At 39.7% G+C, this 287884-nt stretch overlaps 5 protein-coding genes across 16 annotated transcripts; 3 read left to right on the top strand and 2 right to left on the bottom strand.

Moving 5' to 3' along the window:
- Positions 1-73959: 73959 nt before the first annotated feature.
- On the top strand, positions 73960-91930 carry DAZL (deleted in azoospermia like). The gene is made up of 11 exons (XM_075041985.1): positions 73960-73995; positions 78782-78916; positions 79193-79284; positions 80665-80716; positions 84228-84294; positions 84633-84766; positions 86177-86254; positions 87720-87770; positions 90198-90302; positions 91028-91126; positions 91877-91930. Exons 1-11 carry the CDS (start codon positions 73960-73962, stop codon positions 91928-91930), a joined length of 903 nt encoding a protein of 300 aa, XP_074898086.1.
- Positions 91931-113070: 21140 nt separating this feature from the next.
- Positions 113071-209632, top strand: RFTN1 (raftlin, lipid raft linker 1). Of its 3 annotated transcripts, none has more exons than XM_075051863.1 (10): positions 113071-113088; positions 124122-124277; positions 151913-152099; positions 164613-164721; positions 177558-177981; positions 182018-182221; positions 191315-191430; positions 202214-202317; positions 203736-203817; positions 207202-209632. In XM_075051863.1, the coding sequence occupies exons 2-10, from the start codon at positions 124133-124135 to the stop codon at positions 207637-207639; spliced, it is 1809 nt and encodes a 602-aa protein (XP_074907964.1). In that variant the 5' UTR covers positions 113071-113088; positions 124122-124132; the 3' UTR covers positions 207640-209632. The 3 variants fall into 3 exon arrangements, with proteins under 3 accessions (XP_074907964.1, XP_074907971.1, XP_074907979.1); XM_075051870.1 differs by lacking the exon at positions 113071-113088 and adding an exon at positions 113399-113704; XM_075051878.1 differs by lacking the exon at positions 113071-113088 and adding an exon at positions 114157-114404.
- A 5230-nt stretch (positions 209633-214862) lies between these two features.
- On the bottom strand, positions 214863-235010 carry OXNAD1 (oxidoreductase NAD binding domain containing 1). Of its 7 annotated transcripts, none has more exons than XM_075051818.1 (9): positions 233901-234820; positions 230633-230795; positions 230307-230370; positions 226175-226281; positions 222489-222630; positions 219197-219233; positions 218991-219091; positions 216053-216161; positions 214863-215405 (listed from the first exon to the last, which is right to left on the bottom strand). In XM_075051818.1, exons 1-9 carry the CDS (start codon positions 233920-233922, stop codon positions 215251-215253), a joined length of 900 nt encoding a protein of 299 aa, XP_074907919.1. In that variant the 5' UTR covers positions 233923-234820; the 3' UTR covers positions 214863-215250. The 7 variants fall into 7 exon arrangements, with proteins under 7 accessions (XP_074907919.1, XP_074907928.1, XP_074907939.1 ...); XM_075051827.1 differs by having other exon boundaries at positions 218991-219088; XM_075051838.1 differs by lacking the exon at positions 233901-234820 and adding an exon at positions 234975-235010 and having other exon boundaries at positions 218991-219233.
- Positions 235011-235015: 5 nt separating this feature from the next.
- On the top strand, positions 235016-237476 carry DPH3 (diphthamide biosynthesis 3). The gene is made up of 3 exons (XM_075051851.1): positions 235016-235197; positions 235348-235422; positions 235911-237476. Exons 1-3 carry the CDS (start codon positions 235090-235092, stop codon positions 235974-235976), a joined length of 249 nt encoding a protein of 82 aa, XP_074907952.1. The 5' UTR covers positions 235016-235089; the 3' UTR covers positions 235977-237476.
- A 9302-nt stretch (positions 237477-246778) lies between these two features.
- On the bottom strand, positions 246779-283144 carry GALNT15 (polypeptide N-acetylgalactosaminyltransferase 15). 4 transcript variants are annotated; one of them, XM_075051750.1, is made up of 14 exons: positions 281843-283144; positions 280356-280901; positions 274615-274781; positions 273762-273966; positions 264245-264412; positions 263527-263644; positions 262558-262752; positions 258711-258842; positions 257532-257633; positions 256528-256668; positions 255486-255590; positions 248369-248423; positions 247666-247771; positions 246779-247574 (listed from the first exon to the last, which is right to left on the bottom strand). In XM_075051750.1, exons 1-13 carry the CDS (start codon positions 281866-281868, stop codon positions 247713-247715), a joined length of 2019 nt encoding a protein of 672 aa, XP_074907851.1. In that variant the 5' UTR covers positions 281869-283144; the 3' UTR covers positions 246779-247574; positions 247666-247712. The 4 variants fall into 4 exon arrangements, 3 of the variants coding, with proteins under 3 accessions (XP_074907851.1, XP_074907859.1, XP_074907869.1); XM_075051758.1 differs by lacking the exon at positions 281843-283144 and adding an exon at positions 281108-281525; XM_075051768.1 differs by lacking the exons at positions 246779-247574; positions 247666-247771; positions 248369-248423 and having other exon boundaries at positions 253119-255590; positions 281843-283141.
- Positions 283145-287884: the final 4740 nt, after the last annotated feature.

Genomic DNA, 287884 nt, shown 5'->3' with positions numbered 1-287884 from the left:
AGAGACTGCAGCAACAAACCTGTTCTTGAAGTGTTTCTGATGCATCATTAAAAAGAGCATATAAACAGTGTTTGCCATCTCCTAGCTTGTTCTCTGCCCTCTAAGGAAAAGTTACAGAGTTACAAAATGGGCTCAGAGCCAGAATTCCACAAAGGATTGGATTTCATTTTGTCCCTCCTTATATTTGTCAGTAACTATTGGATATATACAGAGGCATTTGACTTCTGGGACATAAGGCATTTCGCAAGTCATCTATTTTTGTAATTTGAGGCATCTGACTATTATTGCAGGAGCATGCAAATAAAATAGCCCACAATGAGCTTTTATAACTTCTTCAAACCTAAACTTTTCTTTTGCGAACTAACTGAAGTGTTAATACTGATCAAAACCTTTCATTAAATTCTCACATTAAAAAAAAAACCACAAACAAACAAAAAACAAACCAAAAAAAACCAGAAACAAACAAAACATAAAGCTTTTCATTTGTAATTTCAGGATGATATGCTTTGTGAATTCTCTTCACAGCAGAATATTAAACACTTTCACTGCTTTGAGGAAAATTGCATCTCTTCCATTATAGGAGAGTAAGTAAATAAAATAGGTTGATTTTTGTCAGCTAAGTTCCTTCTAAAATTGTCTGCATTTTTTCATGTCCATGAAGGTAAACACGGGGTCTACACATGCTTAGTAGGAATTGCAGTGTGTTATGTCTTCACTTTGAAGACATAATAGGAAAGTTCACACATACACACTTCTGCTGATAAACAGTTAACTATATGCTGGTGTCAGTTTCTCTTGTTAGAAGGCTTAGGACACACAAGACCACAGAAAAAGGAAAAGGTATGTATAAAAGAGGAATGAAGTTCTTTTAATGAATGGCAGTCAAAATCCACATTATTCACTTTAACCTAGTAACTTTTCTGAATTGTAAGAAATCACACGGTATTCTTAGTATATACCACAAAAGAGGTGGAGGGACAACAGGAGTTGATTAAACTCATCATACCCCAAGACACAAAAGCATTTCCTTTTAGTCATTTGAGAAAAATCACACAGCACAAGTTCTTTGAAACAGTTTTTAAAAAGGTTACTAACACAAGGTGGAGGATAGGTTTTTCAGGCTCTTTGACATGGAGACTGGTAGACTGCATCACAACAGCCAGTGAGATCGTATCCTGTACTAAAGCTTGTAAAGCAGTTCCTTAATCCCATTAGTTTCTTTTGTATTGCTCACAAATGTAAAATTAACAACAGCTCTTGTTCCATAGGGATGGTAGGCTTGGGTTTGTTGCACTATCCAGCACAGCTCTTAACAGATGTCAGTTCCACCATTTAATGTTACCTAATCTTTCAAATTCTGAAGCATAAGGCAACAGTCATATTTGTTTTCTTTATTTTTAGCTCTAAAAATGCTAATAAGTTACAGTATTTATAGATGCTTTCACATGCATATTCAAAACGTCTTTACTAGAAATAGCTTTATGGTTGAAACATCTGGTCAGAAGACCTTAACTAAGCATCTATTGTACCCTTACCACAAACTGATAGGAGTGCAGTAGGCAGAAAATACTCTTCGTAATTTCTCTGAAACATTTATATTTTGCATAAACCATCCATTAAAATTGTGGTCCTGACTATTAATGTAACTTTTCCTATATTCTCTGGATTTTTGGATAAATGTATATATACAAAATCTCACTGTTAATATATGACAACTTCATTTTCTGAGTAAACAGCAGCTGAAGTAAGGGGAAAGCACCAGCTTTCTTCTGCCAGAAAACAGAAGGGAAATTCCCCACTTCTGTTCTTTGCTATGGCAATGTACTCCTGGAAGAAGAGTCGCCAGGAGGGGGAATCTCTAGTGGGACAATGGTAGGACTAAGCAGTACTTTAAGAGTTTCTAGTTCTCTCACCTGTTTGCCTGAATGTATCAGGAGGGTGGGAAACAAAGTTGTTCCATCTGGCACTCCTCTAACTCCTTTTTGCACAGAAAAAATCCTTTCATCCTTCATTCTCCCATCGAGCTCCTCCTTTCTGTTACGGATCTATATGTTTCCTTTTTCTTGAATTCATTGTAAAAACTGCTTCTTCCTCCTCCACCTAAGATAAAAATCTACACCAAGTTCAATCCTCTGAGCATTCCTAAGTCACTGCCCAAGGACAGAAGGAGGAAACCCCAGAAAAGTTAGGAAAATAGTATATAGGGGAAAGGATGAATGAAGAAAATTAATGAAAAGGGACAACAGAGAAGGACAAAAGGACATGATGGTAAAAACTATTAACATTTACTTATAACAAGTTTCAGGATTACTGTTATTGTATTCCATAGCACTAATATAGTGATGGGGGAAAAGAAGAGAGTGAACTGTGAGGTAAAGGGCAAGTCAAAATTGGAGAGGGAGAAAGCCATGGTAGGAGAAAGGGAATAAGAACTGTTAGCCACTGGAATTGGAAAACAGAGTTGAAGACAGAAGAGGACAGAAGAAAATAAAAAAAGGTTGATCAGATGGAAGAAAAATACATTATTGCAAAGAATGTCTTGAGATACAACATTACAATAAAATTCAAAGAACTTACTTAGCTGTCAAGGGTTATGACTGTACAGGGGAAGAAGAAAACTATCTTGAAATGATTTTGAATGCAAGAGGTCCTTACATTGAGATACAATGAGGCAGTAACAGTCACAAGCTGAAGAAAAGATTTTGTCTTTCAGACTACATTGCTAACATTGATATGTTCCGTATGCATTTTTTCCAGCAGAAGCAGCTGAGGCCTAAATGCATGCTTCTTGACTATTTGACATCAGTCATTTCAGTACTTAATAAAGTAACTTTTTGGGGAAAGAGGATGTTGGGGTTTTGCTCCATTTAAAATTCCTTTTTTTCCCCCCTTAAGTTCCTGAGTTCTTGCTAAGCAAGAAACAGAACACGAATTTGCATGTCTATGAAAAATAAGGTCAGATTACTGATTTTAATCTTTTTAAAATTATTAATACTTGTATCTGCATTACAGAGAAGACTAAAGGCCCCAGTCAAGATCAAGGCTCACTGCCGTTGACACTGTATAAATATATGGCATCATCCAGTTCAGAGCTGGCACCTAGCCATCCAGCTTGGAACGCAAATGGTGTGATCTTGCATCTGCTCGCAAAAGACCACATAGACATTCTCTGGGTAATATAGGAAATGTCTAACAGTTGAAAATGGATCTGGGACTTCCAAAATTCCTGACCCTCTTTCTAAGCACTTGATCATCTTTCTTCTCTGGAAGAATGTCTTCTGGTGCATATGTGTGTAGCTAGAAGGAATTTAGGACAAAGAGCAGTGAAGAACTGAAGCACTGTGTGTGCCCAAAGGATCTGCCAGTGTACATAAAGGGGCTTCGCTGATTTCTACCAGTCTGCATCTTTGTATTTTCATTTGTTTTAATTATTTTAAGGTACCTCATCCTCTTTAATCTTATTTGAAGTCTCAAGTAAGAGGCACTATAATAATACCAGCCATTTTACATAAATGATTCTGTACCAGGTGCTGAGGGTGATGGTGTCAATGAAAGGAAAATTATCTTGATTAATCTTCATTAAGTGCAGCTTTTTAAGATAAGATAGGCAATGAAATTCAGGGACTGATTTATTTAGCTTTGTATCTTTTAAAGCCTCACAAAGGCTCCCTGGGCATTTAGAAATGCAGGTGTGTTTACCCCAACTCCTCAGAACTAAGTTCAGCTCTTTTTTCTGACCAATTATCTCAGAACTTTCAATTCTGCTGATCTCAGTCATTACTTCTGACTGAGGAGGTACCACTTAAAATGTTTAAATATTGTTCAGCTGGAAAAAAAATCAGTTTCTTTGGCTTTTTTTTTTCTATCTAGCTTGTTGAATTATTAATAATGCTTTGTTTCACATTGTTTATCAGCATGGTTTCTGGATGATGAGTATGCACACACACACATGTTCATGACTATTTCCTTTGTTTCCACATTCTGTGGTGAGTATCCTTTGTTTTTCCCAATAAAATACAAAGCTGTACTCTGGAAAAAAATAGATGAAGTTACATGAAGCAGATTAAATAGATGTTTCGAGCAAGACAAACTATGTGCAAGGACCAAATAAAGCTAAAGAACAATACACAGCACTGTTCCCCAGTACCAAGCATGGGAAACACCTCACAAATACTTGTCATAAATGTAAACATGAGTTGCCCAAGAAAAAGAGAAAAATTGGCCAGAAAAACAGTAGGTTCCATAAATAGGTACTTTATTTGAATTTCTGGGGTTTGGAATCAACTTAAGATTTTAATATATGAATGACTTACAAATCCAGTGGGAATCCAAAATTAATTCAGCAAACAAAATCTTTACCCTAAGGCATTAAGATTGTTTCATTATATGTGAACTAGTTTTCCTGAAATTGTCTAGTATATTTTTAAATTTAAATAGGAATAATGTAAGATATACAAACTACATAGTAATTCTTCCTTTTCCTTGTAGTTAAAGACTGACCTTTCAGTTCACTAGCACAAATTTCTCTGAAATACCTGCCAGGCTAAGCAAAGCTTCCATCTTGATTGTACTCTTTAATAAAACAGTTTGAACATTACAAATCTACCAAGCATTAAAACATACTATTCTACATATGGAGCTGCTTTTCTTTCAAACGCAGACTATAATTAGCTATAGTGTCCCTTCTGCTCTACCAAGCCTAAAAGAGTAGTGCTACCTAAGTTAATATATGGGTTCCTTGGTTGTCAGACTGGCAGAAAGTCCATATAATACAAAGAGGAGAACTGTTATTCCCAGAGAAGCAGAAAGAGCTGGGCAACAGCTTGACTTTACATATTTTACATCTTGCAAGCTCTGAATTAATTAAAACTTACAGAAATTATCTAAATATCTGTATTTTTTTCTGTAACCTAGGGGTCTCAGGGTTTTCTATATCATGCTTTCAACTAAAAAGAATTACAAACAGGATTTTTTTCCTCGTGTAAAAAGACAGCAGTTGAGAAATTCAACACATAAAGACTCTCTAGCTACAAACATGAGCATAAAGTTAGGTTGGCTACACCAACTGATAGTATGACCTGCAGGACCACGGCTACATTAGCTACCCTGAAGGGAATTCTATTTCATTCAAAGTGACATGCTTGGGCTCACATTATATTCACTTTGATTAAGATAGAGAGAGGATTGCTTGTATTTAGATTTTTTCATTTTTTAATAGCGCCAAGAGCAATCAGCTACACTGAACCTTCATGAACTGCAGTTCATGAACTTTGGACCCTTCAGAGAGCTAGAGGGAAAGAGTGTACTCCATCCTTCAGGCAAGCCAGTTTTGAAGCTATATTCATTTTTATACGACCCCCCTCCATTGCTGGGACTCCAGAAGCAGTAATGCACAAAATAGTCCCCCACTGCAAAACGAGTGCCAAAGAACCCCATAACTGAGTCACTAACAAGATAATCATGATCTCAAAGTCCCTCTGCTTCCCAGGCCTATTCCATGTTTCAAATACCTAATGATGTTCCCTTTCCATTCCCTAGTATTGCTGTCTTTATATAGTAATAGTCTTCTCTGCAGTAATGCCAATCATTAATGACAAACCACATTCCTTAAATAAATGAACAACTATCTTATAATGTGATACTGTCCTTTTTTATTTTGCTTCACCTTTCTGGGACTTTGCAGACTACAGCCATTTGCAACAGGTCTTCTTAGGGCCTTGTCTCAGAAAAGACAAAATGTTCTGGCCCTAATCCAGGAAAGCACTTAGATACATGTTGACATTTAAGTAGATGAGTGGCCTTAGTGAGGTCAATTGGACTACTTACTTGTGTAAAGCTAAACCTGTCCTTAAATATTTTGTTCGATGGACGCAGACTATTCAGCACTTTGAATGACTGAACCCATCATTAGATCATACACAATTATTACTATTGCACAAATGCTTTATGCAATAATAATTGCCTTCCAAATTCTTTGAAATATGCAAGTTTATATTCAGTGAACAATTACTGCATCAGATTTTAGTCCAACCCCGTAGAAAAGCTATGTGATTAATTCCAATAAGCATAAGGTATTCCTGATTGTCATTGTGTTTCGGCAGTGCTGTGGGGTGTTGAGATTGAAAGGATGGGACATACTAGGGTCTGAGTGTGACCTCAAACCTGCCCCACAGGGCATATCTAAGTCTCTGTCACCCCTAGTTTGCTCTCTGGCAAACATTTGCAGCAATGCTAGTTGCTGCATCTTTGTGAGGGAGCTTTTTTTAAAACAAGACAAATGACCAGATCCCACACTTTCTAGCATTTTTGATGGAAAAAGAACATCAAGATACCTTAGCATTATGTTGCCTGTCTAATCATAAGCTAGTATTGCAGCGTGGCAGCTGAATGTTGGTTCTTTGCCCTAGAATCCAGCAAGCTGATTATTCGATGTGAGACATAGCTCAGACTTAGTTTTTATTCTTCCTCTACAGTAACTGAATGGCTGTCTGCCCTCATTACTGATATATTTTTCCTGTGTAGCATTATTAACAGAAATTCACAAAAAATGAGGTTTTGCGGTCACTTACCAGTTCTTTGTTTGAGGTACCAAGCACAGAAGGGAAAGAGGATACACCTTTTAGGAGGCCTGATAGGAAAGTCCAGCCATGTCTGGCCCTTACAGACCTCTCCAATACTGCTTGTTTCTGCTGTGACATATGTCACATAGAGCTCAGTGAACCACTCTACTGGGAGGAATTAATTTGTTAACAAGCAACACAATCATGGAGTCAGAACAACAGTGCTCATCTTTCAGCTTCCTTCAGACTTCCATCAAATAACTGAGATTAATGATTTTAGCAAAAATTCCAAGGCTTTCCATTAAAGCAAAATTCCTTCTTGGCCCCGATATGTTTATATTACCTATATAAGTAAATGAGAAATACTAATCAGTGAGATCCTAATTAAGAATTTTCCAGTGCTTGTGTACTTACTATTCAGGTTGTTCTGGAAGAGGAAAAGTGAAAAGCTAACACACTGATTTGAAGAGTATCATCTTCTTCATGCATTCTTCATCCTGCACATGTGCCACCAGCTGAATGCCACAGAAGGTTATTGTGGAGGAGTTGATCTCTGACCTTAATTTTTCCGGTACACAATAATCAGTGGAGTGATCAACATCTAAAGAGGCATCACTCCTTTTTCATAGTATACCGATATTCAGCATGAAGTAAAACATTTTCCACAGGTAAAACCAACAAAGTTTACAAAGCTTCTAAGTTTAACTAGCTGCCAGAAAAAATAAAGGTTGCATTCTGTTCCATTCAAATTAACACCCTGAAATTTGAAGACTATCTCAAATCGCACTTGGGCTACACAACCCTTTTAACTTCCCAAAACAGTGTTGTAAATCTTGCAGCAATAAACTGCCTCGCAGACATTCAGCACTTCCTGCTCGCTCTACGGTAAGAAAGACCACGCAAAAAAGACCGTCTGGCTCTGACGCTGGTCAGAAGCAGGAAGTTGGGGAAGCGTCAGAGAACAACACGTTAACCCAGACTGTTAAAATCCTCAGGAGCACTTTGTCTGAGCTTGGCCAAAGGTTAAACTGGTTCCTATGAACTAATCTGTTCTGCCTTGATTTTATGCTGACTTTCCGTTGCATGTAAAACAGGAAGCAATGGCTGGACTGAATTCCAGCTAAAATATTTTCTGTTCTTCTTTCATGTTTGTTTGTTTGACGCAGCAAATCTATAGTTTGTTAATTGGTTTTATTACATTACCTAGCACTTCAGTATTCCAGGAACTGTCAGAGCATTTTGGCTTTGAAAATACATGCATGATCATCCAGAGTTGTTAAGAATATCAGTTCAAAACACTTCTGCATATTTGTTTTGTTACAACACTATCAGTGTACTATTCTAAGGAGAACACACCTTTAAGAAGCATTCAGGAATGTATACTAAGACAAAGCAACATTCCTCTTTCCAAAGTATGCAAATTTTAAACATGGCTCAAAAAAATAAGCCTAGTCATTAAATTATAACACAAGAAACTAACCTGCTGGGTTTTTTAATGGGAAAAAAGCTCACAAAACCTTATGAGAACGTTGACCCAAACTCCTCTTCAAACCTACCTGGAACAAACACCAGTTTTATAAGTCTTCTGCTCAAGTGTGTGCAGTTAAGCTTTCTCTTTCTCTTTTTCTATCAGTGTTTCCAAAGTGCCTCCCTCTCACTGGTTACCAGGCAACAGAACAATATTGCTCTGCATGCACATCCAGCAATAACTGACATTATACTGTATTTTTGCAGAGTTTCTCAAAGAAAATAAAGATGTCCTGAAATACTGTCTTGTGTGATAAATAGCTACTGCCCAGAAGACATTTAAATGCTTAAAATGCTGATTTCTTTCTTCATAAAAATGCAGAGATTGAAAAAAAGAACCCTTCTCTCATAGACAAACTCCCATCCAAAGTGAATTTATAAGGCTAAAATAGACCACACTGCAGAAGCTAGCTGCTTCAGTTGTTATTTCAGACAATTAACAGCCTTTTAGGTTCTACAGCCGCTTGCATAAGCCCTTATCTTACAATCAAGGCAAAACTAATAAAGCAGCTACAGACATCAAGTTAAAGTACTTTTCAGTGTCTTAAAGACTAAAACGCTGTCTGTATGACAAAGCTGGTTTTCTCCTGTTCTGTTTGCTGGTTTGATGTCAATAAAAGTCAAGAAAGTTCAGCAGTTTGCCCAAAAATCTTTGCTTTTTATATCAGTTATTAAAGATGGGCCCATATCTAATCTAACCACACACCTTCTCTGAACCCAAATCATCACTGAGAGGGAGGGATGGTTTACAGCCCTTCATCTGGAACCAGGTTGCATTCAAGAAAGGTCTGATTCTAGGTCTTGACCAAAGTAACTCTAGGTCCTTTTATGCAGTCATGATTCAGTTTCAGATTTCACACTGTAGGTCAAATTCACCTTTATGCAACACTAAGATAAGAAATGGAAGGCATTTGCATTTTTTTCATTCCCAAAACAAAAGAGAAGTCTTTAATTCTAAACAAATATCCCATGTCATCCCACCAAAGTATTCAATGTACTGAATTCTTAATCCCTAATTCTTAAATACTAAAAAGGTATGCAGCAGCATCAGTGAATAGCCCTCACTGGCATGTTACACAAATTTATCTTAAAACAATGTCAAGGGTGAAATCTCAGAATACTCAACAGCCTGGTTTTTGATTCTGCTGTAGTCAAATTGCAACATTTTATAAGACTTTTTTTTAATTTAAATTTATAAGGCTAGCTTTCATTTTTGTTACACTTCTGTTAGACTTTTTCGTTTGCTTTATTTTAGATGTAAAACTGTAACTGATTAATGTTTTCAGACTAGATAAAAATCTGTTCCCAGAATGATTTGAATCATGACCTTCAGGACAGACAGTGCATCAAGATATATATGACACCTGAAAAAAATAGTTCCATTTCCTACTGCTGTTGATGTAAAAGGGGTATACAACTACTTGCTAGATAACAGCAGAAAGATTTGTGGTTTGCTTTCTTGGATCTGGGAAAGTGCAGTACAGCATAATGATGCATTCTCAGCTTGTCTAGATAACATAAATAGCATTGCTCAATGCATACATTTGACACTTTATTTACTCCAAAAGTCAGCATAGATGAGCATTGAGACTGTACAATAAACACCTCAGTTCTGTTTCTAGCTCTTGCAGGAGGGACCAAATGCAAACACTGGATTAACTTATTTACAGAATGGCTGGAACGTTAGCTGGCTATTGCCTGTAGTGGGAATATTATGCCTTGGTCAAAAGAAAGACTCCAGTCTGCCCTGAAATATAAATAGCAATCACAAGAACTAACACCTCAAGGCATGACCTGGCTTGTAGTTTACTGCCATTTCTTGTATGCCAGTCCTTCCCCACGTACAGCTTCTTTTAACTGAACAAAAAATATCATCAGCTTATTTTACAATTCGTAAAATCCAGTACACTCAAGAGTACTTACTAAACCGTATATAAAATCCCCAAGCGGTAGGCTACAGCGTGTTTTCTCTGCAGAATAAAGCAAACAAATCAGATGGGATGAGAGTGAGTGAAAAGATGATGTGTCTACAGAAATCAGCTAGATCCCTTATGTGTTCATTCTAACAGCTGACTTTATTCATAGAAGTAGAATTTTTTTGAGCAAAAAGTTCAAGTCAGGCAGCAGAGGGGAGATGGTGGCTTCTGGACTCCCCTGAAGCCAATTTCACTTTTTATCTTATTAAAGTTATAATATTTGAGTAGATTTAGTCCTACTAAATAACAGGGGAGAAAAAAACACTTAAAAATTAGTATTTATTTTTTATACATTGCCAATGATGAGAAACAATATTTGCATATTGAGTCCCTTTCCACATATACAGGCACACGACTTGCAATCCACTTGTTTTAAGCTAAGCTAAATGAAAAAATAGATTGTGCTATCTCCTAAAAACCAGTCAATAGCCACTGTAAAGATCAATAGTCTAAAAAACAATTGACTGCTCATGTCACAACCTGTACTTTCCATTCCACACTAAATACGATTGTAGATCGATATTTGCCAGATGTCTATTTGGAAACAAAACATTCTGGCTATTGTCTCTGTCCTTAACCTTGCAAAAAATATTGGTCTTTACATTTAGTTTAAACATCCCCTGATGTGCTGTAGTATTCCACTAACAGCATCTCCCAGAAGTCTCATTATCTTCCTTTTCTAAACGTAGTGAGGGAGGTACTTTCCCTGGCTTTCATTAGTCTGTCCCACATCGTACAAATCAGACTTCATCATGCTGACAGTAGAGATGTGTTTATTTGGAAGGGGGGGATGAGAGGAAAGTGTCTGATCAGGTAATGAGGGGCAGTTCCTTATCTTTAAAGAGAGTTGACTATCAAGACTCACACCCTGGTCAAGCAAACATGCTTCTCTTGCACACCTATATTATTGATGGATGTCCTTCTAAAAGCAATCACCCCTTTTTAAAAAAACGACAAGCTGAACAATACAAAAGCTCCTCTGCTATTAAAATCCCACTGCTGCTCCCCCAAACAGATTTGAGGCGCTGAATTTGTTGAGTGCGGAAAAGTTCCCATTTCTCTGTTGTAGGTGGCACGGGCAGAGGCACTCGCATGCCCCGAGCCCAAGGAGCTGCAGCGCTGACCGAGGCTCCGCTGGTGTGGCAGAGCGGCACTGCCAACAGGATTTCTCTCCTCTGAGTCCTGCGGTGAGAACTGAGGAAGTGCTGTGGCACTTTGCATCTGAAGGAGGAGCTGGATCTTGTGTTGTCAGAGAGGGAGAGAAGGTTTAAATAGGTAATTTTTAGAGACTGTCAAAACTGAAAAGTGTAAACATTGTTAACATTTCTTTAAAATTCTGGCAGGGAGTGAAAGCCGCCTGGATGTGTGCCATCCTACAGTTGCAAAAACGTTTAGCAAACCATATGCTGCCCTAGAAGACAGGTCCTAGACAGATCCTCCCTGATACGTTTGAGAGCAGCAGCAAGCAGGCCTTGCAGCGCTGCTGCCCTTGCCCCATCCAGCACCACTGCGCTTCCTATTTCTGCAATAGGGCTCGCTAGATGTGCTGCCCCACAAGGTCCTAGACGCGGTGGGCAGCGCTAGCTGTGACATTTGGGAAGTATGGATGCATCTCTTTTCAACTGTAAATCGTTCCTCTTTCCATTTACATTCATGGAGTAGGGATTCAGATATCCTTCTGATTTACCTGCAGGTTATTAAATGGAGTCTAAATTCCCTTTGCGTTTTATTTTGCATAATATGATCCTATAGAGAATAGTTCCCCTTTATCAGTATAATTCTGCAGTAACTTTATGGGCGTCTTTAGTTCTACATCAGTGTGAAATGGGTGTAAGTGATTTCAGAGTCAGACATTAGGATTTTTCACAAGTTTTCTGTAGCTCAGAAAAAACACTGATTTAATAACTGCAGTGTAGATGTTTTTAACATGCCGTCAATGATTGCTATGCAACATGACTCCAAAAATTAAAAAGTCAATTGCTTACATTTTACTCTCTTGTCTGAGCAGTCCTGGTGAATTTATCAGTGCACTAGTGTAACTGAAGCAGAATTTGGCCCAGTGATGCAAGATGCCTTTAGCATTTCAAAACAGGCAACATTTTGCAACAATGACGAATATCCTATAACTCACATAAATTACATATACTTGCACAGACTTCTGTTTGGTCGTACAAAAGACTCATTTTTTTCCCTAAATTCCACATGGCTATATCTGGATCCCTTATCCTCAGTCAGAGGTTCCCGCATGCCTACCGTCTCAACATAAATTAATTGTACGCTTCTCAACCCTGTATCTTCTCAGTTCCATAAATTATTCTGGCCCTTTCAGCCTGACATTAATTACAGTGCCTCACAATTCATACTGACACACTTTATCTTGGACTCAAACTGTCTCTTATGGTGATAGCTCCAACCATACATACCAGTCCTTCTACAGTACATACTGGTCTCTCCCAGCTTTAATACCCATAGCCTGTAATGTAACTATCAACCAGCTTCATTGTCCTATCTTGTCCACTGTCTATGTCTTCTCCTCCTGCACTTATATAGGTTCTCCACTCCTTTTTCAGGTCCAGGTAGGAAACTTCAGGTATCATTCACTCCTGCCCGGAGCCCTGAACACCAGGGAGAAGGAGAAACAGGGTATTTTAGCAGAGACTGGGGCACCATGAACGCTTAAAAACATTGAGAGCTTTTCTTGTAGATTAATGTCTTGTCTTAGCGGATTAATAAAGGAGTTGGTTTGAGCACTGCAGCCACACCAATTGATTGGCAGTTTACTGGTTATAATAGCATGGCCAGCAGGAGCAGGGAGGTGGTTGTTCCCCTGTACTGGGCACTGGTGAGGCTGCACCTCGAGTACTGCATTCAGTTTTGGGCCCCTCACTACAGAAAAGACATTGAGGTGCTGGAGCATGTCCAGAGGAGGGCAACCAAGTTGGTGAGGGGCCTGGAGCACAAGTCTTATGAGGAGCGGCTGAGGGAGCTGGGGCTGTTTAGTCTGGAGAAAAGGAGGCTGAGGGGAGACCTTATCGCTCTCTACAACTACCTGAAGGGGGGTTGTAGCCAGGTGGGTGCTGGTCTCTTCTCCCAAGTAACAAGCAATAGGACAAGAGGAAACGGCCTCAAGTTGTGCCAGGGGAGGTTTAGATTGGATATTAGGAAAAATTTCTTCGCCTAAAGGGTTGTCAAGCATTGGAACAAGCTGCCCAGGGAAGTGGTCGAGTCACCATCCCTCGGGATATTTAAAAGATGAGTAATGTGGTGCTTAGGAACATAGTTTAGTGGTGGACTTGGCAGTGTCAGGTTAATGGTTGGACTCAATGATCTTAAAGGTCTTTTCCAACCTAAATGATTTTATGATAATCTAGATTTCTCCTATATTGGGGAAAATGCAAAGATCCCAACAGTGACTAATTTAGACACACTGGGCAGGCTTGCCTAGGTGGGCAAAAGAGCAACAGCGTGGTCAACTCCTGTGAGAATTTTCCTGCCCGACAGCTCTGCAGCATCTGTATTTTGGTGGCTTCACTGAACGCTCCCGTGAGCACACAGCTGCCAGCTGGAGGCTGGCAGAGCCTGCGGGGATGATCGCTGCCAGCAAAAGCCCTGGGGGCCTTGCTGCCTTCCCCAAAGGCTTCTTCCCAGCTGCGGGCTGCTGGTGCTGAGCAGAGAAGCCACAGCCCCGGAGGCAAACAGCGGGAAGACAGGAAGGCTGCAGCAGGAGGAGGACTGCAGAGCATTGCACTGAGAGAAAATTAGGAGATGAAGGGAGGGAAAAAACCCAACCTTTCTCTTTCTAGCTAAGTACTGTGTTCTTCCTCCCTTCCCCTCAACCCCATTTTTAGGATTTTTAGACATCCGCTCACAACCTCCATGTCCAGCTTGAGCACACTCCTGGGAGCCCACAGCACTTGTGGAGCTCTGGCTGTGCATTTCAGGCATGGCCACGATAAGGCTGTCCCAGCCACAGCCAGACCACCCCAAGGACAGCAAGGCCAATACCGCTGACTCCGGAGGTGCTTCCATTCCCTGCAGCTGCAGGGAGAGGTCTAGGCTGGATTATTCTATGCCTTGCATCGGTTAGGGAGCCTGGCACCACACACTGCCACACTAGAGAGAAGCAGGAATGGGTGTGAAGGAATGGAGCAGTATACTCTACATAAGACCTATGGTTCCCTAAATGTCACAACTGCTGGCTCTTTGTGGCAGGACAAGAAGCAGAGACAGTGGAACAGCAGACAGAGAAAGAATCCAGGTTTGGGGATAACACCAACATTCAAGGGAAGGATTATTTCCAACTGGAGAGCAAAATCAAGGCTTAGCAGAAGGCACTAGGAAGGGGCAATGTCCACGCAGGAAGGGAACCTGCTCAGAATTTGCATTTTCACATTAGAGAAATCTAATATGATCTTTACAAATATATGCCAGATCTTTCCATTACTCCAGGAAGTTATTATTCTCCCCCTCAACTTCACAATCAGAAGCCTAAACTCCAGTACTCTGCCCCAAACCTTTTTAAAAATAGCCTATTTAGAATCTTCTTTATTTGATTACAGGACCATGAAAATTTCCAGATGCATTTTTTGGAATTACATTGTCAAGAAACTGAGAACCTTAGCAGTCATAGTCAGTTAATACAGTCGCTCCGGACAGCTGTATTTCAAGGAAAAATATACATCAGTGACTTGAAAAAGCTCAAGCAAACCAGCAAGAGCATGACGCAGAATGCTGTAGAAACCATCAACTTATTTTACTAATTAGATTAGAATTAGCTGGAGTTTTAGTTAAAACATGTAAGCATTTACTGCGTCATGTACCCTGATGATGTTAACGTGATGTTGAATTACAGTTATGGACAGATAAAAGGTTTTTCAATGAGCAATGAAAACCAATATATTCCTAGTGAACTTTTGAACCTCTATTATTTCAAAATGTATTAACTTTGCTGGTAAAGGAAGAAAGACAAATTTATGACTGACAGTTTGGAAATTCTTGCTTTCTGAGGTATTCTGAGGACAAAACAGTCATGAGAAATGACATTTACCCCCTATGTCCCTGAGCAATTTGTGCTCTAAAGCTAACCAGGAAACAATCCCAGCCAGTATTCGAACAGATGCCAAGAACAAATATAATCAGTTAAAGAAAATATGTTAATAATGCTTTAGTCCTCAATAGATGTAATCAATACATAAAGAAGCCAACAAACACATGGCTGGAGATGTCACCATAAAAGACTGGAAAGTATCTAGCTATCAAAATCTACTCTGATGGTAGTTAAATAATGTCTTGTGCTTCTGTAACTTGGTAAAGCTATTTTGTCTGTCTATGATTCAGCAAAATTACAATGTCACCAGTAAGTCTGGATTTGAATAAGACCGAGATACAAACCACAGTATTCCTTTTATTTTAGTTGAGAGAGAAAACACTCCTGCAACCAGGAAATGATTCTGTAACATGGGAAAAGTCAGGGTGAATCTTCCCCCTGAGAACAGTGAGCGCTGGGCCAAGCGTTACATGTATTAGGACTTGCAATGCAACTGTGAGATGGCAATATCAACACACATCCTGATGCTGAAGAATGTCCCTGGTATCACCTGATACAGTATTACCCAGTAATTTATAAAAGAATGAAATATTCAGCATAGTTTTCCCATTTGTAATGGCAATAACAAAAGTTTTCAATAGTTTATTGGAAAAGTTACTTCAAATCTATTAATGAAAAGCTCTTTTTTAACAGGTAAGTACTAATACCAATTTCTCATCCTTGTTCTGTCTTTCTTGTATCCCAGTTCTCATTGTTACCTTCTTTCTATTTTCCATGTTATCTTCTGCTGAATCTGTTGGTAGAGTTTGTAAGGTATTAGAACAGTTAAGTAGGACTGTCTAGTCTGGCTGCAGGCATGACAGGCCAGAGAACCTAACGCAACTATCTACGCATCAAGCCCATATACTCTGGGTTATACCCAACAAAGATGCCTGTTCTTCACTTTTTAGTTTTAGTGCTCCTCCCCTACTCTTTTCTTCTTCTCCAGCGGGCTGAAATAATTCATAACACTGGAGACATAGGAGCCGTGTGACTCATTTCCTCGCCTGTGGGGTCCATCAGCTGAGAGATTGTATTTGATTTCTTTTTCCTTTATTACATAATTTTAAAATACAGTAATAACTTGTAGCATAATTTTAAAATTACCACAGGCCACAAAGAGAAGCGGTGCATTTTACTGCACTGGAGTCTATCTGCACAGATATTACAACTAAATAAATACCATACTACACAAATTCCACAAACTGGGATTTGACTTAATAGGTTGGGAATATTGTTTAAATGGTTAATTTATTGACTGCCTCTCTAAGACAGATTATGCAGAGAATTCAAATCCTATTTATTGCAGCCTTGCAAAGAGCTTAGGGAGTATCTGATAAAAGGTGTAATGAATTGTATATTGTATTGTATACTGATACTGTATTTGATATAATTTTTTTAGACAAATTGCTTTTTTTTGGTGGATTCATACTTACAGGCCATTGTAAAATTTCTCCTCCCCCCTCTCCCTACTGTCCTTATCTGTGTTTCCCACTCCTTCCCTTATTTTTCAATGCTTCCCACATTTCCTGGCCCCCGTGCTCCCCCTCCCTCCTGTCTCCAGCTTTTCACACTATTTTGGTTTTCTTCATTCTTCCTTTTGACATCCAGGATCTTCATGTCTACCATCACCCTATATGAAATCATTCCTTCTGTACTGTTTGCTATTCCCTACCTCCATACAGTATCAGAAATATCATAAATGTCTGCCTGCATCTTTAATTCCCTTCTCAGGGATTCTCCCTGTCCCCTGTTCCTCAGAATGCTTTCCGTACACAGTGCATACCCTGCAATCTTCTCCTATTATCCCTTGTGCTATTCATTCAAGCTCTTGAAGCCCATCCAGTTTCTGCTCTATACTCTGGCTCTTTTTGCTGCCAGAAAATGATCTAGTTCTCATATTTCTGGGCAAGGAAACAATCTCCATTTCCTATCTCACTTCCTGGATACTGTTTCACCATCAAATGTCTCTGTCCTTTATATTCAACCCCCCTTTCTCCTCAGTCCTAGCAGATCGTAAATTTCTGCCTTGCTTTCTGCCATTTAGAGTTTCAGGTATCACAGCATCATTTATTCTTAATGTATATCTGCCTCCTTTATGTATAACTAATCCAATATCAAATATAGATGACCAACTTACCTCAAACTCCTCCTGGAATATGGATTTATTGAGAGACAGCTCCTTCTAGACAAATTATTTACAGGTCAAGTTTCATTATAGAATAAGAATTGACATTTCCCCCAATATGGAAGTCACTAGCTCTCAAAGGTTAGTGAATCCCATTCAACAGAGTTTGGTGTTCTGCAGCATTTTGCATTTAAACCAACAAAAGAGAATTTCATTAGAATGTTGGCCGGGTTAAAATCCTCAAAGAACTAGTAGTTATTTTCTCTGAATATCTTGTTTTTCCCCCATTTCCTCACTGATTTGTCAATGCTTGTTCCTTATTGTAAATATCAAAGATCTTTTAGGTGATAACTGCTCTTTTGGTCACTTCTACTTAGAGCCTTGTACATAATTTTGATCATCATTTCCTTCCACAGTCCCAGGTCTCTAAAGCCAAGGTCAAGCTTCTTTTTTCTCCTCCTAGGAATGCCCACTTTACAGGTTACATACTTAACCTTCAGCTCTAAGGGTTAATTCTCTGCTAGATTTTTTTGAGATGTCAGAAGTCATATGTGGCCTAGCTGTCTGCGGCTTCTTTGGAAGAATTAATTACAGCAGTGTTTGCTTCAATTCTCCAATAAAGTAGCTGTATTCCTAGATATAGTATAACCTTTCATATTCAAGGAAAAAAAAAGAGCATTTCACTTGGGCTTACAGTTAACTCCTCTAGTCTAGACTTCAAAGTGAGACTGTATTTATGAGATTCAGTAAGCACCAGTCAGTCCTGAGGGCTCTTAGTCTGAAACTCACTGCAAAAGTATCTGAAAAGCAAAAAGTTTGGAATCTTTCCTTCCTCATGGAACAAAGATATGATTCATGATCAGCAAGCAGGCTAAAACAAAACTTAAAAAAAAAAAAAAAAGAAAAGAAAAACAGTGATTATAGAGTCCAGTCACATCATATCTAGCATATTCAGGTTCAAGATCTTACTTCTCAGTGAAGGCAAATTCTGCATTTTCCCCTAACAATTACTGAAGAGATCTTATCCAAACTGCCTTCATTATGGACAGATATTAATCTCAACTTCTTAGAAATGTGTCTCTAACAGCAATCAGAAATGAATCTTCTGTTATTTTTCAGTGCTGCCAATTCTACAGTTAGGATGGAAACCTGAAGACTAAACCTGCCCTTCATTTGTACTCATGATCGCCGCTGCTCCTTGTTCTTCAGGGTTACTCCCTTTACATTAGAGGAAGCTGCTTGTAGGTCATAAAAACCGAAAAGGTCTCCAAATAAACCCGGTCAAAGAATTCCTTTCCTTCAGCCCTCTCCCTTTGCTTTGATACACCAACCACGGGGAGAGGGAAGTACTAACATTGCTAGATGGTCTCCACAGGACGCACGCACTTCAAATGAAGTAATCCTCCCTGTGCCAGTTACTCTGTCAGAGGGCGAGCTACTGCCATTATTTTATAGCACAAAGTGGTTGTACTGCATAAAAGAGCGTGGCCAATTATTTTCATTACTGTCTATATGGCATGTAGCATGCCGCTGCCAGCTTGTAAATTGTAAATGTTAAACAGTAGTTTTGATTATATTTTATTATTGGAAGAACAGCCTGCTCTTCCTGGAAACATTTCTTCCTTCCCTGCCCTCCAAGACACCCAAGAATTATTTCAGTCTTTTCAGGATAGGCATTTCAAAGTGCCCTTTCAATTAAAAACCATTTTTACTAGCTTGGATGGTACTCTGGTTACAATTTGGGGTTTATAGTTCTATTTTGAGGAATATGGTAATCTGAAACTACAAGGGAGGGAATGCCACTGGTTCTTCCAGCAGCTGGACATGAGGCACATTCCAGGGTTAAATGGCTCTTGGTTAATACTTGCAGCAATTTTGTCTATAATTATTCTCAATGCCTGAGAAATGGCCACATAAGTGGGAAGATTATGGTCTTGTGGTTGTTCAGAGTTTCTGAAATTCCATTTGTTCCATTGTGTTGCATCTGGGAATCTGCTAAAAAAGTTAAAATATAGCTGAAATTTGACATCCATAGCTGGTGCAGACTTTGAGGAGTAAAATTTGTGTGGTGCAATTAGAGAGGAAAAAGGTAGCTGGAATTCTTCCAGACGTGCCGTCCTCAAGCATATTGCCATAGACATTCAAGATCAAACACTTTTCAGTTAGCAGTATCTTTAGGATGGATGTACACATATCCTCTCTCCTTCTGCACCAAGCACAGGTATATAGCACGCATTATGCCTGCTCACTTGCAGAATCCCAAGAAATTAAAGAGACCCTGAAAGAGAGGAAGGAGAGTAAATGATGAAAGTGCGTATGGACAATGTATCTTGAAGATTGCTATTTACAGAGCGGATCTGTGCACAGACTGCCATGCTCACTGTAGGCCACAGGCACAGACAAAAGAAGAAAAGATTTAATCCTTTTCAAATAGAAGGACAAGGCTTGTTTGACATCCCATGTGTGACACGATGCCTTGTCCCCAGAAATGTAAAGTCTGTGAAAAAATAAAAGCAGGTTAATGTTCTGATTCTGGTGAAAATCTGGTTTAGCATAGGTAGAAATTGTCTGAGAGAAAAAAAATCAGTTTCACTTATTTTGTGAAAAACTCTATATCCAGCTTTTTGCTTGCTTTTTAAAAAAAAACAAAAAAAACAAAAAAAAAACAAAAAAAAAAACAAAAACAAAGCAAAACACAACAACCAAACTTTAATGTGGACCAGTAGCGCTACAAAAATGAACTAAGCTAAACTCAGGCTGAGGAAGGCAGAAGAAAATAATAATTTTTAAAAAGTTTTGAAACTATACTTGGAAAAAATCAAAACCCATAAGACCAAGTAAAACTCTGAGCAGTGTACCAGAAGTTACAATTCCTACTATCAAATTCCCATCTTGATCTACTACAGAATTACCCTCAATTCAGTTCAGTCACTATAAATGAGCAAGAAAACTGAAAACATGATTTATATTTCTCCACCTTCCAACTGTTTCTTTTGTATGACTTCAGATAATTTGGGCAAGACTCTGCCAAGCTTTTACCTTAAATGCTCCAAGAGAAGAGGGGAAACAATAGGCGAGGAATGTTTTCTGGGCTTATATATATATGCTGAGCAGAAGTAGAGGGTGGTTGACACTGAAAAACTCTTCAGAAATGTTCAATGCCAAAAGGGATGAGATGAGGGAGGTGTGACAGGTCAACTGTAGCTCCGCTGGCTGCCTGCATACATGGTCTGCTGACCCAATTTTAAAGCTGAACATGTATCTTTACCTAGGTCAGGGGAAGGGACATCAAAACAAGACTCCCCCAAACCTTGTTCAGAAATTAAATGAAAACTTTTCCTCTTTAGTGTACCCAGTTGTACTTACCACTGACTGTATTTTATTGTTTTTATTGTATTTTTATTGTTTATACAGTGCATTACATAGTACTGTAGCATTACACAGAGACCTTAAGGCAGGGTAGCATTAAGTTGGAGACTGTACAAATATGTATGAGGAAATGCTTTCTGCTTCAAAGAACTTCAATCTACTGTTGCTTATAAATAATAAAAACAAAGGGGAGGAAGAGAAAATCAGGAAGAGACAATCAGGAATAGAAGTATAACGATCACAGAGCAAGTGAGCAGCATGGTCTCACTTTGATGTTGCATATGCTGGAATAAACCTGGAGTGGGTCAACTTCAGCCAAAAGTCCTATACCAGTCTAAAAGCTGCATCAATCAGGAGAAAAGGAAAGTAAATTCTGGGATTTCTGGGGGCTAAGGAAAAGCCACAAACACATTTTACATCATAAAGCAAGAAAAAAGAGAAGTTAAAAAATTAACACAGAGTGGAGAAATAAGATGCCAACACTTGTCTAGGAAGCATTTGATAGCATTTAGAGCACAGCAATGCCCTTTCTGTGAAGTGAACCTAGATGAGCTCAGAAGGGACTTCTTATACGCAAAACAGTTGGAAGACGAGAAAAACAATTTCTTTGGTGGGAAGGTATCTTGTTGAAAGTCCCTCAAGCTGGGAAGAAAAGGGAAAAAGGAACATATTAGCACAACAATACACAACAGAAATGACAAGGGTGGGCCAGTAAAGACACAGCTCAGCAGGGTTAGGGTGTCCCCATTCTCCTCCCCACACTTCCCACACAGTGTTTCCCAGCAAGCCTTCCCACAGGTCCGACTGCCGCCGGAGGGGCAGGAAGGCATCACCTGGAAGGACACAGGCGAGGGAGGCCCAGCAAGGGCTCCCAGGCCTCACGCGCCTTCCTCCCAGGCAACCAGCGCCCACACCGTTTTGCCCACAAGCACCTTCCCATCAGAAGACTGGGGAAAATACAATTTTTTTGTAGGTGGCCCCTGCAGCCAAGAACTGGATATTGTCTGTGTGACTAACTGGCTGCACGAAAAAACTCACCTCTGGGCTAGTTTGCTATTTCGCAGGGTGGCACATAGCAGGGCCCAAGCCACAAAGGAGTCAAACTGTCTTTCAGCTGCTGATGGGCAAAGAAGTTACTTGTTGGACTAACTAAAGGCCTGGATGAGATGCAAGGCACCTCTTCTTGCTTGAGTTTCACTTTGGGGTTTTTTTCCTTTTTAATTAGGCAACAATAAAATGGGAGAAATATAGAGAGTCTGTATACAACAACTAGCAGCAAGCACAATCAGCAAGATGAAGCTGGAGTAATGGGACTCTATGAAAAAAAGGTTTTAAGTTGATTGATTTTTCCTCCCTGTGCTGCCCAGTGATAAAATGAATACATGGCCAAATGAAAGTGAAAGACTTCAGGATAGGTATAAGGGGTAATTCTAAAATTTTAACATCCTTTTTGTACCATCTGATTTCAATGATAGGAAAAATTAATTCCTCTTTTGTATGCTGCTTAAGTGGGAATCACCAAATTAGGCATATTGTTTCTGTCATTTTATTTTATTGTGCTGTAGCTAGAAGAAGAAATCAATAAATAGACACTAAAAAGGTGCATCTCCAGAGAAAGCTAATCAACGTATTATTGACTCACCTACAGTTATTTTTTGAAGAGAAAAATATCAAGACTCAGATATCTTCATTGAACACAAAGCCTCGGCAGTGTATAGAAGAGCCATCACGGTGGCAGAAAGACAACAGGAAACAGCTTTCGCTGGGCAGAGGTCACTGCTAGAATATAATGCTTCGCAGCTAAGGAGTCACTAGGCATTTGAAAGGAATACAGAATTTGCATTATATTTTCACCCCTAAATACTATGACCAAAACAATATACAAATGGATTTTTGGAATATGTATATCCATATTTACATACCTGATTTCAGTAATATAAATGCTTATCCAAAGTTAGATGTTCAGTCACTTAAAACTTTTTACATGTGAGTCTTCCTAGTGGGAAACTATTCATCAATGTCTGCATCCAGAGTGGACAGACCCTTAGACGTTATGCAAGAGCCCACTCACACTGTACAAGTCCCAGTACAATGCGTTACGTACCATGTAACATTCCTTAGTTTTTCTGCAGGGCAATGATTTCATCTGCAGTACATCTGCTCTCTGTCTGCTGGAATAACTCACCTCATTCATTCAGAGAATATTTCCCAACAACAGAGCTGCTCTCACGTCTCAGTTTAAGAAGGACAAACAGCCTATTTAAAAACAAATGTCTAGCCAAAAATCTTATAATAATTGCAAATATTATCCCATAATTGAAAGGAAAGATCTTTACTGAACAAGGTTGTTTCCCCTCATGTGCCAAGAAGACTTTTGGTTATTTTTTCTGCTGCTCAAATAAGCTTGCATTTTGTATTCACTTGTATTTCAACTAAAGTATTATTAGAATCTGTAGCATTTGCTTCCTAAATTAAATACAAATTTTTTGCCATCAGTATAACCTAATAGACCAAAAGCTTTAAAAAGCTCAGGCCAAACTTGATTTTCTGATGCACTCAAGTTTTAAAACACATTTATTGTTCTGAGTGGAACATATCTTAATATTGCATTCAAGTTTCCTTTTTCTCTACAGATATGAACAGTAAGCTGGCTTACAGAACTAATCCTCAGAATCCGATGAATCAAATCACTGCTTATTGATTTAACAGATAAGGGGGTTATTTGATTTTTAAAATGTTATTTGTAATTACTAATCATGGTTTTATCTGCGTCCATTTGTGTTTTTAAAGTGCGAAATACATGACGGGTAAGTCATCTTTAATGCACATAAAGCACTGTGTCATCTATCACCTATACATCTAAACCCTCACCATGCACAGCACTGGAATTCCAAATAAGCCAGTATTTCCAATTGCAGTCACAAACAGTACTGAGCAAAATGTGTACATGGCACAGTCAGAGTAGTAGCCTAGTTATCTGGACGAAAGCCTATTTTAAAAACTACTGGAAAAAGTTGGAAATAGGTACCTATTCTCAGCCAGTAGACTGAGACGTCGATCTTCTTTGAAGGTTCATGTCTATCCGTGGTGGAAGAGGGTGGACACAAGAACGTGACCTTCCACCTGCCAGAAGCTGTAGCTTCAGCAGTGGTGTTCTCTCTGACTCAACAAAAACCACCTCCTATTCTGCAAAACAGAAGTTACCGAGATACTCCCCAAAGCCGTTAGTTTAAGCTCTGTTCATTTTATCAAGCTTTCTGATACCCATTAATAAATACATTTTGCAGTGAGTAGGATTTTCAAAAGCATCTAAATTACATAGGGAGTGTAAGACTCTAAATCCCACCTTGCCTAGACTTTTCTTTGTGCAGGATCTGTTTAGTTATGATGCTTTAAAGAACAAGAAAATGAAAGAGATCTGTTTCTTTCACAGTTTAAGTTCTATTCCTCCATTTGAAATTCTGAATAAAATCTGTTCCCAAGGGGTTTAGAGCAAACCCAAGAGGTTTATAGGAAACGCCCTTTGGGAGACAGTAACTCATAACTTCCTTTCCCAAACACAGCGGTGCTAAAAGACATTAACGTCATTCAGAATTTCACATGCTGGTTGATATATTAGCTGATGGTATCTGAATTGCTTTGAAATGCTGCCTGAGCCTACAGGTGCTGCCTTGAAGCATCAACACCAGCTCTGTCAGGTGGCAATAAATCCACTGCTGCTGTATGCAGGAGCAGTTATCTCTTGCTGTTAAGGCTGCTCCATACTGTACTCACTGCCTGAGACTTTATCATACAAAACACTTGAATCGATGCCCTTATCTCCCTCCTTCCTGGTGTTTAAATAAGGTACTATTTCTCCATAATCTGCATCCTTCTGATGTAAAAAGAAAAACAATCATGTAACCACTAGCTATTCCTTGTGGTAGCACTGCTTTTTCAAACATTATTTTCTACAGTAGATATGTGCAGGGTGTCATTTTCACAAGGAAATGGCACTCTCCAAGATCCAAATCACACTGGTGGTTTGCTCCATCTACCTACCCGTCTCTTCATCTTTCTGTGAGTCCCCAGCATTTCTGATATTGGTTTCCAGTCATATGATCATATTGGGTTTATGAACCCAAAGGTTGAATGAATTTTAAGTACTGAAAATCTAGGTTTTGCTTGTCCTGTTCTCTAACTGGGTAATGCTAAATACGATTCAGAGCTTAACTTCACGTATTTTTAATAGCTTCTTTCTTATTTTGACATTCCCACTAACCTGTAAGATTGACAGTCAGGGTAACCAATATTTGTGCATCTCAACTGTAGTCCTCTGCAAACCACTTAAATTCATGACCAATAAACCGTAGCCTGCGGCAAACCAGAATGTGCTTAATTTGTAGACAGAATTTCCTCAAAGATTTATCAGCAATCTAAGTCGTAAATACACTTCATAGATCCAGCAGAAAGCACGGTTATTCATGTAGTACTGGAGGCTCAAAGAACCACCTGCCCACGTAAGCTGGCAAGCGAAGGACTGGGGGAAAGCTGACCTTGCGGCGAAGGAAGTGTTACTTGCCTTGAGCCCAATTTAGTGATAGCATAGGGCAGGTGAGGCAGTTCTGAAGACCGCAACAAGGAGGAGGGAACGAAAGTTAGGGTCAGCCGTCAGTGGCGGGTGGGATGGAGTCCTTGATCAAATAGATGGAGCGAGTTCTGCAGAGTACCGAGGAGCTCCTGGGCATTCAGCCTCCTGGGCTCAGGGCCAGCTTCCAGACAGCACAGCTGGTGGCCTTGGCAGAAAGAGAAGAGACCTCAGCAAGGGCTGTCCTGCTTCCCAGGAAGCTGCTTTTCAGCTGAGGGTCTTGCCCCAGTTCCTGCCTGAGGTGCGCTGCAGCTGTGTCACAGCTACACCTGCGCCCCGCCAAGGACCCAGTTATCTGGACCCCAATCCTGACCCCGTGGACTGAGCCTGTCCCTGCATGTCAGCGGGGACATGCCTGGCGATGGGGACCCTGTGCTGACCCCAGCTGCCCTCCCCGCCTGCCCTGACGGCCCCGTGAGGAGACCCCACAGCTCCCGGTGCCCCAATCCCCAAGGAACAGCCTTCCCTGACAGATGTGGAGTGACTGACACTTGTGAAATGGAGGAGAGAAAATGGAAAAGAAGGTCCTGGCCCTAATATCATCCAGACAGGGCTCCAAGATGCAAGGAACAGAAGAATCCAGGTGCTTAAGATGTGTAAGATCTGATCAAATCTCACTTACCCACGGCTTTTCTAATCTGGAGTCGGCAGAGGGTTAATCTGATGTAGCCTTTAGCTGCTGACAATCAAGTCACACCTCAGGGGACATAGTAGTCACTTCATCTCTGCTTTTCCTTTGAAGTGGTGTGGCGAGATGGAACTGCTACTCATCCTTACGGAGGAGTACCAATATCGAGCATCACAAGGGATTCCCTCGCCCTCTTCCTTTTAAAATCCAGCTGGTGAGTGGAGTGAAAATCTTCCTTTAATCATCTGGATGGACTGCTGAATGGCAGCAGTCAGCTGCTGGTGTGCAACAAATGGAGCTAGATAATTTTTGCAGCCTGTCTCAACAAATCTATACCTGTTTTGATTTAGGAGGCCAGCAATTTCCCTGCTACCAACTTGTCTCTGCTTCATGTATCCATTTCCATGTATTTTAATGTAAGACTTTATGAATCTCTGTCCTTTTTCCTTCAAAACACAGATAAAATTGAAACCTGCCCCTTTAATTCCCAAGTCAGAGCTGAGTAATGCTGTTCTGGTCATTCTATGATAATACCTTTAGGATAAATCTTTAGGACTTCACAGATGATTTAGTTAATCAGACTCCACATTTCATCTATGTCCAGCCAGGTTTATTTGGTTGTTTTTTCTTTTCAGATCAATATTTGTATAAACGAGTTTATGTATAAAGCAGTTTATTCCACTGAACGGTTATCCACTGCTGAAGACAGCGTGCCTACCACCACTGAAGTTTATTCTGGAGGTGCGGTCTGCTTGTAAACGTGTATTTGTAGAGGAAAACACATCCCCTGCATTCTTACAGAGGTTTTCGGCAAGGCCTTTTTGACATGCACAGCTTATGACTGGATCTGCCTAATGCTAACCTCTTAAATGCAAAGACAAAAGGCTTTTTCTGCCTACAGATGCCTGCCAGAGCCTGCGACCCTGCTGTGCCTACAGGCTTTCACTTTTTAGTATTGACTACGATGCTCAAGTGCTGCACTCCAGATTTCACACCTCTGCAGCAAGACAGCTTCCTTCCACGGCGGCAGTGAGATGAGGCAAACATTTCCCCTCTTCATCTTCACATATTCTTGCTTTCAAGAATAAGACTCAAGTTTCGCCCATTTACCTTCTGCCGCTTGTGGCTTTTCTTCCCAAGCTAAGGCGGCCGTTGCAGCTGCAGCAGGGACTGGTGTGCTTGACTCCTACTTAAAATGAACAAAGCGCTTTCTGTTTCCTTGGAAAGTGACAGCCCGCTCGGTTTCTGCTGCGATGCTCTCCAGTAGTTCTGGGAAGGGTTGCTGCCTGCCGCACCGGCCAGACTGTGCATGGTTTGAAGCTGCCTACAAGATTTATTTCTGTGTCTGGAAGCAGTCTCTCCCTGTGGTGTCCCAGTCACAATCTGGGCTTTTTTAATAGGATCTCTGTCCTCCATCCCTAGTTGCAAAATGGCTTTTCTGCCTCAGATCAATCGCAAGCATTGCTCTCTCTCATACTGCTTTGTTTCCACTCGGTGCCATTTCTTAACATGTTTTTTCTCATGTCCCAGAGTTCAATCAAAGCCATGGAATAAAACAGAAATCTGTGTCACTCAGTGTGTGATTTTTTAATTGATTTTTAACTTTTTTTTTTCCTGAACCAAATTAATGAAAACAATTGTCTCAAGGAACATGATCTACAGAAGTACTCTAGCCTTCAATAAAAGACAAGCACCAGGGTGCAAGTGCAAGTGCTCAAAATTAAGACCTAGAAGCCTGATAATTGACTGTGTAACCTAGGCATAGCCAAATACTTTCACACCCAGAGCAGAAGACGGACCATAGAGCAACAGAACTGTGTTTGGACAGGCAACCTTAGCTTGATCTTCTGGATGTGGCATACTTGACTAAAATCTAGATAACCTCTGTGTATATATTGGCTTATATTATATTATTTTGTACAAAAAAAACCCCAAACACCCTCCCAGAAAGCCTGCAGTGAAAATCTAGTTGCTCTTATTTCACATTCACAGTTGTGCTGTGAGAATTACACAGACATTGTGTCTTTACTCTAGGTTACTTATCACTCTTTTTAAATGTCTTTTTTGCTATTCTCCCATTTTCTTTTCTTTCTAGCCATAATTTATTCCAGGATCATGGTCCGTGTAAGTGCGTAATGAGGACACTGAGACTAAGTGTAATTAAAATCCTTCTAAGTAAAATGATTACATATTCAATTAATAGAAACAAAATTCTCCCTTGATTTTAATCTGTTGACAGTGGCAGCTTCTGCTTCCAGTGGTCTTTCTGCATGCATTGACTCTTCCAGTCATCAGTATTACATCAATAAATGCATATGCTTGTCATGCTCTGATTAAATAATGAAACTAAATTATCTGAATTGTATCCAAAACCTTCTATGTCATCTGATTTAAATTTTATTTTCAATAGTCTGAACTTCAGACAGCTACACTTAATGCAAGTGACTTTTGAAATTATTCCACTGCATTTAGGTAGGAAAAACATATTTTATTTGTATATTGCATCAAATCCCCCAAGACCAACCTACAATTTGCTTTGTAAGTTATAATCACTTTTAGAGGGAGCATATTAAATAGTTAAAACAGACAGTACGCTGCAAGATGCAACCATTTGATTTTGCTCTGCTTGTCTAGTAATTAGCATAACGAAGACAGAAACTCAGCTGGGGTTTCCATTTAATACCATCAGAGAAATCATCCTATAAATAGCCGCAATGATGTCACTTTGAAAAGGTACACAAAACAATAGTTGAAAATACTGAAAAATTACTTGCAATATGAAGAAATATACTACAATACAATAGTAAAATATAAGGAAGCACAGGCATTGTTTTCAAGAAAAGGTATGGGAAGTACTTTTGATGCATAGTTTCCAGATTTTACCATGTCAGGTTTACTTGCTTTGGCTTCAGTTATCTCTTCTCACAGAGATTTTCCTTACCAAAAAAAAAAAAAAAAAAAAAAAAAAGCCTGCATAGATAGCACAACAAATTGTATATAAAATTAAAATAGAAATCATACTATAGAACTGTTGGCAAAAAAACCCAATAGTTCCCTGAGTGCCCTTCAGGACTTCAAAAAGTGCTGGGATGTGGTCAGTATGGTGTCTGCTTCTTGGCGTTGATCGTATATTTGGTTTGAAAACAAGGAATATTTTTTTCAAACTTTAAAACACATGGAAATGCCACCTGGAGAAAACATAATTTATGAGCAAACCTTATAAAACCTTTGAAGTCTTTCAGCTCCGTCTTGCATTTGGAAATATTGGTGCTATGCATGTACTGCGTGTTGCCAGCTGTCAGAGACACCCGATACGCAGCATGCCATGATCTACATACTTTGTATATATGGCCTGAAATAGGGGTGAAGGAAAGCAGTGGAGAAACACAGTGACCCGAGGGATCAGGTTTTAAGCTTTTGGCTTAGGAGAATGAGTTTACACACCAAAATTACACCATTTTATTCTACAGAAGTCAGAAAAGTATGATTAGCTTGTGTCATCTCTGGTACCTCAATTAAAAGGTGCTTGCTTTGTAATAGTTTATTCTCTCATAGAACAGCAGAATAAGCTATAGCGGTGAGTCCATCTGTAAATGGCACATGCGAGGAACTGTGCAACGTAGCTTTACTGGAAAATAAATTGTAACCCTACCACCTCACATTCTTCTCACGTTGGTATAACTACGTGTTGATCAAGCCTTAACAGGGGCAGCAATTTGCCAGGGCTGAGACTGTCCCTGCAGATAACATAGAAAGGCAAAACAGTCAAGGAGGAAAAGACTGAAAATATAGTGAAAAGCATCGTAACTGACTAAAGTCTTAATAGTTAATGCATAAACCAAGCCAATACCTTAAATGAAGACAGATAATACTCAGTTGAGAAGCAGTCATGAAATCTTCTTCTAATTCAGGAAGTGCTCAAAACTGATTGGGGAATTGGAGTGTGTATTTTTTATGGTTTAGTGACTGAAAATGATGATACAAATGAAACCACTGAGCAAGAAAGTTCATTTCAGGCTAATGCACAAACAGAGCTAGAAAAACTCAGGGCTCCATTATCTTATAAAAGTAATCATAGCATTCATCTCTACCTGATGTAGCATGTTTTTCTAGTAAACAGCCTTACAGAGGATGGACATAACTATCATTTTTCAATAGTGGAGATGTTGTTCACAAATTTAAACATAATTGTAAAAAATAAGTTTATTAAAGACATACTCTTCAAAACTTGTAAGAAGAAGAAGAATGCCATTAATTAGAAATATAGAACTGTCCATCCTGCCTCCAGAGCTCAAGATTTGTCACTCGGGGTATGTCGCTGTCACTTTTTTATTCACTCAAGGATACCTTTTATTAAGAGGGAGATGGAATGATAGATAGGAAAATGCAATTTTCTTTTTTTAAAAAATTCTTTGCTAACTGCTAACCACAACTAAATGAAATATAAAGTGCAAAACTCTTCAGTTTTGCTCATCTGAACAGTGTCATACAAAGACAGCCAGGAAGAAGGACGGGGCAGGATCTGCCCTCACCTGCCCAGCCCTCGTTACCGCCAGTCACATCCCTGCCCGTGTCCCAGTTCACTGCGGTGGCGTAACCGCAAAAATCCCTTCCCTCCAGTGACTACACCGTGGCCACATCGACCTCTAAATGCATTTAAAGCAGCCCATTTACATCGGTGGAAATGTTTGGTTGCCACGGAAGGGAATTTGATTCAAACGCGACATCCACTCCTCCGAACGTGTCCTCCCCAGGCAGCCTCCCAGCCCAGGGGTGCGGGGCGACTCGCGTACAGACTGAGCAGCACCAACAAGAGCTGGCTGTGCTCATGCGCCCAGCACGGATTTCAAGACTCCCCTGTTGCCCTTCCAACCCTAAAGCATCACACACACACACCCCCCGCCCCGTCCTTTTTCCATTCCAAGTGCCAAAATAAAAGTGAGGGCAGTGTTATTGTAACATGATGCTGAGGGCATGTGCTGCACACCATGGGGGCATGGAGGGGTTGAGATGATGTTGGGACAGAGATGGAGGACTGGGGAGGGAGCAAGGAGCCAAATTTAGCGCAGTCTCATCTCCACTGCCATCTGGAACAGGAACTGAGGTAAACCCTCCAGATACACGCAGGTTTTCTCCTACGGGGAACCAGCTGCTTTCATCCAAAAGAGAAGCTGGGACCGAAGCAACATGCATGCAGTGTGCACAATTGGGCACGGATGCAGGAATGAAGCAGAAAACTAAGGCAGATGTATCCTATTGTAGCCACACACACACCCCCCCCAATCCATATGAAAAATTGGTATTGTCCTATCCAGTCTGTCATCTAGCAGAAGACGACAGCAAACTAATGGAAACTGAAGCTGGAAAAATTCAAAGCAAAGCAAGATAAACACTGTAATGGCAGAATTAGTTACTCATGGGAAATGATATACGCGTTGTAGCTGCATCTGGTCTGACATTATTGAGCTCCTTCTAATAGTAACACAGTAGCGATGGGCACAGTATAACAGTTTGTGATAGAACAGAGTTAAACACCCATCACAGAAACAGTGCTGAAAACCAATTATTTAACTACACAGGTTTGCATCTGTCTTTTATAAAATAATATCAGCTATATATGACACTAAATAAGTTAAGAATGCCTCCAGAGTTTGAGAGAAATTCTGATCTACCACAATTCAAAAAAAGGGGCACGCTGTTTTTCTCTGAAAATTCCCTCTGCCGATATGCTAATCATATTACTGCTTATCCACGGGGGGGGAAACCTAATGCAATGAGAGGAACGAGAACTTATGAGTATAACACAAGGCACAGACATACATTCTCATAAACCTCACTTCATGTTCAATATAACCGTTCAGTTTTACTGACAGTTTAAATCACAACGACAATGAAACTGAAGACTCCTATTGACTTCAATATGACTATCCTGTACCTTCTTAATTTTTTCCAGCAGCTTGAATATATTCAGAGTAACAGGGGGAAAAAAAACATGTGTTATGGTTTATAGCTGCTGAGCTGAAGTAAAGTTGCAGATTTTTTTTTTTTAAAGAACAGTTCTTTCCAACCTTCAAACAAGCTTTCAATTAGGTTGGGTTAGCAGAGGTCAGAAAATATGAGAATTTTGCAATATCTTTCAAATACCAAATCCTTTTCCAGAGCAATTCAAATCCTGTGAGACCTCCTTATATGTCTTCTAGTGCTCACTTGAGCAGTAGTAGCCCCTTATCAAGGACTGAATGAAATGAGCTGTCCCCTACTGCCAAGATCTTCCATACAGTACTGCAGGATCAAAGCATAAAGCTCAAGAAAGAAATACTTAGGTAGCAAACCAGCTCTCTGACTAATTAAAATGCTTGAAGCCTACATGTGTTAAAACCCAATTTTCCACAAAATGACCTTTCTTTCCCGTAACATTCAATGATGAACACTTCTAATCTATGAATATATGACTCAGAACTTGTCTACACAAGGACACTCAGACACCCCCGCTTCTGCCCAAGGATCTGCACCAAGTACCACATGGTTCAGCCAGCACATTTACTTCAGACAACTCCTTCAAGGTGTCCCACAATAGCTTCTTTTCTATGAATAAGGGTGGTCAGAAGCAACCCATCCACCTTCTGCTTTTTCTGCTGTGGCTGTAGCTAGTTTTTCTGATAACCAGATGGTCTTTGTCTTACAAACAACAGGTCACCAATTGGGAAGCTGCAGAGGCAAAGCTAGGTATGGCAGGTAATTACTAGAGATGGTGAAAGTCTTACTAGGATAGGAGCTAATTTTATCTGCATGTGAGAAACCACAGCTGGATCATTGGTTTCTTAAGTAAATCAGAATTCAGCCCTTTGTGCATTTTTTTTTCCAGAAACAACAGATTTAGGATCTCAAGTCCAACGTTAAAAACTCAAAACCAGCAACCCTCCATCCTCAAAGCTACTTCACCGTGTATTGTCAGGCCCCAAGTGCACAAACACAAGCTACATTCTCTTTCCCCTTTGCCCCCTACCCAGGGGTTTTGCTGCTACTCTTCAAGGTCAGCTTTGATGAGGGGGAGTTGTGTAACTTTGGATCAGACTGCTTTGAAAAGTGTTGTGTGAAAAAGAGCTGCAAGACGTGTTATCTGGGGCCTTTGCCCTCCTTGGTTCAGGAGCTGCATTTGAGCTCAGGCCCTTACTATCAGCCCTTGCCTGAGCTGTGTTACAGATATCCCTGTGCCTGGCTATATCTTTTGCTAATCCCAAGATTGCTCTGCTGATTTGACTTCCTGGCTTGGCCTTAGACCTGTTTCATCGCTACAGATGTTTCTGTGTAATTTCCTACTGTTGTCATTCAACAAGCAGTGGAATTAGTGAATCCTGGTCTATTATGGATTTGCATACACTACAATTCCTCCCCTCCACCCCTCACATCCTCCACTCAGCTGCCCTCACTGTGTCTAAAAGACCTCACTTGTATTAAAAGCCTGAGTTTCCAACCCACATTACCTCCCTACCTCCACCATGCCTCCGAATCTCTGACTACGTAAGACCATGTACAATGTGACTGCCCTACGAGTGCGCTGACTAGTCACCTGTGCTGATGGGGTAGCAGCAGATTAACCAGAGCAGGTAACTCTTGCATGCACAGGTCAGCCTTTCCTTCGCTGGGGGCACCTGTTTGCCCAAAGCTTACAAGAACTTTGTAATCCTTTGCTCCTCTGCCAAATTTGAATTACATTGGCCAATAGACACAAAAGCTATCGAGGGGAAAGAACGATACAAACAGTAGGAGACAAGATAAAAAGCACTGCTTGAGTGCTACTAATCTTTCAGGTTTTAAACATGATTATGTATCATCTAGCCATGTAGAAAGAAGGAGAAGTTTCAGAAGTTTATTCCATTAGTATTCACTAATTATGCAGCCAGAAAATAAGTAGCCAAGTAACTAAGAAAGAAATTGACAAACTGATGTAGAACTAAATAATTCCCGTGAAAGACTCCTTCAGGACTTGCACAGCACTGTTTATATTTTATGGAGGTGATTAAGTAGGTTTGGCAGGATGTTGGTCCTCCAACTCCTGTTGTGCATCTTACAATGGAAAGACTAACACAAAGCACAGATTACAGGGGGACATGACAAAACACCTCCACGTTGCCACAGGTAAGACATGCACAGTGAAAAACTCTCCATATTTATCCATCAGATAAGCTGTAATAATAGGTCCCTTTTTTCTCTCAAACATCACTGAGATGTAAACTGATCACCTCATCTGACAGGGAGGGATAACATCCTTATCTAAAGAAAAGATTCTTTGCAAATTGCAGATCATTGGTAGCACAAAACTAATCTATTAACATTTTTCATTTTTCCTGTTTCCATTGGATGGTTTCTCTTGAATCCTAGTACATTGGTGTTTCTACTCTAAATACCTGTAACAGAACAGCATTTACCTTCTGCTTTGAAAACCTCCCTCAGCTTTCCTGCATTTCACCTGGTCATTCACATTTTAGGACATTTGAAGTGGAAGTTTCTCCACATTTTCCTTTCAGTTCAGCGGTCTCTTATCTTTCTCTCAAAATTTTATTGTAGCATTCAGTTCTTCATTAGCCAGAGGATACAATGCTGATTGTTGTCTATGTACAATGACTCCTCTTTTCCTCAGGAAAAATAATGAAGTTGCAAAGATATGAATTGTCATCTGTTCGCAGATGTTAGTTTTCTGAGCTTCTTTCTCTGCTGAAAAGAGTAAATGGAAAATCATGACTGAAGCAGAGGGACCTGTGATAGAGGCTACTTCTGACCATTTACTGAAGAAATCATTCTGTAAGACACCATAGCATTAGTCAATGGTAAATGAGCAACAAGGTCTGTAATGTCGATTGCCAGCTTTTCCTACACTCGCTCAAATAAAAAGATAGGGTGGCGTTGGCCTATACCAACTCACGCTTGTTTTGTCAGGTGACAGAAACTTTTAGAGTAGCTTGAGCATCCAGCCCTGGCTACTGGTGGAGAACTTATAATGACTGTTATGACAACCCACTGATGTGCATCATGAGCAAAGTCTATTGATTTTGCCTCTAATTCCTCGAGAATAATACATCTATGAGTTATTCCCCTGTCTTGCAGAGAAAGTTCAGTTCCAAGTACAGCAGAGATTAGTTAGATTTGTTATGGTTATTAGTCTATTTTGCTGTCAGGATGCCATGTAATTTCTGCTCAACAAGATAGACTAAACAAGTAGCTTTATATTGTTCTTCTGAAACTGCAGGAAAGACATTTCTGATTTGTTCAACTGCTTTCATAGTAGAAGACAGTACTTCCGAGTATTCAGAGTATTTGGGGAAGACAAAGATGAACAAAACAACAAGTCAAACATCATATTTTCATCTCCTGATTTGTTTTCTATGTCACATATAAAGAAAATAATTTTACTTCACACTTCTCTGAGTCTTTTCAGTGTTGGCTGTACAATAATGGGCACAGAAACATGATCCACTGAATTTATGGCCAAAAGACAGGGTGTCCCTTTTCCTACTACTCCTGTGCAAGCCAGTATTTCTTCCCCAAGATTGGAATACTTTTCCCTTGGCTTCTGTAACTGTTCTTGCATAATGGTCTTCTCAGGGTTGACCTCATGTATTTGGGTAAATGTGGCTACAAAACACTATCCTGAGGCATTCCTACCTCATTCAGCAAAGATGAAGTAGCACAACATTATAAACTCTGCTTACTCTTAATTATGTTTTTTACTAATTCAAAATGAAGCTGTGCTACATTTGTTCAGGACACACTTTAGATTTCATGCTTTAAACAGTTTTACAGATGAAACATAGTTTGGAATGAAGTTTTCATACCATAATTTAAGAAATAAGGAAGATTAAAATACTTGTAATGTTCCTAGTGGTGGGGCTTGCATAATTATAGCAGCTTATTCTGCACCTGGTTCAGTTCCAGTGGAGAAAGTATGTTCCCCTAAAAAGACAATTCTATCTGAAGCAGCATTTGAAAAAGTGAAATTTCAATTTTGCTCAGCTGATATATTGTAGTATGTCCTGTAAATGTTTTTCTCCTTGTTTCATGACTCATCAGCTAACACTGGATTCCAGGCTGCTTACTGAAAACACTGGTCATTAATTCCTTTAAAAGCATTAGATTCAGTTTCAAACATATGGTATATATTTTAAACACAAAAATGATATGATGAAGATCATGTGAGGGCTGTGAGGGCTCTGTTAACTTGCAAAACACAGAGTGCAAATGAAGATTTAAAAGTATCTTTGCACCCTGAGCACTTGCATTAATCCTATGTGTAGACATGGTTGGCTTGCAATCATTACAGCTTTATTTAGCTTCCCTAGATCTACCCAAAGACAGTATTTCCTTCTTCCTTGTCAAAAACGGTGGAAATATCCACTCAGGAGATATTATTTATTTGATAGAAATGTTCGGAGCAGATCTTTAAGCTCTGGTGATGCCTCATTTCTACAGAAATTGACAGCTGACTCAGAGTTTATTGCCTGGCTATCACACTAGGTCAAATTCTAACTCTGAATAAAACACTTTGCACAGCTATAACTACTCTCCGAACTACCTTGTGTAATTGATTAAACTTGAATCAATGTTATGGGTGTGTTTTACAATGTGGAAGCATTTTTGCTTGTTCAACGCAGCCAATACAAACTTACCCCCTGTAGGAGTATACACGTCAGGGAATCCAGCAGTATGAGTCAAAAAATCACATTTGCATGCAGGCAGCCAAGCACAAACAAGATTTGTTTCCTCAGATGGTTTATGAGATACAGTCTTGATTGAGTAAGTGACAACCTTCTAAAGCATTGATTTGAACAGTATGGAGACTCCGGTGCACGTATCCAATATTAAATCTAAAAGCTTGCAGCCACCTTCTGAATGCAGCAGAAATATTAACAGCATAGCTCGCTCCCAGCACACTGTACTCAGGATTTCTATCTACATCGAAACACTAGTCCAGGGACTAGTAATTTCATAGTCCTGCTGTTCACATGGAGGTCTGTGGCAGTCTTTATTAAAGCATCCAAGCAGCTTGCAGCATGCGAGCGAGCCCTTCTCCGGGACAGGCAGCACAGGCTGCTTGGGCTTGTACAGCCTCGCTGCCCTGGGAAAGTTTTCCTTTTGCTCTGGGAGTTTGCTCACCTCTGGCTGTTTTCACGGTCCATAGCCAAGGTCTTTTTTTGTCTCAGGCTATCTGAAGGGCACCCTCTTCTGTCCGGCACCCAAATTGCACCACCACACTGATTTTCCCAGATGATGTTTCTTGATTCTGTGAATGAAAACTGCAGCACTGGTGTTTTTCTGTGAGCTTAGTAATACCATGATCCATCCCACTCCATGATGGGATAGAAGACTGTTCTACATATGCTAATGAAGACAACGGGTGTAAAGAAAAAATCAGAATATTACATGGAAAAGCAGGACAATTTACAATGGATAGGACTGATGGGAAGAACTATTGTCCCAGTGGAAATGCAGGCAGCTGAGTTATAAGGACTACAATGAATGTTATTCACTGCATAATTCACTGAAGAGCTGTCCTTACCGAGTAAATGCAAGAAGTTTACTGTTTTTTTTCTGGGTGGATTGTCTCAAACTCCGAGCTTTCATTAGAGCAGTCCAGGACCAGGAATTGCTTCTATGATCTGCTCCAGAAGGAGGCTGTTCTGATTGGTTTTGTCAAAGTTTTAATGACACAGCATCTGTCCCAGTTCACATCCATCCTTTCAGTATTGATTTAACTGAAACAAACAAACAAAACCTTTAATTTAAACTACTTCCTTTTCAGGTGGTTTTTTAAGTGGCTATCCTAAGAAAACAAGGCTTCTCTGGCTACCCTGTATCTCTGCTGACTCCTGATAATGGTGGAAATAACTGGCCCATTTCGGAGAAATCTGACAGATGGACCAAGCTCTCAAACCTAGTAAGCTCCTACAAATTTTCTGACAATAGGCAGCTGGATGGAAGAGCCTAATAGAAAGGGCACCTTAATTAGTGCTCCCACTGAGCATGAGTCCACAGTCTGTTTAGATCACGACCAGCCATGCCACGTGCCATCCTGGCTGCAAGGAAAGAGGAGAGGGAATGGAGGGGAGGTCAGAGGAGATATGGAGGAGGAAGAAGCTGGACGACCACACAGATATGGAATACAAATCACCAGGAAAGGAGATTTCATTCGGTCAACTAACAGATCAACTTATTTTATCTCTCCCTTGTGGCTCATAGTGTTTTAGAGCCATGTTATTTGGATTGACTTTGGCAGCAGGTAACTAGAGGATCAAAATGCTGTCTATCCATCTGTTGTGTCAATTACTGTAATTTCTTCCCCTATGTGTTGTTTATAGCATGTTTAGATGTTATTTTGAGATGTTTTGTCAATAAACATGGCAATAACTACCAGGGCATGCAGATCTTCACTACTGTGAAAGAGGAAAATAAAGCTAAAATGACATGTTTGGTAATGTTTAGTGAACTAAGAGATGGCTCTTTTAAACATAGGGTTTTTATTAATTGCTTGAGTGCTGTATAACAACTGCTTGGAGAAGAAATATCTGGTCAATGGTTTATCAACTTTAGTATCATTCAGCTTTTGGGACAGAATAAACCTAGAGAACATTAGTTAAATATTTTTCATTGACCAGGTCATGTCAGGTTCCCATTTTCTCCATGGAAAACAAGAGCTGACCTTCACCTTCATGTCACATATAATGCAGCAAGGCAGCCATGGTCGTAGTAAAAGAATTTTACAGGCTTTATATATTCAAGATTTCTCAACATATCTGTAGGTAATAAGAGATACACTGCTTGTATCAATAAGAGATGCACTGACATACAAATGCATAACCCAAGCACTGATTGAATTTCTACCATACTTTACTGCTACATCCTGTGTAATTTTAGACCAGAAGAATATTTACTTGGATGAGGTATAAAACCAGGTATATCTCTTTTGAACCTGCAATTTTTCATTTTATTACAGCCACCTAATTATGCAGTTAGCGTCAGATTTCTCAGGAGATAAAGAAAAGATCCCTGTGTTTTCCACAATTATAGGAATGAAAAATTTTCCACTAAATATATTTTCTTTTCCATAATTTGTCTTCAGAGTAGAAGCCAAAAAAAAAAATAATCAGAATTGTAATTCTACCCTTATGCTTATAAAGGAAATTTCTAAAATGTGGAAAGAATATTTTTTAATATGAAAGACACAAATTTGTAAAAATGTCTACTGTAGCTAAAGAACCAGCAAAGATAAGTCTCATTGCTGTCAGAGCTTAGGCACACCAGCCTCCCCACCACCCCCCCAACCCTGGCAAATACAGTTGAGGACCTAGAATAAACCTGTGAGTCTGCACTAAACTACATGTATGAGTGGTGCCTGTGAGGTGCTGGAGGGGGAGGAGGAGATGGATGTTCCTTCCCTTGTGAATTTGCTCCTGCATACATAGGGTACTGAACTAACATATGTATGCACATATGTCAAGTGTACATTTGCAGAGAGGTATAGAAACCCCCACACTGCTATCCACTGAAGTACACAGGTGGGATTGCTGGGGACCTTCAGGTTGATGGAGGCCAGTAGGCTTCTGCAAAGCACTGCTAGCACTACAGGCAGAGGAGAATTCATAGCAATGGCCAGCTCTCACTTGCCTGGCACAGTTTAATTAGAGTTCACCTTGGATATCACCATGATGAAGAGGTCCTGCTGGTGCCTGTTGAGCAGCACAGGGTAGCACCGTGGTACAAAAGCAGAGCTTGTGCTGGTTGAAGTCCTGCAGTAACAAAAGTTCAAAAAATTGAAGTTGAATCATTAACAACAAAAAAACTCACTTGCAATTTAAGGCCTTCTGAGTAAGGTTTGGGTTCTGTTCTCATTCAAAAAATTGAGATTCAAGCTACTTTTTGGTTCAAGTCCAGGGTTCTGGTTCTGCTTTCCAGCAGTAACAACATATGTTGGTCACCGACCCAGAGACAGACCAGGCTATAGACTGGGAAAATTTGGATGCCCTTAATGAACAGAATAATAAAATCGAATGAAACATGGTAGTGTAAATGCTCTGTCATGCTGCTGGTGAGCAACAAGAAGAATCTTTGTGATGAGCTGGAGGCTGGAAATACCAGAAGAAAAGAAACATGTAAGACAGTCACAGAAAACTGTCAGCAAACTGTCAGCCACTCAAACTACAAGGCAAAATGTGCATAGCTGTGAAAAATGCAAGTATCACAAAGAATGTGAAAGGAAGGTGTTTCCAGCAAAGATACCTGAATATTACTATTTTTAAAATTGCTGAATTTTCATCTCAAATGCTGAATACACTCTGTGTACTCTTCAGGAGAGATGAATGCACACTAGACCATGGCTACTCAGATGATAAAGAGAGCACAGAGCCCCTCTCTGACGTATGACTGAAAGAGTGCAGTGTACTTAGTCTGCAAAAATGAAGGTTGCCAGGGAAAATGACCACACAGAAATCAGATGGTAAATGACACTTTGGAGAAAGAGATACAACCTAGAGGACAGGGGTTTTTATAAGAAATGTAAAATGGTATAAATGGATCATTACTATATTATTTAACCTAGGAAATAGAAAAATATTTTTAATCCACAGAGATTTTTGAGGCTCTGGGACAGCTTTTCAATGGGAGTAACGGTAACAAAAAACCTAAGTAATTTCAAGATGAAGATTAATAAATTTGTAAATGAAAGGATAATATATGTGGTGACCCGCATTAGGGAGACAGTAGCAAAGTTGTCCCAGGAAGCCCTTGCCAGGCCTACGTTCATATCAACGGCCTCAGAGAAACAGGAGCTCTGACTGGTACAAGGGTGCTGTAAAAAGTTCTGAAACATGACTTTGGAAATCCAGATATCACCATTATTAATTATTTCACTGCTGCTAATTTTAGTGGAAATCTTTCTGGCAAGTCTGGCTTATGTCAGTGATGTATTTTCTTCTAAAGTGGAAGACTGAGTTGTCTCTGAGCTATCAAAGCTTCTATTTTCTTAACACTCCTCTTGTCTTGTGTTTTTTTTTCATTTTCATTTACTTACCTTCTGGACATGCCACCTTCAGTTAAAAGTTTTCCCATTGAAGGATAAGGTTTCTCTGAGCTCTTATTTTCTCTCTTTAGAATTTTTCTGACTTCAGAAATTTTCAGATAAATTCTTCATATCTTTTCAGATTCATCCCTGTCAGTGTGGTTTAGTGGAGCCACATATTCTCTTTTACATAAAATTACAGACTATAACTATATTAATGCATAGTTTTAAAGCAGAGATTCAAAGATATTGTCTTTACTGCCACTGCTCTAATTGCTCCAAGAATAACTTTCTAATATCTGTAATCCCAGTAGGCAGTAGTACAGAAAGGAAAGCCATAGCAGCTTTGTTTTTCAAAACCTGTCATGTACTGTAAGCAGTGATGAATCCAGATACAGAATATCAAAAGATACACACAGTGTTCCCCTTCATTACACAAGCATTTGATTTTAAAACATGTATTGGCTGCCAACTACAAATACACTTTTTTCTAGATCAAAGACTCTCTGTGAGGTACAAAATCATTGATGGTGGTTGTCATCACAGCACTGGATATGCATATTCTTTCAGGATACTTTAAACAGGTGCAGCCAAGTGTATAACCAGGCAGCAGAAGCAGACCAGCTTGTAAAAGGAGAATTCTTGGCAAGAAAAATTAACCTATCTATCTGAGCTCCATGCTGCTGCTATTGGGATACTTGCAGTACCTGTCTGTGTATAAGTAGGTGATTTATGCATCCACTGCATTGCAGTGCACAGCATAAATGTATCTGCAGATTTGAAAGAAGCAAAGGGAGTAGATGGTGATGCTGAAAATGACTCACTGGATTTCAGGCAAGCAGCTGTGGTGCTGAGTAGGCACAACAGTTGAAGAACAGAATGGGGATTATCCAGCCTGCACCCTCCCTGCAGGAAGACAGGCAGTGAGGGTTGGGGCTGAGGAAGGCAATCCAAGTAGGAAAATCGGGGATTTTGAGGTGAGACAAAACCGCTGAGGTCTCACTGTTACTCTGCTGTTACCAACTGTCTTTGAAACAAGGCTAGAAATGGCCCATGTAAAGGATGACAACCACTCTGCTGATATGAGCTGGCTTGTCAGCCTGAGTTGGCAGGAGTTTCTACAGTTAATATAGCAGTTACTGCTTTGCTGATGACCTCTGTAGATGTCAGCAATGACACTTCTTTCTATTCAACATGCATTGATAAAACCACAGGCAATGGCACATTAAAAAAAAAAAATTAAAATGTCTTTAATACAAAATAATAAAGCATTTTTATAAGTTTTGAAATGCCAGGATTAGGATTGCCTGCGATGCCTTAATTTCCACTTGCTGGGCATATTTATATTAATATAGCCTCTAATTAAATGATCATATAACCCCCACAATGCTTAGTGCACATGGTAAGTGTGGCAATTGAGCGTGTTTTCTGCAGCATCCTTTCTTGCTTGCTGTAGAGATGGAAAACTACGTGGTTAATTAGTCTGAAGACTACAAGAAGAGAAAGGAGAATCCCATGATGTAAAATCACATACTGCTGCACTGATGAGAGTTGTTTCAAAAGCTGTTCCCGGTTGCCTTTTCACTGTTAATCTGTGCATCAGTCATCATCGCGCCAGCCATACTGCACATGGCTGGGGGTCCTGGCTCATTTAGAAATACTGGTTCTTCTTTGACACTTGGCATCTGGAAGGTTTCAAGTTGCAAACATGGGGTGACAAAGCTTAGGCTTCTGCAAGGTGAAAGATGTGTTCATAATTAGGTAACAAACTGATACTCAAAAGCAAGCTGACTGACTGTGACATACACTTAGCAATAACATAGGGGCTGCGTCTCAAACCCTTAGGAGGAAATGCAGTATCAAATGCTTCCTCACAAATAAGCACCAGCCTTTTTTCTCCTCAATGCAGCATGAGCCTTGTGAAGACATAGCATGACTGTGCAATTAAAAACTATATCATATGGGTAGAGGCAATTGCCCTATTACAACATGAGCAATGCTTTGTGTAATTTTTTGTGCTTAACTTTGCAATATTAGTAATTTTCTTTCAACAATATTTGCAAGTGTGTTTTATTAGCTTACATGAAAAGTACTAAAGAATTACAAAATAATGTTATAATCCCAGTCTGAAGTAGAGGAAGAAAATTCAATTTCTTTCAGGACATATCCATTAGGATCAGAAACTGATGATAGAGTTTAAGGTTATCTAGTTATGCCAAGAATATACAAATCACATTTCCTTGAACAAATCAGGGATCAATCTTCAACTGCCAAAGCAGAAGCCAGTAACAAGTTAGTTGGGATGTAGTGAATGACTGTCTATTGATGGTATGATCAACATTAGCAATTACCAAGACTTACTACAGGATATTTATAACAAGTATTTACCTTTTCAGGTCCGCCGCAGTTTGGCCATATTATCTGATATTATAGTATACTTTAAGCCAGCTGCCTACAGATTTATTCTCACACTGTATTTTAAAATTTTTATACTTTGTCAGTCATACATGGAACTCTGAACCAATGCTGAGATTTTGATCTCTTTTTGGAAAGGACCATACTTTTACTATGTATTTGTACTATAAAACACTGCCATTTTCTTGACACTACAACAATATACGTAAACTAATAGGTGTCTCCAGAAAAAGAGAAATACAGTAAATCACTTTTACTTTAAATCACTTACTAAAGCTTAATGAACAAGTTATCAGTGGAATTTTCTAAGGACTACAGAAGTTAGGGTTTTTTCCATGGAAATGAAGAAAAATTAGCAAATATTGGGACTAATCATATTCAGTGGAATTATACTGATATAAATGAGATGGTTATCAGGCCAATGGATAATAATTTATTCTTGGTTTACTAACATTATTTCTTATAGTATTACAAATAGAAATGATACCCACATTTTACAAGTGTAGAGAGAAAGAGCAAGCAAGCAATTTGCCCCAGCAATCAAACAAATACTACAATCAGAATTACAGAAGCTCAGCTGCTACAAATAATATGCAAAATGTAAACATGAATATATATATATTAACATTCTGCTCTATTTAGGAGTTTATTATCTATATTCATTCAGAACATCAGAAGCATTTTTAATCTCAGCTTGAGTCTTTGCAGTAAATCGTTACTGTAATAAGAATTAAATTTCCATTTTAATTTATGTCAGATAAATTGTTTGAGAGAGGCCTCACCCCTCTGGGTTGAAAAACATTGTATTAATAATTGTTCAGATGGCAATTATACATATGCTATGCTTAAAACTTTTTTGTGAAGCCTCTTATTTATGCTTTGAAACCAATTTTTAAGCAAACCACATATGAGTTGGTGCCAACAGAAAAGCAGTTTGGTTTAGAATACGTGAGCCAATGAAGAAATGTGTATCATTCTTCCAAACCAAGTGAATTACTAACACCCACAAATTTAAGGAAGTCAAAACATGAGTGTCAGTATGAATAGGCAGAAAAGGCATTGAAAGGGCTGAAAGAACCAAGCAGCAAGAGAAAATTAGCACAGAGGTAGAAAGCTAGGAGGAGTTGGGTGGATGAAGACTGAAGAAATAAAACTGGCAATCAAGTGATATTTGAATAAGCCATTTAGGAAATGTCATGGTTTAACCCCAGCCAGCAACTGAGCACCACGCAGCCAGTCTATCACTCTCTCTCCTCAACTGGACAGGAGAGAGAAAATATAATGAAAGGCTTGTGGGTCAAGATAAGTTCAGGGAGATCACTCAGCAATTACTGTCACGGGCAAAACAGACTCAACTTGGGGAAATTAATTTAATTTATTACCAATCCAATCAGAGCAGGGTAATGAGAAATAAACCTAAATCTTAAAACACCTTCCCCCCACCTCTCCTTTCTTCCCGGGCTCAACTTCACTCCCAATTTCTCTACCTCTCCGCCCCCAGCAGCGCAGACGGATGGGGAATGGGGGTTACGGTCAGTTCATCACACATTGTCTCTGCTGCTCCTTCCTCCTCAGGGGCAGGACTCATCACACTCTTCTCCTGCTCCAGCGTGGGGTCCCTCCCATGGGAGACAGTCCCCCACGAACTTCTCCAACGTGAGTACTTCCCATGGGCTGCAGTTCCTCATGAACTGCTCCAGCGTAGGTCCCCCCGTGGGGTCACAAGTCCTGCCAGAAAACCTGCTCCAGGGTGGGCTCCTCTCTCCACAAGTCCACAGGTCCTGCCAGGACCCTGCTCCAGTGCAGGCTTCCCATGGGGTCACAGTTTTCTTCAGGTGCACCCACCTGCTCTGGCGTGGGTTCCTCCATGGGCTGCAGGTGGGCATCTGCTCCACCGTGGACCTCCCTGGGCTGCAGGGGGACAGCCTGCCTCACCATGGTCTTCCCCACCAGGGGCTGCAGGGGAATCTCTGCTCCGGCGCCTGGAGCATCTCCTCCCCCTCCTTCTTCACCGACCTTGGTGTCTGCAGGGTTGTTTCTCTCACATAGTCTCACTCCTCGTTTTGGCTGCAGTTTCTCTTGTTCAGGTTTTGGTTTTTTCTTTCACTTCTTAAATACGTTATCCCAGAGGTGCTACCACTATCGCTGATGGGCTCGGCCTTGGCCAGCAGTGGGTCCATCTTGGAGCCAGCTGACATTGGCTCTGTCAGACATAGGGGAAGCTTCTAGTCGCTCCTCACAGAAGCCACCCCTGTATCCCCCCCGCTACCAAAACCTTGCCATGCAGACCCAATACATGAAAATAAGTAGAAGTGAGAAAGATCATAGGGGTATTAAAAAGAAAACAAGAAAAATTATGAAATTAAAATTTCTGTTTGCTTATGTACTTTCTAACTGGGCCTGAGAGGCAAAACATAATATCATGTTAAAGGTAGAATGTATTTTGGATTCAGCTCATCGTCAACATGATTTATGAGACAAAGACCAGATACTAAGGGTGAATAAATAGTAAAGCAAGGTCCTATGGCACTGGAGGCAGAAAGGAAAGTGGGGACCTGCACAAGATAATATCACAGTGATGGATGAATGCAGATACATTCTGTTTTATTTTAGTATTCATTCAATTCTAAGATAAATATGAGTTTCAAAATGCAGCAAATTGCATACATAAAGGATAAGCAAAGAAACATTGCCATAAGAAGATTTTACATTTATCTGAAGAAGTGAACTGCAAATTCAACATTTAAATTCTGTATATTTCACTAATATATCTCCATCAGCTATGGAAAAAGAAACATTTATCATGCTAGATATTAAAATGCATACTTTAGTGTTCTTCTTACATCATATATAAACTAGCTTCACTCTATTGCTTCCTCAGTTTATGACAGCCCAGTTAACAGACAAATCCTTCAGATCATGGACCTGCCTAGCTGTGGGCAGTTATTTAGTAAATGGCAAGCTAACAAATAGCTGCATATCCCAAATATATAAACATTTAACCCCCTTCCTTGTTTCTAGATGGAGAGATGTAATTTATAGTGTGGTTAACGCTACATACACAAAAGACAGGTCTGCACAGTAGCCAAGGAATACTATTGTCATACTTACTGGTAGTTTAGGGTTTGAATATCTACAGCAGTGAAGTTGCAGCAGCACAGACTTCACCCTCATGGAGCAGAGGACATTTACTCAGGCCAGTTATCACACTGCCCACCTGTATTGCAATAGGCAACTAATTTGGGTTAGGGATGCTGACATGTGCTGCAATCACATCTTTCAATGACCTCTAGATATGTCTTCAAAAAAACCCCAAGGGTCTCTAAGGCAGGTACCTGAGAAGACCAAGAAGGACTTGTGAGTAGTATGAGTGAGAATGATAAAAGGGTAATTTGTAGTTCATGTTCTAAATGCTTCACTTGTTCTAGCTTCTTAAGTTATTCAGCAGACTTAACAGAACTTTTACATTTGGAGTTTGCTTTTCAGGTGTGTAAATTCTGCTTGGAACAAAGTTTGTAACGTTAAAGCTTTACTAAGTAATCCCTTAAGGATAACTTTGAAAAGAAGGAAACAGAATGGAGGCATTTAGTCTGAGCTAAAAATACATACTCACTGTGTAGCCTGGTGTACAATGTTAACTTCAGGTGGTGGAAGAGGGAAAATAAAATCTCAGGGACAACTACATTTATGGACTGGGACTTCTATTCAGAAAAACACACGGTAAAACAGTTTTAAGCCTTGGAGAATTGCCTACCTTTGAATTTCTAAGTAGGAAACCTTACAAGGATGTAGAAAGGCCTGCAATAGAAGGAAGATGAAGTAAATTAGATACCTCCCTAACAAAAACCTGATATTGGTTAAATTGTTCAAAAATAATAATAATGTTTAAAAATCACTGAGAATCCTATGGTACATGTTCAGTGATCCATGACAAGAGGGCAGGTAGTCTAATGGAATGAATAGTCTGTCTTATAGTGTCCTGGTTTCAGCTGGGATAGAGTTAATTTTCTTCCTAGTAGCTGGTATAGTGCTGTTTTGAGTTCAGTATGAGAAGAATGTTGATAACACACTGATGTTTTCAGTTGTTGCTAAGTAGTGTTTATACTAAGTCAAGGATTTTTCAGCTTCTCGTGCCCAGCCAGCAAGAAGGCTGGAGGGGCACAAGAAGTTGGGAGGGGACACAGCCAGGGCAGCTGACCCAAACTGGCCAAAGGAATATTCCATACCATGGGACGTCATGCCCAGTATATAAACTGGGGGGAGTTGGCCTGCGGGGGGATTGCTGCTTGGAAACTAACTGGGCATCAGTCGGCGAGTGGTGAGCAATCGCATTGTGCATCACTTGTTTTGTATATTCCAATCCTTTTATTATTATTATTGTCATTTTATTATTGCTGCTATTATCATTACTAGCTTCTTCCTTTCTGTTCTACTAAGCTGTTCTTACATCAACCCATGAGTTTTACCTTTTTTTTTTTTTTCCCCTGATTCTCTCCCCCATCCCACTGGGTGAGGGGGGAGTGAGTGAGCAACTGCGTGGTGCTTAGTTACTGGCTGGGGTTAAACCACGACATATAGTCAACACTATATATGACAAAGAAATCTATAACCCATCTTATTCTGCTACACAAACTACAAAGGTGGATATATACTCTTATTTTTAGGAAACCTAATACAAAGTAAATAAAAACCTTCTTTAAAGGAGACTGGCAAAGTAAATAGAGAGAGATAACTAAATATTTAATCTTTTCAAAGATAGTACAACATGAGGGCTTATTATGAAAAGGACACAATTATTTTTTTTATTTAAAATTAAATATAAAACAAAGGTATTATATTCAGGAAGGAAGAGAATAAATTTCAGAGGAAAGCTCAGAAGAAAAAGACAAGTGATTAAATTGGATGTTAGGTGTAAAAGGAGCAAGGACAGTAAATGGCCATCTAGGAGATGAAAATATTCCCAGACATCTCTCAACAAAATTACTGATGGGATGAATACTCTGACAAGGTAATAATTGCACTCAGGGTTCTTTGTTCACAGAGGTAGAAAAACTAACTTGTTTTTCTTTTAACCATACGCTTTTTGCTAATATTTTACATTGTTTGTCTCTGTAGTGCCCTATTCTTTCAAGCAATATTTAGATGAAAGTTACTTCTAATTCCAAGGTGTTCATAGAATCACAGAATCCCAGAACAACTGAGGTTGGAAGGGGCCTCCAAAGGTCATCTGGTCCATCCCCCTTGCTCAACCAGGGCCAGCTAGAGCCAGTTGCCTACGACCATGTCCAGACAGCTTTTGAATATCTGTCTCCAAGGATGGAGACTCTACAACACCCCTGAGCAACCTGTGCCAGTGTGCCGTCACCCTCCCAGTAAAAAAGCGGTTCCTGATGTTCAAAGGGAACCTCCTGTGTTTCAGTTTGTGCCCATTGCCTCTAGTTCTGTCAGTGGGCACCACTGGGAAGAGCCTGGCTCTGTCCTCTTGGCACCCTCCCTTCAGGCATTTATATACATTGATGAGATCCCCCCGAAGCCTTCTTTTCTCCAAGCTGAACAGTCCCAGCTCTCTCAGCCCTTCCTCACAGGAGACACGCTCCAGTCCCTTCATCATCTTAGTGGCCCTTCATTGGACTCTCTCCAGTATGTCCATATCTCTCTTATACTGGAGAGCCCAGCACTGGACACAGTACTCCAGATGTGGCCTCACCAGTGCTGAGCAGAGGGCAAGAATCCCCTCCCTCAACCTGTTGGCAATACTCCTCCTAATGCAGTCCAGGATACTGTTGGCCACCTTTGCCACAAGGGCACACTGCTGGCTTATGTTCAACTTGGTGTCCACCAGGACTCCCAGGACCTTTCTGTCAAGCTGCTTTCCAGCAGGCAGCCCCAGCATATATTGGGGGTGCCTGGGGTTGTTCCTCCCCAGGTGCAGGACTTTGCAGTTCCCCTTACTGAACTTCATGAGGCTTCTGTCAGCCCGTTTCTCCAGCCATGTAAATCTCCAAATTAGAATTCCTGTAATTGTGATAGTTGTAATCTACCAATTGCTGTTGAACAGCTGCATGCATACCTAATCTTAATTATGAGTTTTCTTCACCTTCTAATGGATTTGAAAGAATAGAGAATAGTTATAGAAAATGTAACAAATGACATCACCATATAAAAATATTTAGCAGAATTCTTATTCAAATCCATACAAACAAGAAATAATCCTCAAAAAGTAGCTATGAATCATTGTTTCACAAGAGATGAAATTCAAGGCATAAAGAACATGGCCAGGGCAAAAAGGCAACCATACTGAGGACAGAAACATAGAATCTGCTAAATTTCACCCCTACATTTATTCATCTAGACCCAATAATTCCTTCATGCTGATAACAATAATTACTTTTATGCACAACTAATGTTTATTGTAAACTTCAGAATAAAAATATAGTACAAAACAAAACTGGGAAGTAAATATTACATTTTGATAAACATTTCGGGCCAAATCCTGGTCTCAGTGAAGTCAGTATTAAAACCCACAGATTTCAACTAAACCAGGATTTCATGTTTCAAACAGTTGCAATGGACAAATTGGCTCTTACAGTCATGTAATCTTGGTGAAAATGGGAAAGCTACAAAAATGCTTTCCCATGTAATGTATTGGTTTTCTGTGGCAAGGTTTTGGTAGCGGGGGGGGTTACAGGGGTGGCTTCTGTAAGAAGCTGCTGGAAGCTTCCCCTGTGTTCGAGAGAGAGCGAGCCCATACCAGTCGGCTCTGAGACGGACCCGCCGCCGGCCAAGGCCGAGCCAATCAGTGATAGTGGTAACGCCTCTGTGATAACATTTTTAAGAAGGAAAAAAAGTGGGGAGAGGGAGAAACAGCCGCGGGAGAGAGGAGTGAGAACATGTAAGAGAAACAAGCCTGTGGACACCAAGGTCAGTGAAGAAGGAGGGGGAGGAGATGCTCCAGGCGCCGGAGCGAAGATTCCCCTGCAGCCCGTGGTGAAGACCCTGGTGAGGCAGGCTGTCCCCCTGCAGTCCAGGGAGGTCCACGGTGGAGCAGATCTCCACCTGCAGCCCATGGAGGACCCCACGCCGGAGCAGGTGGGTTCCCGAAAGAGGCTGTGACCCCGTGGGAACCCTGCGCTGGAGCAGGTTCCTGGCAGGACCTGCGGATCTGCGGAGAGAGGAGCCCGTGGAGCAGGTTTTCTGGCAGGACTTGTGACCCCGTGGGGGACCCGCGCTGGAGCAGCTCTCCTGAAGGACTGCACACCGTGGAAAGGACCCATGCTGGAGCAGTTCGTGAAGAACTGCAGCCCATGGGAATGGCCCACGTTGGAGAAGTTCGTGGAGAACTGACCCCGTGGGTGGGACCCCACGCTGGAGCGGGGGAAGAGTGTGATCAGCCCTCACCCTGAGGAGGTGAAGCGGCAGAAAATAACGTGTGATGACCGTAAACCCCATCCCTGTCCCCCTTGTGCCGCTGGGGGGGCTTGGTGGAGAAATCCGGGAGTGAAGTTGTGCCCGGGAAGAAGGGAGGGGTGGTGGGAAGGTGTTCTGAGATTTCGTTTTATTTTCTCATTACCTTACTCTGGCTGATTTGTAATAAATTGAGCTAATTTTCCCTAAGCTGAGTCTGTTTTGCCCGTGACGGTAATTAGTGAATGATCTCTCCTGTCCTTATCTCGACCCGCAAGTTTTTGTTATATTTTTCTCTCCCCTGTCCAGCTGAGGATGGGGGAGTGATAGAACGGCTCTGGTGGGCACCTGGCGTTTAGCCAGGGTCAACCCATCACAAATATGCAAAGTACATTTGGCAAACAGAAGATACAACTGTCAAAAATTATTTCACAGAAATGTAGGGCTAGATGAGGCCTTGGGAAACCATCCAGACTGAACCTCTCATTTCTGTTGATCAATCCTGCACCTCCTACAGTTTATCTACATCTTTTTAGAGTGTGGTGCAAAAACCAGACACCGTGTTCCAGCCAAGGTCTCACTAGTGCTAAGCATACCAGAATAATTTGCTTCATTATCTCATTTGTGACCTTCCTGCAAATATCTCCCCAAAACTACATTATTTGACTCTTTTGTAACACTACTGTGTTATTAGCTTACATTTATCTTGCTACCCAGAATAAGCTCTAGATTCCTTCTGCTGTATAACTGGCACATGGTCATTCCATATTTTGTTTCTGTGTATCTGATTTCTGCTTTCTAAGTGTTGATTTTCCAGATCTATTAAGTGAATTTATCCTGCTGATTGTGGACCATGATTCCAAATTGTTAAGATAGTTCTGCCCTTCACAGTACTTGCCCTCTCTTCCAGCTTGCTCTTACTCATAAATTTTGTAAGCACATTCTCCTTTCCACTATCCAAGTGCTTAATTATAAGATTAAATAGAAATGACCTTAGGACAGACTCTGCTGGAACCTAACTTAAAACTCCCTCTCAGTTTGAAGCAAAACACTGGGAATTCATCTCTGAGAGTTGTTTTTCACTCTGCCTCTAGACTCTATTCTATTGTTTGCTTGCCATATAGAACAATGTGAAACCCATTTCTAACAGCAAGATATATCATATTGCCCACAACCCCTTTCGTCATGAAGCCAATTATTTCCTTACAGTGTAGCTGTTGATGCTTCTTTTATTTTCATCTCTTAATAAGACAGTATCCTGTAGGTTCACAGGCTGAGAACAGGCAGGCAGTGCTGTGTCTCTGACTCTTCTTCACCCATTACTAAGGCCCAAAGCACTGCTTTTCTCCTCCAGACAGTAGTAAAGCATGCCCAGAGAACAAGGAGGAGAAACCCTGCTATATAACCCTACTAGGTCTGCCTATTATTTCCTCATTCCTTGTTGCCCAGATCTGCAGCACCTTGTATCTAGAGAAGAGAGAAGGCATTGCAGATGCAAAAGGTAGGATGGGAGGAGTTGCAAAAACTGCCTATAATGGTTGGGAACTGTTGGTGTAGAGTAAATTTGATTACATTCTCCAAGTTTGAACATCTCTCACTCTAAATTTCCTTTAACCTGTTCTGTCTCTCTTCAAGCTAAATTTTAAAAAGTAGGTGGAAAAGAAACCAGCTAGATCAGTTTTTAATATTTGTTTTAAATATCCAGATGTTGATATCAAAATGACAGTTTAGTCCCTAAAATTCAATATAATTTATTCACAAGTAAATTAATAATGCATTTCAGGAAGATGTTAATAGTTTAGTGTTAATCTCAGTAGCAAGAGAAATCAAATGAGTCAATGATACCTATCACCTATTTTTCTCCCTTTCAGATTAACACAAAGCAAGGAACAAGTAGCAGAGACAAGGAAAAGCAATAACCTACAGCATCAAGGTTTGAACAGTCACTTGTTTTTCAAGATATTAAAAGTCCTGTTTTAACACTCCTCCTTTTCTTCCTTGCTGCTAAACTATATGGTTGATTTTGGGCATATACAAAAGTTTGCTATTTAAAGGTATTCCAGAAAAAAATGTTTCATTTTTTAGGATTGGAGCAGATAAGAAGCTATGAGATGTGATAAAGTGGTAGAGCTAAAAGGGGGAGATCTGCATCGTAACTGTTTATATCAATGCTGAGATCAGCTAGTACTCTCAGATCTATGATTGTTAAAAATAATTTGGGCCCATTGATATGAACAATACTTTTTAAACAAATATTTTGATGTCTGAATCACTATATTAAAGGTGACATGCAAACAACACAATAGCAGAATATCCTAAAAAAACCAAAGCCGCACACTACACAACTACAAAACACATCTTTTAGGTGAATGGAATGTCTACTTTTAAAACCACCCCTACCCTCTTAAAAAATAATAAAAAAGAACAGAGAGAAGTCTATGATCTTTTCCTTCAGGAATTTCTTAGACATTCTTTTATTTAGGGCCAGGTGAAAAGCGTTCTGCATACTCCCACCTCCTATGAAAAAAAGTATTTTGTGTAATTCCTAGGCTCCAAAGGATTTCTCAAAGATACAAGACAAAGAACATGCATCTCACCCATATTTTCTTTCTGGTGTACAGAAAGAAATATTCCAATATTCAAAACCCTGAAATCCACTGACGCTATTCTATGTCTTGGTATGAGCATGTTATGAGTTAAAATCCCTTGTGAATTAACTTCAGTGAAATGAGTTGAAGTTTACGCTTACATATATACTTGTATATGTCATGAGCTTGTGTGAAATTTTCTTTTTTAAAGCAAACGTTTAAATATAACAGATGTTCACTTTGTTTGCCTTTATAGTGCTGGGTAAAAACACTAAAGTTGTTCCAATACATGGTCATAATATTTTCTCTTTTTTTTGGCAGCCATCAGATTGCTTTAACTTCATTCAAACTCAAACGAGCAGTGCTATAGTAGCACTGAAGGTTTGATCTCATATTGTATCTAATGTGATGTAAACATAGGTTTCCAGGACAGAAGTATTCCGTCTTGTGTTACTGTTCTCTCCTCCTACCTTTGCTCTTAGCCTCAGGAAAGGATCTCCCACTATTCTGTTGGATTTAGTAATTAGGAGCCCAAGAAATGCCCTTCTGGGTCCAGCCAATGGTTCATGTTATCCCCAAACTCCGTCTCTGACAATTGTAGTAGCAGATGCTACAGAGGGAGAATAATCTCTGCTCAGGATGAATTCTGACACAAATTTTAATAACTGAGGACAGGATCCAGGACAATGCCAGATACACATTGGGTTTGAAAATGATCAATTTTATGATACTTTTTAGAAAAGAAAACTATTTAAATATTCTCTCAAAACAGACATATTCTATCAACCCTTAATAGGGACAAGGAGAAGATATCTCTCCTGTTAGCTCCACTGCTTTACATTACCTTTCTGCTTTTTGGTAACATGTCCCTATTTCTGTGACCTTACCTATTGAAAATACTTGGACACACATTAGCTATTATAACTCCATTCAGCTTCTGTAATTTGAAAGATGCAATTCCAGATGTGGCCTAGTGTTTACCTCCTGAGCACAATCTCTTGGTTTCCAGTACCTTGGTAGGCATCCTGTTAGTGCTCATAGCTTGATCTTTTTTATTCATTACATTCACTAATGCATTGATCTCTTTCCTTCTCTCAGTAGCATCAATATAGGATATATGTGTGGATTTAACATCATGAACTTGGCTTGCTGTTAAGACCTAGAAATTGAAACATGTAGTCACTTACAAGAAATGCTGTATAGCATAATAATTATTTTGCAGAGATGGTATTTCCAGGCTAGGGTCTTTCTTTAAAACTGATGTATTCAAATGTCTACTATAATAACTGAAAAAACCCAAGAAATAAAATTAATGATTACAGCATCTCACTGGCATGGTAAATGTCACATGTTTACTCTTCAACACTGTTCCTCTAAGTACTTTTTTCTCTGTGTCATTTTTTCTTTATATGCTGCTACCTAAGATTGCATATACCTAGTCCTTAAGCCAACTTGAAAAGTTCAAGAATGGTTACAGTTTAGGAGAATATTATGAAATCACAAAGCACCATTTATGTTTTTATTACTATTTTTGATACTTTCCTTGTATTCTTGATGGCCATACAATCGCATTCACTACCTCAGTAACAACCTCCCCGCCCCACCACAAAACTGAATCACAGAGTAGACTTTGGAAGAACTTCTTTACTTTTTTTCGTCCCCCATCATAACATAATCAAAGATTATTTGCTACTTCAGGCATAGTCATCCACACAGACTGACAGTTTTCATTGATGTGACTCCAGATTTGCTAAAGATTGTGGGTTTTAGAACATTTGCTGCCAGCACTTAAACCATAGGGCTGCTCAGAAACATCCTGTATCAGTGGAGTTTGAGTGGGTGGACTGCCTTCAAGTACTTTGTTATGGGCAAACAACACTAAATTTTGGCATTAACAGCTGTGACACCATTGGCACAGTCACAGAGATAAGAAATTAATTGTTCAGTCTCTGCAAGATCTTTCAACAATCAAAACGGATGGTTTATTACATTTAGTTCTATACCTATTGCTTGTACCATTTCTTAGATACTTGTCTAACTCTGGAAGCCAATAGTTCAGCCATTATGACCTGTCAACTATTGTGCATCGTGGTAGTAAATTATTTGTCAGAGCTTTCAGAGATATAAGGGACAACTGCAATTGAGTCTTTTGCAAGCAGTCTTGCAACAGGATGATTACAGAGCTTCTAAGTCATGAAGTCATTAAGCCATAAAGTCATTAATTTTGCAGATAGTAGTAGCATTTGCAAATATACATATACTTTTACACTGAAAAATGTGATCTGATCTCTGTGAATGAAGGTTGAGAAGGTTCTTCTTAAGAAGGCTGAGAGACATCCAGGAAATATGCTTTGATGTTGCCCACCTGATATTCTGAATGACTGAAATGTCATAGCTACTTCTTCTGAAAATAAATCATAAGGCATATCTGACTTGGATTATTAGAACAGTCTGCAAGAGACTTTAAAGAATTTGTGCACATAACATTACATTTTAATCTCTTGGGGAGCTAAGGGGAAGTGAAATATAGTAAAATAAAATGTCATCTTGCAATGATTTGTCAGTATGTTCAGTATTACAGATTTGTGTCTGCTCTATACATTTTTACAAGCCTCAGGTTTGCAAAGATACCACTTTAAATATTGTAGCATTGAAAATAGGTTACTTCATACTTGGAAAATGTCTAAAACTACTGCATTTGATTAGTGTTTTAATATTTTCTGTGATAACACTTTGACATTTACTTCATGTACTGGTTGGCTCTTGATTTGCAATGCACTTTGTAAATATTTTCCTATGGTGAGTTTTAAAAATCAGGTATACCAAATGTCACAGTGAGGCAGCAGGAAGAGGAACCGACTGACTGCTACAAGGATTGGGGTTAGTGAAGTAAACTATTAAATTCTTACTATTATGATAAATTCTTAACTGGGCCCCTAACACTGCCTATTTTCACCATGCAGGAATCATATTCAGAAAGATTATTGACTCACAGACACTTAACATAGTCCTGTTAAGTTGCACCTGACAAAAGCAACCCAACTGTAGGTGTAAGCATGCAATTATTTGTAATTAAGACAAATATAATTAAAAAATAAATATTTTCCAATTGTGGTGTCTCCTGCAAGGTTAATAGGTTGAGCATTCTCAGTACTAGGAAGCCAACTGAAGACAAGATTGTAAAGCTGAGTACTTATTTCAAATCCATGATTTATTAGTCCTTTGGAATTCAGATAGCCTTTTTTTTCGTGAGAAAAGCTCTTGGCTTTTAACAAGTTCTCATGTCAAAAGCCTTACTGGTCTCCAAGTCATCAGCTAGCAGAAGTGATGGCTTACAACAAAGATGTGGGCAGCTCCTCAATGAGCAAGGAATCACAGTTAGATGATTCTTTTTCTTTTAAAAGCATTTAATACCCTTACTATTGACCTGTCATGAGGTCCCGGCTGAAATAACAGCATAACATCTTGGGTTTAGAACTCCCTTGATGATCTCTAGCAAAAGCCTGAAAATGCTATTATTGAAATATTTCATCACCAGAACTTTTTTGATATTTTCACAATTCTTGAGTGGATAAGGTCATTGCAATGTAAAACCATTGACATCAACATGAATAAAACTCTCCTCTGTAGGCAAAGTCCCACGTAAAATTATCCAGTGACTTCTAGTGATTTGAATTTCATGAGACAGAACGATAAATTAGCTAAAGCACAATTTGATTCCAAATGAAAATACAACTTAACACTGTAACAGTTGAAAGAACATAAAAATTGAGTAAGTGGTACAACAGATTAGAAGTCTTCATCTCTCCCATAAGGTATACATATGAGCTAAAAAAATATAAATGCTTCAATGATTATACTGCATAATACTTCTCTCCTCACCCCTTCGTGTTCAAGTAATATGTTAAAAAACTTAAGGAACACAAAAAGGTGGATTTTTTATTCAATGTTCTTTTGATTTGATTCCTGTAGTATCACATGGTAGAAAACATGCAGATACCAATCCTTTTCTCAGCTACACTATTACTGGCCAGAGTAAGGTACTTTCACAGAAGTCAGCAAAATTTTAATGGTTTAAGTCTTGAATTACTGACAGAAGGAGTAACTTCAGTATCCAGTTGTATAACTTCTAACTCCGGTAACTCTCCCCTTAAGTGTAGAAAATCAGGCCCATAATCATGATGCCAGAGAAAAGGTGAAAGTTCAGATTTTGTGCTATTCAAGTAATCTTATATGAAGGATAAAGACTTTAATACCTCCACCAGAGATCTCTTTGGACACAAGAGCACAGAGCTCTTGTGTTGGTACTGCAAAAATACTGCCATTTTTCCCTCCCTGAGGACGTTAAAGAAATAAAGGGCAAGATGAGACTACACTGGTGTGTCCACTCCTTGACACAGCTAAGAACGGGCACCAAGGCTGCTTTTGTTCTCTTTCCTGACTTCTGCTCTAGCACAGAAATAGAACAGAAAAAATCTTAGCTGGAAGACTATAAAACATAGTGCTTGTGTAGGTTTTCTGTATTTTTTTGAGCAGACTACTCTGCAAGTTAATTTAGCTGTAGACAGGAGTTGTTCATACTTTCACTCAAACACACTCTCATTCCTGTGTTCTTAGCAGACACTACATCATAAGTAAACAAGCCCTGAGCTTTTCTTCCATATGTAAAATGGAGCTACCTTAGAATTAAACCTTGACCATCAATTTTTCTTCTTCTTGAATAGTTTCAGAAAAAAGGATTCTTCTGCTTCTGATTTGAGTAGCACTCATTTGTCACGGATTTGCAGAAGAGTTTATTTCACATAGTTATGGAAGTAGTTTGTTACAGCAGTGAATGGATTTAAGTCAGCTGGAAATGTGTGGAAAGACAGCTTCAATACTTCTGGGAAAGCTAACAAAAACTACAATTAAACAAATAAACCATGTCTGAAAACACTAAGATAAAACCACTGTCACTTAATTTTTTTTTCCTCCTTAACTATGGATAATAAAAAGCAGTCATGGCATCTGTGCAACAGAGGATTGTTGCAGTCCAACTCAGATTCTATATGTAATGTTCCAGTTTCACAGAACCCACCATGGAAAATACCCAGCAAAGCCAAATATACAATTGAGACAAAAATCCATTTCCTCTTATTTCAGTAAGGCTGTGATTATTCAGTAACCATAATATCAATACCAGAACGATTAGTATCACATATATTTTAACAAGCCTCAATTTAAATTAAAAATCACAAATGCTGGTTAAAGTCAACATTAAATTTTGTAATTAGCACCATTTTTCTTCGTGTTTTAATAGGTATTGATTTAGATAAACCATTTATGTTACTGATTTTAATATTTCAATTTCAAATAAACTGGACTAGTATGGACTTAGTTGCAACTGGAAGGCTTGTTCCAAATGCAACTCGGCATTTGTCTTTTCCCCACATTCTTAAATTAATTTGGCTAAGAGCTATCCCGTACCAGAAGAATTTCCACCACTCCAGTAATTTGGCATAGCTGCACTCCTTGTGACAATGCAGGACACTAGCACTTTCTTTCTGGACACCACCCGCATAAACAACACTGACAAACTATCAGAGTTTTTGTGTTGGCATAACTGTATATTTAGGGGTTGTCAAAACATTGTGCCAGTAAACCTTAGTAGTATAGAACTGGCATGGTAATTAAGATGAGCTTAAGTTCTACTGAAGACACAAAATTCACTTTTCTCATATGAACTAGCAAAGCAGAAACAAGACTCCCTGAGAGTTTTCAACTTGTTAGCCATGTAGACTGGAGTTCTGAAAATAGTTTGTCCTCTACTTAGATCATGCAGGTTAAAAACACACTTTTAATTTAATGAAGATGAACAAATTTACTCAGGTTTTAGGGTTTAAATATGAACTATTCTAGACAGGAAATTAATTCAAAGTGGAATAACTATTCTATCTACAGTTCATCAGTATTAGAGTATCAATTAATGAAATCACAGTACTTCCAGCATAGACACACTAGGTTTGTACCACTGCAGTAAAACTATCATTCCTAGAAGGAACGTAATAATAGGAACACAGCTTTTTCTAAATGAGGGACACATGTTATGACAGAAACCTTGAGTGTAGACACCTTTTCTAAAAATGAGGTGCTCCAGCTTAATCGTTTAAAAACAGTGGTAAAACACATCTAGTAGTTTAAGGTCAGCTCAGTATGTATAAAAGATAACAAGTAGGAATAAAAATTCATTCTGTTTAAGTAAATTGCAAATAGTGAGAAGTCCTTGACTACTGTAAGTGAAATTCTGGTAGTTCTACTTTAATTAAGGCTGAAGAAACTTAATTTTTCCATGGACTAAAGCATGGGTTATAAACACACACTTCATAGTGGGTATAAACACTTGTAGTTTATGAAGCACTGTAGTAGCATGACAATCCTGTCACCAATCCTACTCAGCACTTGTCAGGCGACACCTGGAATACTGTGTTCAGTTTTGGTCCCCACTATGCAAAAAAGCTGTGGACAGTCTGGAGCGGGTCCAGAGAAGGGCCACAAAGATGATCAAAGGACTGGGAAGCCTGCCATATGAGGAAAGGCTGAGAGAACTGGATTTGTTCAGCCTTGAGAAAAGAAGGCTTAGGGGAGACCGTATCACCATGTTCTGGTATTTAAAGGGTGGCTACAGAAAAGACGAAGACCCCTTTTTTACAAGGAATCACATGGATAAGATGAGGGGTAATGGGTACAAGTTACTTCTAGGGATATTCCAGTTGGACACATTTTTCACAATGAGAACAATCAGCCATTGGAATAATTCCCTCAGGGAAGCGGTGGATTCCCCAACTTAGGGGGGACTGGGGGGATTGGACACTTTTAAGATTCGGCTGGACAGGGTGCTGGACCATCTTGTCTAGACTGTGCTTTTGCCAAGAAAGGTTGGACCAGATGATCCTTGAGGTCCCTTCCAACCTAGTATTCTATGATTATTTTCACATTATTGTTCAATACAACAGTATATAGGTTGTCTTTCAATTCAAAATCCAGTTTTGATCTCAAACCCGTATCTTCGCTACCCAAACCAAAGTGACTCTTGAGACTCATTAAAAACAGACACATCAACCCTCCCCACACAGTTTCCAAATCCTGGATGCCTTATGGCTATTTTTTAACGTGACAGCTATAGAGGTGAAATACATGCACTTCAATGCTTTCTTCATGTCTTCAAATAATTTGCTTATTTGTTTTTTCCTACGAACTCAACTAGCAGTGTCTAATATCATGGGAGACAGTATTTTTTGTGAAGTGGCCCCAGTTATCAGCAGCAACATTTTGAATCAGATATTCATTAAAGCTCAACCATCAATTAGACATGTGATTAAGATTGGCTTTTCACAAGGGTTGTCATACAAAATGTCCAGTCTTTAGAAGAGAACCATGCTTTTTTCAAAAATCCAGTTGCTAGCATTAGGGAGTTCAAAATCAAGTTGATAGTTTTTGTCTTCAGCTGAAAACCAACCCACAGTTTATGGAGAAGGGATGCTTGTTGGTCTTCATACTGAAGTAGAGTCTGTGGCCTCTTATGTGCTGTGTTCACTAGGTATAATTTATATAAACAGAATTTTTTAAAAAAGCAGACATTGCCACAAAAAAAATTGACTCTAAATACTGTCACTAGAAGGGCTTTACCAGCTTAATTATGGATATTTGAAGAATTTTGAGTTGAACTGCAAGGTAAGAGCAACAAAATTAAAATGTGTAAGACTATCTTATTTACCCATTACAATACTGATTGTATTCAAAACTGCATCAGTTCTCCCTGAATGAACAAGACACTCCAACATTTCTTTGTTTTCTTATTTTCTCAGGTTTGGGGTTTTTTTTTTCAGTTTTTCCCCCTCTTAAAAACTGATGCAGAATGTTTCTTACTTACTGTCGCATTTTTTAACATGCTCCACAGCTGCTGGAGGCAATATTGTTTGAATCCTTCACAATATTGCTATCAAAACATAAAATCATATTGTCAAGTATCGTGATATTCAAACCTTTTAACAAGGACTAGGTATAAGGGTGTCTCTCTCTCCCATTACTTCCTCATCAATGTGATATTGTCAGGAGTCAGGATCTATCTGGGAAGGCAGGACCTGCCTGGCATCATCCTATGATGGAGGCTGCAGCATGCTGATGTTGGGATCCCACTGATGTCTTCCTCGACATGCTTTTTTTTCAAAAGCACCACTTCATTTATCTACTCTCCTGCTGGGACACAGCTCTTTCAAATTCATTTGTCTGACACACTTGTTCTGTCTACTATACCAAAGGAAAGCCCTATCAATTGAGAAGCAAGGGACAGTATAGCCTAACTTTTGTCTCTCCACCTTCTCCATGGCAGAGCGAAGAGGCCAACAACTACCCGCTCAAATCTTTGGGAGACAGACTTGGGAGGAAGATGGTAAAGACTGAGCCACAACTGCCCAAACAGGCTGTGCAGATCAGGGCATCCCTTTACAATCAGTGTCACATCGTAAAACTATCACATTACTAACACATTTAGTCATCACCATTTATCACAGTTCACCTTCACATTGCTATCTGGTATCTATGGTACTGTAAAGGAAGAAAGACTGAGATAATGTCATAGCTTTCCACTTCAAGTTTTTTCAGACAAATGCCTTTTTTTTTTTTTTTTTTTTAAATAGAAATAAAGAATATATTGGGTAACAAGCTAACTTTCTATTGTTTCCCTGCATAAGGACTATAATTTAGAATACCTAATATGGAATATGTAACTTTTCCATACTGATGCTCCATTTGTAGTCCCACTCCACAACACTACAATAAAAGGGTCAAATGTCATGTGAAAGGTGCAAATGGACCTGTACTGCCCAAGACCTAACAAGCTGGCATACCAAGAGCACTGCAAGAGAACGTATTTCAACGTGTGTCATATAAGCCCACCTGGGACTCTAGTTACTCATGTGGACACTTGAGCCACACTACAATACCTTCAGCAAAACTTATATTTTACTTAAATACCCACTTTGACCTACAGAGAGATTTGGCAAGGGTCTTGGCAAAATTTAGATGCAGAATTTGCCAGACACCTACCAAATTCCATAACTCCATATGTATTTCAAACCCTACGTTTCACAAATGCATTTCTTGAAGAGACCCAAAGTTCTATTTCCACGTGTGCACCTGAACCTTGTCAATGCTAGGCACATGCAGCTAAGACTTGCTGCGATCCAAGTATTCCTATACAAATAACGGAATTTTTATAATTAAGAAAACACGGGTTTATAATGAATGGGAAATGCAGAACAGTAGTCATGTTAACTGAACTACTAATTTTTTATTTTTTTTTTTTTTTTTTTTTTTTTTTTTTTTAGGCAAAAGTTCATTAGTCATTGCCTGAGTAGCATCACTTCCACTGGTGTTATTTCAACATTATAGTCAAGGATCTCAGCTCAATTTAATGCTGGACTGTGAGTGTGGCAAGCTATCCAATGTCAGTGCCTGATGAAATTATTACAGAAATGTTAGCTCTCTCAGTGAATAGCTCATACAGACTTAGGGCTGAAAACACATGAGAGCTACTAGTTTTAAAATCATGTTCCAAGACTTTTATTATACAATTCTTTATATGTTTTATGCTTTTCTATTTCCTTTTCCTAACTAGGAGCACCCTGACCTACTAAGTCTCTTCTGCCACTGACTTACATAATTAGCTGTTACAGAGCTACCTTTCCAATGCTTTAGTGCAGGCTACACAAGGTCAAAGTAAAATGTCACATGGGTCAACGATATTTAGTACCAAGCATCTGCCAGCTATTCCTTTGCTTTCTGGTCATGAACATTAAAATCAAGTGTAACTGTTTATATCTTTATTTTAGGCATCTCCAGAACATTCGTCATCATAGTAAGTATAGTAACTAGATGTAGATAGATATTAGTTTCTGCAACAGAAGTAGTATTTTAACATTCATAAAGGACATAATTCACTTTGCAAACCTCATTTTTATTCTTGGAAACTAAGTAATTTCATCTCACTAGGGTTTTGTATGGGCATTTTCAGATCCCCTTACTCTACTGCAAAGTGGGTAAGACATATTAAGTAGATGCATCAAGATAATGCAGTAAAGCAAGCAACAGATGCAGTTTTTGTCACAAGTGGTACGTTTACTGTTCTTCAAACTAACAGAACCATGTGAATGCTAAATTTCTCAGTTAACAAAAAAACCCACACAACTTTCCAGACTTACTATTAGCCATTTAGGCCCCCAAAATATAAAGTATATGCACAGCAAAAGCTTGACACTCACCCAGAAATCCATGCCAAAGTATTTTTATAAAATGTCATACTTCTAAAATCAATTATTTTTGGAGGCCTAATATATTATTTTGAACACTTGGTTTTGGCACAAATCTTTTCTAATTTTTGGTTGCTAAAAAAAGCTTGAAAATGCAAATCCAAAGCACTGGAAGACAAGAAAGCAGACAAAAAAAAAGCCAGAAATGTGTGTCTTTCTCAAGCTTCTCATTTTCAAGCCATATCTTTTTCATTACTTGTGGCCTAAACTATTATTTTTGAATGCTTGAGATGTCAATATTATAAAAATGTGAGATAAGATCACTAGTAAGATATCAAGATTCCTTCCAAGGCCCGGTCCTATGTAAGGATCAGAGTGACAGAACTATCCAGATGACAAGAAGTCAGTATCCAGCACTAAATGCATGTGACATCTATCACGATACTTACTGCAGATCCTGTAGTATGATGGAAGTGACCAAGCTAACTGTAAGCAGCTTGGCTTGCAACTAGAGGCAATTTAGCTTCAGCAACAAGTAACTATTTATATGTGTTGAAACGATATGTATGCAACATTTACTGGGGCTGTCAGAACAATGACTGCTGTGCAGGATGCATGGAATGTCAGGCTCATTTACAGCCTTGCAAGGCAGTGGGAAATACCAAAGGGCTGTCAGTATTGCCAAATCACTAAACTTCATCCTTTTCTAAAAGAACTTGAGTTTTAATATAGGGTTCAGCCTTCTTTGAACAGTCACCCTTCAGCGTTGTCCTTACTTCACCATTTGTGTCTTCCAAGTACAGCAGTAATTATCCAAAGCTCTGCATCAACTTGGTTAGGTCATTTCTGCTCTTGCAAATAACATGATTTGAGTGAACTCAGCTATCTCTACACAACACTACACTGTGACACATAGTCATGCAGACTGAAACTAAGCTGGATCAAATATTCAAAGAGTGTTCAGTAGAAGGGCCAGATACTGTCTTTAGGACTGTTGCAAGTTTCTATAAAAATAGCCATCGAAGAGTAATTCACAATTGACAGAAAAGATTCCACTGTGACTAAGTGAATGAAAAGGGGAAATAAAAAGCAAACCTCTCAAAATCTTGATTCCAAAATGAACCGCTACATATAACTTCCTTTCCTATCTTCCTTTAACCAAGACTGAGAAACCACCTCATTAATAAGAAAATTGAAGCAGGTCAGAATCTATTTTCAAAGAGATAAACAGAACATTTGGGAGGATGGACAACAGCATGTATGAGCAATCGAGGGAAGATTCCAGTGATGTTAACAATAGCACAGTACACTATTTTCTCTCAGAGTAGATCATTTTCTCATTACTCTGCTGAAGTGTGAATCTGGAGTAATCTACATTCATAGCAGCAAATACCTGAAGCTAAGATTAAGATCCATAAATAACATTTTTTCAGCACCTGCCATTATAAGTCAATTCTGAAAGTCTACAATTCAGGTATGTAAAGAACCGATGAGCTTTCCAAAGGCTGATGAGGCAACTATATAGCCCAAATTCACATGCTTCTGCCTATCAGCTCTATAGCATACAATGGCAAGTTAAATGCCAGTTAAAATTTCATTGTCTTCCTCCTTCCAAAGGTAAGGAAGGAATACAGGTGACAATTCTACCTGTATGGAGTTCTTTAAATGCCTCTCCCACCCCCCCCCTTTTTTTTTTAAATTTCATGCTAAGTTTTAACATAGAGCATTTTCTTGAAAAAAACATTGTTCAAAAAAGTTTCCAAGACATCTCAGGGCTACATGATCTTTTGTGGATAGCCCTGAGTAAAATTCCAACATTCTTACTTGATTTAATGCCAAATTCCTGATTTGGTGGCTTTCCAGCACCTTTTGGGTTGGAATGTTAGTTTTTCTCACAGCCCTGGACAGTTTCCAGAGTATGCTTTTGTAGCTCAATCTTCATTTTATGTGCAACTCTAATGCTACTATTATAAAAAAGGTCTCAAACACAGCAGATCCTGTTTAATTATACTGAATGACTGGTATCAGGCCTAACCACTTGAGTTAGCTTAGCCTGGTACCACCACCCCAGTATGCAAGTCCACTTTCCAATGCTTCATTACTTCTGAGCACCACTGCCATCTGTGGCTATGGTCACCTCCACTTACTCTGTTCTGTATAATTCCTTTCCAGTCTATTGTGGCAACTGTGGGGGGTATCCATCTTTTGAAAAACTGTAGGCACAACAAAGTTATGAACACTCAGATTCTTACAGAAAGTTTCTAATTTCAAGCAGATACCTCACATAATTCTGATTAACAAGTCAAGGAAGGCCTGTGCAATGGAGGACACAAAAGAAACAGTGTAAACTTTAATTCAGACAATTCAGTTAAGCAAGGGTTTTCTGAGCAGGTAGCTGATGCTTCCACTAAGGAAGGAAATAAATGGTTCATTTTGGAAACAAGAGTTTGAGGGCTTTGCTCCTTTTTTCCCCTGACAAAAAGCATTTCTTAACTTAAGTAAGTCCAGTGCCACACCAACAGGGGACACCAGTCATATGGCTTGACATATCCTTAACATCAGTCCTATTCAGGAAGGAAAGAAAATATTAAAAACAGAGAATAAAATTGAGATTTTTTTCTTTAGACAAAAATAATGAAATTGTGGATATATTTTATATACAAAGGCACTCAAAAGTATTGGGAATCTGCTTTGTTCTCCAACAGTCCTCCTCTCTTAATATATACAAGTTATTGTGATAAATCAGAGCTGACTAGTGGTTTTCTAGACACCACTAAAAAACCCTATGTATCTAATGAGAAAATTATTTATATATACAAAATTATGATTTTAAATGAATACAAAGAAATGTCTAACAGGACTGTGAAAAAACATTAATATTCAAGGAAAACAGAAAAAGAGAAAAGATTAATAGAAATTCTCAAAGATTTAGCTAAATTACTGCTAGTGAATACTCAAAAGAAACAATTAAAAGACAAAAATACATTTTTTAGTCTCAGACATCCTTCTTTATTCTGTAATTGATATTATTTCACTGGTAGAATTAATGTTCACAGATACAACAGTGGGATTTATTATACTATTAGATCAAAATGGATGGACTTTATTTCAAACTGAGGAGACTTTAATTACAAGTATAAACCAAAACACTAGACTATGATGTTATCTTTTTGCCCTAAATCAAACAGCTCAGGAAGGACACCAAATGTATCTATAAACATAAACATCTATTAACATACCAATCTACAAATTTATCTCAGTAAAGACATTTCCAATCATTCTGGCAATGAAAGTTGACAGTGTGAAAGTTCACTCCAGAACATTCAATATTACTTAATTTTGGTAACTAGAGCACGTAAGAGGTTTACACTATTTATTTTTTGAGTAAAATCAAGAACATAAACTTAAAAAGGGAAAATGCTACTCATGTAATGTAAAATCAGAAAGCATAACATACTGACTAAAAACTTAAAAAGATTCTTGTTCTGATTTTATTTTCCCACCAATATATAATAAGATTTTTGAAAGGAAAAAAAATTCATCATTAAGACTTCTGGCAGAAACTCTAAACCAAAGATTTAGTGCCTGATTTGCAAGTAGTTTAGTATCCTATATATACATCCAGATCCAAATATATGTTCCAGCAAAGACACTGCAAATGAAACTCATTCAAAAGTTAATTAAGGCTTTTCTACACATGGAATTGTTCCTGATTAATTCCATATGGGGCCATTCTTACTACAGAAGTGCCTCATTCCATTTTAGTTAAAACAAACTGGTTTGTTCAGGAATGAGAGTTGCCCATACATGGAATTAATCAGAATCATTTGTAGACTATTTTAATTACTTGTGACCAAATAGGATTTTAAAAAAAATCAGTAGGCTTTAATTCACAAGAAGTTTTGTGCTAGCCTAGAGTCTATCTGTAGCGCTCTCCTTGTAAGAGTGTCTTAAATTAAATATCTGATCAAAAATATTAATTAGTAATGAGTAATATTTTGACCTTTTTCAATAGGTATAGAAAAAAAATAAAAGGAAATACACTGTAGTGAAAAGACACACAAGTCTTAAGTTTCTGAAGAAGGGCTTTTCAGTTTCAGGCCTTGTAGTTGTCTCTCTCCTCTCACTTCATAAACAATCTGATCTTATTTGAGGGTCAGGACTGTTTCATAGCCCACAGTAACTGCATGACAAAGATTACATCAGAAGATGCCACACAGGACCGGAAACTCTCTCCTTCTCTGTCTTATGCAGTTGGGAACTTGTATGCCAGAGCAACAGCCCCACCCGACTGTTTGTCATACGTGCATATCACCTTGGCTTTGTCCTGGCACAAAGGATGGAATGGGGTGCCTTAGCACTAGTGTTGAAGTTGAAGGGGAAAGCAAGAAGAAGAAAATGCCCATACAGAAGTTTTCCAGGAAGGGTGTCAGAGAGCTCAGGCTGCAAGACTAGTATTGTGGATAATGCAATAGTATCACCACCTAATATTTTTGGCATAACATATGTCTAGACTGATAATACATTTGTAAGACTTGTACATAGCCTATTCTCAGTACTTGCCATTCCTCCTCTTTGTTTCCTTTGATTCAAAGACTTCTGAATGCTTGAAAAGTAATGCTTTTGGCTGCCTGTTCAGATGACTGATCACCAAATGATATTGTGATCCTGTGGAGAAAAAAAAAAGGGAATTTAAAGTGCATTTTGGTGTTTATAACAATACACCCATCAGCTTTGTGAGCGATACACCACAATGATAACCCTTATGTTGTCAATACCCTATATATTTCTTATTCGTGACTTGAATATATGATTTTCCCCTGGTACATAGAGGATTGCAAAGGATTTGGAAAATTGTATCCTCTAAAATCAAGTGCACTTTGCAGGGAGTTAATGGCATCCGGCTTAGTGAGTACCAACACTGCAACAGACAAAAAGTGGTATAATACCAGAAACTATCTGAACATATTTGTTGGCTCCCTTTGGCAAAAGCATGTTTAGGAAGCTATTGTCCTTCCTCAAGAATTCTAGCCGCTTTAGAAAACAGGCTTAGGCATGAAGTTTGCAAAAGATTTTGTAGGATTTACTTACACAACAAGAATTTTTGGCATATTATGCTTGCTATACAGAGTGAATGCAACTTGGGGGGGGGGGGCAGTATATACATCTCAGCTGCAAGTTCTACTGCAAATGCGGTTATACTAAAGAAGTAACTTGAATAATATACCTTATTTCTCCTCTAGTGGAACATACAGCCTATCTCAGCAAATGGGCCCATCTACCCATTTGTCATGTAGACATGAATTGTGTTTACATCATTAGACTTTGTTGATATGACCAGTACAAGGGTAGCTTTACCAGCAAACCTTTCAATTGTAGACAGTCATATGCAAATAATCCTCAACTATTCAGTACTGCATCTGTAAAAGGTCTGTAGTTACTGGTCTAATAGCTGTTAAAAAGCTCACTCAATCTGCTCTTAACTCTCAAATAACCAACGACAACTCAAATATCCTACTGTTGACTGTTTTAACTCTTTGTGTAAGAAAGGAGAACACAAGCCAGAAATGTAGTGTTTACTGTAAATATTTCATTCTGATACTGAGCTTAGCAGGTGATAAATATCATTCATTGTCCTCTTCCTTCTCACTTCAGTTAGGAAGATGTCAGCCTAATGGCATCCATAAACAAACTCAGGCAGCCTCATACCATACCAAATGCTGCTGTTTGGTGACTAGGGAAAAGTTTCGGGTGACTCGTTACATGACAGGTGGGACATCTCCCTAAGCAAGAGAGACGCTTTAACCCCTGTTCCAGCAGGGAGGGAGCATCCTGTAATAAGCTGATGGAGCAGCAGAAAGAGTTCAAACCAGTGTTATAAGCCCTTTTACCCTAAGTATGGATCAGCTATTTTGGTTCCAAAAACAGAGCGTGGGTTCTCACTTGCTATCTGCAAATGCGGCAGTCAGCATTGATGTGAGGAACTCAGTGCTAGGTATTTGTATCAAGAAGTAGTTTTCCTTACATAAGCAAAAATGGCAAAGATCCGCTGCTATTTTTCCATCTTATTCATAGCATCAGCACATAGGATAGAAACTTTTAGGGAAGGTAGAATGCAATTTTCTTGAATTTAAGAGAATAATAAACCCAGCAGGCAGAGTTCAGTGCAATAGGAAGTCAAAACCTTCAGCTAGAAATGATCAAGAGATCTAAGAAATCACAAGATACAGAAGAGGCCTGTGGACTTTAAGCCATAGATGAAAACAGCCCAAAATCAGAAAGATTTGTCCCAGATTCAAAATATGAGCAGATGTCTGCAGCTTCAATGTACTAAGTTTTCTTTTAGGGTTTCCCAATTCTATAGTGTACAAGAGACTGGATATGCATGTAAGATTGCAGCCCACTATTTCAATCATGTCAAAAGCCTATGTGATTTTTAATCTGTGGTCAGAAGTAATCTTAAGAAGCTCTCAGCATTTATAACATATACTGTAAATAGCATTTTGAATTACGATTTTGTAACAGAGACGGTTTAAAAGTACCATTACCCCCCCTCAGTTCTACCCTTTTCAGTAGATATTTTTTATAAAAATGAAACATGATAAAAAACAAATTGTTTGGTTTATTTTATCAAATAAAAAATGCAGACTCCGTGGAAGTTGCTTTGCTGAGGTCCTTGTTGAAATTTAGGCAATAAAGAATGGGTCCAAATGGTATAAGCATAAAGGTATCTTTGCACTTGGAGGCATAAGAGCATAAATATTTTAGTCCTCAATATCACTGAGCTGCAGGGGGATTCTTAGTGTTTCTCCAGCAAGAACTATCCACAGTATGTAGTGTACCACTTAAGCACCCATTAGGCTCAGAAGAACACTGAAATCTTTCAGGAGCCAACCGCTGGGCAAAAGATGTGTTAAATCAGGGCCGAGGCAGAGAGTTGAGAGGGTTCTTTGAGCCATGGGCGTATATTTCCATAAAGGCTCACATTCCACTCTACAGTATATAGAAAACCATTATAGGATGGTGCTTTTCCTCCTCCTCTTCTGCAGCAGACAGAAGGGTAATGGTCTGCAAGGAAGTGACAAGCTGACTTAGTAATGCCATCATGCAGTCAAATCTGTGTGACAGACAGTATTTGTTCTATTCGTCTGTTCTAGCTTCTACATTCTGTTCCTTTAACACAAGAGGCACTAAGGTGAAACTCCCTGAAGGAAGGGACACAGCTCCTCTCATTGCAAGCAACTCTCATTCCTTACCATGCTCAGGGAAGAAAAGTTTTCAGAGTCTGTAGGGTTAAAGAAAAGGTAAGAAGAATCTGCAGCACACCCAAGAAACTAATGAAAAAAGCAGACAGATAATTCAAACTCCCCTTGCAATGAAAAAAACTCTTCCTAGAAACTAGAGGAAATGGGTACAATTTGTTACAATTCAGAGCAGCCCTCACCTACCCCCTCAGTTTCAGTCAGCTCAGTGGCTTCTCACCTCTTAACAAAGTTGATTTATGGAAACATAGGACAGCAAGGGGAAATTCTTTACAAACAACTTTTTTAGCTGTCTAAAAATTGGAACGTTCTTCTATTGTTCTTAACCTAATAGCCTGAATATCTCTTTTACGTCCTTCTTTTCCTGTTCACATTATTTCCTAAGAGCAGTTAGCTGCTTTAGCTTTACAGAAAGACTCAACATGATTCTCAAGAAAAGGTCACAAAATTGCAGAAGAGTTCCAAGAAATGCCATTAAAATTCAAATGCTGTATGATACTCTTGCTATCCAGTTTTAGTTCTACATCTAAGAAGACTAAATCTAACCTCATCTTTAAAGAATGTGCTTCTGACTATTAAACTGTAAGATGTAACCACTACTATTTGTAATCAGACTGATAATTTGTCACCAGATTTTTTTGTAGAATCCTCACCTATTGTAGCCTATCAGACTCCAAACCAGAGGCACTCCCTGAAATATTTTGATTTACCAGTAACATTAATTTAAAAACAAAACAAAACAAACAAACAAAAAAAAGGCAAACAACCTAGAGACAGAAAGCCAAGCACTGATTCATCTTTATGGTAACATAAGGTGGACTCCTAGATCACTTAAAATTGTAAGATTCCAGGAGAACACAATTTGGCTAAGATACTCAGTTTTTTATTTTAAATGCGTATTAAAGTGAAAAGTACTGTAAATTTGTTTCTTCTGCTGCTCCTTAGTGCATTTAACATATAAAGCTGTTAAGCAATAACCCTTCCACTAGCAATATTAATAAAACAAACCAAGATAATAACTTCCTACTCCACTCCCTCCACCCCTTTTCAGATCTGTGTATTGGCAGAAGAAATTAAATTACTCTCTCCTTTGTTTTAAGCAACAGATGTTCTCCAATTTTAGAAGGTAATACTGAGTTAAGGAAAAACAGGACACAATCTTGACCCAAACCCAGTCCACGGAAGCTCAGAAGGATAGCCTCACAGAACTAGAATCTATAATGCCCTGGTAAGGGTTACTTTTTTATAGCAACTACACCCCTCTGCTTTTGCATTGGAATCATACTAGTTTTGCTAGAAGAGGACAATGCTCACTATTTCCATGACAAAGGATAAATAATTCTTTTTCTTGGAATAGCATTTGTATTATCACTTCCAGGACAGTTATCTTCCACTTAATAGCAAACAGGACATCCTTCAGAATACTTCTAATTAGGGCCATGAAAGAGGAGTAAAGACGGTAAAAACCCCAATCTGGCTCCTGCTCTACTTTGGACAATTAAGACTAGTTCTAGTTTCAAGAGTTATTAAAGGGAGAATTACTCTTTTTGCACCGAAGAAATAGTGGTACTAACCTATTGCCACTCTTAAGGCCAAATATGAATCCATTTTATTGAAATAAGTATTATGTAATATTTTCCCTTCATTGTTGGGCCACATTTTCAAGGTCTCAGCCTTTTAAAATAAAAATTGAAAAGATCTGATACAGTATTGTAGACCATCTCTTTTATTTAAGTAAACAGGCATTAGCTGCATGAAAGCCCACACTTACACTTACCTTTAGATAACACAGCAACGCCATTAGCTTTAACAAAATCCCTTCTATAGTTAACATAAATACATCTTTTGTGATCAGGGCTTTGCTATTGCTATTACCTAAACCAACTCTAGATCCAGGTATATCTAGTGCAGTAGTTTACTTTTTATTATTAGTATCAGCATCTGAAAAAAGTGAACACGTGGTACATTGTTAAAAAAAGACCTATGTATTAGAAGAAATAAAATCTCATAGGAAAAAATAGCTTACTTGTTATATACACTTCAGTTTATCAGTTTAGCTTTGTACTTTCATTTCTCATCCTAAACAAGTATCATTCTTAGGCCTTTGCCATTAAAAAAACCCGCCATTAAAAAAACCAAAAAACCGCACATAAAAAAACTTAATAAACTAGACCAGTCAGAGGCTGGGTTTATTTTGGTGAGACATCTGTAAGTTTTCCCTCTCCCTGAAACTTTCTAAAATCAATGTCTGTTCTAAACATTTGATATCAGTCGCAAACAACTATTTAAAAACAATTTCCAAAACCCAGTAGAAGCAACTTACTACTGTAGGACCAAAAGGGCTCCCAGAGAGGTTTCCTTCTAGAAAGGTCTTGAGCAACTGATGAACAGTGGGCTGGTTTTCAGTACAGGCAGTAAGAGATGTGATGGAAACAGCTTGCTCTAGAACAGCTATGCAACACTGGTTCGTGAAAACACTGATAAAAAAGCTTCAGCTTTTGTCTCCAAGGAAGTGAAAGCCTCTTCAACAATACACCACTCTCAAGCCTCAACAAACCAAGTTAAGTGCTAGTTCTTGTGAAAATGACAAGAGCATGCTGCTACCACACACGCTCAACAACAAGGCCACAAATAATAATCCCACCTAATCTCCTAACAAAGAGAAAAACCACGGTGCCCTTCACCCTTTGTCTACAGACACCCTCCTAAAACACAGACAACACAAGAGCCGACCCGTGAAAGGCAGGAGGAGGCGAGCCCCCAGAGAGCCCCTCAGACCGCGCCGGTGCCGGCTGTGAGAGGGCGGCGAGGGCGGGTGTGGCCTTTCCCCGCCCCTTCCCACTTGGGGCTACTTAAGGAGTAGAGCGGTAACCGACAGGAGCTGCCTTTCTCTACCTTTAAAAAGAGAAAAAAAAAAAAAAGACTGGTGTTTGTTTTCTCAGAAAAGTTCGTATTGTTTTTGTTTCAAAGGCCTCGTTTGTTTTTAAGTGTGCGGGCGCATCCTCAGCTTCGGTGAATGATGGTGAGTGGAGGAGGAGGGACGAAAGGGGAGCCATGGTCGTCGGCACGGTGGGAGGTGGGCTGAACGGGGTGCGTTTGAACGCTGAGCTATGGGGCGGCTTTTTGCTGGGGGCTGTAGTGGCTTGCTCGGGACCTCCCGCGGGGAGCGGAGGTGAGACCTGAGCATTAACTTTTTTTGCTTGTTCTTAGGAGGAGGGACGGGGATGCCGCGGTAGCGTCGCCTTGTAACGGAGTGAAGGGTGCGCAGCTGCCTGGGCTGAACCTGAGGGTTACTGTCATTTTTAATATCTTGAAGGTTTTAAAGTCTCAAGAGGAGGTGAGGGATTAAGGTCAGGGAGGGAGTACTGGAAGTAAAAAGCCTGGGGCTTGTGTGGGGGAAAGTGCCAGGGCTCGGAGCCGTCGGCGCCACGGTCTGGTGAGGACTTCGCGACAGAAGGCGCTTCACACCATGAGCGGCCATTTTGTGGCGGCCCCGCCGCATGGCGCTGTCCCGTAGCGTGGGCTCTTTCTGCTCTGTGCGTGGCCTGACCGGGCGCTCCTCCGCCTGCCGCGGCGGGCCGAGGCCACGCAGGCTCCGTCCCCAGCTTGCATACCTAACCCCGCTTGCTGTTAGGGTCAGGCGGGAACCCTCGCCCCGGGTGTCGGGGGCTTTCAAACAAGCTTCCGTTGTCCTCAGAGGGGCGCCTCCCCTGTTGCCCTCCCCTCGCCCCCAAATCACCCGAGGAGCCCGAAACCCCCTTCCCCACGCCTCTCGCCTGGTAACGAGGCCCTGAGGCAGGCGAGGTGCGAAGCCCGCAGGACGTGAGGCGGCGGCCCCGCCGGCTCCGTAAAGCGCTCGCCTGAGCTTCCCCGTTCGGGTTTGGGTTTTTTTGGTTTTGGGTGGTGGTTTTTTTGGTTTGTTTTTTTTTACCTCCCAGAAAAAACGGGCTTCGCGTAGTGCGGGGTGGACTCCATGTGGGAGTTACTGCCTGAACTCGCACGTTGCTCCTTCGACACGCAAATTGCTGTTTCTTCTTCAGGCATTTTTTATTTGAAGAACTGAGTTTGCGACTGTAACCCAGGCGCTTCGACAGAAGTAGGGTATTTTCTAAAAAAGTTAAGCCTTGTAAGTCGCAGCCGTTAGCGTGCGAGAGTATTGCAGTACTTGACTGATAGCTCCACCTGCTGCCTAGTGGAAAGACGACATCGTTCTCCCTGTACCCGGAGCCATGTTCTTTCTTTAGATAGTGTGCTGTCATGGTAACCAATTCCTGTGCACAGAAATTCTGCACAGCAGGACGTATATCAGGAGTTTTAATTGGTTAAATTAAAAAAAGAAAATGTTTAATACTTATTTTAAACAAAGAGTGTGTGAGGTCAGGGAAAGACGGGGAGAAGCCTGAGAAATCGGGGACATGTACTTCTGTGGCCAAAAGAAGAGTGAAGGTTTTCTCCCCTAGATGTGAATAAGACGGAGTGATGTTTCTAACTCACTTAAGTAGCTAGGTATTTCCACCACATGGCCCTAACAGTAGTCGTTTCCCACCCACCCCCTTTTTTTTTTTTTTTGCCAAAAGTCTAACTAGCCTCATGACTACTGTAATCAAAACGTTAATCTAGTTTCTTGGCATCAACTTAAACTTGATGCTTTCTGAAATAATGCGAAGAGTAAGCTGATTAAATTTACATTGTGATGAGAGAAAGGTAAAAAAACCTGTTAATTTCAGTAAGCTGAAAAACTTTGAATAAGCTCTGAGTTTCCTGAAATTTGATTTCAAAGATACTACATGAGGTGGATAGACAAATCAACCCAACTTAGGGTATTTTTGAAGGGTTGAGTCACTTCAGCTGATGCTATAGTTTCAGGGTAGCCAATTTGTCAACTTCAGGATTTTCCAGATATTGAAAACTTTAGGTGGTTTAGCCTTTGGACACTGATTCAGCATCAGTGTGAGTTCTTTGCCCTGCCCATACCCTATGTGGAAGTAGAGTTGTTTACTTAATGCTACATTAGGTACTAAAATAACAATTACACGTTGCAGTGGTAAAAAAACTTGGTTTTAGATAGGGCAATACCTTGTTTGAATTGGCAAAAGTTTTGCTTTATAGTACTGAAGACTTGAAAAGTAACTTTGAAAGGAGATTTTGTTTCCTGTCTTCGTACTGTAAGACACCACTGTGCATTTTTCAAAAACAGCTCCTCTTCAAGTTTTAAAATACATGTATTAACAGATCTTAATACTTATTTTTGATGTTGACCCATTTGTCAGAATGCCTAAGTAGCCTGTTTACTCTTTTAGGTATTTAATGTGTAAAAGCACTAAAGTGTATTTTCATTGAAAACTGTGTTCTGCATCGTTAGTGTGAGAAATGAATTCTGCACTTCCATGGCAGCCAAGGCCATCTGTGACTTGTGTACCAGCAGTATCTGTATGCCTATCCGCTTTCTTGTGCTGGTTCTGGCATTTGTTGGGTGCTTCTGCTGTGAGCTGTTAGCTGTTCTAGGTTGCCAGAGAGTTTTCACAGCAAAGTGAATACTTCTCTTTTAGCCTTGTTCGCTGAAACAGATCCAGAAAGAAGGAAGTAGAAGCCAACAGTTAGGCCAGCTTAAGGTTGCTGTGGAGTTGTAGTCTCAGATTTCAGTTCAAATGCCCTTTAGGTGGGGGTGCAGCCAAGGAAGTGGTTTCCTCCTCACCTCTTGCTTTATTTTTACCCTTGTGTTCTTATGCTAGCACAAGTGTTTACGTAACTGCAGAATGAGCTTGGATCAGAAGCGGATGTGTCTGAGAAGTACTACAAAATTTTTCTGCTGTGAAATGTAGCATTGATTTCCTTGCACAGTGATGTAAAGAGCTGTTGTGGTATAATAGGAGGGAGGAGAATGACCCTTTTTCTGTTTACAGCAGAAATGTTCTAGTAAACAGTCTTTATTACTGCGGAACAGTGGAAGTTGCTGTCTTCACCTTCAGTGGAGGCTAGAGGGAGGTCTTGGAGGATGAAGGGCAAGGATTCACTTGTAACTTCTATTGATAATTTGCAGTAGGAAGCATAGTCGGTGAGTAAATTGAGCGTAGGCAACAGTATCTGGTGTGATAGAACCAGATTCGAAGGTGTAGCTTCATGAAATGGTTTTGAATTGAATTGATGGCTTAGTGCTTCTCAGAAGAAATAGCTAAGCTGCCTCCATCTCCATTTCCTCTTCTGCATCCACTGATTCTGAGGTGACCTGGCACTTGTCTGATAACTTACTGAGCTGACTGAATTCTCAGCAATAGCAGAATACTAATTGGGTGAAAACAGCTTACTTTATGTTAACCTTACTGCCAAATTTTGTTGAGCCAGCATAATTTGAACTGATGAATGTTAGAACTTGAACCAGGGAAAGAGATGGGGCAAACTCTCTCTGGCTTTTAGTAATGGTGTGTTGTTAATTTGGTTCAGTCACACTGAAATAATGTGTGGAGGGCTGAATTGTAGTTATAGCTTTGTTTAATTGCTGGACAGATCATGTGCCATGTGTTTAGTTTGGTTCTCGTAATTTTCTCATTCCCTTACTGGGTGTCAAGGTTGAATAAGTACTTGTCACTCACAGTTGCAGTTTAAATGTGCATTAAACATGAAAGTTGTTACATTGAAAAATTGGGTGCTACCTATTGCAAATTATTAGGTTTCAAAAAGCCAGATAACTGACTAAATCAAAGTTTGGAATATCTGAAGTAGGGATAATGCCACACCAGTTGAATTGTAAGGAAAAGTTTATTAATGTTTTAAAGTGGATTAATATAGAGACATGAGTAACACTGAACTGGTCAGAGTAATTTATGTTCTTACCAGCCAGGCAAAGCATGGCACATAGCTAGAATCATTCATTCAGGAGAGCACAAGATGAGGGGCTAGAGTTTGTGGTGCCTATGGCGCTTATGTTGTATTTTAGTTCTTGTAAATACCTTTGTAAAACACACTTCAGACCTGATGCAGAGTATGGAACACATCTTTGCTAGCATCAGAGCAAGAAATGGAATTGCATGTGGTCTGTTCATCTGCACAAGATCCTGAATTAGTGTTTAGGGAGCATTGTATCTTCCTCTGCACTGAAGGAATCCAATTCCTAGGTTGTGACAAAATGCTTTAGGACCGAAAGGATCAGAAGCCTGAGTGTGCAAAGCACATGATGACTGTAGTTGCTCTGTTAATGTTAATATTCTCTGCAGTTCTTCTGTATATGCAATGCATGCTTGAGATTCTGCTTTGGTGCAGACAACTCAGAAACAAGTTTTTAGTCATTCGCATTCCTGTTGTAGTTAAATTTACAATCTTTTTTCTGACAAAATGAGTAGTGTGAATATTCCATCAAGGTCTGATTTCCCTTCTTACAGCTAACTTGTGAGTAACCTTACAAACTGCCTTAGAGCACAGGTAACAGGGTTATACTACATCTCAAGTATTTAAAGCTTTTGACCAGGAAGATGATGGAATTTGTTCTGTTGAATAATAGATTTACAGTAAATTGTATCTTTAAAGAATTTAATTTCTGAAAGGAATTTGATGAAGTTCTGAAATTAATTACATTGTTGTTCTTGCTGTGTGTCTGGTAGTAGCAACGCTGGTCATGAAGCTTCATGTAGTCAGAGAGGGCTACTTAAAGTAGCCTAGGTTAGGTCTAGATTTAAATTTTTAAAGCTGCTTAGAATAATTACTTGAACTTTTTTCCAGTGAATGGTCTATTTGCACAAAGTACTTCCTTGAAGTAATTGGAAAGGTGCTATTGAAATTCATTGTCCCATGCTATATCTATAGGAAGATGCAGGCATTCTAGTATCTTAAAGTGTACTATAATAATTTGACTGAAATGTGTATTTCTGTTTAAATTTTTCAGTCTGCAAATGTGGAGGCCCAGTGTGCAGGTGTCTCGGAGGATAATACCCGTGTGTCAACAACCAGTCAAGGATATGTTTTACCAGAGGGAAAAATCATGCCAAACACAGTCTTTGTTGGTGGAATTGATATAAGGGTATTTATATACTTCTAATTGTTTTAAGATAGGTATGGGGCACTTCAGTGGGAAGGATGTGGGAATTTAACTCCTGGGGGTTGTTTTTTTTTTTTTTCCATGTGTGTCTTTACCAATCTTAAGGTATTGCAGTGTCATGAGAGAATTTTGGAACAGGTGACTAACTTGAATTCTTATGGTAGTAGAAGATGGGTTTAAAAAATGGTGCTGGCTGCTTTAAATCAGTTCTAAACAGTTGAATGTGCTGGAAGAAGTTTAAAACTTTGTTTCTTTTAGATGAGTGAAGCAGAAATTCGGAGTTTCTTCGAACGATACGGTACTGTGAAAGAGGTGAAAATAATCACTGACAGAACTGGTGTTTCCAAAGGGTGAGTAGAACATGAATAGTTTTTTTAAGTTGTGGCTTATGTGGATGTAATTCTGTCATAGATGGTATGAGCAGCTACTTGGCAACACAATTGACATGCTTAAGCCTTAACGCTAGCTGCATTTTTCTGTTGTGGGGAATTAACACTGAAACCTGTAAACCTAGAATGCCCCTAAGTCTTTATAATCTTGCAAAGAATAGCCTGATTTTTTTCTGACTTCAGTCTATCTGTTAAGGGAAAAGAGGGTTATTGTCACTTAACCAGTGGAAGCAAAGCTTGAAACTTTTGTGATGCTTATGCAGAGAGTTCTTTCATATGACTCTTCTGATGGCTAGACTAGTTAACAACAATCTGGAGAGAGTTCAGGATGGTTAAGAGAAGAGGTAGATGGCTTATTCGGGACAATGGGACTGCACTCTTCTGACACTTGGGTAAATTATAGAGAAAACAACCAAACTTGCTTGGGTGGAGAGTGAAACTAAATAAGTGAACAAAATTGATGCAAGGGAGATTCCTATTGAATGTATAGAAAAATTCTGAATTGTCTCTGGTGAAACACTTTAAGTAAGGTCCTACACATCCTTATTTGCCTGTTGAGTTCTGGGGAAGCTCTCCCAGTTTTGAAGTTATCCCTGCTTTGAGAAGGAGGCTTCATCCTCTGGAGGTTCCTTCCAGCCCAATTTTTTCTAAGATTCTGTGAGCAGATCCTAAAAAGGTCATGGGGTTTTTTAGGCATATGTAGTAGTGCCTGAGCTGGAAATCTGTTTTATTTCCTCCTGTCACTTGCTAGTCTTCATGGTGAATTCTGATGTGCCAGTGTATATTCTGAGTATTGATAATGAATTGGCATACTCTATTGATTGACACAACTGTTCCTATAATGCTCTGAAATTGTCTTCATTTTATAGATTAGATAAACTAGGGGGGCAGTGAAATAAATGAAACATCTTCAAGGATCACTTCCCTCACTGGTGTTGCTGTTCCTGTAATGCCTGCTTTCATCTAAACCTCTGAAGTAAATATAAAATTTGATAATAATTCACATCTTAATACTTACAGGGCTTTTTTTTTTTGCTTTCTGAGTTAGTAATATCAACAATAATGCTTATTTTGAGTAGCTGAAGTGCAAGAAGAGCCCTTACCTCTACTTTTTATTATTCTAGAATCTGGCATTCAGTTCCTTTCATCTGGCCCAGTAGTATATGCTGCTAGTTAGCAGTAAATACATTTTCATGCTGAACTATAAACTAATGTTGTACTTGATACTTTTGGCATGCAGTATAATGTACCTGACATATATGCTGTTAACTGGTCTTGTTCAAAATAATTGAGCTAACAAATCAAAATCTGGTTATTGAATAACCTGTTTTTTCTTTTCAGGTATGGATTTGTATCTTTCCTGGACAACGTGGATGTTCAAAAAATAGTAGAAGTAAGCTCTTTGTCTAAATTAACTGAAGAAGTTTATGTATGAAGGCTGGAGACATGTTCAGGGGAAACCAAGTCATGTACCTTGTGGAGTACATTAGGACAAGGAAAGTCTAGGGCTGCCCAAAAAGTAAACTTGATAAAATCTCTACTGGTGGTAGAATCTTTGTATATTTATGTAAGTAAGAAACAAAATTAGTTTTAACCTTGGTGTGCTTGAACATCTCATGTCATTGTATTTCTGGTTGTTCTTATTCATTTATGTGTTTGAAAGCCTCACATGTGTTTTATGGCTGCTTGCTTTCTGTATTGGATGATTATAATAGAACGCTTGTGCTTATGGCAGTTACATAGACCTGTCAGCATTATTATCGGGAATAACAGTAGCATAGAAAACAGCATTAGTTTTTTCTTAAGTCTCAGCAGTTGAAGTATGTGTTTCTGTCTTGCAGTATTTGTGCATTTGGATGTTACTTGGAGAGCAAGTATTTTTTAAGCCTCCTTGGCTATAAGATGCAACTGTTCACATGTCATATGGTTTTCCTGTAGTTTACACAGGAGATAAAGGGGTAGAACTGTTACAGCTCTTCTGCTATTAGAGTTCAGTATCAGAGAAGTTTTAGATGTCAACGTGTACAACCAAATCTGTTATTTGGTTCCGATAGGCTTCAGCAGGTCACAGACTACTGACAAAGCTTTTTGTTTTCCCTCTTTCTCCCAAAGCTGAGTGCAAGAACTGAAAATAACATGTATTGAAATATTTCCCTCTCTGAAGTCTTTGCCTCGGAAAACTCTCATGTCTTTGGAGGATGAACAATCTCTCAGTTGCTTCTGAAGCTCTTGGATAGGGAAGTAGATCTGAAAGACAAATCCAGATAAACATGCCAGGCACAAATTTAGTCTTCTGTGATATGTTCGGGTGTGTTGACTGGCTGTCCGGCTCCTTTACAGGGAAGAGAACATGTTTGAACAAAGTGGAGAGCAGTGAAACTGCAGCAGGAGATTCTTGATTCTGACCAAAAGACTCTAAAAGACTTCAAAAGCTTGCTATTCTTTAACTGTCATGGTATGCTGACAAAAATACTGCTTTATTGAGCAGCAGACTTGTATCTGAGAATACCTTTTCTTTTTTTCTTTACCATGGGTTACATTTATTGTACTAGATGAGTGTGGAATGCTTGCTCTGAGGCAGAAATCTCTGTAAAGACCTATTGAATAGCATTGTCATCTGAGCCCTGTACATTGCTGATTTTCTGTGTGCATTTCTTCAAAACTAAAAGCTCTCAGTGTATTTCTTAATACAGTACTCACTGATGTGACTTTGTATACCAGAGATCTTGGAACACAGAGATATATGGCAGACTTCCTTTTTAGTGCAAATTTCAGGTGTACAGGCAGTAAAAATTACTGCCTTATCAGGAAGAAGCATGTCCAGGTAGAAATCAACTTAAGCTGTTGGCTTCTGGAGGGGATGGAAAAAGGGAAAGAATGAACGTCTGCATTTTAGAGCTCAAGTCATAAGCTGAGATCACCTCACTAAACCATTTCAGACATTACCTGGACTGAGCGGTCACAATGTTTTATGTAAATGAACAAGATAAAGCCTCTCCATGGTTAGAATCACTGTAGGTGCCTGTGTTTATCTGCCTAGATCTGTAGCTTTGTGCAACCTGAAAGTACCTTTCTTCTGATTTAGGTCTGATTCCATTTGTAACTGCACTTTGGTCCAGAGTGAAACTGCTTGCGGTTAAGATCAGAAAGCTACCTTCTGCTTTGAGGGAGGCCTCTCTTCCAGGAGTTCTCATTGCTCAGTGGAAAAGGTGGTAGCATGGTTCTGGGCGCAACAGGATTGCAGGATCAATTGAAAAAAAAACCCTAAACCAACAACCTGTCAAACTGGTCAGGGTATTTCACCTTTTTTTCCCCACCCACATTGTACTTTATTTTTATCAGTATGAGAAGATGATCAAATAAGACTTTAATATGACTATTTTGCTTATTTTTACAATCAACAATAAAGTTGCTGTTGTCTTTTGAAAGCACTTTCTTAGCAGAAATGGGATAAAAAGCTTAGTGAGATGTCTGTTAAAATTGCAAACTGCATATTTTCTTCTGAAGCAGGCAAGTCCTTAGTGTTGCATGAGATAGTCTATCTAGATTCTCTATGTATCTGCATCTAATACTGATTTTAATACTTGGTACTAAATTAATGTTAATTGGGGTAAACCAAAAATCTTTCACTTCTGATGTGTAAAGCATTTGTAAACCTCAGTGTAGCCCTCTGAACTGTACCGAGTACCTATTTCAGGTAGCGTCATGTGTGCTATGCACATCTTCATAGGTAGGTGAACATGTTTCTTGTCACCATCTTGGCAGAGAGTGTGAGATCAGACCCAAAGGTGAATTCTTGTGGAGAAGTTCCTGAGTAAATGAAAAAACATTAATCTGCTTAAATCCAAGTATGAAAGCAACTTTATATACTCCAGGCTTAAACCGTAGTCTTGCAGAGAACAAAATCTTACAGGCCCTCTTCTACAGTCAGTCCAAATAGACCTTGAAGTTTAAGGATGTTGTGGTGCCATTTCAGCCTACATCCTTCTTGTTTTCAAACTAAGTAGTTTCACCGAAGAACAGAAAATTTGGCTTCTGCAGGGAGGGAGGGTGGGTACTTGACATTCTTCCTGTGCTTTTTGTTATGGCCCCAGATACTGTGCTGGCAAAGCAGTAATCAATCATTGAAAGTGTGATATCCTGCCTTCTGTGTGAACTAGCATTTGGGCAGAAAGAGAAGTTCTGCGTCTCGGGCATTTGCTGACTACTGAGTAGTGCTTCCAGTTCTGTTCTCCAAGTCTTTCAGATGCTTGTATTCCTGGGTTTGGGTATTTGAGGAACATGTGAAACATATTTCAGTTTTACTCTTTCTTGACTAGTCTGTGCACTGTGTAGATGCTTTGGCCAACAAAGTTGTGAAATACCAGCATGTTTGTTGAATGTTCTGGAGGAACATGTGAAAATTTCTCTAGAGAGAATACAGTAACATGCAGGTAAACAGTAGTGCTTAGATAGCCTTCCATTTCCTTTAATATTAGGTGGACACCTTCTAACATGTTATGCGAAGCCTATTAGGAAGTTTGTGGGAAGGTAGGTAAGTGGTGATGTAAATAGGATTTCAAGGGAACCTAGACTATGGTCACTTTACATTAATACCCTTACTGAGGCAAGAATAGTTTGAATCTGTGTGTATAAAACCAGAAGGCTGGCAGTCACTAATATGTAGTTGCAAAATACTAGTAGTGCATGTTGCTGTTAAGGCAAGCAATACATAATAGGTTTGGAGAGTCTGAGTAGGCAAATGGGTGTGCTGAGAGCACTGATGGAAATTAAAGGTAAAAGGCATAAGGTGTTGAGGTGGGCTGAGTTGTTATGGAAGTTGATGATACTGTGGTGTAGAAGCAGAGTACAGCCTCTTTAAAATCAAACAAGCCACCCAGCTTACAGAATAACCTGTCTTTCAGTCACAGATCAACTTCCATGGCAAAAAGCTGAAACTGGGACCAGCAATTAGAAAGCAACAAAACTTGTGTAAGTATATATAAACAAATTTTTTCATATTACAAGTATATATTACAAAGTTGTTTTCTTAATTATACATTAACATCCTTGCAAATCCCTTTTACCTGATGTAATATGTATATTACAATTAAACTTCAGTTCTGAATTTTATGACCTCACTACTTCTGTAATGTACAGTTTTTTGATAATAAAACTGAGGTTGGTAGCACAACACAATACAGTCAATGTTGATTTAAATTTAAGAGTCAAAACACTTTTTAAGTTTTTTTTGCAGCTTGAATTCAGATTACAAATTAAATACACGTGAAAACGTCTTAATACTTTATTTTTCTTTGCTTTAAAACAAGGTTCTTATGTGCATGCCAGACCATTAGTCTTCAGTCCTCCTGCACCACAGTTCCACAGTGTATGGAGTAATCAAAATGCAGAGACGTATGTGCAGCCTCCAGCTGTAATGAGCCCAGTAACACAGTATGTTCAGGTAAGGCTGTTCATGCCACTGATTTTTGAATCATAATGAAATACTTTTGAAGGTGCAAGCACATACAAGTTCAGGAATATGCATTGAGATTCCAATTGTATCTTACCCACTTGTTTTCATATTATCTTCCCCAATAAGAAGGACCTAACTTCAAACCACTTTAAAAGAATGCCAACAACCTTGAAAAATTTATTCACCGATGTGATCTCTTTATAAAACAAAAGACAGGGAGATACTTTTTATTTTGAGAATGAGAAACCTGTTGAAGGTGGAGCTAAGATTTAATTATGTAACAATTCTTAAGTGATCTTTTTACCTGTCACAGATAACATTTCACAAATCAAATGCATCTGGATGTTTAAGGTACTGCTGCCCTGTCTCAGACTAAACTACAAAATTTAAAATAAAATTTTTCTTAAACAAGTATGGAACCAGAAGTTGGCTGTGGTACTTCCCCACCCCCATGCCCCCAGCTGAACAAATTCTTGTTTTGTAACTGCTGTTGTGTCTTTAAGAACACTGTTACAGCATCTGCTGTTAACAGCTGTGACCAGTACAGTGTGCCTACAGGACATTACTTCATTGGTACTTCACATAAGCGTTCTTACTGAAGTGTAGGCAGAGTATTTATTGCCTCATGAGTCCTGTACTGTGAATAGAAGGCTTTCCAGATTATGGTCTCTTCCTGTATTAACCCTATATGATATGGCAGTACAACAGGCCAATATTAATTGCAAACTCATTCTGTTTTGTGCATTTTCTTAAGCAAATGAAGATGAGCAAACTGCAGTGACTCGCAGAAATAATTTTTTCTAAGGCAGAGAGCTTGATAGTAGTACTCTCGCTGATTCTGTGTTTATTGGGAGAGTGAAATAGTGTAGGAGGAGCTAATTCTCTTAAATGTTGGAAGGTGCCTTTAACTATCCCTTGAAGAAGCTGAGAAGGTTCCAGGTTAACATTGTGTCAAAATACTTGCAGTGAAGAAATGCTGGGAAGTTGTCTGAATTGTAATACTTGCCTTTGGCTCCAAGAAACTGATCTTCAGGCTGTAGTTCATTATTTCATGGTAGTTGGTCTGTTTCAGGTCTGCTTTAGAAAGTTTATGGAAGAGTTGTACTTCTGAAATGACTTAAAAGATCAGCTACAAGCAGATGTGGGATTTTTAGATATGTAATACACTTTAGAATCCCACTTTCTAGAGATTTTTTTTTAGTGCCTGAAGTGCTGGAGCCCTATGGGAAATCTGTAAGGGTAGCTTTTAAATAATGAAGCTAGTCTGAAATGGGAATTGAAGTAACAATGTGACTACATACTTCTAAAAATGTGCTTCTGGCTTTATAAATAACCTTTACAAATACCATATTTTATCTTGCTTCAGACTTGCATTTTAAAAAATAGCTTTATTTGCAGACATATCCATACAGTTCACCAGCTTTATTGATACAGCAGCAAGTTCCTGTAGGATATCAGCCAGCCTACAACTATCAGGTATGTAATTCTTTAGTATCAGCAGAAAGGCTGTTTGATACCTGACAACACTGTTCATTCCATTCAAGTTTTAACTGGAGTCTGATTTTTCTGTGTTTCTTTCTGTGAATTCTATTTCCCTTCAGCTCCTGCTTCACAGAAATCGAAAGGAAAAATAAAATTAGTGATATTTGTATTCCAATGCAATGAAAACTGTTGAATAACTTAGCATACTCTCTTTTTTAGTTTATTTTTTTCTTACATGTGCAATGATAAAACAACTTCCAAATTAGCAAAAAGTACATGGATCATTAGCACTTTTTCTCATGGGAAGGAGCTTTGCATTTGTGCATCCTATAGTGTGGGTAATTGATGTTAGTTACTTAAAACAGAATCACTGAGTCTTACCAGACTATATAAATGTGGGATGTATATAGAGAGGGGATGTGCTCTTGAGCTCTAAAAATGTCTGGAAAGGCACTGGTATGGCTTAACCCCAGCCACCAACTAAGCACCATGCAGCTACTTGCTCACCCCACCCCCCACCGCCACCCCCTGGGATGGGGAGAAGAATTGAGAACAAGTAAAACTCATGGGTTAAGATAAGTACAGTTTAATAGTTGAAATAAAAAAGAAAATGTAATAATAGTAATGAAAGGAAGATAACAAAAAGACAGTGAAATATAACCCAAGAAGGACAAGTGATGCACAATGCAATTGCTCACCACTTGCCAACTGATGCCCAGTTAGTTCCCAAGCAGTGATCTGCCCTCCTGGCCAACTCCCTTCAGTTTATATACTAGGCATGATATCACATGGTATGGAATACCCCATTGGCCAGTTTGGGTCAGCTGTCCTGGCTGTATGCCCTCCCAGCTTCTTGTGCCCCTCCAGTCTTCTTGCTGGCTGGGCATCAGCAGCTGAAAAATCCTTGACTGGGTCTAAACACTACTTAGCAACAACTGAAAACATCAGTGTATTTATCAACATTATTCTTGCGCTAAATCCAAAACATAACACTATACCAGCTACTAGGAGGAAAACTAAGTCTATCCCAGCTGAAACCAGGACAGGCACTTAGCTGATGGTGATTTTTGAACTCATAAGTGAAATGTGTGGGTAAGTCCTGTTACTGAAACTAAAATAGAAGTGGTTTAGTAACTGGAAGTAACTAGAGGTTTGAGATGTTTTCAGTGGCTGCTGTGATTCCCCTATTTTCCTAATCTTTAGAAATGTAATTTTTTTTTTTTAAACTTGGAATGAGAAGAGGAAGGAGGTAGTTGAATTTGTGGTAAGGATGGCCTTGTGCTAAACAGTACATGAGGTACATGTGAAAAAGCTTTCTTGCAGGACAGAAGGCTGTAAACTACTGTTTAACAAAAAATCCAGACATGAAATGTTACAAATGGTGGCTATTGGAGTAGTTACTTGCCAGTGTTGGAAATGAATGAATAAAAGCTGGTTCTTGTTCAATTCTTGTTTTAAGGTTCAACCACAATGGCTTGCTGGGGAGCAAAGAAATTATGTTATGCCTCCGGTAAGTCTACAGAGTTAAACTTCTGGAACTTTGTCTTCTCAGGTAGCACACTGTTTTGACAGCTTGATACTTGGCGGGGGGGGAATCAAACTTGTTTGTTCACTGGATCTGTATGTAGTCTGGTCTATACAAATATGTAGCTGCTGACAGAGTAGGTAATTGTGTAGGATTTCCTACTGACGTGGTGCTTTTTTAGGAGCTGCCTGGCAGAACAGAGCTACCTGTTTTATGGTGTTACTCTATACTTGCAGAATTCTGGAATTCAGCATGAACAGAATTGGTTTTCCATGAAAAGTTGAAGGAAAAATAAGTGGTGACCTAATGCACAATCCTGACTTACAAGATCTGTATAGTATTACTGCTTATTGTTTGAAATATTTTTAACATTTTAAAAGCCTCAAAATATTCTGCTTTGCAAATACTGATATTTTTTTGGCTCCTTTCAACAGCTTTTTAAAATGATTTGTCAGACGGCTACAGACTGTAGATGGTGCTGATGGCTTCTAAAGAAATTACTTGTTTTCTGTGACTTTACACGTGACATCTACAAGCGAGAAAAATACTGTGTATTTCTTTAACAGTGTTGGAACTTAAACTTGCATCTTAGGCATTTTTGTGTTCTTTGGGTATAATTTTGTATTTATTGAGTACAGTTTCTGTTAAGTGTTTAAAAGCTGTAATACTTAATTTTCTTCTGAACAGTATTCTTTCAAGCTAATTCCCAGCAGATGTCAGTAGAATGTGTGGAAGGTAAATGGGGAAAAATGAAGCAAATGGAAATTTGTGCATATATATTGCTGCCTGAATGCATCTGACAGTTCTGTCTCTGATCGTATTAGAATACTTTATTCCTGTTCACTTCCAATCATGTGTACTAAGCTTTGCTTTCAGCTTCTCAGCAGAGAAGCAGCCTTTTTCTTTTCATGGAAAGTCTGCATTTCTGTTAGTGAGAATTATCTTCGCTTTAATAGGGGCAGAAACAGACTCGAAGAGTTCAGAAGTCACTGAAATACTGATTACCCTGTTGGCTTGAAATAACTTTTGTTGATTAACATCCATGAACATGATACAGCTGCAGTATATTAAAGGGTAGCAAGCCAAAGAGTTTTTAGAGGAGGTGTGTGTGGTGGTTTCATTAGACATTTTAAACTTGATTATATGCGCAGACAGCTTTTGTAGAACTATATCAGTTAAGCAACTTCAAGTATCATTCTTTACACAGACTCAAAAGAGGACAGGCACATAAGGAGATAGGAAACTTCATCCTTCAGTCTACTGCTTTATACCTACCAATTTGTTTGGATAATCACAATTTCCATTCATAAATGGGATGCCCCAGTTGTGATGAGGTCAGGTATGCTACCCCTTCTGGTGGTTAAGGATGATGCTCAGAATGGTGGAATAGTCTGCTAACACTGTAGGCTTCCATATCTCTCTATCATCAGTTTGAAGTTACAGTTTTGGTGTTGAAGGGTTTTCGGGAGTGTCAGATGTACACCTTGTGGTTGCTGTGTATAATCACAAATAACATCCGTAACAATGATGTTGCAAGAAACTGAAAACTACTGTCAAATCTGAGTAAATCTGACTACTTTGAGGAGAAAAAACCCAACCAAACCAACAAAAACAAAAACAAACCAAAACCCAACAAAAACAAAACAAAAACCCCACCCAAATAAAACAAAAAAAACCCGTGTTGCCCTGAAAAGAGAATGTTCAACCCTGCCCTTGACATCCTGGTAAAATTGGCTGTAAAAGCTGCTAGTCCTCTCTGGAAGCATCTGGAAGGATGCTTCCATGAAGAATAATGGCTTTATCAGCCTCTTGGCTATTGTAATTAAACTCTGCACTGGGTTGCCAATTGCAACACTGCACTGTAAGTGGAGGGAAGCAGGGAGAGTTTTAAAAAAAGCTGTAAAATGGCTTGTGCTTTTCTAGACCTTATTACATCTTAAAAAATGTAGTTATATTAGCATGAAGGAAACTTCAAACAACAAAGGAACTGTATAGAGAAAAGCAACTTCTTGGAAGGGAAGTGGTAATAGATGTTTTGCTTCCCCTTCTTACATTTGATTTTAGTGCTTAATCTCTTGAAATTACCTGCTGGTTGTCTCATTCTCAGTGAATGCCTTCATTGTTCTATATGCTTGATGGCAAAACCCATACATGGAGGAAATAGTTTGAGGACCTAACTCAAGAATTATTATGGTGGGGAGAAAGACATGTGTTAGAATATATCCTTTTTAGAGGGAAGTAGAACTGTCTTAAAAGATCTCAGGATACAGTATTACCCCCACTCATGAAACTTTGTCAGAAGTGTGAAGATAAAGTTGGCATAGCTTATGGATAGGTGAGGACCAATGACAGCACAGCTGTGCATGTTTTCCCAGTGTTACTGAAACACCACAATATTAAAAAACTATACAGGTTTATACTTCAGTAAGCTATCACTGCACTGAGGATCCAGAATTTATACAGACAGAATGTGCTGTTCCAGAGCCCACACAATCGTCTACTAACAGTCCGCAAAAGGTAAGTGCTTTCTCAAAACTTTTAATTGCATGTGAGAGTTACGTGGCTTGGTGAAGAGCGCCTCTGACCACTATGCTAGAAATTAAGGTTATAGTTGCCACTTTAGCTAGTTGCTCAATCCACTGTATCTGATTTGTGTACAACTTCAGAAGCCTTACATGTTCCCTTGAAACTAGTAGTGCTTCTGAGAGCCATATAGAATGTGTGTTCTACTTCATTAAGTACAATAATGTTTTTAAGTGACAAGGCTTTACTTAAATCTGCTGAGAATTACAGGGGAAACTGCAGGTACTAAAAAAGCAGGTTAGGTAGCACTGCCTGCTATCTTACAGAGATTTATTTTAAGCTTCAAACATCTGAATCGGTAATATTTTACTCCCTTCTTCACTGTTTTTGGTGGAAGGTGACCCCAGTTTGGCCAACAGTTGGCTCTGAATTAAATTTTCTAAAGGAGACTTCATTTTTCAGCTGTCAGCCTGTTCCACAATTGAGCTGGCATGTCACTGGTTGGAACAGTTACCTTGTAACATCTAAGGGTGATAATGACTTACCAAATTAAAAGGTTGGGGGGTGGAGGGGGGAAACAAGACAAAGAGCTCAGGAAACATAAGGCAGTTGAGAAGAATTCTGAATGCAAAGTAAACTGTGTGACATCCACATTGCTAGTAGTGGGCTAACTAAGAAAATCAGTATTGTTAATAGATGCACCTTTAACTGTATTTCAGAAGTCTGTGGACAGGAGCATACAAACAGTAGTATCCTGTCTGTTTAATCCTGAAAACCGTCTGAGGAATACCTTTGTATCACAAGAAGACTACTTTAAGGTATGTAGTGAAAGCAAAATTAAACCCCTAAAACAGAGCTGACCTTCAATTTGTTCGCCTGCAGGATACCATAAAGATGAAGCGATTCATATCTGGAATGCCACTTGAATTTTTTTTCTTGTACATGCTGAGATGTATGGGTTTGGTTTTCAGTTGCTTAATGCTGGAAACAAGTGCTGAAATTGGAGTCAGTGGATTTAAGTGAAATTGCATAAAAATTGCTGAACAGTCAGCTCATGGACACTTAAAGCATAAGGCTGGCTAATCATTTCTAAATGACAAATTGAAAGGGCAGTGGGTTACTTCCTAGTTTGGATAGAGGATGGTGGGTTTGAGCCTTGATAGTCTTTACACCAGTTAAGTACCCACTGTGGATGGTGGCTCTTTATACTTTGCATAAAATGCTTATGCTTTAACCAATAAACTGTAGTCCAGGTTGGCAGCTGGTCATCGTTTTTGCTGTATGTGTTCGGTCTTTGTAGAATTGCAGTTTCTGATGAAATTCCAAGTGGTTTTTAATTTCTATTGTTTGTTAATGTTATATTTAAGACTTCATTTACTTTTTTAAAAGGAAATGTGAACTAGGCACATGCACTCTGCAGCAGAAATACAGAAGCTGTAGTTACCAGTTTTGGAGGGGGGTGACTAGAGTACAGAATGTCTTGAGATCCTTTTCATGAAATTTCAGTTGCTTTTATTCTGATTATTATCTAGAAATTTTTTCCTGTTTTTTCTCCTATCCCATTCCAGGAGAGGAAGGCCCATCACTTCAGAAAAGGAAGAGCAGTACTCAAAAGTGTTTGATCAACAAAGTATCTAAATTCATCAACTTGATGTTACTACAGTTCAGTTTAGCAATATATGCAGTATAACCTTTTTCAAAAAGTTGCTTGAAGTTGAAGTTTGTGTTCCTGTTCTGTTTCAATACAGTTGTTTTTGCTTGAGTAGTTTGAAGTTGTAAGAGTTGACAAACTTCCAGGTTTTATTAATTGTTTGCATGCTTCCCGAATGGAATGTTAAAGAGTTTATGTGGGAAAACCACTCTTGGTTTGTTTGGTGCATGTGGATTTTCTTCTGAGCTTTAAGGTACAGTTTGCATGTTACACTTTGTTTTTCTTAAACCACAATTTAAGTGACTGATACTGACTGACCAGTTACCTCTTGCAGTTCAGAAATGGAAGTAGTTATTTGTCCAAGAGGTTGTATTTTAAAACTGAGCTCTTAATCAGTGGAACAGAAGATGTCAAGTTGTAACTCAGCTGAAGCCCTTTAAGTCCTGGTTGTCTTTAGACTACCTAATCAATGTGGTTATGTTCCTTAATGACAGTTTATGTACCTGAAGTCTTGAGCATCACTATTAGTTTTGGGAAAGTAATGAAGAGAATCCTGAAATTCCTATATGTAACTTAAGATGCAAGAATGTAATTAGCTGTATTGCTTACTCAGAGTACGCTTTTTACTTGAAAAATTTTAGCAATACCTGTATGTTAAAATTGTGCAAAAATGTTGCATTTAAAATATGCCTTTATGTGATGCAAGCTGTTAATCAAAGAGTATCTGTAAGCCTATTTTAATAATTATGTAGATTTTAGTCATGTATTTTGAAACAATTAAAATAAATTTTTATTTTGACTTGGCTTCCCAAACTTCTAGTGACATGCTAATATAATGCAGTTAATTTGAAGGTACCTTGAGAAAGACATACAGCACAATAAAGATTTGTTGAAGCTATTGAAGATTTATTATATTACCCTATATGAGAATTCCAGTTAATACAAACTCATAGTAATAAACTTCATTTTGTAGTAGTTACTAGCTGCAGTTTTGAAAGAGTAGGGCTGAGAACTGTATTCAGTCTTGTTGTGTATGTTGGGTTGTAGTCTGCTTTTCTCCTCCTCCCAACACCTCAATCTCTCCAGACAAAGGAAATTACACCTCTCTTGTTGAGGATGTATACACGAGTTTGAATAGGACTGCATGTTCTGCTTCAAGTTTCCAGAAAGTTTAGAAGTAGTAATGGTTAGGAAAAGACTTACCCCAAAGTAGATGTAGCAACTCAGTTCCCTTGTATGCAGTCCTGTATATTTAAGGGAATATGGCTGCAACATGAAAAATGTCCAAGGACTGCTTCTCAGGAGTGTTCTGGATGGAATTTTATTAAGAAAGGGGAGAGGGAATAGAAATGACTTACAGGTTTTGGAGCCACTTTATGCAGAATTTTACCAATGTGCTGATAGCATAAATTGGCCTGAAGAAGCAAAGCTGTTAACCTTTTCTCTGCTCAGACTGTTCCATGTCACTAAAGATAGTGTTAAGTGTTCCCATAATATCAATTTGCCATGTTTTTCTCAGAGTACTATTTTAAAGATAGCAGCTTGATTATACTTAACTTCTGTGTTACCAGCTTCTTTAAGTTTTTTGGGTTTTTTTAATCTTACACAGTTAAACTCAATATTTAAAAACAAACAAACAAGAAAAAGCATCCCAAAACCCCTGGAGTTTTCTGAATATTGGGAACCTTTCCTTTGCAACTTTAAGTACCAAAACAGCCTACTTGGGCTGTTACAGCTGTGATGTCAGTTTATTGATAAAGGTAATTGTTCCTTTGCAAATGCAGATTTCATTTTGGCTTAATGTTCTAGTTGGCTTGATTGCCCTGGGATGTATTTGAGGCTTTATGCTGTAGCTATAAGAAAACACGAAGTGCCTATGTGTAGCTCTCATTGAAGAGTCTCAACACCAAAAGAAGATATAAAACAGAAGATATCTACATGGAGTGCATATTTTATGTTTATTTGACCAAGTGTTACCCATAGGACCATCTGGTGAGCGAGTTGATTGTTCGGTATGTTTGAAATGGTGGTGCTAGATATGAACTGTTCTTACAAGCATGCTGAGAAGGCTTATCACAGTGAAATGCATAGCCCAGGCCTTATGAGTGCCATTTATTTTCTCTTCCATTAGATCATGTTCTGCTGGTTTTGTTAGCCATTTCTCACCAGTAGGAAACTAATTTTTTTATTCCCATCTGGGAATTGTACATTTTGTGGCATATGCCAGTAAAAGTAACAAGTTATAACTAAGAACGTGCATTTTTAATGTTCTTTCAAAGTACCCTATAAGCATAACACAAAAACAGTAGGTAAATCTCTTCTGTGTTGCGTTCAGAAAGTTGAAACATCTGTTTAATATGGCTGTAGCTCAAGGCATTTCCAAAATAGGTGCACAATTGGAGCTTCTTGCAAATTTGTACCTCTTGTATTGTCAAATCAAGTGGACCGTGTTAATTGTGAACTAGCAGGCAGTAGTGAGTTCTTGTGGATCTGCCTTTGCTTGCACAGAGTACACACGTTCTCTGTGGGACCCAGAAGCATGTAAGTCCCCTTTAAATAGTAAGAGAGCTTTTTTGTCAGAAGAAATTATTGTTTAGACAAGATAGAAAAATACTTGATATTACAGAGCTATGATACTTGTTTGTTTTATGGTTCTTGCCTGAAGTGTCCCAGTGAGCTGCTTGGTGGTGTGGCCTTTTCATACTCTTTTTACAAGCTTTGCCACCTGACAGAATTAGTCTTGGAATGAGACAGCCAGCCAGATGGTATTCTTGAGTCTCCATTAGAATGATTGTTTGGCACAGACACTAATTCCCTGTCGAAGTGGAAATATTTTTTTCCTTCTAGGTATTTGTGTGCTAAATGAAGACGCTAAATTCTGTCTTATGTGAAGGTGATCTGATCCTTGAATGCTACAATGAAACAAAAGGATTTTCCCTTAATTGTATTTCACAGGGTTTTCTTTTGCACATCTTAATGGAACGGATTTTTTTAAAGTCCTCTAACGGGTATACAGTCTGCATTCCTTGCAAGAATGACTTGGTAGACCAGTATTTTAGGATACATGTTGTATAACTTAAAAGCTTTAATGTCTGCCACTTTCAATGTAGTTGAGAAAGTTTTAAAAAAAAATATATAATCCAGGCTATAAAGAGTAAGTATCAGGGCTTCCTCAGATGAAATGTGCATCTCAAGAAAAAGCTTAGGTAGCTTTGTAACCTTGATAGATTCTTATTTCGTACTCTTCCATTCCTACTCTAAAGTTTGAGGTGAACTTCACCTTAAACTTTCTTCAAGCAGTAGGGGGAGGGGAAAAACATACTTTCACTGCAACTTTTAGGAAGAAGGCAGCAGCTGAGTTTACAGGGAGCTTTGTATTGCCCCAGTGACTGTTCTGGCTTTAGCTCCTGTGAATAAATTAAAAGGTTTTTTTCTAGTAGTGTGAACTTCTGGTGCTCAAGAAAAACATGACAAAGGGTTATTCATTCTTCTAGCTTAAGGTTGGGAGGCTCTAGTAAGTACAGTAATGAGGAGGACAGGTTTTACATTTAAAAAATACGTTACTGCAAAATACAATGTCAGAGCTGAAAATAAGGTAGTATCTTTATCCATACAGTAACTGTTTTAGTACTAGCAGCATAATTAAAACCATAAACTCTCAAAACTTCTGAATATGTAGTCCAGTAAGGATGCATGCTGCAGTCAATATACTTCTGATATAGTGGAGTATTAGAGGTACTGCTTCTAAGACAGTACTCTACTATGGGTCTGCAACACTCTTCGACTCTTCTTGGGGGGTATGTTTGTAATTGTGCCCTCTAAGATTCTAGCTGTTAACCTGTTCTGTTGGTACTTCTGTAAGTCAGGTGTTCAAATTTCAGTGAATTCTTTGAACTATCAAAGGGGCTGCTTTCCTTTTCCCCTACACTATTCAAGATAAGTCTGGCCTTATGCTCTATATGCTTTCTGCCTTAAACTTGAAGAATTAGTATTTTGCTGAGTGCTGCCTTTTTTTGGTTAGAACGAACTTAACTGTTTTTCTCCTTTATTTTGTTCTGGCTCCTTTAGTACACTATGAGTGTTCAAGGAATTCTTAAACTTCTTGTAAAGTCTTCATAGAACAATTTAGGATTGGAACCAACAGTTGAGAGGTCATTCACTTGTTTCCTGGGGAAAAATTGGTGCTTACAGCTGTAAAATCCATAGAATCATAGAATAGTTTGGGTTGGAAGGGACCTTTTAAAGGTCATCTAGTCCAACCCCCCTGCAGTAAGCAAGGACATCTTCAACTAAATCAGGTTGCTCAGAGCCCCCGTCCAACCTGACCTTGAACATTTCCAGGGATGGGGCATCTACCCCCTCTCCAGGCAACCTGTTCCACTGTTTCACCACACTCATTACAAAAAATTTCTTCCTTATATCTAGTCTAAATCTACCCTCTTTTAGTTTAAAACCATTACCCCTTGTCCTGTTGCAACAGGCCCTGCTAAAAAGTTTGTCCCCATCTTTCTTATAAGCCCCCTTTAAGTGCTGAAAAGCCCCAATAAAGTCTCCCTGGAGCCTTCTCTTCTCCAGGCTGAACAATACCAACTCTCTCAGCCTTTCCTCGTAGGAGAGGTGTTCTATCCCTCTGATCGCTTTTGTGACCCTCCTGGACCTGCTCCAACAGGTCCATGTCTTTCCTGTGCTGAGGGCTCCAGAGCTGGATGCGGTACTCCAGGTGGGGTCTCATTAGAGCAGAGTAGAGGGGCAGGACCACCTCCCTTGAAAAAAAAATGTTTTGGCTTGTAGTGGTTCATAGGGTCATCTATAGCTGAGCTGTGCAGGCATCAAGTTCTTGCCACATGGCTTTAACCTGAATGTAGAAAGCAGTTAAATGATAAAACAGGATTAATGGCCCCTGTGCATCATAACAAGCAAGATAGATAATGTCTGTCTTAAAACATGCAGAGGGGATCCTGTATGCACATGGTGGGGTAATGTTTTAGAAATGTGTTTGTAATTGGGATGGGCACATGCTTCCACATCTGGCTTTTAGGAGGATATTAAGGCAGGTGATAGAATATGCATTGGTCAGAGGCCATACACTGAATCATTTAGGTTGGGAAAGACCTTTAAGATTGAGTCTAGCTGTAAACCTGGCACTGCCAAGTCCAGCACTAAGCCACGTCCCTGAGCACCACATCTTCACGTCTTTTAAATACCCCCAAGGATGGTGACTCCACCACTTCCCTGGGCAGCCAGTTCCAATGCTTGACAACCCTTTTGGTGAAGAAATTTTTCTAATACCCAATCTAAATCTCCCTTGGTGCAGCTTGAGGCTGTTTCCTCTTATCCTATCACTTGTTACTTGGGAGAAGAGACCAGCACCCACCTCACTACAGCCTCCTTTCAGGTAGTTGTTCAGAGCGATAGGGTCTCCCCTCGGCCTCCTTTTCTCCAGACTAAACAGCCCCAGTTCCTCAGCCGCTCCTCATCAGACTTGTGCTCTAGACCCTTCACCAGCTTTGTTGCTCTTCTTCATTGCTGGACACGCTCCAGCACCTCCCTGTCTTTCTTGTAGTGATGGGCCCAAAACTGAACACAGTATTTGAGGTGCGTCCTCACCAGTGCCAAGTACAGGGGGACAATCGCTTCCCTAGTCCTGCTGGCCACACTATTTCTGATACAAGCCGGGATGCTATTGGCCTTCTTGGCCACCTGGGCACACTGCTGGCTCATACTCGGTCAGCTGTCAACTAACACCCCCAGGTCCCTTCCCACAGGGCAGCTTTCCAGCCACTCTTCCCCACGCCTGTAGCATTGCATGGGGTTGTTGTGACCCAAGTGCATGACCTGGCCCTTGGCCTTATTGAACCTCTTAGAATTGGCTGCAGTCCATCAATCCAGCCTGTCCAGGTCCCTCTGTAGAGCCTGGCTACCCTCAAGCAGATTAACACTCTGCCCAACTTGGTGTCATCTGCAAATTCACTGAGGGTGCACTTGATCCCCTCATCCAAGTCATTGATGAAGATAGTAACCAGAACTGGCCCCAGTACTGAGCCCTGGGGAACACCACTTGTGACTGGTAGCCAACTGGCTTTAACTCCATTCACCACAACTCTTTGGGCCCGGCCATCCAGACAGTTTTTTACCTAGCCAAGAGTACACCTGTCCAAGCCATGAGCAGCCAGTTTCTCCAGGAGAATGCTGTTGGAAATGGTGTCAAAGGCTTTACTAAAGTCCAAGCAGACAACATCTACAGCCTTTCCCCTCATCCACTAAGCAGTTCACCTTGTCATAGAAGATCAGGTTAGTCAAGCAGGACCTGCCTTTCATAAACCTATGCTGACTGGGCCCGATCACCTGGTTGTCTTGTACGTACCACGTGATGGCACTCAAGATGATCTGCTCTGTAACATTCCCTGGCACTGAGGTCAGACTGACAGGCCTGTAGTTCCCCAGATGCTCCTTCCAGCCCTTCTTGTAGATGGGTGTCACATTTGCTAACCTCCAGCCAACTGGGACCTCCCTGGTTAGCCAGGACTGCTGATAAATGATGGAAAGTGGCTTGGTGAGCACCTCCACCAGCTCCCTCAGTACCCCTGGGTGGATCCCATCTGGCCCCATAGATTTGTGTGTGTCTAAGTGGTGTAGCAGGTCACTAACCATTTCCCCTGGGATTATGGGGGCTTCATTCTGCTCCCCGTCCCTGTCTTCCAGCTCAGGGGGCTGGGTACCTGCAGAAAAACTGGTCTTGCTGTTAAAGACTGAGGCAAAGGCTGCATTAAGTACCTCAGCTTTTTCCTCAGCTTTTGTCACTATGTTTCCCTCTCACATCTGATAAAGGATGGAGATTCTCCATAGCCCTCCTTTTGATGCTAATGTATTTATAGAAACATTTTTTATTGTCTTTTACAGCAGTAACCAGATTAAGTTCTAGTTGCGCTTTGGCCCTTCTAATTTTCTCTGTGCAAAGCTTTGTGACATACCCTTAAAGTGTCTTCCTTTCTCTTACACACCTACTAGGGTGGAAATCTCTGAAGGTAGTATCTTTAATTACTGGGAGAAAATTCTCTTCAGACTTGAGAGGATTTGTAGGACAATACCCCATTGCACTGAGCAGCTGCCCTGTGATTTGCAGGTAGGTTTCAAGTCTGCTGCAGATGATGGTTTAACTATAGCCATTAGAGGGCTCTCACGTTCAGCGCTACCGAAAAAGACCATACTGTAGTTATGAAATGTCAAACAGCAATTAAGCTGAAAACATCATTGGTCAAGGTATGTATATATAGCATATGGACAAAACCTTACATTGTGAATAAGAGTTCCGTTACTGTCCCTTAAGGCTGTTAATTACCTTTATTTTGAGCAAATATGCAGAATTAATTTGCTCACAATACCAGAGTAAAATTTTTCTTAAAAGGGAAAAGAAGTAGGTCTTTTTTTTTTTCAGATGTTTAACTTGTGCAGATAAAAGTTACCGATACAGCACTAAATGTTAGGAATGCTAATTGAGGTTCCTTGCTGAGTGCTCGTGATTCTACTTTCACTAGAATAGAGATCTTTATACACAGTTAAGCAACTTACTTGCTGAATCTCTTCAAAGGAAAAATGTTTCAACAACAGATCTTTATTGATAAGACACTTCCTGTAAATGCTGGACTTCATCTATTTTTGACAGGGAAATAGGTCTGTGTGGTCTTTCTATTTGAATGTTACAATAGCTTTCCTAAAACTTGTCAGTTGTGCTTATCTCACTGATGCAGTCGTTATTCCCTGACTTAGGAGACAGTCAGACTCAGAAACTATTTTTTTTCTTAGGTGGTCTGTGGTAGTTTCATTAATTAAAAGTGCAATTCTGTTAAAGGGTTTTAAAACCGGGTTTTTCAAAGTAAGATAGGGATCAATAGCGGTGGAGTTTCAGAAACGATATTATAGTGCTGTGTTGCCTGTCAGTAAATTGTGAAGTCTGGGCTGCTTAGCTTTGTTTTGCCATGGTTTCTGGGGTCTTGGTCAGGTGCACAGTGCTTAAGAATGCTAGGCGACTAGATGAGGGGGAGCTGCTGTGCTGCGTGACCGTGCTCACCGAAGCATGCTTTCTAACGCTGAGACTGTAGGAAACATGTCTGCTGGGGGGAAGGAAGCCTGAATATGGATTTTTGACTTCTCTTGCTACATGTAACTTGGTTGTATTTGTTAAGCTTTTAATAACAGTCTTTTAGGCTGCCTGGAGCTGGGGAGTCAGTGGATTGAAATAGAAGATAATCCTGGAATTGACACCTTAGCAAATCCTTGTACGTCCAGGGAAAGAACATTTTCTAGGTTCCTGTGTAAATTCAGGGCCTCTGCAGAAACATTTCATGTCTCGGCATAGCTGAGCAGGTGTCTACTGACTCTGTTTCCCTGAGCTTGGAGGGATGGACATGACAGACAGGCACATCTGCTTCCAAAAGATCCCTTATTCGTGCTTTTTCACATTGTTAAGCAGGCCCTAAACTTGGGCCAGCACTAGCTGTAAGCAGAGCTCTTTCAGCCACGTGAGGTTTGGTTACTAAGTAAGCAGTAGACTGTAGTCATTCTTTAAAATAAGCTAAACTTTAAAACTCTTCTTTCAAATGGCATTCTCAAATAAATGGGACTGAAATATTTTTACATTATAAGCCTTGACTTCTGTCTCTTTTCCTCATCACTTTGATCCATTTTTGAGAAACTATACCTAAATATAATATAGCCCAGTATGGTGACTGAGCTGGGCACAGCTGAAGGTGTAGCAACTCTTACAGACCAAAGATACAGGAGGAGTTGACTGGTTTTGTAGTATTTCTTATTCACATTATGCTTTGTAATACTTGAGCGTGATCCATCTGGATGGATATTAAAAATCTTACACTAACGTCTGTTTTATAACCATCTACATTCTATTTCTGTATGTTAATCTTCACACTGTGGTGGACCCAGCTGTGCAGTCCATGTTCTACATAGAATTGTACCAGTTGCCATGACAGCGTATAGCTACCTACTGGTGACAGAATAATAGGCATGTGACTTCTTTGATAACTGTCACAATGTAATTTAGTCATCAGCCAGCAGGTGGGGCATTAAGCTAACAAAACCCTACCAAATACTGTAATTTAAAAAACGTTTCTCTTGTGGAACACTACAGTCTGTCTTTTTTACAATAAAAGCTGTCCATCGCAGAATGTAGCCGTTTTTATTGTGGGCTAATTAATTTCTGCATTCAAAAATACAGCTGTAAGAAATGCAATGAAAACGCTTTGTAGAGTACTGAAGGTTGTGTTACAATGCAAGATGGCTTTGGCAGAAAGGCAGGGTTTGTTAGCAGGTTTGACACTGGTTCTGAGTATATTGTTGGACAGAGCTGCGCACTCCATAGGGAAGCAGGACAGGGAAGTTTAAACCGCTGATATATTCCGTAGCTGAAAAATTCCTGTCAGCTTATTCATAACTCTTTTCAGTTCCTCTCTTCATTTGTACAGTGCTTACAAATCAAATCCCTAAATGAACTTGACAGTATTTCAAAGGGGTATAAGTCAGAAAAGGCTTTGGTCCTCCTTTCTGCTTTCAGGTACATCTAGTTTCTTCTACAGTCCCAAGAATTTGAGAAATACAAAATAGTAAAAAGAAAAGCCTGTAGTGATTCTTAAATTTCAGTATATTCTGAATGTACTCCTTCAGCTGTCATCTCTGTTCCCTTTTTTACAGAGGTAGGATTGAAATGAGTAAGAACATGGATGACCTTAAACTTGCATACTCATTCAGGGTCTCTCTGTTCTGTAAATGGAACACGGTAATTGGCAATGGATGGGAACTCAGCTATGTGGTGTACCTTTGCTACCAGTGCTTAATGCTACCTGGTTTCAATGGTTCCTAGGACTACATCCCTCTAGGTTGGTCTGAGGAGGGGATGAGGTTAGCTAGCAAAAATTGTGGATGACTTAATTTTTGGTTGCTGTATCGCTTCTCCGAGGGAATTGTGAGTTCTCTGAAATGTTTGCTTTCTTGGGTGACATTTTCCAATATAAATGACACTTTGTGACAGGGTATTATGAAGCCAACAGTGAAAAGACACACACACACACAAAAAAAAAAAGTCTTAGGGTTCACTTACATGTTTTCTTATCTTGTTATTATAGAAGCACCACTGAAGGAGCAAAAAATAATAGTGTTATTTTGCTGAGTTCCTACATTTGGTGGTCACCCTTAAACAATCTTGGTTAAGAACTACTATACTTGTCCAGATCAAGGTTTGTCTAGTTCAGTATTGTAGGTCATTATTGGATACCTGTCTGTAAATGGAAAAGTAAAAATGCAAGAAAATACATCCTCAAGAACATGCTCAGGTTCTAGCAGCTTGTGCCTCAAGACTTCTGACCTTGTCTTTGATCCTTCCTTTTGGTATATATTGAATGGAGTAGCAAGGCAGGCTGTACTAGAGTATTTTGCCACAATGTCATAGAATACAGTTATAAATAAAAGGAATTATATTTGCCGTATGAATCCAGCATGTCTTCATCCTTGCCTTTATGGACTTAGTAATGATTTAACCTAAATAACAATCCATTAACTTGCAACAAAGCTGTTACTTAAAAAAAAAAAAAAATCAGACCATGAAGCAAACTTCCTTCATAGACCATTGGGATTCTTTAACAGACTTTCTGCCATACTCAGTGTTCTGAAAATAATTTCTGTATAAAAAAAAACCCCAACCCTGTGACTGAACTGCCTAAAAAGAAGGTAGTAGTAGATAATACTGTGTATTTATACCTAGAGGTCTCTGGAAGTACTCGGTATTTGTTGTGAATGTGGTAGTTTCAAGTGCTGTATACATGCTCCCTAACCAGCCAAAAATATCCTGTATGCAGAAACAGAAGCAGCTCCTGAGGCCATAAGTTATGTCCAGACAAGCTAGATCAGGGAAGTTCTAGTGTATATGGTGAAGTATTGTCTGAATAAGATTCTTGTAACAAATGTAGGGGACATACGTAACTAATGATGGGTCTGACTGAGTCCTGAAGCTTTGAGTTCTTGGTGACAGATCCTGTTACAGCTACTAGAGTGGTCTCTCAATCCAAGTGGCAGGGGTCTGTGTTTTGGCAGCAGATGATGTATTATCTCAAACCAGCCTGTTTGGCTTGTAACATGCAGCTTCAGAGACTATAAAATTCATGTTTCTGTGTCTGTTCCCTCACATACTTACAAGCTAAGGGTGAAACAGAATTGTATTATAGTACTGTTAACTATTTTGGAAAGAATGCTTTTCAACTTGGAAGGCAGAAATCTCAAACCTAATTGGAAACAGAATTTTGTCTTTGTTTAAGCATAGGAGCGGTTAAGAGGATTGGCTGAAATGTATGTTAAGTGCCCCTTGCAAGGCACTGTGGGAAACAGATGTAATCTTTGTCTTGCCTTATTCAAGAGCAAAGTTCATTTTACTTTGGTCTGAATTAAATAACATGGAGAGTTAAACTTCTGTCTCTTTGATCTGTTAGGAAACTTAAGTTTGAAAACTTGATTTCTGTGATACTTAATTTTAAGAGTCTTAGTACCTGCTCTTTCATTCACCATGCTACACTTCATACCTAGTGATAAAGAGAAGGCGGAGCTAGCAGAGAAAATGAAGTTGCTGTGACTAGTCACAAATGCCACTAGTGTTTTCTTACTATGACAACAAAAATATACTTTAAATATACATACGTAACTGTAAGGTCAAGGATGAAACGTAATGGTTTTATTTTTCAAATACTGTTCCCCAAGTGCATTGCATAGCAGAATAAGACTAAAGACTTGGAACAGGTTTTGTATCTTACCATCCTAGAAAACTAAAGCAGTGCAGAAAATACCAGCTTTTGCTGTTACAGTAAGTTAGTCAACTAAAATCTTTATTTATTAGTGTAAGTGTACAGATAACATCAGACAAGCTTAGGTTTTATTGTATTTGTATGCAGATGCTAATGAGTAGAGTCCACATTTGCCTTGTTCTAATGCTAGTCACTTCGTTAATTTGTCATGTGTTCAAGCAGTTTCTCTTCAACACCATTGGTTTTCTGTCTCTGGTGTCAGAGATTATAAAGTTCTGTGTGCTGAAATAACTTTAATAATGAAACTGCCTAGATCAGTATAGTTTTACAGTTTTCAAAACCCGAAACTAATGCATAGGTCCTCCATTCATGCTTTTCTCTTGATAACTGAGTCTCTTTGGAGAAGGCTAGTTCTGTCCTGAACTCTTACTTCTGGTTAGGTCTAGTACAGAAAGTGCTTTTTTGATATTCATTCTTTATACTGCTTCTTAGGAGTCAGGGTTAGATCATGGTCCTTGTTCATATTCTTTCTTGCCAAGCTTTACCTTATTAGCTATACCTGATCCAGTTACACAACGAAGATATCTGAGAAGAGTCTTGCACATTTTACTGTGGAGGGTAAAGCACCGTTTGATGACTTTTAGGTCTGAGTAGTTTAAAGAAAACTTAGAGATAGGGTAGTTCAGGCCAAGGTGATACTTCTGGTGTATAAAACCTATTAATGCACTCAGAATACACAGTTCATGTACAACTTGTGTGAGATCCTAAGTTTGGGGAAAGGATTAATTCATTACAACTTTTTCATTCAGTAAGCATTGTGCCACTTCAGTAATTTTTGTTTGTTTGTTTGTTTGTTTTCAAGCTAGCTTGGAGATGCATGTACTGCGTATGTACAAGTTTAGTTTGCCATATTCAGCAGTGATTTCCTTAGCTATGGTAGAGGTAAGTTAGTTTTCACCTGCAGGTCAGGAATCTGAACATATTATTTCTGCTGAGCAGGTGAATTTCTAATTTTTGGAGGATAGGTTGTGCATTTTTAATGTTGCAGCATGTATAAAATTTTTCCTCATACTTGCTGATAAAGATCTTTAAAGGAGGATTTCCAAAGTTTCTGTATTTATCTTTAGATTCTCTTGCCACAAATTGATTAATAGTTGCTTGAGACTCTTCAGCCTTTCATCCTGATTGCATTACCTGTGCAGATACTTCCAAGGGTGCTGAGTATTAGGGTGTGTTCACAGACCACCTAGACTCAAGGCACTTTGCCCTACTCATTATCACTTGGTGTGACATTATGTACCTTGTACTGAATGCATTGGGTGTCTGTGCAGCTGTACAACCTCTTTCCTAAGTTTGGGACTTCATTAAAGCAATACTGCATTTCTGAGATACTAATTCTAGTGTAAGCCATGCTCTACATACCGCAGTGTCTTGTCATGTGGTGTTTTTAATTTTCTTGTAATACTGTTCCCTGGGAACTAGAGTTGGATCTTGGTCCTCTGCATCCATTGAAGCTGCTACAGATCTGATCTATTTGTGACTAAGAAGCCTGAAGTGTCTTCAGTTAACTTGCAGAAAAGTCCCTGATACCAAGCAAATGTGAAATTGCTTAGAATTTTATGTCATCTTCCTTTACCAGAGGTCCGACTGAGGCCTGAGGGCCATGTAAAGGATCACAGCTGCCATGGGATCTATTTTTTTCAAGGGTCTTAACACTTTTTCCTGTTAAACTAGTAAAGTGACTTTTGAATTGGGAGAAGTGTTCCTTGACTAGAAACTCTTAGACTGTGATACTGCTTTTAACTTAATGAACTGGATCTACTTGGATGATATGGATTCTATTACAAGTTCCTATACCAAGCTGCTGTTGTTTCTCTCCTTCCACTACCCAGAAACATTTTTCTTCTGTGGGTTGGGAAACTGTACTTACTAAGTGTACCAATTTGCAGATCATTGCATTAAGTATTGAATTTCCTGGGACTATATCTATGTAGTTTTTATTCAGATGGAAATGAAGCAAACTCTTTCCACAAGTTGCTACCAATAGGGCTAGAATCAAGTGCTCATAACCTTAAGATAGTGACCCATTCTAGTCTTTAGCCTGGTCTAGTCAGTGTTTGTGCCTTGTTTGGGCTGCTGCAAATTTGTGGAATAGTTTTTTCTGGGGTGTATCCTACCTATCCATCTACTATAAAGGTAATAGACTGTTTAACACTTACTAAAAATTTCATTACTCTTTTTGCATTATTTAAAGTGCCTAGTTGTCTAGTCCTTTTTCATATTAGTGAAATTTATTGCTATGATAATCTCAGTTGACCTTATTAGTACAGTTGGGCACCAGGTATCTGGTAGGTGGAAATCTAAAGCATCAAAAGTTCTGAGAATTACTTTCCCTTATACGTGAATTAGCTTAATGCAATGGAGAAATTGAAAAATGCATTGATTGGTTATAGTGCTGTATTAAACTACTGGAATGTTGAAGAAACAGAACTACGTATAAGTAGATATCTAACTCCTTACTGATGGTACTGAGTAGTGTTTAGTCTGGATGTCCAAACAAAGGAAAAAGCAGATATTCCAGCTCCTTCAGTAATTTAGTGTTTCCTGTTAACATTAAGTCTTACTCAGCCCTCTGCACTGGCTTATTACTAGCTGACCCTTTATATAGGGTTTTCACTTGCAGGTTTTTGAAGCACCTTACAGAAATTAATGTAACTCTCCATTTTTTACTTCTGAGAACAGAGATGCAAGAGAAACAACTTGTGTGATGTAATCTGAAACAGGTCATAGCTTCTCAAATGCTTGGTTAGATTGGCCCTTCTGACAGGGAAAATATAGCCACTGTTTTGATCACCTGGAGCAAGGGCTGCTTTAGTGCCAACTTGATACAGCAATAAATCTCGTGCTCTGGCCAACAGTGTTTTACATGCAGCCATTTTGGGGCATATCTCACCTGTTTCTGAAGGTTCTTCTACAGCTTGGATTTAAACAAAATTATTAACGAAATGAGAATGTGAAATCTGTATTTCTGTCAGATGTGTACTGAAACATTAAAGAAAGGTAAAATAAATAGGGATGAATTAAATAAATTGTCAGTAATTCTCAAATGTAGCCACAGCTTGCCTCTTACTCCTGCAGAGGCATATCCTATCACACACTGATCAAGTCAAAATTACACGCACATAATATTATATAACTATGTGTAGTCTTCAGAAATCTGTGGCCCTAAGTGTATTTTCAATTTCAAGAATATAGAAACCAGCTTTCAGAAAGAGCTTCCAAGACAGAAAATTGATCCTTAATTATAGCTAGCCTCTGCAGCTCCCTAGTAGTTGCCTACAGATGAGCAATAGGAGCACTTAAATAATAAAAAATAAATAAAAAATTGTCCTGTGCCATTAAAATGCTGTAGTGGTAGGACTCATGTTTAAGTTACTCTTCTTTGGAAATAAAATACAAGCTATTTCTAATAACCAATCAGGCTAAAATTGTGACCCAGTCTGAGTACATAAGTGTGCATAGGCTGCTTCCCTAATCTGGAACACTGGAAAGGCAAAAGTAGCTGCTGCTTCTGAGCAAAGGTAGACTGTGTGCTGCTGCTGTGGCACAAAGGGTGATACCACCACCAGCAATAGGGGACTGGTCTGATTCTGTCTTCAGCAGCAGTATAGACCTGACTTCTCCATAGCTTTCTATTCTGTCTTGGTTCCTTCTGTGATTTGGAGGCAGTTTTCCCGGTATTTCTGAGAACCTATGGCTTAGTTCTGAATAACACCTGATGAAATAATTTCTTTGCAATAAGAAAACAGTTCATCAAAATTTAACACTTTTAATTGCCACTTGAGCTTATCATCACCTCTGTGTCTTGAGTGCTTCAGCCTGTTGATGACTCAAACCCATTGAAAACTACAAGACATTCAAGATCTTGAGAGTGCAAGAGCCTTGGAAAAACAAGCCAGAACCAGAAACTGGTCAGACATCTACAGATCCTTTCTTGGAGCTACCATGGTGGCAGATTGCTTGGCACTAAGAAATTGTGCAAAACTAAAGGAATGGTTTTCCCTAGCAATCATACCAGTTCATACCAATTGAAGTGGAAACAGAAGTGAGTACACAGGGAATGATATATTTGGCATTGGTAAGACAGAGGTGCTTTCTACTACAGTGCGCAAAATACAAACTAGAAATCAAAAAGGTGGTTTATCAACAAATAAGAAAAAAGTCTGACCCTTGAAGAGTAATTCAGATGTTTCATAGCAGTTTGCACTGGTGATCTGAAACTAAAGGTAACAAACGAGGAAAATATGCTAAATGACTTGTCTACTTCACATGGAGTCTAGTTTTTCTCATTTTGGCCCTTCTTTCATATTTTGTCTTGTAAAAAAATCTCAGTAGATACTAACCATGCTTTTGCACAGTGGTAGGTAAATAACAAAACTAATTTCCTTTACTCATATTTTTGTATCTGTTTCTGATTAACTTAAGTTAATCAGAAGTAACTTAAGTTTTGCTGAATCCTGTTCAATGTGATGTTGCAAGGGTCTTGCTTTTTGACAGAGGAAACAAACTTTGTTCGAAATTAGCTGTAAATATTTTTCATACTACTGTGAAAACCAGAAAAATGGGATGTGGTTAACCTGAATGCTGGAGTCTAACTTTGTAGTGAAAATAACAGTAATTGGCATTACACTGAGTTTCATGCAAAAAAAATAAATGGCTTACACTTACATGGATCTTTCCAATTAGTTGTTCAAATAATGCTAGGAATAACCGAGCAAGGGGTTATCTAGTGGCATAACTAGAAACACCTCGCATGAGAGAGAAATACCGTGCATGTGATTTCTCGCTGATTTTCACAATGTATAATCTTCTCTGCCTATGCCAAAATAAGTACAGATATTTGGCAAAGCAGAATTCTTCAGTGCCCTACCAGTAGCAATTTACACCTACATTGAACTTCCCTCCACAGCTGCGCCCAGCACTACAAAGTGCAAATGGAAAACGTGATCACTCCTGCTTGTGATACAAGAGGTTGTAGAGGTGTGCACTGCTAAATGTGTGGATTTACAAGAGAGATTACCCTGGCTAGAAACAGAAATAAAATGTATCAAAGCACTTTTTAACTCCTAAGGTAAACTAATACTCCCTAATGGAGTGACAAGGGGCAACATCTTACTGTTGATTAAAGCAATAAGGTCCTTCAGTTGTTTATAGTTAAATGGTTGTTAGAGCAGTATTTTACTATTTAATTACCAAGTCCCTTGTGTTTTGCAGTAGTTTATTGTTCTGAGGGGGGTGTGTGTGTGTATACACACGCATTTTTATATATAGATCTATATATAAACAAACAACTCTGAAATGTCTAGGATGCTCATGTAGTTTTTTTCAAGTTCATCAGATTTCTCATGGGAAGAATCTTGCCTCTTCTTAGAGTACCACATGAAATACCTGTTACAGTCAGAAGTTCTAGATCCTATCTTATCAATCAAATCTGTACCAAAATGATTCTGAAAGAAGCAAATAATCTCAAAATATGGGAACAGTGCATAATTTTTTTTTAAAGAATATATGAAGATTAGTGAGCCAGAGTGGAATTCAGAAATTCTTACAGTGGTAGTCTAGAAACAATAGTTTAGATGTACAGCATCAATTTAGATTGTATGCTATGCTTCAGCTTACATTCCTTGATACCAGGCACTTGAACCATCTTTGTTTTCTTGAATTTCAATGGAGACACATCTAAATAGGTGATAGTAGAGGTATCCTATCCTGCTAATTAATCTGCTGCTTCTGTAATATACTTCTGTAGTCAGAGAAAAACACCTTTGTGTCAAAAATGCTACAGAACAAAAATTTAATTCAAATTTCTCTCTATTAAAAAGTGCAGAAATGTCTTAATGGGTCATATATTTAACACTGGAGTAGAGGAATTCCAGGTTGAAACTGGTGCATCGAAACACCTCAAATCTGAGAGCTCTAAGTTTGCAGACATGTCTGATAGTTACTGACTGTGAAGTGGGTAGTGGAAAGATGGCTTTTAGTGCCTGGGTCTGTGCTATGTGACCCACTGTAAACATTAATTTGAAACACTTTCCATCTGTACAGGACTGCTACTTCATAGCACTCTATGGTCATCTAGGAATGCTGTTTCCGTAGTGTTGATGTCCCTTTCTGTATCCGAGAAGACTTTACAGCAGCAAAAGTCTTTAATGTTGTCAGACATCCTTTCAATTCAACCTCTGAAGTGTAGATCTGCAAATCCTACGGTGCCCGCAAGGTCTGGTGCCCAGGATGCTCCTTCTGGAGCCATCTATGACCTGATGTGTTTATAATACAGGGAAAGCTGCACTTCCACTTCCTACACACTTAACAATCCTTCCCCATATGCTTTAACAGTAGTATCAGAAAAACAGTTCAATTACATGGCACCCTGATGTGACTGCATGCTGCTTTCTCACACAGTCAGAAAGCCAGAGAAACTAATGAGTGGAGGAAAAATGATGAAGGACAAGGAAAGAGGAAAGACTGTGTAAATAATTAAAAGAAATGGAGAGGAAAAAACCAAAACACACAGAAGGAAATAGAGATGAGTAAAGTTCCCGCACAGAATTCATTGCTAGTGTTTACTTCATAGTTCAGCAATGGTAAAGAAGTAACTTCATTTCCCCACTTCCAATGTTTTGATGTTATGCTTTTGGCTACCGACTACTAGTTAATGATGATAGTTGCGCTTTAAGAGGACTTGAATGTGGACAGAGGCCACTTCGGGGAAATTTTCTTGTTCCATGATGGCACTTGAGGGAAAAGTGGAGGGAGTACTTTCAAATAGATTTCATCCATCACAATACCAGCCTTAAATACAGAAATACTAAGCAGCTAGGAAGGAATTGAGGTGCTAATGTAGTGTTTGCTTATATATTTTTACATAATTTAATTTGGCTTATGCACCTACACAGTAGGGAGAGAGATTCTGAAGTGGACAAAGTGTAGCAAATGTTATTATGTCTGCTGGGCACAAGGGCTTCAAGCAGTTTCAGTATTTATCAAGGTGTTTTAGGAGCTGCTGAACAGGTTTCTGGCCTAATAAGGGGAGGTACAATGAAGGTGGCAAGCAAAGTTCCAGACTTGGTCCACAAGCATGACATTTAGGATGGATACACATTTTTCTGGAGAGACAAGGAAGATGAGGGTGGAGGGATGCCCTCTCTGTAAAAAGAGCAGTTGGAATGTATGGAGCTCTTGGATGGATAACAGGCTGGTTGAGAACGCTAAGGATCAAAGGAGAGGCTACTAAGGGTGATGTGTTGGTGGATTACAGACCAGCTACTCATGATGAAGGTTGATTAAATTAGCAACTCAACGACATCTATGGGTCACAGATCCTGATTCTTGGAGAGGAGTTAATCGCCCTGACAGCTGGAAGGGTAACATGGTGGAATGAAAGCAATCCAGCATATTTCAGGAAGCTTTCTTGGTAGATATACTGAATGGGCCAACCAGGGGTTTTGCACAAATGGATGTCCACTAACAAGGAAGAATTGTTTAGGAATGTGGTAATAGCAGCCCTGGCTGTAGTCATGATCATACAGTGGATCTCAGGATCCTGAAGGGAGTGAGGAAGGCAAGTCCTTGGATGTCAGAGAGCAAACTTGGGCAACTGGTAAATGGGATGCCATGGGAGGCAGCTCTGAAAGGTGAAGGGAGCGTAGGAAAGCTGGTGGGTTTTTAAAAGGAACCTTTTCCCTATGTGAGAGTGGCACATCCAAATAGGAAAACAAATTGATGAATTGGGACAGCAGCTAGGCTAAACAGGGAACATCTGACTGAACTTCCTTGCAAAACTATCATGGTGGAAGCAAGAACAGGTTGTGGCAAAAGTTGTTAGAAATGTTGCTGAGGCACTTAGGGATGGTGTTGACGCACACAAGGGCTTGTGGAATCTCATTGCTCTCAAAAAAACTATGTTAACAGTAGGAGGCTGAATAAGGAACATGTAGGCTGCTTGTTGAATGTGAGCACAGGTAAGGCCGATGTAAGTCAGAGCTGCCTTTGCCTCAATCTTCCTGACCTGTGTGCTTGGAGGCAAGGTTCGAGCAAGTGAAGAACTACCAGCAACAGATGAGGATCAAGACAGGGATTCTTCTGAGAACTTGACCTGTACAAAGTTGAGACCAGCTGGGCTGTGTCTGAGGGCGCTGGGAAGAGCTGGCTGATGCCTTGAGAGCAGCTGCTCTATGTACTTTTTAGAGTGGGGTAAGAGGGTGCACAACAACTAAAGCAAGGCAAATGTTGCACCCATTATCAGAAAAGGCCAGAAGGACAATTTGGGGAACCATGAGGAAACCAGTCCCTGGGAAAATCACGGAGTCCCCTTGGAACAGACTTGCTTTTGTGTGTTTCATGTGTCTGGAAAGGGTGCCATCATGCCTCACCGTTTGCCTTCTATGATAAAATGGCTGCATTTGTAGGCATGGGAATGGTAGTGGATGCCATGGCAACTTTAGTAAGGTGCTTGGCACTGGCTCCTGTGCTATTTTTGTATGTGCTTAGGCTTCTGTAGTCTAGGTGGGTGGACAGCTAGGTGGGTAAAAAGCTCCTTGTGTGGTTGGGCTTGGACAGTTGCAGTTTAATGGGCTGCACTTTGCCTGGAGAGCAGTAGCAAGCAGAGGCCTGTTGTATTTTAATATCTTTTTCAAGGACCTGGAGGAGATGACAGGATCCACTGTTGCCATGTTTGCACATGACCACATACTGGGGGTGCCATTGACAAGCTTCAGGGCTGGGCTGCTGTCCAGAAGGACCTGGTCAGGCTCAAGAACAGGCCAATATGAACTTTTTGAAATTTAACAAGGACAAACGTTCTGCCTCTGGGAAGGGATGGCACCTTGCACAGATCCAGGATGGTGACCGCCCGCCTGGGTAGCAGCTCTGTTGCAAAGGCTGTGGGCGTGTTAGTAGGCAGCAAGCTGACCATAGCCAACAAAGATAACAGCAGCATGCCAGTAGCTTGGAAAAAGTGATTATCCTTTTCTGCTTGGCACTCATTAGGGCTCTTCTAGACCACATACTGTGTCCAGGTGTGTCATTCCCCCCCTCCCAATCCTGCGACAAGCAAGTTGTTAAAAAGCTGGGGCAGGCTCAGTGGAGGGCCACCAAGGCCAGGGCTGGAGCACACGTCCTGCAAGGAGAGGCGGAGGGAGCTGCACTTGTGTGACCTGGAGGAGGGAGGGCTCGCCACCATTTGAGGGAGGATGAGAGAACAGGCACGCTGAAAGGAGACGTTCATGCTCTGGGTGTAAGGAGGGCGGTTCTACTGCGGCGAGCCCAGGTCTGACTCGACGGTGTGGGACCGAAACCCCCCAGGCAGGGTCCGCCCGGGGCTGGGGCGGAGGGGAAGGGAGCAAAGCCCCGGCACAGGGTCCCGCTGGGCCCGCGGGTGGGGGTTGCGGCGGGCGGTGCGTGAGGGACTTCCAGCCCTGGCCGGCGGGCGGAGCAGTCCGCCCGCGGGCCGCGCCGGTGGAGCGGGCGGGAAGCGCCGCTGCCCTTGTCCCTGCCTCGGCGCGGCTCTCGCTGGGCGCGGGGCTCGGCCCGGCAGCTCGGAGGAAGAGGAAGTGGCCGCGGCCCCAGGGCGGCGGGGCTCGGTGCGGCGCGGAGCGGAGCGGAGCTGCCCGGCGCGGCCCCGCGGAGGCGCCTCCCGCGCCGTGCCGCCGCCCCCGGGCTGCACGGCACAAACTTTCTGCCGGGCGGCGGGGCCGTGTGGCGGCGCGGCGCTGCCCCGGCACCTCCCTGTCGCGGAGGGGGGAGACCGGCCCCCGAGCGCGGCGGGCGGGCACGGGCGGCAGCCGGAGGAGGAGGAGGAAGCGCTGTCAGTGGGGCCGGCCGTCTCCGCCCGCCGGGCATCCTTCAGCACCGCCGGGCTGCGCTTCGCCCGCCGCCTGTCCCAGGTACCGCCGCGCAGCCGCCCGGCCCGGCGAGCAAACTTGGCGAGGGGGGCGGGAGGGGGGGGTCCGGGGCCGATCGGGGGTTGCCGCTGGGCAGGGTCGGCGCGGCAGAGCGGGGAGAGCGGCTCCGGGGCTCGGACTCGTCTTGATCCTCTGGCCCCTGAAGTTCGGAGCCGGGGCCCGGGCTGGCCGGCGTGCCCGGCTTCGGAGGGGCTGCTCGAGGCTGGCGCCGGGGGAGGCACGCCCTCCCTCCCGCCCTCTCCCCGAGCGGATTTCGGTTTGTGCAGCGCTGGTAAACCGCTGCTCCGAAGGGTGCCGCCCGCTTCGGTCCTGCCGCTTGCCGAGGGGCCGGTGCGGAGCTCGCCCGCGCTGGCCGTTAGGCCCGGGAAGGCGGCGGGTCCGGCGGGCGGCGCCGTCCTGTCAGGCCGTGAGGAGACCCCCCGGGCTCCGCCGGGGCTTTCTGCGGCCGGGGCGCTTGCGGCGACCGGAGGCGGCTTCGCTGAAAATCGCTTCCAGCCAGCGCGGTTCTTCGCGTCCGGCCGACGCCGCGGTGAGGCAGAGCCGGGAAAGGAGGAGAGCTCTGAGAGGAGCCGGGGCGGGTGCCCGCCCGCCCGGCCCGCCCGGCGCCGCTCGTCGCCGCTCGTCACATGCCGGGCACCTGGAAGCGGCGGTACCGCGACGGGCCATCGTGTGGCTAGCTGGGGTTTGTGACTTTACGGTTGTTATTTTCAGAGGCTGGGCTGCATCTTGTCTTTTTAAGTCCGCGATACTGCTTCAGCACATTTTTACTGCAACATAAGGAGAGGTAGCGTGACGATGGGTCAGCAGTTGTATATCGGAGTGTGAAATATGTCTCTCTCCTCTCTGGTTTATCGAAATTCTTGTCAGACCAGCTACTTCTCGCAGCCTGCGTCTTTCTGGAAACGGGGAATTTAGTTGGGTGGACTTTTACAGCTCTTCTGTGATACTTGCAACTCGGTCAGGGAATTAATGGGAGGCATTTGTTCTCCATTACGATTGAGCGTGCGTCGCGCCCCGAGCGCTGCCAGCTGGGACCGGGGGCACAAGCTGAACCAGAGGCTGCTGTGTGGCAGGACAGGGAGCAGTGCTGGAGTCGTCTTAGGGTCCTGGTAGGGCTGGCGGTTGTGCTGAGGTGATTGTTGCATGTACAATAATAAAAATTTAACTACACCTGACAAAACGTTCTTTAATGTTTTCAGGCAAAGTCTGGAAGCTATGGTACGATTGTATACCACTTCTGGTTTTATTCCTGTAAAAAACAGATTATGTTTTTTGTTTTGTTTTTTTTTTTAGTAGGAGAATAACTAACATTGTCAAATGATAGCTGATCTCTGCTTTATAAGGGGAAATCTTTTTGTACATCTGCTTTTATGTTTTATTTTTAATGAATCCAAACCATTTCAGCCTCTGGTGTTGAATAACAAGTTACTGGCAATAACCCTCTTTTTCACAATACAAGTGGTCACATTTGTGTATTTAATTTCTGTTTTTTCTGTGAAAAAAAAAAGTCTCAGAATGAAGGGTTATTTTAGGAATCTAACTTAACCTCAAGTTAGTTACATTAGGCAAGGGGCTTTCCACAGCTTGAATGCTGGCATTCCCCTGGTCTGAGAGCAAGAATGTAGCACGAAATGAGTATATACAGCTGTGATTAAATACCTAGGGGAGTTCTGAGCTGTGGTATTGGGAAATGCAGATACCATATTGGGTATAATGAAGTGGCCTTAGAATCTGTGGTGAAAAAGCTGAAAAGCTGGAGCCACAGCCTTTTGAAGAATGAAAATAAAGATCGATGAAGCCTGTATTTTAAAGAAAGAAAGAAAGAAAAAAATCACTTAACTATTATTCCATCCCCCAACTTCATGTGAGATCCCACAGCTTCACACCTGGCTCCAGTGGTCCACTTTACTTTTACCCCAAATCGGTTGGCCAGGGTTTTACTCCATGGCAAAGTAGCAAAAGACAGTAAGCATAGGACTGACAACTCTGTCTAGCTTTGTGTTTTACCATGGTTTTACTTGCTGTCCTTGAAGCTACTGTGCATACGTTGCAATATGCGTCTGTTTTTCACGTCTGTTTTCTTTGGGTTCAGAGTGGTGTGGGATTAACTTTAAAGGAAAGTTGGATTCATAGATTCATATCTAGCATTCCTGTGCATGCTTTTGTCAGGTCCATTCAATCTTTAATTTGCTAGACAATAAATGTTAGCTGCTATAGTTTCCCCTTAAGTTCTTGAGAGCAGTTCTCTAGTCCTTCTTAGCACCTCAGTAGTCTCCTGTCTTCACGTGGAGGCATATTGCTTGAACATTTGCAGCCACGGTATTTCAGGAGAAATTTTACCTGTGCTTTGTCCAGTGACATTAACACTTTGTTATCTCCACCAGAAATACACTGCCTAAAAGTAGTTTGCAGAAATATGTGGTACCATCTGAATCTTTTGCTGTACTGAAGGACAGCATCATGGTATCACTCAGTAACAAATCTTTTGGATGAGCGTTATAGGGTGGTGTGGGTGGGGTAAGAAGCAAGGATCTCCCTCCAACCTATTCCTCAGATTGCTCCCCAACACCAGCACAACACTTGCCTTACTCCTCCACTAGTTCTCTCTGATCCTGTTTGCTTTTCATCCTCCCACCCTCCCGTCCACGTGCACACACGCAAAACAGCTTTGTTTCCCTAGAGAGGGTAAAGCGCAGCTGGTGGCAGCCCCTGGTTATGGGCGGGGAGCCTGCAGAGGTAGCCCGATGACCTGCAGACCCAGGGACAGCGCAGAGGAAAGTAAGTGTGTGTTATGCAGGGCAGCAGAGTTGAGCCAGAGATTAGTGTTGTGTGCACTGTAATAAAAATAATAGCCTCTAATAATACTTTGCCAAAATCATGTTACCATGGTGGTGTGTTATTTGATGTGCTGCATAGTAGGGCTGTGCTTCCTCCATGACTTGTGATTAAGACCTATCAGTCTGTTCTGACTTTGCTAAATCTGTATCGTATTTATCTGTGTATTATTTTGTTTTCTTCTTAAAGCTTCCTAAAGCTTAGCAAACTCTTCAGGCTAGACTAGCAGTTGTCTTAATTGGACAAATTTTATGTTTTCCTCCTTTTTTTCATGTAGGCAATACATTTTCTTGTCTCCCAGGGAGATGGTACCAAACCTGGTGCAATAGTTTGTTTTTTAATTCAAGCAATTGGATCTGCAGTTCATCATGACAGGTCTTGCTGAGTTCTTGGTATGAGCCCAGATTAGTTCTCCTGATTTTCACTCTGCTTCTGTTTAGTTGTAGTATCTTTGGCCTCTAGCTGGGCTTGACTTCTGGCACATTTCACTTGATGCTGGTGTTTCTTGATCCGAGACTGTAGTTTCCTCTGCTGAGCTTTTTTTCCTGTCCTTTGAAAGGTCTTTGCTTATTCTACCTTTCCTTCTTTATTAGGTAATTCATCTCGCTGGGTCTGGAAACCTTCTTATGAATTCTCTTGTCACTTCCTTGGGTTACAAATTCTGCAGATATTCATATTGTAGTTTAAACATGTTCCAGACCTCCCCTATGCTCAGGTCCTCCAAATTTTCATTCCTGTTCATCTCACTAATGAGTTCCCCTAGTTTTTGAGATTTGCCTTTTGAAACTGAAAACCTTTAACTGCAGATTTACTTTGGTGGCTCTACTGTTTAATTTAAATAAAATCAATCATCAAGTATAAATCTGGGATTATTCTTTCACCAACCTTTCTATAAGCAGAGATTTAGTTATCAGCTGCAAGTCTAAAATCCTGATAGTGCTAGTCAAATTGGTAAGTATATGGTGAAAAAAATTGGTCAGTTGTGACATGCAGCAATAGATAGGACTGATTTATGGTAATTGTTCTTTGTGTTTGCAAAATAAGTCTTTGAGAATCTTTTAAATTACTTTATAAACGTTAGTTACTTAAACAACTGATCTTGCCCACAAATAAAAATTATTGCAGTGTTTATTGAATATATGCTTACATAGTTACCTGTATGGTAAGACTCTTCAAAAAGGACCAAGTAGGTATCTCTTGGTACAGAATTTTCCTCTTAATGAGTGTAATCTCACAAAAAACCTAAACAGTGGTAAACCAAAGAGGGAAAAATGGGGATATGTCAGGAGCATGGCTCTATTCTGGGAACCTATAAAGGGTCATCCTAGCGTACTAGTCTCCTTTCTTTGTTTACCTGTATACCCAGTTTGTCAGGTCTGGTGTTTTTAATCCTCTGCTTCAGTTATGCTTCCCTGCCTGATGTTTTTTTTGCCTTGTTACTCCTCTTCTGCTTCATTGCTTTAACTATGCTAGGAAAGGGACTCAATCATAATTTGCACACTCTCTCAGGGTTTGTTTAGAGCTGAATGGGGGTCTAAACACTCTGATGTTTTGTAGACTGGGAAGGATGCAAGAATTAAGTGACCACATGCCAGCAAGTGAACTGAGCTGAGCATGAAGTGCTTATTATTTTGAAAATGGAAAGGTCAGGATTGCAGGAGTGAGTGTTTAAGAAAATAAGCATGTCTCATTACTGCACAACAAATGTGAAGTCCTGTAATTATTTGTAAAAGCCTTCTAGCATCCCTGTGAGGTAGCTAAGTATTACCCATGGAAGGAAGAACCAGGATGAAAGGACTTCACCAAAATCAAGAGAGAAAACCTATTAATACATTGCAGTTATCTTGTTTCCCAGCTGCTGCACTCATCAGTAAGAACACTGTATTCCATAATTTTGTGAAAGGAACTTTAGCAGTAACTTACGATACGTATTTTAAAAAATAAATTAATTCATGATAAAACTTATAAAATGAGGTCACTAGTTCTGGACAATAAATATTTTAAATGTGATAATGGAAGCAAGCATGTTCTCAGTAATTGCACTTAAAAACAAGCTGGCAGTAGCATAATTTGCCTGTATGTTTTCTTTGGATGCCATTGTAAGTATTAAAATTACCTTGTTTCTATTGCAGGTGGCAGTGTATTGCACTTACATGTGTATTAGAATATTCAGTCTAATGCTATATACTTAGAAGTTGACTCCAATATTATAAGTATTTAAAAGAATTGTTTAGCGATTCTTTTCAAATCATTTCAGTCACTAGCTGTAGGTAGTCATTGATATAATGCTTTCTGTAATATTGATATAGTTGAAATAAACTGTTTAGCCAATATATGCTTAGTTGATAAACATCACTTAAATTACTTAGTCTGGTAATTATTCAAGCTTCCAGTAGCCATGTGGCTCTGCTATGTTTCAGTGTAATTTTCATTATTATTCCTTGGAGATAAATTGTTATGGAGTTCTATGAAAGGAGGGGGTGATGCATCAGAAAATTACCTCCATTTGTTCCCCCCAAAACCCCGAACAGAAAATCAGATAGAAGGCAAGGGTTTTTTTCTTCTCTTCTTTGTGCTCTTTTCCTGCTGAAAAGGAATCCTGGGGCCTCAACCACTGTTGACAAAAATAAGTTGTTAGCAACATGATATTATTTTATGCTTGTTGTTCTTCTTTGCTAATTCTGAACTTGTTGTATTTCACCTATTTTGAATACAAGCTGGTAAAATGAGAAAGCAAACCCAAGATGGTGAGGGTGTTTTAACAAAGCTTAGGTTCAGAGATGATGAGTTGAAAACTTGGCACATCTCTGAGAGCTATAAAAATTACTATGTTTTATTCAAGATACAGTTGTTTTCATGGATCACAGAGGGGCTTAAAAGTGGAAATACTGTTTTTTTTCTCCTGCTGAGTACAATTCATTGTATTTTTTTTTTTTTCTCATGGGAAAGAATGGTACCAGTTTCAGTAAAACTTGTGTTGGGAAGGAGTGTTCAGGGGCAGGTCATTTGCCATGCTGGGGTGAGTTTCTGTCCTGTTCCTCCAGATGCTCTCCAAAAACGCGTGATGAAGGACAGTAATGGGGAAGAGGAGGTGGCAGCAAGAAGCTTATTCTGTGGCTTGCAAGTTGGGCATTTGCTCGGGATGTACAAATCCTGGATTAAATTTTTGAACTCAGTTTAAAGAAGCAAGCTGCTTGTTTCTTAACCAATGGGGGCCTTTGCTGTCATTCACAAGAGGAACTTAGGAATTAATTGACTGTAGGCTTTCCTGTTGTTCTGCAACTCATCACAGCTTCCATTTTTGAAGTTTCGCAAAATTGAAATGAGATACAGACTAAAAAAAACCCAATCTGTTGTTAGATCTGGGTTTCAGTTCTAGTTTTATCATCACGTGGCTGAACACAAGAATAATTTTAGAGATTATCAAGATCATAGGGCACATGTAAGATTAATTCTCAATCTAAGTGAGTTTGTGGACAGAATTAGTTTTTCCAGCATGTGTAGCTGTAAGAGCCCATAGCTAAATCTTAATTTTAGTGGTTAATATTCTTCATTAGATGTTAGATGTTACTTTTTCTCTCACTTAATGTATTTCTTGTAAGTATGGAGGAACTAGTGAGTTGATAATTTTTACATTAATGAAAAAGTTTCTCTTAGAACCTACTGTAGAGCAAAAAATATTTCAAAATTTGGCAGTGTTTTTGAAGAATTGTTTTTAATTTACTAAAAAGTGAATATTAATAATAATATTTTGTTTTAATACTGAATAAGAAAAAGTGAAATTCACATGCGGATAAGAAAGCCAGGGTAAATATATGTAGTACAGTAGCCTTAAGCATCCCTTATAGCAAAACAATATACCTGCTGAAAAAGGGGGTTGAAGTGGGTTTAGATTACTTTGAATGCATCAGTGATGAACATTTCTTACAGCACTGTCTGAGAACTTCAATGTAGAAAATTAAGAAGGTGAATAATGTCCTGTTGACAACTAGATTTGTAACTGAAAAAGCAAGGAGATGTTTTCAGACAAGGGTAGAAAGACTGAACAGCACTAACTTTGCTGCAAAGGAAAGGAAGGAAGAGGGTAATAACTAATGTTAAAAGTGTTTGGAAGGTTATAAAGCAACCTGTCCCAATAGGAAGTTTGTGGGATAACATTGAGCAGAATTTGGTGATTCAGTGATTACTTGTCATACACACATCATCAGTATCTTTGAGAAAACTTTAAGAATTAATACAACTCTGGAATTTTTTTAATACTTAGATTCCTGTATTAAAGTAGGAACTTTATTTCTTAAGATTTATTTTCTACTGCTGCAGCACTTGCATCCTAATTACTGTGGAAAAGATTGAGATGTTGTGAAACTTATTTTTTCTACAGATACCTCATTTTTATTCAAGTGAAAACATCCTTTTCTGTATGTGTGCTTTAGTAACATAAATATAATTGTCTATTTTTAACAAAATATGGGGAAGTATTTATCCTCAAGGATACTAACTGAAGTTTTAGCCAAGCAGCAGGAAGGTGAAAATCAGTCTTCTGGTAAGCAGAAACTCAGTGAATTAATACAAAAAATGTATGTTTTCAGTCGAGTCCCAAGTGGGCAGGTATCTCTGTGCTGAATGACTTGTGGGTTGGCAGTTTGCAGAGATCACTACTTGCATGGGCGATGAGGATGGACTGGTTTTCTCAAAAGGGCTGAGGAAATGTTTGCTAGAGAAGCACAGGAGAGTGTCTGTGGCTGCTGCTGGAGGAGCAGGCTTGTATTTTCTAGCACTTTCACCCCAATTTAGGAAAGAATGCAAAACTCTCTGTGATGTGAAATACTGAGTCCCCAAGGCCTCCTTCTGCAGCCATCACTGTCTGAAGAGTCCTGTGGATTTCAGACTCTCTTTATAACTAAGGGTTGCAGGCACTGCAGCTTAATGACCTCTGAAATGGAATTTTTTTCCTTGCAAAATGCTGTACTGTATACTTATGATGTGTAAGAATTACTGGGCCATTGCTGAAACAGGAAATTTGATACACTTGCTAACACTTATTGCTATCTTAATTCCTCACTCTACAATATATTAAAGCACAAGTATGCTGCTAGATGTGTTTCATTACAGTCTGTGGAAATACATATAGTATCTTGTTAGGCGCATTAATATACAATATACATTTATATGTTAAATAACATTTTAGACTTAAGCTAATCGTATTGCACAGGCAAAAGAAAGAAGCAGCTGTATATATGAAAGAATAATCCTTTTCTTTACTTAATGGTAGTAGCTGTCATTACAAAAAAAAAAGTAGAAAGTATCACTTTGGGAAGAGAAAAAGATCCTGAGGATTTTTGACCTTAAATGCCAAAAGAAAAAAATAAAAATCCCCAAACCTAGCTTTCATTTATAGAAATTGTTAAAATAAAGTAGTTTTTACTTTTCTCTCAAAATAAGCAGGGAAGGTTGTTTTCTGTTGGATGAATCCACCAAATATTTAAAGTTCAGGAACACGTATGACACATCATCCATTTTTCTTGATGCTGCAGGTCTTTCTAGCAAATGTGTTTTCTGCTTCCAGTTTCTGTGTGATCAAATACTTACTGTGGTTTTTTTTAAGGTTTGATATGTTGGTCAGTCCTATTATGATGTATTTATTAGTGACTTTGCAATAAGATGTAGGTGTGCACTTACGGAGTCTGCAAATGATGTGAAGGTGGGCAGCATTGCTGAACATGGAAAGACTTCCAGCTCTTCAGGGGTGCAGGAGAATGGGATGATTTTATTACTGAGTAGTAGAAATGCAAAGGAATAGAGCAAAGTTATAGGGGATGAGTTGGAAACTCCTCAATTAGCTGTGTTGGATAAAAATAAAGAGAAATGGGTTCTTTGTCTACTAGGAAGCTGGTGGTAAACTGTGAATGTGATTCATCTGTCAATGATGATTTGGGTGCAGTAAGCATGTTATTTGTAGTAGAGACAGGGAAGTATCAATGGTATTTTAATAGGCCTTGTTAATATCTCATTTTGAGCCTATGGTCACCTGTGTTCACATAGAAAAATGAAAACTGGAGTGATGCATATGAGAGTGAGTGGGCTGATGAAGGGAGGAGAGATCCTGTCTTGTAAGTGGCAGGAAAGGACTTGAGCACATTTGTCCTAGCAAAATATGGGAAGGGATTTGGTAACTAATCATAAAAATGATTTCACAAGGAAATACAAAGGAGGGACAAAAATAAAAGTTAAAGCACAGTGTAAGTATAAATAAATTTCTACAAGTAGATTCCAAATACATTGGGACTGGAAATTTGACCGGCTTTCTAGCCATTTGGGGGATGGAGCTGTGGCATAAGCTTACAAGCATCTCTTTGGAGATGGGGAACCTGAACTGGTTTTTCATTCTCCACTTTATATTTATTAACTGTCAAGGTAAAGGCAGCCCTAGTCTGTGACTGAAGTTTTTCAGGTGCTTGTTGCTATCTGTCAGAGGTTGCAGGGAGGCTGAAACACTGATCTTTGTGATGCTTCATGCAGTACGTTTACACTGAAGGATCCCATGCCTCAAAGTGTCTGGGGTGGCCTGTGGGAGCTCCTCTTGGTCACTGAGTGTTTATTCTACATTTCCCTCCCCATCCCCAAAGCATGAGTTTCTCTGCGGAAGCAGAATATTGGGTGGGCTGTAATGAAAAACCTGAGGTGCCTAGCTGGTGTGTCTTTATCTTTTCATACTCACTGCTGGTTGAAATAATTTGCCTCTGTCCAACCAGTGTTGTTGAAGAGGAACGAGAGGATTTGGATCATCTGAGTATTTTCACGGAGCAATTCTTCCATCCTTTCATACTCAGATGAGCCATAATGTGCAGGATATTGAGAAACATTTACTGTGTAGCAGAAATGGTTGTAAGGAGTAATCCTTTAAAATGTTGTGGGCTGGCAGCTTATTAAAGAGAACTAGATTTATCTAGTCCAGTTCTGTGGCCATGTGCCTCTTCTGATTTGAAGATGGCTTCTATAAAGTGCCACTATTTCCTGTGGTTTACCTGAAAAAATGAGGTGGAAGGAAGTGAGGTAGTCTTCTAAATGCTGGTAGTTCTCTGCAAACCTGCTTTTTCTATTGAATTACAAGTCTAGATATTAATTTGAGTGTTACAGATATCTGTGTAATAGATAATACTATCTGCTCTCATAGTAACTGCATGTATAGAAATTGTTATTAAGTTGTCAACCCTTATATTAGCAAGTTATTTTGCATTTTCAGCCCCTTTTTATAATGGAAAATGTGTCTTCCAGAGTATACTATTGAATACATTTGAAAGATGCAAAATACATGCATTAAACTGTCAATTTTCCAATAAAATAATAGCATGCCTGAGGGTTGGTATGAGTAGTATATACTTCAGTTACTATCTGAGCATTTATTTAATTACACTATTTCATATAGTTTGTAGGTAGCTTGTATTTAAAAACTAAAAATCACCATAATGCAGTAGTGTGGTGCATGAAACCAGAAAGAAAAAAAAACAAAAGAAAAGGTGTTGATACATTTTCCCTTTTCCCTTTCCCTGCCTCTTTGTATCAGGAGCTGCTGAAATGGGTTGTGGATTGAACAAACTAGAGAAGCATGATGAAAAACGACCTGGTAATATCTATTCAACTTTGAAGAGGCCACAGGTAGAAACCAAGATAGATGTTTGCTATGAATATCAGTTCCTGGACTTCACGACACTAAATGATAGTAAGTACACAATGTTTTTCTGTAGATTTTTTTTTCTATTCAAATTAACATGTTAATTGCTCCATAATGTTTTTTGAATAGTAGTTAGTTTTTGAAATGTCTTTGGTTTCTTTAAGTAAATGCCTTCAGTCATAATGCTTATGTGCAGAGATCTGATTGAGAATTTTCTGTAAATTTTTAACCTTAGAGCTAGTTATAGGCTATCAGATTTTAGGTTCCTTTACCCCCCTACTTTTTTTTTTGTGTGTGTTACTTTAATATGGATGATTGTTTCCTTAATTTGCATTTTATCCAAGTTTCGTATGGTAAAGCAATTCGGGCCTGCCAGGTTATATACTTTACTGCTCTTTTTTCTTACTCCCCTTCTGCTCCCTGTGCTCCCTCAGGAGTATTTCGAGAGGTTGAAGTTAGTGTTTTCAGTTTTGCTAACATAGCTTACATAACTCCTACGTGGTTACAAATACTTACAGGTCCACCCATGTGGGTGGAAACAGGGTAGTGGGAGACACTGAAGACCTAATGCATTAAAGGGGTGAAGGTCTAGTCTCATGCAATTTTTACCTTTGTTGTTTTTTTGCTGTTTGAAATAGTTTTGCTTTTAATTCACATGACAATCCACAGATATTCCATTTCTTTCCTTCCTGATTGACATCAAGCATCTCTGCCAGTATTGCTCACACCATCGCCTGTGCCCTCTTTCACTTCAAAATTAGCCTGTTCTCCAAGCAATTACTCCTCACACCATTTGGAAATCTGAAGCTTGAGCAGAAGGCTGGGACCTGCTTCTTGCTATATATAAAACAACACAGTACCAAAATCTGTTACAGCTAGTTGGCAGGATGCCAGCTAGAGCCTCTATGCTTTTGCCCTGCGGTGTGCTGCTGCTTCTCTTGTTTTGCAAGTCAGGTCAAAGGAAAAGCCAAAGTGGTATGTCTCTCACTGTGTGAGACAAAGAGCTGCTGGTACGTCGCTTGATGTGACACCTCTAGTGCAGTTCAGTATGTTCATCCCAGAGTAATATGAATTTGTTGTTTTTTAAAATTTGCTGCAAGTGAACTTGAATTTGGAAAAAGGTGGAGGATTGGAATAGGCAGTTGGACAGGAGTGCGCTTTTGTATGCAATGTGGGAGCTAAGAAGTTTTGTCTTCACAGACTTTTCTTAGTGCCTATCTCCCGCACTCATGGATTCTTATGGTTTTTGTTACACTAACTGGGATGCACTGCAGTTATTGAGAGCACCAAACAAATGAGAGGAATTTTTTTCATGTTTATGTATTGCAGTTATTTCTACGTTTATGTATTTTTATTTTGAAGTGAACTGTTTATGTCCTTTGATAGTTTGACAGCTTTTACTGAGATAAGCTGTACATTGTGTCATTAGTGAAAATGAATTAGTATTGAGGACACACTTCTGTGGGCTATTCTGGGATGCTCATCACTGTTTTGTCTGACTGCCTCACAAGCTTTAGTGTGTGCATTCTCCCAATACCTCATGAGTCTCCTCTTTGTCACTGTATGGAGGAAGAATCAGTACATGCGATAGCAATGTGACTTGCCTCAGGCACATAGGATGTCTGGCACAGAGCAAAAAATTAAACCCAGACTTTGCAAGTCTGATTAAATGGATGGGTTTGTTGTAAAGCATACTTGTACGTTTTTCTTACTCATCATAGATTGCTTTATTATAATTTTAGGAGGCATGGTTTTAAGGAGACTGTAATTGAAGTACTTTTATCAAATTCTTTGGCTCGCCAAAGAGTGAGAGCTATCCAGCTCCCATTGAGTTCTGCTTTGGCATGTTGTATCCCCATCACTCCAGTCTCTGAAGATGCCAGTGGACAGGCAGATGAGGAGGGGATGGAGCTGTTCTTCCTGCTCTTTTTCCTTAGTATCACTCACAAATATGTGCTCTCAGGATTGGCAGGGCAGCAGCTTGTGGTTATGCAGCTCCCTCCCTATTCATGTCATTGGCTGTATGAAGGCTCACATCGCATTACCTAGTGTTACGACATTCCAGGTTTTTCTCAATGGTGACAGCATCGCTGGTTCATTTATATTTTTGCTCAGAAATAACCTCTGCAGAAACCAGAGTTAATGATGAGTGTTTCAGCTATGCCTGTGTGGATTCAGAGGCTTCTAAAAATTAAATCCTCACAGCCGTGTAAAAAGAACATTTGGATTTGAAGTCTGTCTTCTGTGAATCTACTTTAGCCCTTTCAGTGTGTATGTACATCCTGACATTTTTTTCACAGGTTTTCTGCTTCATTAGTTTTTTAGAATAAACCATGCTAAATTATGAGTGGTTGCAGAGTGCTTTATTGTATCCTTATTCTAGGCCTCATTTACAGCATTAGTGAGCCTTGCTCTGGAGACAGGTACTCATTTTTCTCTGGGGCTTTTCTGTAATGTTTACTGCTCTGGTAACTGTATCTCTCATGAACATTTAATCTTAATGGTAAGAAGGATGTGATTATCTCCATGTTGCAAGTGGGAGCTAATACACAGATTACTGCCAGAAGTTTTCCAAGTCCTTAGCATTACTTCATGTGTTCCAAAAGCAGCTCTTGTTGACTTTAGACGTAAAGGTGGATGCTGGTCGTATTTGCAGTTTGGAACTGCATGTATTCTCAAATCTGATATCCACATAATCAGAGATCACTTCCAGAATGTGGTCTACGTTTTAACTGCAGTATCACAGGCAGCTAGGTGGGCCTAAGTTTTCTGCAGGTATGCGTGGGGAGATATTGCTCCCCTCTCTCACCTTCTGTCAGCTCTGTGAATTGATTTAACTCATGGATCTGGCAGAAGTCTATGCAGTCTTTTTGTTTGGTTATCCTCTGCCAGATCAGTGTCTTGTGGAAGGGTCTGAAGATGCTGGAGCTGGTAGATGTGGTGGGAGTATGCAGTCAGGAAAAGAAATAGGACCTTCTTTAAATCAGCTCACACTGTTATGAACTCATTCCCTTAGCATCACTCTGTTGAAAACAGGCATAAAATACTGTCCTGCTGGTCATTTCTCTGCTATGTTAGCCAGAAACTTACCTTTGCTTGCTTGCTTTGATTACTGTTTACCTTCTGACATAGGCAGCTGAAGGAATGTAAGGAAATACTCTCCTTTATTACACATTTTTACTCATTTCTGAACTTGAGCCTTGCTCTGCACTGATGCAGATGTCCAATGGAAAATAGTGTTTGATCACTTATTTAAGTACTGTATAAATAATGCATAGATGCAAAAGACAGAATTAAGGTTGCAAGTGTAAACTTCATTCTGACATTTCCCAATGTTACAGGGTTGACGTAGTTGGAAGTAAAGTGTCTAGAGAAAGATTTCCCACGCTTTCAAGGAAAGCAGGCTATGAAGAACCTATCAGTTTCCGCTGTGTGCCACAACACTGGTAATCTGTATGGTTCTTCAGAATTAAAATGGTTAGATTTGCCACTGTCCTTTACTTCTTGAGCAAGTGTGATAATTGATAGTAGTGAAGGGTTATCATCTAGTGTAGATTGGCACTTGAGGAATAAGGAGCACTTTGCTAAGGCATTTGAAAACCTCGAGGTGGATATGCTCATTTTGACTTGTTGGCTCTATAATGTCTGCTTATTAGCCTTACTTACCTTTCTTGTTTCTGCTAAGGTGGCCTCTTCCAAGAAATCGCAGACTGTCTTCGGTGTTGTCCCTTGACAGTGTCATCTTTTGTTCTGTTCTTTAGTCATCTGTACTATCCAAAGCTTGTGGGCTGCTGCTCTCCCTCAGGTGAAATCACACCAGATTTTACCCAAATTAAATTGATAAAATCATCACATAATTGTCAAGAAGACATTAGTAGGTTTGTAAATTGGATGGCTCATTGCTGGGTCAGCAAAGTGCCAGAGGAGGTGCAGAGGAAGAGCAGGATCTTCCCCCTGTCAGCAGCAGTGAGCTACTAGGTTGCCCCAACTATAACATGTAGCTTCGTTCCTGGTGTGCTCATCCAGCTCCTGAACTCTACCCACCTCACTGTCATCTTGTAAGGCTCATTCCTTCACTGAGTCAGGCTCATCTGTCACTGTACAGTCCAGTCCTGTGTCATCTCCATCTTCATCTGGTTTCTTCTGACAAGGTTCTACCCCTGGTCATTTCTTCTGCTGTTGCCCCAAGTGATTCTGTCTCAGAGACCTGCCACTACCAATGGTGGCATCCAGTGGGTGCAGGTAATGCCGTGGAGAGGGTGTACACTTTAACAACTTACTCTCAAGAGCTTTATCTGCAGTTGGAATGTTCTTCTAGCCCTCTGCTGGCTAATCCTCACTTCAGAGTTGCTCAGTTGGTTGCCTTCTCACTGACTTTGAGACAGTACTAATGCTAAGTGGCAATGATTGAATTTTATAACGATAAAAAATTTGAGGAAAGTAGAAGGCAGTAGCACTAGATTAGTGTTGCAGCAAACCTTTTGCTACAAAGCTGGAAGAGACAATTTAGGGTCTATGTGTATGTATTTCAGGCCTTTACTGGAAAAAAACCTGAAAAGATTATATCACCTGCCCAAAAGTAAAAAATTGTTGTTTATTTGCATCCTTCTTCATATAAATAAAAGGACCTGAATAACAATCATCTTGTATCTCTCTTATCTCCAAGTTTTATTGGAAATAAGAGGTAAACGGTGAGTGAACCCAAGGAGGACATGTGCTGACAAATGGAATAGCCTTAATTTAAAGCAACCATGTTTTCAACAGTGACTCCATGGGGCAAGCTGGTTTGTTTTGTTTTGTTATTTTGTTTGAAAGAGAAATATTTGAATAATCTGCATTCCTTCCCTGCTCTTATCTGATCTACTGATTTTGGAAAACTTCACTTGCAATGACAGGTTTTACAGAAACTGAGCCCTCCCTCTTCATCCTCCTTCTACCTCTTCAGTTATGATGACCTTCTGAGAGAAACCGAGAATCTGATAGTTATTTACCTCTTCCCTTCTCCTCAGAATAGTGTAAAGTTTTTTGGTATGTAGGGGATTTTTTTTTTTACTGACTTGATTGGATCTTTTTTTGCTTGCATTACATTCCTATAGTAATTCATTGGCCTGATGAGTTACGACAGGTTTTGGCCTTGAATAAAGTTGGCATGAAACATATGCTAGCCATGTGATGAGAATGAAATGGGGGTATAAATTCTTTTAAATGGGGAAAGGCTATACTCTGAACAAGCCATTTGTGCTATAAAACCACTAAAATCCAGATGTTTTGACTGACGGAATGAAAAATAGCAATACTTCACATGTCCCAAAGAAGTTCATAAGTTATAAAGTGAATACAAGCGCATATGGTTTTTATCCTTGCGGTCAAGAATTTGTCTCTTTAGCAAAAAAATTCAAAATGAAGAAAATTATTTAAAAATTAAAGTTATTAGTTACATTCCAGCATTTCCACCAGATTTTTTTCTTGAGTATTGTAAGTGTTGCTGTTTGAGGACAATGTATTTTACCAGGACAATACTCCTAATAAAACAAATTTACTACACACATAAAACCTTCTGATTTGAGGCAATTTTTTTATATGTATGTGTATGTATATTTATGTGTATGCATATATATATATAAAAGATTTGAAAGTGTATCTATCTTTCAAGTTCTGACAAGCTTCTGGATACTATACGATAATGTTTTGGAACCAGTCATGCTGCTCAAAAAACATTTATTGCAGTCTTATTAAAACTGCTATGGCTGGGCTTTTGATTAATTTTTATTGCTTTTTTTCTAATACAAGACACAAATAATGTGTTAATGAACCTTTATAAAATACATAGTTATTATATTACAATCAATAGTTAAAGAAACATTTCAGTATGGACATATTCTTAATTTGGGATTAAATTTCCGTTGTGTATAGTCTTAAATTAGTAAAAACCCCTCAGAGGGGGGGAAAGAGGAAGTCTAATTGGAAGTTGGAAGTGTCATGCACTGGAAAGTGTGCAAGTTGAGGGTAGAGAAGGTATTTTTTCTTTAGAATATGTATGCAGTTTTTACCAGGAAATTCTGTTTGCTACAGAATGTAATACTTGTTGTTGACTTTGGTGCTTACTGTCTCTTCCTATTGGTAATTTGTATATTACATTAAGCAGTTATTTGTGCCTGGCTTCTGCTTTCTGTTTCTCTTCACCATTCGCTAAAAGAAAAAAACCCCAAACATAGAAACCAAACACCCCCCCCCTCCTTCTCTGAGCAAGTGACTGTACATCTGAAAAACGAACAAACCCTGCAACCCTGCATTTGCAGGTGTTATTATTTGATTTAAGACTAGTAAAAGCAATTGTTTCCCCATCGGTGAAGTTATTTAATTTCCTGTTTTCATTTCTGTAAGCAATAGAACATAAATGAAGTTAGCATTCGAGTTTTGTACTTGAAGTTGACCAGATCTGTTACCACCATTTTGTCCTCAGGAGTGATGAAATAAAATTACCAGAGCAAAATATTGTTAGGTTATTAATGTGATGTGATAGCTTGAACCAGACTGTGTATAGATGGTCTACAACAGACTAAAACATTTCTTCAGGGGAGATTAATATGTAACAGGTTCAGAGCACTGAGATGGTGAGCAGAAGAGACCAATGGATTACTTCTGTGTAGCCCAGATTCTGCTAATGCTTCCCCTTCGTTTAAGCTTTGTCCATGTGCATATCCCATTCAACTTAGTTTGATTATATGCACATGATAAAAGGAATTGAAATAAGGGGTTTGCTGGATCTGGGCTTTAGTCCTCTCTGTTAATGCAAACGTGAAGAAATGAAATTTTTTGGCTGCTCTTGGTATTCTCTTTCAAGTGAATTACAGTCTGTAGTAATATGTAACCCTTCAGGACTTGCCACTGTAAGTCGCAGCAAAATGAAATGTTCATGTGGTAGTAGTTTATAAAACTTACTTGTGTGTCTTAGGAAACTTGCAATTTGACATAGAAGGAGCATTCCATATGTTAGTAGTTTAATAACTGCAATAAATTACATCATAAATGTAATTGCTTTAAAGAATTGTTAGGAATAATTTGAACTTCTTTACCATGGTTGCCTTTTTAATAAGGATGAATAACTCAAGTAAAATCTGTTAGACATATTCTAGTTTCTAAATAGAAGCTTTGCTTTCCATAATTATTATATCTAGTTCCTTGTTATGGTAGACTGTATGCACACATTCTTCCTCCTATATGTTTAAGCATATCTGTATCTGTACATCAATAATGTGTGTAATACATACATGTATGTAGTCTATATGCATTTATATTATTGAGAGGGGTAACTCATGAGGATATGAACATTCAGTCTTTTACATTTTGCTTTATAGCTACACTTAATTGTACTACAACAGAAAGTACAAAGAGTTTTATCTAAAGTCCTGTGATGATTCTGACAGAAATGGGAATAAGACCTGGGCAGTCCAGTGCTCTGGCACCTAGATCATGGCCTTCAAAGCACCCTTCTCACTGAATCTAAAGCAAGAAGCTGGTTAATATTATGAATTAAATTTCTTAGCCCATATCTTAACAGTTACATACCTGCAAAAAATCTGTACCTTTCATGTACTTTCAAATGGAAAAAAAATAAATGTTGGTATTGCCTGTCTTCTCAAGATGCAACTGAACTGTGCCACTGCTATGTTGTCTTAGAATGATACATTATAGGCTAGGTGAAAGCTTAGATAGAATATGGTATGTGTATTAGAAGTCTCAAATATGTTAAAGAGCACATGTGTTATGTGTTTTGGAACTGTATTTTCAACTTGCCGTTGAAAACATAGTATTCTTTTAGATGCTTTTATGGAATCTCACCCCAAATACATCTAGCAATGTAATAGCCACTTTTTCTACGTGGATTTTGCATATGTAGTTGGGCAATGGGTATGTGCCAATGAAAAATGGACTAGGGAGGGAAGGAACATCTGCAGGATGTTTTCTATTTATGCATGTTCCACACTGTGAAAAAATACAGGTGCTGCAATAGTCATGTTTGTGCTACCTTTCCTAGTCTGTACCCATTCTTGGACTGAAGAATGGGTAGCTGTAATACTCCATTCTTAGCATGCAGTCATTGATTATATCTACTGTGTTAGCTGAAGATTCTTATTAATGTAGTTAGTGAATTCTTGCAAGAGATGCATACTGTACATCACACATACATGAATGTTGTAATTCACTCACATCATGGAAAAATAGTTACAGATCTGTCTAAAAAGAGCTCTGAACTTCCAAGAAACTTTTTCTTTATATCAGCAACTCAGGAATTGCACATGATCTTTCTGAGTGGCCCTGTCTTTTCCTTTTTCTCTGGCTTTGCACATTTTTCCAATCTGTATGTGGTTTTCATCCTCCTGATGCTGTTCAGGAGCCAAGGAGCTGGACTTGGCAGTCTGCAAGGCTGGTAGACAGGCATTTCTGAGGGAATGGTGAAATTCTTTGAGCCACAGGGGCCCAATCCTCTTTCTCAGAAACAAAACTTCCCCTGTGCTTAACTGGAACCGGAGATCACACAGTGGCTTGTAACTTTGAATAATAAATGCCTCATGGTTTTATTATGGGAGTTATCTCTGTAGTAATCTGCTTAGTCTTTTTATGACTTGTTACTACAAATTCCTTAACATCAGCCAGATAAAAGATGATATACAAAATCTATGCAATATTTAATGGAGTTCTTAATCATTTATACATAAGTGGTGGTGTTTGGCTAAAATCTCATGCAAATGAAAGGTTTAGAAATGGTTAATCCTGAGTGGAGGATAGCCCCTTTGAGAGACAGCAGGAATTGTTGGTGTGAGCTGCTCTTGGCTGTGAGAAGTCACTTTTCTTAATCATACTGAAAACAAAACACCGAGTAGATGTACCTTGATTGTGCAGGATTTTTTCTGTTTGCATTTCTTTTTCTATCTTCCTACATGAAGAATAAAGAGTCTCTATTGTGATGGAAACAGTGTGGACATTTAGCTATTTCACATAACCTATAGCAGTGTCTTGGTGGGTCAGAACCAAGGGTCTGTGTAGCTCAGCACTGGCTGGTATTGGGCTGTGCTTATCTTAAGCCAGTAGTGGGGTGCAAGAGGAGTAGACAGTCAGGTTGGAGCAGTTACTTCTGGTGAGTTTACACTGCATTAAATGCATTTTGAGGGTTTTACTTTGGACGCAAAATTCATGTCCTCTTCTGTACTGAACATCCCACTGCATTTGTTTCAAAGCAGCCTGAAGGAAAGGTATCTGAAAAGTGTTTGCTTTTTGGCTTGCAAGCCCTTCTGGGGGCCACTCTAGGAGGTGCCATTTTGTCCCAATGTCTGTCTCATGCAGATGACTGTAGCTTGTCATTGCCTTTGCCAGTGACATTTGTAAAGAGATTTCACATGCAGAAACAAGTCTAATTTCTGTTCTATTTCTGCTGGATTTGTTTACTGTTCCTGTTTTTTCATACATGCTACCATTGTACCTACTGCCTCACAACTTCTCCTGACTTCTTTGCCACTGGCAAAAACCACGAGCGTCCTCCTGCAGCTGTGGCAGCTACTGTGTTGAGCACGCTCCAGACGAGCTGACTCCCTCCTGTTCCCTCCCTACTTTTGTCTGAGGAGGAAGGTGTGGACTGTGCTTTACTTCCTTGCGTTTTCACTCTTCTGTGTGCAGTGCCCTAACATCCACTGGAGGGTACTGTGGGTGTGGGACACAAGGTTGGACTGGTAGGGCTGGTGGTTGCCTCTCTGCGCTGAGGATGGTGTGGTGGATTGGAACTTGCTGCTGTTACAAGCTACTGCCATGACTTTGCCATCACTGGATGAAATTTTGGGAGTCCAAACCTGCTCTCACAGGTGTAGCTGTTGCTCTATGGAGTCCCATGATTGCAGTACCTATTGGTCAGTGGCTAACTGGTTTGGAGAGGGAGGGCAGATTTGCAGTGGGTAAAGTCATGATCGAGGTCTGCAATGCCACCCTCCAAACACTGTTCCAAAAACTGCCCTTGCAGAGAGGCACAGCAAAGCTGAGTGTCTAGAAGTGAGGAGATTCACTATTTACCTGGTGGCATTTGACCATTTATCCCTTTTAGGTGGGCATAGTTACTTTGTCTCTTCCCTGTCTCTCGATGCCCATTTTGACTTTATCTTCCCCTCGGCAGATGCCTTTGGCTGCTGGCTCAATGGCCCTCAGGAAACCTAACAGACTTAGGACTGAGTAGTTCGCTAAGGAAAAGCAGACCTGAAAAGTAGCAGCAGCACACCATGCAGGAAAAGGGGGAGGTGAGGGTAAATCTTGGGCCCTGCTCTTCCAAGAAGTGACAAAGGAGGGAGAACGGACAAAGGGAAGAGTGATAAAGTCTATCTTACTGCTCCCCTAGCTTGGAGAGGAGAGACTTTTAAGGACAAGGAAGGGAAGTAGTACAGGCTGATAAAGTCCTGCAGTATGGAAATCAGCTCTCCCCTATTCTCAACAATGAAACATGCATCTCTCCCTGGGAAGCATCTGTTCCTGCCCTGCTTTTCCTTTCAGCTTGCAGAGGAAATGGCCTGCCAGTCCTGTTCCTAGGCTTTTGGCTGAAGCACCCTGTTTAGAGCAGGACCGTGCCCTGTCAGCTGCTTGATAGGCTGTCAGCACTCAGCTGACATGTCAGCTCATATGAAGCTCCAAAGGGTCTTCATAGCCAGAATCCTTCAATCCTAGAAACTGCCTCCACGTTCTTTCCCACAAAAAATGCAGCAATCAAGATGTCTGTCAGCCTTGTGATGAGCAATAACATCCCTAGCCCGGGCTCCCTGCCATAGCTTTCCTGCTGCTGCACCCCAGAAAATGTGGGTGCTTTACGCTTCTTCTCTGAAAAAGTGGAGTGGAAGGCACAGCTGCAGCTAAAGAGCAGTGGATCAGAAAAAGAGTTCAAGCAACACCTTTGCCAGCTTTATTCTCAGAGAAGACCAACATGGCCCAAAAGTTATAAGGAAGTGAAAAGCAAAGGAGGGATAGTGGGATCTGGAACTTCTGGAGCAGGGACAAAGATAGGTAAAAAGGATGATGGGGTGCTGATACAGCCTACACCAGAAACATTCCCCAGTGGACCAACATGTCCAGAGGATTAACTGGAGGAAAAACTAGACAGCAGAACCCAGCTTGGGCATCTGGCACTGCACCTACAGTCATGGGGAGAGCATGAGAGGTATGCACCCTGTCTGCAGGCTCCATGCTAAAATGGGGAGTAAAAGCAAGTCTGTACCCAACATCCTTCTATTGAATAACACACGCATGCATGTGCAGGCACACTCCCACCCCCAATGTGAAGTGACTCATCCATGCTCTGGGCTCTCTGTGGCGGATCACACACACAGCTGAGAGGAGTTCCAGGAGCAGGACCATGTTGCTGCTGCTGCTCCCCTAAGTAAGTATGTGACCAGGTGACTTTTCGTTAGTGCAGAAGGGAAGGGAAGGGGATTGCCCCGACAGTCTCAGCCACCCATTGCTATGTCTTCCAGAGAGGCAGAACCACCCTGGCCTGGACCTGTGCTGTTGTAGGTCATGGGCATGGAGACTCCAAACATTGTGTGTAGTGCCATTGTTGTGATGTCAGCTGCTGTCTTCCCCTGTGTTTGGACAGGGAAGGGGCTTCATAGCAGCATCTCTCTGTGTCTGGAAGCCTAAGAGGGCTGTGTTAGTGTGACACTTCATATGCTCTGCTCACTTTGTTGCCAGGATAGATGTTGGCACTCATGCACGATGGGAAGAGGAGATGAGGTCTTCAGAAAGGAAAGGGCATCAACAGAAAGTAGAGCAGATAAAATAGGGAAAGGAGGAGCTGAACACACAGACTGAAAAACCTTGAGGGTGATGGGTGATAGTAAAAATGGAGGGACAGATATCATTTGACTTGTTAAGCAGGAAGAGAAGAAGTGGCATTGCATGAGTTTTCAGTGTTTTGGGAGCTTTCCATTGCCAGAGGGATGCCTTTTTGTTGTGTTGATATCAATGAAGCCCGGCAGGGACTGTGGCTGTCATTCTGACAAGATTTACTATCGAGTTCTGCCTGAATAACACCCATGGTATTGTGCACGGGCAGGCACATGGTCTTGTACTGAAGAAGACAACTTACATTTCTGGATTCAGATCTGTTTTGGGTCTTTCATGACAACTTGTTTTGTTTTTTCAATCTGAAAGTGACATGAAAAACCTCCCCTGAGTGTGTTAGACTTATTTAATTACTGAACAGGGAAAGGTTACTTTAAACCTTAAAATGCTATCATTTCTAGGAAAGATCAGCATTTGATTTAAATTTTGTCTGAAGAATAACCTGAGAACATTTAGGTAGTTTAAATCTATCATGTCTATTGTGCATGGAAAGTGCAGGATTTCTCATTTTCTTTGCCCAGTTCTGTAAATAGGTAGAATTGTTTCTTTAGCAACAAGCATAATTGTGACTGCAATTTAAATTAAGGTTATGAATATTGTACTCAACAAAATAATGTAGTTTGCAAACCTTAATGGTTGTGTCTCAAATGTTAACTGTTCTTCACGTTAGTCATCTTATGGCATTTGCATGGATTTTGTGTACGAATGTCTGACCTGCATTTTCTTTACCTTTACTTCGTATAGAGGCATTGATCCTACGTCTGTGGTAGTGCATCATCTACATGAGACTTTTGTTTCTGTTTTGGTTTTCAGTGCTTGTGTGTATGTGCACAGGTGGTAGGTAGCCTAATAAGTGTTCTGTCTGTACAACATGTAAATGTACTGCCAAGCAAACATCTGAAATTGCCCCTGACATAATGCACCTTTTTGCATTAGGCCTCAGTTTAGTGCTGCATTGCTAGTCTTGCTTCCAGTTCCCAAGCTAGCTCCTTTGGCACTTGTTCAGGTATCCTGGCAAAACACTGGCATGTGTTGTATATTTTTGCCCTGTATCTTAAACACTAAACACAAGTCTCAGTGACTTGGTTTCATCTTATTGCAGTCATACAAATATGTGATATCCTGGACTTATGAGGAGTCCAGGTGACATAATTACTGCATGAAATTGCAACTTGCTTTCTGTGATATAACTTGCATACCCAGCAAACTCTTGGTTTGTGTGCAGTCATGCTTTTGCAGATGATTTGTTACTTTTGACACACTGTGCTATGTGATAAACTTAGGATCAGCAGCAGTGTCAGGGGGTTTCCCACATATGAGGTGGCATATGAGAAATTTCAGCTGAGTCCGATGCTTACTCAGCTGCTGTAGCTAAGTGGTATGACTCTTACTGGTAAATAGTAACGCGTGCATTGTGATAAGGTCTTGTACAGGAATGGCAAGTTTAAGGCTTTCCAGCCAATTGGTTTTTGCAAAACCTGCTTATTTCATATAAATGGAGCTGAAAACATAAAGAACTCTCAGCTTCCTTCCTTTCCTTCTCCCCCAAATAATCATCCTCTCAACTTGAGACTTGCAGTGATTAGCTACAGATTCTTCTTGAAAGAAATAGTCCTTTCAAGGGGAAGAGAATCTCATTAAGCCTTTGCTGTGAGCTGCAGCTCTTGATCAACACACGAAAGACAAGCTTGACAGTCATCAGGTGAGTTAAGAACTGCAAAAATATTGCCTGTCTCTGTTTAACAGTCATCAGTTGAAAGAGTTCATCTCAGTCTGAGAATACAGAGGCTTTTGTGTACTGTGTGGCACATAAAAAATTAAAGACGCCAAGGATGTGAGAAGTCCTAAAGATGCCATGCGTTTCCAAATGAATTGATAAAAGGCCTTAAATCTGAAAGAGAATGAAGTATGAGGTTTACAAATAAATAGATGGAATTTTGAGAAAGTTAGAGATAAGCTAAGACATGGTTACTGGTGAAATATATATAAACAGCAGTCCACTACTCTAGTTCCTCGGTTGCTAAGCCCTCTATTGGTGTTCTTTTATTTGAACAATTGTTTCCTGAATTTCTTAATAAGAACTGATATAAGAATTGACAAATAGTGCCAAATTGCATGGGTTAATACACTAGCAATTATTGTACAGATTATTAGTAAGCAAAAAAAATTAGCATCTACTTTTATCTCAAATCACAAAACAAAGGAACAGAAAGAGAGTGACAGAATAAATGGTCTTTTGTTAAGTTATTGTCTCATAAAGTTTGGAACTGTGTCAGAATTGCTTTTTTGTTTTGTTTTGGTTTTGTTGTTTATTTACTTAGGAATGCTCAGCTCAGATGCAGCATCTGTCTTTCTCTGCAGTCCTTCTTCTACCCGATTTTTCCAGCTGGGTTGAATGCATTGATGAAGCCTTTCAAATGATCAAATAGATAAAATTGTACATATTCTGTGGGATTATTTTCATTGTTCTTCACCACATGTTCACTGAATATATGAACAAGTTTTTTGTTTTTTCAAGCTGCACTCTTGCACTACGTGTAGGCTTTGTTGTTTGTTTAGTTTTTTTATTATTGTATATTTTGGGGAAAAATTGGTTTGCTCATCAACAGATATTTCCAGGGAACCCTTGCAGAACCATTGGTGAAAACTCAGACTATTTTATCAGTGATATTTCATTATTAACCAGTAGTAGGTCTGACCCTTCTTGACCTAAAAGGACTTAGAAATGATTCTCTGTTTTGCAGAATACACTTAGGAATGGAGAGAAGTGAAAGCGTCTTGAACGTGCGCTGTCATATGATTACAAGTTAGAGCCATGTGAGGCTGCTTGTGACCTCTCTTTGGGCTGCATTATTAGGAACAGTGAGAAAACAGTATTAGCCAAGGCATAGAGGCAGAGTACTTTGCATGCTTTCACATGTTTGCTCCTGAGGTATTGTCTGTGCTAGCAGTGGCTGACAAGAGTAATAGTGAACAGTTCTGTTGTTGTACTCTGGCTGTGAACATGCATCGTCATAGACCAGTGTGCCACCTATAAAGTTTCTTTTCTATTCTTTGTAAAGGGAACTGAGAAATTGACCTGCTTATTTGCTTCTGTATTTTATTATTTAATCAGTAAGAATGTGCACTTATGAAACTAATTTTTTGATGTCGCTAACCCGAAAGGGATCCTATCCAGGGGGTAAGGAAAGTCTTAGATCTTAAGATTGTCTGCATAGTGCTTTTTTAATTACCACCTTCATACCATGAAAGAATTCTGTCCCTGTTGGACAGGGCATCTGTTACATCATTATTGCATATACTTACTACTTTGGGATTAGATTATAATAACTTCATTAACTCATTCTTTGGCAGCTTTGAAGGTAAGGTGTCTCTGCTTCTTCTGCCTTTTCATTTCCACTAAATGTTTTAGATGCAGCACTTTCTCTGACGGAACTACACTGAGAAATAAAGGTAAAATGATGCCTTCTCATAAACATATGGAGAAATACTCTGCTTCTCTTTGCAAACAAAATAGCAACAACAACCATTTTATTGCAAAATAATAATAAAAATTGTTATAATTTAGCTTTGGTTGTTCCATTCTAATGATGCATGAATTTGTGGCCCTTTTCCCATGACCCATATTAAACAATAGACTTACATGCTATCAGTATTACTGTGTGGGAATTCTTCACTTGAAAACAGAAACTGGCCACATTTTTCTGAAACAAGGGAGTAGGAGTTCAAATTCTGGAGAGTGACAGGAAAATTTGCTCTAAGCAAAAAAAGCAGGGTTTTTTTGCCAAGAAAAACTTTTTTCTTTAGTAAATCCATCACCCATGCGCTAGCAGACTTGCTTAAAAAAACAGAACAGTACTTTTGGGAAGTGCTTTGTTAACTTTTAACAGCCTTTTCCACTACTCTTTGGCTTTCTATCAAGTGTTCTTGCCAAGTTGAAGTGATGTGGTGTATTTGGCAGTGACATACTTCTTTTAGGTGCCAGTGGTGAACTATTGCTTGCTAGTAGTTTTCAGTATTCTGTGAAAGCCTTGTTGCTGTTAAATATGCTGTTAGAGGTGTTACAGAAGGCAATATCCCATAATACCTTTTGCAGGATTTTCTTTTCAGGTCCTTATTTTTGAAGGATTTTTTTCTCAGAGGGTTTGAAGGTGGTAGTGCACTGGGTTTTTCTGTTTTGTTTCTGAACCGGTTTCCTAGGGAAACGAGAGTTAAAAAAGGCTCACAGTCTGCCTGTCTCATTCCTCCAAATAATTCTAACTGCACAATTTCAAACCAATTTTCTAGAAAATTTTAAAGACAATTGGGCTGCTCCTAATTTTGTGGAAGCTGGCAGTTGGGTAGAGGACAGAGACCTGTATTGATCAGGGAAAAAGGTGAGGAGAACCAAGCCATGCATACTCTCGGTGACAGCTCGCTGGCCAGCAAACCAGTGCATCGCTCCAACATAGCCACAGAATCACTGTTTCTCATCCATTTGAGGAATCCAAGGGGTGGGAAGGAAAGAGAAGGGAAATTTGAGGCTAGGAGCAGTGAGGTTGGAGAACAAAAGCCTCATCAGTGGGAATTACTCTTCATTAGCTATGCTAATGGAAAAAAAACTTGAGTAGGAATTTGTATAATAGCACTATATATAGTGATACAGGTAGCAAAAAGTTAGCCAAAAGTGTTTTATCTAGTACTGAGTTCAATCAGATCTTTAACCACCTTTGTGTACCCATAGAGTCGGCAAATCCAATAATGTATTGATTGCAAAGTAGGTCCTCTTTGGTATAGCTGTAACTCTCCATTACCTCATTTTTGAGGGATGCAATTGCCTAATTCATTGCAAAGTAGCTGATCCGTTCGGTGGTTCTAGCTTTATATCTTCCAGAATCAGTTTATGTGGTCATTCTAAAAATCATAGGTGGGGTAATATATGGCTCTTCCACACGCCATATTAAACCATTGGGGAAATTGCTTGATAGGGATTACTGCTACGCTGTATTTTCATACATTCCCACGCAAATCTTCGCACATTAAGTATGTCATTGGAGAGAGGGTTTCCTGTGATATTTTAAACAGTGAGGATTTGGATCACAAGATCTTCCTCTTCAGGCCTGTTTTGCTGCTAATATCAGAAAAGCTTTAGTTACAACTGGGTTGCTCCCTTCAATGCTATGGGGTAGCTGAGATCTCCCAAGTACAGCTCAACGGTGGCACTGAGAGCAAAATGTGTGAGGGTGATATAAGGTCTGCTGTGACAGTAAAACTTAAATCCTGCTTGTGTACAGACACAGACTCTTCACATGAAAGGCACATACCCTAACAGAAGTATTCTTACAATTTGCAGTGATGGGAATATGTTGCTATTATCAATGCAGTTGAACAAAAAGTAGAAGTGTGGGGGAGGAGAGCTGAGAGGAATGGTAAATACTTCCTGGAGTCTGTTCTGCATTTCGTTTTTCATTGTGGTTCTCCAAGCAGGCCTAAGGATTGGAAGTGAAGACAGATCTCATTTTCTTTTTGTTCCTTTTTAAAATTTGGAGTATTCCTGGAAAGTTCGATGGAGTTAGGTGGTTCGGTTTTGTTTCTGTTTGTAATCTAACAGCTGTTTTGTGTTTTGGGTCTTGTATAGGTGCCCATGGAAGTGTTTGTCTCAGGATCACTACAGGGTAATGTGTTTAAAAAAAATGCAAATGCATTATATCTCCCTTTCCTCTGAATTTAATTTACCTGCCCCTGAATATCTCCTCTTTATATTGAATTTCATCATGTAGCATTCTCTTACCCAACTTCCTTTTTCCAAACATAATCAAACCTGGGGCTAAAATCTAATTGAGAATATACCTTGAAGTAACACTGCTTGCCTAGTTATACAATGCATGTTATATTTTTGGCTGCTTTAATATTTATTCAGTTTTGCCAGTAAAGCTGAAAACAATTTAACAAACATTTAGGAAAAATTACAGCATTTCCCAAATAGGGGAATTTGATTTAAAGGAGCACCAAAAGAACACTGAAAAGTTACACTTTTATCTTCTAAATTAAAAACACACATAATTTGAAAATGTCTTCTCTTTATCTAAAAAATAAAATATTTCAAGCCAGGAAAAAGATAAAAAGATGAAAGTCACTATGATACTTTACTTATTCTAATTTTAAATATTAAGTGTTTAGTATGGACCACTGCCTTTTGAAGAAAGGGAATGTTATTGGTTGATGCAGTCAGGAAATGAGAACATCTGAAATAGGGTAATATATGGACTTTAGCAACAGGATTGGAAAAAAATCCATTTCTAGCTTTTAAAAAAATCAAACAAACTTGGCACACAGTATCATCCTAAATAAGATGTTACAAGAAACACTGATAACACCTATTACAGCAGAAGGGGAAAATACATGTGAAACACTGGAGATTTAAGGTGAAAAGAAACAGAAACCAGCAGGTAACATTTGAGTAGAGCCTTCAAGCATTTATAAAGCTATCTGTCCTTTTCTGTATATATAATACAAAGTGTTATGTATAAAATATATACAGGCATGACCTGCCAAGAGGATTTTGGTTTCCCTGGAGACTATCAGTTCTCTGTTGCACAGGTTGGCTTGGGGAGTAAGAGCCATCTTGATAAATCCAAACCTTTCTTCCTGAGGTTATTGGGTATGTCAGTGAATTTAGATCTTTGTGTTGAAGGCTGAATTTATAAAATGCAAACTTTTAAACATTCTCTCTAATTTCCAGTTATTTCTCCTGGTGTGATAGGCACTTTTGTTATGCACTTACAGCAATTATCTTCTGAATTGGGGAAAAACCCCACCTTTATTGTAATACTTCAATGGCAGTTTTATCTTCTTGTTTGTCTGAGTCGCGCCAAGTCTTTGATTTTAATCGCAGTTTTCAGTGTATCATGAAAAACGTACATGAGATCATGGTGCATGTATTCAGCCACAGTTACTACTGTTGACTTCTTTCTCCTCCCTTTTCCTTAAAAGTTTTGAAATCCTCTTGACATTTTTCAGTTTGGAAACTAGGCTTCTATCAGATTTATACTTATTAACTATCTCGTGAATATAGAAAAAAAATTCCTAATATAATGCATGCAACCTACTTTGTTCATCTGTTCTTGATTAAGAACAAAAACAGTAATCTCAAGGTTGTTCTCAGTTGGTTTGGATAGAAATATGTAGATTGCTATTTCTGCTTTTTAACTCCTTGAAGAGTCAGCACATGCAGCTTTTTATTGACAAGAGGATATAGTGATTTGGAAAGCTTAGAAATGCTACAAATTCCATTTCAGAGGTGATTTTTCTCATCTAGTAAAGTATACCATAAAATGAATAAATTTGCAAAATTTGGAACTTTTTAAATGAGCCTGCACAGGTAAACTGGAGGACTTTGGCAAATCAGAAAGAGACCTGGCAGGATGGTTCTTCATTTAGCAGTGAGAGTTCAGCTTGCAGAAACTATCTGCTTGGAGCGGCACTGGTTTGTTTGTGTATCTTAATTGTTGTGAGTGCGTGCCTTCTGTCACTGCAGTTATGCCTTCCAACAAGAAATCACAATTCCAGTAATACAGGTAATTAAAAAGTTTCAACAGGAATGGAAATTCACAGAACCACTGGAAGTATGCTGCTTGTTTAACCACTTTGATCGCATAAAACATTAATGCATTACTTTTATTTAACCCTCTGAACGTTATCCAAATGAAAAACTTTGTTGCGTTTGACATGTTCCTATGAAATATTTTAATGTAGGTGAGACTGCATCTTCTGATGGTAAACTTTCTAGTTAAATTTTTTGACTGGCCGTAATGCAAAGGCAATGTTTTGCTCTACTAGAACTTAGTCTGCTGTAGATTTGATTTCTTCAACTTAAATTAAAGTTGCTGGAAAGGAATTAATATTAAATTAAGAATGTGCTTTGGTATTCTACAAAATGATCAGAACTGTTATAAACAATCATAAACATGCTCGGGAAGTGCCCTGTGTGAAAGCATGGGAAATTTTGTGGACTTGGGCCAGATTTATGCGTTTGTTCACACACGTGCTCAGTGATATACTTTCTTCCCACATTATTGTCTCCATTTGTTGTTGCTATTTAGTTTCCTGCCAGCAGACATGCAATTACAACCACCTTGGTGGGATGTGTGAGGCACAACAGAGCAAGCTAATGCCATTTTCCATGAGGTGGTCACTAAAGGCAGGAGGTAAATAGCCAGTTCTATTATAAAGCCCTGCAGGATGTCAGTAGATGGTGTTGGGGTAATGACTGTATTACCATATGACCATAATTTTGCTTGTACCTTGTTTTCATCTTACATGCTCCTTGCTAGATCTGTTAAGGACTGTAGACACTAATGCCTGGCCACTAGTCATATTCTTTCAGGTGGTCTTCTACATGCTCTGCAGAGTGCAGGAGGGAGATCTGGGTGCATTAGAAAGATAGCAGCAAAAAATTCATGCTGGGTAGGGAGCTGTGTGGAAGTAGCAAGTAGGAGTGACAAAGTGCGTAGTGTGCCTGAATGTTTGCTCCTTTCTAGCTTACGGGCACAACCCTGCACAGGGGCGACTGCCTGCCTTTGAGCCAGCAGTGGGGAGAGGGAGAGCTGTGCTGTGGTTGCCCTTGCGGCCCTTCTGTCAGCCATCTCCCTCTTCTGAGGAGGGCTCCATAAGCCCTCAGCTCCCCTGGGGAGGAGATGCAAGGACATCATCCTTTCCATGAGTCACCTGGAGCAGCTGTAGCTTTGCAGAAGGGCCTGCAAGGTTTGCGGTGCTGGAAGGAGGAGGCACGAGGAGGAGCACGAGTAGCTCACTGGCTCTGGGTGCCTCAAATGGGAATGGCTCACAGGAACAACCATTGTCTGGGGAATGGCCTCATCCTGCACTTCGGAAAAGAAAACAGTTACAGTTGTATTTCTTGAAGGGTCTGAGCCTGCTGATGTGTGTTAAGCCTGATCAAATGACATAGTGGGATTGTGTGCACCCTTGCAAGTTTGCAGACAACACCAAGCTGAGTGGTGCGGTTGACATGCCTGAGGGATGGGTTACCATCCAGAAGGACCTGGACAAGATCAAGAAGTGGGCCCATGTGAACCTCATGAGGTTCAACAAGGCCAAGTGTGAGGTCCTGCACCTGGGTCAGGGCAACCTCCAGTATCAATACAGACTGGGGGATGAAGGAATTGAGAGCAGCCCTGTCAAGAAGGACTTGGGGGTACTGGTGGATGAAAAGCTGGACATGAGCCGGCAATGTTCACTCACGAGCCCAGAAGGCCAACCATATCCTGGGCTGCATCAAAAGCAGCGTGGCCAGCAGGTCGAGGGAGGTGGTCCTGCCCCTCTACTCTGCTCTAATGAGACCCCACCTGCAGTACTGCGTCCAGCTCTGGAGCCCTCAGCACAGGAAAGACATGGACCTGTTGGAGCAGGTCCAGAGGAGGGCCACAAAAATGATGAGAGGGATGGAATACCTCTTCTATGAGGAAAGGCTGAGAGTATTGGCATTGTTCAGCCTGGAGAAGAGAAGACTCCAGGGAGACCTTATTGGGGCTTTTCAGCACTTAAAGGGGGCTTATGAGAAAGATGGGGACAAATTTTTTAGCAGGGCCTGTTGCAATAGGACAAGGGGTAATGGTTTTAAACTAAAAGAGGGTAGATTTAGACTAGATATAAGGAAGAAATTTTTTGCAGTGAGGGTAGTGAAACGGTGGAACAGGTTGCCTGGAGAGGTGGTAGATGCCCCATCCCTGGAAATGTTCAAGGTCAGGTTGGACGGGGGCTCTGAGCAACCTGATTTAGTTGAAGATGTCCTTGCTCACTGCAGGGGGGTTGGACTAGATGACCTTTAAAAGGTCCCTTCCAACCCAAGCTATTCTATGATTCTATGAAATAGTGTTGTGTTTGGAGCTACCAGGGAACTGAGTTGCTGCATTGCTTAATAGTGTGGGTCTGTTGGTTTGCCAGTCTTCCTTTTTTTTTGTTTCAGACCCCATTATACACCACATTTTGGGCACGTATTGGTGCAAAGTACTTGATTCTGTACCCAGTATAGACAGAGAGTGTGTATGATCTATGTTACACACCAATTTGATCTCTGATTGGTTTAATGCAAAAGGCTTTGAACATTACTTTGAAAATGCAGGTGAATGTAAAAACTCTAAAAAGAAACGGAAACTAGTTAAAAGGAGTCCAATATTTTTGTGGAACATTTTCATGTGTAATGTGAACTGCCATTAAGGCCTCCATCAGTCTTTAATAGCTGTGACTGGAATAAGAGCATAAAAGCTTAATCAGGAAAACGTGTTAAAATGAAGACTGAAAAATACCAACATTTAATTTGTTTTGTTGGAGTAAACAAACACCTAACACAGGATGATAGAAATTGAGAGTAGAAATTCAAGTAGACCTTGCTTGTCCTTTTAAATAAACTATTAAGGATAAGCACCGAGAAACTAAGACCTAAATTTGACCCTGAATTTGACCATTTCAGTAAAGAGAAATTAAATAAATGCCATTTTGGCATTTAACATTTTATTTTTCCTGGAGCATAGCTATCATTCAAGTAGAAAGAAATTAAAAAACAATAAAGTTTGTTTTAGCTTTGTGATAAACATAACTAGCAGGAAGTAAAAAGTGCTGGTTATCAAATAGAATAGAGTTAAAAGCATCTGATTCTGTTGAGTATATATATTATATAAAGATGTAGTGTAGTTGATGATTGTTGTTATTAAGCACGCGCTAATAGGTGAATCCATTCTCTATTTTATAAAGCATAATATACCTTTGCTGTTTGAAAGTGTTGGATTATAGCATCTCAAAGATACTCAAATCTATTGTTTTAATATGGAAAAATTAGCCTACTTGTAGACAGTTGCTGTAACTCTCTTTTCTCTTAATATTTGATCAGGATACATCTACCTCTTTAGCATGGACCATTTAGCGCAATTGTCAGAGGTCATATGAGGTGCTTTGGTTTCAAGCTGATCAGTGGCTCCTTGATCTCTGTAGTAGCAGCCCTGGATGATCCATCGGGCAGGAAAGAGGAGCTCCTTAACACGGAAGGAGGAATCGGTTCTCTTCAGTACCTGTGTCCCCAACCATATTTCTTACCCTGCTCTCATTCCCTCAGGATCCCTGTGGCAGACTGCACCACCTTCATCTGTTTCCCATAAATTGTTTTTTGGAGCTGCAGAGGTGACTCCTTTCAAATATACATGACTCAACCTGTAGATTTTTATGTCAACTCAATCCTTTTATTGATTTTTCTGTGGCAAGATGGGGACAGTGTGAGTGTTTGGTCAGGTTTTTCCATTAGCAGCAAAGAATACACAAGGCCCTAGACCCAGGAAAGTCACCTTATGGGTATCAGTTGTGTAATGCAAACTTTCTTTTCTTTTTGAAGGATCTCTAAGCTGTAGTTTTCTGTATGTATCTGAGCATTACTGGAAGTGTTTTCAGCTTCAATTATCAGTCAGGCAACAAACTAATTTGCCTGGTAATCAGTTCCAAAAGCAGCCAGCGCCTCTATTTCCACTTTCAGCCTTCACAAAATTGAAAAACACAGCATCTGTCATTTACAAGTTTCATACACACTCGTCTAGATGTAGACAGAATAAACAAAGGAATCTTTTGAGGTCAAGTTGTGAAGTGCAACAATAAATAAGGAAACATGGAGTAGAATATAAAACTTAGAGCTAACTGCATTTCAAGAGCAACATGGAGGCGGCTAAAAGAATTCAGCTTTATCTTTTGGCAAAATAGAGGCCTATAATAAACACTGGAATTACACAAGATTTTATTTGTTTTTTCATTTGCTCTTTTATCTTAGACAAGTCCCTGTTGTACACAATTTTGGTTTTCCTTTTTCTTTTGAAAGTGGCATGATTAGAATTCTCTTTAACTACTAAACCAAAAAATTTTAATGGATTTTATTCTTTAAGGTTTTCTGAAAAGGTTAGCATTTTTCTAAGGTAAAGTAAGGAAAGACTAGATCGACAGCTGGTTTCATAAATTAGGTGTTTTCAAGTAGGTTGAACCTACAGGTATGCACCTTAGAGGAATTAGCTGAAGAAATAATTGAAATCTTATTTAAATTTGAAGACTGTTGAAGGATGCATGTGACTCTCCAGGAAAATGTGATGTCCTTTTTCAACCTACTTTTAAAGCGAATGATTGTTAGCCTAACTTAATGCCTAGAAAGATACTGGAACAAATAACTTATAAAATATCCAGAGGATGATGAGTAGCAGGGATTTCTGGGGAGGAATCTGCATCACACAAACCAGTCTGTCTGTGGGAGGGTAATAAGAATGCACAGCACAGGTCTGTAGACCCAGGAAACTCATGGAGACCTTGTGGGCATCAGCTATGTAACAGGAACTGTTTTTTCTTTTTGAAGGATCTCTAGTCCAAGGAGAAATTAGCAGTAGTTCATCATCAGACTGAAAAGATGTATTAAGCGTAAGGCTTAAAATGCTTCTGTCCAGAGTCTGTTAAAATTCACCATTTTCATTAACTATTCCAGCAATAGACTGCTGAGTATCTTTATTGAGGTTTACAGATCTGAGAAGTGCTGTTTGTGCTATGGAGGTCAGAATCCAGAATAGCTCTTGAAAACGTAAAGAAAAACATTCTAGAATTCACTAAGGGCAGGGTCATTTGGCCACTGTTAGTTGTGGGGAAAAAAATTTCCTCTTTTGTTCCCCAAATGATCTAAACTGACTGTTGTGGTTTAACCTCAGCCAGCAACTAAGCACCATGCAGCTGCTCACTCACTGCCCCCCCCCCAGTGGGATGGGGGAGGGAACTGGAAAAAAAAAAGTAAAACTCGTGGGTTGAGATAAGAACAGTTCAATAGAACAAAAAAGAAGAAACTAATAATGACAATAATAACAATAATAAAATGACAATAATAAAAATAAAAGGATTGGAATATACAAATGATACATAGTGCAATTGCTCACCACCTGCTGACCGACGCCCAGCTAGTCCTCGAGCAGCAATTCCCCACTGCCCCACTCCCCCAGTTTATATACTGGGCATGACATCACATGGTATGGAATACCCCTTTGGCCAGTTTGGGTCAGCTGCCCTGGCTGTGTCCCCTCCCAACTTCTTGTGCCCCTCCAGCCTTCTTGCTGGCTGGGCATCAGCAGCTGAAAAATCCTTGACTTAGTCTAAACAGTACTCAGCAACAGCTGAAAACATCAGTGTCTTATCAACATTCTTCTCATACTGAATTCAAAACACAACACTACACCAGCTACTAGGAAGACAATTAACTCTATCCCAGCTGAAACCAGGACACTGACATGGGATGCATTATAAGCGTGAAAGAGCTTTTCCATTCTGCAAGGCAGTGATGAGGCTTGCGCTGGATCACTGTGGTGAGGCTTAGGTACTATACTTGAAGAAAGATGTGGAGCAATTGAAGATAATCAGGAAAAAAACATCAAAAATTATTTAGAAATCTAGAAAACACAAGGGAACAGGAAACACTGAAAGAACTAAGTTCATACAGTCTAAAGAAGGTAAGATAAAGGCGTGACAGGTATTAGGAATTGTAAAATGCTGATGCGGGAAAGAAATATTCTAGTGAGGAAGTAGCAATCTTGAATTTCAGAGAGGGAAATTTAGACCAGGTGCTAGGAAAAGGTTTTGAAAGGTAAGAATAGAGAAGTACTGATAGATGACTTTGGGGTCTTGTGGAATATCCAATAGTAAAGGTTTTTAAAAATAGATGAGAAATACTGTGAGAAATAGCTAAACTAGAACTGATCCTGCCTCTAGGTAATAGAGGGTAGACTAGCTGGATGATCCCTCCCAGCTCTGTTTTCTATTACCTTTCTTTTTTAGCCATCAAGTGAACATCCCAAGGCTCCAGTTACATGTGTTTTCACACTTTTCCCTCATGTTTAGCTTTTGGGAGGAAGGAATCACTCTCCCATGTTAATGACTAGACTTTCTACCAGTTTTACCAAGGCATCCTTGGAAGGATCCATATACTAGGTACATATGCAAGGCAAGCATCAGTATTCATAGATGATTGTTAAAAACTGGAGCACCATTGCCAGAATTAACATTACTGAATAGTGTTTAGTCATTCCATTGTATTCAAGTAAACCTCTCATTTAGAAAGGTATTTTGGTTTTCATATTCTTTTCATTAATTAAATTCTTTGCGGCGTAGTCTAAAATTTTTTGAGTCTCTGAGCCACAAGAGGGAAAAAGTAGTTCTAAAATCTGGGTTTCCGCATTTTGATCCCCAGTCGGGTCCAGTAAGTAACAGTCGGTTTTATTATTTATTATGCATTATTCATTGTGCCATCTCTTTTTATGACTCTGAAGTCATTTGTATGCTGTTGTAGAAGGTAGAGCCTTATTGTCTGTCAATGTACACGTTCCTTGGATTTTTCATTTTATTTGCAAAAATAATAAAAATTCTACATCTTACAGTTCTTGGTCAAAAAGTTCCATTATCCTCTTCTGGAACATGGTCTTGTATGAAGAAAAAGCATACCAAGCACAGCTATTCTATTATTATTATTTAAATTATTCCTCTGTATTATTGGTTTTTAATATTTATTAGTTTTTTGATAACCTCTTTCATTATTCATAAAGGGTAGCCACACAGTTTGATGAAAAAAGCAGTGCAATGAAACCTTATTTTGCATAGCTGGTGTCTTTCATACAAGCTGTTCTCCAGTGCTTTTTTTTAAAGAAGGACCACAAGGTGCTGTGAACCTCCGCTGTGTTTCTTACAGCATCCCGTCCCTATTGGTTTTAGTGGGAGGGGAAACCATCTAGCACTTCACCACCCTATACACTCTGGCATGGTTAGGGATGAAATAATAAATATCCCCCAAGAGAGATGGAAATGAAGAGGCAAAGGTCAGGAAAGAAAGATGTCTTTTCACATAAGATATGAAAAACGTATGAAAAATTACTGACAGAGAGAGAAAGAGAATGGAATGTTGGTTTAGGTGATTTATGGGTTTTTCTTTTGAAGCCCACAAGACTCCAAGGAAATAAGGACGATTGCTGTACTGACTGCAGTATCTGTGTGTATGTTGAGTGTCTGACAGGAGTCAGCATCAAATGCTTCACAGGAAGGCATAAAACCCCACAGTAAGCAGATTGGGGAAGGATTATTTTTATGTACTAGGTCTCATCCTCATCTCTAATATGTATAGGTTTGCTTAAACCATGACGTATAAGGTTTAGTATCTATTCTAAAAGGTTTCTCATCACTACAGATATGCATTGCTGCTCGTAGCGTTCTTGTTATCAGTATACCTACAAAGTACTCTTTAGACATATTGGTAGATATTTCGTCTCAACAGCGTTTTGCATCAGTGATCTCTTAGTCTGGTAATCCAGCTTTTGTGTAGATGGATGCTTCTGTTTATTGCATTTGAATTTGACATGTTCTATCTTCATTGACTATCCCCTTTCTCTTGTTTTATATTTTTGACTCATGTCTCTCTCTCCTCAACTTGCATTACTGTGACGACTACTAAAACTTAGAATATCTTTTGACCAACTGCCTTGTTTTTATTAAATCCTCCACTTCATCTCTGCCAGACTATGTAGTGAATTTGGCATTTTAATGTGTCTGACTTCTTGTTTAATTGCACCAGTCTCTTACGTGATACAAGTCCTTCGCCTAGACAGCCTGCTTAAAAGCTGAAATCAAAATGGGCTTCAGGAAAGGTCACTTTTTGTGTTAATACTGTAGATCAGTGTGAAGCTTACTTGACTCTGAAGAGACTGGATTTAAAAAAACATGATAGTCCAGCGTAGGATTATTGACCAATTTCTTTTTGTTTCCAGCTGAGTTGCCAGGATCATCTGCAATCAAGCTCTCCTCCTTGCGTGATCTTCCAGCTCAGCTGCAGGAATTGTACCAGCAGGGCTTCATCTTGGCTGCTGTCCACCCTTTCGTGCAACCAACTGATGAAAAAGAGAAAACTCCCCAGGAACAAATCTTCAGGGCTGTGCTTATCAAGAAAACAGAAAGGTAAAGCACTTCCAGTGAACTGGGATAAAAATAGACAATGTGATTTCCTGCTGAGTTTTGACCTACATCAGGAAATTATAGCAGAGTTTACTGTGCAAGACTTGATTTTTTTTTTTTTCTTTTTTTTTCTGGTGGGCTTGAATAGGCTTAACATGTTCTTCATGTTTACAATTCATCTGCAGTTTGGCAGACAACTCGGAGAATAACAAGTTGAAATATGCTCTGTATTTTGGGATGTGTTGTCATGAGAGGCAAACAAACAAGCCCTATGCCTGACAATTTGTGAGGATGGTCCTGTTTAGTACCCTTTAAGAATTTATTAGATTAAATTAAGACAGAAGAAATGTTTGCTTAGAAAAGGCATGCTTTGTTTTTAGACTATTACAGTTAATGCAATTAATTTGAGAACTGCAGTGCTAATGCATACTTCTTAAATTTATGTGTAGACTTTAGGCCCTTCTTTCCTCTAAACAATACAAGTTCTTTTAATTTTTCAGTCAGTGCAAACTCCTTAAATAAAAAGATGACTCTCCTGCTTTGTTCAGTCTCTTAAAACATATTAAGAATATTTTAAATAATCAAAGTCTGAAGATGAATAAACAAACAGAAATGCTGTTCTTTTATGTTTTAATCTGATTTTAAAAAAATCAATAGAATGTGCTGCTAAATAGCCCAGAAGAAAATTAAAATATGAATATTTTTAAACATATATTTATGATTTTTAGGTAATGATTTAAAACATAATTTAATGTTATCTGATCACCCACAACTCTGCAGCTACCTATGTTTGTTGCAGCCACTCCATACAGTTTTCCTACGTTAGTTGCATTCCCCAGTCCATCCCTTCTTATAGTGACCTTCATTGAAGGCTGGGGGATAATTAAACCTCCATTTGTCAATCCTAGTCCTTCTCTTCATGCTGATGCTTGAAGGAAAGGAGGTAACTGTTTTAGACACCTCTTTAAAACTAAAGTAAAACCACCTGGTAGTCAATCGGTAGCAATTACGGACAGGGTCGGAGTTCAGACTGTGACATAAGGAAAAAGTTTTGCATTTCATTAGCAAATCTATGTAGGCATTAGATGTTGCAGGCAGTTTTAGCTTCTAAAATAACTCTCAATTTTTCTTGACTTGATTTTAGCTTTATTAATACAGAACTTCATGCTGGCTTGCCTGATACTATTGTTTAAAGAGTTTCCGTTTTTATGGTGAAAACATAAAATGTTTGGCTGAACAGTGGACTTTTAGTAATATTGGGCTGAGCTTGCCTGGTTTTGGGGCCTTGCTTTCTCTGCCTACAAAATACCCTGCTGCAAATAATGAAAGTATTTACAGGCATGAGTTTGCAATGTTAAGTAAGCACTTAAGCACTTCTGCGGGTTTGGGGTCCAAGGGTTCAACATCTTCCAGGACTGAGCTGTGAAGACACATCACAGAAAAACAGCATCCTTCTTAGCAGAGCGATACGATCTTCAATCCAGAGCGCTCAGTGTGTCGCTGCTGTCTCGTAATGTATCCAGTAGTTTACATCTGTGCAGAATGATTGTGAAAGAGGACAAAATCTTAATTGCCTACTCACTCACTTGGGTGCCAGTGTTTCACACGCTTTAGACAGCTGTAAATGACTGTACAAAATTGAAGACAGTAGAGAGCCTTGAACCAATTATATTTCCTCTTACGTTCACACTCCATTTCTTTGCATTCCCTTATCTGTCATTTCTGACTGCCTAGGGAAGCGGAAGAGACTTGGTGCAGTGGGAAAAAACAGGCAAGTACCAGAAAGGGAAATGACATCAGTTTGGTGTTTCATGTAGTTTAAATGTTCCCGAGTTTGGCTGAGAGTATGCGAGAAGCTGCTTCCATAGTGTGTGGGTGCAACGAATGTTTGCATTGCCAAGTGCAATGAAGAGAGGTGGGTGTTGCACAGATTTCAGATGATTATGGCCTGCATAGAGACCAGCTGTATTTGAACCATGAGTTTATCCCATTCCACCAACAGCTGGGGAGAAAAAATACATGACAGTAGGGGAAAAAAAGGTGTCATGGTTTAACCCCAGCCAGCAACTAAGCATTACACAGCCGCTCACTCACTCCCCCGCCACCCCGTGGGATGGGGGAGAAAATTGGGAAAAGAAGCAAAACCCATGGGTTGAGATAAGAACGGTTTAATAGAACAGAAAAGAAGAAACTAATAATGATAACACTAATAAAATGACAACAGTAGTGATAAAAGGATTGGAATGTACAAATGATGCGCAGGGCAATTGCTCACCACCCGCTGACCAACACCTCGCTAGTCCCCGAGCGGCGATTCCCTGCCCCCACTTCCCAGTTCCTATACTAGATGTGACGTCCCATGGTGTGGAATACCCCGTTGGCCACTTTGGGTCAGGTGCCCTGGCTGTGTCCTGTGCCACCTTCTTGTGCCCCTCCAGCTTTCTCGCTGGCTGGGCATGAGAAGCTGAAAATCCTTGACTTTAGTCTAAACACTACTGAGCAACAACTGAAAACATCAGTGTTACCAACATTCTTCACATACTGAACTCAAAACGGCACTGTACCAGCTACTAGGAAGACAGTTAACTCCATCCCAGCTGAAACCAGGACAGTATCCACCCCTTATTCTATACCATTGACGTCATGCTCAGTTCCCATACCTTTAGTTACATCCTGGTCAATCATCGTCACCTTTCCATCCCTTCGAGACATATGAACAATGACATAGTGTTCATTTTTTTAATTAACCTTTCTCATTATGCTGCTGATAAAGAATAAATGATACTTTTTTCACTGAGGACTATCAGGTCTCTGGCATCTGTAGGCTGTCTCTGTATAAAGCAATTGAACTCTTGGGTAGAAGTTAAGGTCTGCTTAGGATATTTGTTGATCAGATGAGTGTTTATTTCTGTCATAAGATTTTAGGAGTATAAGTAGTCCAGCTACAGTTGTGTGATCACTAGTAACGTCATTTATGCTCTAAGTACAAAGTGGTCTCCTGCAGTTTTCTGTAACGGTGGTGCCAGGCGTTCATGGGGAGCCAAGGAGTCATAAAAAGCTCTGTACCTTGGTGTGGGGCCCACCCTTGGGCTTCCTGGGCACTTTCTGCAAAACACGTGAGGCTGTAGCTCCTTTCTTACTGCAGATGTTTCACCACGGATAGTTTCAATGCTATATGCTTCATCTGACAGTTATCTGGCAGATACTGGGTGCGGTTTTTCACCTTGCTATTTTTGTGGCCTGAATGGAACAGAAATGAAATTGTTGTATTAGTGCCTTTTTGGTAATGTCAATTCTGTGTATACAGAGACAGAACTGAACACCTGAATTAGTCTTTAATCAGTGTTACACTTTTATATTTCAGTTTTATGTTTTAAAATGAATACTGTTGACTCACATTTTGAGGGCTTAGTTTTGTAGCACTGCCAGTCCAAAGGTAGGAAGAGGCTATACTAGCTGCAGCAGATGATGTGTGTCAGGAACTACATGCTGCTGCTATCGGTGAGATTTGCAGTGCCTTAATTTGTTCAAGAATAAAATGGAAAAGGTAGTGCTTAGACATGATATGCATTAAAACTCCTGGAAAAAGTACCTATTAGTGTTATTCCTCCTATTTTGCCATTGTCCTGGAGTTTTAAAATACTCAGTGTGAATTTGCAATGTCATTGTACTTTTAAGGTGACTTTTAAGGTCACTATGATAGTTTTGTGTTTAATCTGTACTGGTATCTCTGTGGCTTTGTTATCTTAGCTATCTAATCATTTCTGGTAAATAAGGAAGTAGGAGTCATTGCTGCTCCAGAACATTTGAGGAAACGCATTCCTAACATATATGGAAGCTGTAAATGTTGAAAAGCAAGGTTTGTCCCTTGACAATGTTAGGGAGAACATGAAAGTAAAGGATGGATTTATTTTTTTTTAAATCAATAATACAATTGTTTGCACTGCAAAAAATGTCATGTGCAATTAAAGTAAATTAAGTAAATATAGGAGTGTTTAATTCTTTAGAGGCACTGGGCATGAAGGTAGTCTACCAAGTAGCTGAAGGACTCTGCCATTGCTCTCATTAAACTTAATATAATAAATTTAAATATTTCTGTGGCACCTAATTGCATTGTGCATGCTAACAAGTTGATTGGAAGTGGTTTGGAAGTTGAATAGAATAGACTTGGCTAAGGAACAGTAACTTCAATACACCTGTGAATACTGTCTCTCTTGTTCTCCCTCTAAATTTCAATGGACTTCTTAATTAAAAAGCAATTGACTGTTTTACTGTCTGTGCTGAGTTCTGAGATACTTGGGTTTCTTGGAGAAGGCATCTTGTAAAAAAATACGCAAAGAAAAATCTTCAAGCCCAGGTTTTTACAGTTTTTTTTGCTGAATGTAGGGAAGGCTCCAGGTGTGAAGTATAGCCCCTGGCCTGCTGGTTCGCATTGATTCACGCTTGAGAAAAGTTGATTCACACTGATTTACACTTGAAGACAAGAATCTTAGGAAAAGGGATATATGGTGGTACCCTGGAAAGTGCGAACGTGTGACAGCATATCTCTTCTGGTGAAAGGGACAGGGGAAGGTCCGTGCATTTGTGAGGTTCTGTCTAACTGAGATAAGGAGAGTAGCAAGTATGTTGCTTACATTCCCTCAAGGAACAGAGACTGTTAGTTCCTAGTGTGTGTAATAACCTTTCTCTCTTCACCTATTTATTTCCATACTCGCAAGTTTTTAATATAACAATCTCTGTTTAGGTGGTTTGTGCATGTTACTATATTTTGCACAGCTTGTGGTTGTTGCAGATAACCTGTTCCCTGCAAAGAAATCACAGTCAGACCCTGAACAAAATTGTAACAAACCCATAGCACAAAGCTGCTTTAATTTATTCTGAGCTCCCTGTAATGTCACACCCTGTCTGGTATCTTAAAGTTTCAAAATTCAATATCAGTGAAAATGTTTTAATTTCCCTTTCTAAATACCGTGCATGAGAAATCAAGCTCCATTCTCTTCCACTAGGAAAGATACATGATCCGGGCTCATAAACTATCTGCTTACAACAGTTTTGACGTATTTGCAGATGCTCCATTTCACCACAGTAGAGTGAAGCAGGGGATGTAAATTGAATTCCAGAGAGGTCTTTCTCTCCATTGTTCCATCTATGTCTTAGGACATACCCTTCTACAGGTTTTGCCTCCAATCAATAAAGCAATCAGCAGGGAAACGTTGCTATGCAGAAGTAGACTAAGTAGTATAATTTAAGAATAATTTTTTTTAGACTAGACTTCTATGTTTACCTCAAATAATTTTGCAGCTGTTTTCCCTTTCTGTAAAATAATGAGGTGTCAGGTGTTCCAGTGATTCACTTGATGAGACAATTTTGATTCTATTTCTATGATTTCCCTATATCCATTAATCCTGATTAAATGCAAACTTTCATCACTTGACCAAAAATAATTCTATTTATCTGCAAAGGAATTTGACAGACTGATTTCAAAAGTTTAATAGTAAACCAGGATTTTTACAGTTTCTTTTTTTTTTTTTTGCTGGTAAGCAACATTAATTCCAAGTGATTCAATTAATGGTATATTCTGAGATCAAGCTAAATTTTTGTGTCCTCTGTGTCATTTTGTATTGGGTTTGGGGAGGGGGATTGGTAGTGGGGGAGAGGCTGCAGGTGTGGTTCCTGTGAGAAGCTGCTCGAAGCTTCCCCGGCTCCAAAGTTGGACCTGCCTCTAGCCAAGGCTGAGCCCACCAGCGATGGTGGTAGCGCCTCTGGGAAAATATATTTAAGAAGGGAAAACCTGCATCGGAGAGGGGAGTGGGATGTGAGAGGAACACCTCTGCAGATACCAAGGTCAGCAAAGAAGGAGGGGAGGGGAAGCGGGGGAGGAGGGGATGCCCCTGCAGCCCGTGGTGAGACGGCAGGCTGTGTCCCCCAGCCCGTGGAGGGGAACGGGGGAGCAGATGCCCACCTGCACACCTTGTCTCTGCCGCTCCTTCCTCCTCAGGGGGAGGACTCCTCACTCTTCCCCTGCTCCAGTGTGGGGTCCCTCCCATGGGAGACAGTTCTCCACGAACTTCTCTGGCATGGGACAGGTCCTTCCCATGGGCTGCAGTTCATCACGAACTGCTCCAGCGTGGGTCCCTTCTGTGGGCTGCGGTCCTTCAGGAACAGACTGCTCCAGCGCGGGCTTTCGCATGGAGTCACGGCCATCTTGGGGGCCATCCAGCTGCTTCAGCGTGGGATCCTTCTGGAAGCGTTGTGCTTTGTGAAGTCTTGGTTTGGTCCTCTGGCATTTAGAGTTGCACATTTACCTTCCGAAGGCAAAGGAAGATGTTTCTAAAAACATCCAGACAATTAATCAAATTTCTGATTCTTAGCTGTTTGAGACACCTTCTAGCCATAAAAAGCTTTTCTTCTTCTCAAGCTTTTTTGATAGGCACATGAAACGGGGAACTTTTTTTCTGACTTTGTGTAGAATTCAGTGGATAGAGCCTTGAGCCATGACTACTGCCTCTGACTGGAAAGCCTGTCTTTGAGTTTCTGTGGATGTTTCTTCATTTTCCATGTGAAAATTTTTCATGCCACATTTGACCTTCAGTCGCACATCACTGTATAAAACACGCACAGTGGTCTGGAGCTTTCATGGAGCATGCACTCTGCTACATCAGCTGCATCCCCCACTCTGATGTCATTGGCAAACTTGACAATAGCACACCTTGTCCACTCCTCCACGTCATCGATGAAGATGTTAAACATGACAGATCCCAGGCTGCAGACCCCTGGGTGGGGACTCAACTAGTCACTGGCCTCCAGACAGGGTGTCACCATTAACCATGGAACTGGTTTTTACTCATCTAGTTTTCCAGACTGGAGTGCCCTAACTTGCATACAAGAATAGTGTGGGAGTCAGTGCCAAACCTCTTGCTAAAATTGCCATCAATGACAGCCACTGTCCTCCTTCCACTTGTCCACAAATCCACTCATTTTAACATCAGAGGCAATTAGGTTAGTCAACTATGATTTACCCTTGCTACATCCACGGTGGCTATTCCCAACCCTCTACTCCTTCATAGGCCCTGAAGTGTGCTACAAACGATCTCTACAGAAATACAGGGACTCCAGTTGAAGGTGTTTCACAATGATACAGTCTGACAAAAAGTAACAGTGATCTCTTCTAGTGCTTCTGTGCTTGCTTGAATTGGTGAAGGTAGATAATTTTGCATTGGTACAATGTATTTTTAATTTAAATGTAAATGCACCTGTGTGTGTATGTGTATCAGTTTGGTTTTCATGTAGGTTTTAGACTTGAAGATGGCAAATGTCTGACTTTGTCTTCATGAGCATTAGGCTCAGACACGTTTTGTGTGCAAATGCAATGTGTGTTGTTGCTCTTGGCAGTCTGATTTCAGCTGGCTGAAAAAATAATATTTATTCCACACCCAAGAGTCAACAGATATCTTCCTTTAGCTCAAGGGACAATGGCTTGAGTTTTTAAAGCTTGTTATTTGTTTCAGGTTCAAAGAAATACATATTTCCTCACAACAACTTTTAACATTGACCCAAAATAAATGTTCTTTCATCTGTGCTCTCAAAATTATAAACACTGCGTGTTAAAGATGCCTATGTATCCATACATGCCTGAACTTTTCTCAAGAAACTCTATATGCTGTCATTAAAATAAGTTTATAAATTTTACTAACAAGTAATATATATTCCAGTGATAAGGTTTCCTGTATAAGAAAATTCCTAGTAAAGAAAATGTTTAGATAATAAAGTTAAAACAGTGTCACGTGGGTTAGAGTTGAAGTTGTTATGATACAACATACCTGCTTTTATTTTTATTAAAAAGTGGTGTGTTTGTTGGGTGGGTATTATAAAACCTATGGGTTTTTAATTGGTGCCTTCTTGGTTTTCAGATACTCTAGTTTTGCTAGACTTTTAACCTGGAATTGTACAGATACCAACCCCTCATATTAATCACCTTGATGTGGTTTTATTTTTTTGTAATGTAGATCAATTTGTTATAAATGTACAGTTATATTTTGAACTGTAGAGCTATTCCTATGTACTGGAAAATCTCAAAACTGCACTTACATTCCTAGCATCATCTTAATCAAATATTTTTAGAGTGTCTGCACAGCTTACAAGAATGCTTTCAGCTTTCTGAATTCATGGGCATGGAGAACTTCAGGAAGATTAGGACCAAATGTTGGCTCCCTCATTTCCTTCTTGTATCTGAAAAGGATTGGAAATTCAGTTTGTAACAGACACCGAGTTGTCAGCTTTAATAGTTACTGTGTAAGTTAGTGGTACTCTACAGCTGGTAATGGTTTATCTACCATGAAATGGCACTTAACTGCAAACAGCTGTACAGGAAATGACAGCCTACTGAAACAACCATCATAAAATATTTTTGGCCAGTGAACTTCCAATTATAAGTGAAAATCTTATTTATTCTATATATCTTCTTTTTCTTTAGTGGCACTAGAGGTCCTATTTCAGATTTAATACACCACTCTTTTTAAGACCGTGGTCCTCAGCCTTTTCTGTATCAGTAACACTTGAGGGTACCCTCTACTCCCAGCCCCGACGTGCCTGCAAATGCCTTCCCTCTGTACAGAGCCAGGTAGACTGAAATTCCCTCTCAGCTATTTGCCACCTCCTGGTTATAGTTGTCCATGGTGGTCACTGAGAGTACCTACAGTGACAGAAAAATCCTTCTTCAGGAAAATCGGTAAAGATAAACAATGAGATATATGCCAAAGGCAGGAAAACAAATGAAAGCCCAGGGTGTATGAAATACAGTGAAATTTTCTGCCAGTCTCCATGATTAATCAGTGGTTACCCTCTCCTGGGGTGTTGGGCAGGATACTGCCCTTCCCCACTGCAGGCGAAGCGGTGGCATTGTTCACACTGTCCCTTCTGTTCCCTCTCAGGTATCACAAAATGCGTTATAGTGAGTACAGGGTGTTGTAACGAGTTGGAGTGTACCAACTTTTCTGGTTCATCTCCAAGAAGGGTACAGCCTTACTGTATCCAGGTGTGCTTCTTTCAGGGCTGGGCCATTTTTAATTAACCCAGGGATTTTTTATTAGAGGAACAAAGGTAATAAAAAACTCTTGAATGGTTGAAGACAATGAAGGGAAGAAGATTCAGTTTTCCAACCTAGCAGGAGGAGGAGGAGGAGGAGGAAGAGGAAGAAATTGCTGACTGTACATCCAGAAGAAAACGAAGATCTTTCAAACTGTTGGGGCTCACACATTTTTTTTGACTAAACTGATCTCAGCATTTCTCTTTCTCTTTTGCTTTCTGTTGAGAAATATTTTACGAATGGACTCCCAGTAACTTCATTTGCTATAAAACTGGTAAGAGACTCCAGAGTAAAGGTTATTGCGTTATTTCTCAAATGATTGACATCAGTCCTTCTTCAGAGGAGAACAGGGGGATGAAGTGCAGGGACAAGACTGAAGTTAGGAGACTTGAGCTCTGCTTTTGACTTTTGCTTTGACTTCTGTGATCTTGATAGAGAGGTGTATTTTGGGGGTCCTAATTCATAGTCTCTAATGAAAGTGGTTCTAAAAGTAGTCCCATTAAATGAATAAAACAAAAAATATAATTTCTGTTCGGTATAGAATTTACCTGTACCTGTATTTAGCTACTTCTCTATGCTAATAATACTCAAAGAGTTTAATGAGAGACTTTAATGATATTTATGAAATACTTTGTGATTCATCTATGAAATGCATTATTTAATGTATAGAGGCTGGAAATAATTTCTTGTCCACCTGGATTTGCTCAGAAAATTATTTTTGTGGTCTGTGAAATCCACAGCTGTTTATTATTTTCATGTGAAAAGCTACAGCTTTTGTTTTGTTTGTTTGTTTTTGACAGAATAATGGTCTCTTAAATGTTTCCTAAAAAGGTGAAAGCTACCAGTATAGACAAAGGTTTGCCTGTAACATATGTGGACATATTTTACTTGAAGGCATAGGAAAATACTTTTTGGTAATATAGAGTACTTCTGTTAGGAGATTTTAAGTAAAGGTTTTATGGCCTTTAGCAGAATCTGTTACACGTGTTCTGTAAAATAATGTTCCTAACAGAGTGCAATGGTATTTGATGCAATTTCTTTCGTGAGCCCTAGTGCAGAGGTAGCCCCCAGACTTTTAGAGCAAGAATTCACTGTCTCCTGTTCGCTTAAATATTTACAAGCGGCAAGTGTATTTCAAAGTAAGTGCTTGTTAAAGGAGGAAAAATAAACGGATCATTTTAAGCAGTTGCAGTAAGAATCACTATATTTTTATGGATATAATCTGTATCTCCAATAACTTGTACTCCTTTCAAAGAAGTTGCAAGTAGGTCCTCTAAAAACTGCACAAAATCAGAGTCCAGAGAGCTGTTGAGGGTGAGGAGAGGGATTAGGAGAGAGTGATTCAAGGGCAAACTTCCCTCTTCCTTATACCTGTGTATAAACCTTATCAATACAGGTTGAAAAGAATTTGTTTTTACAGGTAGCCAGTGGGTTTAAACATGAAAATACAGTCTTTCTCGTTCTTTCAGAGCAATTAGAATAGTAAGTTTTTATGTTTGTCACAGCAAGTATTTACAGCAGCACTGCAGTTTGCATGGGGATCTGATCACTGTCTAAGGAACAGGCCTTGGTGAAAGAGTGGGCACAGAAATAGCATGGCACATACTTAATTTCTGGGATTTGATATCTTAACTTTGAACTTGAGCTGTATTATTTCAAAGTCTGTGGGCTGGGAGTATGGCTTCATCAGCCAGGCTGGAAGGGGGCTGTGATGAGTGCAGTGGGTTGTCCTGGCGAGGGAACTGGTGGAGACGTTTGCTCCTCACATTTGTAGAGACTTAGCATTGTCCCCCCAAAATGAGGGGACATGTAACGCCTGTTTCAGAGGAGTAGTGGTGGAACGTTTTTAGTTCCCCAATAATGATTTCTGTAAATCCTTTAAAGATGTTTGGACAGTTGCCATGGACACCCATGTTAAAATTTTTGTCCAGAATCAGAACAGAATGGGACCACAAGTAGGAGAAGAACCTAGAAAGAAGGAGAAAAGCGAAAAGGGAAAGGACTTCAGTGTTGCCAAACAATTCACAATCTGGTACTGCCTGTCCCATGTATAAATGAGATACGAGAAATGAAATGAAAGTATAGCCTGTGTGAAAGTGGGGGGATCAAATACAAAATATTATGTCATGTGATACTTCAGAAAATCTCTGCAGTATTGCCTAGGAAACACACTGCCAGTTTGCAGTCAGCAGCCTACGCATCTCATGGCTCTGAGCAACAGTTAGCATCTCGGGAAAGCCCCTGGGACCATCTGTAGCTGAAGCGTGTTTTACGTGTCACACAATCTCAGTCCCCAGAACAGGGCTTTTACACAGACTTGCTTTGGCAAGCATGGCAAGCCTGCAAAGCCCTTGTTTTGTTTTTTTGCTGCTTCCTCAGCACTCTCAGTTCAAACTTTTGCACCTTTCTTCCTGTCGTGTAGGTCAAGCGACTGCTGGCCAGGGTTAGTTCTTTACTTCAAACTAGATCTTTTGATTCTCGTATGGGTTGTTAAGATAACTACTTTGTTACTAATCCCAAGAATTATAGGCTAGCTTTTATTTTTGTACATTTCTCCATGTGTTCTCCTAAAGAACTGATAAAACAAATGATTCTCTAGATTCCCTCTGTTGATCAGGTATATTAGTTTCCTTTCATGGGAGTCCGGAGGAGACGAAAACTGCCTTCAGTAGCACTGCTTTGCAGTGCATTCCTACAGGCTGTTTCTCAAGATCATTCAGGACAACTTCCAAACTTTCCCTTGGCATATTTTGACCAATATCATGTTTCCACAGCACTGATTTATTCAGTAATGTATATGGCAGATGCCATATGGTTTGAATTATTTCAGGAGTTAGTGTCTTCTGAACAAGCAGGGATTTCCCACATACCTTTATGTTTCTCAACAGCAATGCATAAGGTAAGACTGAAGGATAGACTACTTTGATTAGCCCCTGATTTTTAAATGTTGACTTAGAATGGTGGTAGATAAGAGAAGGGATTCCTTTAACTACTGTCCGTGAAACACACCCTACATCAGCCTGCCCTGTGGGGCCCAGAGCATCTGTCGTCCCATTGCACTGGCACCTGCTTTCTGCGTATTCTGAGTTACATCACCTGTGGCATTGGCCATAGATGCCAGGCTGACAAAGTGTTTCTTGGACAGATAAAGAAATTTGGAAGTCCCTGAGGCATTCCACCATCCACAGTCATTGGTGTGATTTCCTTCCATAGCAAGTAGGTGAGATGCTGTAGCTGCCGCTTGTAAGAACTGTGTCAAGTGCAATGGAGTGAATGTATTGGAACTGTGTCGCGCTCAATGGACTGAGTGTATTGGAACCGAAGCTTTGTCTGAAGGTTAGCTCTGCATGGGAAATATTCATAAAGAGGATGTCTGGATATCCAATGTTAACAACAGAAACGGATTCTTTTTTTTCTGTTTGCCTCTTTAGGTCTCCAAAAGGTGATGTCCACAGTGAAGGATATGTCTTGGAGGTAGAGTGCTGTTCCTCTGTAAACCAACTTTCAGACAAAAAGGAGATACCTGATTTTATTAAGAAAGTGAGTAAAAAAAAAAAGGGGGGAAAAACCAAAACACAGTATGCTTTTATTTGCACAGTAATTACTGCTTCTAGTTGTGTCAGTCTGACAATAGGAATATGTGTACATTTTGTGCTGTTGAAACCCTGCGCTAGAATTTGGTGTTTTGTAATTTTAAGTATCTGAAGGGCAATTATACTTATTGAGAGAAACAAGTTTCATCATATTATTATGAAAAATGTGCCCTCTCACAGATGATACCAACTAAGTTACCACTGTAGAAGACAGTCATATAATGGTATAAATGTTTTAAGTTGAAACAATACATGTAATTTCCATTTTTTTGTCAGAATACCCTGTTGGATAGTACTGTAGCTAAAAGGCTGGAATCCCCCAGATTATTTAAGTTTTGTTTCAGTATCACATGATGTTAGCAGTTAGAGAAGGTACTGGTAATCTAAATCCCTTTGTCATCCAGAATAGTGTTGCTTTCAGTAAACTTCTGTATATACTGGGGAATTTGAAGAGACCCCTGCAATTCTTTATGTGTTGACTTCTTTTTAAAATTATTTTGATGCTACAATATTCCGCCAGACTGGAAATTATGAGGTTATGTCCATTGTAGTGAAGACAGATTTATTGTACATGTTTCAAATTTTGCAGCTTCTGTTATGTCCTATTGCATGTTGTAAAAACTAGCATTAAATACTATATTTACTTAGCCGCATGGTGTAAGAATAGTTTGAGTAGGCATACTCCCCTAGCTTTAATCCATATTGCAGTGGTAATAGTTAAGAAAATTTTGTAGAACAAATTTCAGCACAGGCTGTATGAGCTTGATCAGGACTCAGCTTGACAGGCTACACTCATATTCAGTCTCCTTTTTGCTATGAATTGTAAAAACTGGATTAAAAATAATGCAGCTATGACTATCTGATCATCGTCATCATATTCAGAGATATATAGATTTTGATATCAGAACAAACTGAAGTTTTCTGAGCGCTTAATAATATTAAAAAGTTTGAGTCCAAATTTTTCTTTAGATTTTATTGTGCTATTGCACTACTATTCTGATGCTATCTTGGATTATTTCAATATATTCACACTTAGGCAAAACTGGTGTAGTTATTGTGTATCAGTTTCAACATGTTTGATTTTGTTCTTCAGTTCTTTGAGTCAGAGTAGAAATATAGGCTTATCTGTCACAACTGGTAGCAAAATTTTACATCATTGCAACAGAAAATATCTTTGCATTTGTAACTTCAGAAAGAGTATGGCTAACATGAAAACAAAATGACAATCCAGGAGTCATTTCCATAAATATCCAATTCTGAGACTCTTTAGAATGCTTTTCTAGACATGGAAATGTTTCTGTTGGTAGAAGCCATTTGATTATGGGGTTATGAAGATGCCTTTTGAAAGATAATAATTTAAATTTTAATAGCTAAAATGTATATTTACTGTTTCTCTGTAGGCTGAGTATGTCGCTCATCCTCAGATGTTATTTGATGTAGAGGAATTTGAAGTTCTTTGAAGCTGTTGCTGTCAAATGTGTGCTGTGTCATTGTCTATATCTGATTAAACACATTGTGAAAGTCTCAACACTTTTATGTAAATCTAGCTCAGGAAACAGGACTTGTTTGGGAGTAGGAATTAATAGTCATATTAACTAATTTGTCTGAGCAACAAAAATGTCCACTGCTTTTAAGGGCATATAAAACAGATGTTTACAGACAAAATAAATGAAAAATAAAGGATATTCTTCAAAGAAAGTAATAACAAAAAGCATTAGAGACGGCAATTGCTTACTTTCAAAAAAACCCCAACCCTATAATTCTTCTCAAACTGTGGAATACAATTGAAGTTAATAGTGTGTTGTAATTGAACAGGCAAATCCTTGATCACAGAGGTTTTCATAGCAGAGGCTTGTAGCACAGGTTTACCATCTTACTGCATTGCAAATTACTATATTAAAAAAAAAGATACCAAATAGAGTAGACATACTTTCAAAACAAAATAACAAGTCAAAATTTTATCCAACTTTGAATTTACTAGAAAAAATTCCTCTACCCTAAGAAAATTTCATTAATTTTATTATGCACTGCTGAGCAAGCATTGTTTACATGGAGTTTGAAGAAGGATGCAACTTTAGTAACTTCTTTTCTCAATTGACTTCTTGTGGCATACATTTTCAATGCAATATTGAATATTAACTGCTTGCTCCTGGCAAACAGAAAACAATTTTGCAATGGCATACAGCATAGATAATATCTTTTTTCTTCTTCTGTAACGCCATATAAATGTTTAAGAGTAATGAAGTAGAAATAAGGATGTTATTTCACCTGGAGAATGCTTCTGGCTCGCTGAAACAAAGTGCCTCAGTACAATGTTGACTATAAAACATTTAAGAAATGCCAAAGAAGACTCTCTGGTCAAACCTGTGTTCTGTTGCTGAGATCCTTCTGCACTTCAGGACTCTGTCCCAGTTCTCTCCTCTCTTCTGTACATTTTTGCCACTACTGCGGTTTCTGATCACAGTAAGAGCCATGGAAGACAGGAGACACTTAAGTATTGGGGACATGATATTGGATAGGATACACTCTTCCCGTACCTTAAAATCACCAAGTTCTGTTTGTTCTTTCGTATCAATGTGGATCTAGTGCGGCTCAATCTGTCCTAAAGAGCTCAAAGAGTCCCATGGTGTCTTTGTCATGTAATTCCTGGGCAATGAAAGAAGTAACTTAACTGTTGTGTATGTACTTTACTGCTGTATTGGTATTAGCACTCCTGTCTTTAACTCTCAGGCAAAACAGAGATTAAAGATTTGCTCACCTGCTTTTTAATGAGCAAAGCTAACTTCTGAACTTCTGATCACTGTGGCTCAGATCATTCTGAAGTTGTTGCAAGTCAAGAGATGTTACTTCTAAGATACTGTGTTTTGTAACACTTTGACTTGTGTCTCATGTAAAATAGGGTAGCCTTTAATTACTTCCTTCCTTGCTCGTTATTTCTGTGTATCCTGTTACCGTTTTTTTCATCTGAGAGTGTTCTCCTGAATCTACTGAGACAAGTAAGGGAAGGAGAAGCTAGGCTGACATCCCAAGAAAAGAGTTGTTTTGGATACGCAGTCATATATGAATGCCAAATATGTTTCTCATGACCTTTGTTTTCCACATCAGAGTTACACGCTCTAGAAGAACTGTAACAGGCAGAAGGTTTTACTCCTATGTTCACATCTTTGCAGTGCTCGTAAAAGATCAGGAAATGGAGGATAATTTCTGTACCATTTCTTCCCAGTTCTGACTTTTTAAAATTTAGGAAGCACATCTTTGTATCCTTGGTTGCCTGCTTAATCATGTCCTGTCAGAAGGAAATTCTTGCATGCTAAGTTTTTTTCAGTTTGACCCCATTGCAAGTTTCATATTTCTTGTCCCTGCTGACTGATTATCCTTCCCTGGGGAAGCATAATAAGCATGGAAAAGTGTGGTTTAAAAATGCTGCGGCTTAACTGAAATCCAAATGCAGGCCTCTTCCTTTTGTGTTTTTGACTAGACAAGGACCCCTCCCTGCTGGTCTGTCCTTACTTGACTCAGAAATTAGTCTGATTTCTTCCAACATACCTAAGGCCATACAGATGAATAATTGGGTTTGCATTTTCAGAAGTGGACCAGTCAGCTTGGAACACGACTGCCGTCTTGAAACACCTATGTAATGCTTATCTTGCGATGAAATCTGATGTGTGAGACAATGTTTGTCAAGTCTGCTTATTCCCTCTGTTCGTAGTCTTGGTGAAGTTCAGTAAGCATACAAATGCCATTGCCAGCACTAGCTCAAAAGCTGCCAGTAACATGTCACTGCCTTAGGTGGTCCTCTGAACAACTTTGGTAGTCCAGAGTACCCTAGAAATAATCTTGACTCTTGCAGATGTAGTGACTTTGCCCATAACTTTGTTGATATTTATTTTCTAGTAATAGCATTGCTGGGCCAAGGAAATGATGGTACCTCTCAGACTTAAGTGAGCGGGACCCCAGGGAGCAATACACCAACAAAACACATTGCAAAGACACTGCCACCCACGTACTTGTTCTAGAGTTGGCATGTGAAACAGTGACCACCAGTTCTCACTGGTACAAAAGCAAGTTGTGTAGGGAATTGGACTATTTTGAAAGAAAGGCCATACAATACTAACACTTGCATGAAGAACTCACATCCTACATTGCTGAAAGGATCTACCATATTTGAGCCCTTTTGCCAGTTTTGTGGAATATATGGTATCAACTGCTATTTACTGGAATTTTTCTAAATGTCTTTTAAAAAAGAAAATGTTATCAGGAATAGAACTGGCATGAGGAATTAGTATGTTACAAGTGTTAGTTTATGCACTGGAAGGTAATACACATTACTACCAACTAGTTTAAACTGTAGTTGAACTTAGTGTATTCCTGAAAGGCAAGACATGTCCTGGAGGGGTTCAGTCCTCCTGCCTGTTATCTGCCCTAGCTCCTTTGGAGGGAGTGGCAGGCAGGAGACTGGCTGGACGGTTGGGTAAGGAACTGCTGCATGCCCACAGTGGATTTCTTGACTCTGTTGCTGCAGTCTACAAGGATCTCTTCTGTGAAGTCTCTTGATTGCTCTGTTGGTGCCAGGGTTCCTTAGATGGTTATTGTAATCCTAAGCATTACTCTTTACTTTAGATATGTTTTAGCTGGCCTGCTCGGAAATTTCCTGCAGGGTATACAGTCAGAGCAGGTAGCAGTAAAGGGTAGAAGAGGGGAAAAATTGAGTCTTTAATATTGCTCAGAGGTTTGTTCTTCAAATGACTAAGCAGTTCAAATTTACTTCTGTGGCTAGAAAATGACCCCTCTAGAGTACTGTTTATTACCTAGGATTACTTATGTAGATGTGATCTCAACCTCTTATAAAACCATTTCCATCCTTAAAACAAACCCCGAAAATCCCACCCCAAAACCTTCACCCTCCAGGGTATTTACAAAAGAACAATACAACATTTATTTCTTTAGCACATTGTAATGAAAACCGTTGCTGGGCACTTAGCTGACTGTTTTGTTTTCTGCATGTTTTCAGTGCAAACAGAGCCCCTATTTTATTTTTAAGTATTTGGATCTTAAAAGTAGATACAGTTGTGAAGCAGAAATTGAAACTCAACATCAATGCTTCAGCTGTTTGTGATCTGCTGTGATAATATTTATTAAAGTGCATTTTGTTAACATTTTGTAAGTGTATATAGAGCAAGAGATGGTAAAAAGAGCATATACTATGTTTTAAACAGCCTAGTGTGAAGGGAAACATCTGTTCCTGGTTAAGCTTCTTTCAACTTGTGTTCTTTTGACTAAGCCCTGTAAGAGTGGTGTTGATATATATCTTCCATGAACATTGCAAAACTATTTTCAGGACTCTCCCAGGAGCCTGGTTGTGCTTTTATAATCCTTTGCCCCCAGCAGCTTTCAGAGTCATCCTCTTGACCAAGATAAAAATAGATGTTATAAAGTATGTAGTTGATGTTTTTAATGATCCCAATTCTGTCTGGTGGGAAAAGTAACTTTTTTTTTAATAACAGTAAATACGATAATTTTTTATACTGTGCTAAAATAAAATATGGGCAAATTGTTCAAATTGTAATTTTGGCTACAAGTAACAGATGGCTTGATGAAACAATGTGATTTTAAAGAAACACTCTTCGGTTTATATAAAGATAAAAGAAAGTGTTACCTGCAAATTAAATGTAAAGTCTGTAAGTTTGAGACTGAATTCTTAATTATTAAAATATTCCTGTTGCCCTGAACCTTTTGGGTTTTTGTTTTCACTACTTAGGACAGAGATGGATTAATCCAGTGTCCCAGTTTTGAATCACATTAGTGCTAGTTGATCACAAAAAAGTGACTGTTTTCTGATGTTCTGCAAAGAACACTGAATTGTGTTGATCCAGCTAAAATGGTTGTTAGATACAACACTCAACCATCCATCTCTATAAATCTTTATTTTCCCCTTGCTTATGTTCACCCATTGGTGTAGGAGTTTCTCTCAGAAGATTCATGCACAAGACATGGTCTGCATTTTGAAAATGCCTCTTCTCTAGAGCAAGCACTTGGGACAGAGTTTCTACAGCCTTTTTTTTGACAGTGTATATCAAGTATTTGGGTTGAGTGAGCATAATGGGCTGCTCTGTAGCAGGTCTAAAACAATTTTTAGGGAATAAAATGATGTGGTTAAATTCAGGATTTCTTTTCAGAGTTTAGGGCAAGGATGGGAGGATGCAGTTACATTACATGGCTTTTGAGCAGGTACCACAGTCACTGAACCTGCGTGGCCTACGTCCAACGATGTTCACCCTTTACCAGCTCTGTGAAGGAACAGATGCTAAAATAATAATTTGAGCAGAATCATAGCACTCAAGACCACAGAGGATGAGACAGTGTGGTTTCAACCGTCATCTAGTGAGATATGCTGAAAGGAGCAAATGTTTAGTATGGTTATATTGTTCTCAGGAATGAATGTACAGCTAACACAAGCTGAAGAGGAATTTCAAGTTGTTACTCTCATCCCTGCCTTGGCTCCAGTAGCAGGAGACATACATCTTGCTGTAACTTAGTATCTGTTGGCAGCACTGTCTTAAGAGCCTATCTTCTGTTTTATTCAGCATAACACTTAAGTTGCAGTAGCTACTTGCTTCACTACATTTCTCCTTGTTCTGTTTGTAGCTTTCAGTTCCCTTTGGCAGAGGCTACTACCAATCAGCATGTTGTAAAACTGCAAAGCTTGCTTTCTTTTCCCTGTTCAGTACCTTGTTATGCTCTACCACAAATGCAACAAGAGCTTAAAGTGTCAAGTTAATGGTTCTGTTGAATGGGCTGTTTACTGCAAAGTTGGAAAGGCAGCATACATCTTATTTCTTCAAGAAACTGGTTAGTTTTTAGCTTTTAGGTTGGTTTTTGGACTCTATTATCTCCCCTTGGATCTGTCAACTTTGTTCTAATAGTCTTATCTAAAGTTCCCAAATGGTAAAATTCTGGTCAAGGTTTTCATTGGAAGTATCAATATAAACACTGTCAACAACACTGTTTAAAGGATGACTCTTTGGTTTGGGATTATGGTAACATTTTTCAAGGCATCCCTCCAGTGTTTTGTCCCTGATGACCTATTTTGATGTAACTGACAATGAAAATACTTGGTAATTTGAAAGCCTGAATGCAGACTGGGATTCGACTTTCTAAAAGCTATGTTTATGTTTAGTTATGTTTATATGAACATGAGCTATCTATCTCAGATTCAGAACTGGCGAGTGTAAACTGGAAAAGGTTAAAAATGCATGGGAAGCACAAGCTTAATTGACAGAGCATCCTAGTCAGAAAGGTTGCATGGTTTGGAAATCTGCAAGTAATGAAACAGAGTTTCAGAGTGACAGGATGGAGAAATGATTAGCAGTTGCTGCTTTGCTGTTGGATTAGTAGAATTATCTTTTTCTGTAACGTAGTATTAGAGAGGCAAAAACGCCAAAGTCACAAAAGTTTTGAGTTGCTTAGAAAGAACTAAACCCCTCCTTCAGAACAGTAGCTAACCTTAGTTGGGTTTAAAATTAGCAGTAAACTCTGGATGACTGTTGCTGTCTTCTCAGGAAGGAGCATGTGAGACCTACAGAAAGTATCAGAGGAAAATTAAAAGTCTGTCTTAATTTTAAACACCTGTTTTCAGAAATGAACAAATTAGAAGGGGGATGTGCAGTATTTGTGATGAAACATGTGCTACTAAATATTAATGAAGGAGGACATAGTTGGAAGAATGTAGTCTTGAACATCCTTTTCCAGTTCCAACTCCTGGCATGCAGTACATAGCATTCTCCTCAAACCACAAGATCATGTTCTTTGCATGAAGATCCCTGGTGCTATGTCTGTTGTCCAAGGAGATTTGCTTGAATCCTAAAAAGAAGGTAGAAGAATACAGTGATCTTGTTTCTGGTGCACATCATGAGATCTAATGCCTCTAACATTTTTTTAAAAACAACCAAATAAACAGACAGACAGACAAGCATTTCTTTTATTGGCTAAGACAGTTTATGCTTGGTTTAAATAGATAGCTCTGAGCAAAATTAACCAGCTATTGTTTCAAAGGCCATCTGTTTGGCCATCAGTAGGATTAAGTAGCAGTCTTTCCCTTAGTTCACTGCAGAGCTAACTAAATGCATCTGACCATTGGAAAATCAGTTTATTGCTCCTAGAGAATGTTGTCCTTTCTCCAAGCACATTTTTGCTATGTGTGCTCTTCGTAAATCGTTTCTGTTGTCTGTTTTTATATTCGCAGCAGTCCCCTTTACTGTGTTGCTATGACATTCTTTCAGTACATTGTTATATCATGAGCCATATAGCAAACCTGTTAATGAAATGTTCAGTCCTAATGCCTAGGTTTTGAAGGTGTTTTTTTCTAGATCATCAGGAAGTGTAAGCCTTAAGACCATTTAGGACTGCTATAAACTGGAGTGCCCTGATGACATTAGTAAAACTGCTTTTCCTCTGGATGCATCCCAAAAATGTCCAGCTCCTGGTCTATAAGAGTTAAGACAAATTACTAACACTTGTCTTATTAAATCATTTGTTTGAAAATCCTTATCCAAGAGAGAGATCCTCTTTATTAAATTGCTGTGCATTATTTCCCACGTTTATTGATGTGAGTGGAATACTATCCTCAGCTTGTGGGAAGTGTTTGATTTGCTGTGTGCCATCCCATGGGAGAAATATACAGAATCTCCCTGTAAGCAGTTACTGAAGCTGACAAAAATATATGATTCTGTTCAGCATGGGATCTATATCCCTGAGCTTCTGTATTTATAAGTACTACCATCATGCTCGCTATGAATAGGAGATTATTACAGAGCTGATAATGCAACAAGAAGTGCAGAATCACAAACAATATGTGGACTGTACAATGAACTTGCCAAGTGTCTTTATTCTAAGTAGATTTGAAAAGAAAACCTGTATGTGGCTGTTCAAAATGAGCTTTCAACCTAGAATCTCTGCACTTCTTTCATGGCTGTGGGGCCTGTAGTTTAAAAACAAGGAGTTTCCAGAAAAGAGGATTTCATTGTTCAGCCATACTGTTGCCAGGTGTGGTTTTACAGATCTTTAAATTAGACTGTCAGCCATTTCCTAATTAGGTAGGGAGCCTTCAAGAGAACCAGAAATATTTAAAAAGATGGGACATAAATTTGCTACATCAACATAATGTTTAGTGACACTGCTTTGTGCTGCTGCTGGTTCCTTTTTTCCAACTGCAGTATAAAAATAGCGGTTGGTTGGTTCTGAAATAAACAATAACACTTCACAAATGATAAGAATATTAAGTGCCCCAGCTAAAATTCAATTAAGGTAGTGACATTGGGGCTGGACATGGTGCTTGTTCCTATTTCTGCTAGAGTTAGTGGGAGACTTGATATTTATTTCACAGATAGCAAAGGCTAAATCTGTCATTTTTTCCCCTAAGGGAAAATGCCAGGTTTCTAATCAGGCAAATTATAGGAATGACATGAAGTTCTTTAACTGCCTTGGCCCTCTGTACACATGAAATTTCAGCCCTTCTTTAAGCAGGTTCTGTTTTTAAACTGGTGTAAATCCAATTTGTTGCAAGCCAGTTATAAATGCACTTGGATGTACCCACTTGGGGGGTTATCCAGATTGAAAGAAATGAGTTAAGTTCTGCTTCTGTTGTTGAACAATAACGTCTTCTGTGATGAAGACCTGTTCTTGTATTTGTGGTTAATATCATCCAAGCAGCACGTTATGAGGCAATAAAAATGTTTCTGTTCCTAGCTGGGAAAAGAACCAAAGAATTTTTTTTTAATTTTAAATTTTGTTGGAATTTCCCTTTTAAAAATTCCCTAAGATGTAAAGAGGAAGTATGTAGCATATTTAAAATACAAAAAAGATCAGTAAAACAACTGAAATTATTATGGATCACCTAATGTAAGGGCATTTTTAATCTAGCTTTTTTTCTGATGTGGTAAGTGGTGGAGATACAGTTGTTCTGCTTTTTATGCTTTTTCCTCTCATTTAGTCATACAACGTAGTATGACAAGGACCTTTGTTAGTACTCTAAACTGACACATAAAGACAAGTAATTGTAGTATTTATCTGATCTGGAATATGTTCTGGGTGACCCTGTCAGAGTAGCATCATGCTCTTCCTATTCAGTTCAGCTTTACCCCTGCTTTCTCCCAGGTGTTGCCCTCTTACTGATTCCCAATACCGCATCTGCTAAGATATTTTCCCAAAAGACTGGAACAGACGCATCCATCTGTGTGTACCAGCGCAGGATGCCTTGAAGGGTCCAAAAACCACAGGTGGCTGGTAGAAACAGCCCTTCTGTCCTGTGTAGCTCCTGGGCACAACCTGTCCAGGTACCAAGGTTTGGGCTTGTTTAAGTCTGGGTTTTTCTTATTATAATTCAAATATTCAATATTTCAAATACAGCAAACAGGAAATGTGAATGTATATTGGATGGCATAATTCATTCTGGATGTGAAGGCAACTAAAATTTTCTACTATTTAAGCCTTTGTTTTGTAGTTTGAAGATGTTCATACTTTATTTATGATGAGAGCTAGCCTCTTCATGGTTTTGTGAAAAGTTGGAAGGAAAGACTTGTTTGTGTCTGCTGATATATCACTTCACCGTTCTGCAGCTTACATTGCACTGTTAATGTAACATTTCCTGCTAAATTGGCTTTATTGAAAATAATGAGATGCTTGGTTCTCCTTTATGTAATTGGGAAAATTTGAAATACAGGTTTAAATAAGATTTTTTATGCTGTATACTACCGATTAACTTGTTGGGAAAGGGCCTTGAAGATACAGCCTCTTTTTCCAGTCTTTCTGCTAAACTGTTAGGCTAACATGGCTTAGACTATCATTCAGTCCTTAGTTCCTCCTCTTTCCATTCTGAGAACAAGAGCCTCAGAACAAAAACCTCAGGAGCAGGTATTCCTTAGAACAAACACATTTTTTCTGAGTGAGCCAAGACTGTAAAACATAGCTACATTAGCTGTGAAACCTGTCCTCATCCAGATCACAGTGTGGGAGAGTCTGGTATAGATTGACAAGCAGTCTTTATTCACCAGGACCATGTATGTACTATCCTCAAACTCTTTAACAGTTGCATACTAGTTAAATTTCTATAATTAGCTGCCCTGCAACCTACTAAACAAATATAGTGGTGTGTCTGTAGATTAGTGATAAGAGATGAACTGAATTTGTAACTCTGTCATTGACTGTATAAAAAAATATTTGTAAAGTTAAAACAGGGGGTCAGGATCATTAAGCATATTATGAATGCATCTATCATTGACATTCACTTAAACCTTTCTGAGCAAGCTAATTACATGCTAACTTTCTTTGTAGAGAGATACGCATTTGATCAGGTTGTTGTCCTCTTTAGCAATGATCTTTAGTTAAGTCAGCATCCCATGTTTGCCAGGCTAAACACCTGTGAAGACCATTGCTTTGTTTCCTGGAGACCTCTGTTTAAGTTCCTGTGATCACAAAATCAAGAGTTAATTTAACATGGAAAATATAATAGTGGTTTGAAAGAGGAAGTTCTTGTTGTTGATCAGGTATCATCTGTAGGTTTGTGTGTTCAGAACAGTAACACGTTACCAGGAAGTAGATGATTCATTTAAAGAAAAATAAGTTCTGGGTAGGAAAGATGCAGAAGTGAGCTTCCTCTTAAATTGAGGAAAAAAAAGCCTGAACTGTTTCATGTAAGTTCATACTAAATTGAGCCTCGGAGAATTATTAAGACACTTTAACTCTCTGGAATTACATGTTATGCAGAGAAAGTGAAATTATTTCTCCATTCTCAAGGAATTTCGTTTTGAAATATTTATGTGTGTTTAGAGTTTATATTATATGAAGAGTATACATTCTTTCAGTGGGTGATTTTGATAAATGAATCAGCAGACACTCGTATGTTTTCACAGAAGTCTGGCTCTCACTGCAGCTTCTCCTGGGTTTGAGGGGTGTGAGGCTGGTGACTCAAATGGATGGTGCATCTGTAGTGCTGAGTCTGCCTAAAAGAGATTTCTCTTTCTGATTCGTCTCAAACCTTCCTTAGTTAATTCTGGCTTTATCTAATTGTCATTAATACTAGCCCAATGCTTTTTTCTTACAAACTTTTGTGATTTGATTCCTTCATTTTCCTCCTTTACCTAAAGTGTAAAGGATTAATAATAGTGCCCCTTAGTTTCCATTTTTCTTCTTCTTAGCTCATCTCACAATGCCTTTGTCTATTCCAAGTTCTGTACCTTCCCAAAAGTGATGTATTAAAATAGCTTTTTTGTTGTGTGAAAGTTTGCCATTTGTATCTCAATCCAAAATAAGACAAACAACTGTTGTTATAATGGTGCATATAACAGAGAATTAATAACCTTTTCCTTGCATAAGTATCATAATCACACATGTAATACAGCAGAAGATGTAATACTAAGTCCCTGGATTCATAAGGTTGATACTATAAGTTTTTGTGAGTAATACCACTTCTGGTAATTTAGCATAAATGAACTTTTCAAACAGATACTTTATCCCTTGTGAAGAAATATGTAAGCATTTTTTCTCTCTCTTTTTTTCCCTTTTTTCTTTTTTTCTGCACTTTCACATTATTTCAGACAATTTAGGGAACTTGCCATCCTGCTTCTCTAGAATGTAGCTTTTTATGTAAATGTAACATGGCAATTTCTCGCGGTAGTGGACAAAAGTAGCAAAATGACATGCTAGCTGCCTTGAAGGGTGTTATTTTCTGCATTTCTATTTAGCTAAGACAGCTTGACAGTTAAAAATCTAATCTTCTTCGACTTGTAGATTCAAGATGCTGCAAGTCAAGGCTTGAAATTTGTTGGAATTATACCTCAGTACCAGTCCCAAAAGAACTGTCTTGTCAACGCCTCCCTGACACCCACCAGTAACAACTCTGTGCAATCAAGAGATAATAAAAATGTTTCAAATTACCCTGAGGATCATGCTTCACTGGATGGCGAAAAAATAGATGGCATTAATGGATGTAATACTCCAGCACCGAGTGAAGAAAGTGCTGACCAATGTGCCACATCCAGGGAGGGCTGGAGAGGTGAAGGACAGGCTACTGAAGAGCTGAACCTCAAGTCTGCAAAGGGAAATGAAGAACAGTTTCAACGTGCGAACCCAAGTGTAAGAGAAGCAGCAGACAAACCAAATGGACTTGCAGAGAATGAAACACCAGCACAATGCTTAAAACCACTTACTGGCAGTAAGTATTGTAGTGACCTCTCATACATAAAACCCAAGTTAAAATTGCCTCAATTATGTTCCCAGCTTCTTTGAGGGGTGGGGATGCAGGGAGGACCTTACCACTGTAATAGTGCAGAAAAGGTGCACCAAATGAGCCACTTAACCTGATTTCAACATGGTTACACAGTTCACAATGACTGAGCTAAGTCAGATGTCAAATGAAGAGATGATATAAGCGGGTGCAATTTTATTATGGCCCATTTGTATGCCTGAGTGTAAAGACTTATTTTTGTCTGCTGTTCAGCTGAATTGGTTCTTTTCTGTATTTGTTGTGATACCCTGAGAGCTCTTGATCTTTGTATCCATTTTGTCCATTTGAATAAAAAGCCCTGCTAATCTGCCTGACAAGGTTTTGCAGCAATAGAAGGAATAAGTCACAAAGCCTTATCACAGTTAGCCCCTTTGTAGCAGGTGAACAGATAGCTGAAATTAAACCACATCAGGAACAGCAAGAGTATGCGTGATCTGGACTCTGAAGTCTCCTAGTATCCTATAGTCAGGCTGGGGTCAATGGTACAGTCAGAATTGTAATTACTGGAAAGCAGCAGTTATTTTGTTAATGCTCAGGTCCTCTTGGTAATGATGCTCCTAATAATTTTCCTTCCAATTCTCATATTTTTTAAGATTATTCTTCAGATGCCAATTTTCTTTCTTTCATTTCTTTGACATATTTCTCCTCAGGTGTGCTTTCCACTTTTAAATGTCATTTTATGCCATCATAAAACACAAGTCTCAGATGAGGTCTCAAAATACCCTCCTTAAGGTGTTTGTTGCTCAGAGGTTACTTCAGTAGTAGGAATTGTAATTCAAAATAGGATGTAGACCAGAGTAATTTAGAAAAGGAAAAATCATCAGAAAAAAATATTCTTGCCCCATTTCCAGTTTAAACCTCAAAATATTTTTCTTTCCTATATTTGCTTAAATCCTAGAAAACAGTGTTTACACTCATTTTTCTTACCACTTGGCTTACTTTCCTTACAAGCTACAAATCTATGTAAGGAAATTCCATCTCCATTCCTTTCACCTGGTACTGTCCTTGACTTTAATTTATCCTTATTCTTTGTCTTGCATAGATTCAGTCAAACAATCCTACCCCTTTGGGGATTTTGTATGTAGGACTGAAAATGACTTTGCATTGTACCCTCTTTGGACTATTGTCTTGGTTTCCATTGCATTTTGGTGTAATTAGCTTTTTGCCATCAGATTTGGATCACACTCTAGCAACCTTTCACCATACTTTCTTCAGTTTTTGTTGGGCAAAGAGGCAGCCAGATTTGGTCAAAGCATAGCTATTATTTGAATAATTTGTTCTGGTTTACACTAGAATCTTATGCCTTATAAAACCTCTCAGTTTTGCAGCTCTAGATTAGTTATCTCCAAGTCTAATCAGACCAGTTCTTTCTCTTTTCATATACACTGTCTTTAAGAGAGTTAACCTAGCAAGTTTTATCATCTTTTTCATGCTATTCTTCTCCATACTGAACAGTGGAAATCTTTTGCTACAAGTAACCATGTTCTTGGTATTTCTGTGTAATGTGAAGCTGATCACCTCCAATCTTCCCAACTTCCATCTGTAACACCCCAGGATTTTATTACAGCTGCTGATTTGCCAGATAAGAGGTTTTTAGTTTCCTTATTTATCTTTTGTTCTCTGAATGCTTTTTGGCTTTTTTTATTTCTTACAGTTTTTTTTAATGGGTGAGTTATGCAAATACTTTCCAAGACTGAAGGTCTGAGAAGGCAGTTTTATGTGACAGTTCACCTATAGTAGGATTTTTCCCAAATCTATTGTCTGTACAACATTGCTGATTTCTTTATTACTCTTGTATGAATTTTTGTTATTACAGCACTCCTTTTTCCTCCTACGGAAAATGTATTTCAGTCTTTGGCACCAGTTCTCCATCCTTCCTTGGAACATGAAGACAGAAAGCATCAGGTGGTTTGGTTTTTTTTTTTCAGTTAGCCTACTTATTCCATAGGAAGGTACCACTCTTGAACTCCTTGTTACTTACACAAAACTTCAGGAAAAAAATATGTTCTTACTGTTTGTGGAATCTTAATTTTGTTCTTTATTTTAGGTTTTATACTATTCAAGTGTTATTTTTATGCTTCTTCATTTTTTTTCTGAATATTTTGTAGTGCTCATTCCCCTTCCCTTTTATTAAAGGGCTCTTCAAAGCAGTGTTGAAAATTATTTGCATGTGAACAAGGCACAGGTATTCCAATGGTGCATCCAAAAGTGCTGTGTTACCTAGAACCAAACTGAAGGTATCTTTGTCCATGCTTGAGTGGTCAGGATTGCTCATGAAAACTGTTATCAACGGTGACTTGAACAGTGGTTAGGAATGGTGTACTATACACTCAATAATGGTGACAAACCAAGTCAACCACTGAAAGACTCCCACACACTTTAAATGCATGTTGTCAACAGACCAGTGTCAAATCCAAATTATCATCTCCCTATGGTTTTCCAGTTCCATGATTTGCTATTGTTAATTAATATAATGTCATCATATACACCAAAAAGATGTCAGTTTCTAACATGAGTCTATTTTGGGGGTCAGAATCAAAATGATCATAGAAGTTTTCTGTGTATGCTCTTCTGAGTTAGGATTATCATACTTCTTTCTAAACAAGTGGTAAACAACAAGAGGATTCAGGGTAAGAGTTTATTCCTTTCTACTCTATTTGAATCATGGTTCATGTCTTGAGATCATTAGGTCTCTTTTTCATGTTTGGTTTTATCATGAGCTTCCTGCTCTCCAAGTGCTGCCAGTCTGTCTCTGAGCATCTCCCTTCTAATATTTTTTTCAATTTACACACTACTTCTTGCTCAGTGACGTTTGTTAGAGAGCAACCTTAACATTTCTCGTGACATCTCCTTCTTTACTTTAATACTTGAGATTGGTATATAATAACTTGGAATCAAGAGGAGCTTATTGAATGAATGAATTTCATATAATGTCTTTACCTTTTATATTAATTTATTTGGGGAGAATTTTTGGCATTTGGAGGTCAATAGAAATTTTACTATTGATTTCCATGTCCATTAATAAGTAAAGTATTAATGTCCAAACATTTTTTATTGGTAATTCTATTGATGGTTGTACCCTTCTGAGAATTTGGAATGTCTATCTGCACTTAAACTTGCTTCCAATTTTAGGGCTGTGAAAGCTCAGCTTTGCTGTCAACAATTACTTTCTTGTGATGGTAAGCCTACATTAACTGCTCCTATGATATAGTAGAGGAGATATGGAGCAGAGTCTAGAAAATGTTCTCATTTGTAAGACCCTTCACAATTCCACTTTTAAAATTCATGTACTGTTGTGTTAATGTCTCACCTTGGCTCAGACCCAGAGTAAATCAACTAACCAGCTAGCATAGTCTCTACAGTAATGCTTCCTTGCATTTTCTTCAGATGAGACTACTACTTGGCTGGTTCTATGCCATTGTATTATCAAAACCAAGTTATTTAATACTTTAGTTTAATGGCCATGATCTATGGAATGCAGTTTCTCCTAAATTTGCAGTCAGATTTTGTATTTGCACTGTCCTCAGTGTCACAGTTCTTTTAACAATTCATTCAGTAGAAAAATAAAGGTACTCTGTGCATTAATTTTTAGTGATTTTTTGACTACTACAGTACTTAAAGCAGTTTGTGGAGCACGTTTTCCTATCATAGTTTACACTGTTAACTCCAGTAAGGGGGTTGTCCATTAGTACTCAGGTATTACTGTCCTTAAATGTTTTATTATTAACAGGGAATCCACAATTAGTAACAAATACCATAACAGCAATCAGAATATTGTATTGGGTTTTGGGACCCTACTGTGTTGGACACTGCAGAAATGTATTAAAGAGATAACCACATCCCAAAGTGTATTTTGCAGTTGCACAATGAAATCAGTCAAGGGCAAACAGTGGTTTATACATTGTTTTAGCTGAAATTTCATGAAATGGTTGTTGCATTACTCCATTTTTTTACTTTTTGGTAGAAGCAGAGATCTTCGCTCTCTTCAACAAGCCAAAAACCCCACAAAGATGCAGTCAGTATTATACAGTGACTATCCCTATGAGGATCTCCAGGAATGGGCAGACTGTCAGCAGCTTAGAAGCAAATTGGCTGGAGCACATGACAGATCACTTCAGGAAAGGAGGCTCATTGGTAAATGCCATCTTCGGCCTTGGAATGGTAAATGGTATGGAAATTACAGAAAGCATTATGCTGTGATTATTTTCCTTTCTCCTCTAGTAGAGGTCATTATCTTCGAAGAGAAGACATTTGGGAAGTGCTTTAATATACGCTTGGGGCAGATTTGGTTTAGATCAGCCTATTTCAGTGAAATGGAATGAAAGCACAGGAAATATTTTGGCATTTGAATAAGGAAAACAGATTATGTGTTGTATTTTATAAACATACTAGAGATGATCCTGAAATTGCAGAAATATACAGAGTTAATAAACAGTACCAAGTAAAATGAATTAAACTATTAAGATTGTAAAGCAGATGACATAAATGGAGGAGTGGCTTTTTTCTTAGCTGTCCAGACACAAACCGCGTCTGGGTCTAATTGCAGATCAGTGTAATGATCCTCTAGTTTCATCTGGCCAACATGTAGTCAGTTACTCCCAGTTCTTGCAGAGTCCCTTTCCACCTTGATGGCACAATGTTGTACAAAATGGTCTTCTATGTTTGTTCTATCCTAGCTAGTGTGTTCATACAAATGCTGGATAAACATTGGTCTTAAATTGAGAAGAATAAAACCCAGATTTTTGCATGTTGTGAAAATGTGGCACTGATAATAACTGTAGCCAGCCGTGGCCACCATGGCTTTGAAGACAAGCCTGCTGCACAAGTAAAGGCTTTGGTGCATAGTAGGGGTCTGAGAGACATAACCAAGAGATTATGAGAACAATCCAAGGGAAGTACTTGAACATAAAAATGTTGAAGTTACAGCCAGATTAATTTTACTGGAAAATTATGTGACTAGTATACTTTATGGTTAAAGTGCTTATGGCTGAATCTTTCACCTAATTTTGGTTTGTTTTGCATTCTTCAAAAGGAATGCGGTAACCCATAGATTGGGCACTGCTACTGAGATTAGTGGGTTTGTGCCTCAAAATTATAGGGGAACTGCTTCCAGAGCATCTTCTTCCCATTTTGCTGCTGTTCAGAGTTCCAGGACCCATGATAAAACACAGTAATATGAGTTGGTTCTGGTAAAAGTCAATCAGGAAATTAACAGGCAATCCTAATTTTTCATTTTGCAAGAAAGTAGCAAAAAAGGAAGGTCTAAAGTTCAGCTGATGGAATGCTTTCACACAACTTCCTGGAAAGCTTTGTAATTGCTAGTTAACTTTCTTAAAAACAAATGGTCATTTACTTTATGTGTATAAATTGGAATTCATAGAGGCAAACCTAACTGGCTCTATCAGGCTCAGTGTTTTCTTTAATAAAAACTACTTATCAGTGCACTATAAAATGCTTTAAACCCAGCATTTTTTCTGTTATTTAAACTTCTAAAGTTCATTTACATAACAGAGGCCTGGGGGAAGTTCATGTACTTGAATACCAGAGTGAGGAGTACTGGATAACTGCCTGCAGACATAGATAAAGTAGGTTTGAATGATGACATTAAAGTTTCAATGCAAAGAGGACAACAAATTATGTGAAAGTGGACAGATTCAGGATTAAGTTAGATTAGAGATTGAAGATGAACAGTTAATAAACATTTTTATTAACATTTTACAGTTACAGGAAGAACATGTTTAGAAGTCAAAAGCACAGAGTTAAAGTTTCTAGAAGTATATTAATTAGAACAGTTACATTAAAACACTATGAACATGCCCATGCTATTAGAAGAACATTTGCTAAGAACATCTGTAAGTTGCTATCAGTTGCAGTTAAGTGTTTATGATTTAGATCCTAAAATTTTCCTATGCTGCAGAGAAATGGAACAGCTTTTTCACTCATATGCCAGCCAGTATGAAACAACCCAGGGTAGGGAGGAGGGAGGAAAGAGGGCGGCGGAGGGCTTCTCAGCTCTTTACTTTTTTCTAGCCTTTTATGGCAGCCTGTCCAGCTCTTCATAGCTGGTCTCCTTATTCACTGATTAATCCTCTTCCAAATTAAGGTAATATTAGCATACTTTCTTTAATTGGTTATATCACATTTCTTTGTTCTGGGGGCTGTTTTTCTCTTTTGCTTAAAGTACGAATTCATTATTTTGCTTATTAGACTTAAAAGCAGGGTCATTATCATCTTCTTTTCCCCCTTGTCCTTGGAATGCCCAATGAAGTGAAGATTTCCAGATTGTCAGTAGTCATAAATCTGTTCCTTCCTTCTGCCAACAGTTTAATAATTAGTCTTTAAAAGAGTTTTAGAGTTCACTGATAACAATTGTTTCTTTTTGCTTTTTTTGTACCAGATAATTATAAACAGAAATATAACACAATTGCAAATTACCATATGTACACCACGCAGCGTTACACCATATATTAAATGTATTCAGATTTTGCTAGTAAGTTAGAAACAGCAGCTTGCTTGGTCCTTAAATGTTCTCATGTTGACAAACAACAGTTATGTGAATTTGGAGTTCGGTTACTTGCTGGTGTTTTTCATCCAACTCATGTCATTGCTAATTGTGCCTGTAGTCCCAGGTGTAAACTGATCCTGCCTAGTGATCTCAAGTGATCATAAGACTTCACCCTTGCCCTCTTCTAGTGAGAAGTGGAGCCTGTAGCAGCAAGCTACAGATTAATACCATTGCAAATGGGAAGGATGTAACAGGTGGGGTCTCCTCCTTTCCTATAACAGCAAGTCTCCAATCAGCAGTGTGAGAAGGTGAGAGTGAGAAGGGAGGAAGAGTCAAAGCTAAGATTATATTCTGATGCCTTAAAAGAGTAATCACAAGCCTGCTGTCTTTAGCTGTTTTGAACTGCAGGTCTTTAAATGCCTGGCATTCTTGTATTTGTTTCACCATTCTGTCTGTGGATTTCCTGCCTTTCAAACTTAGAAAAAGCCAGCCAACCAACCAGAAAACATTGGCAATACTTAAAGACAAGGCAAATGAAACAAAATGTGAGTTGCTTGGAGGAGGAAAGTAGGCAGGTTTTTAGAGGGTCAGATTGATTGTGTTGTATTCACACTGCCTTCGACAAAGAGAAACCAGATTTGGCCAATTACAGTCACCTTATCCACTGCATTGGCTGGGATTTTTATCATCCATATGGAATTATTTTCTCTGTGTGTACTGAAGGTGAAAAGAGTCAGGAGGAGGGAGGAATATAAATATGAAGCAAAGGCCAAAATTCAAGTCACATGCCACATAAAGCCACAGATGGCTAGTTTTCCTCATTGAGAGCAACAGCAGCCTAAAGGTTAGTTTCCTAGATAAGGGGCATTTGTAGTTCAAAGACAATGAGGGGAAGATTGTTGCCCACTAGGAAAGCTGTCATGGTGAAGTTAGAAATCTTTTCCAATATACTTCTTGTAAATCAGAAGCAAGAACATCAAAATAGCTTTTTGTCAACTGAGCTACATCAAATATTTATACAACCCTGTGAAAATAGCTTTTTGTGCACAGTAGGATACCTTAATAAAAAATGCACTGGTAATGGAACATTTTCAGAGAAAGGATAGTGATTGTAACCTTTACGCTTAGAGCCTTTTCTTTAAGAAAGAGTGAAGTTATGTCAGTTCAAGAGTAGAGATTGGGAAATGATACCACAAACAGCAAAGTCAAAATGGTTTGTTTTATTGGCATTCCTTACTGCCCTATTGCAAATGAACTAACATTTGGAATTATTAAAGACCTTTTTAATGTAGACTAAGTTCCAGGAGCTAAATCTTATTAAACAAGAGATTACCAAAAGAGAATACAACTGCATCAGAATCAGGAAATACCTTGCATAAGAAACAGTGGCAACTGGAAAGACCAGCTCACCATCTAAAGCTTTAGATGGCTGATATTTGTAGACAAGTTAAGTAAGATTCAGCTGAAAAAATGTAGGAAAGACCAATTCACCATCTAAAGCTTTAGATGGCTGATATTTGTAGACAAGTTAAGTAAGATTCAGCTGAAAAAATGTAGGCATCTGCCCTGCAGGTATCTGCATATGAGTTATCACTGAAAAGTGCCATTATGATCAATGGAGATCTAGGCCTAGACCAATATGGTCAGTAGGATTTGTGTTGTGATCCACCTCATCCTACATCAGATATGTAAAAGATTCAGATAGACTGGCGTGGGTGATTTAGTGACAGCAGAACTAAGTAAGACTGAGATACTCAGTGCCTCCTTTGCCTTAGTCTTCACTGACACAGTCTTCCAGGCCTCTGAACTTAGAGGTTCAATGAGGTGCAGGACTAGCAGCAGTGGGTGACGATCAAGACAGGGATTGCTTCAGTTCCTGAGACCAAATGGTATACATCTAAGGGTGCTGAGAGAGCTGGTTAATGTCATAACAAAGCCACTCTTAGTCATCTTTGAAAGGTCAGGGGATGTTTCCAACACATGAGAAAGGCAAAGGTTGCAAGCATCTTTAAAAAAAGGCCAAAAGGACAATCCAGGGACATACAGGGTGGCCAGCATCACTTCATTCCCAGGTAAATCATTGAGTTAGTCTTCTTGGAACACATTTCTGGACGCATGAAGGAGAAGAAAGTGATTTGGAACAGTCAGCGTGGATTTAACAAGAGTAAATCATACTTCACAAAACTGATTGTCTTCTATGATGAAATGACTGTGGATGAAGAGAAAGCAGTAGATGTCATTTTAGGTGAATTCATCAAGGAAGTTTGACAGTGGCTCCCACAATATTTTTTTATCCAAGTTAGATGGATAGATTGGATGACAACTAGACAGGTAAAAAAACTGGTTTTATGGCTAGGCTCAGAGGGTCATGGTTAATAGGTCACACTTTACCTGGAGTAACAAGTGGAGTACCACAGAGATCTATCCTGGGACCTGTTGTGTTTAACAACTTTATCAATGATGCAGAGGAGGCAACAGGGCTTGGTTTTGTCAAATTTGCAGTTGATACCATACTCAGGGGTGCAGTTGATGGGCTTCAGAACTGGGCTGCTGTCCAGAGGGACCTGGGCAGGCTGGAAGAACATACCAGCAGGAGCTTTTTGAAATTCCATGAGGACAAATCCCCCGCCTCTGGGAATGGAGAGGCCTTTTCACTAATCCAGGCAGAGGACTGCCTGGCTGGGTAGCAACTCTGTTGAAAAGGTCCTGGGGGATATTAGAAGGCAGCAAGCTGAAGATAAACCAGCAGTATGCCCTGGCAGTAGAGAAGGCAACAGCATACCAGGTTGTAATGACAAGAATATAGCCAGTAGATGAAAGACAGTGATTATCTTCCTCTAACTGGTGCTCATTAGATTGCATCTAGACCACATACTGTGTCCAGTTTTGGGCCCTCCCCCAAATGGGCCAAGGAAGATGTTGACAAACTGCAGCTAGTTTAGCAGAGGGCCAACAAGATAGTTAGTGGCTGGAGCACTTACCCTGTGAGGAAAGGCTGAAGGAGCTAGGTTGGTTCAGCCTGGAGAAGGGACAGCTTTGGGGGACCTAACAGTGCCTGGCAATGCCTAGGAGGAGACTATCAAGAAGATGGATCCAGGCTTTTGGCTGAGGTGTATGGTAGGAGGATGAGAAAAAATGTACATAAACTAAAACAAGAGAGGTCCTGGCTGGATATAAAGAAAAACTTTTTCATCATGAAAACAGTTACGCTGTGGAGGAGGCTGCCCAGGAAGTTGTGCAGTCTCCATCCTTGGAGATTTTCAAGATGCAACTAGATAAAGCCCTGAGCAATCTTGTCTCCTCTTGTATTGAACCTGCTTTGAGCAGGAGATTGGACTGGAGACCTCCTCAGGTCCCCATCCACCTGAATTATTCTATGATTCTATGAAACTGGGTCGTGAATGAAATAATGGTTATTTCTCTCCATCAATTGTAAAGAGAGCCTTGGATGACTAACTCAGCTGTAGACCTCTATATCATAAATATCTAATGTTAGATTATGTGAATCTCACCTAGTGGGCCAGCTGTAGAACATGTGACTGGAGAATTAAGTTGCTCTTAGAGCTAGAGCATCTGTGTGCTAAAGGTATTGCAGGTAGACTCAGAGCATCTGTCCATCTCCTTGTCCTTCCACACGTGTGTAAGAGTTTCCCTGAAATTCCTGCTGATCCTTACACCATAGCATGGGTTACGTGTGCCTTTTCTCCAAAATATAACCTGTTAACTCTCTTTTTGCTGCTTTCTCCTTTCCTACAATTATTCTCAGCATCCCAAATGCTTCACATGTGAAAGAACTAATGATCCAGTTATTCTTTGCTTTACCTCTCCCTTTTTGCTGGAAGAGTAGTAAATGACCTGTAAAAGGGAAGATGTATGGCCAAGGTGTGAGAATTGGCAGACATGCATTCATGGCATGAAAGTTTAAATGTTGTGGCACGACAGGTAGAGAGGAGGTTGGTTATGGTTAAGAGGGAAAATCTTAATAAGCATCATCAACCAGTTTCTCTTACAGAGTTTTTCACCAGCATCACTTTGTTGAACAGACATCAGTGTGCAGCAGCTGTGTCTCCCTTATAATTTTTCCCCTTCCAGTTTTCTCATTTTCTATAGGTTTCTTTCCTGGCCAAAAAACTAATGGATCTTAGGGTTGACTGGATGTAGCATTCAACAGTAATTGTTGTACATCCAACAAGGAAGTGAAGTCACAGAATCATAGAATCATTTAGGTTGGAGAAGACCTTTAAGATCATCAAGTCCAACCATAAATCTAACACTGCTAAGTTTATCTGCTGCCTGTAGGGTCTCACAAGCTCAGCCATTAGTTTCTAAAACATTACATATGTGCCATAATGTTCATATACGTGGAAGCTGTGAACTGCATGAGTGGAATGTGCAGCAGAGTGAAACATAAAGGATGATTTATGAGTGAGTGTAAACACACGCATGCTGAGTGTGTTTTGATTGCTTATTAATTAGCTGGCAAATGTGTGGGGCGAGCAGAAGCTGCAGTTGTGCCAACAGTGTGACACTGAATTTTATTAAGAGAATTCACGGTAGAGGAGCAGTACACCGACACTGTATAAAGCTTCCTGGCAAGATCTGGATGTCTGTGTCTAGTAGGGATCTATGGGTTTCTGCTTTCAGCCTTAGGTTCTGTCCTGTCATCCTTGCTTTGGAAAATTAAAGCATTATTTGTACATTGTGCATCCTAAAATAGATTTTCATATGGGTTTGGGTGTTGGAATGTGATTCCTGCTTTGAAATGTAGGGTCTAACAAAGTGCCATTTCTGAATGAAATATGATAATTAAGTCTTGTACCCATTTGTATGTGGCAAGCTTGTTCTCCCTATGTTTTCTAAGCTATAACCCAGCTACTTAGTGATCTGGCCTGTTATTTTACAACAAAAATGTCTGTTCTCACTTGGATGAGAAATCTGTCTAGATGACAGGAGTTACTGCTTTGTAGTCCAGCTCATCCTGGAGCAATAGTAGTACTGGCTTGCTGTAGTGGTGAGGAGTCGTCTTCTCTCTTATTCTAAATGGAGTTAGAGGAAACCTGCCTGGGAGACAGTCAGTGTGAAAGTAGATAGTGTATTCTTCTACTTCAGGTCTCCCAAGGAGAGTCCCTAGTAAGTGGTTTACAACTTTATTCCGTCACAACCAAACTAAAAAAAAAAAAACCACGCTGTGTTAGTTTAGATACAAGTATTTGCATCTGCTCACTTACAACTTAATGACTTGATTGAAACTGCAGCAAGAGAGAGTAGTGGACTGTGCAAATAGAAGAAAGGGAGTATGCAGATGCTTGACACCTTCAGCAACAGTCTTGCTACAGTGTTTGCAGACATAAGCCTCCAGCTGTAGGAGTCCGGTTTGTTGTTGGCAAAGCCCACAACAAATTTATTATTTCCAGATAATAAATTGAGTTTAGATCATGTAATGACATTGGAAGCTGTTGACCGAGAGTGTGTCTGCAAGAGGGAAGAAGCCTCTTAATCCTCTTCACTGCTTCCTTCATGAAAGTTGGTTCTGAGTTTGATATACCTTTTCCCTTGGAGGCAGCGATGCCTTCCCACTGGCATTTCTTGACCTCATAACATCAACCAGGGAAAGCAGGAGGACCTGATAAAACAGCTAAGCAGACTTATCCAGAAGACTCTCCTGTCAGTTCAGGAATCTGTTGGTTTGGCATGTGTGGTTGCATTTTAAAAACATAAATCATACCAGTGCAATGAACATAGCTTTCCTAAAAATGTAGAGAAACTATCATGCAAAACACAACACCTGGGGAGGGACTGAGCAAGGTCTTTATAATCAGTCACACAGGGTAAATGTATTATTTAAACTAGAAAGGCTGAAAAACACGCTTTGTGACAATGTGAGAGGAATTTTCTGTGTTCGTAAGGAGTACAGTACCACTTATTTACAGTTTTTCAAAATATAATTCTATCACTTCATCATTTAGCTTATTTTAGCAAAGAAAGGTGAGTAATTTTTTTTCAGTTATTCTGATTCTGTTCTGTCATGGAGCTGACAAAACTTGAGTTCTTGCATGTGAGAGTGATTGCTGATTATGGAGCATACGGCTAAGTTGAAGGAGAAAGTGCTGCTCAAGTGACTTTAATAGTATGTGTTGTCTGAAAAAAGGCTGAACGTGCTGGGAATACAAATGAGAATAGCAAGCCACTAAGCCAGATGGTCAAAATGCCTTCATAAATTGATTAAATAGTTATGAATGTATCTTTTCTTTCACACCGTTCAGATATGCCAGATCATCCTTAGTCCATGTAGATCACTGTAACTGCAATGGATGATCCATACATAGGGTTCTGACTTGTGTGAATGAATGGGTATAGTCATTAATATCAGTGTACCTTCAAAAGCCCTTGAAAAGTTGACATAATATGTAGTCTTTGTCCCCAAAAGTGTGTGTATAACTTCAAGTAAATGAGCAGTACTGCTGAACTACGGACTGAATTGATTTTGCCTGCTCAGAATGGGAGAGCTGTGTTTTTTAAGGATAAACTCTGGAATAACAGAGTGGACAGTAAGGTTTGCTATTAGAGAGTAGGATTGCTCTTAAAAACTGCTAGAGATATTAGTCTTATTCATTTAATAGAGCTGGACTATCAGAGGAAGGTCTATGCACTTTTTTATTAACATCCTTGGAAGAATTTGTTATTAATAAATTCAAATGCCTCACTACACACAGGGTGTCTTCCATAAAGCTTACAGGTAACCCTGTGTTTTCACAGATTCTTTGCATGGGACAATGGATGGAGTTTTTCTCTTTGAAGATGTTGCTGTGGAAGACAGTAAAACCATGCAGGGCTATGATGCAATTGTTGTAGAGCAGTGGACTGTCCTGAAGGTATGTGTGCAGTTTTTCTTCTTTGATTTTTTTGTAAATCAAAATACTCCAAGACTGTGAGGCAGACTCTCACATACTGATCTGTGCTTCAACAGTACCAGACAGGCAACTGAGGTAAAGGAATGCAACATAACAGTAATGCCAGTTAACCACACTCTAGGTTTGTATGATGCACTTTTGATTTTTATAATCTCTGTGCTTTACTGGGGGGATAGGAAATGTGAATGATGGTGAGCAGTGAAACTCAGGATTGCCTGTCCCAAAAATACAGATGTCTGCTAGATTAACTGTAAAGAGGATCTCCATTGGTTGTCAGGGCAACATGATCACACAAGTCACTGTAGCATCGCAATTCTAAAGGCAGCGGCCCTTTAGGTAGGCCTAGCTGCAGTAGGAATGCAGATAACTGCATTTGCTTCTGTCTGAAGTCCTTCATATGCTGAAAGAACTGTATATTCTGGATAGGTCCCTATAAACAAACCACGTGTGTTATAGATTGGCTTTTTACTGATCCAAGTGCACACTCACATCAATAGAAACACTGTTTAGATCAGATCAGTCGGTACTGATCTTCGACAGCAAATTTGATACACAGATAGGTATTTGAAAAGCTGGGCTTAAAATTCTTTGTGACTTGAAGCAGAAAGATCACGGGGGAAAAGAAGATACAGCTGTGTAACTCTTGGAAGGTTTGGGGTTTTTTTATTTGATTACTTGTCTGCCAGAAATAGATGTTATGTATCTATAAAGGCAATACCTGATCTTTTCTCGTGGAATATATTGTAAATGGTGTAAAATCCTAAGATAGACAAGCAAGGCACACACATGCCAAAAGGATGGATTAAGGGAAGAAGGGACAGATGCTAGACCAAATGTATAAAATTCCAGACTAGGATTAAGAGTTTGGTTATTAAATGATGACTTTGTAGTGTAGCAAGAAACGGCCATATAATAATGGCTAGAAAATTCTTGAAGAACAGTGTAATGCGTTAATGGCAGTTTTTCTTGTGCTAATATGCATCTGAACAAACAATTCCTATATTACATTTAATGTTATTCCAGTTATTACAACTTGACTGTAAGTTCTTGTTCATTTTTAGGGTCAAATTATGGTGTTGCCACTCAGGAGCAAGGTTTTGGTATAATGACAGATGGTTCCATGAGTGTATTAGGTCAGTGCTGATCAAGAAGGCAAATGTTAAGAAGCATTAATGTTAACCATATGTTACAAACTGTTAGGAAAGGAATAGAGGGTGAAACAGCAAGCATGTACTACTACATACTACTGTATAAGCTGTGGTTTGGCAGCACCTTATTTTGGAAGGTTATGTTATCACTGTAATTGTTCAGAGAAGAGCAGTGAGGATGATCAATGATACAGACAGCTTCCATGTTAGGAAAACCTTACATGGTGTGTCCTTTCAGCCTGGAACAGAGAAGAGTTGCAGGGAATGGTGTAGGTAGAGGTCTCCTAAATCACAGGAGGCATGTAATTAGGGATTAATTGTTTGCCACCTCTTCCAGTTTAAGAGCTAAGGACTGTCAAATGGCACTAGTTGGGGCCAGGTGCAAAGCAAACAAAAAGGAGATAATTCAGGTAATTCTTTATGCAGCAGGAAGCAGATCTGTGGAACTCGTTTCTGGAGAATGCTGTGCATTCAAGAAGCTTAGATGGGTTCAGGTGAAAGCAATGTTGTTTTTTTCCTCTAACTTATCTATCTCTGTGTTTATACAAGCATTTTAATTCAGATCAGGAGTGTGTTTTTGAAGTAAACCCCTTGATCCTCCCCACTTAATATGCCTCACCTCACCTCACAGAATGGTCTCGTATTGGACAAACTCAATTCCTTTCAGTAGAAACTAAACCAGACATGCTGAGAGGAAGTACACAAAATATTTGGGGCAGGTATCCTACATGCTTGCCCTGATATATATTATTCTTCCTTAGCTGTCACTTACAGCTATGTTAGAGACAGCTTTCTGAGTTAAATGGATTCTTGGTCTGAACCAATTCGGCTCTTAGACAACCAGTGAAAGGTTCTCTCTGTCACTAGGATACTGCAACAAAGTTATGCACAATGGCCCCTACGCACCTCTTAGTTTGCTCTGTGAGTACACAAGGAAGTTTATCTCAAGCTACATGACAAGGACAGCATCTGATAATGGGGATCCTGTGATGGCAGAGTGGTGACCAAAACACTAGGACACAGCAGAAGAGTATCTTCTAGCAGGGCCCCTTGAAGCATTAGAGCCCTGGTAGGTGGAGTATCATTTGCCTGCAATTCTAGCAGTTCCATGCTGGAGACACAGCTGGTCAACAGTTTAAGGAATCAACCTCCCAATACCATCTGGTGTGTCAAGAGATGCTGTACTACTGCACACCATGTCTGTGTGAGGGCTAATGTGGAGAATCTCTTGTTCCAGACATAAGATTTGGTATGTCCAATTTCAGAAACTGACTGATAGCATATACACAGCTTGTCGGTATGATCAGATTATTCTCTGCTGTAATTTAAAAATTGGCTGCTGGGTGTTCCCTGGCAATTTTGCTCTTCTGAGATCAAGTGCCCCTCTTTTGGGGACATTAAGAAATGTGTTACCCACCAATGTGAAAGTGGAAGAATATGGAGAAGAAATAGCCTGCTGAAGGAAGGAGGTTGAGGCGTTGGGGAACTCTTACCCCATGGGTCTTACCCATTTAGAAGAGCAGAGCTGACCACATCTGTTTTCTTCTCCTGACAGTTAAATAACTGTCTGGATATTTCATGTCTCATGCTTTCTGAGACATAATAGGCATAGGTAGGTAAAGTCATCAAGTGAATGAAAGAAAGACCAGAAGCTGGAGGATCTGTAGGCACTTGCCGAGTGTTGTACCCAGAAGACTAAGTTGCCTCTTCATTAAACCCTGTTCAAATTCAGCTTTATTTACCATAAATGTGGAATAATGCAGTGGCAGAGGAAGGGACTGTAAAATGGGGGATGTAGAGGGAAGGAGATGGAATTCAGTAGTGACAGATGATGTCCGAAAGTCAGTAAAGCCTTTGTTTCTGTTATGAGTACTTCAAAGTGAAATTATCACAGAGATAATTATGGAGCAGTGGAATGACTCAATAATGTAGACTTTCTTATTTTTTTTGTATAGGTTCAGCTCTGATCTAGATTAACGTTTTCCATTTGTTGTTTTCATTTGTACCAAGACAGTGGAAGAAGCCCTGATGGGCAGCATGACATAAATGTGTATAATGGATCCTTATTTTAAATTTGTATCAGATATGATTATCTGGGTGAGCTATGAGTTCAGATGTGGTCTTAACTGAATGTAAATTTATTGTGCTGTATCCTAATTAAGAAGAAGAAACAAACAAAGGAATCCCACCCACAACAAAAGAAAGCTGTTTTAAAAAGGAAGACATGTAGCATGTATCAATGCCCTTAGTAATGAAAAAAGAACCTTTCTAAATGAAATGGTAAAGTTTTGCTGTTTAACCATAAAGGCAAAAGAGACAGTTTGGCATACCTCTTAGCAGAGAAAGTGCTGCCTTTTTAATTGCTGAGGCTAATAGAGAAAACAAGTTGAACAGCGTGATGCACTCTGTGTGTGTGTAAAATGTCAGTTTGTAGAGGATGTAAAGCTCGCAGCTGTCACAGTATGTGGTCCCAGCCAAGCAGCAGACAGGATGTAATAGCTCTGAGTAATTTAACTCTTTCTTCTCGAAGTAGAGCTGTGGCATTCTCTGCAAATGACCACAGGACTTCTAATGACAAAATGCTGCTCTCATCCTTATCACTTTAACTCTAAAAATGTCAGCGCATATTATTTCCACCACAGCCTCTGAGATCTAGCCCTAAAACTTGTTTGATGGTTTTAATTCTGCTTGTGTAGGCAAATGTGGGTAGACAGTTCTGATTAATCACAGCCTGCATGATTTCCCTCTCCCCAACTCTAATCTGTCACCTTCTCTTCCCCATTACCCAAAACAAAATAGCTAATACTGTCTTTAAAATTTATTTTAGATACCTGCATTGTTCTGCTTCTGAAGCCTTGTTCATTTTGAAAATATTGTCCTTAATTTACAGGTATTTTCTCATTAAAAATCCTTAGCTGGTGATTCATCACTTTATATTTTTTGCTATACCATATCTTTGGTGTACTGACATGAATTAAAATCTCAAATACATCATGGTGTTGCCATTTCCCTGGCAGAATCAAATGGGGTCACTGTCCGCTGTAGACACGGTAAACCTTTTAAACTGCGACATACCAAAAGATTAAAAAAATTATCTCTGCTGAGCCTAGGCTGCAAGTTGCCTTAATGTAAGCCTTGAAACAAATTCTCTGGAAATGAGGATTTGATTTGTCTGTAAATCTGATTTAGGTCATATGTCAGTTAAGCTATGTTCTGCTGTTTCTGGCCATGGGAGAAAGGCATGACCAGGTCAGCAAAGGAGCTGATGGTGATGACCATGAAAAGCAGTTGTGTGCGTGACCCTCTTTACCACCCAGAGGACATATATGTTGTTTGGGCATAATATTTCAGCATTTGCCCCTTGTTGCTTTTTAAGAAAAGCTGAACAAAAACCTTCAGGAGCCTGTTACCTTCAAAAGGTTTTTGTAATTCTTGTTTCATTTTTTTATGTAAGATATGAAAGCAGCATATATACGTATATATTTGTCTACTGAACTCAGTAGACATATGCTCTATACAGGATTAAAATCCACAGGCTAATCTTTCTTTGGTTTTGTTGATAAATTTAGTAATGAAATCTAGCAATACAAACTTGGAACTTCCCTGATACATTCTTGTGGTGCTGGCAGTATTGAACGTCTTAACAAGGCAAACAGTTCTTCCACATGACTAAAGGGCACTTGAAGTAAACAGGCAGAAAAGCACAGGATTTAAAACAGTATGAATAAAAAAAAAAATCGCTTCCTATCTGTCACAGGTTTGTGACAAGATCAGCGATAAGAATTAGTTCTCTGCTCACCTGTCAAATCTTTCAGGAAAAAGTGAGCATGCCAGGTCTGAACTTTCCACTTAAGAACAAGCTGAGAAAAAGTATTTCAGTCCTCTTATATTGTCTAAAAAACCACACAGGGCACAAGTCACATTTCTTTTCCCCAGCAGGTCACCTTTAGCCAGGGGGTAGGGCCCTGGCTAACGCACCTCTTTGACCCTATGCTCCTGTCTGGCAGGTTTGGGAGGGGCCTCATCATTTTGAGGCGCACGAGAAGCAGGTTTTGGGACCCCATAAATTGCATACACAGCCTGCATGTAAGTGAAAGGCAGTGCCAACATTTGCTTTCCTGCCGCCTGAACCGGTGGTAGTAGAGGGTCTGTGCTTCAGCTGTGTTTCTTGCGTGGAAAGAGATACTAGTTCTGTAATGGTGGAGTAGTGCACAAAGCCTTTTTGCAAAAGCCAAATTTTGTTTGAGAATAAATTATAACCAAAGGAAATTATGGTGGGGAAGCTGCATGGAGATGATTAAGCTGTGTGTGGTAAGGCACCCTGGAGTATACAAGTTCTCAAGTAGTGTTTTTCTATGTTGGGTTTTTTCCCAAAACCAGTTGATGGACAAACAGTAAAATCAGTGCTCACCTTAAGGTACAGCACACATGTCTTGCAGGAATTGCGAAACTAAAAATGCCAGAGTTATTTAAGAAAATGTACTTGGATGGATTGCTAGATCACATTTCTTGTGCTCAGTGGCCAATTATGTGGAGTTGCCCAATCATGTGTACATTGCCTGTGCAATGGTAAGTTTAACACATTTCATAAGGTACTTCTGTGCTTCCTATGCGGATAACCCTCCGTGTCAACACGTTCACCTTGTGGAGCTTTTGCTACCTATCCTGTGCTTCTATAAATGCAAAATTGTGTTGCTATGCAAGTGTGCTTCTGTGTTACAGGTGCAGACAATATCAGGAGCACTCAAACATTTTTGTTAGCTTATACACGTGCTAGAAAGCAGGATTTCCATCTGCAGAAGTCACTGAGAGAAGTGGGCTTTGCAGGCAATGGACTGTTTTTTGGTTGTTTTTCGTTTCACCCTAGACATGGAGACAGATGTGAATGCTACTCAACAGCCTATGTGTGTATTGAAATTGTGACTGGATACATCTGAATCACAGAAAAAACTGTCTTAGCAGGATGCTACCCCATATAGTGTTAGACCCTTATAGTCTCAAAAATCTTTCACAGTGCATGAATTCACATATATTAAGTAATCATAAATAACTCTAAATGACATATGCCCAGAATAGTGAGCAAAAAGTCTGTCTCTGGATTTAGTTATTACTTTTTTTTCTATTAACTTTCCACTAAAGTCCCAATTTGGCAGCTAGTCTGTGCTGGTCAGGGACCCATCTGCTGCCAAAAGCCACTGGTGGTTTCTAAGAGCACAGGAGCTGTCGCACACCCCTCTGCTATACAGCTAATGGATGTTTAGCAAGTGTCTGCTAGCAAAGGTGCTGTGGTGTATTGCACAAGGAAATTTAGGAGCAGCTCAATACTAGAAGAGCATAGTCCAACTTTTATTGCTGCAACACTTGTGAAAGTTCTCTTTTGCTTCCAATAAATGTTTTTAATGGATCGATAATGTTACATTGTTAGCAGAAATTACCTTTTGGAAGAAGTCTGAAAAGGAAAAAGGCAAATAATTCACAAATTTATAGCTTGGATTTAGTCTTCTTGTTGGCTGTGTTACTGCAAACATAAAACACTTGCTGCACACTTTTATCGGGTCATTCTTGCACAGCCCATATATTCAATTTATCTCATTTTATTTTCCTTCTTTTCCACTAAGGTGTAAGTTCTGCCTTCACCACTTCCTCTTCCTCCCTTCAGTGCCCTAGGAGAGAAAGCTCTGGCTTTGGCAGTGGTGGGGACTGGTAACCAGCCCTGGCTGGAAGTGCACGTTGCTTCCCTCGTGGGCCCTCCCCTCTATTTTTTGTAAGGAGCTGGGTTTGAATGCACTGCCAGTTTTCCCCAACAAACAGTAGGTTACACTTTCAAAGCAACTCGTGTTTTTTACTTCCCATCCTCTTTGCCATCTGTCTATAGATCTTAGTACGCAGTCTGTTAAGATTTGCCAATAAAGCTTTTATTAAGATTTATTTAATGGGATTTTCAATCTTCCACTTTTTAATCATGTTGGAAAAAAATATTAAATAGTCACAATCCATAGCTGCCTTGTGACTAAATCACATTCACTTAACCCAGGAAAGAATGATTTCTAAAGAACTTCTTTCTGTCTCATAGGAGCTTAATAGTTGTCTTGTTTATTATCTTGCTGTGGTTAAAATTGCTGCAGTAGGAGGGAAAAAGAAAAGAAAAATTGTTAATGCAGTTGTTTGTGTGGCTTGCCCTAGATATTATCGTTATCATTTTTTAATCATTTTTTTTCTTCTAATGAGTAGAAGCAACTGTGAAAGGAGAAAATGCTGAAAACAAACAGTACAACTATAAATAAAATGAATTCTTTTCATGTGATGCAAGTCAAGGGAAAAAAACTAGCTTAATATGCTCTGGCTTCTTGACACTCAAGGTGTGATCAGAGATTACTTATCATCCACAGGAGAGTGGGAAGCAAGTTAATTAAAATTTTCCACCCTTTCACTGAATGAAATGTCTCCCAGTTTGAGACGCATTATTTGAACACTTCTTTTTCAGAAGAGCTCTGGCACATACTTTCTACTTCTGCTGGTGTTCAAATCCAATGTTTGCTAGCTAGAAAGAGCATTGCAATTTCACCTTATGTATGTTTGAAATTTCATTTCCATTGTCTCAAACAATAGTAGATAAAATAATTTTAATTATTGTATCAAATATAAAATGAATACAAGATGACTCTTTTCCTCTGCACCTGTCCCCCAGTGTATTCTTTATTTAGAAGCATTTTTGCTTTAGAAAGCATTTAATATGACACCAATTAAAGGCCCGTATAACTATGACTCCTGCTGGCACACAAATTCCAGTCGTGGGATAGGATTACAACTGATGATTCAGGAGGGGGAGGGAGAAGTAATTTCTTGTGGTCTTAAAGAAAGCTTCAATTATCTGTATTTGCAAGTAAGGAGCTTGAAGCCCATATGAATTACACCTGTTTATTCAGGAGTGACTCCTTTCTCTTGTCTATCATCTTCAAATGCAGCCAATTATTATTAGTAGTTTATTCCCCCAGGGACCTGGGGAAGAGGTGCGGTGTCTGACTCCAGCAAGGCATCCTGCAGAGTTGGAGAGAGCTTCTTAAAGAGCATGTGGAGCTCAGAGGAGGTGTGCACCTCTGTATAATGTATATGCTTCCTTCCTCCAAACAGCCTAACATGCAGATTGTCGTGTCATGTACCAGCGCATAGGAAAAATAAGAGGTTACCTTTTTGTAACATTGTACAGCATTCTTTCAACAGAGTTTTTTACATTTCCACATTTAAAAAAAAAAAAAAAATTAAGCCCAACTGACTTTAATTTAATCTTAAATTTATTTTCCAGTAACTTTACACTTTTACATGTGCTTACCTGCTCTTTTCCTTTCTGCACTATTGGTATTGCGAAATACAACATCATCTGCTGCAGATGATGCTTAATCCTGACAAGTCAGACAGGTCCAAAGCTGGCCTTGTTTCGCCACTCAGAGCCTGCAGGGACAGTGGGCTGTGGCAGGAGTGACGGCGCGTCCCTGAAGCAATTTGGCTTCTGCAGCAGCCAAATGAGCTCTGTGTGGTATTGACGTCCTTCCTCATTGCCATAATCTCCCTCTGATTTTTGACGATTGCTGCACATCCTGATGCAAGGAGAAGGTTCTCCTTGCTAATCGCCAACCTTAGGCAATGAATTCAAAATAGAAATCCTCTTTGCAACATAAGATGTTGCTTGGGGCACAAACAAGGTCTACTGTGCCAGTCTTTCCTGACCTGCTAGTCTTCCACCCTCTAAATGAGTGAGCTCCTTCTGTTTTTTCTTCTACAAATGCTGTTTGATGGAGGGAATGTTTTGTTCATCCTTTTATGTGTTCTTCCAGGCACCTCATTGCAGGCTTGCCATGGTGGATGCTCTGACCTTATTCTTAATGCTTATGTTGCATATTTTCGTCTTTAGTTTTGGAAGGCGTTGTTGACCAATCTCATAAATCTCAATGTGTTATTAATGTGTTTTCTTGAGACATTAGCTCTTAAAGGCATCTAGATACCTCATAATTTTTGCATTACCTTTGATTTTAAAAACTGGAAAGAGGGTGGAAATAGCCATCTTACAGAGGGAAATGGGAGTCTGAGGAGACTCTGAATCTACCACGATCACAGATGTAGGATAAGTCCTGATCCCTTCAGAGGACATGAGTCAAAGGCCATGTCGTATTGCTTCCCTCTTGCAGGACAACTCATTCCTCTCCTGGAGTTAGCAATTCTGGTCTGTACATGGTGATGTTGTAAAGTAGCAGTATCTCTGTAAGTGCCTGAAAGCCTCTGTACAGAAATCAGAAGTAACATTAGTAGAGTGTTCTCTTGCATGCGCTTTCTGGAGTAGAGTTTTTAAACATTCTCCTTTTTAAGCAGGAGTGATACAGCTTCTTCAGCTATTTGCATTTGTGGTCATGATCAGGTTTTTAATAGGTATAGTCAGGCAGTCATTCAGTTATGAAGATATCAAGTGACCTAAATTACATTCTTCAGAAGAAAGGAATAGCTGAGATTGGAATTCACTAAAATACCTTGAAATAACTACAGCAGGATTTGGATTAGTTCTGATCAAATGACTATTTTATTACGGCGGAATAAATGGATTTTTTTGAGCTGCAAAACTATTGTGCCTTACCCAGTGTTGAGAATTGGCAGTTAAAACTCCTTGCGTGCACATGAAACCAGTGTAAGTGCCTGAGCTTTTTGGCAAATTTAATTGTTATTCCAATTGAATGTAGTTATATTTGTAGAGACTAGTAGTTACCATTTGCCTGCTTTGTGTTTATTAAAATTAAAAACTAGTAAATATGCTTTAACATCTATTTGTTAAATTACTAGAAGTCTTGGCAATTAGACACCTCACTGGAGCAATCTTTGTTGAAATCACCAGTGGTTCTTTCTGTGTGAATTACAGGGTCTACCATTTGGTAGAAAGAGAATTAGCAAGGCTCTGCTGGGTAGATCTGCAGCTGGAGCCAGACTTCTGCACTGAAAGGCAATGCTTTTGGTCTCACCCACAGATCTCCTGATTCAAAATAAGAAGGAAGCAATGTGTATTTGGGGGTGATAAAAGGAATAGATCTATACTTATATTCTATTTATGTTGTTGTTGGCTATATTGCTCTTGATCCGTCATGGCAGAGTAACCTGACTGATTTCAGTACAAATCTTCAGGATTTACTCAAGCCTAGACAAGTGCAGAATCCAGGCAAAGCAATGTTGTCATTTTTCAACTACTTGAATATATCTTTTTGCTTGGGAGGAGGTAATTGGTAAAATACAATTAATTTGTCCTGTTCAGATCTGGAATCATCTAAAGCTAGATGGATGACTCAGGCAGTGTAAAAACAAGATCACATATGTCTACCATTTTAAACACTCATTTAACAGTTTGTGATGTACAGGTCCTGTGTCTCATATTTTTGAACATTTTCCTTCCTGCCTAGCTGAACATACAAAATGACCCACTTTAGTACAAAAACGCATTCTCCCTCCCAGAGCACCCACACATGTATTTTTTCTTGTTGTTTTTTTTTGTTGTTGTTTTTTTGTCAGACTGAATGTCACACCCCAGTTGATAATGCTAACTGTTGATTGTTCTTTCCTAGGGAGTTGAAGTGCAGACGGATTACGTTCCGCTGCTGAATTCCCTTGCCGTGTACGGCTGGCAGCTGACATGCGTGCTTCCTACTCCAGTTGTGAAGACAAACAGGTAGGTAGGAGGTGGGTGCTGCCTTTTGGCGAGGGAAGTTGCTGTACGAGCACCGCAGTCCATACAAGCAATTCTCCTCGCAGTTAGTGTGGTTTTCCTTGCATGTGCGCAGTAGCTGCCCTTGCAGGCCCTGCTGCAGCTGTTCTCTGGGTTTTCTGAGCATCACAAGCCACATGGGGCAGGAAGCATGTGTCTGGTGGGCAAAATACTGCAAGGCGGCAGTGCGGTTTCTGCATGAATTTTCTGGGTATTGTCTCTGCCTGTCTGTAAACTCCTTGACTGTAAAAGTCCCACTCTGGATTTCCTAGTAGCAACTCTTGGAGCAGAGACAAAACCTGTGATAATGTTTGGAGTGACATGTTGCCTGCCTGAAGAAAAGTAATTTTATTCTTAATCGATGTCTGTCTAATGCTGCTGATACACACCGTCTAGCTGAGAAGAACCATGTGAGATTGTGGTGTATCATTACTCTAGTAGCCTTGTTTGCATGTATAATCATTCTGCGGTCTACTTTGCTATTATTGATAGTCTGAGTTTTTAACTATAAATGCAAGTCACTTAAAAATACTCTTCATAACTGTGGTGAAAAACAATCATCCCACTTGTTAGTCATGAAGATAGCACTTTCTGAATTTTCACTGGTGAGGAATATATTTTTATATATACACCAATATAATCAGTCATGATTTTTTATCTTAAAAGAGTGAAAATATACCCAGTTCTTTATGAGATCTAGATGAAGACTACTCCTACACATAAAAACCTAAAAAGTAAAGGCCATCTGTGCTGGGAGAAAAACGATATTTAAGTTTTTCATATATGTTTAAATATAGGAATGAATATAAAATCACAATTATGATTTGTAAGCCCTGTCTCTTAAAGGTATACATGATTTTCTATCTCTTCTAGCTTTCTGTATCCCATTTATAACTTCAGTAACACCAGTCAGGTTGACAGTGCAGGAGGGCACCCACCCAATCTAACCACTGGTGGGTGGCATTTGCTTGTGCCTCCTACTGTGGTACAGACCCGTGCGGAGCACCCAGCCCCGTTCAGATGGGTGCCTCAGAGGGAGGGAGCACTCCGGTGTTGCTGAGATGCTGCTACACACAGGCATCATGGGGCTCGGGTTTCTTGCTTTTTGCTCCAAACAATTTATTCTGTGTTCACACACTAATGCTAAAACATTCAGCAGAAGTATGTCACAGTCTGACAGGCTCTATCAGGCTGAACAGTTGCGCTTTTTTCCCCCTAAATACCAGGCTGCTCAAAGACACAGGGGACAGGCAATGTTTAGGTTATTCTTCAGTTTGTTGTTTTGACCTGCAGAGGTAAGTGACTGAGATGGAGTTTCACTTTGAATGATGCTGGATGTGAATTTAATTCATTCTCAGGAGTGTGCATTTGTTTCTTTTCAGGGAGGGGAATTTATCCACAAAGCAAATTGTATTTCTTCAGAGACCTTCTTTGCCCCAGAAAGCAAAGAAGAAAGAATCTAAGGTAAATAACCTTGAGTTCCTGGTTTTTTTTGTTTTTTGTTGAAGGTATTTTAACATTGTAATTGATTTCCCAAAGAAGTAAAAATGGCCTGTTCAGTGTTTCTGTGCTACTGTAGCAAGATACAAGGAACTGAACTATTCAAATGAGAGAAACAAAAAATTCTTAAATGATGTGAAAGCTCTTATATTTCATTCTCTGTTGAAGAGAAGCAGCAGAAGAGATATAGATTTCTCTTTACAGCTGGGCCATAAACCTTCCATACATGACCTAGAATTCTCTGCTCACGTTCACTGCCTGCAAGGTGGAACCAGTACAATTTTCTCTCACCTACTGCATGTCTTTTCTATTTAAATTGGTCTCTTTCTTGCTACGTGTATTGATGGAGCCTAGCACGGCACAGGCCTGATCTTGGCTAGTGTTTCTATTGTGTGACTGTTAATGAATTCTGCTAGAATTTAACAAAAAAAGTCCCCCAAATCCAGCTAAATTGTCCAAGAATGTAGCTGACAGCTAATGATGCGTGTATGTGTATACATGTATGTATTGCCATTTCCATTTTTAAACGTGTAGCTGTGGGAGCCCCTGCCCAAACCTGTCATGCCATACAGCTGAGAGGGAAATAAAAGGACTGGTTTAAACTGGAAACTGGGGAAGTGCTGACCTTCCTATAGTACTTGAATTTGCCTTGCTCTTGCAGTATGCAGAGGGATCAGAAAAGCCAGATGAAGTAGGGAAAGGATCTCTGAAACCACATGATGAGAAGGTTGCTAATTAATACAGGCTTGTTTTTATTCTAACTCTGTGCACTTACGTGAGTGCTGGCTAGCCAAATGTCACCTGAAGGAGTGGTGCGCTTGAGGCCCTGCAGAAACTGAGCTGGAGTAGGAGATTGGAAATGCTAAGCACAGCTGAGCACTAGGAGCATTTTACCCAACATTTTGGGTAACTACAGATAGTTTTCATCTATAAAGCCCTCACTGGTTTGGAGCCAGGTTCTGTGAAAGTCATCTTTTAGATACAGTGGAGACCAGGAGAGCATTTGAACTGACTGAAGTTAGGAAAGAACCGCTGGGAGCATGATTTAGGATTTACCCTCTCTCATTAGTGAAGCTGGAGCCCAGAGTGTTCTGTGAATGTGTTACAAAGCCCATCTTTCTTGTTTTTTCTCTTTGTTTTCAGGTGATTAAAGGGATCTTGGGATGAGGGTTGGAGTGCCTGTATTTGGTCATTCTTTTCCTACCACTTTGTGTGGTTTTAATGGAAAGGGTGGGAACGTAGAAGCAATTGTGTGTCTTCAAATAGAGAAATTAGTATGATACTGATTTCTTCTATTATAATAACAAATGCATAGCATCCAGATGACTCAAAACTTTGTTTAAATTTTTTCATTTGGGAATATAAAAACTTATTTAACAATGTCTGGTTGAGAAAACAAAGGATTTACTCGTTGGCAGCATTAAATATACAGACGTATTTGAGGGCAAATATCACTGCAGCACATTTTCATACCAAAGGTCAAGGAAAAATGGGGTACATTGATTATAGTTATATAAAGAAATGTAAGACTGGTTCAACGTCTGTAAGTGATTGTTATGAGTCACATCAAAGATGCCAAACCTAGCATTTGATTGAGTTGCTGAATATTCTGCACATACAATGTCACAGGCTCTCAGCATTTTGCTAACTTGTGATACGCCATGTCTAAAATATTTATAGATAAACTCTTGGAGGAGGGAAATAGGCTGATAAGATGAAAAAAGGACATTGCAGTGTTGGAAACTGATCTATCCTACCTAGGCACAGCAACCAATGGCTGTTCAGTTTAGCCAGAGGAACAGAAAAGGAAACGTGCAAGGAGGGGTACAACTTATTTTTCTCTTTAGTAAGACAGAAGTACTCTTATTAGTGCAATATTCAGTCAGCGATGAGGTAATGGTGTTCATTCACTTTATACAAAAGTGCTGTATGCATTTTTGTGAAATACAATATAAATACCTGACTAAGTATACATACATTTGCACATACACACAGAGCCTGCTACAGTTTGATCTTTATCACATTTAGGGCCCTGATCTTTCCTTCTGTCAAAGAGACCTGTGAGTTAAAGGGGAGCTGTGGGTGCCCAGCACTTCGGCAAATCAAAAAAAAATATTCAGGTGTCTCTGAATTTTAAACAGTTGAGCTCTAGAACTGAGATATTATCTTTCCTCTTTCTCTAAACTGTAATGAAGTTTAAGTGAAAGATAGCTTTCTCTATGTAAAACCAAGTAAAACCAAAACTGGCTTGTGAAAGCCAGTTTCTTTTTTTTGTTTTCCTTTTCTTTTTACATTAAGTTCTGGCTAGCAGAAGGAAAGAGCATTGCTCCATCTTTGTAATCTAATAAACTTAATGGGTTTTGAATGGCTTTTTGATTAAGGAATAAATAGCTAGATCAAAAATTTATGAATATGAGTCCTTCTTTTGACCAACCTCAGCACAGACCTGGTTGCACTGGAGAAAATGGCTTTTGGACCACAGCTGAATCTGCTGAATGTCCCAATGAGATTATTTGTGCCATCAAGCATTGCCTCCTAACCCATCCCTGAGTTTCTATCAGCATGGGCACTGCTGACAAAATGGTTGTGTACATTTACATGTACTTAGCAAACGTGTAGGATGGCTCAGCAGTGCCATGGAATATGGTCTGCCTTTCCTTGGGAAGGTCCATTTATTTTTTGACAAATGAAGCAGATACATTGGTGGCATATTTGTCAGCCTCTACGTATGTTATACCTGTCGAGTCAGTATTTCAAGGTACTGCTAGTTCCTTTTTTTTTAATAATAATAGTAGTTAAAACAGTTCTTCTGAAATGGTGGCTGTGGTAAGTCTTTTGGTGAGTGCTGCGAGAGGCAGCCTCATGCTTTCTCATCAAAAAACATTCATACAAATGGTTCAGACTATTTTACTGTTTGGGTATAGTCTTGGGTATAGTGTTAGTTCTGCTGCGAACCTGGTGAAAAACACTGGAATAACGCCATAGGATTGCTTCCTCTGTCTGCACTTGTGCAGCTTTGCATATTCTTGCTTCGCACACAGTGCAGGTTGTCTGCCAGGTTGCTATAGGCCTCAACAGTGACACAGCATGCGGAGAGGAACCCACTAGACATGTGAAACAGCAGAAGTAGAATGCACCACAGTCTCCGCTCTAACAGATACATACGTGTAGGCTCAAATGCTCTTAAGTCGTCTGATTTAGCTATGACATTTTTTTAATCTTAGGTCTTTTTGGTCAAACTAGCCTTTGAATTAAAACTGAATAATAAAAACATTTCTACTCAGGAAAGCAACTGTCCATGTGAGATTGTCTCTAATGGTCTTTAACATTTGGATATCTTACTTGTAGTTTCACTGGAGGTTCTCCAAAGAAGACGTGCACAACAAACATATGAAGAAATCCATGAAGACTAAATTAAGTACTAGGGAGAAGCAAATGGCAGAGGAGAAGCAGGAATGCGAAGTCACAGAGAACACAAGAAACTTAGAAGCACAGATCTCAACAGTAGCCAAGCCCGATCCAGAAGAGCAGCTGCACGATGTCATAGACTTGGGAGACGAGGTAGCAGGGACCAACGACAGAGGTACCCATCACGACGGGGCGTCAGAAGAAATATGTCCTGCCAGTTACGATACTGATGACAATGACGTGCAGGTCTGCCTCAGCCAGAGTACGTCTGGCTGCTGTGTGGATCAGGTAACAGAGGGGGGAGACTGTGCTCCCGTATCGGACGGCTGCAATGGCAGCAATGGGGCAGGGCTGGACATGGACTGCTCCTGTGAATGACACCTACATTTCAAGAATCCTGTGAGTTGCTGATACTTTGCCAAGACAAAAGAACAGATTTTGCTAATCATCATCGCTAACTCCATTGCTCAATTCAGCATTTCTTTGGCATTGCACTTACTTTGCTTCTTAGCACACTGGTATCTTGATATTTTAAGTAACTACAGGGCCCGGGCTTCTTAACCCACAAAAATTAATTGCAGAATTCTGTCCACTTTACAGAGTGGGAAATGCCCTATGCTATCTCCTGGAGCTACACTTTAAATTTAAAAGTAGGGACAGAAAACATACTTGGGTTTTTCTGTGACCGACCTTAGCAAGCTAGGTTTATATCTAGGTCAGGGCAAACATTCCATGTGGTCAGATTTTACTCTATAATACTTTCTTGTCCACCTAACTTTGCTGGAGAAGTTATTGTGCCGTATGTTGTCATTAAGCTTTAGTGTCATGAAAATGGTATTTGGGCTTAAACAGGCTGAAATTGGAAAGCTTAGGTAAGATGGCTGTTATCTGTATTTATCTCAAATTGCATACTTACTGATGATACTGTCTTCTGAATTTTATTAACTCCTGCAGATCTTTAAGCAATAAGCAAATTGTTTGCCTACTTTAGGCACACTGGGTAAACAAACCCCGTGGTAAATTTCTGTGAGGCAGATGATTCCAATATAAAATGCAATTTCCTATTCACTTGTGTTTACGTTCTCTTTGCCAACAACAGTTTCTCAGTAGTTATGGGGGCTTCAGAAGATAGAAAAAGAGGGGGAAAAAAAGCAGGTAAAATGTACGTCTTTCAGTGGCTATCTTCACTAAAATTGGAATTAGATGTTACCTCCTGACCCTTGCAGGTGATTTTGCACCACTTCATCACTGTTACAAAATATGTTGTGAGGAAGAAGTGAAATTGTACACAAATAGCAGGGGTCAGTGGCCAACAAATGTCACTAAATGACCTTACAAAATGCAAATACCTTAACAGAGGTTTTTTTTTTTTATACAAGTAACCATATTTTGGGACTGATACCTAATGGAATTCTATAAAATTACCAACATTTTTATGTTTGGGGCTACATTAAAATATTTACAAGTGAATGTACATGTGTAATATAGTTTCTGTGCCAATGTTCTCCAAGTACTTCAGTGTTCTTAAAAATGTAGGAAGTAGTTGTTTCTCTCTTCTTAACCACCTTCATCCCTATTTAGAAGTGGTCAGGTAATGTGGGAACAAGATGAGAAATACATTCTAAATTCCCCTGCTTTTTGTTTTTCTAATGCAAGAGCTCTGTAAGTGATTTGCTGGTTTTTCCCTTGACTGATTTGTGCCTGATAATTTTCCTTAGTCTTTAAATCAAAATGCTGTACAAAGAACTATGGTCTGTATCGAATGTGCACCTAGAGTGGTTCAAAAGCATCTTCCATGCCTAAAAATTACACAGTTGGCAGAACATTGCAGAGAAGGGAAAAATCATACCACTTTGAATATTCATCTAATTGGGACAACGGCACTCAAGTTTAAACCATTCGATTTCACACATACAAAGCACGGTGGTATTTTTTTCATTGATTAAAGAGTTTTTTATTTTTAATTCAGTGGTTTAACCACAGGCATATAAGTAACTTCAGTTTCTGGTGGTATTTTTCAATTATTTCATTCTGTTTCTTGAAATTAGACTGAAGTTCCAATAGCCTCAAAATTAGGTTGTTTCAGTTGTTCTACTTAACTACAAGGTTTCTGCTCTGTACAGTTTTAAGTACCTGTTTGCAGATTTTATTAGCATAAGATCCTTCTGACGGTTTCTATTTCAAGGACTAGCTTTGTATTAATCTTGTTTAAAAATATACTGTATTTAATGAACATTTTACTAGTAGAAAGTGTTGCAGTAGAAAGAACTGTCCAGATACTTCGGAATAGAAAGTGTTTATTGGATTGCAATTTGACCTTGTTTTACTGGATCCCAACTGCTTACAAAACTAAAGAAAAATAAAGGTCATGAGGAGATTTCTTATTTGTGGTACTTGCACAACTGCCAATAATTTGTCCCCAAAAGGAGGAACTCGGGGTCTCTTAAGTGGTGATGAAGGGAAGCTCCTTACTACTGAATTAGCAGTAGTTACTAGTGCTGGAGAACTGGCTACTTGGTTTTACGTCACCAGTCTGACAGAGCATGTAGGGGTCTATGAGGAAGTTGCACGTGTTTAAGTGAAAGCTCAATTTAAAACTTTGTTCCTGTAAGTGCTGGAGTGGCTTAGGGTTGGGAAGATTTGAAGAGAACTTTCATGGGTTTTCAGTTTAAAAGGGACAAACGGTTTTGGGTTTGTAGTCACATAATCAGTTCCAACTTGTGACTTTGAATTACTCTGAGTTAGTTCAGCTGTCTGGAGTCGTGCGCGTGCTTTCACCGTGTCCCTGTCTCACGTAAACCGAGAGAGCTTACATCACCTCGTAGGCAGATGTTACAGATGGGATGAGGGCTGGGGAGGGCAGGCTTGGGGCACAGCAACAAGACTCCGCAGCTGTTAACGTGTGTTTTCTCTCAGCTGACTTTTTGCCATTTGGGGCTTGAAAAAGCAAGACCACCAGAGAGGCCAAGGAAGTGAAAGCAAGCAGTCATCACCTTATTTGAAGCCTGAATGGAGAAGAGAAAGGGCTAGGCCAGAGCTTAACTCCTGCATCTGTAAACCTGACCAAAAAATTGCAGGGAAATATGCCAACAGAGGAGAGACCGTATGTGGGAGAAGCTGAAAGGGGAGGTTGGCTGCAGAGCTACAGCCTCCATCTTCAGTGGGGCAGGGAGGGGCAGGAGTCCATACTGACTTCTCACCCAGAGAAGCCCCAGCTCCACAGCAGGGTTTGTCACCCCCAGCAGAAGGCGGAGAGAGAAGCCAGGCCCTTTCCTTTCCCACAAAGAGCCACCATCTTAAGCCCAACCTATTTTTTTCCCCCAAAACTAGGCAGACTCTCCCAGTAAGGATACAAACTGATCTTACCATGCCTCTCTCGTAAGGGAAGGAGACACCCATGAGTATTGCTGGCATGCCTAGGGAAGGAGTTGATGGGTTGCGCTGCCATGTGTTACCGATGCCGGCTGGGCACAGCAAAGCACAACAGCACACGCAAGTGGCACTTTGGTGCATTTTAACGTGAACACCTCCCTGATAGACCAACAAAACTCACGTGTGTGGACCAGCCCCGAGAGCTGCCTGCCTTTGAGGGAGGAAGACGTGAGCTACTCTGTCAGGAGAAGGAGTTACACATGCTGGTGTTTAGAGGAAGTGGTCACTTGAACAAGGTGACAGTTGTTAAATGGAATGAGTTCAAAGGAGAAAATCCAGCTCAGACAAATGAAGAAATGTCAAAGGCTGAATGAAGATGGCAAAGAGGAGTAGCTGAATTAAATGAAGGATCAAAAAGGGGTTTTATATTGAAACGAACAGTGGGGGGCAGGGGCAGAAGGGTAGAACTAAGATGGGTGGGAAGTCCAAAATGTTGAAGCATCATCAAAATAAGTTTATGCAGAGTTTAGGAGGGGTTAAATGCACGAACGATTTGACTGGCACTTCATCTTGCATAATTTCTTTGATTATTGGATCTGTGCACTTGAAAATGGTGTAACTGAAATAGCTCAAAGTAGCTTTAACATATGCATGGAAATGAAGCTAAGAACAAAACAATATACTTTTTTTTTTTTTCCTAATTTGGCTTCTCTATCAATCAGCCTCGGTTTCTGAGGTGAGCAGGGGAAGGGCTTTGCATTGGGATACCCTGCTTTTTCTTTGTAGTTGCTGTGACTCTGTACATTTGCCTCTGGGAGCCAATTACAGGGCAGAAATAAAGCACGATCAGCTTTTCATGCAGGAATTTCATCCTCCCAGAACTGAAGCGTATAAGAACAGCAGACACTAATTTCTTGCTGATAAATACTTCTCAAAAGTATGAGGAATGCTGGCTAACAATACCAATGCACCTATGAATTCAGAGTTGCAGATGCAATTCATATGTCTCCAAGGCTGTTGGTGGAGATGTGCTTCTGGCTTTAAAAGGCAATCCTTGCCAAAGCCTCCATCAGCAGAAGGGTGCCTGTGGTGCTGAATGTGGCAGTTGACTCTAATCAGTACCTTACCTATACGCTGAAGGGTGGAGGGAAAGGCTTGTCAATTTAAGAAGTGCCTTCTGTTATTCACTCTAAAAGCACCCTACTAACGAAAATGATGGAATAACTGAATAGCCACTCTTTTTTTCCAGTTAATTAATGCAAAGCCTATAGGAATCCTTCATATTCATTGTACCAGATGAGCACAAGGCAAACTGGTAAAATAAAAGTCACGGGAAGAAGACGACTCAGTGCAATAAGGCCGTAACACCAGGTAACTCACAAAAACCATCTCACTAAGTTTAAATATAAATGTATAGATGGACTTGTACCTCACTCCTCATATTCTGTTGTACAAAAAAAAAAAGTAACAGTCTACTTTTTCTCCTTAAGCTGCTCCTTAGCTGATGACACAAGTCTTAAGACGAGAAAACATTTTTCTAAGATTACATGTTATGATTTGACAATGTGATGAGAATATTTCTCCAACGCTGTAGCTGCTGAACAGCAGGAGTTGCTCTCTGTTCCCACCAGTGTAGGCTAATAGTGCATTTATTTATTTGTAGAGCATGTTTATATAGGTTAATTTTCCCGGATTTTTTTCTCTTCATGTATGGTGGAATCAGATTCAATAATAGACTTTAAGGTGAAACTGATGTTTCACAACAAGACTGCTAAACTCTAGAAAGAAGAGACCTCCAAAAGATTCTTAAGTGTCAACAGGAAAAGGCTATGGAGGAAGGGGATGCTAGCAACTTCCCTGGCTTCTTGGCTCAGAAATGGCATTTATGACCATTACCTGCATTATGGAATGAAGGTGTTCTCTGCCCTTTGGCAGGATAACAGCTCAAGGTAAGAAATAACTTCTTGTTAACAGTAACTGAGGCCACTGGTATTTGGGGGTGGGGAGGTATGAAATTTTTTTCTCCTCTATCTTTTGGTGCAGAATGTGTGTGGGGGGGTGGTGTGGGGGTGTGTGCACATGTGTGTTTACTACTACTCTTCAAGGCGGGTGAGCCCATACAATTGAGAGAGATGTGTCCTTGCCCTATAGCACTCAACCTGAGTGTAACAGGGAATGACAGAAAGAGGTTAGAGAGAAAAGAGGATGATTACAGAAGCAAAGGGTTTTGAAATGCCTTTTGTTAAAATGGACATTTTGGTGCAAGTCTGAGGAGTGGTTTGTGAAAGAGATATCATGTGGGCTGAAGAAAGCCTGTGCATTAAAGGGAAAAAAGGGTAAACCAGTTTATAATCCACTTAATGATTTAAAAGTCACAAGAAAAACAACATTTAAAAGCTTTTCAGAATCTTTTTATAATTACACTGTCAAAACATGCAGGAGCCTAGTGCGTCGTTTTTATTTTAGGGCACCGGTACTTCCTGATAGCAATGTATTGCACATTTCTAGGAAAAAAACACCCTGCTTCCTTCAAGCATCAAGCTCCGACATGTCAATTGTGATCTTTGTGAACACAAAACCCCCTTGGTTTTATTTTCTGTGACAAGCATGCTGTCCTATTTACATTCTAGAGTGAACAAATGAGGAACCATTCCTGAAATAGGGGTACTCAGAAAGAATCTTCCTCTCATTTGAGTAGGAGGGAATTTGATGAGACATCCCCTCTGGGTCTGCAGTGACTGCTGAGGAGGCAAGTAATGCTAGCCTGCGCATGGTACAGAAGCACAAACCTAAGTGGATGAGGCTGCAGGCATGAGAAGATGAAAACTTACGGGCAAACTCTCCTCACAGTACTTTTGCTAAAAGGCAACTCTTTAAGGTCCATCACTCAGAGTCACATCTTCCTGACAGAAAATACAGCCTGTTTCCTTAAGTTCTGTTTGTTCTGAGCAGCAGTAAGCATGGATCTTTCTCTTTGATGCTCAGAAAGCGCTAGGATAGTTTCAGTTGTTCAGTCAACTTCTCCAACAATTACAGTAGGATTCTTGTGCTGGGCACAAGCAAGGGCTTGTAGTTTCCTAGTTAGGCTGTCTCACTGGTTTTTGTAAGATGAGGTGAACGTGGATGTGGCAGTAGGTATCCTACAAGCTGTAAAATACATCAGAGACTCTGATACAAAAGTTATGACTAGAGGCTAAACTCGGCATACTGAAGCTGAAATGATTTCTTGGGAGAGCACTACAGCTGGGCTGGAGGCCTTTTTGGCCAAGCACTGGGAAGTTATGCTTGAAAAATGAAGTGCTTCGCACCAACAGTACTGCTGCAGGCTGGAAATTGGATGATGGGATCTGTATCTTTGTAACCTCTGTTTAAGGCAGAGCAGACAGATGCTGATGGCAAGAAACTTGCTGCATTGCCTCTTTGACTATTGTCTGAAACAGTTAAGGAAAAGAACCACTAACAAAGAGGAGGTCTTATGTGTTTAACTTTTTTAATAATTCAAAAATAATTTAGTACTTTTAGTGATTTAAATGTTCCTTACTGAGGTCTTCAAATGTACAATGGGAATCTCCACCACCTAAGGCCTTGAACTGTCTATATAGATAATTAATAAACTCATTATGGCTTTTTGTTAGTCTTATCATTTCTGTGATGAGTTTTTCTACAAGCTGGGGGAAGAAGCTTCATTCAAGAAGAGCTTAGGTGTCAGCCATTATGCCTAGAGGTACCCGCATACCTTAAAACAGCAAACTTTCCAGAGATTTTTTTCCAACCAAGCAGAACTGGTGCATCCTGGAGCCTTCTAGAACTCTGAACTGCAGCAGGATCACGGCAATTTCTTGTCTCAGCTATTGCTGGCCAGTGCTGCTTTGGAGGATGTGGCACATGCAAGCACAAGCTGGGTGGACTATCTCAGCACCAGCAAGGGATACAGGTTCACGTGAATAGCTCTGTACAGCTCTGTCAGAGGCTGACCGATTCTAAACACTTTTACACTCGATACTTTTAACTCTTGTCTGAATATGTTTATGAAAAAATGTCTTTGTCAACACAGTTGACTTAAACCACATAAAAGGGTTTTTTTCTTTTAACAAGAAGTTGCAAGAGAAGGAAGTCACCTCACAGCAACTCTACTTCTATAAAAATATTAATTTATTATACAGAACTGGGGAAGGCAGGGTGTTGACTCATTAGCACAATAATTTGGAGCAGATTCAGAAGTTGTGGCCTGAATTATTATTTATTATAAACTGACCTGGCATTGCTGCACAACTAATTCTCTACAACTGCTGAATCAGGCACTGAAGGTCTTTCAAAAGCTGACTAACAAAACAAGTGTATAAAGTGAAAATATACTGCGACCCATAACAAGTAGGCAAACCATCAAAAAAACAGAACAGTTAATGTCTTTAATATAAAAATCACTTTTTTCCCCCAAAAGCAGCAGCACTGTATTACAGGTGTATTATAGTTAAATTAAAGGAACACTATCATGATTGAGGACATCTTCATGTATGAAATAAAATCTTCCAAAAAATTAATAGTCCATTTCTGTACATTTTAGCTTATCAAAATATACTGGAAACAAATAATACATTTTCTGTTCAGCAGGTGTCACTACCACCATTTCTCAAAGAAAACACAGTTTCTAGGAACACCAATGTTAGACAGTAGTTTGGATATAGATTCTATCATTGGAGGTGGACCACAGATGTACCATAAAGTATCCTTAGATACATGTTTTTCTAGATCCTTTTCAGATATTCTTCCCTCTGACAAAGAAAAAAAGTAAGAAATAAGAACAGAAATATTAATCATGAACTAATCTCAAAAAGAATGACTGGTTAAGAGGTATTTCAAGCACTCATTTCTTAAAAATGCCAGGCCTGTTTAAGGATAATAGGTATCAAGATTTGAGGCTTCCAAAACCATTTGTTCTGCTGGGGATATAGATCAGTACTTCCAGTTGGAATCCACAGGATATTAGTCACTGAAGAGGAGCATGGGTTACATGCAACTAAAAATCCCACATTCAGACGAAAAAAAAATAGGTAAGTATCTCTAATACAAATACAAGAGAAATGGAAACACGATGAATTATCTCTTACAGGCATCAATCCCACCTTAAGAAAAGTAAATACTTTGCTTAATAGTTTCTGGAATAAAGTTTGCAGTGGGAAATACCAGTATAAAGTTTGGAATTAACAGAGGAGGTTTACTGGAAATGAAAACAAAAGCTACAAAGGGAAAATTTCTCTCCAAAGTGTAATAGGTACAGTGAAATAATTTAGGTTTAACTCACATCTCATTTTGAATCTTTAAATGTAAAAATACTAAATTATGCATATAACTTCATCCTCTAGGATGTAACTGAACTTAGACTTTAGATATCATCTCTGTACATCGCCATTATATTTACCTGTAACATGTGGCTGAAGTTCTTTACAGATCTGTGAACTCTGTTGGGTGACATGGAAATGACACATGATCTTTCCAGGAAATGCATTCATCAAACCGAGAATATTTTTCTGTAATGTTAAACACACTTGCTTATACCACAGGCCATTAAGTCAAAACAGATGTATGCATACAGTCCCACAACACCAGAGATTACTACCAAGTACCAAGACTCTTGCATTTCAGCACTGAGAACTTGATCGGCTTGATTTCACAGGGCTGACCTGCACACGTAAACCCAGTTTCCGAATCTGGAATGTGAATACACTACCAGCAATCTTGTTAGTGCTTTTTTTCTCCTTTTTTACAATAGGTTGCAAGTTGTAAGATTTGGACCTAAGAACCAGTTATGTCCTTTCCCGATTTCCTCCTTCCACTTCCATAGTGGTTTTCCATTTAAAAAAAAACCCTGCAGTATGCATTTACCATTTGTTAGGAACTTTTTAAGTCTTATCTGCTTTATCTGGTAAGATTACTAGACCCTTTACTCTTGTGTTCTCCACGTAAAACCAACTACAGTGTAACGCTAATGCTATTTTTACCAGAGTAGAAATTCTGTAATTTTCAGTTCCCTAAGTCACAGCTGTGATAGTTACCACCAAAAACCCAGCGGCTTCAGTTCAAATCATAGTAAAAAAAAAACCCAAATCTGTCAGTCAGATGCTGTAGTTAGTTCTGAAACTAAATTTAGTTACTGTCTAGATTCTGCACTATTTGGGATTTTCACTGCTGGAACAGACACTGGAAATTCTTTCTTAAAATATTCTGAAATAAAAATAATTTCTACTCTGTGAATAGGTAAATTAGCTTGTTTTGCTATGTGTTTGCTTATTAACTAGTTACTACACTGAACAGTCTGCCATGGGTTGCTTAACAAAAAACACCAGATAGATTCTACTTTATAGACAAATCTGTTTCCGATTCCCTAAAAAGACATGGACGAAGAGCAGCACAGACAGACACTGCTGTACACTGTTCCACTAGCACCTCTAATGTTGGCCTGCTTACACTGTTCTGGGTGTGACTCTAAACTTTTGTTCCCTTTACGTGGAACCACATACAATTTGATAGCACTTTTGAAACTAATCATGTCCTGTTGAGTTGAAGTCCTAGGACCAAGCCAGCAGGCATGCCTAAGGTAGGACTTCTCCGGCTTAAATAATCCTGCAGTCATTCACAACACCTACTTGTAACCTGTCATGCTGTAATTCAGTGACATGGACAGAAAGTAGCAAATATCACACATGTGACATCGACCACCAAAGTACTATTTTCTAGTACCCTAACGCAAGAGACAGGCTCTCTTTAACTGAATGAAGGAGAATTTTAACAGCTCAGCAGGCTCTTTGCAGCTTAGTGAGTTAGTGTACAAAATGAAACAGACAGATGAGCAATATAGACCTAAGGGAAAAGACCTATCCCCCAGTGTCCCAGCCACAATAAGGAAATAAGGGTCACATTCACTCCTCATGAAATCAGGAAAACCCAGCTAACTGACATCTTGAAGTAGCAAAGTTAGTACGGCAGCTTTTGTAATTCTAACACTGTATGCTTCTACTATTTTAAATATCAAGACTTTCAAAAGTAGTGCATCTGCCTATGAAATGAAAGCACATCCAACATGAGTATTAGAAAATTACATTAGCGTCACCCTTCATCCCTGTCAGCCTATACACAGCTGCTTCTTCAGGAGACAGGTCCTCCAAACCATCAGCAACAACCTAGCAGTTCCTCATGGAGATTTGTACAGATGTATCTCACAACAGCATGAAGACTCTAGTGATCCTATTTCCTCAATCCTCTGCACAGAAGTAACGAATTTTCATATACGTGTTCTGGATTTGAGGGACACATGAAGAATGAAGGGAAGAATATATTTTAAGCACTGTGACATTTCATTGTGTTCTCTTCTGTCCCAGAAGCTCTAATGCTGTTGTAACACTGCTGAAGTGAAACTTGGGAAATGCTAGCTCCTGCACTGAAAAAAACTGAGTATGCTTAGAACAGACTTGGAGATTAGTAGTTGGCCAAATGGAAGAGTAGATAGGTTCTAGTTTATTATTCCACTGCTAGCAACAAACAAATGACTTCTCAAAGAAAGCAAACCTCTTCATATCTAGAAATATGGTAGAAGTACAGAATTAAAACTAGTGATGGATCCTATACACAATTGCTGGAAGCATGATAGATTTTCACTTTTATCTTACAATCAAAAGCTTTCAATATTTCAAAGAAACCTAAATCATTAGGGATGCTTAATTAAAGAAGCTGCACTAATTTGACCCTAAAATCTTATCAGTGACCCTTAATGGCTGAGTGTGACAACCGATTTTTAACTGGTAAGTAAATGTTGATGAAGTACTATGCAAACAATTTTTCAAGTGGCTATAAATACTTCATTCATATACTAGTATCCAATAATAACTAATGCATTATCATTAAAGCTCCCCTATTGTTTTTATAAAGTTTCCTTTGGATATAATTGCTCTTACTAGTCTTTAAATTCAATACAATCTATACTGAGACTGTGTGGTTACAGCATTATAGCATATAGCATTATGCATAATATTAGTGTGTATATACACATACGTATTATAGTATATATAATCTTTAGTATACTATGATGCTCTTATGACATTATAGTAAAATGTAGACATTTAGGGCTAATTGACTTATCAGTGAAGTCAATGAGATCAGGTACGTCCAGTAACAACCTTAATTTGTACACTGGCATAAGTAATTAACAAAACGCACATGGGATTTGAAACAGGAAGTTAGTTTTGTCTTTGTACAGCGTCTTACACAGAGGGACTCTCGGGAATTTGGCAACAGAATGATACACACACTGAGAGCTGAATATCTGAGATCTATTTTTTTTTTTAAAAAACTTTTTTACTTACCTTAAATAAGAGTTCACTTGTATTTTTTGCACTGTAGTACAGCTTCACTGTTCCCATTTTGTATCCGTTTCCTTTACCCTCTTGGTATCCATGAAGATCTACTATATGCAGCAGTATAGAAAACAATGGGTTAATTCCAACACCCCCTGCTATCAGCACTAGTTTTACAGGGGAGTCACCAGGCTGAGGATCAAAGAAGAAATCACCTCCCACTCGCAGAGCCACTTCTGAGTCAAGAGTGCACTAGGATGGAAAAGAAGATACTTAATTTCAAAACTAAAAGCAAAAGTTGAAATATTCTTCTTCTTGCACCACAGTCACAAGACTTGCTGGGCTGTGATTTTTTATTTTTATTGACCAGTGAGGGAAAACTGAAGTACTTTAAAATAAACACACAGTTTCCAGCTATCTGAAGTAACCTATTTCAGTGTCTCTAGGGATCTACTTCTACTTTCAGAAGTTTCAGTCTTCTGATAAGGCAGGATGGTGAGACCCCCTTCCCACCCCCATAAGAGTTGAAGAGGGATGATTCATGCAAGAGTTTTTCAACAGCAGTATGTGGTTGTGAAAACCTGAGGTTAACATGCGAGATCACACTTTTACCCAAACCCAGTCTCATGTCAAAAAAGGCCTTGCTATGAGGTCACAGAAGGAAGTCAGAATGAGTTGCACAGACGCAGAAGGTTTTTCCATCCCCATTCCTAAAAAATAAAAAACACCCAGAAGCAAAGCAAGTATCCACAAGAATATTTCTTGCAGAACCACTTCTGCATTTGCAACTTCAGAGTTGTAGAAGAAGAAAAATCAGGGGAAAAACTTCTCTCTTCCTCTCTACTTGTACATAAGAAATTATTTCTTAGCGAAATTTGCCATAGCGTGGTTTTTTTGATACATGGAAAACTAAAGCTACAACAAAAAAAACATTTGGGTCAGTATCTTCTTGGTAAACCAGCACTGCATCCCAGTATGAAGGATGAAACCGCAGTACAGAGAAGTCAGGTGAGTTCTTCTACATCACTGCAAGCTAACAGAACAAATAGGAGCAGAAAACAGAACTCATTTCAGGCCATATAGAGGGTTTAAAAAATAAAACAAAAGACAATAGGGAAACCAAGTAAGGTGGGAAAGGAAGAGAGAAAAAAAAGGAAAGCTACAAGAACTGCTGAAAAATTAGCAGCTAGTCACTTACAGAATAAAAACATTTCCTCCTTGATATCAGGAAACAGTAATCGAAACAAAAGGATTTCCATTAATGACAACTATATAGTAAACAAAGGTCTAAACACGTAACAATTCCACTAGGAGGAAGAAGGAAGCCCTTGGACACAGGTACTGCACAGAACACAGAGGTTCCTAAATTAGTGAGCATGACCATTAAAAAAAAAAGTTTCTTGCCTTTCTTAATTATTGCATAAAGTATTATTTCTCAATTATAGTGTAAGACAATCAGCATTCATTATCTGAAACTAATTTCTCTCTCCTTCTTCAATGTGCACTGCCAGGCTTTCCCATCATGATTTGCCCTGTTTTAGAGATGCGTGAATCCAGAAGTGTTCCAGATTCATGTGGCAGAAGGAGGACATAAGATTTTGGTACCCTTTGTGGAAATAAGCATTTTTAGGGAGAAATAATCTCATTATTGTCTAATCTGCCTCCTTAACCAGCTATATCTCATCAAGATTGGACGTAGGACACAGGAAAAATCTCTCTTAACCAGCAGTCACCCACATGTTTCAGTACTTTAGCCATGCCAATGTTAACAGTAAGTCAGTATTCATGAAAAACCAGTAAAATTCTGGAGTAATACGGTGAGAAAGTGTTCTCCTTTAACCTAGTTTGTAAATACGGCATTGAAACCGCTTAGGTAGAAGAGTGAAGCAATCAATATGTTACATGTACATTTTTCTAAAGAAAAGGCTGTATTTTCCTAAAGCTATAAGGTACTCTGCTAAAATTATGATTTTGTATACAATAACATTAGAAAAAAAAAAACACCTCTAAAAAACCCCAGATACAGTGACTAAATTAGTACTAACTATTCCCGTAACATCTTTTACCCCGAGATATCAACTTCCCTTAGAAGTAACTTTTAAACAATTAAGTACCAGATTTTTTTCACCATATATACAACCTTTTCAAATTCTAGGTTGCTATTTTTTCCTTCTTCTTTCCTAAGGAAAAGCATGCACTTTTGTTTAGCTAAAAGAGTCCATATACACCCTGGAGATTCCTCCACAGCATCAGGTTTAACCTAGCTTACCCACTAACTAAAGATTTTCCTATAAATTCAGCCAGAAAACTCAGCAACAACAAACTGATTTATGACATCCAAAATCCTAAGAGAGTCTCCAGAGACTGAGAATTATGAAGTTAGGTCTTCATATTCTTTAAAGAGCAATACCAAAAAACAGATCCTCTTAGGCATTATGCAGTCTGCTGGCACGTGCACTACAAGTTCTACACAACATCTCAAAAAGGTTATTTTGTTTATGTTCCAGTGGAGATAACTTGATATGACACCAATTAAAATACTGTGGATGGTCACATGCTAACTACTAGATTAGCAGTACTTTGCATATCCTCAATTCTAGTATATTTGCATCAATCTTTACTGTAACTCATTAGCCACTGAACAAAACTGCAGTATTTGTAAACGTAGAAGAATCCGTCAATTTAAACTTCACAGCCACATTTAGGAAATACAAATGCCAGGCAGAAAACAGTAAATAGGAGAGATCACAGAGGGGTGTGAAAAGAACAGAAGTTGACAGGACAGATCATCTATGAAATATGATCAGCAGCAGAAACAGGACTCTTCTGACTATAACTAAATGGGGTAAATGGAAGAACAAAACACTGCAAGAGGCCAAAGTGTCAGACTTTACTTTTAACATAGCAAAATCAAGCCTTGGGTTATGTCAATATTACAAAAATATTGCATATTTAAAAGAATACTATCAAAATTCTGAAGTATTCTGTTGTTTTATCATTTCAGAATTACTGAGCTAAATATCTCCCTTTGCTACCCCTTAATAATCTATATTTATATTTATCTGACAATGCTTCCCAGTTTCTGTTTGCAGAAACGGACAAGAATGATGGCAATTTATCAGATGTAACTGTAACGTGTAACACAACCTGTTCTCAGGGACACAAGTTAGAACAGAGGTTTTTCAACATTTTTCAGTTCATTAATTCCAAAGGAGTGAGAACCCTTATATGCACTAAGTACAATATCACTGTAAGTCCAAGCACAAGTGGAGTGAAAAGATCACAATAACCATATTACCACATAAACATCCAATTTCTAATCCTTACTGAACAAAAGGTTTTAAAGATTTACATTGTATTAAAAATGGTTGAACAAGTCAACAGTAGTTTTGCACTCAATAGCAAAAAGTAGTCTGAAATCACACACACCACCCCCTCCAAAAAAAAAAAAAAAAAAAAAAAAAAAGGAAAAATAGAAAGCCAGATCTCACAGTTAACCTCATTTACCTCAGTGTGAATCCAGTGAGCAGGAGGATGAACAGTGTGCTTTACTGCCAGCTCTAATATTCCTTCTCGTTCCAACAGGCCAGGGCTTGAGCATATTGAGAATCCCCCAACTACAGATACTCCAGGAATAAAGAAATCAACCCTAAAAATAGACCAGAAACAAAAGTTTAAAAAAAAGCCAACAACCCCAAACATGGAAAACAATAACCAAAACAAAATGGCTGCCTTTGTTTCAATTATCCTTCCTTGACAAAGACATCTTCATTTCCCTAACATAACTTTTCCAAAAAAGGACTTAATCTTGAGTAATGCCATTTCCTTAAAATTATTTTCATCTAGAAACATGTCATCACCTTTGTTAAACTATCAGGTTTTTAAACCATTCTGCTTTTAGCATTAGATGCTACATTTTACAACAGACTAGAATTCTAAGCGTTTAAATAAATCATTTGCGTATTAAACCAAAACCACAATATGGTCTGATAGAGTGGCTTAAATCCCACTCTTTTTGGTCCCTTTGATGGGGTCTTTAATTTTCAAACATAAGAAGATTGGGAAACTAATTATAGGGAAATGATTTTCGATTAAACGCTTTCTTTTCTTAGGAAGATGAAATACCTGAAGTGAAACCACAGTCTAAAAAATTTCTCCAGTGAAAGGTCAGTAACTAGAAGCAGAATCGCTTTACCTCTTGAACTGCAGTGCCCTCTGGTGGCAGATAGCTCTTTGCAGTTGATAGGAAAAGAAACTGGAATAAATTACTACAATTTTTTTTTAAAGTTAAAGTAAACCACACATGGGTATCCACAGATTAGAAGGTAATATATGGCTAAGCTTTTGCAACACCAGCAATTAGAGAGTATGGAAGGCAAGCCATTACTACACATGAGCTACAATTCATTTTCATAAAAGTAAGGCTTTGATATTCCAAATAGTATCAGAAAAGGTTAGAAGCTGGTTTATAATCTAACATTTAAACTCCTCTGTGTTGCATAAATCTTTAAATATTTCAGTTTTTTACAACACATAACAAAATCCCTATATTTCAAAAGAAAACTAATGTTTAAAACTAATTGTGCTGCTCCACTTCTTAGGAAACAACCACACTGGTAAGCAATGCCACGTACTAGAGAATCATTAGTCAATTTGAGCCTGAGTTAGGCTGGCTCAGTATTAGTTAAATGAGAATGCAACAAGAAATACAGACTGGCTTTCACTGCACAGATACTTTCTTTAAACAGCAAGGCTGTATTCTTCACAGAGATCACAAATTCTTGAGGGAGAAGCACTTTGGATAGTTCACTACTTTTTAAAGAAAAAATCTTGCCTGCTGACTCCCCACAAAGATTCACCCTTTGAAGAAAAATATCCTCTTTTTCTCTCAAAGAATGCACAAAGCGTGATATATACAATACTATAGTGATACAATTTTTAACTTTATGCTAATAAACTTGATGGTGTATAAAGGTATCTGACTGCAAATAAAAGGTCAACAACCAAAAAAAGTTGAGAAGGCTTATTTCGCTGTCCTCAGCTTCTGCAGTCCCACTGACCACGGGACTCAGCTTTCCTGGCAGTAAGGATCTAAGAGATTAGAAAGGATGACTCTTCTCTTGTGTTGCAGCATTTATTGTAGCTAAGAAAACCTCAAGATGCTACTAAAGCTCTTTACCACCCTCTGGTGGAAAATAATCTTACTACTTAAGTTAACGAAAAAAAAATTACATTTATGCTGTAAAGTAACAATTTCCATTCAAGTCAAAATGTTCTGCTTGACGTACAAGGGAAATATTATTCGCATCTGGTGGGGAAACATTCATACAAAACCAAACATTGCTGTACAACCTAAATCAAATGTAGTTTTCACCCTTCTAATGTACTAATGTAGGCGTGCATTTCTTTCTATGTTAGTATTTCTTTTCCAATTACATAATTATGAGATATTTCAGGGCATAGTGTACTATACTACAGTGGACTAGCTTGTATTTCTAATGGGTTGTCTAATCTTAGCTGTGTGTAGGAAGAATAAGAGGACTCCTGAAGAAATGCTATCTGTGACAGCTTAAGCAAAAGGAGTAGTTGTAAGGAAAAAAAAGAAAAAAACAAAACCTATATAAACCCACAACAAGGAAAGGAGCAAAAAGATGTAAAACAGAGATCTTACAGTGGTTTTTCATTTCCCTCCTTTTAAAGGCTACCTAAGCCCAATCTTTAAGAAACAATTAGCAATTGCTGGAGGAAGAGATCAGAAACAGTAAAACCATAAAGCTACTTCTTCAAAGTATTTATAACATGCATATACCTCAATGCATGTTTTAGTAAATCAAAATGGGCAAGAGCAACAAGTCACTTCATTATTACTTGAAGTCAGATAAAGACCAATATCTGCCAACATGATTGCAAAACAAATTCACTTTTGCTTCTGAAAAACTTGATAATTAGAACACTTTCAAAAAATATATACATTTTAATGGCAATCTTTGGCTGTAATATCTTACTATAGCAAATTCTAACAAGTTAGCCTTTTCTACTCAGGAAATTGTGGCCGGGTGTTTTGTACTGCTCATCAAAAAATGCAACCATAGTTTATAGCTACAAGTATAGAAAAGTTGTATACCTTACAATAGCATTGGAATACTTTCAAGGAAGAAGAAAATGAAAAAGAGTAATTATAATTAAAGCTTTCAGTTTTCAGCATAATTTCTAAAACATTTTTGGAGGGTAAATGTACTTTCCAAGTACTGGCAAGCAAGAATTTAATATGAGTCACTGCACATGTGCAAAAACTGCAGCAAATTACTCCACAAACAAATTATTGCAATCAACATCTTGTGTTCTGGTTCTAAATTTAAAAGCCAGCATATTAACACTACATGAGTAACATATGCTGTTAATATCCTAGCAGCTATACTTTGATTCCAGCAAAACCACTTTCAGATGGCCTAAGCCAATAAAAAGTTTAAGAACATTTAAGTGTCCAATGCCAAAAGCAACTACTTATAGTTTTAAATTAATTTCTAAGAGGAAAAAAAAAAAGCGATTGAGTGAGAGTATTTTTAACGAGGAAGGAAGACAAACATGAAAATCCACTATTTCCTTGGGAAAAAAGCTGTAAGGTTGCTTAAACAAACAGCTAATAATTTCAAAAGCTTAATAATTCAAGTTTTTTTATTTTGAAGTTTGCCTATGTATATTTATATATTAATCTGATCTAACAGGCTTAATTTTCAGAGTGGAAACTTCTAGGGGAAGAAATAAAAGCTAACAGGCATTTCTGATTCAATTATAAACCAAAACTAAGTAATCAGCAGTCTCAGCTCCGCTGTAAAAATAGCTAGTAAATAAAGACAGTAAAGGCAGCTTGCAGAATAAAGCGCAGTGTACTTCAAAGCACTCTTGAAGAAACAATGTAATATACATAAAACAGAGGAAAATACTGAAACAATCAAACTGAACATTTAAAGAATATCCATTTTTGTCCTTTTAAAATTAGTATTAGCATACTTAATAATGGCTATTTTAAAATTATGCCAAATATCAGCTATTTGACAGAACACCCAACAATAAAATATCATATTACGTAAATTAACAATTTTTTCCAAGGCTCAAGTATCAAGGGCCTTTTAACATTTTGTTATAGTGGACTGCTGCTAGTAATTCTCCCCTCAAATATCAGAAGATCTTACCACTGTCCTGCTTTGAAAGTAAAATCTTTATTTGCAATAGCCAAACGAAGCCTTTTGACTGTCTCTGATTCATTGGTGATTCCACACACTTTTGCTTGTGAAATTACCTAACAAAAGGAAAACAAGCCATTGTGTTACATAGATATCATTTGCAGCAAAAGTACTCAAGAATCTGTGTATGAGATATCTATCACTTCGCATGTTTTCTGTGGCATTTCATTATGTAAAGCACCAATATTTTTTCACCAGGGTAGAGAAATAAAAATGGATTCACTTAAATAGTTACTGAATAGAGAAACAGTTTTCTACTGATAGTCCACCATGTCTGTCACTTTTGTCAGGGTTATTCTAAGATTGTATACAAACTTATTTTATTTCACTTGAAAAGAACATAACGATAAAGAGAAGTGATTGCTAGTTACCGCTTCACAGATTCTGACATCTACAAAGCAGATTCCTGTATCTTCCAGCAACAAAGTAAAAACACCTCTGCTATAAAGACTGACAAAGGAAACTCTTAAAAGATCAGCTGCTACTGAAGTCCCAAGGAGAATTTTGGATCTGTATCTAGTTTTATTTAAGTAATTAAATGCATTACTGGCAGAGTATGCATTAATGCAAAAAAACCAATAAGCCTTGTCTTACTGCGTTTACACACATACCCATTTGACCACGTATATGATCTACAAACACAGGGAAACTGCAACACAAGCATTGACTGCTAGTTAACAGAAGAGTTTTTGTTTGGCAACCAGATGGAAGAGGATGCAAGAGCCATAGTTGATACTGCCTTTAAAAAGATTAAAAAAAAAAAAAAAAAAGAAAAATAATGCTTTTCTAAATGAAAAGCAGATTTTGCATCAGGAGCATTGGGCAGGGGCTCCCCACTTAAACTCTTTGATGCCCATCAGTACAACATGGATTTTTCTCCCCTCCTCTCCCTGCCCTTCCTCTTCAGGTATTTTTGAGTTATATTTATTAACCATTTTCCTCTACAAATAAAGTAATGTCCTAAATATTTTCTACACAGGCAAATATACAGATTTTAATCTGTTAAAAAGTGCTGATGTCATTTACCACACTAGGAAATACTAATAATGCCACCAGAACTCTACCATTTCTCATTTGTATAAGATCAAACAGATAAAAAAAAAAATTAAACTTTAACCAACTATGCTCTAATTTAAAACACAAGGCAGGAAATTAATTTATTCATAAAGCAACATCTGAACATGTCCACTGTCCCATTAAGCAGCAGGATATTTGCCAATTTAAAATAAAGTAGCACACATTTCCACTTTTGCAGACAGTGTTAAACGGGGAACACAATCACTCTTAAGTTAACAAGAGAAATGTCAGACACATGACTAAAATGGTTGTTCTGATGGAGAAACCTTAAGTCCAGGAAGCGGACATTAAGTTTGGATCTTCTTCATTCCCTTCTTTACTCTTCAGTATACTCCCTAATTTATTCTTTGGCTGATACATCTGACAGAGCACTGGAAATATAATTCTTAATCAGTATAAAGTTATTACAAAAAATGAATTTAAGTCAGGGTGATCAAAGACATTCACCCAGTATTTTGAACCACCACAAGAGTATCCAACTGGCCCAGAACAAGGCTGCAGTGAGAGGGAGGAGGACACAGGACTCCAGACTTTGCTGTTGTATTTCAAGAAAGTGTTAGGCACTTTTTCTTGCCCTGGTCCTTCCCATTACCACTCTTCAACAGGCGATATTGTGTGGTGTGCAGCCTAATGCAACACAGACCTATAATTCTTTCATCTTTCTACAGGACTGAAATGGCCAAATAAGGCAATACAGACTGAGGGAAACCAACTGCTGATTACATGGAAATTAAAACCAAGCAGAGGATTTAAAATAAACTGATTTTAAAGTGGTCAGAAATAAAAGAACAAAGAATAAATCAAGCATTAAAAAAAGAAACAGCATAATCCTCTGATATGCAGAGAATTTGTGGTAGCAAGAACTGAGCCCTGCTCTTTCACCTATGCTACACAGATTCCGTCTCTTCCTCAGGAAGAGTTCCCTGTACCACCTCAGAGTCTCCAATACCTCACAAGGATCCATTTTCCACGTATTTTCCAGCTACCCAGCATTTATGTTGAGCAGAATAAGTAAGCAAGCCATGCAATCAGAAATATCCAAGATAAAAAAAAATGGCTGCAAGACTCAAAAGTGCAATCATTTTTTCCATGTCAGAAGCAAACAAGAATGCACATCTGACTGTACCTGCCTCTAACACTCATTTTCTCCATCTACTGAGTTAATCTGGCATAAATTGGATCCACCCAAGCAGCTGTATGTCCACAAGCAATGCTAATGTGTACTCAAGTAAGAGCTGACATTAGGTGTGAGTAGCTGAGGCACAGCTCTGAGACACATGGCTCCCAAAGCTGGCTCACACCTTGGCGGAACGAGGCTGCATTTGTCTCATCCATCTACAGCCTATGTCATTAAGTCCTGAATCTTCAGTTTTGGGGTTACCTATATATCCCCACCACCCAGCTTCCTTTCAAGAAGAATTCACTTGGCCTGTGACTTATTCTCAACTGTAGTGAGGGAAAACCTAGCAGAGGAGGACTTAATTATGTATGCACATTAACATCTGCGTAGTGTGTCTGAGAATACAGTTTGTCCTGCTGTGTGACACGTGCAAGACTGGCCTTTCGTGCATGTCTACTCAAGACTGAGAGAAGCTAACTAAACATGGAGAAAAATTGGGCATAATTTCCCAACTTTTGGGAATTAAAGATGGGATTTTTCAGTCAAAAAAGTACCCTACTCCTGAAAAGTCTAAGAAAAATGCAGAATTGTTTCACTACTGAAACATTTTTGAGAATTGAAGTCATATTCTGCCAGTAATTAAAAATTTCAAAACATCTACTTTAGCTAATTGCAGAAGAGAAATACCTACATGAAATACAAGAGTATGTTCACTTCTGAACATTATGAAAAAGAATGCTTACTGCACAAAACTGAGATCCAGAATAAGCATTTCTGAATTTTGATGGAGAACAATGCTCTATCTTCCTTGTACTTGTGAATTAAAATAGATACAAACTAAGATCTTTTTTACAACTGCCTATCATCTCTCCCTTCAAAATGTCTACACTTTATCTTACCTCTCATGTTATAAAAGGACATTTTCCACATTTTTTTTATATCAAATTTGAACCAGAACTGTAGATATCCATAAAATTCTGAGAAGGCTGTGTAGAGATGACAGGTATCAGTGTGCTTGACCAGAATGCTATTAAATTTCTTGTCCAACATAAAGTAAACAGCATCACATCATCAATATTTTTTATAACTCATTGTCAAGGTTTAACCCCAGCCAGCAACTAAGCACCACGCAGCCGCTCACTCATTCCCCCCCCCCGCCCCGCCCCCAGCCCCAGTGGGATGGGGGAGAAAACCAGGGGGGGTAGTAAAACTCACGGGTTGAGAAGAACAGTTTAATAGAACAGAAAGGAAGAAACTAATAATGATAATAATAATATGACAACAATAATAATAAAAGAATTGGAATGTACAAAACAATTGATGCACAATGCAATTGTTCACCACTCGCTGACCAATGTCTAGTTAGTTCTCGAGCAGCGATCCACCCCAGGCCAACTCCCCCCAGTTTATATATTGGGCATGATGTCACATGGTATGGAATACCCCTTTGGCCAGTTTGGGTCAGCTGCCCTGGCTGTGTGCCCTCCCAACTTCTTGTGCCCCCCCCACCCCCCAGCCTTCTTGCTGGCTGAGCATGAGAAGCTGAAAAATCCTTGACTTAGTCTAAACAGTACTTAGCAACAACTGAAAACATCAGTGTGTTCTCAACATTCTTCTCATACTGAATCCAAGACATAACACTATACCAGCTACTAGAAAGAAAATTAACTCTATCCCAGCCGAAACCAGGACATTCATTACATTTCACACATTGACCACAAAATACACTTATCAAATATCAATATCAAATATGAAAAATGAGGAGAAAAAGAAGTAAAACAGACTCTAGTAGAAGACAAAATGAAGCCTAAGAATGAAATACAATTATCCAGTTTCTTCACATACACAAAAAAGTACTTATGTCCTGAAGAACAGAACACTAACCTCCTGGCGAAAATTATTTGCTGTTCTCTCTAGATGATCCATTTTCCTTTTTGATTTTATTGTGCTACAACAAAAAGCAAACAAAGATAATAGTCATTTTGACAGCTGTGCTACTGTCCCCTACTGATAGGAATTTCTATTAACATAACAATTTACCAGTGTAATCCAGACTAAGTCTAAATACGAATTAAATATAAATATACAACTGGGAGTTAAATAAGTATTTACAGGTCTGTAATAATTTGTCAGCTTCATTTTGACACAGTGAAGTGTTACCATGACATTCTCTTTAAAAAAAAAAAAAATCTTGTACATGGATAACCTACCTGTTTACTGTGCAGTAACAAAAATCAGAGTGCCTCATCACCACCAATGCAGAATGAGTGGGAAAAATTCTGCTAGCACCTCTCAGTAATTGAGGAACAGTAAACCCCACATAAATAGTAGCATGAGCCATGATGACTTGGCAGTCTTCAGAACCACCAGCTCCTGAAAAATCCATATAAATATTTGTTAAATAAAACACTCATCATTTGACATGGCTTGTTTTCACCCTTTATTTCCATTAAATCACAAAGGCTCAACTGGAGCTAAAACTAGCAATAGACATGTAGGGTAACAAGAAGGAATTTTAAAAATATGGAAGTATCATAAAGAAGTTAAGTGAAAATGTGCATCCATCAATTCAAGGGGAAGACAACCTTGCCACAGATGATATAGAAAAGGCTGAAGTACTCAACACGTTTTCTTCCCCTCAGTCTTCAGAGGCAAAGCCTGCACCCAGACCTCTGCTTGGACCAGTAGTGTCTGGGAAGGAGAGGGCTAAGGAGTGGGGCCAGCAACTGCTTAGAGAAGCTGGATGTATTCAAATGCACAGAGCCAGATGGGTTACACTCAAGGCTGCTAAGAGACACAGCTGACATGCTTGTGAGGCAACTGTTTATTACCTATGAAAATCAGTTACCTGGGAAAGTCTCCAATTGACTGGAAAAAAAGCTAATGCATGGTCATTTTTAAGAGGCAAGAAGCAGCGCCTATGTCCAGTCAGCACCACCCAGTCTCTGGAAGAACGCTCAGAGCTTGTCCCCTTAGCTGTGTGAAAGCTAAGAAACTAATCAGGGAGACTCAACACAGATTTGCCAAGGGCAAATTATGTTTGATAAATCTGAACACTTACTATGATGAAATGTCTGGTCATGCAGCTAAGGGGACAGCAGCGGATACAATACACCTTGACTGTCCTGTGGCTTTTGACAACATACAAATTAGGAACCTAAGACCAGATGGACTGTTGGGAGTGGTTGAAGACTGGCTCGGCAGACAGTTGAAGACTTGATGGCTTCAAATTGCTTCAGTTGCTGGCTAGTAACAGTAGGAGTACCCTGGGGTTGACACTGGGGCTGATATAGTTCAGTAAATTTATGAGTAATTTGGATGATGAGACAGAATGTACCATCAGCAAACTTGCAGATGATACTAAGTTAGAGGGATGGTTGACATGTTGAATGGTAGAACTTCACTTCAAAGGGACACTGAGAAACTGCAGGACTGTAAAACAGAAACCTCATGAACTTGAAGTACAAAGGTCTATACCCAGGACTGGCTTAATCCAGTGCTAGCAACTGTCCTGCTCCAAGCAGGAGCTTTGACTAGATGACCCTCAGAAGTCCCTTCCAGCCAACCTATCTGTGATTCTAAATGCTCAAACAATATTTATGTTTGAAAGAAGATCAAACACTGAATATGCATTCACTTCCTATTGGTAAAGAAAGCGTTCTGGTTGGAAAATTTTATAAACACTAAATTAACTGTTTGTTTATAGGCTTATTTAAAAACACATAAACCCCTTATACTTCCATATTTCCTACATAATAATACTTATATCTCTAAACAGTTATGCAAGTAGCAGACACTTATATGGAGCTATGACAGAGAAAGATAAACTGACATGTACAATATTAAAAGTCAGAAATACCCTTCATATACAAGTGTAGGAACAGGTTCATAGAGAGCCAAGAGACATTTCTCATTGCTTGTAAATCTGCCTTTGTTTTTCCTAAAATGGATTAGCATAATTCTCTATCATATTATCATCACCTATCAAATTAATTATTTCTATGATGCAGTCCATTGCTTCTTTAAAGCCTTCTTAATCTTTTACTTCCATTTAAATTTCCTTTCCTGCATTCTTTTAAAGCATGTAATTTATTTTCAGAATGGTTTTGTTTTTCATTTTGAATCCTTTGAAATGGCAATGATCCAGCTTGTTTAACTAAATGGGCCCATACTCTCTAGGCTTTCACTAACAGCTGCATTGGCTGGTCACTTGGTAATTTGTCCTGTTTGTAATCTTGCACAAATGGGAGGCAGAGCTTTCATAAATCTGGCTGCTCAGAAACAAAATACATTTACTGTAACTACTCAAAATGCCCACTTTCAAGCACGAGAAATACATCCTGCAGCTTTTAACTGTCCATAATTTTTAATAACTTTTTAGCATTTAATTCCACAGCAGCTTGCAACTTTTCAAAGCAGAATTATTTAAAACTCTTCCAGTGAGCAAAATAACTTTTTTTTTTGCCACAGTATATACCGAATACTCTATTTAAACAAAATACTTTAGAACCTTCTACATGCAAATATGTAGAAGCTATTGGTAACAAAAGTATTAACAATCTTAAAATATTTTAGCAAGACAAAGTACACATCTAATGAAGAAGTGACATTCCTCTATCTTGGTTATATCCATCTACATCTCCTTTTTTTAGGCTTCTTGCTTTTTGATTCATGTTTTCAAGCTTTTCACTCTACCACATTAACCAATTCAAAGTAAAAACAAAGGATGTTTGAAAGTGGACATTCTTATGTAAGCTGTTTATGCCAACAGCTGTGACTTTAATTAAATCACCACAACATCAAAATGAACCACATAAAGTCTAACGCTTTGCTTCAGAGGCCAAGAACTGAGAATAAAGACTTAATTATTGGGGTTTTGTATGGTTTTTAAATCACCTCATATCCTTCAAAACCCTTTCTGCAATTAATTGCTACTAAACACAGCAAGATCTGCTGGTATAATACGTGGCCTAACTTTAAAATTCAATAGGAAGATTCTTGATTGTTTATTTTATGTATTTGGTTTAATTCTGCTCCTAAGGTTGACAGTCACTTAAAGCCGGCCTCATTCTCATTTTCACTGCTACGAATTTAGGAAGCAAATACGTTCAGTTCTACATATGAAAATGTAAAAAACCAAGCAACCAACCAAAAGTTCAATATCAATACATAATACTGAAAACAAAATAAATGTCAGCCTTATTTTATTGTAGCAGCTACAACTTTGAAGTCAGAACTGAAAGATCCTATTGACACAGACTATTTTCAGAGTGAGACTCTTCCCTAAACTAAAAATAATTCTTGAATGGTAGTTCAAGATATTTGTTCCATTTACACTGTCATCAAACTTTCCAATCTGAAAATCACAATAAAAATCACTTGTAATTTTTACCCTGTAACTAATAAATTCCAAAATCTCTTTTAATGAGTCCTGCTTCTCCTCTACCATATACAAGTCTGAGTCATGACTTTACAAACCTGTGAACAGTCTCTCCCCCATCTGTCATCTCTGTGACTTTCTTGGCTCATCCAGCTCTTTGGCAATTCCCTGCCCTCCAAGAAGTGCAGTGTTTCAGCCTCCCAAGCTCCTGTCTGGTGGGATGTTCTCCCTTTATTTTTTCTCTCTTCTTACCCAAGCCCTTACAGAAATAGCCACTCCAAATACTCCCTTTCTTCCTTTACTCCATGGAGAGAAACAAGTGCTATTTTTGTTTACAACTCCTTCCTCTCCACTTAAAATTACAATCAAGCGATTCTTTCATCCTCCTTACCCTCCGACCCACCAGCCCTGGGTTAAAATTGCTTGAGATCTATGATGGCATCCCTTCTTTACCTCGGTCCTACATCAGCAGCTGAAGCGAGAGAGTTACTTTTAGTTAACCTGTACCGCACTGAAGAGCAATTTACTACATAAGTTAATGCAAGAGAATCTTGAGGGGGAAGCAGGATACTTAAGCGAGCAGGATAGGAAATCTTGTACCAAAAGCATGCGTACAGATGGGCAAGAGATACCCCTCTAGACAAACCGTCTCTCCTGCAAAAGTCACCACCGAAAAACGCTTTTCCCCTTGACCTAGGGCTAAGGAGCACACGGTGTGTGTGCGGGTGCGTGCGTGAAGCACGGGAGAAGCCTACGCCTGGCCGAAGCGGGGCAGCATTAAGGAGGCTGGACGGCCGCCGCCCCTGCCCGCCTGGGCCCGGCGGGAGGGGATGGACAAGGTCGCGGCAGTGCCCTGCCGTCCCCCCCCAGCCACTAGGGACCACTGCTCCGCGCCGCCGGCCAGGCAGGAGGGCGGCCAGGACGGGGAACCGGCAGGGCCGAGGAGCGGAGGGCAGCGGTCGGCGCGGGGGCCCGGGCCACCGTGTCCGCCGACGTGCGGGGCGACCCTGTGAGGGGAGGGGGGAGGGGGGGAGGGGAGGGGGGGGGGGAGAGGCGGGCCACGGCCCCACACCTTCTCGCGCGCCGGCCCTCACCCGCCGCTCCCCAACGGCCCCCAAGGCGCGCGCCGCTCTCCCAACCGCCCGCCACGGGCCCCGCCGCGCCACCCTTACCCGGCGCCGCATCACGTGACGAGGGACGCCCGCGCCCCGCCCCCGCCCCGTCACGCGACAGGGGTTGCGCGCCTCTGCGTCCCTTCCGCCTCGTCCCGTGTCTGCCCCCGCCGCCATGTCGGTCTTCCACGACGAGGTGGAGATCGAGGACTTCGAGTACGACGAGGAGACCGAGACCTACAGCTACCCGTGCCCCTGCGGGGACCGCTTCCTCATCACGCGGGTAACGGCAGGCGGGCTGGGACGAGGCGGCGGCGGGGAGGTGGGGGGGGGGGGGAGCAGCCTTAGGCCGCGGTCCCGCCTCCGCCGGCCGCGGGTGTCTGTGGGTCGGGCGGGCGGCGGATCGGTGACTGCTTTCCCGGGGCTTTTGCAGGAGGACCTGGAGAACGGCGAGGACGTGGCCACCTGCCCCAGCTGCTCCCTGATCCTGCGCGTCATTTACGACCAGGTGGGTGGGGGGCAGGGGGCTGTCGGACACGGTTGCGGCCTGCTTCCCCCCGCGCCGGGTCGGCCAAGTCGAGTTCCGGTTCGCCATCCCCTGAGGAGGGCGCGGTGGCAGCTTTTAAAAGCCCCTGGTGAACGTGGGATAGGCTTGTGTGGGCTAGTGCTCCTTTTGCTTGTGACTACGGCTCCTGCCTCAACTCTTGTTTTTCTGGTCTCCTTCTCTTGCCGTGTTTGGGCTTTAAAACATGCCGGCTTGGTGAGCATGGGGTGGAACACGGACAAAGCAATCTCACTGGTGTTAAGATCTATCTATGAGTCTAGTGGCCCTGTCAGCTAGCCTAGTAGTTTTTCTTATATAGTAGGCATGTTATGGCTTTCACGTTTCGGGAGACAGATTCATACCCGTTATACCCCAGGCTAGAAAACAAAATGGTTATGTGGTGTTTTTTGAGGGAGATCCCAAATTAATGAAAATCAACTTGCTGTCTTCAGGAGCAGTTCATGCGTGATGAAGTCGTTGCAGAACCTTTGACAAACAAGGAATTGATTAAGTGCTGATGAATACCTCATGAACTGTTGCTGCTTTAGAATAAGAAAGTATGGGGATGGCAACTGTGGAAAGAGACATGGTCGTCCTCCTGGAAGTGCTCGCTGCTGTGAGATACAAGTACGATTACTGGCTGCCTTCATCATTTGAATGAGAATTTGCTGAGACATCAAACACATGACTGGCTTTTGTTCAAAAGGGTTATGTATTTTAGAAAAATATATAAGTTGCCATATGTATTTCAGAAGTTTTGAGAATTATCATCCTAACTGACAGCAAGTCAATACACAGAAGAACTGTGTGAAGTTGTGAAATTACACCATTTATCTAGCAGTGGCTTCTTAGCCTGTGGAGAAAAGCAGGCTTCATGTGGGCATATAGCAGTGTGAAATGGCATAGAGAGCTGAAATGTTGGGAGTCAAAATTTAGAAGTCCATAGGACACGATGCCATACAGAATTACAGTTTTGACACAGCGCGGTATCGCCCAGGATGTGGGTTTGTGTACTTCCAGCCCATACTGAATATGGGGAAATATAAGACCCAGAACCAATGCTGCTGGTAAATTATTTTTACTACTGTAAGCACAAAGAAGGTGCAGCTGTCTTTATATCTGCACTGGGGGCAACACCTGCGTTGGGGCAAATTTGTTTCTTAAATTGCAGTTGCTTTGAAACAGCTTTGGTAGCTGTTATCAAATGACTCTGACGTAATAGTGATATACTTTTGTGGGTGTTGTGTGAAATGAAACAAACGGAGTCAAACTTTTTTTATCCCCGCAAAGCTAGTAATATGCAAATGGACTTGAACTCGAAATGGATTGTAATTTACCCATATTTTCTCAACAACTTTGTGATTTGACTGTTGCAGGAAATATAAAATGGGCTGCAGTTCTTTGTGCCACTTGTAGTAGTACGTTTGCTGAATTTCTCAGCCTTCCTTTGTTAGCTTCTGTCACTTCCTGGGTAGGGGATGCACACATCTCTCTCAATTAATAACAAGGGATTTTTTAGGGTAGAAAAGAGTTGGAAGAATATGTTCCAAAGTACATTGATTCCAGGACTACTTCTTGTATTACAAGCCACTGTATTTAAATACTTACTTTAAAATATAGTCATTCATGTGTTTTAGTAGGATTTGATGTCTGTGAAGTTAAATTGGGGGAAAAATACTTCTGTAGCATTTATATAGATATTTTGCTCCAGGCACTGAAGATAGGCAAGTCTTACTGAATTCTTGCGTTTAACTATTTTTGTTCTTACAACATTCTGTGAATGTTGAAGATGAACATTCTAATTATTGTTAAAAAAAAAAAAGAAAACTACACCCTTCAGTTAGAAATTTTGAATGCAGTATGTACAACCCAAAGTGTTTTCATGTCTAAACCAGAAGGTGGCGCTCATGTTACTTTGATATCTGTGCTTAAAAAAAAAAAAAGCTGTGGTACTTTGGTTAGCTAAATCTTACTAAATATTTATTTTGACTATTTAAATAAAGATATTTAAGACTCCACCAGTGGTTATAATGGGCCATTGCTTATTCTGTTTGTGCACCAGCCACAACAATTTCCGGAGATGTTGAGTTACTGCTGCTGTGGTAATGACAGTGGAATTTCTTCAGGTTAGTTCATAAAAAGTGTTTCAGTCTATCAATAGATGCTATAAAGCAAATTTACAGGAACCCTGTTTAAGTTCCTATTCAAATTTCTAGTGAATAAAAATCTTAAGGATTTTTCCACAAGTAGTCTACATAAAACTAAGTAGAGAAAGTTTCAAATGGTGCACCAGGGAATGTATACTCTGATGTAATTACATCAAAGTAAGTTGCCAGGTGTAGCATCTCTAAAGGTGCCTAGATTTTACAGAAGTAATTTGACCAGATTTCATTTTATGATGAAGATGAAGTACTGTCATAAAGACTTCTATGAGGCTTGCATAGAGAATTATTTATACTCCATGTGGTTGAATTCCTACGTGGTTGTAAAAAGTGTTTATCAGTTGAATTTTACTTGGCATGTGCTGATAGAAGCTTTGAAGTGATTGTCTGTAGTGTTCCCCACTCATCTAAAATACAGGTAATGGCTTTTCTAACAGTAATTTTAGCAAAATTAATTACTTCATTACATCAGTTGTGACTGTCAGTGCTTAAGGTTTCATAATAAGCATATTCTTACCAAGTATGTATAGGATCCAAGTTGTATAATGCAATTTATATGCATGTTAAAATTATTTGGTTACATAGCATATATCAAAGCTTTAATGAAGTATGCATTATGTTTACTTTTCTGGAGATTTTTTACAGCATAACAACAGTAAATTGTTGTGGCTGACTTCGTCAGAAAAGGATGTGGCCACATTTGCCTACTTGCTCTCAACTCAGTCTCATTGCAGTGTCTTGAGGATCTCAAGACTGTAATTGCTGTCCCCCAAAAAAGGAGGCAAAACAAGGATGGATGTCATGTGTCGCTTTTTCTCTTGCCTTTTGGCAACAGTGATTGCAGTCAGCTTTTCTAAAATTCTTCCATACTGTGTAATTCCAAAACACCAGTCAGGGCAATCTGAGTAACCCATCAGAAATGTTCCTCTTCAGGAATTCAGTCACGAGGTTTCTTCAGAGCATCACAGGCTCTTGTGCAGCATGCAGGCTCCTTATGCATTAATTGTGTATTACATGTTCTTAGAAACCAATGGTTCACTTGTCTTCTAAAAAGGCAATTGTGTAGGACACAAAGAAGTCTTTTGCTTGCTGTTTGTATCTGACAAGCAGATTGATTGATTATGTGTTTGATTAGGTCCTTGACTGCACAGAGGAGTCCAGTGTGATGAAAACAGCATCATGTGAACGTTAATGGAATAAGTCATAATTAGTAGAGATTAGAGAGGGTGGAACAATTTATGATCAATGTCAGATATTCAAGCTCTGAAATTGCTAACGCTGTTACACACCACTAAACTCCTGTATGATATTGAAAACAGGCAATACGGTCTGTTGCCATAATTTTATGGGAAGAAATGGAAGATAATTTGCTCTTCATTAAACTAAAGAGGCTTAGCTTCTCAGAGCAGTCAGATTCTTGTTTGCATTTCAAAGACGCTTGCTGAGAAGGTCATGTACTTTTGGCTCATTGTGCCTGTATATCAGTGGCATACATGATTAGTCTTGAATAGTTGCTCTAGAAGTCCATGACGGAGACCCTGGACCTCCAAGAGCTGAGGTCATTAGGCCAGCAATTTCCGCTGTTGCACTTGTTCCCATTTGTCTGTATATTGGGGAAATGGTAATGTCCTAAAGGACCCTTATGTAAATACCTTGACATTTCTTCCCTCCATCATGATTTTTAATTTTGATTCTCAGCACCAGTCAGAAAAAAAAGACTTCCTTTGCAGAACATCAGTTTAATAAAGATCATTGCATAGATTACCAAGGCTATCTACCAGGAAGTAGATACCGATTAATTTCAAATAAACTGTCAAAATTTCTGTTAAGAAAGTGAACTGACAGCTATGTATTGTCACTAAGAAAAACAGTTTCTGCATACCCCATTTCTATCTCTCCTCTATTCCAGTTTAACATTCAGATTAGGCTAACTGTAGCAATAAGTATTCGTTACAGTGAAAACTTCTTGAAATGTTTTTACAAATAGGATTTATCAAGATATTTAGCGTAGCAATGAATGTTTGCCATGATTTTCTCCTAGCACAGTTCCTTGTGGATTGCTTTCAGATATAGCTTTGATTCTGCTTCATGGTAACCTAAAATGCTAATATCTTAATGTCTCTCCATAGTAGCCGTGGCATGGAGGAGATGGGGAGGATCCAGAGGATCCCGTGTAACCGTGGCTGCTGGGCTCATCAGCCCTGAAACTGGTCAGACTTTTTGAGTTACAGAGGCAACAACTGACAGAAGCTGTGCCAAGCTGGAAAACAGCTGTCACGATGTCACCTGCGGTCAGGGAGGAAGTGGGTCAGAAGGGACTAACCAAAAGGGTAAAAGCTTAAGCAACCTGTCATCACACCTTCCCACCCCTTGCTGTCACTGTTTTTGATCTGTTTGCATACCAGGTCACGTCTCCAAAATTCTTGGCAGCTCACCAGTCCAGCACAGGCTTCCCGTCATGTTGCCAAGATCATTGCCATGCCATTTACCTCGCCACTGAGCACAGCCAGCCAAGAGGAGCTTGCTCCAAAGGCTAGGTGGTGTGCGAAGGTCAGCAGCAGAGCTGCCCCGTCCAGCAGTGCCATCGCCGAGCCAGGCAGGCAGTCACCATAGCTGCTGTAAGAATTCTCTCTCTAAAACAACCAGCTGAACGACAAATTGGTATTTTCTGCATCAGGTTATGTGGTGCAATGTGCAAATCTAGCCCTTTAACCAGGTGAAGCAGGAAGTGGGGCTCTGAGAGACTTCTTTAGAGCTCTACCTGTGTGGATGATTTTTTGAGCCAAAAGTTTGATCCCAGTGTCCACCAATGTGCTCTTGAGGCCGGAATAGCACCATGAGCCCTCGCTCTTTGCTTTCAATGTCCACCCTCATTCTTGGCATTGTCTTTCCTCTCCATAGAGGAGGGAGGAGCTCTGCCATGGTGATCTAAGGGAATAATTCAAAATATGTGTGATATTGGTGTTGGCAGCTGTGTAATTGAGAAGGAAACTTTTGGGACCCCCAAATAACAGGTCATTGTTGTGAAACATTTCCAAAAGAAGCAACTAGACTAACTCATGAGTATTACATCTTATGCCTGCTCTCTTCCTTCTACTGGAAAAGTAATTTAATTTACATTCACAGAATATTAATTAATTGATGAATATTTGCCCCATATATATATATTGTTAACTAGGCATCTTTTCTTTTTACTCTTTTTCCATATTTTCAGTTGTTGTGTAATAATTACAGTGTAAGTTTGAGCGTCCCATTTTCTTCTCAGAGTCACTTCCCTGACAGATTTTCAGTCAGCTCATTGATGTTGCTGAAACCAAGGTTTCAAAATTTATGAGTTGGGCCCCTGAAGATCCTAAGTTTGTCTTAAAATTGTAGTATTAAAACAGTATTTTAAATTCATTCTTTCACATTGAAGCTTTTGGGGATCATGTTTTCATTTTGCTACCAAGATTTACTTTTTTGTTGTGTGGTGGTCATTTTTTAAGTCAAAGCTAAGACCCTTATCATGTTGTTTGAATGCCAAAGCTGTTGTTATAGGGAAGGATCCAACTATCACAAGACTCGGGGTAAAATCAACAGGAGCTGGCAATACAATGACCCATAAGTCACTCCTTCAGTGCCCTTTTCAGGCTCTTTCTGCTCCGTGGCAAATGTTTTTACTTTGGTCTCAGTTGTAGTCCTTCTGGACAAGTCGGAAAACAGCTTTTTTGACACGTTCATTATTTCAAGTAAAAGTTATTCCAGTCCACCAGAACGCTAAATAGCTGCAATGTTTCTGAGTGTGATCTTTTTTGCATAGTCCGACGGTGTTTACACAAAATACAAGTTTCTGGTATAATCTTAGGAAGAATAACTATTTCACACTCCCTAGGAAAAAATTTTTTCAAGGGACGTGGTTTGTTTGGGTTTTTTTTTTTTTTAAATACATTGAAATAGATACTGCTTAACAGTTCTCGTTTCTGCATATCTCTGATCGTAGGCCTGTTGCTTCTTTCTGTGGAAACTGTGTACCTGTGCAAAGCCAATGCAAACAGCTTCTGGTATTTATTTTATCTTTCAAACAATAGCGAGGCTGGTGAGCTCCAACTGAGTTTTGTATACTGCAGCATAAATTTATCAATTTGCATCACTCCATAAAAGAGATTAGAACTGATTTTGTAGCTTGTGACAGATTTTAAGATTAAAACTTCATTTAATTAAATGTAGAAAAAAGTAGATAAAATATGAAGCCTACATTATCCTATCTTTTCTCTCATTATGGTAGAATACATTTGACTTCTTACGTTATGCAGAGGCTTCTGTGACCCTGAGTGCACTACACAGGTGTTAACCACATTGGTGGATTCTGGTGTACATCCCTTAGCTTGATAAGGAGAACCAGACTTCGAATTTAGGTATGAAAACAATCCAGAGGCAGAGATACAGACAAGCCACCTGTCAGATTGCCATTTCAGATCCAGTAAAGAAAGCTGCTGTCCTAGAGGCTGAGATGAACTGTGGCAGCAAAACAGGTAAGTGCATCAGAGCAGAACTGGCTGTCCCAGGGCAGACCAAGGGTCTCCATGGTCCCATCCCATCCCCAGCACTGCCCTGCAGCTAACGAAGAGTCTGATAATAATGACCAGGGCAAGCATTTGGGGGTACTTCCCTAGAACACCCTACCACACAGTTTGTAAGCCACGGACTTCTTAAGACTGATGCATTTGTGTTTAATAGCATAAATAAATGAATTGTCTAATCACTTTTTGAATTCACATCACAACTTAAAATCCACTGCATCCCATGGAAAGGAATTACACGAATTAAGTACGCTTTGTGGAGAGACATGTCTTTGTTTTGATCCCATTGCTCTATAGTTCATTTGAAGGCACTTTTTGGATAGGAAGAGACAGTTTTCTGCTCTCTCTTCTCTATCCTACTGATGACTGCTAAGATTTTTTTCTAATCTCCCCTCGGTTATTCCTTCCACCCTGTAAAGTCCTTGTCTAGTCAGCCACTCTCCACACAGGAGCTGCTCCATACTCGTGATTGTCTCTGTTGCCCTCTCTGAACTTTGCCCAGCTCTCCTGCACCATTTTTGGTGCAGGAAGGGACGTAAGAGTTGTGCACAGTTCTTGATCCAGGTGCATCATGCATACATTGGCATAATGGTATTTGTTCTCTGTTCTGCTCTCTATTTTCCAAACATTCTTCACATTTTATGTGCTTTTTTGACACTTGTTGAGCACTAGGCTGACATTATCTTAGAACTAATGTTTAATTAAGGGAAAAACCTTTTAGAATCTAAGCCTCAGAATAACCATGTCTTTCTCCTACTTACTCTTGCTCATGGCCTAGGCGTCTTTTAGAAGACAAGGTGATGCAAGTCATGTATCACCTCAGGTGGTCTTTCTGGTAGTCCCTCCCAGTAGTCGTTCTACCACAACCTAATGGCAGCTGATGAAAGTGCACGAGCTCCATGCATTTTGGTAGGACTGTCCCAGACTGGTTAATGCTCCTCTATGCCCATCATTTAGCTGGCTTTATTTGTTTAGTTTTGTTATTTGTTACTTCTTTTCCATGTTCTTTTTAAATTAGCCACTTCTTTTTAAATTGCACTTCCTGCATGGCTTCATCTCTTTCTTTAAAGCCGCATCTGTGCTCTTCTTGTATTTCCTTGTCTTTGCTACAGTGGGTTTCCTGGTGGGTATCTGAGTTTTCCAGGCAGTGAAGCCTTTTCCTGGAGTTGGTGGAGTGTTCCAGTGTGAGATTTCTTTTAAATTTGAATACACTGTATTTACGTTTCTATAAAGAGTGTGGATACTGCCCAAGATGCACATATAAAATAGTGCCCTTTTTGAAAGGGTGAAGAATTGTTTATTCATTCAAATTTACTATTTTGTTGTAGCTATTTTCTAATACTGGCCGGGGGGTGGTGGTGAAGTCTTACCCTGAATAAATCATGAGTGATGTATGTGACAGAGTGAAGAATTCTTGCTTTTCCTTTTGAAGAAAGGGTTAATTGTAACTCTCAGTCTCTCTCCTCTTGCAGCACTACTCAAGATAAAGCTATTTCTTGGAAGAATACCCTTAGGAAGTTAGTGACCTAGAATGAGCTTGGCATAGAATTGCCTTTTAGCCTTAACTGTGATATTCACTGCTGCAATCTCCATACACAAATGGGTTTTGACAGGCTTTGCAAACAGCCTGGGGTCAGAGCCTGTGAGTTTTCCTTGGGCAAGTAAAGGCTGAGGAGTTGGGAACTTAATCAGTTTCTTGTTGAGATAAATAGCAAAATTCCCAAACCCTGGGATGGTGCACAGTGGGACAGTGATGGGCAAATGCAAGCCCTCGTTGTAGGACTGTGAAAGGACATGTCAAGCAGCAAACCATTCTCCCTTCCAGGGATGGTTCATGAAGTTCAAGCACTGCTTTGAACTGGAACCCAAACTATTTTTCATATCTCTTGACGTAAGGCCCAGGGGAGAGCAGGTGATGGCACACCAAGCTGGCATCCTGCCTTGTGCATCAAAATATGTTTCTGTGGCCCCTACACCTCCTCTGCAAGCTGCTTAGCAATCAAGAGGTGTGATTTTGCTGTGGAAGCAAGGGAGAGCGGGAGAGAGGGCTGATACTTAAGCCTTTCCTATATGGATTTCCTCTGTATGTACACTGAGAGCGCATGGTAGTGGGGCACCCTGGAGGGATGTGCTGGTACAGGGCCTGCCTCCTGCTTATGAGAAGAAGGATTTTCTCTCCACCCCAGCTGTTTGTTCAGGTACTAATCTCAGAATTTGTTTCTTGCTCAGTAAACCTAGCAAGTAAGCTAGCAGTTAGGGTTGCATGGTTATCCCCCGTGCATACAGCAAGTGAGGGATGATGTATAGAAGATACACACTGGAAGAATTTAATCTGGTCCCTACAAAACACTCTGATCCTTGCAAATCCTTTTTTTTTTTTTTTTCCTTGATAGTTTTTTCAAGTCTGGGATTTTCATAACTGAAGGAGAATTCAAATAAATCAGCAACCGCAGAAAACGCCAAACAACCGCAGTCAAACTTTCTCAGTGTTTTAAACTAATAGACCCCCTTCTCAAGATACTACGCCTAACAGGATTTGATTGTGCTTTCTCAGCCAGAGAATTTCCGTCAGTACCTCTGCCAAGTGCACAGTCTCACGGAGGGAGGATTTGATAGTGATCCAGGTTAAGCCAGCCTCTTCATTCAGAGACAATGACTGCCAGCCCCACACAGACTGCAGCAGGGCCACCCAAATGTCGAGTTTCCATTGAGGAAGGCCAAGTTCCCCACACTTTTTATTTTTGCAACCATAGCAGGGCTGTGTCCTTGGTTTCTTTCCATGCCAAATAAAGCGTCTGCACATTTTGTCTAGTTCGTTTTTGTACAGTTGAGGCGTTTATACCAGGAGCACCTGCAAAAATAGAGGTCTAAAGAAAGAGAGTCATTTCTGACAGGTTAATCAACCCGAGGAATAAGAAATTATAGTGCTAGATCTGTAAACACCCTTGCAGGTTGCCTTGCAAGGGCAGCTTGTGAAGATTAAACTGGCTGGGGATACTCTGAGCTGTAGGCACAGAGCACCCTGTGAGACATTGCTAGTATAAAATGCTCCGAGGCAGATCCTGCTATCCAGCACAGCTGCATAAATCTGGAGTAACTCAGGGTGCTTCAGGGATGTTACTTCAGATCCACTTCACCCAACAGAAGGGCAGAATTTAAATGAATTATCCATGAACAGAGAATAAAGGACATGTGCAGTAAATAATATATTTCTGTGTTTTCTGCCCTTCATGACTCTCTCTCATAAATATTCCAGACTCAATCTGATTGCTGCTTCACTGTGTCAGCCAAAAGATCAGACTGGGCAAGTGCATTTCGGTGTCATTCACATCTGAGGCTGTTACCTGTCTCAGGGTGAGGCAGAACCACAGACAAAACCCTGATTTCTGAAAGCATGACGCTGTCCTCACCAGAGCTGTATTTGAAGTGCCACAGGGCACATTCTGTGACTGCTTTTGGTCAGATATGGCTGCCGTTTTGTTTATTTTTTATCTCTTGCTGAACTGAAAAATAGATAGGAGACAGAGAGGGGAAGCAATTTTAAATTCATAAAAGTCAGTTTTGTCCAAAACTGTCCATTGAAGCATTTTGGCATTTATGAAATGATAAATTTCATTCTGAAGAAGTCAATATAAAATATCACAGTATTTCTCACCCTGCACAATCCCTCCATGCAGGCTGGCACTCGACACCAATCTGTGAGCAGTTTTGGTTCCTCCAAAACTTAATTTTTCAGGGGAATTTACTCAGTGAGTAATGAGTCTGATTTCTCTTTTTTGTACATTACTGCTGGATTATTTCTATTCACTTATTTTGTTCAGCAGCTATACAATCTCTATTGCAATACCCTCCAGATGTAAGATACCTGATTAGAATCAGCCTCTATTGCCATAACTTGCTTCATGAGGTCAGGCTGTTGGCCCTACCATCAGATGCGCCCAAACGCACTCCTGCTGTGTTACACACACTCTTGATGCTCCTGACCAGTTGTGCAACACTAACTGAGGAGCAAAATGCCTTGGTGAGATTTGAAGAGCTACATCCATGCCTGGAGGCACAATGACTGTTAAGAAACATCCTTTTCAGAAAATATGAAACTACTTGCTTTTAATATTCTACTTTCTTACCGAGTTGACTGTTGTATTTTAAACCTGTCAAATGTGTTTTATCAATGTGAAAGACTGTTTACTTTTGCTCATTCTTGCACTATCCAGATCTTTACCATGCAGGCTCTTTCCGGTATTTTCCCCCAGATGTAGCATATTGTAATTCATTGCTGATGACTGCCAAGAAATTACAATTCCAAGACTGTCCATAGTTCACAATATAGTTATTCTGCTGCTGGAAATTCCATCATTTTTTTCATTATAGCCAGTCCAGCAGAAAGCAACCAGAAAGCTAAGCGAGACGAGCCTCTCAAATAGGGCAGGGAGGAAACCTCAAGTATAGATTTGTGCATATTTCTGACATGTCCAGCCAGAAAAAGAGAAATCTTGGTCTCAGTAGAACAAATTACCACCTGCACATTCTCACAGTCTGAGAAATAACCTCCTCCATCCTGCCACTTCTTCTGCTCTTATTTGCTCTCCTGTGTTCTCCATTAGGATTGTCTTTCTACTGCCAAAACCAAGAAAAATTGATACGACTCTCCTATGTTCTTGCTGGATGTAGACTTTGTGCACATCTAGGGGTTTTATTCATTTTACTATTTATTTTGTAGATGAGTTTTAAACACTTTTAATGATACAATTGTATTGATGGGACCTAGTATAGGAGCAGGTATAAATTGCTCTTGCCCTTCTTGCAGCTTAATATTCTTCACAGTTCAGAGGGGGAAATCGCTGGCCTGGCAGAACTAGATCCACACAGGGTGGGGGGGTTTCATGGTACCAGCACAGCTGGAATGATCTGGCTAAGGGCTGAAGACAAAAAACAACAGGTTTTTTGCTGTCAAGGGTCAAAATGAGGGTTATCTGGAGGGACAGATGTTCATCATGCCAAGATTATTCCTATTGAGAAATGGAAAATTAGGGGTTAAACCTGTCATCTACAGAGTCACCTTGAAACCCCATAATGAATTATCAATAATTGAGGATAGCTGTTTGCTAAAAAGATTACTGACAGGCGTAAAATAACAATCACCAGTAGCTATAAATGTATTTTATGTCTTCGATATTTTCCTGGCAGAGTTTAGTCTTTCATTGAGTTATGCAGTAGCAGCCCTGGATTTGGACAACTTGTGCTCAGATGAATAGTAGGATGATTTTGAGGGTGCCAGAGGGGAGAAGGGATAGCTTTTTTTTCAAAGTGTACCATATTTTTCCTTGGTTGGCATAAAAGCATACTTCCCTCCACAAACGGAGAGCTTCATTTCAGTTTATTCTTTTGCAGCATCCTGTATAAGAAGGAAAAAGATGAGATAACTCTTCCTGGAGAAAATCCAGAATGCTAATTAAAGAAATGGCATTTTGACATTCATTCCTTACTGGCTGGAGCTTATGGCTGTACTGGTATTTCATGTCTTGCTTTCATGTTAAGAGCCTTCCAAGGTGATCTTCTCTACAAACGCCTTTTTTCCTGCCACTAGGGGTCCTAAAAATAATAAGGAAGGGAGGCACAAAAAATAATAAAGAAGGAGGCACAAAGTACCCATGTATTTGACACTAGAGCATTCTCACAAGGTGGACCTGAGTGTCAGTCAGGTCACCAAAACCCCCAGTGGGTCGGCTGACAGCATGGGTTAGTGCTAGGCAGACTGGAGGAACAGCATCTGACTGTTGGACCCAAAAGATTAGCTTTGCCTCCGTTCCAGAGTGATTTTCGTGCATTCCTGCCACATCCCTGAGGAGCGGGAGGTAGGCTTTTCTGATGCTTGCTCAGGTAATTTGCCATGCCACCCAAGTTAGAGCAGGGAAGGTTGAGTTGTGGGGGAAGACCCAGGCTGCTCAAATCTACCTGACAAGTGAAATGCTGAAACAGTTTGGAGGACTTGGGTTTGGATCCTTAATCCCCAGCCTCCTGCTTCGTCCTTTCCCCTCCAGAGCTTGCTTTTGCAGGTAGGGAGAGATGAAAATCACCCCAGGTGCCAAGGAGAGCAAAGAGAGAGCAAATGGCCCAAATGCATGAAAATGCAGAGGAAAGCTTTCCCTGCCAGGCAAGCCATTAGGAACCAGTATTTGCAACACGAACCTGAAGCTGCTGTTCCTGTTGTAGCCCTGTTGGGTTGTTCTACAATGCTCCAGAGCTGTAAAAAGAAATGGATGGATGTACTCGGGAATTGAAATTAAATTCAGCTTTTCCCATTTGCCACTTTATTATTTCCCACTGTTAAAAATTGAATATTGATTTTCCTCATTCTGCTAAGTCTGCAGTCTTTGCTAGCATGTAATTGTTACAAACATGTTCACTAGAGCTGGCAAAGAAAATTCCAGCAAAACAGTTTTTATCAAAATTTGCCAGCTTGTTGAAAGCAAGAAATCCTAGAGGAAAACATTCTTTCTTATGATGGTGTGACAAGAAAGCAGGGCCTGGCACCTTGCCATGGGCAGCCTGGCTTGGGGACCTCTCTCATCGTGTCTCCAAGTGAGAATCCCAGCTCAGTTTCAGAGAGTAAAGGAGACGCTGGGTCTTGTTCCACACAGAAACCAAACTGAACTCAGAAACCTTGGAAATTCTGCAAAATGGAATTACCACTCTCTGCCAAGCCTAAGCATCATGTTACAATGCCTAATGTTGAATGAAAACATAGGAAATACTATATTTTTCAGAAAAGATGAACATTTTCTTGTAATTAGCAAATTATGGTCTCATTGTACTTATTTTGCTTATCAAGTTATTTTTCAGTGTCAAGACCTATTTTGTTTCACCCTTCCCTCTCATCACTGATTTAAGAGTTGTTCTTGGCACCAGGGAATCTTAAGAGTGCTGTCACGGGCTGCACGCAGGAGGTTGTTCCAACAGCAGGAACTGGGGCTGAAACCGCTCATTGTTTATGTAAAACTAAAAGTTATTTCCTTAGCATCAGCACCAGGCTCTGTTCCTGAGGTTCTACGTGTGTCTATCTACGCAGTCACCACAAACTGACCGCTGTTTGTTACACTAGGAAATTAACGTTTCCTTTGCTTCTGCAAATAAAGGAATCAAGGGCAAACAGCCCTGAAGAAGTGGCTCTTGCCACCATCTGGGGGCTTGCTACGGCAGCTGGTGATCCATCAGCTGAACTGCCTGAACTCAGGAAGCATTCGCTGCTCAGTCAGACTAAGTGGTCTTCCAGGCTATATGATTTGTTGACTGATTTCTAAGCTAAAACAGCTCGTGGCACCACAGACGATGAGTTTTCAGTGGGTACGACACATACACAAATTAGATAAGAAGACAAAAAGCCAGTGGTTTAGATAGACAACTTGGCCAATGAGAATTTTACTGCAAGGCTCATTTTTAATTGACGTGATGAGTTTTATGCATCTGCCCACTTGAAATATTCTGATTATGAAACTGTCTCTTTGTTCACTGCTTGGCTCTTGATTTCTAAGCAGGCAAAGCAGGCAGTGTGTGCTAATAAAAGGGAAAGAAAAAAGGAAGACGCTAATGCAATGAACTATCTTCTCCATAGGACTGTTTAGCATTAAAGATTTTGCTCTGGCTTTTATTTACAGCTTTTGACCACTTTTGGTTTGTTCAGTAATCCCAAACCATATGTATAAAGAGTGATTGGCAGAATACACTGTGTTTGAAGCAGCCTCCCAATGGCTTGTACTCAGATATAAATATCTGATGTTCAAAATCTTTGGAGATGAACTCCTGATGCATCAAAGTACAAGCTGATTTTCTTTCATATCTGCGATTAAATTTTTCATGTAAATGTCACATTAAATGATGAAAAAGAAACTGTAAAAAAACCAGTTTCCACCTAATAGGATATTAACTTCAGAAGTTAGGAAAAAACACTGTGAAAAACATAATACCAAAGGATGTAATCCTTTAATGCTCAGTTATGCCTATAACAATATAAATGACATTATTAGATTACTTGTTATCAGTCTGTAAGACTGAGAGACTAAGAAATATATTGCAAAGAATGGAGATTTGTGGCAATCTTTTGAGTAATTGCACAAAATAGTTCAGATTATTTTAAAATTATTTACTATTTTTATGTAATGCATATTTTTAAAAACTGATTATTTTCAACATCTTCTCAATTTGTAACACAAAATTACTGTTAGTTTAAATAAATATCATGATAGTATTACCAAAGGTCATAGACTTTATCAAAGGTCATTGTGTAGCTACTTAGAAACTGAATAATCTATTCAGCCTTTAGCTGCTCTGTATGTAACTTAGGTTCAAGCTAAAAAGAACGTTGCTAGCAATCCTGACACCTCTATCTGTTCTGTATCATGAAAATTCTGCTGTAACTTTCTAGCCTACTCAACAGAAAGATATAGAAGATTTATTATTAATATTAGAGTTAACATCTTCAAAATATTACAGAGACTTTTCTGAAAATTTCAATTCTTATTCTGTTGGGACCAGATCATGCTGTAACACAGCATCCTACACAGTGGGGTCTCTCAGTTCGTGAACGAAGAAGCTATCTTGAAAAAAATGTGCTGTTGGATGTAAGCTTATTTGAGGAAACTGCAGGTGGTAGCGGTAGATTTTGTTCTTGGCTGTCATCTCTGTGCCTAAAGCCAGATCTGGGGGGAATCGGAAGAGCTGGGCACGGGGGTTGGGCTTCTGGAAGGGATTTTACCCTGAGTACCCTTCGGATGATGTTCCTTCCACCTAACTCCAGTTTAAAAGCTACACATGCCATCTCATTAAGACTCCCTCTCTAATAAGTAGAGAAAGCAAGCACCTCTAGACAGTGATTCACCCATCCTGTTTAAATACTTGTCTTTGAAAAGGAAGACGTTACCTCTGGAAGTGTTCTCTGCTGACCAGTAGAAGAAGCCTAGACAATTAGCTTAGTTGTGACTACTGTTTAGGTGGCTGCAGTTAACAGAGGTGAATCCCATCCCATGTGTCTAATGCATAATAATCCCCATGTGGGATAGCTATTTTACAAAAAAACACCAGTTGCAGCTAGAAAGACAGCAAAAACGCTATGCCTGCTATCCCAAGTCATGTAGCCAGATTGTTTTTCTAGTACATCGTTTCAAGCCACCTGGTGAAGAAACAGCTGTGAGCTGTCTGAAAGGTGTGCCAGAAATCATGCTTTCCAGGGACTCTACTTCTGTAGCCCCTATTCAGACCTTTTCACTGAAACTGATAGAAATTATGGCAAAGATCTATAGAATCAAACTCCCTCTAAGATGTTAGTGGAGGCAGAATCCTCCTGTACATTTCTGTAAGACCGTTAGGTGACAGATAAATAAAGCTATTGCCACTGGAGGCTTTCCGGCAGGGTTCTTTGCAGACCAGCTATTATGCAGCATGAGAAAAAAAAGGTATTAGCCAATCATATCACAGTGAAGAGGAATAAAATTACATTTCACTGTGCACTGATATACTTTATTCAGTGGAGAAGTGTGCAGTTTGCATAGCTTAAAAACATGAGCCAGGAAGTTACTAATATTTGCAAAACACTCTCTTCTAATACGTTCATAATTTGAATCAAACTGCTGGAGATAAAATGAGATACAAAGGCAGAATCTGAAAGGTCTTCACTCACATGTTACCTTCCAGCTGTTAGGAAAATCTAAGCTGTTACTGTTCTTGTCTTGGTTGCCTCAGCATAGCCCCACTCCTTCCTAGGGAAATCTGTAATCAAAGCTACTGCATTTTAGTAAGCAGACAGTATTACAGCTCAATCGATGTCTCTAAGGGAGGACCTGAAGGCACTTACATGTGGACTGAGAGATACCCTGAACATTGCTGTGCTACAGGATTTATCATAAAGGTTGCTCTCACCTTCCCCCTGTTCAAACTTCAGGTTAACACACGGAGAAAAATGCTGCCATTCTGTTTCTCTGTGTTAGTGATGACACCTCACCTAACAGGACAAACCTCAGACTTCAGCCAATAGTGACTGCATCGACTGGGTCTAGGTTTAAAAGTTGAATACTACTTCAAGCCTTCATGTTCTTCTGTTTCCAGTTAGCTGGAAAAGGAATAAACCAGGCTATTTAGTAAGTGTAGTCAACCAAAAGGTGACCTGTTCTTGAATGTGACCTTTTAGCTCATCTTCCTGGGTGGGTTTGGCTCAAAGCATTCATTATGCCTGGGTTGCCAAATTCAAAGAAACAGGTGGAGTTAGACTATAAGATGTTTCCTCGTGTTATGCTGGAATTCCTTTGCTCTTGCCCAAGGCTCTGCTTTGGAGGCCTTCAAAGTTAAAACTGCTACTCTGTTCTTGCCTGAATCATTTTGTTCTTACATTTCTTTCCTGTCAGTGGGAATTAGAGGTACCCGAAATGTTGTCCCTGTCTAAATACAGAGCTAAAAGCAATACCATGTTTTGTGATGCTCAAAGCATCTCTGTCTGCTTGTGTTGTCTGAAAGATGGGCGAGAATGAGGAAAACACACTAGCACCCTTAGCAGAGACCCTTTGTTGCGCCCCCTGTAAAACCTATTTGAGGAGAAGGGTATAGTTGATGGGTCTAACCACAGGGGCAATGTGTAAATGACCACAATGGGGAAACAGCATTGGTACAACCAACCAATCCATTTAAAAGGCATACAGGAAGAAAACTAGGAAAAATGGGATAGATGTTTTCCCTTTGGTTTTTTTTTGTGTAATAACAAGTTACATTTATATTAGAGGGAAGCATGCTCCACGGTATGGCCCACAATCCGTGTCCCCTGGCTGTCCCCACACGGAGATCTCCTAGACCACACTGCAGCTCCCTTCTGGCCTGTGCTCTGGAGTTTAGTTCCCTTGGAAACCAAATACACGTTTACGCTGTTACTAAAAGAAACAAGTGTAATAACAATTACTTTTTAAATGGTACTGAACCATATATTTTCATTTTATTCTTGAAAGACATATTATGTAACATTTTTCTATTGTACATATATCCACAGCAAACCTTATTTTCTAGGTTTTTATAATTATGTTAAAAAGCAGTGTTAAGATTAGGATGTCCATATCTCTTAAGTTTAATTCCAAACATTTTTTCTCTAAACCAAAAATATTTTCATTCTTCTTTGTGATAAATCCCACTTGTGATCAATTATCATATTTGTATACACATTTTTTTAACATTAAGCTAAATGCTGAAGGAATTATATTCCTACTGTAGAGTCCAAAATGTAATAAATAATACATAATTTAAAAATCTGGCGTACTTATAATTTAAAATAAAGGAATCACATGTCACTAAAACAGCATTTCACTCAGCTTTTATGCAATTAGAAATTCTCTTTCCTCACCCTAGATTTGGGCAATGATCAGGGATCACTTGGTGCTCTCGAAGAAGTTGCTGCCATCCTTTCAGCTGAAAGTTGAAGCATTTTCAAGAATGTCACAGGAGATTTTAAATGATACAGCAGCAAATGGTATTAAGATTCTGATACTATCAAAGAAAGAGTGAGTAGTAATTAGGGTGATTGGAGTGATGCCTGAACCTGCTGTGGAATCTGTAGCACTCAAAGCAGAGACCCCCACAGGGAAATGTTTTGGACGACACAACACAGAATGCTGTTCATGTCTTCTGTTGTAACCAATTTTATATGCTTGAAACCAATTTATTATGATTTACTAAGAGAGGTGACTGGAAGGTTCTGAGCAGAATATTCTGTTATTCCCTCCTTTCTCTAAAGTTCAAACAATGTGCTGTACATTTTACAAAAAAAAAAAAACCAATTTCCTGTCTCTTGAAAAAAATCTCAAAACTAAATTAAGTTTCATTAATGATGCCCTTCCCCTTTAATAAATACATATGGTTATGACTGACTTATACTATAAATCAGGTGTGGTGCTGATGTGGGAAGACTCCCAAATCTTTGTCCTTCTGTCTTAGCAGGCTCTTGGAAAGTGTCATCATTATTGGTTCTAACTCCAAAATTGAAAGCGCCCTAACAAAATACTGATAGAAGTTTGCTTTGCTAGTGCATACTGCATGAGACCATTCTCATTACCTAACATCAACTCTCATTCACTTCTTTGAAAGACAGGAGGTCAGCAGGGATGCAGGCTCTGCAGAAGCTTGTTTAGAAAATTTTGTATGCTACTGTCTTTTGTGGATCGGCTTGGAGACCCACAGCAGCAAGAATCTAAAGGGTCTTGGGCTAAAACTGGCAGTGTGAAGACTTACTCACTTTCACAGTGTGAAAGACTTAACTCAGGCTGCAAGCAAGTGGAAGTAGGTGCCAGTATTTTCTTCCTAGTTGAAACCTGCTGTTTCCCTTCATTTGCTGTTTTCAGCCAGCAGTTTTGTCACTGGAATAAGAATAAGCTCATCCTATAGCTTTATAAGAGCAAATCGATGCCACTGACACTTTCCATTTCAAAACAAGCAGGGAAGTTGTTACACTTCTTTCTAATCTAGTTCAATCTTCTTCCATATTCCACAAAAGTTTCCTGAAGAGTTGTCCTTAAATTTCATTAAAACAAAAAAAGGTTAGTATTTCAGCCTCCTTCACCCATCCAAATTAGACTGTGGATGAAGGACTGTGCCAAACATTGAGGACTCTTGGTATTCCAAGCCAATTAGAGCAGTTAGTACCTAATTAAGTGCTAATTTATGCTCTGTGCAATTTCATAGAGGGTAGAAATTTGGTTCAGGCTAATTGGAAAACAAAATTTTAGTTATTACACATGAAAACGTATACTACTTTTATGCATAAAAAACCTACTTTGTTTTATATAAGTCAAGTGCACTGTAAAACAAAGCTAAACTCTTATCCTGGTTTGGCTGTCTTCCTCTTACAGTTTCAAAAGTTTCACAAACATTCATTTTCCTGTATCCTCAGAAATCACAGAATATGCTAAAGACAAGCTGTCTGGCAGCCAATTTTCCATGTTTCTTTCAAAAGGCAAACCTAACTGTTTTCTGCAATAGCAGAGTTGAGAATCTATTGATGCTCACAGTATCTTTATTCCCTGCTTCACATAATAAATAGAAATTTTAGCTAGAACTGAATAAACCAGGAACTGGCGTCAACTATTTGAGCAGGCTTTCAAAGGAAAGACCTTCCTAACTTCCCTGCATGCTGTAGCAAACACAAACATCTTTCTTGTCCATGCAGGAAATGTATCTTAAATCCCAAACAGAAGTAATGTTAACTTTTGGAGACTTGACCTCCACAGAGACCTGTCAGTCATCTCTGATGTAGCCCATGGGAACGTTCAAATTGCCACACCTGATTTGCATTCTTGTTGCATACACACAAAAACAAGTCCTTCTCATCTTCACTCTTCACTGCCTCTATGCATTTGCCAGAAAGGACATGGACAATCATGCCATTCTACAAGGTGAGAGAAGAAGAAAGAACAAATTAAAAACAAGGGATTTCCAGTAAAAGCTAGGCCATGTTTCTGAAACTTTTTACATACAATAGATCACCAGTAATGACTAGTTGTTTGAAATTTTTTAAGTATTGCTCTAAACATAACGACTACATTTAGCTTTGAGTCTAGGGCATGGTGAGTATTCATAATTCCTTTCGCAGCTGGCAGGAGTCATAGGTGCGTAATTCAATAGATCTCTTTTCCACCACTATTTGTTTCCTATGGGTACAGGTTGTCATCAGCATCAACTACAGTACTACAGGCCATAAAATTTCAAAAGGACCAGTGCTTCCCTTAGGAATCAAAACGAATTACAGTAGGAACTGTACCAGAGGATTGCAGCATCCCTGCAACTACAGTAACTGCTATTTTCCCAGACTGTCCTAGAACATGACATTTTTCAGTCTTGTAGAGGAGTTCCTGCTCTGCTGGGTGAAGTCTGCTGAATAATACCGAATTCCTCTAATAGGAAGTTTGCTCTTCTCTTACAATGCAGGAGGAATTTTAATGTTTCCCCTACTCCCAAAGGGCTCTCATTTGGGAGGGTTCAGGATTCCCAGACCCTTCCTCTATCCAAAAGAAGTGGGCAAGGATTTGCCTTGCACTTATTTTCACAACCACTGATTCTGATTCTATTCCTATAAGGCTAGTGAGACAAACACTTAAGGACATATGAATTTAGGTAGGATTCCTGTATTTTTAAACCAAATTTATTGCACACAGACAGTGTAAATGGGCAAGAGGCATCCTGAATTTCCTGGGTGAAAATGGTACAGGAGTGAAACTTGCCCTTCAAATACCTCATCCCTTCCCCACACATGAATCCTGTCAATCACCCAGTGACCCCACAGTCACCATCAGCTGCCTTCCCCTCATGGCAGAGTCACTACTGACCTCCTGGACATCCCAGTGCTGGTGGCTGTTGTCTGTCTCCTTTGTACAGTTTTGAGGGATAACCTTCCCGTGTCTGACATCAAAGCAAAACAACGGAGCAGAACCAAGCCGGATTTCCTTCATGCTGTTATATTCAAAGTGCTGGAAGAGGGAGGCTTTGTTTGAACGATGGAAGGACATCCCAATTCATTTTTAAATGTTAATTCAAAAAATAATTTCCTGTACATGTTTGTTAAGATGCAACCCAGACATGAGTGACGGAGACCTCACAGCCTTGACCCTGCAAAGCAATCCCCCCACACTAGCTAATTCTGGCATAACTGTTTACCTAAGGAAAGGCTTCGTGGACTGTAATTACGTAGGAAGTAAACCCATCCTATAATGAAATTTTCTAGTTTAATAAAAATTTGAACAGAAGGGTGTTTCTGACAGTGTCTGCACACATTGCAGTTAGAAATGTGCCTGCAGCTCACCCTGAGCTCAGTGTGAGCAGCAAAACTTGCTTGGGGCTTGGAGTAAATATCTGCAGTCGGTCTGTGTTGGTTTGGCTTCCCTTAATGCATGAACTTGCTAGTCTAATGCCAACTTGGGAGTCTGCCTACATGAATTTCCCTCCTGCCTTTGACTGCAGTTTAGGCACTAAACTGCAGTTTTAGGCACTAATGAGGAAACCCATCCCCATTATTCTAGTATCGTTATATATTTTTTACTCCCAGGCTTTCAGTTCTCCAAACACTACCAAATATACTAACAAATAGGCACTTAATGATGTCTGCTGGAGCAGAGTGTGGGTATCTGGCCTCAGTGATACATGGAACATTGCCATTTTTTCAAATGACACACAGCTGCAGAAGAGTGGGCATCATTGCCTTACCACATGCTTAATTTTGAACACATCAGTATTTCCATTAATGTCAAGCCAGCCATCTACATGTTGGAGTGACTGTCTTCTGGATGGTTCCCTAGATCTAATACAGTGCCTACATACTTAAAGTATACAGTACCTGGGTGAGACTGTCACTGCAAGGGGAGAGTTCGATAGAGCCTTCTGCAATGGCTCTTCCAGGTCTATAATCTGCACAGAAGCCAACACCAGTATTGTAAAGCTGTAAGTAAAGGTTTATACTGAAATAAAGCACAATCAGATACAAAGAAAATATATTTCAGCCAACTTTTTTGTCGTTGTATCCCTTTGCGATGTATGGTTTTGCTCATAATTCAGGCAATAATTTTTTCTTTCAGACTAGATCTTGCATATTGATCTTGCAAACTGATCTAATATAAAAGGCAGAGTCTCATCAAAGGTCAGTGTTACCCAGTGAGTTTTATTTAAGTTAGAGATACCCACTTCTGGTTTTAACTGTTATGATAGTTAAAAGAAATCTGTCAAAATTTTTATGGTAATGGAAAATTACACTTCAACTGGACACTGTCGTCAGAAAAAAAGCCAGAATATTCCAGAAGAAAAAAAGTGACAATTCCTGTGATCCACCCTTCTCAAGCAAAATTTGATAATAAAGAAGAGACAAAATAGTAAAAGGACACAGTAAAATCTGGCTACATATAGCAGAGTGTGACTTAACTAGTGGACCTTGTTGCCTTGTTGGGGGAAAATTCCTTCCAGTAAGGCTGCCTGGAATAAATTCACATTTTAATGAATGATAATTATCAACTTTTACATGTTTAAAAAAAACCACATTGAGAATATTGCCTCCTGTACACAGTCAGCCAAGGAACTGCTATTGCTACTACCTCTGCCCTTGGGAGAAGTGCAAGACTGAATAAATGCTTTTTTCTCTTCATGCACGTGGGTCAGCACAGAGATATCTCTGCTGCTGTTGCAGCTGCTATCTGTATGAGGCAACACAATTCCTTTACTAATGGCACCTAAAGAACGTAAGGTTAGGATCCACTAAGCTGTGACACCGAACTGAGTCAGACAATCTGGGTTCAGCTCCTGTCTGGCTTTCATTGTTTATGTGAGAATTTGGACCAGCTGTTTGTGTCCTCTGTCCTTTTCTTTCTCCTCCCATCCTTGCATTGTCTGTTTGGACAATAAGTGTTTCAAAGCAGGAACAGCCTTTTACTCTATGTTCACTGAGTACTTAGTACATGGAAACGATACTGGGGTCTTTGAACAATGCAAAACCACTAATCATTCTTTATAGTGTGTTTTCTCTTACCTTGCCAGAGAATCTTGGTGTGTCTTCAGGTTGGGAGAGTTCAGGGTACACATTTGACACAAACCATTGGAAATTTCTACAGCCCAGTCTCTTCTGTAGCTGAAGACGCTCACCACAGTCTGGCTTCTCTGCCTTTATGGAGAAAGCATAGGGACAACAAGTTTACTAGACTATTTGTGTTAGAGGTGCTAGAAGTGAAAATGACTACACAGGAATTATTTCTACCACCTCCCCTATCCTGCATGTTATAGATATTGATATATATCTCTCATGAGTATGCAAAGGAGGAGGACCAGCTATAGCCTTCCTCCAACTTTGTGCTAAAACAGCATTTAGTATGGCATTGTGATGGAAGTAAAGGTTTCAGAAGTAGCATACACTGTGAAAATAATATTTCTTCTAAAAATTATTATACTGCAAGATAAGTCAGACTTTGTCATCTTTTTATTTAAAAAAGTCAGGGCCAAATTTCATACTTGTTGCACTGAAATCAGTGGGATTGCATTAAATTGTCATTCAGTATAGAATTTGCCCTGCTGATTAAAATTCAATTTCCTGGCTTTTAACAGCCGAAATTACCCAGTTATTATCAGTCCTCCATGATCAGAGGATGTAAGTGATGACAGAATTTAGCCCCAAATATAGTCTATCGCATTATTATCTGATAGTTACTAAATCTAGTAAGTGAATGTGTTTTGCGGCTATAAAGGCATAAAACCTTTCCTATGATTTATGTGTTTTCTTGAATTATATACACACAATATCAACTCCTACCTGTCCTGGTAGCAACTCTGTTCTGAAGAAAGACAAGTGCCTTCAATCCTTGGTGCAGCCACAGGCATCTGCACTGCAAAGGACTGACAGTCTGAATATTTGAGGGTATTTAGCACTCAAGATGTCTAATAGGGTTCTGAAAAACTCTAAGCAGGTAACTGTCTAATCCTTCAGTTTCAGAACAACACAAAACACTTTTCTAAATCTCTCAGTGCCCAAATACTAAAAATATCTCACCACCCTTAAGACTCTCTCTCCTCTTTCTCTTGCCAGTAGTAGATCTCCCCCTTCACATTTCTACTTTTTAAAAATGCATTTTTGGATTCCAGGAAACTGGTCTGGATTCCTACGTCAGAAATTAAAATTGGTACATAGCCTGTAAATAACTTTTCCTCAGACCAGCTATTTCTCTGCATCCATAAGAAAGAAAAAAAGACTTTGCCACATGCCTGAAAAACACTGACAAATGAAGGGCCTTGGACATCAAGGGAGAGGTATCAGTTTCTAAAGGCAGGGATCAATCATGCCCTGTGGCGCTGTTTGCCAGCCACTGTAAGCTGCACAGGCAAAGCTCAACAGTTGCAGTATGTTAAAGAGAACCTCATAGTTCAGTATCAGTCTCAGATTCAATAAGTATAACAACAAAGTTCAGCAATTCAGCACCACACAAACCTGTCCCCAAAAGGTTTTCTTGGAAAAGGGAAATAGAGAAGTAAAATGCCTCCCCTAAAAAGAGATGTTTCTCATGAGACTCTGCTTTGGCTGAAGAAGGCAATGGCAGTAAATCTCATTCTGTCATACTAGTTACAATCTGCGTTTGAAGCCGAATAAATGGTGTAAATAATGTAAAGAAAGTCACTATCCCTGTAAACCAATCTGAAAGGAAACTGTGCTTGTAAATTAAATAAACAAGCTGGACAAGAAAAGGAGAAAAAGAGACGGTGGCTGAAACAGTAGAAAGCTGGGAAGAGCCTTACTCATCTGCATGAACGCCCACACCACGGGCATCCTGTGCAGGATGCGATTCAGACCATAAGACGGGAAGACTTCTAAAGCAACCTAAACGGGGGTGACTAGTCATTTTCTGCAGTGGGCAATGTCGGCGGTCAAGGCTCACGGAAATTTTGGCAGTGGCCAATAGGTGGCTCCGCTCACCCTCTCAGTGCAATAAATCCCCGCAGGGCCAATCTGCAGCTGAGCGGCAATAATGTCATGGCTTGCTGGTGTCTTTTGAATAACATCCCGCTGCACTGACATACTGAAAATATTGGCTGTGAAAGAAAGGAGCAGAGAAAAGGGCCTTTTATGTCATGGTATGCTGAGCACAGAGATCGTAAAATTGATCATTTGGAGGAGCATCATACTTAGGAGTACTAAAAGTATTCTTGCTAGACTAAACTCTCAGGCAAAAGGTCAGGGTGCTTAAAGCTAGCAAACTCTGTCACTGATGGCTGTAGTTTTTAGTACAGAAAATTGCTTCTGAGTTGACAAGAAAGGCCTTCAGGAAATTATTAAATGATTTAAAGACCTAACTGCCCATCTTAAAGGACTTGGCCTAGCATCCTCCTTGCAATTACATGGCTGTAACCCTTGTGAGCCAATTGATGAACTTATGGCCAGTGGCATTCAAACCTACAACACAGACAAGGAGGAAGAAGCTTTTTAAATAAGTGAAAATAAAATGAAAAAAGGAATGTGATAGCCTCAGACTCTAGGATTAGCATAGTAGGCTGACTGGAGAGGCAAATCCACTGGTGGAGTGTAAGGAGGTCAGACTAGATGAGAGGAGAGAAGCCACGCCAACACACAGCCCTTTTCCTCTCTCCACTATAATGCAGCTCCTGTTGGATCTGGCTTTCATAGATGACAGCCAGCACTGCAATGACAGAGGCATGCAGAACTGAAATGCAAGAGCAAATCTGAATGGGAAACATTGCACAGCACCTACCCATGCTCCGCCTAACTGTTTTCAGTTAATCTTTTTCTCATGCTTTTAAATGCATGGCATTGTTAAATGAACAGGAAGATGATTGACACATTTTCATTCAAAACTGCTCACAAGTTTGTCCACTGCCTTGTAGGAGAGGATATTGTTACAAGAAAAGGTACTGGAGCCAGAGAATTCCCAAGAACTGCAGCAACATTAACAACTTAACATTATTAACAACTTAACAACATTAACAACATTAACCACAGCTGCATGACTCCCAATAAACAAATATCCAGTGGTTTGTAATACATGGCATATACAGTCCCTTGATCAATCCTGATCTGCAATGATTATATAGTGGCTTAAAAACAAGTGTGGCCATTCTGTAGCTGTTAGATAGTGTGTAGCCTGCCGATGGTTCAAGTGTGGCTGCATACCAGGGCTACGCCACACACCTGGCTGCAAGCCTTTCTATAGCATACAGGCTGCTGGGAATCCAAATCCCTGGAGGTTGGACTGCTGCCTGCACGACGTTTGTAATGAAAAAGTAATTTGTAAATAAAGGCTATGTTGAAATCTGACTTTCTCAGCTACAGACAGTTGCTTCTGGATGTCTGTCAGTTCAGGAAAAAAATCACCTTTTTTGTCCCTAGACCATTCAGATATCTTCCCTTCCAGTAGGAGAGACACCACAGTTTGCCTCATGCCCATGAATATTACTGAATATCCTCATGAATCACATGAGGAAAACCTTCAGTAATGAAGAATGACTCCTCTAGGAGGGCCCTTTGAGCACACAGTGCTACTAGCTTTCACTTCAGATGGACTGCAACTCTCCATATACTATTGGTGGAAAAATAAATCACAGCTTGTTGGGCAAGCTGAAGAAGGAGTCATCTGGAGAAGAAGTCATGCTCTAAGAGATCTGATAACTTCAGCAAATAACTCCTAGGCACAAGGTTCTCTCTTTCCTTCCTGATCTGACAGCTCTTCCACTGGATGGTTTCATAAAAAGACTGTCCCCAGCACCATGTATGTTGTATGTTTGACTGCACACAGACACCTCCACCCTTATTCCACTCCCCCCACCTACCTCAACACACACTCCTTCCCTCAGAAAAAAAACACTACAGATGTTTTTACCTTGCTGATTAAGAAAGCCACTGTGTCATGCTTGTAGAAGTTCTCTTTAAAAGAGCCCAGCCAGGTCTCTGCTATTCGGATTTTGTTCCTCATGATGGCCTCTTCATAGGAGAAAGCACGCGGAAAGTGATTTCGATAGACATGCCCCACTCGAGAGCATGGAATAATTTCTACAGAGCCGCCACAGAGCCAGGTCTGAAACACAGGTGAAGGCACAAAAGGAGATTACCTTATTTAGATTACCTTTATCTAAAAAGGAGAAGCTCTCTTACTATAGACTTTGCCTCAGAAAATCCTAATCTGCACATTCCTGGAAACAGGAAGAACATTGTTATGTGCTTCTTCATACACTGTTCCCCACAGATACAGAGACACAGAGAAGATACTGGGCAAGACAGACCTTTGATTTGACCCAGTATGGCTTTTTATATGCTTTTATAATTTTCTGTGCACAAAGAGTGCAGTGTAGTAAAGAAGCCTGGGGGCACACCTTCTTTTGTCTGGGATGTTAAACACTCTATACCATTTGTGTCTGCAGTTTTCATTGCTTTTTAATGTAAGTTACTCTTTGTACTCAGCAAAAATCAATGCAATCAATTTAACGTAAACAGCTATAGGTTGGCAAAGAAATAAAGCTACTCTCCCTTTGGTGCATGTTACATGCCAAAAAAGAAGAGGCAGCTTTCAGAAGGTGCCAAAACCAGTGACTCTGTCCTCCGGCAGATAGTGATAGCCAGTGAAACTTCCTTCTCTTGACATAATGCTCCTAACTAACAGCAGCTGCATATTCTTGTATAGTCCTGACAGATTATGGAGTGTGAGGATAGATTTCTGCAAGGAAAGTGATATTCTCCATACCCTGAGACATTCTGCACTTAACTGCTTTTATAAATTGCTTCTTGTCTTTTCATTCAGGTTCCTTAAAAGCCCAATAGTTGCCAGAGCTTGATGTTTAATTAAGGTTCTTACCCTTATAGATAGCTCCAGATTTTCTGCTCCCCACATGGTCATGTCAGAATCATAAGCTCCAGTGTTTTGGAAGTAATGCCGATCCATGGCCACCACTGCACCAGCTACCACAGGACTCCTGTGCAGTAAACAGTTTGGGAGTGAATGCCTTCAGTTTTGGATAGGGAATTATGTGAAGGGTGAAAATCCTGCCATTTCCATAGAGATAGTATTGCAAAATGATTGAATACTGCTCCACATAAGCTTGAATGAATTGGTTATCTAACCAAAAGAAAGGACAACTGAATTCTAGGATTTGCTTGGGGAATGGAGCCAAGAGCTGAATTATTAAATAATGCTCAGAACAGTAGGAAATGTTACATACATGTACACCCAAATGAACAGACAAACAGATAATGATTTAGACATCTCTTTTAGCTCTGCATGATCCATCTTTTTCTTTCCCTACAAACCTCCACACCTTGTCTGGTCAGGTTGTATACTAGTTGTCTCAACGTGTGGAAAATACTTGTCATGTTGAAAGTATGACTGCAATCTAGTTAGAATAATTACTAAAGGCTGAACAAACTCAGGGTAAACCAAAACCCTATCCCTTCAAAAAATGTGAACTGAGCATATGCAAGTAACCACGTCTCTCTTCTGTTAGCTGGAAGGTGACCCAAATTGTACAGTTTTGCTGCTGAACTGAGCAGAGGCATATTGGCTGATGGACTGTTACCTGATAGGGCTGATGGGAGACTGTCGTACCTTCTCTTCATGCTCTGGCACAGGCTCCCAATGAAAATCTAGTTTCCAATCAAAAACACCTCGATGCAGGCCCACAGAGTGATAGTACTGAAAAGTCTTCCAGTCTATGACATCTATGACAGGGGAGACGACATTGTTTCTGGAAAAGACAATATAATTTATTTTCAAAGTCAAAGCACAAATTAAGTTCATTACTCTGTTAGTAAACAGTGGTTCTCCTTTTTGACACTGTCAAGCACAAACACTCCTCTAGATGTTAAGTGCCCTTATTTTCCCTGCTGATAGAAGCTCAGGTGCTCAGTGCATGGGAATACTGAGCCTGCAGTGAGGAATCTAAAAATCAATAATTTATTGATAACCTGTACCTTGCATTGTCATTTAAAGCTATTCAGGATTTTGCTATGAGTTAACCATCAGAATTCTTATAAAGTTATTTCACACAGAGGCCCCAACCTCTGATGTTATAGGCACTGCATGGATGCAAAGTTTATAGCAAAAGGTTATTTTGGCCTCATGCACTTTACCATCCTTTGATTTTCCTGTAGATGTTTGTTCTGGTTTTGGCTAGGATAGAGTTAATTTTCTTCCTAGTAGCTGGTATAGTGTTATGTCTTGGATTCAGTATGAGAAGAATGTTGAGAACACACTGATGTTTTCAGTTGTTGCTGAGTACTGTTTAGACTAAGTCAAGGATTTTTCAGCTTCTCATGCCCAGACAGCAAGAAGGCTGGAGGGGCACAAGAAGTTGGGAGGGGACACAGCCAGGACAGCTGACCCAAACTGGCCAAAGGGGTATTCCATACCATGTGACATCATGCCCAGTATATAAACTGGGCGGAGTTGGCCTGGGGGGGATTACTGCTCAGGAACTAACTGGGCATCAGTCGGCAGGTGGTGAGCAATTGCATTGTGCATCACTTGTTTTGTATATCCCAATACTTTTATTATTATTGTAATTTTATTATTATTATAATCATTATTAGTTTCTTCCTTTCTGTTCTATTAAACTGTTCTTATCTCAACCCACGAGTTTTACCTTTTTTTTTTTCCAGTTCTCTCCCCCATCCCACTGGGTGGGGGGAAGAGAGTGAGCGGCTGCATAGTGCTCAGTTGCTGGCTGGGGTTAAACCACAACAATGTTCCACACACTTCATAAGTTTGTTACTTCAGGCCAATGAAGAGTGCACTTATTGTTATTTTGCTCTGCTGGTTGTTTTGCAAAAGCATTTATCACTGAGTTCATAAGCAAGTTTCTGTTTGTATTTTATCATAAGCTTAAAATGCTCTTGCAAATGCACTGTCAGAGTGTGGAACCTACTTTTAAGAGCCAGAACAGAGCCATTGCACCATAAGCAGCAATCTTCCGATTAATTTCTAACTTGAGTTAAATTTGGATTACTCTGAGAAGACGTATTAGACATTTCCCCATGGCAAACACATCACAGTATTTCACGGTGTGTTTGTACATCATTGTCCTGGTTTCAGCTGGGATAGAATTAACTGTCTTCCTAGTAGCTGGTACAGTGCTATGTTTTGAGTTCAGTATGTGAAGAATGCTGATAACACTGATGTTTTCAGTTGTTGCTCAGTAGTGTTTAGACTATAGTCAAGGATTTTTCAGCTTCTCATGCCCAGCCAGGGCACCTGACCCAAACTGGCCAACAGTGTATTCCATACCATGTGACGTCCCATCTAGTTTAGGAACTAGGAAGGGGGGGGCAGGGATTTTGGCCGCTCGGGGACGGGCTGGGTGTCGGTCGGCGGGTGGTGAGCAATTGCCCTGTGCATCATTTGTACATTTCAATCCTTTTATTACTACTGTTGTCATTTTGTTAGTGTTATCATTATCATTATTAGTTTCTTCTTTTCTGTTCTATTAAACCGTTCTTATCTCAACCCAGGAGTTTTACTTCTTTTCCTGATTTTCTCCCCCATCCCACTGGATGGGGGGGGAGTGAGTGAGCGGCTGCGTGGTGTTTAGTTGCTGGCTGGGGTTAAACCACGACAATCATCTTGGAATTAACTAGTAGTTCAGAAGAGCCATCAGTGTTCCTTGTTTCCAGGTCAATGATATATCACATTTCAAAATTTTCAGAGTATAAATGCAATGGTATTAGGGACTGCAGGAAAAAAAGCGTTGAAGAACAACACCATCCATTTCTTCTCTGTTATGCAAAAGGGATAATCTCTGGTCTCAGTGTAAGGGCTTGCCTATAGACAGAAGGTCCTCTGGAGAGAAATCAGTAACATTTACTAAGGATTAAAGTACACTGGGAAAAATTACTCTTGTTCTAGAGTAGGAGTATCGATATAGGAAATTATTCTGGAGTAGCTCTTTCCCTAGAAAATAACTTCCTGTTAAAACTGAGGGAGAGAAATGAAATGGTCAATTAGGGGGCAAAAAGTAGAAGACTTATCTCCTCTTTTAAAGATTTATACGTAGGGCAGAGATCACCCTCGAGAGAAAGATGCTTAAAATATAATACTCTCAATGAAGAAAGGTCATTCAGGAGTCTCCAGCGCAGTAAGCCCTTTGTGCTTTTCCATGGCAGAGACCAGAACCAACTGAGGAAGATGGTAGCTCTGGGTGATGTCAATGTAATCTTGATGTATCTTCTCTGCATTTACAATCACTAGAGTAATGTTTTTCCAGTATTGGGGTGGGGGGAAACTCCAGATTTTGTTTTATCACAGTTATCAGTTCCTGTAGAGAATTTTAGAAGCCCATGGAGAAACAGAGACTACTGATCATCGGTGAATTGTATGAAGATGAACTATGCAGAGGATACTGCTAAAATGACTCAGTTATTCTTCTGTTTCCTAACAAGAGCAGACTGTCCTATGATGAGCTAAAGGCAGAAAGATTTAAAATAGAGAAGTGATTATATTTCTCCATTCAGGTGTAAAACCAGCCTTTTTAATATGTAGTAATAGGTACTCTTAGAAACAAGCATTGGGTTTATAAATACATGAGGAAGTTTTATGGTCACCTGCAACATTTGTAGGCATATACATTAAGGCAGTGATTTGCTGTCACACTCCCACAGAACTCAAGAATAAATGGGAAGAAACTATACTAAAAATAATAAAGCTGATGTCCTCCCCTGATTCTCTTGATGATACCCTTGTGATACAGTTTCGTATCCAGGACAGGAACAACCACCTCAAACTCGAGACAGCAGGAGCCTTTCTACTGAAAGCTGTGTTTAACCTTTACTCACAAACAGCATGAAAAGGAAACTAACTGCTTCTAGAAGTTACTAAAATGTAGTGTCCTGATGGACTCACACAAGCAGGTGTTTTTTCTTTGATATGCTGAGAAAAATCCATCTAACAAGTTAAATGGATTTTTTATAAGACTAAACTTCAGAAAATGAAAAGTCACTGTAATTGTAACTTTTACAGCTTGCTGCATTCTCCCATGTACCAGTATCTCTGACAACTCATTAGGAGTGTAGCTGGAGTTGTATACTTCCCATCTCAGTTTGTTGCTACTTGCTGAAATGCATGCTATCTATTGCTATTTGTTTATCCTTTCTCATCCAGACAGGACTGAGGAACTAATGACCCCAGGGTAATTCAGAGTCAAGAGGGAAATATCAGGAAGGTGTATTTGAGTGGAAGCCAGAGGAGGCAATGTAGACTAAACCATTCAAAAAGCCTTGACCATGAAGATTAGACCACATGTGCATATCCAAGATAGTTCAGACAGAGACAATGCAGATACTCGGTTATGCCCAGATATATTCTGGATCAGATGATCCAGACATTTCGGACTATCCTACATTTTCATATCATTTCAGCCATTTAAAATCTGTCCTTTTGGATCCACCTTAAATTTGTTGCCATTATAAAACTCAAAATGCTTCTAGCATCAGTGCAATTGCTCATAACAGTAAGTAAGCACCACAGTAGTAGTTCTTGTTGAAATAATCCTTTATTTTTAATGCATGTTTTTGCTTTGCTTGTCATTGGGCATTGATTCTTCAATGCCATTCAAGAAAAATACCTGCATTGATGTAATGGATTCTGATGGTTTGGAAACCAAGCAATTATCCAAACTATCAGCAAATTATGACATGGAAAATTACGGTGTTTAAGACAGCTGAAAATAACTCACTGGATAGGTCACATTCTACCCTGGCTAAATTCAACAATAAACCAGAAAGAAATAAAATCTAATATCCTTTCCCACAAAATCGTACAGTACAAACTGATAGCTGTGCTTCAGAACTATTAGTCTAGTAGCTCTTTCAGAATGCCAAGATTAACAGTTTTCAAGTGTACGTTTGTAAGTGTAATGCTAGATCTTCATCTAGTATAAACTGGTGTAGCTCTGCTGAAACCAATAGAAACATACATTCTTAAAACGTTAAATATTGGGAGTGTCTTCTGATCTCAAATAGAGGAATCCAATAACTTTATCTTCTGTGAAAACTGGTCAATGTCCAATTTTAATCTTAATCAAGCAGTGCTTTACCTATCTTTTCGTATTAATGCTTTTTTTTTATAAAAGATCTGTTTTCTGCATATTCGGTCATGGTTTGATGTTTGTGTGATTCTAAATGCAAATTTGCAGCAGAAGGTAACTGAAAGTTGGAAGGCGTTCTTAGCTATTCTTTTTAACTGGGTAACTGGCAGACAGTCAGCAGCTTCTCGGCACTTTGAAATGAAACACACACTGGCAAACTACTGCTAATTTTACTCTGTGGAATCCAAGGAAAGGAAAAACCAAGAAATTCAAATACAACTAGCAGCAAGGCTTTGAACCATTTGACTAATTTGTGAATACTTCAAATGCTTGGAACACACATGAACTACAAAAGGTCACAATTCCATCAAAAAGAGCAACCCAAACAAGAACAATTTCCTGGTTTGGGATTTCTCAACCAAATACGATTGCAAATGAAATGTCTTCCCATGACCCTTTACAGTGACCATGGACATTATGTTCTTGTCTATTTTTAGAGTAAGTAACATGAGGAGAGGACGATTTAATTAACATATCTGTTTTGAAGTTTTAGATACACTGTTTTTTGAAAGTGCTTTTCATTGATTTATACTTTCTTTTTGCTGGGAAGGGAACAGATTTTAATCTGTTTAAATCTCCCTTTAAATAAGAAGGAATAAAAAAAAAAACAAACGTGAAAATGATATATTTTCCTCAACCAGTTTCAGAGTAGATCATTCCCTGCAAAAATTAGACAGCTAGGAAATCCAGGCAGTCCAAGTTCTCTGGCTCTGCACAGAGTAAAAACTTCAGTGAGTAACTGAGAACCCAAGCTGATTCCACAGCATGCTGCATTTTCACTGAAAGCACCTTGCTGGCTGGTTGAAGTCTTCAGGGAAACAGTAATGCAAAACATTTGAAATCAGATACGGTTAATAAAAAGATAAAATGCAGTGATCAGGAATGGTAAAGCTATGGTATAAAGGATTACTTACCTTACAGACCAACTCCAGACTAGCTTAGGGCATATAAACAGTCTCCTTGAATTGACAGACTATTCATTTGCTAAGCACTAAACATATACTTCAAATCTCTGCTAGGTAGAGTGCTAAGGGAATGCTTTATTTAAAAAAATAATCTTTTGAACCTGTCTTTTTTGTTAAAATATTCCAATTGTATGTGGTGTACCAAAATCTGTAGGAGAGACCAATACCTTTTTACACTGGACAGTTAGGGCACTGTGCCATGAATCATGCCTAAATTCTCATTGCTCCTACTTTTGGCAGTAATGCTTGCTTTTGGCTTTAGATTCTCATCTTCAGTTTCTTTACCTCAACTTCTTTAAAATAGGTCACCTACTGATCCTGATCAACCGTGAAAGATTGTAAAGAGATAGCATTTCTTCACATAACATACCATGTAAATGCAGAACATTAATTTACTGAATTTGAAATGAGTGTTATTGACAAATGGAGTATATAAAAGGATCAGGCAAAAAGCAAAGTCCCAGGAAGCAGGCTGTTATATGTGAAGTATATGGAAGGTTTTCAGAACAAGAAGAGTAGCACAGAAATACATGTTCAGGTGCTTGGGTTGTGTGGGCTCTGGATGGATAACATCATGCTTCCCTGAGCCTGTGATAAGGTAGAAAATAGATGGCTTATGTATTTGGTAGCTTGAAAAGCTGGGGTATGGGCCACTGAGAAGTGGAGAATCAGATGAAAAGAGATGAGGAAGCTGGTCAACATTAGTGCAAAACATTTCCCTTCTCTCTAGTGTATTACCATAAAACTAGAACCACAAAGACATTTTCTGGACAGCAGAACTCTGTTTCTATTCCTGCATCTACAAGCAGAGGCTCCCATTCAGGACTGAATGGGAGCAAACAGCAAATGAGATACCTTTCCACTGCTATGTTTGTTTCTTATTCTCTTTAACAGCATTTTCATTAAAGATTAGTGACATAGAATCACGGACCTAAGTAGAGGCACTTTGAATTTTAGAAACTAGATAGGCTTCTTGTAATAATATCACAGGCTTCTGTTTCCTAATGTAATATTTGAGCTCTGGTACAGGAGTGCACCAGCAACAGAGGGAAACAGCCCTAGCAATGAGGAGCAGGGGAAAGGTCCTAAGGGCAAGTTACCCCTTTGCAAGCCACCCATCTGCCACAGTTATAGTGCTCATGCCTTTTTTAGAGGTGGAATTCCTTGTCAAGGAGATAATCAAGGCTCATTCTGCTTTCATGCAGTATTCTCAGGAACCACACTTTGGATCTTTTTTTAAAAAATCATCCTGCTTCAGCATGATGGTCGCTGTTTTTAGGTTAAAGGAACAACATTTTCAGGGCTTCATGGCACAGTTCATTATATGCCCCCTCTGCCTTTCTCTGCCTTTGGACCAAATACAAAATAGCAGCTGTCTCCTGCAGTCTCCTGGAAATGGCAAACCCTTCAAAAGATGCCTGTAATAATGGCACAGCTGCATTACTATGCACCATGCTACTCACCTGGAATTAGCCTGGAACACAAACAGTTGTCAAATGAAATTATCTGTGGGGCAGCTCATCTAGTTTTCTAATGTTGTCCAGGTGCCTATGGTATTCATCCTTGAATAATCAAAATGTCAAGGGATGCTTTACAAACCGCTGAACCATTCTCTAGGCGATATACTAAGCTGATGCACAGCTTCCCAGTCAATTTGTTAGGTATGGTTCACAGAACTAGTCCCAATCAAGGTGCCCCTAAATGCATGTGTAATGATTTTAGAAAGACTTAATAGTTTTGGGGAAAATAATTTTGATTGGATTAGTGAATAAAACTGTGATGTAGGGAGATGAAATGTCATCACCCAGAGCAAGTCAAATATCTGTCAAATACTACCATACCTGTAAAATTCAGATATTTTTTCTCATGTTTGTCCTGTCTGTCATTACTACAGGCTACTAAAAATTGGGGGTGTCTCCCTTTTTGTGAGTATGTTCAAATCACAGTGAGGTCTCAGTTTGGGCAAGGATCTCTGCACATTGCTCTAAGACAGGTCACAATAATAGTGGTAGATCTGATCAGGAGTCTAGAAAATTAGGCTTAATCACAATTTTCAAAGTTAAAATCTCCCTCAAGCTCCATTAAGCTCCTGCAAAGTTTTGAGCTTTGGAAAAGCTGCATTTTTCCTTGCCAGCAAGCAACTCACTCACTTAGTTCAGGTGATTAAGTGTTTTCCCATCTTGTCTCTCCAGCAAAAGTGCATGAGTTGCAGCTTGACTGGTACATTAAGAAGAGGAAAGATGGATATTTCACCAGTCACTGTAAGCTTCTTTTCACTGTACATTCCTCATTTGGGTAGTCTCAGGGAGTGCACATGATTCAATTTAACAGCTCCTCAGCTGCTAAATGAAGCCAAGTTGACTATGCTAATGCTTTACATTTCCATAGTGATCTCGATGCAAGCATTACAAGCAATTTAGGAAAAATCATGAATGAACTTCCTTATCAGGTCAGTGTTATTATCATCATTCTTCAGCTAGGGAAAGAGGGACAGTGAGGGAAAGTGATTGCCAGATGCCTTAGAGCATTTCTTCCCTGTGCACTGGAGAATGGCACAGGTTCTCCACACTAGCAGTGACAAAGCTTGCAGAGTCAGACATAGTGACTGGTACAGCATACAGAAAGGGATGGCTTAGCCCCTACTATTATCCAAACACTCTTCCACCTTTGCTCCATTGATCCAATTAGCCATTTGCTTACTCAGTGTTAAATTCTGCCCTCCTGGAAGAACGAACGAGCATATGGGCCCCATAGAGGAAGAGAATCCCTTTCTCACCCCCTGGTGACAGTGCTACAGAAATCTCAGAGTGCTGGTAGTCTTGGTGGCTTTGCATTCCCTCAGCAGGAATAAATTTTGATGGTGAATCACTACACTTGTGGTGGGATCCTAATTTTTCTCTTGCCATTGTAATTCTCCCTTCACTATAGCTCTCCTCTGAGACTTTCTGTAACTTTTTTAGTTTCAGCAATACAGCCTTGAATAAGGACTGGCCAATCAATACAGATAGGAGTTTTGCATGAACATCAACAATAGACTATAGCTCAAGGCAGAAGAATCATGAAGTATATTCATAATAAACCATCTAAGAAGTCAGCAGACAAAAAAGAATCTGCTTTTCAAGGAGGACCTTTTAGAAAAGAATATTCCTGACATCCTAGGGCAGCATTACTCTTGCTTTCAGTATTCTTAATGTTTTCATCTGAATGATGTAATAATTTCTAAAAACTCACATTAATTCTCTTATAAGCAAACATAATCAGCCATAAAAGCAGCTTGTTCCAGTGCCTGGGAACAGCCTTTGAAGGTCTTTAGTGTGACTATTTAATGGTCTGGTAAGAGTTTTAAAGGTTTTTTTTTCTTGTACCTCCTCTAGTAATTATTCATTTTTTCCCAAGTGGCTTATGGGTAATGATAGACAAGTTAATGTACAAATTTTTCTTTCAGAAAAGTCCCTTTAATAAAGGATTTACTGTTATGTAATTTTTGAAACATTTGCAGTGATTTAATCTCTTTGAAGGACTTGGGGACTGCATAGGTGAGCTCAGCGGTACAGGCGACATTGGTATGTATCCAAACTGGCTCAGGAGGACAAAGCATTTTATCCTTAGCTTCAGCACTGAGACAGCTAAAAAGTAAAAATAGAGTCTTGCAGTAGTTTCTCTGGTGGATGTTTGCCAATTTACAAACAGCTTGAGACTGCAACCTTTTTAATTCACACCACCAGGAAGCCTTCTTACAGCTCTAACTGGATACAAACTCTGACAGTTCAGTGATACTGGGTGTGAAGGGAGGGTTATCAGCTGTGTGACCTATCCTGCTTCCCACGTATCAGAGTGATGCATGTGGTGATAAGGTAGAAAATAAAAGCAATGTGACCAGAAGGAAGAAGGTAATCAAGAAAGGATAAAAAAAATACCAGAGCTTTCCAAGTACATCTCTTTCAGCAGAAATTAGCATATGTAGGGACCTCAGAGGTCACAGGGATATTTACCGATTGCTGGACAGCCTGGCTAGGAGGGGTTCCAGCCAGCCCTTCTGACACTCGCAGTGTGAATCCATGAAGACGAGCACATCCCCGGTTGCCCGTGCAGCTCCTAGCATCCGACCTCGGATGACTCCAAGCCTCTTGTTGCTCCGGATGAGTTTCACACCATCCAGCTTAGAGATGTATTCACTCAGAGCTGACTTCAGAGGCCCTGTCAGAAACAGAACCGTCACTGAAATGTTTTACCTTTGATTCAAGCTGTTACAGAAAAGGAACAGGTAGTAGGAGATGCTACTTCTTGCTGGTAAAATGTTTTGGGGGCATTTGTTTTACCTAGCCAAGTAGGCCATGTTCCAAATATTCCCACAGCAGCATAATGTCAAAGAGAAGCAGAGACTAATGGAAATTGAGATTCACTAGGCATGAAGCTATTCCTGTGGGAAATTTAATAGCCTCCTCTTCTGTTCTCAGCAAAAGGTGGATGCTCTCATCATCTCATAAAAGGCGCAGATCAGAGTGAAATACTACAGGTATTTGGCTTTCCTAAGCACTTTGGATTAATTCAGCAATGTGGAGTTTTCCACTCTATGCTTCAGCCAAAGTCCAAGTCTGGAAACTATTACAGCAGGTCTGGTGCAGTGGGAGGGCTAAGATTTGCATACTGTGATCTTATTTTAAAGTAAGAAATTTCAGAGTGATTGGAAATGATGGGGAAAAAAGAAACATATTTCAAAGTTGAAAGGCTAAACTGAATTCTAGGGATGGAAGAGTGAAACCTGGCAGCCAGCTCCAGGAGGAGGACAGTTTCTTCCCTGAAGCTTTGGAAAAAAGAGCTCACGTACAGAGAAATTGGGGCTACCTTGCTGGCTGAGATCATCGACTAGGATGATATCCTTAAGGGAGGCCTTTGGGGCTGTGTCCATAATGCTGTGCACAGTTCTCAGCAGAGTAGACCAGGCTTCGTCATGGAAACAGATAATGACACTAGCAGTAGGCAGACTGGAGTCATATTCTTGCTGTAGGCACCTGCATGGGATCAAATGAGGGAGACACTGGAGACACTGGAAACACTGGTACAAGTGGCTACTTTTTTCTCAGAGCAAAGTTGTAACCTTCAGGGATGGAAAGCAGTTTAAGGTTTCAGCTCACTTTTAAGGAAGAAATGGAAGTATTAAGGTGTCTAAGGCTGGAATACAAAGTGAATATACGTGAATGACACTATAAAAATTAAAATATAAAAACAGTAAAGTTTTGCTATGTTCTGAGATACTTTTTTCTGCTCGGGCTTCCTCAAAACGCAGACCCCAAACAGAAATGGTCCAGCAGGTAAAGAAAAACTGAAAAGACAATTAAACAAAGCAGAGAGGGGTATAAAGCAGGTCAGTCAGCCTCCACCAATTTCCACACTTTCTCAAGTAACAGAGAAAAGAGCAAAGTGAAATGCAGTACCTTTAAGACTAACAAGTAAAATAACTCATCTGCACAACAGATCAGTATACCTGTGGACTGCCTGACCAGGATCCTAATGAATGGAGCCTGTACAGGAAAGAAATGCATCCTTACATGGGCAATGAAAACAAATAAAGATACATTTAGGAAAGTAAATCTATTTTCCCTATAAAGTTTGTACAGGTTGCTTTTTCCAATGAAAACGAATCACTGATGAATGAGGCTCCCAACTGGGTAGATTCTCTCTGTGCCATTTTCTGCTACCTGCTTTACAGGTACTGACACAATCTACTGCAAGACACCTGGCTGCATGAGTCACTGTATGGCGTTCCTAGAGATGCTCCAGAGTGCCAGCTGGGGCCCGTGGCTCCTCAGTTTCCCATGGGGCCAAAATTTCACCCATGACACTGAAACAACTTCCATCAAAATTACAGTGAATTAGATGTTGCTTTGGCAACTCAAGCATTTAAGAATGAAAACTACTTCCTATTCACCCTCACAGAAACTGTGTATGAAAATTATAAACCCTCCCTCATCAAACAATGGCTGTTTCATATATGTAAATAAAGGATCTACAAATCGCATTCATGACAAAAAGTGTTTTCTGATGTACCAGTCTTGGTTCAGAGACACAGGACACACTATACCGTCATGAGGATGCATGTTTTCCAGAAAAGGCCTTCAAATGCCCGTTGTAGAGGTGTAAAGACTGTGCCTATATATCCGCTTTGCCTACATTAGAAAACACATTTTAAAATCTTTCCATTTCCTGAGTAGCAGTCGTTCAGTTTCCTAATTCATTCAGTCTCCAGCAGCAAGAACTTCTTCAAGGAATTACAGAATTGGCTGAATGTGGCCCGTTGTTATTTCAGCATTTTTGTATTGTCAAGCAAATCATCATACAGATTTTACAGTGGTTGTTAAACATTTAGCTACTCAGCAGAAGCTCATGTAAGGGATATCATTTTAATATTGCTATGTTTATTACCATTTTACTTAGTGCTTCTATTCATGGACTGAGGCCCTAGGATGCTAGACGTTATTCAGACACAAAGCTGCTTATCATTTAAAAGAATCCATAGTCTGAATGATTTAATAACAAATACAAATAAATGAATACTATAGATACACTTCTGGGAATAGAAATTTAAAATGAGCACAATTATAATAATTTATTATAGTTTATAATATTTCACATTAATATCTTTTTGTATGGAGAGGCAAATTTTCCTGATGATTTTTACATTGTAATGAATCTATGTTGTCCTTGGTTTGCTAATTTTCTGTAATCAACAATGTTGTTATTTCACAGTTTCATATGGGATAATTATTTCCATTTTCAGCAGGATGGAGACAAGGATACTGTCACGACTTGGCAGTGTTTGTATTTGCAGGCACAAGAATCTAGAGGTAATTAAGAAAAGTGAAGATCTGATGGAGTCCTTTTACTATAAGGCAGCTTCCAATCAGGAACATTCAGTACAGCTAGCACCTATATTTTGTGCCATAATACTACAATGCCTTGTTGCTAGTACTGTGGTTATAGCAAAAAAATAAGGCTGTTGTGGGATCTTAATTGGAAAAGAATTGAAAATAACTGTACTTGAATACATAACCTAGGTGGCGAGTGTTTAGTTTCCATGGAGATTGGCAAAGACTTGCAATACTGATATCTAATCTTCAGAAAAATGCAAAAGGGTAATGGTATACAGAAACACCTTCCCTGTAATTTGGAGCAGTTTCATAGACTGTCCATCATAAATTGGCATTTCAAAAAGTCAGGGCTGTGACTGATATAAGACACAGTGATTTAACCCAATTTGTGAAAAATAAGGGATTGTCACATGCAGCAATGAACAGGACAGCAGTTCTGACATGGCAAAGACACTGCTGACAGGGACTCCCACTCACCTTCAGGAAAATGTCTCACTGAGATTCAGGTTCCAACAGCACTCAGGTGGAAGCTATACTTTTTTAATGAAGCTTAAAACCTTTTAAGATACATTGTGAGTTCCTCTTTGCCTGGATACTTTTGACACTCAAGCCCAAGAGAGGAAAACGGATCTTTTTTTGGGCAGAACCCCCATCACAAAAGTCACAGTGGCAGGCTTGATTTAGGTCCACTGTCCCAGGAGGGTGTCAACAGCAGCTGGACCAACTGATAGCAGCAGAAAGCACTCCGAGGGATGAAGGTACCTCAGAGGATTAGCCTTGATGCAGAACAACTTTCTAGTACAACTGGACAAGTTATTAGGCTTTTTCACCCAGAAACCCTGGCTGTGTCAAAACTGGTATTCAAAGTAAATGGGGCAAAACAAGGTACCTGATTCATCTGTTGGGGTATGTTTTATTGTGGGATCAGCAGGAGCGCTGGAAGAGACTCTTTCATGCACCTACTTTCTGAAAAGTAGCACAAAACATTCAACTGGAAAGTCATGCAAAGAGATGTGGGTTATGTTAGAAGCTGGGGTCAGATGAGAGAGGTCTAAAGTATTGCTTTCCAGGTGAGGAAGTTGGATCCCGGGCTGCCAAGGCACAGCCCAGCCCGCAGGCTCTGGTTTATTTCCAGCAGATCTCTGTACTGTTCACGTAAGAAAAAAACTGTAGTTATGCTGCTCATTGCTCCAATGCAACGCACAACAGACCTCTTTATGTGATTTTCTGAGGAATGGCAGCTAAGTATGTCTTATGGCATTTACCTTGTATCTTACACTCCGGTTTAAGAGTAAACATGAAGCATGCAAGTGTGAAGTTTGGCCGTCCTTATTTTACGGTATCTGGAAGTGCTTCACAATTAGTAGGCATAGCTTCTGGTGTGAAGTATTTGCTGTCTAATTTCAAGTGAAATGAGAGAGACCGAGTCCATGGAGTTAACTCACTGAAATGCCTCTAACTGGTTGGGTTCTCTCCAACTAAATAGTAACAGACATTATTAGGAGCAGCATGATTCAAACAGAATAGAGTAATAGACAATCTGATTCATTACTGGTTCACTCTCATTTTACACTGCTATAAAACTGGACTGACACAGTTGTGAGCTGGGCCCCCAGAGTAAATTACACCTAAAAAATATCACTGTGGTTTGTGTGTTGGGCCATAAAGGACAGGACTGGCTTAGAGGTAGACCTCTGCTGCAGGTTTATGATCTGGATTTAGATCTGAACAACTGCGAAGCCTCAGATGTTCAGATCTGTGGTTTCAATCTGGGCTATATAAGCTGTGGTGTTGATAGCTCTTTAGGCAGTAACTAGCCAGACAGGAAAACCCATCCAAGAGCTCTGAGACCTTGGCTTAAATCTTACCAAGATTAGTATTAACTAAACCTGTCTCTTGCTGGATGGCCCTTCAGCTGCCAAAGTAAAACTGTTTTTTGGCTCACATCACAGGCAGTAAACCACGGTCATCATTCCTCCTTTGAACATTACATAGTTCAAAGAGTTGCCAGTGAAGCATGGTGAAAAATAACTGAATTAATATCAGCATTTCATTATTCAATGGAATTACCCAAATTAACACTGAACCTAGCCAGCAAGTGTAGAAAACAGTTTCATTTCTCTTTCCTTAAGATTGCCCCCTTAAATTATAGCCACCAGCTGTCTTTAAACATGTGAAAATGACCACTAGAAAAAAATACCAGATATATTCTGTGTCTTTCTTAAACTGTTTTCTGGCACATCTTTCCACTGTGTCCTGGGGGAAAGCTACAATAGCTTTCATTACAGGAGGCAAGGAAAAAAGATACCCACCCACATCCCCTTCCCTCAGATAGATACGCCTCAGCCCCTTTTTAACCAGCGTGATGACCTGCCCCTCCTGGGCTGTCCGGGTAACTGGCTCTCAAGTCTCCGGGCTTCAAACTCAACACGTGGGGCTTCAAACACAAGGCTTGTTCGATGGGGCCTTACAGCCTGGCTGCTGCTAGCTACGGTGGTGTTGGCAGGTCTGGTCAGACACGCCGATCTCCACCTTCCTTCCTCCCAGGAGCTTCCTTTCAGTGTTTGTCGGGTCACCTATACTAAGCAAGCCGAAAGCCCCCACTCCTGACTCCTTCATCACCCCGTAAGCCCAGCGACCCCACAGGCCTGGCAGAGGCCCACCATGAGGAGATCGCTGGGGCCTTCCCTAGAGCGAGTCGCGGCGGCGGGCAGCGGAGGGGCGGCCGCTCGCTCCCCCCTGCCCCGACCCCTCCCCGCAGCTGCTCGTCCCCTCACCGCAGAGCGGGCCGGCGGCAGGCGCAGCCGGCGGGTGGGCCGGGGCCGGGGCCGGGGCCGGGGCCTGGCCGAGCGGGGCAGCCGCCTTTCCCGCTCGACGACCCCGCAGGCCCTCGGCACCCCGTTCGCCGTGCGGATTCCCTTCCCAGCCCCAGCAGACGGACAGACAGACAGACAACTCGGGGGGGTGGGGGAGCGGCGGGGACCGGGGAGCACCGAGCACCCCCCTGCCGCCGCCCGGCACCTGCTGCGGCGGAGGGCGCCGCGGCCGCCGGCAGGGGCCGCTGCCCGCCCTCAGGGCGCCCCGGTGCCGTGGTGACGGGCCGGGCCGAGCCGGGGCGCCGCGTCCCGGCCGCCCCGTCGCCGCGGTGAGGGTGTGGGGGAGGCGCAGGTAACGGCACACAGCGGCCGCCAGCTGGGTGGCGGCGCGCTCGTTCGCGTTCCCCTTTCCGAGCCGGTGCCCCCAGGAAGCCGTAGCGGCCTCCCTCCCCCCGACCCCTCCCGCCGCTTTTGCCGCCTGTCGGCTCCGGAGGGGCTGCAACACCCGCCGGTGTTTCGTGCAGCCTCTGCTTGGCTCCGGCAGCACCTGCCGCGGGCTCGGGGTTGCGCGGCGGCTGTGGCCCAGGGCCGGGGCCGTGGCCCAGGGCGGGGGCGGCCGTGGGGCTGGGCAGCCACGGGGTGCCTGCGGGAGCCGGCTGGGGCGGCTCGGGCTGCCGCCGGCTGCGGGGCCGGGGCCGCCGGAGGGAGGCCGGGAGCGTACCCGGCTCTGAGGAACGGGGGTGTGTTCCTCGCACAGCGCGGGGAAAGACGTTATCCCGAGCCGGAGGGGAGAGTCTGACTGGAAAGACGCGGGGTTTGGAGGAGGAGAGGTTCACGGGGGGGTGGTGACGGGGAAAGGGGCAAGTTTTCTCCCAGAAATGAAATAGGCTGTTTTACTTACAACGGGTGTCGTACCTCAGGCAGCTCCCTGCGCAGAGAGATCCGCTCGCTGAGCGCTTCGTTAAAGCCATGGGTCTCCAGGCCGAGCGGCCGCTCTCCCGCAGCAGCCCCTGCCCCAGCCTGCAGAGGAAGGGACAGGAGCTGGGAGTCCGGGTCCCCCTCCGCCTTCCCCTCCGGCCGCCTGCCCTGCTGCTTCACCACGCGATAGCCCTTCCTGGCCTTGCTGTGGTTCCTTTTGCCGGTGGGCGACACAATGGCCACGATCAACTCGTCCTCCCGCAGGGAGAGGAAAGGTGAGAGCCCATCCAAAGGGTAATACTGCTGGCTCTCCTCCTGGGTCTCCAGCATCTCTTGGGTCTCCGCGAAGTCCATCTGATACCCTTCCCGGAGGTTGAACTCCACGGGCTGGAAAGTCCCTTCCTTGCTCTGGTTGCTGGGTGGTGGATTCAGCGTTGTAACCATCAGTAGCAAAAAGCCCAGCATCAGCAGCAACAAGAGAAACTGCAGCTTACGTGATCCATATCTGCACTTCTTCCTCAAGAACATACTGTTGGTGACAAAACGATACAGATGGTCATGTTAAATATCACTTGGATCTTTCTCAGACTCCAGTCCTCGGGTTGCAGCAAAGCCCTGGTTTTCAGTATCTGCCAAGAGGATTTTTTTGCTCCCCTCGCATTTCACTGATGCCGTTTCATGCTTTCCTCTCTATTTACAGACAAAATAGAACATTCCTACTAATATTGCACTTACTGTAGTAAAACGTAGCATGGATCCAGTGAGATAAAGTAGATCCTTTATTACACAGAGTCCCAGCTTAGTTCGGAAAGCGCATGTTTAGCTGATGAAAAGAGTAACTCAAGTTTTGATTTTTTTCCTTTTAAAATTCTAAGTAAAAATCAATTCCGTTTCTTATAGTTTCCCTCCAGAGTAAATCCTGCTTCTTCAAAGTTTCCAGTTGCTGCCTGGATTGAAGTGCCTTATCTCTGAAAGCAGATCTGACAGCTCTCCCCCGTTCAGAGGCTTCAAGTTAACTGTGATCAACAGATGAGAACTAGTCGGTCCCTGACTTTGTTTCACACATAACTACGGCACTCAGTCAGGAAGCACTTTGCCAGACATAATACAGAGCAATGTGTGCGTCTTTCTCTTGGTCCTAATGCCCTCACTGTTCTTGTCCTATCAAATCAAAACTTTGCAAAAGCTGTAGGAGGTGAAATATAGGAAGCAAAACATTGTATTAGAAAAGAAATCAAGGCACACCACGAATCACTCTACTTCTGAATAGCCGTATTAAGCGAAGAATGCTCAGAGCAAGAAGCAAGAATTTTATAAACTGAGTAAAAGACGGAGTGCACATGATTTATTTAAGGTTAGATTTATTCATATGGTACTGTGCTAGCTGGAGTATATGAGTATATTTCACATTCAATAAATATTTACAGCTGTAGGGATTTTAACACTGACATAAGGATGCCAAATTATCACCTGGCAGACTGAAGTTTTCTTCTCATCCATAAATTTAGTCTTGCAGAACAAGCAGCACTTCAAGTTTTCATTAGTCCAGGAATAACATGTAGAAAGCCTGGGCTGGAACAACAGCTACTGACACTGAAAGAAAACAACAACTTCTGTGATTAAAAGGGGAGCTCAGTCTCTGAGGTCTGTTTGCTAATATTGCTGGCACGGGTGCTACTGGGCATGGACTGTGGCATTTTTTGCTGTGAGATGGATGCTTGTCCAATGGGAAAAGGGGTGAGACAGTCCACATTCTTCAGTGTCACATGCCTCTTGGTCTGGCAGAGATCAGGTATGGATGTAACTCAGGTGTTACCAACCCTTTTGATGGTGGGGTCATGGGATGTGGTTTTTTTGCATATCTTGTAATAGTTGACGAGCAGAAAGTTCCAGCTCCAGTAGCCATGTGATTACTGGAGAACTGCCACGTTTACCTTTTGTAAAAAAAGTACACTTCTAGGTATTATAGGTAAAAGAAAAGTCTGAAGACATGAATGCAGTATAGTCTAAAGGGAACCAAGGATTTGTTCTTTTTTTTCTCTTCCCCATTACTTCCCTGTAAGGTGTTCTGTAAGTTCAGCCTATGGTTCCTGGTAAACAGCTTCCAAAAAATTAAAAATGAGAGGACACCTACTTTCAAATTAAAATGAGTCATGGCCTTCAAAAGGAAGGACGGGATAGAGCACCTTAAAATTGCTGGAGGCATGTAGCGTCTCTCACTTCTGTGTGTACTCCCCTAACCTTCTTATACAGAATGCCTTGAGGCAGTGTGACCAGTCTGCTGTGTCTTGGCACCTTCCCTACCTCAGCTGTTCTTTAAAAGGTATAATGCTGCTTTAATCATATCATATTTTGATACTTCACCATTGTGTCTGTCTCCCCTTTTTAGCTTAAATTCAGAGAAAAGTAACATCCCAACCCACCTTCATCCCTAAGAATATTACTCTTTATCCTGCTTTTCATAGGGAAAAAGAAGTGTTGATGTTTTCCATTCAGTAGGGAAGCAGCACACATTTGCATTTAAAAAATCTGAGTTCAAAAGCATTCATTTAAATAACAATATGTGTCAGCCATAGAAAGACAAAATGAAATGGAAATGAAGAGACCTGTCCGAGGCACTCTGCAAAAAGCTGGCACCAGTGACTTGCAAAAGGTTCAGTTCCACAGAGTCCCATTATGAGGCATATGGAAGAAAAGAAAAGAAAAGAGAAGAAAAGAAAAGAAAAGAAAAGAAAAGAAAAGAGAGAAAAGAAAAAAGGGAAAAGAAAAGAAACTTAAGAGTGTGTGGAATACAGGGGAGAAAGTATTACTGGCTTTTTTTCTTTTTTACTTTTCTGATGTACCCAAGTATTTTGATTTAATTTAATTAATATTTTCGCCCTGGCTAAAATATTATAACAGGGTGCTGTAACAACTCTGATCAAGATAATTCTAGCCTGCAGTGGTAACTGCTGTATAAATTCTGTCCTGGTATGTTCTGCGTTGCTGAGCAAATCCGCTGGGGTCTCTTGTGCAGCTATGTTTCAGCTATACATTTAAAGAGACCCAATCAACAAATTTACGGCAATCTGCTACTTTTGTGACAGAGCTGATGATAGGTAATGTTATCACTGAAACATATACATATGGATCTGGTCTTTGAATATATTCTGTCCATTTTAACAAAGAAGAAATGAACAATTACAGAAGATGTTTGGAGGTCACTTCAGTCAATTAAATGTGCAAGTATAAAACACTGGGTGGCACACTTCCAGCAGCCTCTATTCCCTGTCTGGCGTGGATCTCTGTTGAAACTTGCTCACAACCATCCCCAGTTCTGCACAACAAGCCTTCCTGAACCATCTCCCATCAACCAGTCTGTTTTCCAACTTCCTCTCTTAAAAATGAGCCAGGAAAACACCGTGGTTTTCCACTGCCAGCATACAAAAGAGAGATTGTCTTTCCAATGGATGAGCCTTTCAGTGTCTGAGAGGACACATCTTGTTTCTAAAACGCACTTGAAGAGCAGCATCACTTTTTATCATGTCCCCACCTGGAAGTCAAGAAGACCACATCCATTCTACCTGTGATTACTAAAAAACATGCTACAAAGTAGGCCCTTCACTGGGACATGGAATGTGTTGCTCCTCCTGCCTAGCTGTGGTGGAGTCCCTCTCCCCAGGCATCCTGGGACACTTTCCTGTGCATCCTTGGATGGAAGAGGAAGGAGCACTGCATGTCCCAGACTCTACCCACAGGCCTAAAGCCACTGCCTCCTTCCCCACTCCCACTCCCTTAATGCTGCTTCATGCACATAGCCCATGAAAGAGGCTGCCCACAAAAGGTATTGTCCTTGGACTGCTGTTCTGCAGCAGACCCTAGAGCTCCTCAGTCAGTGGGAGAGGAACATGTACAGGCTGCGCAATTGTTCCGGAAAGGGCCAACCTCCGGTGCCAGTGTTGGCCAGTGCCAATATTGTGTTGTCTTTCCTGACGGTCAACCCATGCAAGTGCCAAAAGACTTAGGCTCCTACCAGTCCTGGTCAGGCAGACCCAGTTGTGGAAGGTATACATACCTTCAGTAAATACAAAGCTAAGCCATATTGGCTAATTCATTCTTTAATGCTTGCTTATGCCTCTGATTGGTGAGAAAGAAACGCTCACTAATTGCCAAGAGCTAGAACTTGAAATCAAATCTAGGTCTTAGTATCCATTTGAAAAGTATTAGGAAACATAGTTGCTTTATCCAGAGTAATAAACCTCTCAGTCACTGTGGTGTAGCTGTTTGTACTTACCCTTTCCTCCCCACCTCATTTTGGCTTTGTTTTTGTACAAACCATTCCCCATCACATACTTGTTAAATATTATGTGACATGTTATGTTATCGGTATGTGAAGAAACAACACATACTTTCAATGTGCAGAGCCCATATTTAACTGCCAGGAAAATAACAAAGCAAGAACAAAACCAAGGCTGGATGGAAGAAAGAACGTGTGGACAGGTTGTTACTTACTCTTTAATAAACATCTTGGATTGATTTACACTCCTATGCCAAAAGCAGATGTGCCACCTTCCATTTAAAGACTCAACACGTAGCAGCACTCATGGTTTCATAGCTGCATGTATTATATGCCACAGCTCTTTGTGCATTTTAACAATGGCTTTGTTTGCACAGAAGTGAAGAAAGTCAGTGCATAAAATGAGACTGATTACATGGTGCACAGGATCTGTGGTGGTTTTATAAGCAAGTTACTTTCCCCATTCTTTCCAGGATACAGTAAGAAATATGTTATTTCAGATTATCACAAGATATAATTTATTTGCAGGTGTTGCAGATGTTTTGTGTACATTGTACCAAATATTGTTCATTCAATGACATTTTCTAATAGCAAGTTAATAATAAATTAGAACAAGATTTTGTGGAACTTGGTTTTGGAGGCTATCGAAGCTCGATAAAATCTGTTGATCACTGGCAGGGATTTTGGCACTAGCATTGTGATTTATAAGATGTTTGCCAACCTGTCAGTGAAGGAAATGCAGCTGAAATTCCATTTTTACAAGATTTCTGCTCATAAATCTCATGGTCAATGTAAAATGGAGCATGGAAGCCATGGACCTTTGCACTGCTTTGCAAAAGCAGTTCTGTGGGCATGAAGGTCAGCAGCTCTTGGTGGAAGGTAGATGGAACATATCACAGGAGTGACAGCTTCTGGACTTACTGCACCACAGCCTCTGGCTAACTCAGAAATGGTAGCTCTTGGGACTTTAAGGGCAGTAGTATGTACTCTGTGCCTGAAACCTAGCGTCTAACACAGCCTTAGTTACCAGCTATCTGTGAGGGGTGAGACTTTTGATCACCATTAACTCATCTAGGAATGATACATCTCAAGCTCTGTGGGCAACACACATGCCATCGCTACCTTCTGCCTCTTGTACTCAACCGCTATTAATATCCTTAAGCTGGAGAGGGTTCTATATACCTCCACCCCACAGTACACCAACCCGAGGTAACCTGAATCCAGGTCTAAACTGGTTGGAACTATTTTAGTGTCAACATCCTTCACTGGAAAGTCATCCCATGTCGACCATAAAACTTAACCCACTGTTAGAGACAGTGGGACAGATTCTTAGCTGGCTCTGAATTGCTGTAGCTGCACAGGTAGCAATGGAAGTCAGGTGGTTTATGCTTTTGGAGTGGCTGGCCTGGCCTCTTTAGCTTTAAAAATGAAACAAATGAGGTAAGGGAAATTCGTCTGTCATATAGTATTAACAACATCAGTAGAGTTACTTCAGGGATAAATTCAGCCCTATGGATGGAGGCTCACAAGAGGGAAATCTCCACCACTGGTTCCCCCTGGGGATCTCTGCCTGTAGAGTTTCATCTGTGGTTGGAAATTTACTTTAATTCCACAGAACAGGCCATGAAACCATTTGCAAACAGAGCATCTCTAGAAATCTGAGTGATACTAAAGACATCCACAGCAAAGCCTTTTTTCTCTGCCAAGTACTCTCTCCCTGGTGGCAGCTCGAACTTCATCTCTACTTTGTTTCTTTCTGCATATACAGGAGATACATAAACAACGTATGCTTCCCAGAAACTTCAAGTACAGACAGCATTTAAAAGTCAGAATATTCATATGGAGAGGCTGTCCCCATAATAAGTATTTTTAGTTAAAATGGTGTTTAGGTTAAGTGAAAAGAAAAAGCTTTAAATGTTTTTTGCATCTCTTGACACACTAAAGTATTGAGTGACATGTGGTTACACAACTGATTGCACCTTTCAATGCAATGGTCATACACATCACCAAAGTTGGAAATTACCTTTTTTTTTCCTCTAAATAGTTACATATTTGCATGTACTTGGTATAGTAAATAGTTGCTCTTCAGATACCTGCTGAATATTAGGGGTTTGATTTATCAGGGAAGTTGGCAGAGAGTATCATAGTTGTGAAAACCCTGATGAGAAGAAAATATTTAATAATAGTGTGAAGAGCAAACAGTTTCACTGTTGCTGTGGTGGATTAAGAGCTGAGTAAAGCCCAAGTTAAGTCACTGCAGGTGTGCAGCTTAATGAGCTGCGGTTGGGTAGCGGGTAAGCATAAACTGAGAGCACACAGGGCATATTTGGGAATGCTGTTATGATAGAAGAGCTGGAGTGAACATGGGATGGATGTTTGAGGTAAGGCTACAATAGGTATTATTTTTCTGTGCTTTCATTTTTAATATGAGGAAAATACGGAGAAAATGAAAATAAGCTATGTTAACATCATAGGCGCGTGAGTTGGGCCTATGACTTCTCTCCATATCTCCCAAGCAAGACCTATATTCTTTAACTATTTGGTAAAAGGAATGTGGAAAATACCTATTTATGCAAGCCTGTTGCCTTTATTAATTTTTCTTTTCTTTTTAAAATACCAATTTATAAAATACATTACATTCATAAGAATTAACACTGAAGTTATGATGCAGTTCAGCTGTGTGTATGTAGAAGTTAACTTTCAAGAATAAAGGCCTAGATTCCTTCCCTGCTCCCTCCCAGCACTGTTGCAGTGCAGTTCATAATGGGATGGATAGTCTATAAAATATGACACATTGTATAGTGATGTAGATCTTGGAAATGCTTGTTCAAGAATCCAAAACAAACCCTGTGCTTTTCTTTGCATTTGTTTGGGATCGTTGATGTTCATGTAGAGTGAATAGAAGTTAAATGTAAAGTAGTATTAAAAAATGAAGCTGGGCTTCATGCCTTAGACATTCTAGATAAAGTAGGTTTAGCCCAAAGATGCATATATGCACTGCCACTTATACCTGTGGGAGCTGTGTGTGTGGCCTACATATGTAAAAGCAGAATTGAATTTAAGGACAAAGGACATACGTATGAATGTATGTGTATAGAACTTCAGTCGGTGTATATACTATATATAAGTGTGTGTATATATGACAATATAAATATATAAAATAAACCCAACCTGCTGTACTCTCATGGCTCACACATCCGTTCCCACCTGGATTATCCTACCATGCTGTCCTATGT

The sequence above is a fragment of the Buteo buteo genome, chromosome 2 (genome assembly GCF_964188355.1).
Source record: "Buteo buteo chromosome 2, bButBut1.hap1.1, whole genome shotgun sequence".
NCBI classification, from domain to species: domain Eukaryota; kingdom Metazoa; phylum Chordata; class Aves; order Accipitriformes; family Accipitridae; genus Buteo; species Buteo buteo.
Note: the sequence above shows the minus strand (reverse complement) of the source record. Positions and strands in the feature narration are given on the sequence as shown.

What these genes read in the sequence shown, in the direction of transcription:
- DAZL (XM_075041985.1), top strand. Translation starts at nt 73,960, where the DNA reads ATGGTCGTCGGCACGGTGGGAGGTGGGCTGAACGGG. An exon ending in GAAATTATGTTATGCCTCCG is followed by an intron (nt 87,771 to 90,197) that starts GTAAGTCTACAG and finishes AAAACTATACAG; the next exon opens with GTTTATACTTCAGTAAGCTA. An exon ending in CACAAGAAGACTACTTTAAG is followed by an intron (nt 91,127 to 91,876) that starts GTATGTAGTGAA and finishes ATCCCATTCCAG; the next exon opens with GAGAGGAAGGCCCATCACTT.
- GALNT15 (XM_075051750.1), bottom strand. Translation starts at nt 281,868, where the DNA reads ATGAGAAGAAAACTTCAGTCTGCCAG. An exon ending in CCTGAGGTACGACACCCGTT is followed by an intron (nt 274,782 to 280,355) that starts GTAAGTAAAACA and finishes GATCCCATGCAG; the next exon opens with GTGCCTACAGCAAGAATATG. An exon ending in GCCAGGCTGTCCAGCAATCG is followed by an intron (nt 264,413 to 273,761) that starts GTAAATATCCCT and finishes TGTCTTTTCCAG; the next exon opens with AAACAATGTCGTCTCCCCTG.
- RFTN1 (XM_075051863.1), top strand. Translation starts at nt 124,133, where the DNA reads ATGGGTTGTGGATTGAACAAACTAGAGAAGCATGATGAAAAACGACCT. An exon ending in CCAGTTGTGAAGACAAACAG is followed by an intron (nt 202,318 to 203,735) that starts GTAGGTAGGAGG and finishes GTTTCTTTTCAG; the next exon opens with GGAGGGGAATTTATCCACAA. An exon ending in CAAAGAAGAAAGAATCTAAG is followed by an intron (nt 203,818 to 207,201) that starts GTAAATAACCTT and finishes TCTTACTTGTAG; the next exon opens with TTTCACTGGAGGTTCTCCAA.
- OXNAD1 (XM_075051787.1), bottom strand. Translation starts at nt 233,922, where the DNA reads ATGGGGGAGAGACTGTTCACAG. An exon ending in CAAATAATTTTCGCCAGGAG is followed by an intron (nt 226,282 to 230,306) that starts GTTAGTGTTCTG and finishes TCCTTTTGTTAG; the next exon opens with GTAATTTCACAAGCAAAAGT. An exon ending in CAAGTGAACTCTTATTTAAG is followed by an intron (nt 216,162 to 218,990) that starts GTAAGTAAAAAA and finishes TTAACATTACAG; the next exon opens with AAAAATATTCTCGGTTTGAT.
- DPH3 (XM_075051851.1), top strand. Translation starts at nt 235,090, where the DNA reads ATGTCGGTCTTCCACGACGAGGTGGAGATCGAGGACTTCGAGTACGAC. An exon ending in ACCGCTTCCTCATCACGCGG is followed by an intron (nt 235,198 to 235,347) that starts GTAACGGCAGGC and finishes GGGCTTTTGCAG; the next exon opens with GAGGACCTGGAGAACGGCGA. An exon ending in TGCGCGTCATTTACGACCAG is followed by an intron (nt 235,423 to 235,910) that starts GTGGGTGGGGGG and finishes TGCTGTCTTCAG; the next exon opens with GAGCAGTTCATGCGTGATGA.